This window comes from Manis pentadactyla, chromosome 3 (genome assembly GCF_030020395.1).
Source record: "Manis pentadactyla isolate mManPen7 chromosome 3, mManPen7.hap1, whole genome shotgun sequence".
In the NCBI taxonomy this organism is placed as follows: domain Eukaryota; kingdom Metazoa; phylum Chordata; class Mammalia; order Pholidota; family Manidae; genus Manis; species Manis pentadactyla.
The window spans coordinates 117,945,697-118,234,054 of record NC_080021.1 but is presented as its reverse complement, the minus strand read 5'-3'; the positions used below and the strand labels follow the sequence as shown (position 1 = coordinate 118,234,054).

The following is a 288,358-nucleotide window of genomic DNA, read 5'->3' as shown; positions in this document are numbered from 1 at the left end:
TCAGTCAACCTGTCTTTCAGTGGCAATTTTGCCCTAGGAGAATGAAGAAGGGGCCATGGGGAAGAAATATGTATACCTAAGACCTTCTCCTTCCTTTGCTAGCAACTATATGGTCCTGGGCTGACTTAGTTCAATCAAGATGAGTTCCCTGACACTGAAAACCTTTTTGGGGCTACCCTTACAGCCACCTGTAAGGTGCTCTGGAAACCACCTGATAGGCCCTTGGTTCAACAATGAGGAATGAGAACAGTTAAATGATGAGACTGTTTACCAGATTCAGGTCTAAGTTCATTGTTGCCACTCTCACTGGTTACCTAGCTCAATTAAACCTTCTTATAAGGTGATGCCAGTCGGTTCATGGCACAATTCAGGTCTTAACTGAAAAATGTCCAAGCAAAGAAAAAGCAGCCACTGGCAAGATACCAACTTTGCACTAGCAGTCAGAGTGACGTAGGAATGGTAATCGGATACTTACTCCTGGATCATCTGGTTAAGATCTCTCCCAAATACATCTGAGGATCTTGTTTTTCAGCAACAGATCTCAAGGAGGAGACTGATAGGCTCTTCATCAAATACTTGTGACCAGATAATGGCCATTGGGGTACAACACAGAGCCCCCACTAAAGTCCACATAGTGATGACTCTTATGACTAATGTAAGTACTATTCTTTCCAACCCTCCCTGGTAATCTTGAGATGAATCAGAGAATATCTACCTACTATTTTTACAGACCTCTCAACTTTAAAAATAAACAGGACTATGTGTTAGGCCAAGGTCCCTATATCCCCATTCGGAATATAAGGACATTTTTCAAGGTCACCGTTCAATAGGGAAGGAAGGAAAAGTTACATTTCTTGGGCCTTTTGGACCAAGATGAGGGGAAAACAGTTATTACTCCCTGGTGTTTAGTTTAAGGAAACCACCAACAAGACTCTTACAGCAACCCACCTATAGGTGTGCCCCTTCAGGCCACTACGAACTCCATTGTTATCACTCCCACTTTTGAATGTGTTGTAGGTATATATGTACTGTCTCTGTGTGCATCCCTAACCTCCTACCCTCATCCTCAAGCCATGACAGAAAATCCTGCAACTGGGGCCAATTCAGTAGAACATAATTCAGCCATCTGTGACAACATGAATGCAATGAGGGCACTATGCTAAGTAACATAAGTGAGAGAAAGAAAGACAAATATAGTATGATCTCACTTCTATGTGGAATCTAAAAAAGAAAACACAAAAACAACAAGAATAGACTGGTGGTTGCCAGGGGTTGTGGGGGTGGGCAAAATGGTTGGAGGGAGTCAAAAGTACAAACTTCCAGTTATAAAATAAATAAATCCTGGGGATATATGGCACAGCATGGTGACTATAGTAAATAATACTGTACTACATATTTGAAAGTTGCTAACAGAGTAGAGATCTTCAAAGTTCTTAGCACAAGAAAAAAACTGTAACTGTGAATGGTGATGGCTGTTATCTAGACATACTGTGGTGATCATTTCACTACATATATATATATATATATATATATATATATATGTATATATATATATATATATAGAATCATTATGTTACTCACCTGAAATTAATATAATGTTATATGTCGATTATATCTCAAAAAATTAAACCACAAAGAACAGGAATTGAAACTAAAAGTAAGTTTAAAGAAATGAACCTATTGAAGAAAATAAGAAAGCACTAATATAAGTAAACCATCAATACTATATTTGACATATAGCCTCACACCTGGATCAGGGAAGACAGGGGTAAACAACAAACAAATCAAGTCTTTTTAGTAGGTTTGTTTATCTAGTGCTCTGCATTTTTAAACAATTTAAGAAACTAAAAGAGCAAATGAGTAAATACATTGTTCAGAGTCAGAGTCACACTGTGGAAGGACAGACATATACACATGAAATAGAATAAGAGGAGCAGGCCCTGGAGGGATAGATTGGAATTGAAGGTGTCTGTGAGAAATAATGATTTCTAAATATGTCTTTGAATGTACATATGCATGTATATGTGCACATGTATATGCATACAAACACATGTGAGTATGACTACATGCACATGTGTATATATGTAGATATGTATATGTGTTTACATGGAGGCACTGACAACAGGCCCAAATCCTGTGTGTGATCTTTCAGGCCCAACTATACACAACTACAAAGGCTTTATCTGGCAGTCATCATGGGGGAAATGTTCAGACTCCACACTGGACTTGATGTACAGCCAATGCTCTGCAGACATTAAGGTACTTGCAGTCACAGATGAAGGCCCATCCGGGCTGGCAATATCTGCATTCTTAGTCCAGGTGCCTCAAATTTGAAGCATTCCTATTCAGGGAGGATTAAGCTGAGATACTACTATTCATTGGACTTTATAGACATTTTTATCATTTCTGACTATGTTTTCAGTTCTTTTATACTCCTAGCCCTCCCCCCCCCCGCCACTGCTACCTCACCCTCACCCTCCAGGTCTATACAACAGCAAGAGCCTTTTTTTTAAGGCTTCTTCAGCTGTGAGATGATCCTCCTCCACCCCATACCCCTGTCAGCACTGATATACCAGACCCTCACCCAGTGCTGTGCCACAGGGAAAAATGGAACATTGCTTAGCTGGAGACCTTTCCTGTTTAGATTCTTGCTTATACTATTACAGTAACTGAATAAACGCTTCATTTTAACTTCAGTTTGGCTGGCTATTTTAATTGACCAACTCAAAACCTGGAAGCTCTTTTCTTGAAAAATTGGGGCAGTGAGCAATGTGGTCGATAAAGCACAATTCCTTTCTGGAAGGAGCACTATCGAGTCCTTGGGGCTCTCTAAGTGGGTACTACTGCATATTTTGCAAGAGTCAGAGGGTCCCACAGGGCATATTAGGCCAATGTGTCTTGGGAAGTGCAAGCAGAACTCTGTGGCATGCTTTAGGAGAATGCTATTTTATGGTTTGGCTAAGTTTTTAATTTCCAAGAAGAAAAAATGATCCTTCTATTTAGTTTCTGATTTGTTGGCCAAGATTCCCAGTGGTGGGTCAAATTAAACATCCAACAGAGGGGTTTTGAAAAGATAGGGAACCCCTAGGGAAGAAATTCCTTGGCTACTACTTATAGTTTCTTCAGCTACGGGAGCAAAAGTGTAGCAGACCCAGTATGCTGAGTTGCACACAATGACTATTGCTAGTTCTAATGTTCCTGAAACTGATGGTTGGCTTATGATGCAGTGATTTACTGAGACTCATGATTTAATGAAAAACGAGGTAGAATTCTGAGGATCATTTCTTCTGGTGATCTGAAGAGACCCTAGAGAATTGGGTAGTTCATCTTTAAGTATAAGGAAGTAATCTTGTTAAAGAAGTAATGTAACCTTGTTGGTTTGTTAGTTGTTGGTGCTATGTTCTTTTCTGTCACTATTGCTGGACATCAAGCACAGATTAAACAGATTATAAGGTCAGGGCAATGAGTCTGTAACATGATTTGGATCTTCACCAACACATTTCTGGACAAGTAATAGTGGATACTGCTACAATAGCAATGATTGACCAGAAAAGAGAGCAATGTAAAAATAATCATCTAGTATCCAATCTTAGACCATCTGGGCAAAGGCCTTGAAGAGATCAAAGGGTGTGTTTACTCAAAAACAGGGTCTCAAAGGAGTAGACTGAGGGGCTGTTTACCACGTCAATGACGAAGAGAGTATCTTTTATTTATTTGTTTGTTTGTCTGTTTGTTTATTTATTTTGGTATCATTAATCTACAATTACATGAAGAACATTATGTTTACTAGGCTCTCCCTTCACCAAGTCCCACCCACATACCCCTTCACAGTCACTGTCCATCAGCATAGTAAGATGCTGTAAAATCACTACTTGTCTTTGTGTTGCACAGCCCTCCCCGTGCCCCCTGCCACACACTATACATGCTAATCATAATACCCCCTTTCTTCTTCCCCGCCCTTATGCCTCCCTTCCCACCCATCCTCCCCAGTCCCTTTCCCTTTGGTAACTGTTAGTCCATTCTTGGGTTCTGTGATTCTGCTGCTGTTTTGTTCCTTCAGTTTTCCTTTGTTCTTATAGTCCATATATGAGTGAAACCGTAAGCCAGGCAGAGAAAGACAAGTACCAAAGAGAGTATCTTAAACATAGCAAGAGAAAAGCAGCTTGTCACATTCAAGGGAGCCTCTGTGATTATCAGTGGACTTCTCATCAGGAACCTTGCAGGCTAGAAGACAGTGGGATGTTATATTCAAAGGGCCAAAAGAAACAACTGTCAACCATAAAAGAGTTTGTCAATAACTTTAAGAAGTTAAATGTAATTTCCACAGTCACCACAAGGAAAACATCTATACAATATACATGCTATGGAATAAATGTTTGTATCCTCCCAGTTTCAAATGTTGAAGCCCTAAGCCCCCAATCTGATGGTTTTGGAGATAGGGCTTAGGAAGTAATCATGTTTCAATGACTTCTTAAGGCTGGGGCCCTGATCTGATAGGATTAGCATCCTAATAAGAAGAAATACCAGAGTGTTCCCTTCCCCTCCTTCCCTCTCCCTCTTCCCTTCTTCTTTTCTCTCTTCCCCTTTGTGCACAAAGAGGTTATGTGGGTACACAGCAGATGATGGACACCCATGAGCCAAGAGAAGTCTCAGAATTAAATCTTCTTTACCAGCACCTTGATCTTGGATTTCCTCCTTCAGAACTGTAAGAAACAAATTTCTGATTTTTTAAGTGACCCTAACTATGGTATTTAGTTACAGCAGCCTGAGCAGACTAATGCAATACACAAAAGGAAATGAGAGGGAATCAGAGCATGTCATTATAAAAAAAGAATCAATGAAAGACAAAGGAAGACAGTAAGATAAGAAATGAGGAGCAAAAAACATATAAGACATATGAAGACAACTAACAAAATGGCAATAGTAAGTCCTTCACTATCCAACTGTATGCCAGCTAATTGGGCAACCTAGAAGAAATGGATGAAGTTTTAGAAACACATAACCTATGAATGTAAATGGACTGAACTACCAAATCAAAAGACACAAAGTGGTTGAATGTATAAAAAACAAGGCCCACATATATGCTGTCTTCAAGAGACACACTTTCAATCTAAGGACACAGAGATACTGAAAGTGAAAGTGTGGAAGCAGATAGTCAGTCTATGCAAATGTTAACTGAAAGAGACCAACAGTGGCTATCTCATATCAGTCAAAAGATACTTTAAGCCAAAAACTGTTACAAGAGACAAAGCAAGACGTCACATAATAATCTAAAAAGTAAATTCTCCAGGAATATATACTAATTATAAATATATATGCATTTAGAGAACTCTAAATATATGAAACACTAACCAAACTGAATGGAAAAAATAGACAATAAAGCGAATATTATAGGAGATTCAATATCCCACTTTCAAAAATGGGGAGAACAATAAAATTGAAGGTCAAAATGCAATCAGAGGACTTGACTTACAGACCATTGGATATTACGGATATATTTGGAAAACAACATGAGTATACACATCTTTCTCAAGTGCCCATTCAATGTTCGCCAGGATAGATCACATGCTGGCCACAAAATAAGTCTTATGCTTTCATTAAAGCACTCACAACTATATATTTTCCTCTTAGCACTGTTCTCAATGCATTGCATAAATTTTGGTATGTTGCATTTTCATTTAAAAAATAAGAAAGATACCAAATAAACAATCTATCTTTACACCTCAAGGAACTAGAAAAAGAAAAAAACCCCGCTAAACCCAAAGCTATTAGATGGAAGGAAATAATAAAGATTAGAGCAGAGATAAATGAAATAGAGAATAGAAAAAAATAAAGAAAGTCAATGAAACCAGGGATTGATTCTTTGAAAAGACTAACAAAATGGAAAACATTTAGCTAGATTAGCTAGGGAAAAAAACCTCAAATAGTTAAATAAAAAATGAAAGAAGGGGCATTACAACCGATTGGACAGGAATGAAAAGGATCATAAGAGAACATTATGGACAATTGTATACCAACTAATTGGATTACTTACAAGAAACAGATAAGTTCTTAGAAACATATAACCTAATAACTAAACAAATCTGAAAGAACTAGTAAGGAGATTAAATCAGTAATCAGAAATTTCCAAACAGATAAAAAACCCAGGACCAGATAAGCTTCACTGGAAAAGTCTACCAAAAATTAACACCAATCCTCATCAGATTCATCCAAAAAACTGAATGGTAGAGAATGCTTCCAAACTCATTCTAAGAGGCCAGCATTACCCTGATACCAAAGTCAGATATGTGTACTACATAAAAAGAAAATTGCAGGCCAGTATCCCTGATGAACATAGATGTAAAACTCCTCGACATTGTTCCAGAAAACAGAACTTAAGAGTTCATTAAAAATATTAAACACCAGAACTAAGCAGGATTTATTCCAGGAATGCAAAGACGATTCTATATACAAAAATCAATTAATGTGATATACCACATTAACAAGCATAAAGGAAAACAAACACACAAGCAACTCAACTGAAGCAGAAAAAGCACTTGACAAAAATTCAACATCCTTTCATGATTAAATAACACTCAATAAACTAAAACTAAAAGGAAAATACCTCAAATAATAAAGGCCGTATGTACAAAGTCCACAGCTAACATCATATTCAATGGTGAAAGATAAAAACTTTTCCTCTGAGATCAGAAACAAGGCAAAGATGTTCACTAAGACCACTTCTCTTCAACCTAGTACTAGAAGTCCTACCATAGCAACTGGGCAAAAAAAGGAATAAGAGATATCAAAATTGGAAAGAAAGAAGTACAAAAAATATCTCTTCATAGATAATGTGAATTTATGTATAGAAACCCCTAAGATTCACACAAAAAGCTTCTTAGAATAAATGAATTCAGTAAAGGTTTGGGATACTAAATCAATATACAAAAATAAATTATATCTCTCTATAGTACCAATATATGATACAAAAGGGAAATGAAGAAAGCAATTCTATCAACAGTAAAATACACAGGAATAAAGTTTACCACAAAGGCAAAACACACACAGGCTGAAAACCATAAAAGACTGCTAAAAGACATTAAAGATACAAATAAATGGAAAGACATCCCATGTTCATTAATATTGGTAAGATAGTACTACCCAAAGCAATCTACAGATTCAGTGTAAGTCCTAGAGAAATCTAAGTGGCATTTTTAGTAGAAATAGAAATAGAAAAATCCATCCTAAATATCATACAGAATCTCAAGGGACACCACATAGCTAAAGGATCTTGAAAAAGAATAACAAGTTTGGAGGTCTAACATTTTCTAATTTCAAAACTTATTATAAAGCAAAAGTAATCAAAATAGTGTGGTAGTGGCATAAAGACAGATACATAAATCAAAAATAAAGACAAATACATAAAGAATAGATTAGAGAGCCCAGAAACAGGCTCTCACATATATGGTTAATGACTTTTAAGAAGGCTGTCAAGATGATTCAATGAGAAAAGGACAATCTTTCCAAGAAATAGTTGAATGAACTGTTATCTACATGCAAAACAATGAATTTGGATGCTTACCTTACACTATACAAAAAAGTTAATTCTAAATGGATTAAAAACCTAAACTTAAGACTTAAAACTATAAAATTCCTACAAGGAAACATAGAAAAACATCATGACGTTGCATATAACAATGATTTCTTGGATATGACACCTAAAGCATAGGCAACAAAAGCTGAAACAGATCAGTGGAACTACATTAGACTGAAAAACTAATGTGTATCAAAGAACAGAGTTAACAGAATGAGAAGGCAGCTGACTGAACAAAAAAACATATTTGCAAATCAGGTATCTGGTAAGGGGTTAATACCAGAATATATAAAGAACTCATACATCTCAACAACAAAAAACAAATAACTCAATTATAAAATGGGCAACAGATTTGAATAAACACTACTTCAAAGAATATATACAAATAGTTAACAAGCATATGAAAAGATGCTCAATATCGCTAATTACTAGGGAAATGAAAAGCAAACCACAATAAGATATAAAATAAAAATGTTGTACGTACATCTAATGGGTTATTATTCAGCCTTAACAAGGCAAGAAACTTTGCCACATGCTACTATATGGATAACCTTGAGGACATTATATAAGGAGACGTTTCACATAAATAGAAACAATGGTGCTTGCCAGGAACTGCAGGTAGGAGGAAAAGGGTAGTTATTGTTTAATGTGTACAGAGTTTTGGTTTTGTAAGATGAAATAGTTCTGGATATTTGTTGCACAATTATGTGAATATACTTAACACTATTGAACTGTACACTTAAAAATTGTTAAGGTAGGACATTTTATACATGTGTTTTACATAAAAATTTAAAAGAGAAAAAACTTAAAAATAGATCAAACAATCAAAATGTATATTCACAATATTATTCATCACAGCATATTTTTAGTTGGAAAGTACTAAACACTACCTAAATATACAAGCATAGGATATTGGTTGAATATAAACTATGGTATATACTATAAATTACAGTAATATCAAGTATGGCATATACTGTTGTACGAATTTTTTTTTTTAACAAATGTGAAAGGAATGAAAAAGGTCACAATAAACTGACTTGGAGAGATTTCTAGGAAAGAATGTTAAGTAGCAAATAGAGAACCCTGAAAGAATATCTAGTATGCTATCTTTTGAGAAAGAAAAATGGAGACTTATAAAAAGGCATATATAGAGATTTGGTACTTTTACAAAATCAATCAGGAGAAAGATAAACCAGAAAACAAAGTAGTTGGTCATAAAACAGTCATGCAGACTCTTCTCACTAGTTCCACCCAGTGACTGTTGTGGCTCTTAGCAGGTTCATAGCACAATGGATAGGCTACAACACAAGTTTTTGAAACTCAGGTTTAATTAAGAAGAATGTAGAACCTTCAGGACAAACCTCCACCATAAAGGAGATAATATTGTTAAATTTAGTGAAGGACAGCAGTACCTTGTCAGATATGATGGCAGACCTCTCACTCTGAGCACCCTAGCAGTGCCAGCTTTGCCCAAGAAGGATGAGAAAGAGAGTCAGGAAGAAAAAAGGTTATGAACACCCAAGATCTTCTCCTTCACCTGCTACTATTTGGTCTCTAATTGGAGTGGCCCACTTGTGATGAGTTCCCTGCCACTGAAAAACTTGTTTGGTGAACCCTAAGGTAAACTATGAACCTCAGGTGATTATGATATGTCACTTGTAGGTTCATCAATTTAACAAATATATAAACTCTGGTTTGTGATGTTGATAATAGGGGAGGCTATGCATGTGTCACACGATGCATATATGGGAAATCTCTCTACCTTTCTCTCAATTTTGCTGGGAACCTAAAACTTTTCTAAAATATTGTCTTTAAGAAACAAACTTGTTTGGAGCACATTACAGCAATCTGCAAAGTGTATGGTGAACCATCCTGATGGTTGCTCCGCTCAACAATGCGGAGAAAAGTGGATGATGGGATTGTTGAAAATACTCAGATTTCTATTCACACTATACTTTCTAGTATCCAGTTCAATTAAAACCTCTTCATAAGGTCAGATAAACTGGTCCAGCACAGAAATCCAGATGCTAACTGACAAATTTCTAGACATAAAAAAGTGGCTACTGCTAGAGAGTAAAGCTTGACAAGCAGAGAGAATGACCCAAAGATGCTAAGTGGGCACCCACGACTGAATGATCTGGCTAAGGGCTTTTCCAAACAGATTTCTGAATCTGTTACTCAACAATAGGTCTCAAGATGCAGATTTAGGGACTGTCCACCAATCGTCTCCTGGCCGGGTGTTACTCCACGGGGGACACTCCACTAGGTCAGATGGTAAAGACACCTAAGATCAACACGGGCACTGATTCTCTTTGAAACTTCTAGTGAATTTTGAGATGAATCCAAGAAACTGCCTAGTTTTAATAACTTCTGGGCTTTCAAAAATAAACCATTTTAGGGTTTAGTCAGGTTCCCATGCCCAAGGAGGGGACCTGAGGACCTATGCTAAGGTCAGAGTTCAACAGACATGGGGGAAGTTCGCAGGGCCATTTGAAAACTGGTCATACTTGATACATAACCTTCTGTCTTAGACAAGAGCGGGGATCCCAAAATATAAACCACAAAATCTTCCAAAGAGGTTAGTTTTTCTGGCACTAAGTACTAAACAATTTTGAAACAAACTTAGAAGCATTATAGATTTGGAAAAATGAATAAATGTGTTGATGTTGTTCAAAATGTTGTTCAAAATTAAGATTCTCTCTATGAAAGAAATAACATACACATAGGAAATGAAGGAAGACAAGAACAAGCCTTGAGGGGATGGACAGGAACTTAAGGTTTCTGTGAGAACTCATGATTTCTAAATATGTCTGCGCATGTGTATATGCATGTGCATGTACATGTGCATATGTATGTGTACATGAATATGTGTGCATGTGTGAATATATGTGTACACATGAAGAGTCCAGCTCCAGGCCCAAATCCCATGTGTGATCTTTCATGCCCCATCACAATTACAAAGGCTTTCCATGGCATGGGAGAAAGCTGCCTCCTCACGGCATGCCTCATGAGACAAAACTGTTTCTCCACACCTGACAGCCAGTGCATTACTGTCTCTGGAAGGAGTTTCTGTCAAGGATTCAGGTCCCTCTGGGCTATCCACAGTCCTCCACATTATCTGCATTTCTAGCCTAGGCACCTGCATGTGAAGGGCTACTTATGAGAGGTGAATAGCCTTAGCTGAGACATTGTTCAAGTACCTATGACAAAATCACTTTCTTAGGGACTCTGAAGATATGTCTATCCTGACCCAATATTTGGTATTCTTCCTTCCTAGACCACTGCCTTCTTTTCAAGGTCGCCAGTTCCATAAAACAGCAGGACCCTTATGTTTGGAACTCCCTCAGAACTGAAGGATCAAAACAGCAGCAGGCTCACAGAACCCAAGAATGGACTAACAGTTACCAAAGGGAAAGGGACTGGGGAGGATGGGTGGGAAGGGAGGGATAAGGGCAGGGAAGAAGAAAGGGGGTATTATGATTAGCATGTATAATGTGGTGGTGGGGCATGGGGAAGGCTGTACAGCACGGAGAGGACAGGTAGTGATTCTACAGCATCTTACTACACTGATGGACAGTGACTGCAATGGGGTATGTGAGGGGGACTTGGTGATGGGGGGAGTCTAGTAAACATAATGTCCCTCATGTAATTGTAGATTAATGAAACCAAAAAAAAATAAGTTAAAGGATTCCCCCATAACTGACTCTTGCTTGAAGCCATTCCATGGAAAGAAATGAACAATGCAGAGACAGTGCCCTTTCCTGTTTAGCCTTTTGTTTATACAATCACAGTAAGTGAATAAAGGCTTAAGTGCTACATTGAATTTGACTTGCTGTCTTATGTAACCACAGACACCTGGGAACAGCAGGCAGCCCAGTCAATTGAGCTTAATGCTATTCTAGGAAAAGTAAAAATCCTAAAGATTCGATGGGAGCACTTCTGGGAGATGATAGAGAAGTCCAGGAGGCCTCCTGGTAGTGGACCATTTGCAGGAGTTTGGAGATCAGGGAGCACACATCAGCCTGGTAGTGGACCTTGAGGGTGGCCCATGCACTATGCAGTTTGGCCTTAGAGAGTACTAGCAGATGGCTTATGGGAGCTTCTCAGTTCTGAACAGTACCAAAGTCCTTCTCTTTAGCTCCTGTCTACAGGGCCAGCATGCCTAGTGGTCAAATTAGAGATCCAATAGAGGGGCTCTGAGAAAGCTAGGAAAGTAGTTTCTGGGCTATCACTAAGAGTCCTCCTGTGATGGAATTAAAAGTCATGAGAGAGCCTGTGAGTGGAGCTGTGCTCAATGACTTGCTCACTCTAAGCAGGAACCTGGCACCAATGGACACCCGTGATACAGTTAGTTATAGAGGTTGGTTCTTTAATGAAAAAGGATCACTTTTCCCAGCTGACTAAAGACACCTCGGAGACTTGGGTAATTCACCTCCACAATGATGGAGATAACCTTGCTAAGCAAAGTGGGGAGAGAAGCACCTTGTGAGGTGCTATCTATGGAGCCCCTCCCTCTGAGTGCCCTTATAGGGGCCACAGTACCCAAAGTGGAGGAAGAGGGATGAAGGGAGGCAACTGGGTACTATTTAGGCTCTGAAAGATTTGGCCAACCTGTGATGACTAAAATGCATGTTTGGACCAGTCTCTCAGAGGTTATAACAGCCCTGCAAACCACACGGGTGGTCCCTTGGGTCCAAAGTGAGAGAGTGAGAAAAGTCAATGATAAGATTGCTAACCAGACTGAGATTTCTAGTTTCATTCATGCCAGCCCTGCTGATTATTGAGCCCAATTAAATCTCCCCATAAGGTCAGGTCAGTTGGTCCATGACACAGTTTGGAGCATAACTAACAAATCCCTGGGTGTGGAAAAAAGCAACTATTGCCAAAACAGTAAAGACTGACCATCAGAGACATAAAAATGGTAATCAGGCACATACTCCTGGAAAACCCTAAGCAATGATCTCCCTGAGGGTTCCTCTAGGTCTTTCTACTTAACAGTGTTTTCCCAAGTGAGAAGACTGATGTGCCAAGGAGCTATGGCCAGGTGGTGTGCCACTGAGGGGTGACAGGAAGACCCTGGTATCCACAGTGTGAAGGCCCTGTGATTAGTGCAAGTGCTGTTCCTGTTACCTGTCCCAGTAAACCTGGAGATGAATGGGAAACCCTGCTAACTTTTAACCAGCAACTCTCAGCTTTTTTTTTTCAATATTTATGACTTTTATTTCCTTTTCTTTCTTTCTTTTTTTTTTTACATGAAGAACATTATGTTTACTAGGCTTTCCCTTACCCCAAGTCCCCCCCACAAACCCCATTACAGTCACTGTCCATCAGCATAGTAAGATGTTTTAGAATCACTACTTGTCTTCTCTGTGTTGCACAGCCCTCCGCTTTCCCCACCCCCCACATTATACATGCTAATCATAATCCCCCTTTCTTCTTCCCCGCCCTTATCCCTCCCTCCCCTCCCATTCTCCCCAGTCTCTTTCCCTTTGGTAGCTGTTAGTCCATTCTTGGGTTCTGTGATTCTGCTGCTGATTTGTTCCCTCAGTTTTTCTTTTGTTCATGCACTCCACAGATGAGTGAAATTATTTGGTATTTGTCTTTCTCCACTTGGCTTATTTTGCTGAGTCTAATACCCTCTAGCTCCATCCATGTTGTTGCAAATTGTAGGATTTGTTTTCTTCTTAAGGCTGAATAATATTCCATTGTGTAAATGTACCACATCTTCTTGATCCATTCATCTACTGATGGACACTTAGGTTGCTTCCATTTCTTGGCTATTGTAAATAGTGCTGCGATAAACATAGGGGTGCATCTGTCTTTTTCAAACTGGAGTGCTGCATTCTTAGGGTAAATTCCTAGAAGTGGAATTCCTGGGTCAAATGGTAAGTCTATTTTGAGCATTTTGAGGAACCTCCATATTGCTTTCCACAATGGTTGAACTAATTTACATTCCCACCAGCAGTGTAGGAGGGTTACCCTTTCTCCACAACCTCGCCAACATTTGTTGTTGTTTGTCTTTTGGATGGTAGCCATCCTTACTGGAGTGAGGTGATATCTTATTGTGGTTTTAATTTGCATTTCTCTGATAACTAGTGATGTGGAGCATCTTTTCATGTGTCTGTTGGCCATCTGAATTTCTTCTTTAGAGAACTGTCTGTTCAGCTCCTCTGCCCATTTTTTAATTGGATTATTTGCTTTTTGTTTGTTGAGGTGTGTGAGCTCTTTATATATTTTGGATGTCAAGCCTTATCGGATCTGTCATTTACAAATATATTCTCCCATACTGTAGGGTACCTTTTTGTTCTATTGATGGTGTCTTTTGCTGTACAGAAGATTTTCAGCTTGATATAGTCCACCTTATTCATTTTTGCCTTTGTTTTCCTTGCCTGGGGAGATATGTTCATGAAGAAGTTGCTAATGTTTATGTCCAAGAGATTTTTGCCTATGTTTTTTTCTAAGAGTTTTATGGTTTCATGACTTACATTCAGGTCTCTGATCCTTTTTGAATTTACTTTTGTGTATGGGGTTAGACAGTGATCCAGTTTCATTCTCTTACATGTAGCTGTCCAGTTTTGCCAGCACCATCTGTTGAAGAGACTATCGTTTCCCCATTGTATGTCCATGGCTCCTTTATCAAATATTAATTGACCATATATGTTTGGGTTAATATCTGGAGTCTGTACTCTGTTCCACTGGTCTGTGGGTCTTTTCTTGTGCCAGTACCAAATTGTCTTGATTACTGTGGCTTTGTAGTAGAGCTTGAAGTTGGGGAGTGAGATCCCCCTCCCACTTTATTCTTCTTTCTCAGGATTGCTTTGGCTATTCGGGGTCTTTGGTGTTTCCATATGAATTTTTGAACTGTTTGTTCCAGTTCGTTGAAGAATGTTGCTGGTAATTTGATAGAGATTGCATCAAATCTGTATATTGCTTTGGGCAGGATGGCCATTTTGATGATATTAATTCTTCCTAGCCAAGAGCATGGGATGAGTTTCCATTTGTTTGTGTCCTCTTTAATTTCTCTTGAGATTGTCTTATAGTTTTCAGGGTATAGGTCTTTCACTTCTTTGGTTAGGTTTATTCCTAGCTTTTTTATTCTTTTTGATGCAATTGTGAATGAAATTGTTTTCCTGATTTCTCTTTCAATTGGTTCATTGTTAGTGTATAGGAAAGCCACAGATTTCTGTGTGTTAATTTCGTATCCTGCAACTTTGCTGTTTTCTGATATCAGTTCTAGTAGTTTTGGAGTGGAGTCTTTAGGGTTTTTTATGTACAATATCATGTCATCTGCAAATAGTGACAGTTTAACTTCTTTACCAATATGGATTCCTTGTATTTCTTTGTTTTGTCTAATTGCTGTGGCTAGGACCTCTAGTACTATGTTAAATAACAGTGGGGAGAGTGAGCATCCCTATCTTGTTCCCGATCTCAGAGGAAAAGCTTTCAGCTTCTTGCTGTTCAATATAATGTTGGCTGTGGGTTTATCATATACAGCCTTTATTATGTTGAGGTACTTGCCCTCTGTACTCATTTTGCTGAGAGTTTTTATCATGAATGGATGTTGAATTTTGTCAAATGCTTTTTCAGCATCTTTGGAGATGATTATGTGGTTTTTGTCTTTCTTTTTGTTTATGTGGTGGATGATGTTGATGGATTTTCGAATGTTGTACCATCCTTGCATCCCTGGGATGAATTCCACTTGGTCATGGTGTATGATCCCTTTGATATATTTTTGAATTTGGTTAGCTAAAATTTTATTCAGTATTTTTGCATCTATGTTCATCAGGGATATTGGTCTGTGATTTTCTTTTTTGGTGGGGTCTTTGCCTGGTTTTGGTATTAGGGTGATGTTGGCTTCATAGAATGAGTTTGGGAGTATTCCCTCCTCTTCTATTTTTTGTAAAACTTTAAGGAGAATGGGTATTATATCTTCTCTGTATGTCTGATAAAATTCCAAGGTAAATCCATCTGGCCTGGTTGTTGTTTTCTTGGGTAGTTTTTTGATTACTGCTTCAATTTCTTTGCTGGTAATTTGTTTGTTTAGATTTTGTGTTTCTTCCTTGGTCAGTCTTGGAAGGTTGTATTTTTCTAGGAAGTTGTCCATTTCTTCTAGATTTTCCAGCTTCTTAGCATATAGGTTTTCATAGTATTCTCTAATAATTATTTGTATTTCTGTTAGGTCCATCATGATATTTCCTTTCTCATCTCTGATTCTGTTGATGTGTGTTGATTCTCTTTTTCTCTTAATAAGTTTGGCTAGAGGCTTATCTATTTTGTTTATTTTCTCAAAGAACCAGCTCTTGGTTTCATTGATTTTTTTCTATTGTTTTATTCTTCTCAATTTTGTTTATTTCTTCTCTGATCTTTATTATGTCCCTCCTTCTGCTGACTTTAGGCCTTGTTTGTTCTTCTTTTTCCAATTTTGATAATTGTGACATTAGACTATTCATTTGGGTTTGTTCTTCCTTCTTTAAATATGCCTGGATTGTTATATACTTTCCTCTTAAGACTGCTTTCGCTGCATCCCGCAGTAGTTGGGGCTTTGTGTTGTTGTTGTCATTTATTTCCATATATTGCTGGATCTCCATTTTAATTTGGTCGTTGATCCATTGATTATTTAGGAGCATGTTGTTAAGCCTCCATGTGTTTGTGAGCCTTTTTGCTTTCTTTGTACAATTTAATTCTAGTTTTATCCCTTTGTGGTCTGAAAAGTTGGTTGGTAGAATTTCACTCTTTTTGAATTTACTGAGGCTCTTTTTGTGGCATAGTATGTGGTCTATTCTGGAGAATGTTGCATGTGCACTTGAGAAGAATGTGTATCCTGTTGCTTTTGGGTGTAGAGTTCTATAGATGTCTATTAGGTCCATCTGTTCTAGTGTGTTGTTCAGTGCCTCTGTGTCCTTACCTATTTTCTATCCGGTAGATCTGTCCTTTGGAGTGAATGGTGTGTTGAAGTCCCCAAAAATGAATGCATTGCATTCTATTTCCCCCTTTAGTTCTGTTAGTATTTGTTACACATATGCTGGTGCTCCTGTGTTTGGTGCATATATATTTATAATGGTTATATCCTCTTGTTGGACTGAGCCCTTTATCATTATGTAATGTCCTTCTTATCTCTTGTTACTTTCTTTGTTTTGAAGTCTATTTTGTCTGATACCAGTACTGCAACACCTGCTTTTTTTCTCCCTGTTGTTTGCATGAAATATCTTTTACCATCCCTTGACTTTTAATCTGTGCATGTCTTTGGGTTTGAAGTGAGTCTCTTGTAAGCAGCATATAGATGGGTCTTGATTTTTGTCCATTCAGTGACTCTATGTCTTTTGATCGGTGCATTCAGTCCATTTACATTTAGGATGATTATCAATAGGTATGTACTTATTGCCATTTCAGGTTTTAGATTTGTCATTACCAAAGGTTCCAGGTTACTTTCCTTACTATCTAAGAGTCTAACTTAACTCACTTAGTATGCTGTTACAAACACAATCTAAAGGTTCTTTTCTATTTCCCCTCCTTTTTCTTCCTCCTTCATTCTTTATATATTAGGTATCAAATTCTGTACTTTTTGTCTATACCTTGTTTGACTTTGGCGATTGTCAATTAAGTTTTGTATTTGTCTTGCAATCAGCTGCTCCATCCTCCCTACCATGGTTTTACTACCTCTGGTGACAGCTATCCAACCCTCGGAACACTTCCATCTGTAGCAGTCCCTCCAAAATAGACTGCAGAGATGGTTTGTGGGAGGTAAATTCTCTCAGCTTTTGCTTATCTGGAAATTGTTTAATCCCTCCTTCAAATTTAAATGATAATCTCACTGGATAAAGTAATCTTGGTTCCAGGCCCTTCTGCTTCATGACATTAAATACATCATGCCACTCCCTTCTGGCCTGTAAGGTTTCTGCTGAGAAGTCTGCTGTTAGTCTGATGGGCTTTCCTTTGTATGTGATCGTATTTCTGCCTCTGGCTGCTTTTAACAGTCTGTCCTTATCCCTGATCTTTCCCATTTTAATTACTATGTGTCTTGGTGTTGTCTTCCTTGGGTCCCTTGTGTTGGGGGATCTGTGGATCTCCATGGCCTGACAGACTATGTCCTTCCCCAGATTGGGGAGGTTTTCAGCAACTACCTCCTCAAAGATACTTTCTATCCCCTTCTCTCTCTCTTCTTCTTCTGGTATCCCTATAATGCAAATATTGTTCCGCTTGGATTGGTCACACAGTTCTCTCAATATTCTTTCATTTTTAGAGATCCTTTTTTCTCTCTGTGCCTCAGCTTCTTTGTATTCCTCTTCTCTAGTTTCTATTTCATTTATTGTCTCCTGCACTGTATCCAACCTGCTTTTAATACCCTCCATTGTGTTCTTTAATGAATGGATCTCTGACCTGAATTCATTCCTGAGTTCTTGGATGTCTTTCTGTACCTCCATTAGAATGTTGATGATTTTTATTTTGAACTCCCTTTCAGGAAGAGTCACAAGGTCCATATCATTTAAATCTTTCTCGGGAGTTGTATTAACAATTTTACTCTGGACAAGGTTCCTTTGGCGTTTCATGTTTGTATATGGCGCCCTCTAGTGTCCAGAAGCTGTAGTCTCTGGAGCTGCTCAGTCCCTGAAGCAATGTCGGGGGTCGCAGGGGAGCAGTACTGGTGCCTGGGGGTAGGAAAGAGCTGTTACCCCCCTCCTGGCTCCTGTGCCTGTCTCCACTGCTTGAGCCAGTGGGTGGAGCACACAGGTATAAGTTTTTGTCCCAGAGCAGCCAGATATGGATCCCTGCTTTCCACAAGCAGCTGGAATCTCAGTCTCCCCAGGAACCCTGCCTGTATTAACTTTCCAACCCGGTAGTCATGCGAGTCTCATGAAAGCACCCTGAAATGTAGGTTTGTGCTCCCAGAGCAGATCTCCCGAGCTAGGTATTCAGCAGTCCCAGGCCTTCTACTCCCTCCCTTCTCCGTTTCTCTTCCTCCCATCGGTGAGCTGGGGTGGGGGAGGTTCTCGGGCCCTGTGGTGCCACAGCTCTGGTACGTTACCCCGTTCGCTGAGGTCTGCTCTTTTCTTCAGGTGTGTGCAGTCTGATTCCGTCCTCTTTCCTGTTGCTTTCTCAGGATTAGTTGCACCATTAAATGTTCTATTTGTATCCAGTTTTAGGAGGAAGCCTCTGTCTCTCCTCTCACGCCACCATCTTTAATCCAATCCCTAACTCTCAGCTTTTAAACATAAGACTATGATCAGTCCAAGGGCTCTGTGTACCCATTAGGAGAAAACGGCCCTTTATCAAAGTCAAAGTTCAATGGGAACATTACATTTTGAGGCCTTTTGGATACTGGTACAAAGGTTTCTATGATCCACACATTCTATGACACCAGAATGAAGGGAAAACACATAATCCTCTCTGGTTTGGTGTATAAGGCCACTATCAACAGGACTCTTATCTACAGATAGAACAATCAGGCCACCACAAACCACCATCATTAAACCTCCACTACTGAATGTATTCTTGGTATAACTGTATTGTCCACATGAATGCCCACCTGCCTTAAAGGGAACTGCTGCAGTTAAGGCATTTTAGTGGGACATTTGGAAGAATGTGCACCTACCTGCCTTCTAGCACCTACTGCCTTTGTCTCCCCCAAAACAACTGCCTGAGGGACAAAAAAATAAATAACTGCCCTCATTGCTATGCCTAAGAAAGTCAAACTTCCCCCACTGGTCCTAGCACAAGACATGGGGTTTCTGGAATCTCAATCGATCATAGGCAATTCAATGCTGCAGTGCAGCCCTTGATACTAGAAGGACTGAAAATGTGACTGTCATAGAGGCTATTTCCCAAGATGAAGGAACATGGTATGCATTAGAAATTCTCTTTTCAGCATCAGTGTCCACAAAAATTATCTGGATCAGTTCACCTTTATGTGGAATGGGTTGCAATATACCACCACTCTTCTTCACGAGATTCCTTAAATTCCCTGACATAAACCTCATAAAGATCATAATCTGGAAGAAGTCCCACTGCTGGAGGGACTAGCCTTCCACTCTACTGATGACATCATCCCAGTGGGCCCATAACAGGGTGCCAGCAAACAAGGACTGGATGCCTGTTAACCCACATTAATACACACCTAGTACAAGACCTGAAACCCAGGTGAAATTCCAGGGCATCATGTGGGAAGAGGCACAAGTCTCATTTGAGAGTGACAATTGCCAAGCCTTTGGCCCTGTCTGGCCCAACAAATACAAGGAGTCTCAGCAATTGGTGGCACTGTTCACCGGCTGGTGACCTATACACCTCACATAGGCATCTTGATGGCATCCAAATATCAGACGACCAACAAGATCTCCACATTTGAGTGGGACCTGACAAACACATGCCCTGAAGCTCCTCCAACAAACCTTTCAGTCACCCTTCCCTTTGGTTCCTATGATACCCATTTTCTATTTGAGTTAAGATCTCAGCACCTCTCTATTCAACCAACTGTAGGCTCTGCCTGAAGGATGCAACCACACATCAGAGGCAACTGATGGACTTATGGACCCATAATCTCCTGAAGTAAGCTAATAAGTACACACCCTTTGAGAGTCAGTTGTTGGCTGTTTTGAGTCAGACTGGGTCCATGACGCATGACCATAAAATCATCTTACTCCCAGAAATCCCAACCAAAAGGTCTCAGTACTTTTGTTTCTGTTCTCTGATTATCTTAAGGCATTAATACTTTAGGTCAAAGTGTAAAATTTCTATCAAATACATGCCCAAATACATATTCACAAGCCAAATCAGAAAGATCACCTGATTAGTTCAATTTAAAATATTTTAATGTTATCTATAATTATTACCCTTACTAGTGAGTTCTTCCTTTCTGAGAGTTCTTTGTTTATTTACTTGCAGTTGGGTGTTTGACATTAAATATTGATTTTCATGCAGAAGTTTTTCATCTGGTACTTTGTCACTGGCTTCATGAAGAGGAGACATATTTAGTCCACTAAATGAAAAAAAAGAAAATTTATTGTGAAATCTCTAGATTTCAAATTTATAATAATTGTGCAGCAGCATTTTCCCTCATTTTTATAAAATTTTAAGTAAATGGCCACAACGCTAGATTTGCATGAAAACAGTGAGATCAATTTTAATAAATGTGTGTTGAAGCTGTCTCATTTCATAAATGTTCCTAGATATTAAGTGTTGTATATTAACCTCGAATTTTCTTGGGTTATTTACACTTCAAGTGAACACATATTCATAAATCAAACAATAAAATGCATAGGTCAAAGTTTTTTCATTACAGTATTATTTGTAATTCAAAATATTTAAAATCACTAAATATACAAGCATAGAAGATGGGTCCAATAAACTAAGGTATATAATGTAAACTATGGCATAAATTAAATTATAGTAAATATAAGGTAGTATAAAGAGCTATATCTCCTGCTATCTAAGGAATGCAAAAGATCTCTATGGAATGATTTGGAAGGATTTCTAAGAGGCAATGTTAAGTTTTAAAAAAATGAAATAGAGAATACCTCACATGCCACCTTTTGTTAAAAAAAGAAAAGGACATAAGAAAGAAATACATAAAGAGGTGGAAAGAGAGACAGGGTTTTCTTTTTAAATGATACTTAGAAAAAATAAACCAGAAAACAATTTAGTTGGATACTTATAAGAGGAGGGTGAAGATGGGGAAGGGAAGGAAAGGATTGAGGAAGGAATGACACTTCATATGTATCTTTTTTGCTATTTATTAATTTTGGACGAAGGTTCATGTTTTACATATTCCAAAGATTAAATTAAATTTTAAAAATTTGAAGACTGAAACTGAAAGCAAACTCAATAAACCTACTGAAGGAAAAAAAGCACAAATCCAAGTAACTCATCAACAATATTTGACAAATATTCTTTGTCTTAGGCAAGACAGTTGTGGTGAGGGGGTGGGGGGAGGCAAAACATTTTTAGGTTATTTTTTTTCTTCTGGTGCTATCAGCTAAGTAACTGTGAAACAATTTTAGAAGCACTACAGGGTTGAGCAAATGTGCAAATGTGTTGTTGCTGCTCAAAGTCAGAATCCGCACTGTGGAAGGACATACATATATGAAATGGAGGAAGGCAAGATCAAAACCTAAGGGGATGGACTGGGATTGAAGGTGTCTGTGAGAACTCATGATTTCTAAATATGTCTATGTATGTGTATGTACACAGATATGTTCATTTGTATGTGTATGTGTAGGCATGCCTCCTTTTTTTGCACCAAACTTATTGCACTTTGCAGACATTATGCTTTTTACAAACTGAGGGTTGTAGCAATCCTGTGTCAAGCAAGTTTATCAGTTGCCAAGGGCATTTGCTCACTTCATATCTCTGTTCATGTTTTGATGATTCTCACAATATCTCAAAAGTTTATTAACATTATATTAGTTATGATGTGTGATCAGTGGTCTTTGATATTACTATTGTAATTATTTTGGGAGGACACAATCCATGTCCATATAAGTCAGTGAGCTTCATCAATATAAGTTTTGTGTGTTTGGACTGCTTCACCATCTGGATGTTTCCCCATCTCTCTCCCTCTCCTCGGGCCTCCCTATTCCCTGAGCCAAAGCAATACTGAAATTGTCCAATTAATAACCTATAATAGCCTCTAAGTGTTCAAATGCAAGGAAGAGGCACACTCTCTCACTTTAAATAGAAAGCTAGACATAGTTAAGCTTGGTGAGGAAGGCATGTTGAAAGCCAACAGAGACAGACCTCTCTGAACCAAACAGCCAGCCAAGTTGTGAGTGCAAAGGAAAAGTTCTTGAAGGAAATGAAAAGTGCACTGCAGTAAACAAATGATGAAACAACACTTATTGCTGATACAGAAAAAGTTTGAGTATTCTGGAGAGAAGATCAAACCAGCCACAATTTTGCCTTAAGGCAAAGTCTAATCTCTTCAATTCTATGAAAGCTGAGAGAGGTGAGGAAGCTGCAGAAGAAAAGTTTGAAGCTAGCAGAAGCTGGTTTACGAGGTTCAAGGAAAGAGGCCATCTCCACACATAGAAGTGCTGTGGCAGCCTCAGCCTCCTCATAAGGTGGATCTGGAAGGCACTTTACTTGGTCTGACTTGGAATAAAGTACTTATCCATTCCAAACTCTAACCTCTCCATCTTCCATTGGGCCCACAGTCCCTAAAACAACAAGAGCCTTTTGTCCCCCACCTCTCCTGTCTGTAATGAGACACTGATCTTGCCCAGTGCTATTCTGTAGGATAAATGGAAGACTGATGGAGCCTCAGCCCTTTTCTAGTTAGGCACTTGCTTATACTATTGCAGTAAGTGAACAGAGACTTAATTTTCCTTTGGTTGGTTTGTTATCTTAATTGACCAACTTGATAAACTGGCAGCTCTCTCTGACAAATTCACACAGTGACAGAGTGGTCAATGAAACATAACATCTTCCTGGAAAAGCAAATCCCCGTAGATCCTACAAAGCACTTTAAGGAGGTGTTAGAGAAAATTTGGGTCACTCTTAGACTGTGCAAGTGGATTGTTGCAAGAGTCTAAGGATCCAACAGGGCACTTTATCAATTGTGTCAATGAATCTCAGGAAGTGTGGGTGGAAACCACAGAGCATTCTTAGAAAGTTCTAATGGATTGTTAAATGAGACTTTCAGTTTGAGGGGATCATTGGTCCTTTAGTTTCCCTCCAAACTCTGGCAAATCCTCTTGTTGAGTCAAATTAGAGCTCTAATAGGAGGACTCTAAGAAAGCTTGGAAAGCAATCCCCGACAGCTACTGGTTATAGTTCTCCAGAAAAGGGACCAAAACTCATCAGAGACTCTGCAATCTGAGTTGTACTCTGGGACTGCTGTTAGCACTGAGCCCTGACACTGATGGACAGCAAACATTGCAGCAAGTCTTTGAGACTCATGCCTTTAATGAAAAAAGAATACGAAGGCCTTTGGAATTACTTTGCCCAGTGACTTGAAAAGACCTTAGAGACTTGGGTAGTTGGCCTGCATGATAAAGGAGGCAATCTTGTTAATCTTAGTGATTGAGAATGGCACCTTGTACAGTGCATTACTATAGACCCCCAATTTCAGTGTACTGACGTGGCCACTTAGCCTAAAGACAGGCAAGGAAATGAGAAGGAATTTAAAAGGATGCAAAAACCGAGACAATGTCCATCCTCAGCTGGGTACTATTTGGGTTCTGGTAGTTTGGGCCCACATAGAATGAGTTTCCATTCTGAAACACATGTATGACTATCTCCACAGAGAATACAGCATCCTGGCAAGCCACCCTGGTGGCCTTTTGGGTGCACAAAGGATTGAGAATAAATGACAAGATTGTTGACCAGATTCAGATATCTAGGTTTGCTTTTGTCAGTCCTATTGGTGGTCTAACTTCATCAAACTTCTTTATAAGGTGTGTCAGTCAGTTGTGACAAAATCAGATCTTAACAGACAAATTTTGGGGCACGAAGAAATCGACTGCTGCCCCTCCATGAGTGATGTAAAAATGTTACTAATGCGCCCTCTACTGGATACCATGGGTAATGGCCTCACCTGGGATTAGAAGACATGGAGAACCCAACACATAGCCTCACTATTGTCCACATGGGAGTAATACACTCCCTATGGGAGTAATACACTCCACTATGAGTGATACAAGTGCTATTCCTGCTTCCTGTACCATAATGGATCTTGAGACAAATCAGAGAACCCCATATACATTTACCCTGATTTCAGCTTTCCAAAGTAAATAAGACTAGGGGTTATGCCAAGACACCTAGAGGAGAAATGGAGGCCTATGCCAAGGACAGAGAGCCCATTGGGCAGGTGCAGAAGAACTGCATTTCTTGGGCCTTTGGATATTGGTGCACTGGTAAGTACTCCCCACAGATCTGGCACCAGGATGAGAGGGGGACACACAACACTCTTTAGTGTGGGTTACCAACACTGACAGAGACCTTTCCCAGGTCACACTATGATAGATTCCATTGTTATTGCCTTTACTACTGAATGTATTATTGGTATAGATGCATTATCTATGTGACCCACCACTCGCATCTGTTCCCAAGTTCTGACAGGATTTGCTAAAGTTAGGGAATTTAAATGAGGCATGTGGAAGATCTTGAGGTACCCAACTACCAGAACCTAGTGCCAATATCCACCAAAAATACTGACTACCTGGGTATAAAAAAGAAGTATCTGCCTTTGTTGCTTAGCTTAAGTAAGTCAGCAATCTCCATGGAGTATTTCTCCATTTGGCCTGTGCTCAAAACCTCAGTTGCCTAGAGACAAAAACTGATTAAGGCTGCATAGTGTTACACTGACATTGGCACTGTCATATAGAATCTATCCCCAAGATAAAGTGGCATACAACACCCAACATCTTCAACTCTTTGCAGCATCCTTCTTCATGCAAATTACCAGAACTCATTTACTGTTACGTAGAAATGGTTGAAATACACCACTAATGTCCTTCCACAAGGCTCACCAAATTCCCTATATCTGTCAGTGGGTGGGGTATAAACTGAAAAAAGTCCTCCTTGCCGAGGAGATACTAGCCTTCCACTTTATTGATGACATCCTTCTGGTGGGCCCAGACAAGGGCACCATCCAACAAGGACTGAACATCCTGTTGATCCATATGGGGCAACATGGCTGGACTATTAACAAAGACAAAGTATAAGGACCTAGTATCCAAATGAAATTCCAGGTATAATCTGTAAGAGATATGCCATTTAACTCCAGAGGACATGTCTGCAAATCTTTCAGTTCTTTCTTTCCCAAATTATAAGAACAGTCTGAACATTGGTAGGACTCTTTGATTACCAACATGTCCACATTATACTCACAGGGATTTGATGGCACATATTCATGGGGTTAGCATAAAGACTGTTACCTTTGAATGGTGACCCAACCAACGAGATGCTCCAGAGGACCTCCCACAGGCCACCCAAGCTGCTTTCCCCTGGACTCCTCTGATCTCCATTTGGGGTTTGAGTTACTTATCTCAGTACTATCTCAGTTCACCCATTGGAGTCTACTGAAAAAAGACATTGACACAAGTCAGAGGCACCCACTGGTCTTTTGGACAAGTAATCTCCTGGGGTTAGTTGAAAGGTAAACACCTTTTGTGAAACAATTATTGGCCTGTTACTGCTCTTAGTGGATACTAAGCACATGATCTATGAGTGTGTAACAATCTTGTAATCAGATATTCCAACCAAAATATGTCAATAATTTTGCTTTTGTTCTCTAGTTATCTTAGAAGGATATTAACACTTCAAGTCTACAAGTAGAATTTCTACAAAATATTATGTTGAGATACATCTTCATGAACCAAAGAAAAAAGATCTTCTGATGAGTTCAATTCAAAATATAAAGTTATTTATTATTATTATACTTAGTACTGAGTCTTTCATTTCTAAGAGTTCTTTGTTTCTTTATTTGCATTTGAGTTTCTGACACTAAATTTTGATGCTCAAGCATAACCTTTTCATCTGAAACTTCACTATGACCTACATAAAGAAATGCATTTAGTCCACTAAACAGTAAAACAAGATACTAAATTTATTATGAAGTACCTAGACTTCAAATTTATACACGTGTACAAAAGTATTTTCCTCTTTGGTAAACTTAAAAATAAATTACCATAATGTTAGATCTGACATGAAAAAGAAAAAGATGAGAAAAGTTTTTCTGAGTGTTTTTGAAGCTCTCTCATTACTTCATGAACATTTCTAGGAATTTAACATATTTATATTGGTTTTAGTTTCTTGGTATTTATACTTTAGGTTAATACATTATCATAGACCAAACAATGAAAACACATACATACAAGGTTACTCATTACAGCATCATTTGTAATTGCATAATATTCAAAACCACTTAAATGTTCAAGCACATATTAATATTTGAATAACTTAAGATATATACTATACTACAGTATTCCATAAATAACTACATATGATACAAACAGTTGTCCATATAGCTGTATAATGAATGAAAAATTCTCCAGAAATTGATATGGGAGAATTTCCAGGAGATAATGTTCTTTGTACTATTTTTTAACCTTTCTGTTCTGTAAATTTCAAATTTTCTCCAAATAAAAACCTTTTAAAAGGCATACCTTTAAAAAATGGAGAGATAAAATGTATGTGATAGAACTAACAAATATTGAAAATAGGCAAATGAGATTTAACATATAGATAACAAGGGTCTCTGAAGAATACTAAAGCAGTATGTATCAAGGTGGTGCTCAAGATGGCAGCGTGAATAGGGCAGTGAAAATCTCCTCCCAAACTATACATATTTTTGAAAATATAGGAAATACAACTATTCCTAAAAGAGAGAGACCAGAAGATACAGTACAACAGCCAGGCTACATCTACATCTGTGAGAACTCAGCATCTCACGAAAAGGGTAAGATACAAAACCATGAACTGGTGGGACCCAAGCGCTTCCCCCACCCAAGCTCACTGGTGGGAGAAAAGGAGTTGGAGTGGGGAGGGAGTGGAAGCACAGGACTGCTAAATAGCCAGCCCTAATAATCTGCACTGGGAGCACAGGCACACACTGCACGGTTACTGGATATTAGAGAAGCAGAAAAGCAAAATCCAAGCTGGAGACTGTGGATAAGTCCCTGCAACTGGCTCCCCTGGGACACAAGAAAAGCTGGCGCTTAAAAAGCCTTAAAGAGACAAGGGTATAACAGGTGGACAAAATCTTCCCGGTGTGCTCAGCCCAGCAGATTGGGAATCTTGAGGAACTTCAGGCATCCTAACCCCCTGGGGGGCAATGCAGCTCCAAAGCCCCTCACGGTGATAAGCAGCCTGCCATTCATTTCCCCCCACTGGTGCTGCAAACAAACTGGCTGATCTGGCACTGCTGCAGACCAACCAGGGAGCAGCCCTGCCCACAGCAACCACAGAGCATTTTCCCAGCATGCAGCTAACCAGGACAGACCCAGAAGCTGCTGCCTATGTGCAGCTTCTTGACACAGGCAGAGGAAGCAGCATGAGGTCCAGAAGGCATGAAGGGGTGCCGTTCTCACAGGATAAAACACCCGGAATGTCTGCGACTCCCCATAGTGTCCTAGGCTATCCTGAGGGCTGTCCTGCCTTCAGAGGCTCAGGGGATTAACCCAGAGACTGCACCCTGAGTGTGGGTAACTGGCACAGGCAGCAGAGAAGGGCAAAGTGACCAGCAAGCTGGAAGGGACTTTGTTCTCACAGCTGACACATGCACCACCTGCCAGCAATCACTTCTATCACCATGAAAAGGCAGAAGAATCTGGTCCAGTCAAAAATCATTCAAACAACACCAGAGAGAGGGCCTGGCAAAACAGATATAACCAATCTTCCTTAAAATGAATTCAAAATAAAAGTTATAACCATGCAAATGGACCTGCAGAGAAATATGCAAGAGCTAAGAGATGAAGTCCAGAGGGAGATAACAAAAATGAAACAATCAATAGAAGGACTTAAGAGCAGACTGGATGAGGAGCAAGAAACTGTTAATGGAATAGAAATCAGAGAACAAGAATACAGAAAAGCTGAGGCAGGGAGAGATAAAAGGATCTCTAGGAATGAAAGAATATTGAGAGAACTGTGTGACCAGGCCAAATGGAATAATATCTGCATTATGGGGATACCAGAAGAAGAAGAGAGAGAAAAAGGGATAGAAAGCATCTTTGAAGAAATAATTGCTGAAAACTTTCCCAAGATGGGGAAGGAAATAGTTTCTCAGACCACAGAAGCCCACAGATCTCCCAACAAAAGGGAACCAAGGGGGAAAACACCAAGACACATATAATTAAAATGGCAAAGATCAAAGACAAGGACAGAGTATTAAAAGCAGCCAGAGAGAGAAAAAAGATCACCAACAAAGGAAAAACCATCAGGCTATCATCAGACTTCTGAGCAAAAACCTTACAGGCCAGAAGAGAATGACATGATATATTTAATGCAATGAAACAGAAGGGACTTGAGCCAACAATACTGTATCCAGCATGACTATCATTTAAATTTGAAGGAGGGATTAAACAATTCACAGATAAGCAAAAGTTGAGGGAACTGACCTCCCACAAAACATGTATACAGTGTACTTCAAAGGGACTGCCCTAGAAGAAAATGTTCCTAAAGCTAAACAGATGTCAGCCAGAAAAATAAAACCACAACAAAGAAAGTAGACCAACCAAATACTAACTAAATGCAAAATAAAATCAGCTATCCACAAAATTGGACAAGAGAAACACAAAAGAGTACAGAATAAAACACCTAACATAAAGAATGGAGGAAGAAAAAGAAGGGAAAGAAATAAAGAATCATCAGACTGTGTTTATAATAGCATAATAAGTGAGTTAAGTTAAATGGTTAGATAGTAAAGAAGCTGCCTTGAACCTTTGGTAACCAAGAATCAAAAGCCTGCAATGGCAATAAGTACATATCTATCAATAATCACCCTAAATGTAAATGGACTAAATGTACCAATCAAAAGACACAGAGTTACAGAATGGATAAAAAAGCAAGACCCATCAATACACTGCCTACAAGAGACTCACCTCCAACACAAAGACATACATAGACTAAGAAAGAAGAAATGGAAAAAGATATTTAATACAAAAGATAGGGATAAAAAAGCAGGTGGTACAGTACTTGTATCAGACTAAATAGACTTCAAAACAAAGAAAGTAACAAGAGATAAAGAAGGACTTTACATTAATGATAAAGGGGTCAGTCCAACAAGATGATATAACCATTATAAATATCTATGTACCCAATACAGGAGCACCAACATATGTGAAACAAATACTAACAGAATTAAAGGAGGAAATAGAATGCAATGCATTCATTTTAGGAGACTTCAACACACCACTCCCTCCAAAGGACAGATCAACCAGACAGAAAATAAGTAAGGACACAGAGGCACTGAACAACACACTAGAACAGATAGACCTAACAGACATCTACAGAACTGTACACCCAAAAGCAACAGGACACACATTCTTCTCAAGTGCATATGGAACATTTTTCAGAATAGACCACATACTAGGCCACAAAAAGAGCCTCAGTAAATTAAAAAAGATTGAAATTCTACAAACCAACTTCTCAGAACACAAAGGTATAAAACTGGAAATAAATTGTACAAAAAAACAAAAAGGCTCACAAAGACATGGAGGCTTAATAACATACTCCTAAATAATAAATGGATAAATGACCAAATTAAAACAGAGATCAAGCAATATATGGAAACAAATGACAACAACAGCACAATGCTCCAACTTCTGTGGGACGCAATGAAGGCAGTTCTAAGAGGAAAGTATATAGCAATCCAGGCCTATTTAAAGAAGGAAGAAAAATCCAAAAGGAATAATCTAAGGTCACAATTATTGAAACTAAAAAAGAACAAATGAGGCCCAAAGTCAGCAGAAGAAGGGACATAATAAAGATCAGAGAATAAATAAATAAAATTAAGAAGAATAAAACAATAGAAAAAAAATCAATGAAACCAAGAGCTGCTTCTTTGAGAAAATAAACAAAATAGATAAGCCCCTAGCCAGACTTATTAAGAGAAAAAGAGAATCTACACACAAAAACAGAATCAGAAATGAGAAAGAAAAAATCACAATGGAAACCACAGAAATACAAAGAATTACTAGAGAATACTATGAAAATCTATATGCTAACAAGCTGTATAACCTAGAAGAAATGGACAACTTTCTAGAAAAATACATTTCCACACTGACCAAGGAAGAAACAGAAAATCTAAACAGACCAATTACCAGCAATGAAATTGAATCAGTAATTAAAAAAACTACACAAGAACAAAACACCCAGGCCAGATGGATCACCACTGAATTTTATCAGACCTACAGTGAAGACATAATACCCATTCTCCTTAAAGTTTTCCAAATAATAGAAGAGGAGGGAATGCTCCCAAACTCATTCTATGAAACCAGCATCACTCTAATACCAAAACCAGGCAAAGACCCCACCAAAAAAGGAAATTACAAACCAATATCCCTGATGAACATAGAATATTAGCAAACTGAATTCAAAAATACATCAAGAAGATCATACACTATAATCAAGTGGGATTCATCTCAGGGATGCAAGGATGGTACAACATTTGAAAATCCACCAACATCAGCCACCACATAAAAAAAAAGAAGCACAAAAACTGCACGATCATCTCCATAGATGCTGAAAAAGCATTCAACAAAATTCAACATCCATTCATGATAAAAACTCTCAACAAAATGGATATAGAGGACAGGTACCTCAACATAATAAGGGACATATATGACAGACCCACCGCCAACATCATACTTAACAGTGGAAGCTAAAAGCTTTTCCTCTAAGATTGGGAACAAGACAGGGATGCTCACTCTCCCCACTGTTATTCAACATAGTACTGGAGGTCCTAGCCATGGTAATCAGACAAAACAAAGAAATACAAGGAATCCAGATTGGTAAAGAGGAAGCCAAACTGTCACTGTTTGCAGATGACATGACATTGTACATAAAAACCCTAAAGACTCCACTCCAAACATACTAGAACTAATATCTGAATTCAGCAAAGTTGCAGGATACAAAATTAATACACAGAAATCTGTTGCATTCCTATACATTAATGATGAACTAGCAGAAAGAGAAATCAAGGAAACAATTCCATTCACAATTGCATCAAAAAGAATAAAATACCTAGAAATAAACCTAACCAAGGAAGTGATAGACCTATACCCTGAAAACTACAACACACTCTTCAGAGAAATTAAAGAGGTCACTAACAAATGGAAGTTCATCCTATGCTCTTGGATAGGAAGAATTAATATTGTCAAAATAGCCATCCTGCCTAAAGCAGTCTATAGATTCAATGCAATCCCTATCAAAATTCCAACAGCATTCTTCAATGAACTGGAACAAATAGTTCTAAAATTCACATGGAACCACAAAAGACCCTGAATAGCCAAAGCAATCCTGAGAAGGAAGAATAAAGCAGAGAGGATTACACTCTCTGACTTCAAGCTCTATTACAAAGCCACAGTAATCAAGACAATTTGGTACTGGCACAAAAACAGACTCATAGATCAATGGAAGAGAATAGAGAGACAAGATATAAACCCAAGCACATATGGTAAATTAATATATGATAAAGCAACCAAGGATATACAGTGGGGAAATGACAACCTCTTCAACAACTGGTGTTGGCAAAGCTGGACAGCTACGTGGAAGAGAATGAAACTGGATTATTGTCTAATCCCTTACACAAAAGTAAACTTGAAATGGATCAAAGATCTGAATGCAAGTCATGAAACCATAAAACTCTTAGAGGAGGTGGAGCCCACATGGTGGCATGAGTAGGACAGTGGGAATCTCCTCCCAAAAACATATATATTTTTGAAAATACAACAAATACAACTAATCCTAAAAAAGAGACCAGAAGACACAGGACAACAGCCAGACTACATTCAAATGTGCGAGAGCCCAGCGCCTGTTGAAAGGGGTAAGATACAAGCCCTGGCCCGGCGGGACCAAAGCACACCTACCCCCAGCTCCCGGCAGGAGGGAGAGGGAGCCCAGGACTGCTAAACACCCAGCCCCAGCCACCCGCACCAGAGCGCAGACACAGTGCATGCATGGAGGACTGGAAACTAGGGAAACAGGGCAGCAAGACCTCTGAGCAGGTTCCAAAGCTGATGCCCCTGTGACAAAGAAGAACGAGTGCTTTTTGAAAGTCTTATAGGGACAAGGACGTAACAGGTGGACAGAAACAACACAGGTCACAGCCCAGTGGCTGGAAATTACAGGGAAAACCGGGCACACTAACCCCCTGGGCAACAGCTCTGAGACACCTCACGGAGGTAAACAGCCAAACAGCCCCCCCCATACATTACCCCTCCCGGCACTGCAAAAGCAGAGAAGCAGCCTAAGGCAGACCACGCCCACAGAAAGGGAGATTCCTCCATATCCACCGGGCAAGACACAAAGACCCAGTCTACACGCAATTACCCAACACAAGCCACTAGGGGTCGCAGTTGTCCCAGTAAAGAAAGGCCAGTAGCAAGTGAAAAGTTTGGCCCTCCCAGCTGACAATCAATAGCACCTGTCAACATGAAAAGGCAAAAAAATATGATCCAGACAAGACTAACCCAGACAGCTTTGGCATCTGCTACATCTTCCCCTGAGAAGGAACCTGGGGAGATAGATCTAACCAGTCTTCCTGAAAAAGAATTCAAAACAAGAGTCATAATGATGCTGATGGACTTGCAGAGAAATATGCAAGAACTAAGGAAGGAGAATACAGAAATAAAACAAGCTCTGGAAGGACTTCAAAACATAATGGGTGAGATGCAAGAGACCATTAATGGACTAGAAAACAGAGAACAGGAATGCAGAGAAGCTGATGCAGAGAGAGATAAAAGGATCTCCAGGAATGAAAGAATTCTAAGAGAGCTGAGTGACCAATTAAAATGGAACAATATCCACATTATAGGGGTACCAGAAGAAGAAGAGAGAGAAAAAGGGATAGAAAGTGTCTTTGAAGAAATAATTGCCTAAAACTTCCCCAAACTAGGGGAAGAAATGGCCTCTCAGACCACAGAGGTACACAGAACTCCCATGACAAGGGATCCAAGGAGGGCAACACCAAGACACATAATAATTAAAATGGCAAAGATCAAAGACAAGGATAAAGTATTAAAGGCAGGCAGAGAGAAAAAAAAGGTTACCTACAAAGGAAAACCCATCAGGCTCTCATCAGACTTCTCAACAGAAACCCTACAGGCCAGAAGAGAATGGCATGATATACTTAATGCAATGAAACAGAAGGGCCTCGAACCAAGACTACTGTATCCAGCACGAATATCATTTAAATAAGAAGGAGGGATTAAACAATTCCCAGACAAGCAAAAGTTGAGGGAATTTGCCTCCCACAAACCACCTCTTCAGGGCATCCTACAGGGACTGCTCTAGATGGGAGCACTCCTAAAAAGAGCACAGAACAAAACACCCAATATATGAAGAAGGGAGGACGAGGAATAAGAAGGGAGAGAAATAAAGAATCATCAGACTGCGTTTATAATAGCTCAACAAGCGAGTTAAGTTAGACAGTAAGATAGTAAAGAAGCTAACCCTGAACCTTTGGTAACCACAAACTTAAAGCCTGCAATGGCAATAAGTACATACCTTACAATAATCACCCTAAATGTAAATGAACTCAATGCACCAATCAAAAGACACAGAGGAATAGAATGGATAAAAAAGCAAGATCCATCCATATGCTGCTTACAAGAGACTCACCTCAAACCCAAAGACATGCACAGACTTAAAGTCAAGGGATGGAAAAAGATATTTCATGCAAACAACAGAGAGAAGAAAGCAGGTGTTGCAATTCTGGTATCAGACAAAACAGACTTCAAAATAAAGAAAGTAACAAAAGACAAAGAAGGACATTACATAATGATAAAGGGCTCAGTCCAACAAGAAGATATAACCATTATAAATATCTATGCACCCAACACAGGAGCACCAACATACCTGACACAAATACTAACAGAACTAAAGGAGGAAATAGAATGCAATGCATTCATTCTAGGAGGCTTCAACACACCACTCACTCCAAAGGACAGACAGACAGAAATTAAATAAGGACACAGAGGCACTGAACAACACACTAGAACAGATGGACCTAATAGACATCTACAGAACTCTACATCCAAAAGCAACAGGATACACATTCTTCTCAAGTGCACATGGAACATTCTCCAGAATAGACTACATACTAGGCCACAAAAAGAGCCTCAGTAAATTCCAAAAGATTGAAATCCTATCAACCAACTTTTCAGACCACAAAGGCATAAAACTAGAAATAAACTGTACAAAGAAAGCAAAAAGGCTCACAAACACATGGAGGCTTAACAACATGCTCCTAAATAATCAAAGGATCAATGACCAAATCAAAATGGAGATCCAGCAATATATGGAAACAAATGACAACAACAACACTAAGCCCCAACTACTGTGGGACACAGCAAAAGCAGTCTTAAGAGGAAAGTATATAGCAATCCAAGCATATTTTAAAAAGGAAGAACAATCCCAAATGAATGGTCTAATGTCACAATTATCGAAATTGGAAAAAGAAGAACAAATGAGGCCTAAGGTCAGCAGAAGGAGGGACATAATAAAGATCAGAGAAGAAATAAATAAAATTGACAAGAATAAAACAATAGCAAAAATCAATGAAACCAAGAGCTGGTTCTTTGAGAAAATAAACAAAATAGATAAGCCTCTAGCCAGACTTATTAAGAGGAAAGGAGAGTCAACACAAATCAATAGTATCAGAAATGAGAAAGGAAAAATCACGATGGACCTCACAGAAATACAAAGAATTATTAGAGAATACTATGAAAACCTATATGCTAACAAGCTGGGAAACCTAGGAGAAATGGACAACTTCCTAGAAAAACACAACCTTCCAAGACTGACCCAGAAAGAAACAGAAAATCTAAACAGACCAATTACCAGCAACAAAATTGAAGCAGTAATCAAAAAACTACCAAAGAACAAAACCGCCGGGCCAGATGGATTCACGTCGGAATTTTATCAGACATACAGGAAAGACATAATAGCCATTCTCCTTAAAGTTTTCCAAAAAATAGAGGAGGAGGGGATACTCCCAAACTCATTCTATGAAGCTAACATCACCCTAATACCAAAACTGGGCAAAGGCCCCACCAAAAAGAAAACTACAGACCAATATCCCTGATGAACATAGATGCAAAAATACTCAACAAAATATTAGCAAACCGAATTCAAAAATACATAAAAAGGATCGTACACCATGACCAAGTGGGATTCATCCCAGGGATGCAAGGATGGTACAACAATCGAAAGTCCATCAACATCATCAACCACATCAACAGAAAGAAAGACAAAAACCACATGATCATCTCTCTCCATAGATGCTGAAAAAGCATTTGACAAAGCTTAACATCCATTCATGATAAAAACTCTCAGCAAAATGGGAATAGAGAGCAAGTACCTCAACATAATAAAGGCCATCTATGATAAACCCACAGCCAACATTATATTGAACAGCGAGAAGCTCAAAGCTTTTCCTCTGAGATCGGGAACTAGACAGGGATGCCCACTCTCCCCACTGTTATTTAACATAGTACTGGAGGTCCTAGCCACGGCAATCAGACAAAACAAAGAAATACAAGGAATCCAGATTGGTAAAGAAGAAGTTAAACTGTCACTATTTGCAGATGACATGATACTGTACATAAAAAACCCTAAAGACTCCACCCCAAAACTACTAGAACTGATATCAGAATACAGCAAAGTTGCAGGATACAAAATCAATACACAGAAATCTGTGGCTTTCCTAATCACTAACAATGAAGCAACATAAAGAGAAATCAGGAAAACAACTCTATTCACAATTGCATCAAAAAAAGTAAAATACCTAGGAATAAACCTAACCAAAGAAGTCAAAGACTTATACTCTGAAAACTACAAGTCACTCTTAAGAGAAATTAAAAGGGACACCAACAGATGGAAACTTATCCCATGCTCGTGGCTAGGAAGAATTGATATCGTCAAAATGGCCATCCTGCCCAAAGCAATATACAGATTTGATGCAATCCCTATGAAAATACCAGCAACATTCTTCAATGAACTGGAACAAATAATTCAAAAATTCATATGGAAACACCAAAGACCCCGAATAGCCAAAGCAATCCTGAGAAAGAAGAATAAACTAGGGGGGATCTCACTCCCCAACTTCAAGCTCTACTATAAAGCCATAGTAATCAAGACAATTTGGTACTGGCACAAGAGCAGAGCCACAGACCAATGGAACAGACTAGAGAATCCAGATATTAACACAGACATATATGGTCAATTAATATTTGATAAAGGAGCCATGGACATACAATGGCGAAATGACAGTCTCTTCAACAGATGGTGCTGACAAAACTGGACAGCTACATGTAGGAGAATGAAACTGGACCATTGTCTAACCCCATATACAAAAGTAAGCTCAAAATGGATCAAAGACCTGAATGTAAGTCATGAAACCATTAAACTCTTGGAAAAAAACATAGGCAAAAGCCTCTTAGACATAAACATGAGTGACCTCTTCTTGAACATATCTCCCCGGGCAAGGAAAACAATAGCAAAAATGAACAAGTGGGACTATATTAAGCTGAAAAGCTTCTGTACAGCAAAAGACACCATCAATAGAACAAAAAGGAACCCTACAGCATGGGAGAATATATTTGAAAATGACAGATCTGATAAAGGCTTGACGTCCAGAATACATAAAGAGCTCACACGCCTCAACAAACAAAAATCAAATAACCCAATTAAAAAATGGGCAGAGGAACTGAACAGACAGTTCTCCAAAAAAAAATACAGATGGCCAACAGACACATGAAAAGATGCTCCACATCGCTAATTATCAGAGAAATGCAAATTAAAACTACAATGAGGTATCACCTCACACCAGTAAGGATGGCTACCATAGAAAAGACAAACAACAACAAATGTTGGCGAGGCTGTGGAGAAAGGGTAACCCTCCTACACTGCTGGTGGGAATGTAAATTAGTTCAACCATTGTGTAAAGCAGTATGGAGGTACATCAAAATGCTCAAAACAGACTTACCATTTGACCCTAGTAATTCCACTTAATGATAACAACAACAACAAAAATTTACTCTAAGGACGCATCAATCAAGTTTGAGAAAGACAGATGCACCCCAATGTTTATCGCAGCACTATTTACAATAGCCAAGAATTGGAAGCAACCTAAATGTCCATCGATAGATGAGTGGATAAAGAAGATATAGTATATATACACAATGGAATATTACTCACCCATAAGAAAAGGGCAAATCCTACCATTTGCAGCAACATGGATGGAGCTGGAGGGTATTATGCTCAGTGAAATAAGCCAAGCAGAGAAAGAGAAATACCAAATGATTTCACTCATCTGTGGAGTAAAAGAACAAAGGAAAAACTGAAGGAACAAAACAGCAGCAGAATCACAGAACTCAAGAATGGACTAACAGGTACCAAAGGGAAAGGGACTGGGGAGAATGGGTGGGTAGGAAGGGATAAGTGGGGGGAAGAAGAAGGTGGGTATTAAGATTAGCATGCATGGGGGGTGGGAGAAAGGGGAAGGCTGTACAACACAGAGAAGACAAGTAGTGATTCTACAACATTTTGCTATGCTGATGGACAGTGACTGTAAAGGGGTGTATAGGGGGAACCTGATATAGGGGAGAGCCTAGTAAACATAATATTCGTCATGTAAGTGTAGATTAATGATAACAACAACAACAACAAAAAAGCAGTTCCTGTGTGGTGACCTCCAATGATTTCTACACAATGGTATAAAGGGCATATAAAAGTGTAGGCAAAGGGTCTGTTTGTGTTTATACAGAGGATCAAAGCCTAATTGGGCTACCCCGAAAATGAACTAAGATACGATATGAAAAAGAACTTCCAACATCAGCACTCTCTGGAAGACTCATGCCAGAAGATGATCATCCAAAAACCCCAAGAAAAATCCACGCACTGCTACAGCTGTAGATGCACTCATCCCACCAGTTCCTGGACTTGCAATGGGAATAAAGAAGGAGATATCTAAGCTGGCCTGTGCATACAGTAAAACAACAAATTTGACTGGATCTATACTGTTGGAACTCAACCAAGAATTAGGAGAAGTGCAAATTGTAGTGCTCTAAAATCTTACAACTACAGACTATCTACTGTTAAAAGAACATAAGGGATGTGAACAGTTCCCAGGAATGGGTTGTTTTAATTTGTCTGATTTCTCTCAGACTGTTCAAGTTCAGTTGGACAATATCCACCATATCATAGATAAGTTTTCATAAATGCCTAAGGTACATAACTGGTTTTCTTGGTTTCACTGGAGATGGTTGGTAATTATAGGTCTGCTTTGGTTATGTAACTGTACTCTTATTATGTTAATGTGTGTGCGCAATTTAATTAGTAGTTTAAAACCTATACATGCTGAAGTTACTCTACAAGTAGATATGTCAAAGAAATAATCAATCTTCCCATGTTTTCTTCCGCCTGCTACTTCTATAGCTTTTCTTCTTCCTTCCTAATTACAACCCTTAAATAGAATTCGTCCGTCATATCAAATTTACCGAGTATCATAATTCCTCCAACTGCTAAAATACCTCAAGACAAATGCTGGGCATAGAAGCCACAGGGCATAAATCTGCAAAGAAGTAAAAAGCTAACCTTTTCAAACAATAAGGCTTCTCTCTCACTTACCAACTTTACATTTCCCTATATGGCCCCGGAAGATGACTGGTTAGCCAGAGACGGGTAAGATTCCTCAGGGGAGGAACAACCTAAGACAGGCACAGTTGCAGGGGTCCCATCAGGTGAGAAATTGGGGATCAACAGAGGCGAGGCTTAGAACCTCACCCCCCCTGTTCTGAGAGAAATCTTCTGCATACGTGTATGTTTTATGGCCCTTGTCTAGCTTGGATTAACACATAGTCTACAGGCACACACCTGATCGTCTACATTTGCTCTCTTACAACACTAACCTAAGTTTTCTACCTTTATCTTGCATGTACCTACCACTTCAGCATTTTATTAAAAATAATAATAATAAAGAGAGAAATGTGGTATCCACATATAAATCAAGTATAAATATCAAATGAATATTCATATTTGAACTGATTGTTTATGGTTCATAATGCATGAGTAAAACCGAAAGTTTCTGTGATGACTGCCCTTGTACTGTTCACCATGTAAATTATTCACTATATAAGAATATGTTCTCCATGTAAGAACTTATTCGTTATGCTTCAGAAGTTTGGAGACTGATGAAAATTAGGCTTGGGGTGGATTATTGATTGTGCATTGAGCATTGACTACCCTATACAGAATTTTATTGTTTTAACAACTCTTTGATCAATAAATATGAAAGATGCCCTCTCAAAAAAAAAAGTACAGACTTCCAATTGTAAAATAAATAAGTAACTGGGATGTAATGTATAGCATAAGGAATATAGCCAAAATATTGTAAGAACTTTGTATGGTGATAGCTGGTAGCTAGAATTATCATGTATATAAATGTTGAATCACTGTGTTGTACAGCTGAAACTAATGTAATACTGTGTGTCAACTACCCTTCAATAAAATTAATAAAAAATAAGAAATAAAAAAAACTCTTAGAAGAAAATATAGGCTAAAAACTCTTGAATATAAACATGAGCAACTTTTTCCTTGGGCAAGGGAATCAAAAGTAAAAATGAACAAATGGTATTACATTAAGCTAAAAAGCTTCTGTACAGCAAATGACACCATCATTAGAACAAAAAGGCATCCTACAGTATGGGAGAACACATGTGTAAATGACATATCTGACAAGGGGTTAACATCCAAAACATATAAAGAACTCACACTCCTCAACACCGAAAAAGCAAATAACCTGATTAAAAAATGGGTGGAGTATATGAACAGACAATTCTCCAAAGAAGATATTCAGATGGCCAACAGACACATGAAAAGATGGTCCACATCGCTAATTATCAGGAAAATGCAAATTAAAATCATAGTGCGGTATCACCTCACATCAGTTAGGATGGCCAACATCCAAAAGACAAGGACCAACAAATGTTGTCAAGGATGTAGAGAAAGAGGAACCCTCCTACACTGCTGGTGGGGATGTAAATTAGTTCAACCATTGTCAAAAGCAATATGGTGTGTCCTCAAAAAACTAAAAATAGAAATACTATTCAACCTGGGAATTCCACTCTTAGGAATTTACCCAAAGAAAACAACTTCTCAGATTCAAAAAGACATATGCACCCCATGTTTATTGCAGCACTATTTACAATAGCCAAGATATGGAAGCAACATAAGTGTCCATCAGCAGATAAATGGATAAAGAAGAGGTGGTACATATACACAATGGAATACTATTTAGCCATAAGCAACGAATACTACCATTTGCAACAACATGGATGGAGCTATAGGGTATTATGCTCAGTGAAATTAGCCAGGCGAAGAAAGACAAGTACTAGATGGTTTCCCTCATTTGTGGAGAATAACGACAAAGCAAAACTGAAGGAACAAAATAGCAGCAGATTCACAGACTCCAAGAAGGGACTAGCAGTTACCAAAGGGGTGGGATGGGGAAGGGTGGGTGGTGAGGGAGAGAGAAGGTGATTGAGGGGTATTATGATTAGTACACATGGTGTGGTGGGGGTCATGGGGAAGACAGTGTAGCAAAGAGAAGACAAGTAGTGATTCTGTGGCATCTTACTATGCTGATGGACAGTGACTTAAATGGGGTATGGGTGGGACTTGATAATATGGGTAAATGTAGTAACCACATTGTTTCTCATGTGAAACCTTCATAAGAGTGTGTATCATTGATATCTTTATAAAAATAATAAATTAATTAATTGAATAAAAAGTAGAAGAATGGTAACTATTATAGAGAAAGGAGTGCTATGATCAGAGAGAGAATGAAGGGGATTCTGGAATGACTGGCAAAGTTGTATTTCTTTATCTGGATATAATATTGTTAAACGGTGCTTCCTTTAAATGCTTCGTTAATTTTCACATTTATTTTGTGTGGGTTTTCTGTATCTACTTATTTTAAGTTTTAAAAAGCTGAATTTTGAAAAGGGGAAGGAGTCGCATTGGATTCCATCAGGAATTGGCGAAAATGCCTATCCAGAACCATTTTAAACTAAGTTCTCAGCTTATACTGTCCTTCTTAGTTATCAAAATAATTGAAGTACTAATATTATTCCTCATCTGTATGTGAGAAAAACAAGGCATAGAGAAGGTAATTAGTTTAGCCACAGTCATATGATTAGTAATTGGCTGAGCTTGAATTCATACCAAGTTTAGCTCCAGGCTTGAATTCTAAACAACTACTTTCACTTCCTCCAAATGAATAAAAGAAATAGAAAAGGAATATAACGATAGATAAAAGAGGATATTTTAAATATCATAACATTATATCTCATAGTTCTTTATACCATAAATTATTTTAAAAATCTAAATGAGGTAAAAAAACATTCGAACTAAACAAAAATTATCAATATAAACTCAGTGAAATGTAGAAAACTTGAATAGACTAATATCCTTGAAGGGAAAATGCTGAAAACATGCCACTAAAAATATCACAAGGGCCAAGAGAGTTTTAAGGGAAATTCCTATGAAATCATCAAGGATTATAGAAATATCTATATTACATAAAATACAAAATTTCTAGAAAATGATGAATTTTTATCCATTTCATTTATAATGCTAATGGCACCTTTATGCCAAAATGAAAAAAGGATACAACAGAAAAACAGACCAGGATTCATTTACTGATTGTATAAATTGAGATAGGTTAGATTATGCTGAACTAACAAACTGTAAAATCCCAGTGGCTTTAACACAAAGGTCTATTTCCTGTCGCTAGTACATAGCCACTGAAGCTTACCTAGAGATTCTGCTCCACATCAGCACTTTGGAACTAGGGATGATGGAAGTTCTACTATCTGCAATATTCTTGGTCATGGAAGCAAAGGTAATGAGAATGAGAGGAAGCATACACTAGCTCCTAAAGTTTCCACACATGACTGATTCACACTTCAATGACCTACAAAAATCACATGGCCACATCTAAATTTAAAAGTCAGAAAGGTGACATCAGCAAAATGGCATGGAGACACCAATTCAACAATACAAGAACAAATTCCCTTTGTGAGAAATGCAGAGACCAGTTGAGATGCTCCTTCCTATACACTGGGTGAAGATGAAGCAGCCAAATTGAAGCCAGAAGGAAATCTGTGACACCCTCTAGCAATAATCCCTCCTCCCAGCATAGCACCACACAATCAGAGTAACTGCCAGCTCCCAGCTTCTTCCTGGGGACAGAAGAGAAGTGCTGTCAGGGAGCTCCAACTGGGGAGGTCTATCCCTGCATGCTAGGTGAGACCTCATCCTGAAAAGGGGAGGGTTCTTGACTCTGATTGAGAAAGAATTCTCAAACAGGTCAGACAAGTGTAGTTGAGGAAGGAATTCATTAAAGCAAGAATAGAAGCAAATGTCAGCAGCTATGCAGGCAGAAGAGAGATAGGAAGACAGAGGGAGGAAAGAGAAGTTAATTGAACTCCTGCTCAGCATAGGGCAGATCCCTTAACAACTCCTGAAGCCAGAGTCACCTGGCATCCTGTATCTGAATCTGCAGGGCACAGAAAATAAGCCCCTACCACCCTGGGATTTAGGGGAGCCACAGAGCACTGGATGGCATGAGATCATGTTCCGAGAACTTCCCTAAGCTAAGAAGAGATTTTAGGGGAGGCTGCTGAAGAACATGATTGTACAGTGGCAGTCTCATTGGGGGTCACCCAGGCAATGGGAACTTGCAAGCCCAAATCAGAGATCTCAGTAGTCCTTCCATACTTGTCTGAATAGGACAGAGAGAGAGAAGACTTGTGCTTAAGTCTAGAAAGCTGAATAAAATAGCAAAATGGCAAAGACATTTACCACTGGAGGTGGAGGTTGGATAGTTCTTGTCTTTATCATGGAAAAGAGTTCAGAGACAAGTACAATCAGCTTATTCACCAAGAAAGTTTATTTGATGTAAGTACAGACTCAGATGGGAGTGTGGGTGACCTTAGAGAGGAGGTTCACTTAAAGACTCAGTATTCTGCCTTTTAAGACTTTCAAGAATGAGACAAGGGCCAGGGATACATAGGTTGGACGTGTGGTCTCATGCTGTCTCTTTCCAGTGAGAGACTATGTCACCATCCATAGTCTGTCCTCTAGATATTCTGTAAAATAAACTTAATAGAAGGAATTGATTGATCCTATTCTTCTCCAGGTTAGTGATTACCCTCAAGCAGTGGGGATAAACCACGTAGGGCCACCTGCCCTGCCTTAGGATGAGGCTGGTTGTTGGCAAATTACATAAGATTTGTCAGTAATCTTTACTAAATTCCTGGTTTTTTACATGGCATCTTAGCCTTAAGATGGAGTCCCTCCTGTTTTTACTTATATATGTATGTGTGTGTGTATATATATATATATATATATATATATATATATAGATAGATAGATAGATAGATAGATAGATAGATAGATAGATGATAGATATACACACACACAAATATATCACAAGTATATATATAATTTATATCTTGGCATTTTCATCATAGGCAGGAAAAATTAATCATGATGTTATCCCATGCCCCTGCCCTACTTCAAAAGGACTGAAATGTATACCTAAAGTTCTCACTTTTCAGGGGCTGCCTGTGGGCCTGGTTTCTGTCAGGTATGAATTTCAATACTGACAGGAAAGAGCCAAGGTCGGGAGCTGCTGAGAGCAAAGGTGATGGTTTGAACTAGTACATACTCACCGTCATAGTCCCTCCCCCAAGCTCAGTGCAGAACAAGCAGGCAAAATCTTCATCCTGGGGAGGAAAATAATTAGAACATTCACCCACATTCCAGATTCTCAGGGGGATGCCTGAGGTACTAGATTCTTTGTTGTCTGTCTTGAAGAGCTGATGGGTCCCAGGTTGCTTAGGGATCACTGAGACTGAAGATGATATTTTGGGTGAGTATGCACTTAATGCCACAGCCCCTCTAACCTCAGCTCAGCACAACACAATTGGGAAAAGAGTCCCCAGCTTCTCCTTGGGGCAGGGGAAGGAGAAGACTCAAATATCCACCCAATATTCACACTTTTCAGAGAACTTCCCAAGGAAATGGTTTTTGTCTTATTTGTCTCAGAGCATTGGTAGGACTCTGCATATACTACATGCCTGAGGACTGCTGAAAATTAAAAAAAACTAACAAGAAAGAGTTTGGGGTAGGCTGCTACTCTGGAGGACCTACAGAACAGCAGACAAACGCTAGAGGGAGCAAGAGATCATGAGCTTCTGAGAAAAATGGCAAATCCCTCTAAGAATTTACATACACCAGCTCAGAGAAGACACATCCACAGGAAAAGTGTGAGAGATCTCCAGAATCTCTAGCAAGGCTGACTGGTGAAGGTCTGCCCCTGCATGAATCTAGTCTGTAAAGCCTGGGGAGGTGGTCATTTTTTCCAATGTTCAGACACCAACACAAAGTATCAAGGAAAAAGAAGACAGAGGGAAACATGGCCCAATAAAAGGAACAAAAAATATCTCCAGAAATCAACCTTAAGGAAATGGGAGTATCTGAAATACCTGAAAAAGATTCAAAATATTCATAATAAAAATGCACAGTTACCTCAGTAAAATGCTTTGAAAGAACACACAGAGAAGTATTGAAGCTAAGAAATACAAAAAATGTAATGCAAAATTCACTAAGCGGGTTCAACAGGAGATTTGAGAAAGCAGATGAAAGAATCTGCAAATGCAAAGGCAGTTCATTTGAAATTATCCAATCAAGGACACAAAAAGAAAGAAAATGAAACGTAAAGGACTAATGAGAAACCACAAAGCAGAATTATGGGAGTCCCAGAAGGTGAAGAGAGAGAGAAAGGGATAGAAATTTTATCTTTTAAAAGTGGCTAAAACTCCTCAAATCTGGGGAAGGAAACTGACATCTGGATTCAAGAAGGAATCTTTAGGAATAACCTAAGAAGTCCATGCTAAAACATATTTCTGTTCAAAGTGTCCAAAGTCAAAAGAGAGAATTTTGAAGGTAGCAAAAGAAAAATGACTTCTCACACTCAAGAAACCCTGTAATAATATCATCAGATTTTTCATCAGAAACCTTGTAGGCCAGAAAGGTATCGGATGATATATTCGAAGTACTGAAAGAAAAAAACCTGCCAACTAAGAATATTATATCTGGCAAAATGATCCTTTAGAAATGAAGCAGAAATAAAGATTTTCTCAGATAAACAAAAACTGGGAGAGTTTACCATCACTAGACTCACCTTGTAAGAAATACCAAAGAGAGTCATTCAAGTTGAAATGAATGGAAGCTAAAAGAAAACACAACAGTATACAAAAGTGTAAAGCTCACTAATAAAAATAAATACACAAAGACAGAATATTGTAATATAGAAATGGCAGTGCATGAATCACCACTGATTCTGGTATATAAACTAAAAAGATAAAAAGTATTAAAAACTAAACATAACAATGAAAGTATGCTAATAAATACAAAATATAAAAATAATTTGTGATATCAATAAAATACAGAAGGGGAATAAAAGAGTAGCGTTGTATGAAATTGAAGTTAAATTGTTGTCAGCATAATATAGATAATAGTTAGAGACTCATTTATTTAAGACCCATACTATAAAGAAAACATTTTAGAAAATACACAAAATAAAATAATCAAAAGGGCACTAAAAACAATAAAACAGAAAGGAAACAGCAAGAGAGAAAGAGACAAAAAAAATTAACAAAATGACAATAATAAGTCTTTCTCTATCAATAAAGACTAAATACAAATGAATTAAAGTCCCTAATGAAAAAACATAAGGTGGCTGATTAGGTTTAAAAAATCCATCTATATGCTATCTACAAGAAACTAACTTTAAATTTAAAGATGCACAGAGGTTGAAAGTGAAGGGATGGACAAAAGAAAGTCCATGCAAATTGTAATCAGAGCAGATCAGGAGGGGGAAAACTTACATAAGATAAAACAGACTTTAAAATAAAAACTGTCAATAGAGATAAAGAAAGGACATTATATAATGATAAAAGGGTCAATTCACCAAGAAGATACAACAGTTATAAATGTAGGTGTGCCCAGTAACAGAACCTCCAAACATATGAAGCAAACACTGACAGATTGATAGTAAGAAGAGACAGCAACATAATAAGAAAAGAAGACTCCAAATCCCATTTTAAATAATTAATTGAACATCCAAATGGAAATCATAAGAAAAGGAGTGACATCATCAAAATGGCAAAAGAGGAGTTTTCTACCCTTTTCCCCTTAAGGAACCCTAATTTTGATGATCACCCTCAGGTGACAGTGCCTTTGTGAAAACTCAGGAGCTCAATAAAGAAGTTCCAGCACACTGTTGAAGCAAAAAATATCCAAGATTTGATGTAATGAAGAGGGCGGGAATAGTTTCACTTTACCCATGTCACCCCAAGGCAGCACAGCTTAGCACCAAGAGTGACCTTTCTGGCCTGCGATTTCTTCTGTGGGAAAAAATTAGAGTACATGAGTGAGTGACTGGCTTCCCCAGGATGCTGCCAAAGAGCCTCACTTCTTTCTTAACCCATTCACAAAACTGAGGTGCCATGCAAAAAAATTAAGAGATGGGTAGTGTCTAGGACCCTAACAGCAGCCAGGACTCTTGAAGGTACCAAAGGGAAACATACTTCTAGCCATTTTGTGGATTCAACAAGAAGTCCATCTATAAGCCACTGGGAAAGCCTCATCTGTGGAAACCCTCAAGTTGCCCATGAAGTTAAGATTGCTCCACCCATACACACACCCCCAGCACATGGTTAGCTCCCTTTGTGTTCCCCCAGTGACAGTGAAATTGTGTCTTTATAGAAGACTAGTGAGTGTGCACAGAAGGCTGGTCCAGCTCTGTAGGACTGAGAGAAAGCACATCAATTTTAGCATTCAGCATGACCCTAAAGAAAGCAAGCAAACAGAAACCTGTCTGCACACAGCCTACCTCTGAGAAGACATACAATCTTAAGAATTTCCCCTCAAAGTGGGACAAGATGAATAGTGTAAGCACATCTATAGAAAAGGTGTAAGAAAGTCTTATAATCACTAGCAAATTGGAAAGATAAAGGTTTTTCCCTTCTGAAGACTGAAAGAGGTACCTGCTTCATCAAAGGCAAATACAGGAAAGCAAAACATCAAGGAACATGAAAAAGTCAAGGAAAAATGACACTTCCAAAGGAAAACAATAATTTTCTAGTAACCAATCCTAAAGAAATGGAGATATATGATTAGCCTAAAAAATAATTCAAAAATACTTTAAAGGAACCTCAGTGACCTACAAGACAATACAGACAATTCAACAAATCAGAAAAACAATACATGAGCAAAATGAGAAGTTCAACAGAGAGATAGAAATGACAGAAGAGAATCGAACAGAAATTCTGAAGCTGAAGTATAAAATGAAAAATGCAATAGAGAATACCACCACCAAGATGCATCAAACTGAAGAAAGCATCTGTGAAGCAAACGACAGATCACTTGAATTTATCCTATCAAAGTAGAACAACAACAAAAAGAATGAGAAGAGTGAAGAAATCCTACATGAATGGCAGTATACCATTAAGAGAAACAATCTACACATTACTGGAGTTCCAGGAGAAAAGTAGGAGTAAAGGGAAGAAAGCCTATTTAAAGAAATAATGGCTGAGAACTTACTTGGAGAGAGATTTAGACATCCAAGTTCATGAGTTAGTAAGTCACCCCAAAATGTCAACCCAAAATGAACATTTCCAAGACACATTAAAATAAAACTGTCTAAAATCAGGGAGGACTTTTAAAATCAACAATAGAAAAAAATTCCTCATATACAAGGGAGTCCCCATAAGGTAATTAATGTATTTCTCAGCAGGACCCTTGCAGACCAGAAGACAGTGTAATAATATATTCAAAATGCTGAAAGAAGAAAACTGGCAACCAAGAATTCTTTGAAATGGATAAACTGGAAATGTACAACCTGCCAAAACTGGATCATAAAGATATAGGAAATCTGAACAAACCAATAATGATAAGGAGACTAACTCAGTGCTTAAAAGCTCCCATTAAAGAAAAGCCTCAGATCAGATGGTTTAATAGTTAATTCTATCATACATTTAAAGAGTTAATACCAATCCTTTACAAAGTCTTCCAAAAATTGAAGAACAGAGAACACTCCCAAAATTTATTTTGTAAGGCCAGCATTAACCTGTTATGAAATCCAGATAAAGACACTACAAGAGGAGCAATGGGAAGATGGCGGCGTGAGTAGTTCACAGGAAATCTCCTCCCCAAAACATATATATTTATGAAAATACAATAAAGACAACTATTCCTAAAAGAGACACCAGTGGATGCAGTACAACAGCCAGGATATATCTACATCTGTGAGAACTCAGCATCACATGAAGGGGGTAAGATACAAGCCGCGGCCAGTTGGGACCCGAACGCTCCCCCACCCCAAAACCCGGCGGGAAGATAGGAGTCAGAACGGGGAGGGAGTGAAAGCCCAGGACTGCTAAACAATCAGCTCTAGAAATCCACACCCAGAACACAGACACAAGGTGCACGGGGTGCTGGATATTAGAGGAACAGAAAAGCAAAACCTGGGGACAGGTCCCCGCAACTGGCGCCCCTGAGACAAAAGAAAAGCGAGTGCTTTCTGCAAGTCTTAAAGAGACAGGGACCCCATAGCTGGACGAAGTTGTCTGGGCAGCTGGGAGTACCAGGGAAACTTAGGCACCCTAAATGGAGGCAGTGCAGCTCGGAAGCCACTCACAGGACTAGGCAGCCCTCCAGTCATTCTTCCAACTGGCGCGGTCCCCCAACACATGGACCCAGTAGCAGGAGAGTGGGAGCGCGCACCAGGGGTGGAAGCACTAGAAGGAACCGAGAGCAGATCCGTGCGCCAGAGGGCTAGCCCGCAGCGTCGCAACCAAACAGCCCGGGCGAGGCTCGTGTGCACCGGCGGCAGTGAAGCCAGAGCCCGGTAGAAGCCTGTGCGGAAAAGCCCTGCGCGCACCAGCAGCGGAGCCAGAGGGAGCAGGTGCGCTCCCAGGAGCCAACCGGAATCCCAGCCCAACACACAGCCACCCAGGCCAGACCCAAAGGCCGGTATGCCACACAGCTGCCTGGAAGGGTCACCGCTAGCATGGAGGAGAGCACCTGGCATGCCTGCCACTCCCCGCAGGGCTCTGTGCTGCTCTGACGGACACCCCACCCACAGCAGCTTAGGAGATTAACCCGGAGGCTGCTCCAGGAGTGCAGGTAGCAGTCACTGGCAGCGGAGAAGGGCAAGGCATCCAGCAATTAGGAAAGGACTTTCTTCTCCCAGCTGACACACCCACAACCTGCCTACAGCCACTGCTATCACCATGAAAAGGCAAAAAAATCTGGTCCAGAACAAAATAGTTACACCTAAGAAAGGATCTGCAGTGGCAGACCTAACCAGTCTCCCTGAAAAAGAATTCAAAATAAAAATCATAAACATCCTGACAGAGCTGCAGAGAAATATGCAAGAGCTAAGGGATGAAGTCCGGAGGGAGATTACAGAAGTGAAACAAACTCTGGAAGGATTCATAAGCAGAATGGATAAGATGCAAGAGGCCATTGATGGAATAGAAACCAGAGAACAGGAACGCATAGAAGCTGATGCAGAGAGAGATTAAAGGATCTTCAGGAATGAAACAATATTAAAAGAACCGTGTGACCAATCCAAAAGGAACAATATCTGCATTATAGGGATACCAGAGGAAGAAGACAGAGAAAAAGGGATAGAAAGTGTCTTTGAAGAAATAATTGCTGAAGACTTCCCCAAACTGGGGGAGGAAATATTTGCTCAGACTACAGAGGCACACAGAACTCCTGAGAGATGGGATCCAAAGAGGTCAACACCAAGACACATAATAATTAAAATGGCAAAGATCAAGGACAGGGACAGAGTATTAAAGGCAGCCAAAGAGACAAAAAAGTCACCTACAAAGGAAAACCCATCAGGCTATCATCAGACTTCTCAACAGAAAACTTATTGCAGTGAAACAGAAGGGCCTTGAAACAAGGATACTGTATCCAGCACAATTATCATTTAAATATGAAGGAGGGATTAAACAATTCCCACAAAAGCAGAAGTTGAGGGAATTTGCCTCCCACAAACCACCTCTACAGGGCATCTTAGAAGGACTGCTCTAGATGGGAGCACTCCTAAAAAGAGCACAGAACAAAATACCCAATATATGAAGAATGGAGGAGGAGGAAAAAGAAGGGAAAGAAATAATCATCAGACTGTGTTTATAACAGCTCAATAAGCAAGTGAGGTCAGACAGTAAGGTAGTAAACAAGCAAACCATGAACCTTTGGTAACCACAAATCTAAAGACTGCAATTGCAATAAGTACATATCTTTCAAAATCACTCTAAACGTAAATGGACTGAATGCACCAATCAAAAGACACAGAGTAATAGAATGGATAGAAAAGCAGACCCATCTATATGCTGCTTATAAGAGACTCACCTCAAACCCAAAGACATGCACAGATTAAAAGTCAAGGGTTGGAGAAAGATATTTCATGCAAACAACAGAAAGAAAAAAGCAGGTGTTGCAATACAAGTATCAGACAAAATAGACTTCAAAATAAAGAAAGTAACAAGAGATAAAGAAGAACTTTAAAGGGCTCAGTCCAACAAGAGGATATAACCATTATAAACATATATGCACACAATACAGGAGCACCAATATATGTGAAAGAAATACTAACAGAATTAAAGGAGGAAATAGAATGCAATGCATTCATTTTGGGAGACTTTAACACACCACTCACCGCAAAGGACAGATCCACCAGACAGAAAATAAGTAAGGACACAGAGGCACTGAACAACATGCTAAACAGACAGACCTAATAGACATCTATAGAACTCTACATCCAAAAGCAACAGGATACACATTCTTCTCAAGTTCACATGGAACATTCTCCAGAATAGACCACATACTAGGCCATAAAAAGAACCTCAGTAAATTCCAAAAGATTAAAATCCTACCAGCCAACCTTTCAGACTACAAAGGTATAAAACTAGAAATAAATTGTACCAAGAAAGCAAAAAGGCTCACAAACACATGGAGGCTTAACAACATGCTCCTAAATAATCAATGGATCAATGACCAAATTAAAATGGAGATCAAGGAATATATGGAAACAAATGACAACAATAACACAAAGCCCCAACTTCTTTGGGAAGCAGCAAAAGCAGTCTTAAGAGGAAAGTATATAGCAATCCAGGCATATTTAAAGAAGGAAGAACAAACCCAAATTAACAGTCTAATGTCACAATTATCGAAATTGGATTAAGAAGAACAAATAAGGCCTAAGGTCAGCAGACGGAGGGACGTAATAAAGATCACAGAAAAATAAATAAAATTGAGAAGAATAAAACAATAGAAAAAATCAATGAAACCAAATCTGGTTCTTCGAGAAAATAAACAAAATAGATAAGCCTCTGGCCAGACTTATTAAGAGAAAAAGAGAGTCAACACACATCAACAGAATTAGAAACGAGAAAGGAAAAAATCACGACGGACCCCACAGAAACACAAAGAATTATTAGAGAATACTATGAAAACCTATATGCTAACAAGCTGGAAAACCTAGGAGAAATGGACAACTTCTTAGAAATACAACCTTCCAAGACTGACCCAGAAAGAAACAGAAAATCTAAACAGACCTATTACCAGCAATGAAATTGAATTGGTAATCAAAAAACTACCCCCCAAAAAAAACCCCGGGCCAGATGGATTTACCTCGGAATTTTATCAAACATACAGAGAAGACATAACACCCATTCTCCTTAAAGTTTTCCAAAAAATAGAAGAGAAGGGAATACTCCCAAACTCATTCTATGAAGCCAACATCACCCTAATACCAAAACCAGGCAAAGACCTAACCAGAAAACTACAGACCAATATCCCTGATGAACGTAGATGCAAAAATACTCAACAAGATATTAGCAAACCAAATTCAAAAATAATCAAGAGGATCAGACACCATGACCAAGTGGGATTCATCTCAGGGATGCAAGGATGGTACAAAATTCGAAAATCCATCAACACAATCCAACACATCAACAAAAAGAAGGACAAAAACCACATGATCATCTCCATAGATGCTGAAAAAGCATTCAACAAATTCAACATTCATTCATGATAAAAACTCTCAACAAAATGGGTATAGAGGGCAAGGACCTCAACATAATAAAGGCCACATATCATAAACCCACAGCCAACATCATACTAAACACCGAGAGGCTGAAAGCTTTTCCTCTGAGATTGGGAACAAGACAGGGATGCCCACTCTCCCCACTGTTATTCAATGTGGTACTGGAAGTCCCAGCCACAGCAATCAGACAAAACAAAGAAACAGAAGGAATCCAGATTGGTAAAGAAGAAGTCAAACTGTCACTATTTGCAGATGACATGATACTGTACATAAAAAACCCTAAAGCCTCCACTGCAAAACTACTAGAACTAATATCAGAATTCAGGAAAGTTGCAGGACACAAAATTAACACACAGAAATCTGTAGCTTTCCTATATACTAACAATGAACTAATAGAAAGAGAAATCAGGAAAACAATTCCATTCACAATAGCATCAAAAAGAATAAAATACCTAGGAATAAACCTAACCAAGGAAGTGAAATACCTATACCCTGAAAATTACAAGACACTCTTAAGAGAAATTAAAGAGGTCACTAACAAATGGAAACTCATCCCATGCTGCTGGCTAGGAAGAATTAATATCGTCAAAATGGCCATCCTGCCCAAAGCAATATACAGATTCGATGCAACCCCTATCAAATTACCAACAGCATTCTTCAATGAACTGGAACAAATAGTTCAAAAATTCATAGGGAACAGTCAAAGACCTCAAATAGCCAACCCAATCCTGAGAAGGAAGAATAAAGTGGGGGAGATCTCGCTCCCCAACTTCAAGCTCTACTACAAAGCCACAGTAATCAAGATAATTTCGTACTTGCACAAGAACAGAGCCACAGACCAGTGGAACAGAATAGAGACTCCATACATTACCCCAAACATATATGGCCAATTAATATTTGATAAAGGAGCCATGAACATACAATGGGGAAATGACAGTCTCTTCAACAGATGGTGCTGGCAAAACTGGACAGCTACATGTAAGAGAATGAAACTGAATCACTGTCTAATCCCATACAGAAAAGTAAACTCCAAATGGATCAAAGACCTGAATGTAAGTCATAAAACCATAAAACTCTTATCTCATGGACATAAACATGAGTGACTTCTTCATGAACATATCTACCTGGGCAAGGGAAACAAAGGCAAAAATGAACAAGTGGGACTATATCAAGCTAAAAAGCTTCTGTACAGCAAAGGACACCATCAATAGAACCAAAAAGGTATCCTACAGTATGGGAGAACATATTCATAAATGACAGATCTGATAAAGGATTGACATCCAAAATATATAAAGAGCTCACATGCCTCAACAAACTAAAAGCAAATAATCCAATTAAAAAATGGGCAGAGGAGCTGAATAGGCAGTTCTCTAAAGAAGAAATCCAGATGGCCAACAGGCACATGAAAAGATGCTCCACATCGCTAATCATCAGAGAAATGCAAATTAAAACCACAATGAGATATCACCTCACACCAGTAAGGATTGCCATCATCGAAAAGACAAACAACAACAAATGTTGGTGAGGTTGTGGAGAAAGGGGAACCCTCCTACACTGCTGGTGGGAATGTAAACTAGTTCAACCATTGTGGAAAGCAGTATGGAGGTTCCTCAGAATGCTCAAAATAGAAATACCATTTGACCCAGGAATTCCACTTCTAGGAATTTACCCTAAGAATGCAGCACTCCAGTTTGAAAAAGACAGATGCACACCTATGTTTATTGCTACACTGTTTACAATAGCCAAGATATGGAAGCAACCTAAATGTCCATCAGTAGATGAATGGAAAAAGAAGATGTGGTACATATACACAATGGAATATTACTCAGCCATAAGAAAAAAACAGATCCTACCATTCACAACAACATGGATGGAGCTAGAGGGTATTATGCTCAGTGATATAAGCCAAGCAGAGAAGGACAAGTACCAAATGATTTCACTCATATGTGGAGTGTAGGAACAAAAGGAAATCTGAAGGAACAAAACAGCAGCAGAATCACAGAACCCAGGAATGGACTAATAGTTACCAAAGGGAAAGGGACTGGGGATGATGGGTGGGAAGGGAAGGATAAGGGCGGGGAAAAAGAAAGAGGGCTTTATGATTAGCATGTATAGTGCGTGGGGGGCATGGGGAGGGCTGTACAACACAGAGAAGACAAGTAGTGATTTTACATCATCTTACTATGCAGATGGACAGTGACTATGAAGGGGTATGTGGGGGGGACTGGGTAAAGGGGGGAACCTAGTAAACATAATGTTCTTTCTGTAATTGTAGATTAATGATACCAAAAAAAAAAAAAAGACACTACAAGAAAAGAAAACTACAGGCCAATATCTCTGATGAATATAAATTCAAAAATTATCAACAAAATCTGAGTAAATCAAACTCAATAGCACATTAACAGGATCACACTCCAAGATCAATTGGGATTTATCTGTGGAATGCAAGATGTTTCAACATATACAAATCAATCAATGTGATATGTCACATTAAAAGAACAAAAGATAAAAACTGTATAATTGCAATAAAAGCTTTTCACAATATCCACATCGTTTATCATAAAAGCTCTCAACAATTGAGCATAGGAGGATCTTACCTCCACATAATAAAGTACATATGACAAATCAACCTTAATATCATAGAAATGAAACTCATAGAAAACAATAGTAAAATGGTGTCTACCACAGGCTGGTGGGTGGGAAAAATGGGTATATGTTGGTCAAAGGGTACATATTTCCAGTTATAAGATAAATAAATCTGGGGGTCTAATGTACAGCATGGTGGCTATAGTTAAGAGTATAATGTATTATATACTTGAAAGTTGCTAATAGAGTAGTTCTTAAATGTTCTTAATAAAAATGGCAATATGTTAAGTAATAATTTAGTATAGTACTTATTTAACAATATATATTTGTATCTAATTATCATGTTTTTACCTTAAACTTACATACTATTATATGTCGATTATATCTCGATAAAGCTGTGAGGTGGCACCAAAGTGCAAAAAAAAAAAAAAGGAAACAAAAAATTTGTTAATCATACCTGGAAAAGATAAAAGAAAGCAAATAAAGAAAATAAATAAAAGAAGACCAGTCTGTAAAGACAAAGAAAGGAAATAGTTTTTCAAATGAGCAGACACTAACACAAGTGTCAAGGAACAAGAAAAAACAGGGAAACACAACCCAAAGAAAGGAAACAAAAAAAGCATCCAGAAACCCGTCCTAAAATGTTGATGATTTCAACACCACTACAGACCGAGAGGACCTAACAAACATAGACAGAACATTCCATCTAAAAGCAGAAGAATATACATTGTTCTCAAGTGAACATAGAAATTACTCCCAGATAGATTACATGTTAGGTCACAAAACAAGTCTTAACAAATTTAGGAAAATTGAAATCATACCAACAATGTTTTCTTACCACAGTGAAATGATACGAGAAATAGCAGGAAAAAAATTAGAAAATTCACAAAGACATGGAATTTTAAAACACACTTTTTAAGACTAAATGTATCAAGGAACATATCAAAAGGGGAATTAGAATAAACCCACACATATATGGCTAATTAATTTATGACAGAGGAGCCAAGAATATGGAGTGGAAAAAGGACAATCTCTTCAATAAATGGCACTGGTAAACTGTACAGTCATTGCAGAAACATGAAACTGAACTACTATCTTATACCATACACAAATATCAACTGAAAATTGAATAAAGTCTTGAATATAAGACCTGAAGCCATAAAACTCCCAGAAGAAAACATAGGGAATAGCTCTTTGACATCAGTCTTGGCAATGATTCTTTAGATTTGATACTAAAAACAAAGGCAACAAAAGGAAGAACAAACAGGTAGACAACATCAAGGTGAAAAGCTTCTGCTGAGCAATGAAAATCACCAACAAAATAAAAATTCAAAATACCAAATGGGAGAAAATATTTGCAAATCATATATCTGATAAGGGGTTAATATCCAACATATATAAAGAACTCAAACCCCTCAACAGCCAAAAACATATCTAATTAAGAAATGAGCAAAGGACCTGAATAGACATTTTTCCAAAGAAACTATACAGGTAGCCAAAAGGCACATTAAATTATTTTAAAAATCACTACTCATTAGGGAAATGTAAAGCAAAACCTAAATGTAATATAATGTACAGCATGGTAACTAGTGAACAGTACTGTTTACACATTTAAAAGTTCATGAGAGAAGCTTTTAAATGTTCTTATCATGGATGGGATTAAAGATGGCGGTGTGAGAGGAGAGACAGACGCTTCCTCCTAAAACTGGATTCAATTAGAAAATTTAATTGGCGCAACTAATCCTGAGAGAGCAACAGCAGAAATGACGGCGTCAGACTGCATACACCTGGAGAAAAGAGTAGACCTCAGCAAACGGGGTAACGTGCCAGAGCTGTGGCTCCATGGGACCCGAGGGCCTCCCCAACCCCAGCTCACCGGCGGGAGGAAGACAGATGGAGTAGGGAGGGAGTGGAAGGCTTGGGACTGCTGAATACCTAGCTCCGAAGATCTGCTCTAGGAGCATAAACCTACATTTCATGGTGCTTTCATGAGACTTGCATGACTACTGGGTTGGAAAGTTAATACAGGCACAGTTCCTGGGGAGACTGGGATTCCGGCTGCTTGTGGAAAGCAGGGATCCATATCTGGCTGCTCTGGGACAAAAACTTATACTTGTGTGACTGGCCCACTGGCTCAGGCAGTGGAGACAGGCACAGCAGCCAAGAAGCGGGGAACAACTCTTTCCTACCCCCAGGCACCAGTACCGCTCCCCTGTGACCCCCGACATTGCTTCAGGGGCTGAGCAGCTCCAGAATAGAGCCTCTGGACACTAGAGGGTGCCGTATAAAAACATGAAACACCAAAGGAACCTTGTCCAGAGTAAAATTGTTAATACAACTCCCGAGAAAGATTTAAATGATATGGACCTCATGAATCTTCCTGAAAGGGAGTTCAAAATAAAAATCATCAATATCCTAATGAAGGTACGGAAAGACATCCATGAACTCAGGAATGAGTTCAGGTCAGAGATCCAATCATTAAAGAACACAATGGAGGGTATTAAAAGCAGGTTGGATACAGTGCAGGAGACAATAAATGAAATAGAAACTAGAGAAGAGGAGTACAAAGAACCTGAGGCACAGAGAGAAACAAGAATCTCTAATAATGAAAGAATATTGAGAGAACTGTGTGACCAATCCAAGCGGAACAATATTTGCATTATAGGGATACCAGAAGAAGAAGCGAGAGAAAGGGATAGAAAGTGTCTTTGAGGAGGTAGTTGCTGAAAACTTCCCCAATCTGGGGAAGGACATAGTCTGTCAGGCCATGGAGATCCACAGATTTCCCAACACAAGGGACCCAAGGAAGACAACACCAAGACACATAGTAATTAAAATGGGAAAGATCAAGGATAAGGACAGACTGCTAAAAGCAGCCAGAGAGAGAAATAAGATCACATACAAAGGAAAGCCCATCAGACTAACATCAGACTTCTCAGTAGAAACCTTACAGGCCAGAAGGGAAAGGCATGATGTATTAAATGCCATGAAGCAGAAGGGCCTGGAACCAAGATTACTTTATCCAGCAAGATTATCATTTAAATTTGAAGGAGGGATTAAACAATTTCCAGATAAGCAAAAGCTGGGAGAGTTTACCTCCCACAAACAATCTCTGCAGGCTATTTTGGAAGGACTGCTATAGATGGAAGTGCTCCTAGGGTTGGATAGCTGTCACCAGAGGTAGTAAAATCACAGTAGGGAGGGTGGAGCAGCTGATTGCGAGGCAAATGCAAAATTAAATTGACTATCCCCACAGTCAATAAAGGGATAGACAAAAAGTACAGAATTTGATACCTAACATATAAAGAATGAAGGAGGAATAAAAAGGAGGAGAAATAGAAAAGAACCTTTAGATTGTGTTTGTAACAGCATACTAAGTGAGTTAAGTTAGACTCTTAGATAGTAAGGAAAGTAATCTGGAACCTTTGGTAACCACGAGTCTAAAGCCTGAAATGGCAATAAGTACATACCTATCGATAATCACCCTAAATGTAAATGGACTGAATGCACCAATCAAAAGACATAGAGTCACTGAATGGATTAAAAAAACAAGACCCATCTATATGTTGCTTACAAGAGACTCACCTCAAATCCAAAGACATGGACAGACTAAAAGTCAAGGGATGGAAAAAGATATTTCATTCAAACAATAGGGAGAAAAAAGCAGGAGTTACAGTACTAGTATCAGACAAAATAGACTTCAAAACGAAGAAAGTAACAAGAGATAAAGAAGGACTTTAAAGGGCTCAGTCCAACAAGAGTATATAACCATTATAAATATATATGCACCCAACACAAGAGCACCAGCATATGTGAAACAAATACTAACAGAACTAAAGGGGGAAATAGACGGCAATGCATTCATTTTAGGAGACTTCAACACACCATTCACTCCAAAGGACAGATCCACCAGACAGAAAATAAGTAAGGACACAGAGGCACTGAACAACACACTAGAACAGATGGACCTAATAGACATCTATAGAACTCAACGACCAAAAGCAACAGGACACACATTCTTCTCAAGTGCACAGGAAACATTCTCCAGAATAGACCACATACTAGGCCACAAAAAGAGCCTCAGTAAATTCAAAGATTGAAATCCTACCAACCAACTTTTCTGACCACAAAGGTATAAAACTAGAATTAAATTGTACCAAGAAAGCAAAAAGACTCACAAACACATGGAGGCTTAACAACACGCTTCTAAATAGTCAATGGATCAATGAAAAAATTAAAATGGAGATCCAGCAGTATATGGAAATAAATGACAACAACAACACAAAGCCCCAACTTCTGTGGGACACAGCAAAAGCAATCTTAAGAGGAAAGTATATAACAATCCAGGCATATTTAAAGAAGGAAGAACAAACCCAAATGAATAGTCTAATATCACAATTATCAAAATTGGAGAAAGAAGAACAAACGAAGCCTAAAGTCAGCAGAAGGAGGGACATAATAAAGATCAGAGAAGAAATAAACAAAATTGAGAAGAATAAAACAATAAAAAAATCAATGAAACCAAGAGCTGGTTCTTTGAGAAAATAAACAAAATAGATAAGCCTCTAGCCAGACTTATTAAGAGGAAAAGAGAATCAACACACATCAACAGAATCAGAAATGAGAAAGGAAACATCACGACCGATTCAACAGAAATACAAACAATTATAAGTGACTACTATGAAAACCTATATGCTAAGAAGCTGGAAAACCTAGAAGAAATGGACAACTTCCTAGAAAAATACAACCTTCCAAAACTGACCAAGGAAGAATCACAAAATCTAAACAAACCAAGTACCAGCAAAGAAATTGAAGCAGTAATCAAAAAACTACCCAAGAAAAAAACAACCGGGTCAGATGGATTTACCTCAGAATTTTATCAGACATACAGAGAAGATATAATACCCATTCTCCTTAAAGTTTTCCAAAAAATTCAATAGGAGGGAATACTCCCAAACTCATTCTATGAAGCCAACATCACCCTAATACCAAAACCAGGCAAAGACCCCACCAAAAAAGAAAATTACAGACCAATATCCCTGATGAACGTATATGCAAAGATACTCAATAAAATATTAGCAAACTAAATTCAAAAATATATCAAAAGGATCATACACCACTCAAAGGTGGGATTCATCCCAGGGATGCAAGGATGGTACAACATTCGAAAATCCACCAACATCATCCACCACATCAACAAAAAGAAAGACAAAAACCACATGATCATCTCCATAGATGCTGAAAAAGTATTCGACAAATTCAACATCCATTCATGATAAAAACTCTCAGCAAAAATGGGTATAGAAGGCAAGTACCTCAACGTAATAACGGCCGTATATGATAAACCCACAGCCAACATCATACTGAACATCGAGAAGCTGAAAGCTTTTCCTCTGAGATCGGGAACAAGACAGAGATGCCCACTCTCTGCACTGTTATTCAACATAGTACTGGAGGTCCTAGCCACGGCAATTAGACAAAACAAAGAAATACAAGGAAACCAGATTGGTAAGAAGAAGTTAAACTGTCACTATTTGCAGATGACATGATATTGTACATGAAAAACCCTAAAGACTCCACTCCAAAACTACTAGAATTGATATCGGAATACAGCAAAGTTGCAGGATACAAAATTAACACACAGAAATCTGTGGCTTTCCTATATACTAACAATGAGCCAACAGAATGAGAAATCAGGAAAACAATTCCATTCACAATTGCATCAAAAAGAATAAAATACTTAGGAATAAACCTAACCAAAGAAGTGAAAGACCTATACCCTGACAACTATAAGACAGTCAAGAGAAGTTAAAGGGTACACTAAGAAATTGAAACTCATCCCATGCTCTTGGCTAGGAAGAATTAATATCATAAAAATGGCCTTCCTGCCCAAAGTAATATACAGATTTGATGCAATCCCTATCAAATTACCAACAACATTCTTCAACAAACTGGAACAAATAGTTCAAAAATTCATATGGAAACACCAAAGACCCCAAACAGCCAAAGCAATCCTGAGAAAGAATAATAAAGTGGGAGGGGGGGATCTCACTCCCCAACTTCAAGCTCTACTACAAAGCCACAATAATCATGACAATTTGGTACTGGCACAAGAACAGAGCCACAGACCAGTGGAACAGATTAGAGACTCCAGACATTAACCCAAACATATATATTCAATTAATATTCGATAAAGGAGCCATGGACATACAATGGGGAAATGACAGTCTCTTCAACACATGGTGCTGGCAAAACTGGACAGCTACATATAAGAGAATGAAGCTGGATCACTGTCTAACCCCATACACAAAATTAAATTCAAAATGGATCAAAGACCTGAATATAAGTCATGAAACCATAGAACTCTTAGAAAAAAACATAGGCAAAAATCTCTTGGACATAAACATGAGTGACTTCTTCATGAATATATCTCCCTGGGCAAGGAAAACAAAAGCAAAAATGAACAAGTGGGACTATACCAATCTGAAAAGCTTCTGTACAGCAAAGGACACCATCAGTAGGACAAAAAGGTACCCTACAGTATGGGAGAATATATTTGTAAAAGACAGATCCGATAAAGGCTTGACATCCCAAATATGTAAAGAGCTCATGCACCACAACAAACAAAAAGCAAATAATCCAATTAAAAAGTGGGCAGAGGAGCTGAACAGACAGTTCTCCAAAGAAGAAATTCAGATGGCCAACAGACACATGAAAAGATGCTCCACATCGCTAGTTATCAGAGAAATGCAAATTAAAACCACAATGATATATCACCTCACACCAGTAAGGATCACCACCATCCAAAAGACAAACAACAACAAATGTTGGCGAGGTTATGGAGAAAGGGTAACCCTCCTACACTGCTGGTGGGAATGTAAATTAGTTCAACCACTGTGGAAAGCAGTATGGAGATTCCTCAAAATGCTCAAAATAGACTTACCATTTGACCCAGGAATTCCACTTCTAGGAATTTACCCTAAGGATGCAGCACTCCAGTTTGAAAAAGACAGATGCACACCTATGGTTATCACAGCACTATTTACCATATCCAAGAAATGGAAACAACCTAAGTGTCCATCAGTAGATGAATGGATAAAGAAGATGTGGTACATATACACAATGGAATATTATTCAGCCATAAGAAGAAAACAAATCCTACCATTTGCAACAACATGGATGGAGCTAGAGGGTATTATGCTCGGTGAAATAAGCCAAGCGAAGAAAGACAAATACCAAATGATTTCACTCATCTGTGGAGTATAAGAACAAAAGAAAAACTGAAGGAACAAAACAGCAGCAGAATCACAGAACCCAAGAATGGACTAACAGTTACCAAAGGGAAAGAGACTGGGGAGAATGGGAGGGTAGGGAGGGATAAGGGCAGGGAAGAAGAAAGGGGGTATTATGATTAGCATGTATAATGTGGGAGGTGGTGGAAAGGGGAGGGTTTTGCAATACAGAGAAGACAAGTAGTGATTCTACAACATCTTACTATGCTGATGGACAGTGACTGTAATGGGGTTTGTGGGGGGGACTTGGGGTAGGGGAGAGCCTAGTAAACATAGTGTTCTTCATGTAATTGTAGATTAATGATAACAAAATTTTAAAAATTTAAAAAAAGTTCTTATCACAAGAAAAAAATGTAACTATGTATGATGATGGATGTCTATTATACAATATTGAATCATTATGTTGCACATATGAAATATGCCATGTTAATTGTATCTCAATTTTTTAAAAAATAATAAAGTACCTAGGAATAAATTTAACCAAGGAGGTGAAAGTCCTTTACACTGAAAACTGTAAGATACTGAGGGAGACACAAATAAATAGAAAGATACTCTATCCTTATGTATTTGAAGAATTAATATTTTTAAGTGTCCATACTACCCAAAACAATCTACAGATTCAATCTACAATTCTATGGAATTTTCACAGTAATAGAACAAACAACCCTAAAATGTATATGCAAACACAAAAGACCATGAATGACTAAGGTAGTCTCAGGAAAGGAGAACAAGGCCAGAACTTTCATATATAAAATAAACAAGTCCTGGGGATGTAATACACAGCATGGTGACTAGTTAATGATACTGTATTATATGTTTAGAAATTTCTAAAATAGTGAATTTTCAAAGTTCTCATAAGAAAATGAAAATTTATAACTATGTGTCATGGTAGATGTTAACTACACACTGTGGTGATCATTTTGCAATATATGCAAATATCAAATCATTAGTTTGTTTACCTGAAACAAATATAATGTTATGTCAATTATCTCCACAGAAAAGAAAAATCAGAAGATCTCTTGAGATAAATGAAAACAAAAACACAAGATATCAAAACTTACAAGTTGCATCAAAAGAGCAATAGGAGGGATGTTTATAATAATAAACATACACATCAAAAAGAAGAAAGATCTAAAACAAACTATCTAATTTTACAAATCAAGGAACTACAAAGATGAACATACTAAGCATAAAATTTTCAGACAGAAGAAAATAATAGAGCAGAAATAAATCAAACAAAATAGAAAAATGAGAAAAAGAATCAATGAAACTGAAAATTTTTTAAAGAACAAGATTTACAAACTTTTAGCTAAAGAAAAACAGAGGACATAAATAAAATCAGTGGAAACATGAAAATGATGCACAGAAATAAAAAAGAATTAGATAATGCTATAAACAATTATACACCACTAAATTGGATATCCTAGAAGAAACATAAAATACACAACCTGCCAACATACCAAATCCACATGAAATAATAAGTACCCTGAGTAAACAAAACAATCTTGGGAAATTACAAACTGGATAACTCATATTTCCTGTTTTCAAAACACATTACAATGCTAGGTAATTAAACAGGTGGAACTGGCATAAAAACAGACACATAAACCAATGGAACAAACAGAGAGCTCAAAAATAAACTCATGCATATATAATCAACTGCTCATTGACAAAGATTCCAAGAATATACAATGAGGAAGGGATAGTGGCTTCAACAGATGTTGGGAAAACTGCCATCCACAGGCAAAAGAATGAAACTGTACCCTTATCCATTACCATGCAGAAATACTGAAATGGATTAAAGTCTTAAATTTAAGACCTGAAACTAAAAATCCTAGAAGAAAATAAAAAAGAAGTTCTATGACATTGGTATTAGCAATTATTTTTTGGCTATTACACCAAAAGTATAGGCAACAAAAGCAAAATTCAACAAGTGGGACTACATCAGATGATAAGCAAAGGAAATGAACAACAGAGTGAAAAAAGTCAATCTACAGGATAGAAAAAATATGTACAAACAACATATCTAAAAAGTGATGAATTCCAAAATATATAAGGAACCTCTACAACTCCACAATTAAACAACCCAATTAAAAGATGGGCAAAGGACCTAAGTAGATATTTCTCCAAAAAAGAGATAAAAATAGCCAACAGGTATACAAAAAGGTGCTCAATGTCACTAATCATCAGGAAATGCAAATAAGTCACAATGAGATATCACCTCACACTTATTTGGCTGGTTATTATTTAAAAAAAAAAGAAAACCAGTGGTGGCAAGAATGTGGAGAAAAGACACCCGTGTGCACTGCTGGTGGGAGTGTACAAGGATATAGTAACTATTGAAAACAGTACAGAGGTTCTTCAAAAAATTAAAAATAGAACTATCACAAGACCAGCAATCCTACTCTCGGGCATATATCCAAAGGAATTGAAATTGGGATCAAAAATATATTTGCTGTCTCATGTTCACTGCAGCATTATTCACAATAGCCAAGATGTGGAAGAAACCTAAATGTACATCAAAGATGTACATGGATAAAGAGTATTATTCAGCCTTTAAAAAGAAGGAAACCTTGCTACATTTGACAATATGGGATAACTTTAACAACATTATACTAAGTGAAATAAGACTGTCACAGATGGCCAAATACTGCATTATTCCTCTTATATAAGGTATGCAAAGTAGTCAAATTAGAAGCAAAGTAGAATGGTGGTTTCCATGGGCTAGAAGGAAGGGGAAATGGTGAGTTGCTGTTTAATAAGTTTCAGTTATGCAAAATGGAAAAAGTCTATAGAGATCTGCTGTATAACATTGTGCTTATGGTTAACATTGTATTTCCACTTAAGAATAGAGGGTTGATCTCACATTATGTGGCTTTTTAAACCACAAAAATGCCAGTTAAGTTCAATTCCATATGTCCTGAAGGAGAAGAGACATAAGTATGGTAAGATCATTAATGACTGCCTTGTTAAAATAAGTGGAAAAACTAAAATAAAAATAGAAAATAAAGTGCAATAATGATTTTTTAAATGAGAAAAAAGGATTTACTTGCAGATGCAAGGATGACTATATTTAATTCACTATATTAACTGATTAGAGAAAAATCATATAAAAATCTCGATCTGCAAAGAGAATTTTTTTCCATCATTAATGAGTAAGGAATTAAAGGAAACTTGCATAAAGTCAATCTAAAGCAAATATTAAACTTAATATGAAACATATCCATTAAAGTCAGAAACAAATAATAGATATTCCAATAACTGCTATAATTTCAGATTATGCAAGGGATATTAAATAATGCAGAATGACAAAGAAGAAATAAGGTAAAAATGTAGACAGTAGTTAATTCAGTAGATCATTATTTGCACTTGATATGATTTTCCATCTAAATTTTCCAAGATGATTAACAATGGTAGACTTCAATAAAGTAGTAAGCTAAAGGCAAACACTCAAATACCAAAATTCTGCATATTTGCAATAACCACTTAAGAAATGTAATTTTAAAAAATAGCACTTTCCAATCACAGTGCTTTTTTTTTTTTTACCAAAATTAGGTTTATTTTATTTTATTATATATATATATATTTTTCTTTTTTTAAAATTTTGGTATCATTAATCTACAATTACATGAAGAGCATTATGATTACTAGGCTCCCCCTTCACCAAGTCCCCCCCACATACCCCTTCACAGTCACTGTCCATCAGCATAGTAAGATGCTGTAAAATCACTACTTGTCTTCTCTGTGTTGCACAGCCCTCCCCGTGACCCCCCAACACACTATACATGCTAATCGTAATCCCCCTTTCTTTTTCCCCTCCCTTGTCCCTCCCTTCCCACCCATCCTCCCCAGTCCCTTTCCTTTTGGTAACTATTAGTCCATTCTTGGGTTCTGTGATTCTGCTGCTGTTTTGTTCCTTCAGTTTTCCTTTGTTCTTATACTCCACATATGAGTGAAATCATTTGGTACTTGTCTTTCTCTGCCTGGCTTATTTCACTGAGCATAATACCCTCTAGCTCCATCCATATTGTTGCAAATGGTAGGATCTGTTTTTTTCTTATGGCTGAGTAATATTCCATTGTGTATATGTATGTTGGCGAGGTTGTGGATAAAGGGAACCCTCCTACACTGCTGGTGGGAATGTAAATTAGTTCAACCATTGTGGAAAGCAGTACAGAGGTTCCTCAAAAAACTCAAAATAGAAATACCATTTGACCCAGGAATTCCACTTCTAGGAATTTACCCTAAGAATGCAGCACTCCAGTTTGAAAAAAACACAGTGCTTTTTAAAACTAGCAATTAGGAATAAAATGAAGAAAGTCAAGGCAAAAATTTTAAAACTACAAACTAGATGATAAATCAAAGTAAGTAAATAAAATCCCAATAGATATTTTGGTGGCATTTAATAAGCGAATTTGAAAGTTCATTCAACAGAGTAAATGCACACTAATCAAGAAAATTTTGAAATCCAGGTATAATAATGATTAAGGCATTCTGTCAGACACCAAATTTATCATAATTAGCAAATTTGTCCTTTCTGAGCCAGGATAAGAATATACAAGTAACTGAATAGTGTATCCTTAAACCCATAAACCTACAAAATCTAATTTTTGATAAAGTTTCCTTTCATTTCAATTGGGAAAATGCTATTCAATGAAGGGCATCAGAATAATCAGTTAACTATGTAGAAGAAGTTAATTGCAAATCCCTAGCTTACATTATTTATGAATATATACATAGTTCCATTACCTATTTTCTCTTTTAGTAAAAAATCCTGATTTTTAGCTGCAATAATTATGGCCCAGTGAAAATACCACATTTCTGGGTCCCAGCTATGACTAACTTCTAACGTAAGTAATGAAATGTAGATGGAAGTGTATGTGGGAATTTCAGGACCTCTCCTTAAAGAAAGGTAGCATTTCTCTTTAAGTCACTTTTCTCCAACTTGCTATAATGCACACAAGAGGTGGCTTGATAAGAAAGGAAGAACAACAAAGTAGAACTTGGCTTCTTGATTACTGTGAAACCACCAAACGCTTGAATACCTAGTTTTAGAATTTGTAATGTGGGAGAGAAACTTCCATATTATTAAAGCCACTGCTACAGGAACATTTTCTGTTAGATGTAGCCCAAACTGACCCTAATTGATATAACACCACAAAAAAATTAACTGTAAATGGTATATTTTTTAAAAAGTTAAATTCTATAAAGAAAAAGTCTCTTAAAGCAACAGAACACATTTTTGGATATTACATTATTAATCTTGAGTTTGAGATGGCATTTCTAAGTCATGAAACCTAGAAGACATAAAGTAAACATTAATATACAAAAAAGTTTTAAATTTTTTATTGAAAAGGTGCCAAAAATTAAAATTAAAATATAAATAACAAATTGGCAATATTTATTGACAACACATATAAAAGGCATAAGATTCAATATCTACAATAAATAAAAAGCTTTCAAAATATAAAATAAAAGTGAAAAGATGTTCAAAAGATATAAACAAACAAGGCTTAGAAAAATAAGTAGATATAATTAATAAGCATATAGTGCTAAGCCTAAATTCAGTATCTAGCACAAAGTTATAACTAACATCTGGTAAATAAATAAAACTCATTCATGTTTTTCTTTGTTTTTTGTTTCTTGTTTATTTTCGTATCATTAATCTACAATTACATGAGGAACATTATGTATACTAGACTCCCCCCATCACCAAGTCCGCCCAGCAAACACCGTTACAGACCCTGTCCAACAGCATAAGATGCTGTAGAATCACTACTTGTCTTCTCTGTGTTGTACAGCCCTCCCCATACCTCCCCCCACATTATACATGCTAATCGTAATGCCCCCTTTCTTTTTCCCCCACCTTATCCTGCCCTTCCCACCCATCCTCCCCAGTCCCTTTCCCTTTGGTAACTGTTAGTCCATTCTTGGGTTCTGTGATTCTGCTGATTTTTTGTTTCTTCAGTTTTTTCTTTGTTCATATACTCCACATATGAGTGAAATCATTTGGTACTTGTCTTTCTCTGCCTGGCTTATTTCACTGAGCATAGTACCTCTAGCTCCATCTATGTTGATGCAAATGGTAGGATCTTTTACTTCTTATGGCTGAATAATATTTCATAATATTTCATTGTGTATATGTACCACATCTTCTTTATCCATTCATTTGGATATTGATGGACACTTAGGTTGCTTCCATTTCTTGGCTATTGTAAATAGTGCCACAGTAAACATAGGAGTGCATATGTCTTTTCCAAACTGGGCTGCTGCATTCTTAGAGTAAACTCCTAGAAGTGGAATTCCTGGATCAAATGGTGTTTCTACTTTGAGCTTTTTGAGGAACCTCCATACTGATTCCCACAATGGTTGAACTACTTGACATTCCCACCAGCAATGTAGGAAGGTTCCCCTTTCTCCAAAACCTTTCCAATAGTTGTTGTTGTTTGTCTTTTGGACAGTGGTGATCCTTACTGGTGTGAGGTGATATATCATTGTGGTTTTAATTTGCATTTCTCTGATGACTAGTGATGTGGAGCATCTTTTCATGTGTCTGTTGGCCATCTGAATTTCTTCTTTGGAGAACTGCCTGTTCAGTTCCTCTGCCCATTTTTTAATTGGATTGTTTGCTTTTTGTTTGTTGAGATGCATGAGCTCTTTATATATTTTGGATGTCAACACTTTATTGGATCTGTCATTTATGAATATATTCTCCATACTCTAGTATGCCTTTTTGTTCTATTGATGGTGTCCTTTGCTATACAGAAGCTTTTCAGCTTGATATCGTCTCACTTGTTCATTTTTGCTTTTGTATCCCTTGCCCAGGGAGATATGTTCATGAAGAGGTCACTCATGTTCATGTCCAAGAGATTTTTGCCTATATTTTTTTTCTAAGAGTTTTATGGTTTCATGACTTACATTCAGGTCTTTGATCCATTTTGAATTTACTCTTGTGTATGGGGTTAGACAATGATCCAATTTCATTCTCTTATATGTAGCTGTCCAGTTTTGCCAACACCAGCTGTTGAAGAGGCTGTCATTTCCCCATTGTATGTCCATGGCTCCTTTATCATATATTAATTGACTATATATGTTGGGGTTAATATCTGGACTCTCTATCCTGTTCCACTGGTCTGTGGGTCTCTTCTTGTGCCAGTACCAAATTGTCTTGATTACTGTGGCTTTTTAGTAGAGCTTGAAGTTGGGAAGCGAGATTCCCCCCCACTTTATTCTTCCTTCTCAGGATTGCTTTGGCTATTTGGGGTCTTTGGTGGTTCCATATGAATTTTAAAACTATTTGTTCCAGTTCATTGAATAATGTTGTTGGTATTTTGATAGGGATTGCATTGAATCCGTAGATTGCTTTAGGAAGGATGGCCATTTGGCAATATTAATTCTTCCTAGACAACAGCATGGGATGTATTTCCATTTGTTAGTGTCCTCTTTAATTTCTCTTAAGAGTGTCTTGTACCTTTCAGCGTATAGGTATTTCACTTCCTTGCTTAGGTTTATCCCTAGGTATTTTATTCTTTTTGATGCAATTGTGAATTGCATTGTTTTCCTGATTTCTCTTTCTGCTACTTCATTGTTAGTATATCGGAATGCAACAGATTTCTGTGTATTAATTTTGAATCCCACAACTGCTGAATTCAGATATTCTAGTAGTTTTGGAGTGGAGTCTTTAGGGTTTTTTATGTACAATATTATGTTATCTGCAAATAGTGACAGTTTGACTTCTTCTTAACAATCTGAATGCCTTGTGTTTCTTTGTTTTGTCTGATTGTTGTGGCTAGGACCTCCAGTACTATGTTGAATAACAGTGGGGAGAGTGGGCATCCCTGTCTTGTTCCCGATCTCAGAGGAAAAACTTTCAGTTTCTCACTGTTCAGTAGGATGTTGGCTGTGGGTTTATCATATATGGCCTTTATTATGTTGAGGTACTTGCCCTCTATACCCATTTTGTTGAGAGTTCTTACCATGAATGGATGTTGAATTTTGCTGAATGCTTTTTCAGCGTCTATGGACATGATCATGTGGTTTTTGTTCTTTTATTTGTTTATGTGGTGGATGATATTCATGAATTTTCAAATGTTGTACCATCCTTGCATCCCTGAGATGAATCCCACTTGGTAATGGTGTATGGCCCTCTTTATGTATTTTTGAATTTGGTTTGCTAATATTTTGTTGAGTAGTTTTGCATCTATGTTCATCAGGGATATTGGTCTGTAATTTCCTTTTTTGGTGGGGTCTTTGCCTGGTTTTGGTACTAGAGTGATTCTGGCTTCATAGAATGAGTTTGAGAGTCTTCCCTCCTCTTCTATTTTTTGGAAATCTTTAAGGAGAATGGGTATTATGTCTTCTGTGTATGCTGGTAAAATTCCATGGTAAATCCATCTGGCCTGGGTAGGGGGGTTGCTCTTGGGGAGATTTTAATTACCGGTTCAATTTCATTGCTGGTAATTGGTCTGTTTAGATTTTCTGTTTCTTCCTTGGTCTGTCTTGGAAGGTTGTATTTTTCTAGGAAGTTGCCCATTTCTTCTAGTTTTTCCAGCTTGTTGGCATATAGATTTTCATAGTATTCTCTAATGATCCTCTTTATTTCTTTGGGGTCCGTCATGATTTTTCCTTTCTCCATTCTGATGCTGTTGATGTGTGTAGATTTTTTTCTCTCAATAAGTCTGGCTAGGGACTTATCTATTTTGTTTATTTTCTCAAAGAACCTGCTCTTGGTTTCATTGATTTTTTCTATTATTTTGTTCTTCTCAATTTTATTTATTTCTACTGTGATCTTTATTATGTCCCTCCTTCTGCTGACTTTGGGCCTCATTTGTTCTTCTTTTACCAATTTTAATAATTCTGGCTTTAGACTATTCATTTGGGACTGTTCTTCCTTCTTTGAATAGGCCTGGATTGCTATACACTTTTCTCTTAGAACTGCCTTCACTGTGTCCCACAGAAGGTGGGGTTTGTGCTGTTGTTTTCATTTGTCTCCATAATTTGCTTGATCTCTATTTTAAATTGTTCATTGATCCATTGATTATTTAGAAGCACATTGTTAAGCCTCCATGTGTTTGTGAGCCTTTTTGCTTTCTTTGTACAATTTATTTCTAGTTTTATAACTTTGTGGTCTGAGAACTTGGTTGGTAGAATTTCAATCTTTTTGAATTGACTAAGGCTCTTTTTGTGGCCTAGTATGTGGTCTATTCTGGAGAATGTTCCATGTGCACTTGAGAAGAATGTGTATCCTGCTGCTTTTGTCTGTAGAGTTCTGTAGATGTCTGTTAGGTCCTTCTGTTCCAGTGTGTTTTTCAGTGCCTCGGGGTCCTTACTTATTTTCTATCTGGTGAGTCTGTCCTTTGGAGTGAGTGGTGTGTTGAAGTCTCCTAAAATGACTGTATTGCATTCTATTTCCTCCTTTAATTCTGTTAGTATTTGTTTCACATATGTTGGTGCTCCTCTATTGGGTGCATAAATATTTATAATGGTTATATCCTCTTGTTGGACTGACACTGCGCTGTCCAGCAGCACACAGGTTAGGATAAAAGGCAGGCTGGGACTGATAGTTCACTCAATCTCTTTCTTTATTCAGCATTACAGCATAAGCAAGCAAGCTAGCTCTAATCTCTAACTTTTCTCTGCTTCTACTTCTACTCTTCTCCCCCCCACCTCTTCTCATACCGTCCTTATCCCCTCCGGTCTCTCTGGGGGCGAGATTCTACATCAAAGCCTAAGGAAGCTCTGTCAGGTGGATTCTAGGCACAATTTCACAATACAGGACTTTTCTGGGAATGGAGGAATGGCCTTGAGTGCGGTTGCAGCTGGTCAGAGATGACTCACTGCTCTGGCTGGTTGGGCACGGCTCCCAACATCTCCCCCTTTTTTCTTTAATAAAACAACCAGCCTAACTCAGACTGGGTCAAGGTATGTGCCTGTCTTAGGTTGTATGGTTGAAGTAAATCTTTACCTGTCATGGGGCTATAGTCCTCTGTCAACCACTCCTGGTCTTAGGTTGGTATTTACAATTCAACCATATCTTACCCGCCATTGGCTACCATACTTGACTTTAGATCTTATGATTTACAAGTGGGGGGGGGCGTCTGCAATTTCAAATAATGCAAGTCTCTTAAAGCTTGTTGGATGAGTTTCCACATGCTGCGAAGGACACAAGGCTCTAGTAACAGCAATAAAAGACATAAAATGCTTAGGGTTAAGAGAGGTGTGACAGCGTGCCAGAGACTATTCAGGGGTTCTTTGAACATGTCTTTTATCTGCTGCAAACAAGATATGATTTACATGGTTCTGTGGTGACCGGGGGTATAACTCCTCCCCACCTTTTTTTTTTTCCAATTGAGCTTTAAGGGTGCCATGGGTACGTCCTACAATGCTTTGGCCTTGTGGATTATATGGTATCTCAGTTTTGGGTGAAATATGCATTACATGGCTGAGATCGAACATGTCGAAAGACAGACATAACTTGAATATATATATATATATATATATATATATATATATATATATATATATATATGTTTTAACAAACTACTAGTTAAATTGCATACAAACATTAACAGAATAGGAATACAGATGCATAACAAAGGCAAACTTACAATTACTAGTTATATCTAATGAAATTAAGAAAACTAGTTAGATAGCTTGGGCATTTGTAAAAACTTATTGACAATATGATGGATATCATCTAATTGATTTTGGTTAGTTTGAGAAAAATCAGACAAATTGAAACAGCACATTCCTGGAAACTGTTCACATCTTACATGTTCTTTTAACAGCAGATAGTCCACAGCAGCGCGATTCTGGAGCACCACAGCTCGCACTTCTCTCAGTTCTTGGTTGAGTTCAGATAATACAGAAGCAGTCAAATTTATTGTTTTGCTATACACGCAGGCTAGCTTAGATATCTCTTTTGGCATTCTAATGACAAGTCCAGGAACTGGCAGGAGGAATGCAGCTGCAACTGCAATAGCGGCAGGATCTGAAAGTTTCAAGTTTTCATGACAATCAGATGGCAGAGCTCGGAGAAGCCTCTTGCACTTATATCCAGGTGGTCTATTAGAGCAGGAAGAATGCGTCCCACACCACCTACACTTTGATAGTATGGAGAGAGGGCTTAATACATTTTGTTATTACACAAAAAATACCCAACTATCTGGAAGCCTATATCTAGAAGATTATTTTACAATGATTGCACAATTACAGTAAGAGGCTACATGAGTACAATTAATACATACACAATCAGTAATTATAGTAGTACTAACAGGTAAATTTAATTGGGCATCAGGAGCAAGCACTTTAGGGGGAAGAGTGATGTTTATGCCTGGGACAGTAGTAAACACCGTAAGAGAAAGTCTTGTGCCTATTAAATTCTTCTTCAACAGTTCACTGATAGAGGAATTTCTTGCTACACAAAAAGATGACCTGTGCAACTTTTGGCTCATGAGTTGTAACCACAAGTTAGGTGAGGAAAAATTATTTTCTGGAATGAGTGATATATTTAACTACACATAATTACTCTTATACAATATGACAGGAGTTCTTTTTTGAAACTTTTCACAAGTATAACCGCCAATATCTTCTCAGGACAAAACTGCTTTATAAATATCATAATGATCACCATCTCTAACAGACCAATCAGCAATATCATTCCATCTAAGTTTTCCTCTATCATTTGTCTATATATTTCTTCTGTAGTATGTACATACATAAGTGCCATTATTGGAAATAAAAAAAGGATACTATTATTTAGTGGGCTTCAGTTTTCCGTGTCTGATGTGCAGACTTTTGTTGAGGTTTTTTGATGGTCACCTTCTGGAATGATTCTTCTAGAGAATGTTGATGTTGGAAGTTCTCCTTTATATTGTATCTGAATTCATTTTCTGGGTGGCTAGATCAAGCATTGATCCTCTGTAACAACACAAGCAAACCTTTTGCCCCACACCTTGATATGATTTTTATGCCATAGTGAAGAACCTATTGGAGACTACCACACAGGAACTGTTGTTGTTTCAGAAAAGGAAATATTATCTGAAAAATGTATTTCTACTGCTGATCATCTATCACTTTTTAGAAGATCAAAATTAAGGACATGTAAAGCATGCATTGATCGTCAATTTCCAATTAATTTTATCATATCAGGGAGTAATCCCCCCTCTTTGTATTAATAAGTAATGTTTAAGAATAAGATGACAATATTCAATGAGAGCTTGGCTTGTAGAATTGTATGAAATGCCTGTGTTATGAGTGATGTTATATAGCTGAAAAAATGTATGCAACCCAGAGGAGAGGTAAACTGGAGCATTGTCAGTCAGCTTAAGAGATAAAGCTTAAAACATTTTACCAGCAACACTTGAAACAAGAAGCTATAAAATCATTTTTCTTTAGTTTACTTAATTTTAAGTAACTAGTACTCATTTTGCTGAAATCTAGTTCTTCACTAGTTTAGTAGTAATTAAACAGTGATTATAAACAAGAAAAGATTTACAAATGACAATGGTTAAAGATTTGATGAGAACTTACTGTAAGATAGTTGATATATGGAAGTTTGGATATTTCTGCAATATAAAACACTCAGTAATAAAATTGAGCATTATTCTTTCTGACAGTACTTTCCAGGTAAATAAGTCAAATTAGTCAAATATTTTCCTTGATGAGGAGAAGAAATTCTACTGATACGTTCCAGGGGCCCTCTGGAAAATATCAGAGTTAATTGAGAGGTAAAAATACATTTTTTAATTTGGTCTTGGGAAGCTGTCAGAAGTTTTTAAGGCACTTGCCTAAATAGAATTATAGTTATTAAATAACACTTATTATTTAACTAGAATGATAATAAGAAGGTTTAAAAGCAAATGCAGAAGGTTACATAGTTGTTAATATCACTTAGCTTAGTCTTTTTAATATTAAGATCTCATTTCCTTAAATACTCAGACAATTCATTAAGACTTTAAGCATAAGAAACTTTATAAACAATTAGAAAACTTTTTGCAATCTTTCAACATTAAAGGTAGACTAATAAACCTTTGTTCTTTTAACAAACAAAAATTTTAGTCTTGCTATGTACTTGATATCAAAATTTCTTTGTTTTAATTTCACATAGCATGATTATATCAATCTTCTATGAACTTTTTACAGCTTTTATATTCAGTGTTTTCTTTCTTTGAAAAAACAGCTGTACTTTTGAAGTTATCTTCTTTTACTCTCAACAAAACAAATTTCCATTCTTTATACTTTCTCTTATTAAAACACACATCTTAACATACCAAAATATTTTCTTTATTTGAGAGCCCCTTGCTTGTCTGATAAGTGTAGGAACTGTGTGACTTCTCACTGCTAGAGCCTTGATTCAGATTACAAGCTTGTTTCGCTTCCTTGGGGCTGCAGACAAGGAAATGCCTAGCTCTAGGATGACTGTCTCTAAGGAAAGGAGTTAATAGAATAGAGATATTTACATGTTGATTTGAGGGTGTAGCTTGATTATTTTACAGGCTCTATTTACATCGTGTTAGCTGCAGAACTATCTCTTAAGCTGAGAAAAACAGTATCTTTTAAATGAGATACCTTCTTCAGGGAACCAAGGACATACTTGTTTTATAAATTCTAAAAATTTTGTTAACTGTTGTCCTACCTTTGTGCCACGCATTCGCAGCATATGCTTAAGTATCTGTGCAAACAGGACGCGGCTATTTCCAGCCCTCATGTTACTCTCAACCCTTTTGTGAGCAGATTAGTGAGTTGCTGGATCGCTCCTGGGAGGCAATGACTTGAGCCTTTAAGGACTCAATTAAATCCTCTCGCGGATCAAAGGGCGGTGCGGAGGGCAAAATCTGAGAGGTGTATCTAGGAGGGGGCACCTTCTCTGCGGGCCTTTCCTTAAATGATCTTTTTATAGGCTCATCACTATTTCTGAGTGCTTTTCCTTGCTTACTTTCACTTTTCCCCCCGACTAGTTCTCTCAGGCCCTTCTGCATTATTGGAGCTTCTTGTATCTGAGTCTGACGAGTGACAGGATGCCTTTTTCCTTCTTTTCTTGAACCCATCCCCTTTTTTTATCTCCTCCTTTCCTGCGTTCAGCGGGCTCCTTGCTGCCTTTTCTGTCTGTGATGAAGTCTCTACTAAATCGTCTCCAGCCTGTGATTCTCCTTCTTGAATTTCCCCTAATGTCTTAGCACAATCTTGTATGTGCTCTTGAATCACAACTTTGGGGGAGGAGAGGCAATCTTTAACTAAGGCCCAAAGGGAGAGGACATTAGGAGAGACTGAATCCTCTCCATTTTCCCTCATATATTTAGCAATGTCCAATTTGTGCCTCTCCCAGTCTTCTTTGTCAAAACTTCCCACTGTCAGTAACCAAGGATTTATCTCTCCTAAGGCATTGAGATACTTCTTTGCTGTTTCATCTTTTATTCCAGTTCTTGCTGCTTTAAGCAGCTGTTTCAAGCTGTTTTTGGCTTGATGTTTAGACAGATCTGATCCCATCTTGTTACTTATGAAAAATAGAAAGCAGCTTAGCAATAATATATGACAAGGACAATTAGAAGAACAATAAGGCAAAGAAAGCCTGCTAGGATGAAAATCCTCTCAGAGCTTGCACAGATATTGTCTGTGCACTGCCTCTTCTGAGGGCGATTTTCTCTAACAGCCCATGAATTTTGTGAGGCCTTTCTCAGAGCTTGAGTTCTACTATTTTTCCTCCCAATTTAATGGGTGACTCCTTCCCAGTTTAGTGGGTAATTCCTTCCCAGTTTAGTGGGTAATTCTCTCCCAGTTTAGTGGGTAATTCTCTATTTTCCCCGCTTACCTTTCACTTCAGCCGAAGCTTTTTCTCCTGGGGCTCCTCAGCTGATCCACCGTTTTTATCCTCAACGAAGGAGCGTCCTCCCCGTATGGGCCACCACTTGCGCTGTCCAGCAGCGCGCGGGTTAGGACAAAAGGCACGCTGGGACTGATAGTTCACTCAAGCTCTTTCTTTATTCAGCATTACAGTATAAGCAAGCAAGCTAGCTCTAATCTCTCCCTAACTTTTCTCTGCTTCTACGTCTACTATTCTCCCCCCCACCTCTTCTCATACTGTCCTTATCCCCTCCGGTCTCTCTGGGGGTGAGATTCTACATCAAAGCCTAAGGAAGCTCTGTCAGGTGGATTCTAGGCACACTCTCACAACATAGGACTTTTCTGGGAATGGAGGAACAGCCTTGAGTGTGGTTGCAGATGGTCAGAGATGACTCACTGCTCTGGCTGGTTGGGCACGGCTCCCAACATGACACCTTTATCATTATGTAATGTCCTTCTTTATCTCTTGTTACTTTCTTTGTTTTGAAGTCTATTTTGTCTGATACTAGTACTGCAACACCTGCTTTTTTCTCCCTATTGTTTACATGAACTATCTTTTTCCATCCTTTGACTTTTAGTCCATGTATGTCTTTGGGTTTCAAGTGAGTCTCTTGTAAGTAGCATATAGATGGGTCTTACTTTTTATCCATTCTATTACTCTGTGTCTTTTGATTGGTGCTGAAGGGCCCCCACCAGTAAGATGGCGAACTTCCAGCTTCGCTTCTGGGTCCTCAGTTCCCGACGGCGCCACCTAAAGACCAATCACCTCTCTCCTCACTCCCACTCCCAGCACCTAGCCAATAGCCACCAGCCCCGTAGAAGTAACACCACAATCACCCTATGCCCCTTCCTATATAACCCAGCACCTTTCCCCAATAAAGCAGAATTCTCCGGTGAATTGCTGCTGTGTGTCGCTCCCTTCCTTTCATTGGTGCCGAAACCCAGGAGACGGGACACCCCAACTGGGCCCCGTCTTCCCCCTGACACCAGCAGCAGCTTGCCCTCATCCTCTTTTTCCGGCGCTGGCTCATCACACTCACCACTCCTCTCTGGCCTTTAGGTAAGTTTTCCCCCGGAGCGGGCCACTCTTCCCTGAGCTATCGCAGCACCATTGACTGTGATTTTCCGGCAAGGCCCTGACACTCGGACACGAAGAAAGAACTCTTCCCGCCTCCAGCCTTCACAGCTGCAGCAGACCCTCAGGCCCCTCCTCCAACAGCCATAAATGAGGTGACTCCTTTGTGGATGAGAACGCTCCCTTTTCCACTCCTTCCTTCCGTTTTACCTGCCGAAATCCATTCCATCCGCCGAAAACTCCTAGTACTAGGTACATCGGACTCCGCACTCTGCCTTCTTAGAGAAGTCTGGGTGACGACCCACACTTCCTAAGAAACCGACTCGTATATGAGTTTCCGCAGACCACCAAGGATCATTGGGGACGCCCTTTGTCTCCTTGCGGTCTGTTCCCAGTCTGAGGATCTCCGTTCGTCTTCCCCTGTTTGTCTCCTTCTCTGTCCTTTAGCCATGGGAGCCTCCTCATCCCTCCCTGAAAGCTCACCTCTTGAATGCCTGCTCAAGTATCTAGCCACCCTCTCCCTGACGCCTGATATAAAACCAAAACTTCTCCGCAAATACTGCTCCCAAGATTGGCCGACATGCCCCCTAGACAATGACAACCAATGGCCCGCAGGGGGAGCTCTTGATCCTAACATCACTCGCGATCTCTTTAACTACTGCCAGCACCTGAAAAAATGGAAGGAGATTCCCTATACCGAAGCTTTCCACCTCCTCCCCCGCCTCCCCCCAAGTTCTCCTAGCCTGCAAGCCGTACCCCCCGCAAAAGCCTCCCATTCACTCCCTTCCCCCTCCTCTCCTACAACAACCCCTCCCCCTTCCTCCACCACCATCTCCTCCCCACCTCACCCCCCCTGCAGTTCAAGCCTGAGCCTTTCAGTCCCCCTCTAAGTTCCAAGTGCCTCCTCTGTCTTTGCCCCCATCACCTGTTTCTCCCCAACAGACTGAGCCAGAACCCTTCAGTCCCCCTCACACTCAGTCCCGAGGGCCTCCCAAAATTATCGACCCCCCTCCGAGAAATAGCAAGATCCGAAGGCATCATGCGCGTTCACGTCCCTTTCTCCTTAAGAGATTTAGCCCAACTTGAGAAACGCCTAAGTTCCTTTTCCACTGATCCCACAACATATATCAGAGAGTTTCAATAGACCCTCCAGTCATACAGCCTCACACATCATGACATTTTCATGCTCCTAGCCAATACCCTCCTTTCTGAAGAGCATAGACGAGTTTGAGACTTCGCTCAAACGCACGCCACCTAAACCCACAGGACTGACCCCACCTATCCCCCTGGCCCCACCGCTGTCCCCGAACAAGACCCACACTGAGATTATAACACCACTGTGAGTCTCTGCTCTCAAGATATCTTTGCCTCCTGCTTAATAGCAGGTCTGAAAAAGGCAGCTCGTAAAGTAGTCAATTTTCAAAAGCTCCAAGACATAATTCAAAAAAGAGATGAAACCCTCTCCGAGTTCTTAGACAGACTCACTCAAGCCCTATTACAGTACACCAGCCTGGACCCAGAAACGCCTGATAGAAGACATGTCCTTATGACATACTTCCTAGCTCAAAGCTACCCCGACATTAAAGCTAAACTCAAAAAGTTAGAACAGGGCCCCACTACACCACAGACTGAGATCTTAACTGTGGCCTTTAAAGTCTTCCATAACTGGGAGGAAGAGAAGGAACGCCGTAAACAAAAGGCTGATCAGGCCAATTTCCAAATGTTAGCCCAGCTGATAAAACCACAACCTGGGCACTCTTCTACAAAAAAGCCCCCCACAGGAGCTTGTTTCAAGTGCGGACAAGAGGGACATTGGTCAAGGGCATGCCCCTACCCCAGATCTCCTACCACCCCATGCCCCAGATGCCACAAAAAGGGCCACTGGAGGTCTGATTGCCCAGCCACCCGAAGGGGAGGCTGGACGAACAACTCCCATCCTAAGCCCACCGTAGTGGGGCTGGCAGAATAAGATTGACGGGGCCTGGGAGCTTCTCACCCGACCATTTCCATCACCAAACAGGAGCCCAGGGTTACTTCAGTAATAGACGGTTGCCCCATCTCCTTCCACCTAGATACAGGAGCCACCTTCTCAGTCTTGCGGGAATACCGGGGCCCTACCACGCCTGCCATTACTCCTATAGTCGGGGTAGGAGGTAAACAGATTTTCCCATTAAAACCCCCCCTTTTATGCACAATCCAAGACAATCCCATACCTTTCTCCCACTCCTTCCTAGTTATGCCCCAGTGTCCCATCCCCTTACTAAGACGGGACATCCTTTCTCTCCTCCATGTTTCCATAACTATATCCACTCCCACAGCCCCCAGTACTCCCTTTCTGATGGCTCTCATAGCTGACGACCCCCCTCTACCCAATGAAAGCTCCAGTTTTGCCCTCATACACCCTGTAAATCCCAAAGTTTGGGACATTACAAGCCCCTCCGTAGCTCTATGTCCTCCTGCCTCTATCAAACTATGTGACCCCTCTCAGTATATCTGTCAAGCCCAATACCCCCTAACCACTTCAGCCCTCATAGGCCTCCAACCCATCATCCAAGATCTCTTAAACAAAAATTACCTCAGACCCACTCACTCCCCGTTTAATACCCCCATATTAGCTGTTAAAAAAACCAATGGATCTTTCTGCCTCATCCAAGACCTTCGCCTCATCAACATGGCCGTTGTCCCTATCCATCCCTTAGTCCCAAATCCATACACCCTTTTATCGCTGCCCTGCCTTAGCCTCCCGAGAACCCTCCTCCCAAGATTTTTTCGCCTTCACCTGGACAGACCCATACACAAAACATTCTGAACAACTCACTGGACAGTTTTGCCACAAAGCTTCCGAGTCCACCTTATTACAATACGTGGATGATCTTCTACTCTGCAGTCCCTCGTAAGAACAGTCTCAACTTAACACTGCCTCCCTACTTAACCTTCTAGCTTCCAGAAGTTACAGGGTATCCCCTGTCAAAGCTCAAATCTCTTCCCCTTCTGTCACTTACCTCCGATTTCTTCTATCTCAACAAAGAAAGTCCATTACCTTAGACAGAAAACAGCTCCTCTCTGACCTCCCTGTTCCCAAAACCAAGACAGAAATCCTTTCCTTTCTAGGCCTGGCTAAGTATTTTAAAGCATAGATCCCTAACTTCTCCCTATTGGCAAGACCCCTATACAACCTCAGCAAGGGCCCCCCTGAAGAACCATTATCCTCCTCACCCCGACACTCCTTCATTAAGCTCCATGGAGCACTTGTAGAAGCCCCAGCTCTCCATCTTCCTGATTTGTCGAAGCCCTTCTCATTATACATTCATGAGAAGTCCAGTCAAGCTCTAAGAGTCCTAGGCCAATATTATAGCCCATCCTTTGCCCCAGTAGCTTATCTTTCCAAGCAATTAGACCCCACAGTTCGGGGATGAGCCCCCTGCCTATGGGCATTAGCCACTGGACAGCTCTTGCAGAAGGAAGCTCATGAACTGACATTCGGGGCACCCCTTACCATTCTGTCCCCACATCACCTAAAAGATCTCTTAACCTACAAAAGTTTACAGACTTTCCCTCCCTCCAGACTCCTGACCTTACTGTCCTCTTTCCTCCAAAATCCCGTTCACCCCCTTTGCCATCCTTTACCCAAATCATGACTTTTTCCTCCTTTACTGCTCTCTTGCTTTTTCTCCTCATTCCTATTGTCTTCCCCGCCACCCCAGCCTCCTTTGTATGGCGATTCAAAGTAAAACAGACTTACACACAGCATCAAACAAAAGTTACTGCCCTCATTGCCACATCAGACTGCCCTCTGAAAAGCTGCTCTGAGCCTTTATACCTCCACTTTCCTCCCTCCACCGAAGTGTTCACTAGCAGCTACCTTTATTCTCCCTACCTCTGCTTCCTCTATGACCAAAGACAAGCCTATTGCAGGCGATGGCAAGACACCTATGGGGGATGTCCCTACTGGTCTTGTGCCATTCACTACATGAGTAACTCCCAGTACCCACAGTATTACTCCTCCAACCGTTTCATGAAATACCCCAACAGCTCATTCTCCTTATCAATCCCAGATCCCTGGGACTCTCGATGGGCCGCCGGAGTCACAGGCTCAGTTTACTATGGGGAGTCCTCAACCCCCCACAGTACCCTTCATATCTCTTGAGAGTATGTTCCCTCTCACTCCCAGATCTCTCAAGTTGCATCAGATATTGGACATTCCGAAAAAGTCATTATCCAAAGTCTTGACTGCACTTCTTCATCTTCTTATTCCTCCTACTCTTAGTTACAGCTTGTTCAAGACACCACCATCTTTCTCAATCACACCCTCAACACCGCCAATTGTTTCTTGTGTGCATCACTACAGCACCCATTGCTGGCCGCCGTGCCCCTTAATAGTTCCAACTACTCCTTCCATGCAGAAAGACAACCCCTCCGCCCCCTGGCAGACATACGCCTATGGGAACCAGAATACGCAGATAATCTCACCATCCACCACTGTGTAGGCCCAGCTCCACCCCCCTCCAGCGCACTTCACTGCCTCTCTATCTACACCCCTACCTCTGGCTCTAAGACTTTCACTCAAACGGGACACTTCTTTTGGTGTAATGGCAGTCTTTTCAACTCACCGCCTCCCAACTCTGATATACCCTGCATTCTCGTCACCCCAATCCCACAGCTTACACTTTACAGCATGGCATAATTTCTTGAGCTCCAACCTCCCTTGCCCTCGCGCACAAAAAGGGCTGCTTTCCTTCCCATCATGGTCAGTATCTCTTTGACCACCTCAGCCATTGGGGCAGGGTTTTTGAGAGGAGACTTGAGTCACTCTCTATGGGCAATTAGAAATCTTAACGACAAACTTGAAAGAGCCCTAACATCCACTGCCAATTCCCTAGCGTCTCTCCAAAGACAGGTCACTTTGCTAGCTAAGGTCACCCTTCAAAACCAGCGGGCCTTAGATCTGCTTACAGCTGAAAAGGGCGGCACCTGCGTCTTCCTTCGAGAAGAGTGCTGCTATTACATCAATGAATTCGGCATTGTAGAAACTGACATTACCAAACTCACCAACCTTGCCTCCAGCCTCCACTCTGCTTCCAATTCCAACCCATTCTCTTCAATACCAACAAACCCCCTCCTTACCTGGCTGTGGCCCATTGCAGGTCCTATAATAATCATTCTTCTCGCCTGTCTCTTCTTACCTTGTATAGTAAAGTTTATCAAATCCCAAGTTGGTAAAATCTCTAATCAAACTTTCAACCAGCTTTTACTCAGGAACTATCAGCTTCCAGCCACAGAAGATCCCTCACCCTCACGTAACCTCCTCACCACACGCTGAGATGGACTCCTCTCTCCGCTGGAAACTGTTCCTGGAAACAATGGCCACAGACGCCTGGCTTCTGGCACCCATATCCTCTTGGCACCATTGGAATCAACAAGTCCTCGACCTATAGTTACAGGGAACCTTCATTGATTTCCAACCTGAAGAAGTCCAAATCTACTCGTCCTTACTGTGGGGAGTCCTATCAACCCTTTCCCCCCAATCCTCAAGCCCTCACCCCCTTCTCCGCCCCCATTCAGCAGGAAGCAGTCAGAAAGAAAGCAACGTCCACAACCCCATAGAGGAGAAAGGGGGGAATGAAGGGCCCCCACCAGTAAGATGGCGAACTTCCGGCATCTCTTCTGGGTCCTCAGTTCCCGACGGCGCCACCTAAAGACCAATCACCTCTCTCCCCACTCCCACTCCCAGCACCTAGCCAATAGCCACCAGCCCCGTAGAAGTAACACCACAATCACCCCATGCCCCTTCCTATATAACCCAGCACCTTTCCCCAATAAAGTAGAATTCTCCTGTGAATTGCTGCTGTGTGTCGCTCCCTTCCTTTCAGGTGCATTCAGTCCATTTACATTTAGGATGATTATTGAAAGATGTGTACTTATTGCCATTGCAGGCTTTAGATTCATGGTTATGAAAAGTTCAAGGGTAGCTTCTTTATTATCTGTCTAACTTAACTCACTTATTAAGCTGTTATAAACACAGTCTGTTGATTCTTTGTTTCTCTCCCTTCTTATTCATCCTCCTCCATTCTTTATATGTTAGGTGTTTTATTCTGTACTCTTTTGTGTTTCCTTTGACTGGTTTTGTGAGTAGTTGATTTTATTTTTTGACTTCAGTTAGTACTTAGTCGGTCTGCTTTATTTGCTGTGATTTTATTTTCTCTGGTGACATCTATTTAGCCCTAGGAGTGCTTCCATCTAGAGAAGTCCCTTTAAAATATCCTGTAGAGGTAGTTTGTGGGAGGCAAATTCCCTCAACCTTTGCTTGTCTGGGAATTGTTTAATCTCTCCTTCATACTTAAATGATAATCATGCTGGATACAGTATTCTTGGTTCAGGGCCCTTCTGTTTCATTGCATTAAATATGTCATGCCATTCTCTTCTGGCCTGTAGGGTTTCTATTGAGAAGTCTGATGATAGCCTGATGGGTTTTCCTTTGTAGGTGACCTTTTTTCTCTTTCTGGCTGCCTTTATACTCTGTCCTTTTCCTTTATCTTTGCCATTTTAATTATTATGTGTCTTGGTGTTGTCCTCCTTGGGTCCCTTGTTTTGGTAGATCTGTGGGCTTCCATGGTCTGAGAGATTATTTCCTCCCCCAGTTTGGGGAAGTTTTCAGCAATTATTTCTTCAAAGACACTTTCTATCCCCTTTTCTCTCTTCTTCTTCTTCTGGTACCCCTATAATGTGAATATTGTTCCTTTTGGCTTGGTCACACAGCTTTCTTAATATTCTTTCATTACTGGAGATCCTTTTATGTCTCTCTGCCTCAGCTTCCCTGTGTTCCTGTTCTCTGATTTCTATCCCATGAACAGTCTCTTGCACCTCATCCAATCTGCTCTTAAGTCCTTCCAGAGATTTTTTAATTTCTGTATTCTCCTTCCTAACTTGATCCTTTAGCTGTTGCATATTTCTCTGCAGGTCCATCAGCATGGTTATGACGTTTATTTTGAATTCTTTTTCAGGAAGGTTGGTTAAATCTATCTCCCCAGGCTCCCTCCCAGGGGTTGTCTTGGTAATTCTGGACTGGATCAAATTCTTCTGCCTTTTCATGGTGATAAAGGTAGTCATAGGCAGCTGGTGCATATGTCAGCTGGGAGAACAAAGTCCTGTCCTGTTTGCTGGTCACCTTGCCCTTCTCTGATGCCTGTGCTGGTTATCCACACATGGGGAGCATCTTCCGGTTTTATTTCCTGAGCTGCCATGGGCAGGGTAGTGTTGGGGCAGCCCAGAGCCCCACGAGGAGTGGCAAGTGCACCGGGTGTGCTCTCCTGAGAGAACAGTGACCCTTGGCACCCTGTCCCAGCTTCCTCTGTCTATGCTGGGCTGCTGTGGTGCTGGCAGGGCCTCTGAGACTGGCCCAGGCAGCTTCAGAAGAGGCTCTGGGCAGCTGCTGTGGGCACAGCCGCTCTCAGGCTGCTCCCCTGCTGTGGAGGACCACATGGGGAGGGAATAGATGGGTGGCTGCTTATCACCATGAGGGGCTTCAGAGATTCTCCGGCCCCCAGGGGGTTAGTGCACCCAAAGTTCCCCGGGATTCTCAGCCTGCTGGGTCAAGTGTGCCAGGATGGTTCCATCCAGCTGTGAAGCCCCTGTTCCTTTAAGACTTTCAAAAAGCACTTGCTTTTCTTTTGTCTCAGGGGCGCTAGCTGTGGGGACCTGCTTGCAGGTTTAACTGTTCCATTTCCCTAGTATCCAGCACACCATGCCCTGTTTGTCTGCACTCCCACAGCAGATGACTAGGGCTGGGTATTTAGCAGTCCTGGGCTTCCACTCCCTCCCTGCTCCAACTCCTTTCCTCCTTCCAGTGGGCTGTGGTGGGGGGAGCGCTTGGGTCCTGCCGGGTCACGGCTTGTATCTTACCCCCTTTGTGAGGTGCTGAGTTCTCGCAGATGTAGATGTAGCCTGGCTGTTGTACTGCATCTTCTGGTCTCTCTTTTAGGATTAGTTGTATTTGTTGTATTTTCAAAAATATACATGGTTTTGGGAGGAGATTTCCGCTGCCCTACTCACGCCGCCATCTTGGCTCCTCTTCTCATTCATGGTTTTTAAAGGATAATTACAGTAACAAAATTCAATTTGGAGTCAAAATTGATAAAAATATTAAAGGTTTGTATTATTCACTGTTGAGGAGGGTAATAGAAAAGTGAACCTAATACAGATTGGAGGGGAATATAAATTGATAAAACCTTTTCAGAAGATAATTTGGCAATCTCTATCTCTTTTAATGTACTACATTAAGATCTAATAATCCTATGAAGTCCTACAATAAGACTGTCACCAAAAAGCAGTGATATATGCACAAGAAATATATTCTACCTCATTGGTTGTAATAAGAAGTAAAACCTATTTTAATACAAAAAAATTTAAGTGATAAATAATACCATTGAAAACCATGAACTATGTTAGTTGTGATGAAATGAATGGCACAATATTTTGTTAAACATAAAAAAAATGACACCATTTTTTGTTTGAGGAAAAAAACTCAAATGAATGAATAAAACACTTCTGAAAAAATAAAGATCCCATTACAAACAATGGCAATCACTGGAGTGAATTATGGGAGGAAAAGTAAAGGGAAGAAGGATGTATTTTCCTTAAAGTTTGCACTATTTGAATTTATTACAGTGAGTACATATTACCTTTGAGATTAAATATAAAGAATTTTATTTAAAACCTATCTTTGTAATCCCTGGAATGAAAAACATGGAAAGAAAGCATTATCCACTTAACCACAAACAGGGAAAGAAAACACAAGGAACTATTTAAACAAAAAGCAGAAACAGGATAAAAGAAGATCAACACTGTTTTGACAAATAGCTTAAAATCCCTGTTAACAGACAAAAAAGAACAAAGATATTATATTGGTATCTAAAAACTCAAACTACATGTTGCTTTAGAGAAATAAATGTGAAAGAAATGACTAGAGACATTTAAAAACATAAAGAGGGAAACATTTAAAAAGTAAGCACAAACAAAAATATGATGATATTCATACCATCCAAAGTAACACTCAACAAAAGCATTTATGCAATGGCAGAGTAAGAACAGCCAAAAATCTACTCCTCCATAAAGCACTGAGCATACTGGCCCAAAATAATCAATATCAACCTTTCAGTACTCTAGGTTTTAAATAAAGGCTTGCAGCAATGTAAGAAGCATTTTTTAAATGGCTGACTTTTGGTAACACCAGTGAGCTTTCTTTCTAGCATGCTAACTTGTCCTAATTCCATTCCCTTCTCCCAAGATTCATTGTTGCCTTTTAAGCCAATAGCCTTATAACTACAGTAACTGTGAAAACCAGCATCTTAGCAGTTAAATGGGACAAAACAGCTTTGCAGATTCCCCAAAACACCATTCCCAGAGAACAGTCACTATTTGACAAGTCTGGTAGCTTGCTGAAAAGCTGCACTGTCAGAACATGTACTTATTGGACCTGACCTAGAGTTTGCTCTGTACAGAACAGCCCTACCCCTAGACATTTGTCAAAACTGATCAGTGGCAATTGTTTAACACAGTGGCTGTGTGATAGGGCATTACTAGTTGGGGCTAGCAAAGGGCTGACTATCATATCTTAAGAAAAACTGGGAAATGAGATATCCATAGGGGTGATTTTATAAAGTTCTGACATACCCTTGGAATAATATCAAAGGCAAAGAAAAGATGAAAAACTGTATACTTACCAAAAAAAAAAGGCATGAAAAGTACCTACTCTCTAACCTCTGGCTAGCCTGGAGACTTTTAATAAGCAGGAAGTGAAGGTTAAGGCAGAGTTGCACACTTCCTGCCTGAGCATTAAACGTAGGCTACAACACAGACAAGGCCCCTCAGTAGATGCTGAGAGGCTTCAACACTTTTAAGGAAATCTCTAGTATCTTTTAAATAACTAAAACTCATTTAAATAAATAAAAACTCATGTTTTAAAAGATAATGCAACAAAATTCAATCTGGACCCAAATCATTAGTTAAGCATTAAGCTAACTAAAAATAGATATCAGTGGACAAAAACAACAAAGAATACAGACTTTGCAGGCTAGCCCAATAAAATCACTAAACAGTCACATAAATAAAAACAACAGACCCTGGGGAAGGGGAGTAATATGCTTTTCATCGTTGCACATTATATTTAAAATGGCTAGTCTTCCACAAAAAATATGAGACATGCAAAGTGGCCAATGCACAGAGAAAAAATAAAGCAGCCAAAAGTAACTCTCCATGAGGAAACATAGACATCAAACTTGCTAGACAAGGAGTTTAAACCAGCTTTCATAAATATATTCAAATAACTGAAGTTAACCTGTCTAAAGAATTAAAGGAAGGCATAAAAATAATACCTCACCATTGGAAAATATCAATACTATGATAGAATTTTTAAAAATAAAATATAAATTCTGAAGTTGAAAGCAATACAACTGAAACAGAAATAGGGAATCACAGGTAGGCTTAAAAAAAGCAAAGGAAAAATCAATGAAAATGAAGAGCAGTAAATCAAGATTATTCTTCAAAAGAATGAAGAAAAATGAACAGATCCTGAGACTGGTAGAAAACAAACAGTATCAGCATATGTATAATGCACATCCGAGAGGAAAAGAAGAGAAAGGAAAAATAAAGAGTTTATGAAGAAATAATGTTTATTAATTTCCCAAATATTATGAAAAATATTAATATTCCCATAAAAAGATCAACAAACTCAAAGTATCCACAAAGATCCACACATACACATATCATAATCAGTGTCAAAAACAATTTTTCTGGAAGTTCCAAGATTCTTAATTTGATATGGGCTTTTCGAGATTAAAACTTTATCTCCATGTGAAATATTTAATCTTATATCAAATTTCACAGCAATAAGAAGGGAAGATTTTAATCTACTATAACATGAAATCTTTATTGTGAAGACTCTGGATTATTAAAATACATGGAAATCCAACCACAACTGCCTCTCAGTTTTACAATTTAAGCAAATGACAACAATTTTTAAATGACCAAAAAATAAGGCTGACAATTTTTCAAAACAAACTATCAAGTTAGGTGTAAAACTCATGACAGTGTTCTTACTAAAACCATGTGGAGGTTCTCTGTGACTTCATTTATACACTGAGAAAGTTGAAAGTAGACTTCATTTTCCTAAGTATACTCATTTTTTTTTTGAGAGGGCATATCTTATATTTATTGAACAAATGGTTGTTAACAACAAGAAAATTCTGTATAGGGGGCTCAATGCACAATCATTAATCAACGCCAAGAATAATTCTCAACAGTCTCCAATCTTCTGAAGCATAACGAACAAGTACTTACATAGTGAATAAGTTCTTACATGGTGAACAGTGCAAGGGCAGTCATCACAGAAACCTTCGGTTTTGATCAAGCATTATGAACTATAAACAATCAGGTCAAATATGAATATTCATTTGATTTTTATACTTGATTTATATGTGGATCCCACATTTCTCCCTTTATTATTATTATTTATTTATTTTTTTAAATAAAATGCTGAAGTGGTAGGTAGATGTAAGATAAAGGTAGAAAACTTAGTTTAGTGTTGTAAGAGAGCAAATGTAGATGATCAGGTGTGTGCCTGTAGACTATGTGTTAATCCAAGCTAGACAAGGGCAACAAAACATCCACGGATGCAGAAGATTTCTCTCAAAACAGGGGCGGAGAGGTTCTAAGCCTCACCTCAGTTGATCCCCAATTTCTCACCTGATAGTGCCCCTGTGACTGTGCCTGTCTTAGGTTGTTCCTCCCTTGAGGAATCTTACCCGTCTCTGGCTAACCAGTCATCTTCCGGGGCCATACAGGGAAATGTAAAGTTGGTAAGTGAGAGAGAAGCCTTATTGTTTGAAAAGGTTAGCTTTTTACTTCTTTGCAGATTTATGCCCTGTGGCTTCTATGCCCAGCATTTGTCTTGAGGTATCTTTACCACTTGGAGGAATTATGATACTCGGTAAATTCGATATGAGGAACGAATTCTATTTAAGGGTTGTAATTAGGAAGGAAGAAGAAAAGCTATAGAGGTGGCAGATCGAAGAAAACATGGGAAGATTGATTATTTCTTTGATATATCTTCTTGTAGAGTAATTTAAGCATGTATAGGTTTTAAACTACTAATTAAATTGTGCACACACATTAACATAATAGGAATACAGTTACATAACCAAACCAGATCTATAATTAACAGCCATCTCCAGTGAGGCCAAGAAAACCAGTTAGGCACCCTAGGCATTTGTGAAAATTTGTCTATGATATGATGGATATTGTCCAACTGTACTTGAACAGTCTGAGAGAAATCAGACAAATTAAAACAGCCCATTCCTGGGAACTGTTCACATCCCATATGTTCTTTTAACAGTAGATAGTCTGTAGTTGTAAGATTTTGGAGTGCTACAACTTGCACTTCTCCTAATTCTTGGTTGAGTTCCAACAGTGTAGATCCAGTCAAATTTGTTGTTTTACTGTATGCATAGGCCAGCTTAGATATCTCCTTCTTCATTCCAATGGCAAGTCCAGGAACCGGTGGGATGAATGCAGCTACAACTGCAGCATCGCCTTGATCTTTGTTGAGGTTTTTTGATGATCATCTTCTGGTATGACTATTCCAGAGAGTGCTGATGTTGGAAGTTCTTCATATCGTATCTTAGTTCATTTTCTGGGTAGCCAAATTAGGCTTTGATCCTCTGTATAAACACAAACAGAACCTTTGCCCACACTTTGACCTGCCCTTTATACCATTGTGTAGAACTCATTGGAGGTCACCACACAGGAACTCCTTTTTTTTTTTTTAAGAGAAAGGAATATTATCAGAAAAGTGTACCTCCATACCGATCATCTGATACCCTTTAAGTGATCAAAATTAAGGATATTTAAAGCATGCATTAATCGTTGATTTACAGTTAGTTTTATCCTATCATGGAGTAACCCCCACTTCTTTCTTACTTTTTTATTATCTTTAACCTACACTTACATGAAGAATATTATGTTTAATAGGCTCTCCCCTATACAAGGTCCCCACTATAAACGCCTTTACAGTCACTGTCCATCAGCATAGCTAAATGTTGTAGAATCACTTCTTGTCTTCTCTGTGTTGTACAGCCCTCCCCTTTTTCCCACCCCCCGATGCATGCTGATCTTAATACCCCCCTTCTTCCTCCCACCCCCTATCCCTCCCTACCCACCCATACTCCCCAGTCCCTTTCCCTTTGGTACCTGTTAGTCCATTCATGGGTTCTGTGATTCCGCTGCCATTTTGTTCCTTCAGTTTTTCCTTTGTTCTTATACTCCACAGATGAGTGAAATCATTTGGTATTTATCCTTCTCCGCTTGGCTTATTTCACTGAGCATAATACCCTCCAGCTCCATCCATGTTGCTGCATATGTTAGGATTTGCCCTCTTCTTATGGCTGAGTAGTATTCCATCGTGTATATGTACCACATCTTCTTTATCCATTCATCTACTGATGGACATTTAGGGTCTTCCAATTTTTGGCTATTGTAAATAGTGCTGTGATAAATATAGGGGTGCATCTGTCTTTCTCAAACTTGATTGCTGCGTTCTTAGGGTAAATTCCTAGGAGTGGAATTCCTGGGTCAAATAGTAACTCTGTTTTGAGCATTTTCATGAACCTCCATACTGCTTTCCACAATGGTTGAACTAGTTTACATTCCCACCAGTAGTGTAGGAGGGTTACCCTTTCTCCACAGCCTCACCAGCATTTGTTGTTGTTTGTCTTTTGGATGGCAGCCATCCTTACTGGTGTGAGGTGATACCTCATTGTAGTTTTAATTTGAATTTCTCTGATAATTAGTGATGTGGAGCATCTTTTCATGTGTCTGTTGGCCATCTGTATTTCTTTTTCGGAGAACTGTCTGTTCAGTTCCTCTGCCCATTTTGCAATTGGATTATTTGATTTTTGTCTGTTGAGGTGGGTGAGCTCTTTACATATTTTGGACGTCAAGCCTTTATCAGATCTGTCATTTTCAAATATATTCTCCCATACTGTAGGGTTCCTTTTTGTTCTATTGATGGTGTCTCTTGCTGTACAGAAGCTTTTCAGCTTAATATAGTCCCACTTGTTCATTTTTGCTGTTGTTTTCCTTGCCCGGGGAGATATGTTCAAGAAGGGGTTGCTCATGGTTATGTCTAGGAGGTTTTTGCCTATGTTTCTTTCCACGAGTTTAATGGTTTCATGGCTTACATTCAGGTCTTTGATCCATTTTGAATTTACTTTACTATATGGGGTTAGACAGTGGTCCCGTTTCATTTTCCTACATGTAGCTGTCCCGTTTTGCCAGCAACATCTGTTGAAGAGACTGTCATTTCGCCATTGTATGTGCATGGCTCCTTTATCAAATATTAATTGAGCATATATGTTTGGGTTAATGTCTGGAGTCTCTAATCTTTTCCACTGGTCTGTGGCTCTGTTCTTGTGCCAGTCCCAAATTGTCTTGATTACTATGGCTTTATAGTAGAGCTTGAAATTGGGGAGTGAGATCCCCCCTAGTTTATTCTTCTTTCTCAGGATTGCTTTGGCTATTCAGGGTCTTTGGTGTTTCCATATGAATTTTTGACTTTTTTGTTCTTATTTGTTCCAGTTCATTGAAGAATGTTGCTGGTAATTTGATAGGGATTTCATCAAATCTGTATATTGCTTTGGGCAGGATGGCCATTTTGATGATATTAATTCTTCCTAGCCACGAGCATGGGATGAGTTTCCATTTGTTACTGTCCCCTTTAATTTCTCTTAAGAGTGACTTGTTTTCAGAGAATAGGTCATTCACTTCTTTGGTTAGATTTCTTCCTAGGTATTTTATTCTTTTTGATGCAATTGTGAATGGAATTGCTTTCCTGATTTCTCTTTCTATTGGTTCATTGTTAGTGTATAGGAAAGCTAGAGATTTCTGTGTGTTAATTTTGCATCCCGCAACTTTGCTGTATTCCGATATCAGTTCTAGTAGTTTTGCGGTGGAGTCTTTAGGGCTTTTTATGTACAGTATCATGTCATCTGCAAATAGTGACAGTTTAGCTTCTTCGTTACCAATCTGGATTCCTTCTATTCCTTTGTTTTCTCTGATTGCCGTGTCTAGGACATCCAGTACTATGTTAAATAGCAGTGGGGACAGTGGGCATCCCTGTCTAGTTCCTGATCTCATAGCAAAAGCTTTCAGATTATTGCTGTTCAATATAATGTTGGCTGTGGGTTTATGATATATGGCCCTTAGTATTTTGAAGTACTTGCACTCTACTCCCTTTTTGCTGAGAGATTTTATCATGAATGGATGTTGAATTTTGTCGAATGCTTTTTCAGCATGTATGGAGACGATCATGTGGTTTTTGTCCTTCTTTTTGTTGATGTGGTGGATGATGTTGATAGATTTTTGAATGTTGTACCATCCTTGCATCCCTGGGATGAATCTCACTTGGTCATGGTGTATGATCCTATTGATATACTTTTGTACTCGGTTTGTTAATATTTTATTAATTATTTTTGCATCTACATTCATCAGGGTTAATGGTCTGTAATTTTATTTCTTCGTGGGGTCTTTGCCTGGTTTTGGTACCTGGGTGATGTTGGCTTCATAGAATGAGTTTGGGAGTATTCCCTCCTCTTCTATTTTTTGGAAAACTTTAAGGAGAATGGGTATTATGTTTTCTCTGTGTGTCTGATAAAATTCCGAGGTAAATCCATCCAGCGTGGGTGTTTTGTTCTTGGGTAGTTTTTTGATTCCCATTTCAATTTATTTCCTCGTAATTGGTTTGTTTAATGTTTTTGTTTCTTCCTTGGTGAGTCTTGGAAGGTTGTATTTTTCTAGGAAGTTGTCCATTTCTTCTAGGTTTTCCAGCTTGTTGGCATATAGGTTTTCATAGTAGTCTTTAATAATTCTTTGTATTTCTGTGGAGTCTGTCGTGATTTTTCCATTCTCATTTGTGATTCTGTTGATTTGTGTTGATTCTCTTTTTCTCTTAATAAGTTTGCCTAGACGCTTATCTATTTTGTTTATTTTCTCAAAGAACCAGCTCTTTTTTTCATTCATTTTTGCTATTGTTTTATTCTTCTCAATTTTGTTTATTTCTTCTCTGATCTTTATTATGTCCCTCCTACTGCTGACTTTAGGCCTCATTTGTTCCCCTTTTCCCAATTTTGATAATTGTGATGTTAGACTATTCATTTGGGATTGTTCTTGAGCATGTTGTTAAGCCTCCATGTGTTTGTGAGCCTTTTTGTTTTCTTTGTACAATTTATTTCTAGACTTATACCTTTGTGGTCTGAAAAGTTGGTAGGTAGAATTTCAGTATTTTGGATTTTGTTGACGCTCTTTTTGTGGGCTAGTATGTGGTCTATTCTGGAGAATGTTCCATGTGCACTTGAGAAGAATGTATATCCTGTTGCTTTTGTATGTAGATTTCTATAGATGTCTATTAGGTCCATCTGCTGTACTGTGTTATTCAGTGCTTACGTGTCCTTACTTATTTTCTGCCTGGTGGATCTATCCTTTGGGGTGAGTGGTGTGTTGAAGTCTCCTAGAATGGATGCATTGCAGTCTATTTCCCCCTTTAGTTCTGTTAGTATTTGTTTCACATATGCTGGTGCTCCTGTGTTGGGTGCATATATATTTAGAATGGTTATATCCTCTTGTTGGACTGAGCCCTTTATCATTCTGTAGTGTCCTTTATAGATGACCTTTTTCTCTCTAGCTGCCTTTAAAACTCTTTCCTAGTCCTTGATCTTTGCCATTTTAATTATTGGTTTGCCTGTAGTTTTGTCTTTTCATGGTGATAGGAATAGTTTGCAGAGCTGGGACGCGTGATGGCTGGAAGAACTTCCCTTCTTGTTGGTTTGTGGCCCTCCTCTCCTGGGAGAACAGCGACCTCTACTGGCTTGTGCTGGGTATCTGTGCACAGACAGGGCTTCTGCTTCCTGCCCGGCTGCTATGGAGTTTATCTCTGCTGTTGCTGTGGGCGTGGCCCCTATACTCACATTTTTGAAAAGTTTATACATTTTAAAACATGATTTATTTAAAAACTTGGAGTAAATAAAATTAATAATTCTCCGATAAATAAAGATGGATTAAGTGGGAAAAGTAGAAGGCATCCCCAAACATTTAAATTCAAATATATCAGGGTGGAGCCAAGATGGTGGCGTGAGTAAAGCAGCAGAAATCTCCTCCCAAAACCACATATATTTATGAAAATATAACAAAGACAACTCTTCCTAGAATAGAGACCAGAGGACACAGGACAACATCCAGACCACATCCACACCTGCAAGAACCCAGCACCTCGTGAAGGGGGAGAGGAAGGCCACAAAGCAACAAGAAGGAAAGTTCTTCCAGCCGTCACTTGTGCCAGCTCTGCAAACTATCTCCATCACCATGAAAAGGCAAAATCACAGGCAGACAAAGATCACAGAGTCAACACCTGAGAAGGAGACAGACCTAACCAGTCTTCCTGAAAAAGAATTCAAAATAAAAATCATAAACATGCTGACGGAGATGCAGAGAAATATACAAGAGCTAAGGGATGAAGTCCGGAGGGAGATTACAGATGCCCAGAAGGAGATTACAGAAGTGAAACAAACTCTGGAAGGATTTATGAGCAGAATGGATAAGATACAAGAGGCCATTGATGGAATAGAAACCAGAGAACAGGAACGCAAAGAAGCTGACATAGAGAGAGATAAAAGGATCTCCAGGAATGAAACAATACTAAGACAATTGTGTGACCAATCCAAAAGGAACAATATCCATATTATAGGAGTACCAGAAGAAGAAGAGAGAGAAAAAGGGATAGAAAGTGTCTTTGAAGAAATAATTGCTGAACACTTCCCCAAACTGGGGGAGGAAATAATCAAACAGACCACGGAAATACACAGAACTTCCAACAGAAAGGACCCATGGAGGACAACAACAAGACACATAATAATTAAAATGGCAAAGATCAAGGACAAGGAAAGAGTTTAAAAAGCAGCTAGAGAGAAAAAGGTCACCTATAAAGGAAAACCCATCAGGCTATCATCAGACTTCTCAACAGAAACCTTACAGGCCAGAAGAGAATGGCATGATATATTACATGCAATGAAACACAAGGGCCTTGAACCAAGGATACTGTATCCAGCACGATTATCATTTAAATATGATGGAGGGATTAAACAATTCCCAGACAAGCAAAAGTTGAGGGAATTTGCCTCCCACAAACCACCTCTACAGGGTATTTCAGAGGGACTGTTCTAGACGGGAACACTCCTAAAACTAAAGAAATCTCACCAGAGAAAATAAAATCACAGCGAAGAAAGTAGACCAACCAAATTCTAACTAAAGGCAAAAAATTAAATAAAATCAACTACCCACTAAAAGCAGTTAAAGGAAATATGAAAGAGCACACAATAAAACAACCTACATAAAGAATGGAGGAGGAGGAATAAGAAGGGAGAGATGAAAAGAATCTTCAGACAGTGTATATAACAGCTCAATTATCAAGCTAAGTTAGGCAGTAAGATACTAAAGAGGGTAACCTTGAACCTTTGGTAACCACGAATTTAAAGCCTGCAATGGCAATAAGTACATATCTTCCAATAGTCACCCTAAATGTAAATGGACTGAATGCACCAATCAAAAGACACAGAGTAATAGAATGGATAAAAAAGCAAGACCCATCTATATGCTGCTTACAAGAAACTCACCTCAAATACAAAGACATGTACAGACTAATATTCAAGGGATGGAAAAACATATTTCAGGCAAACAACAGCGAGAAGAAAGCAGTGGTTGCAGTACTAATATCAGACAAAATAGACTTCAAAACAAAGAAAGTAACAAGAGATAAAGAAGGACATTACATAATGATAAAGGGCTCATTCCAACAAGAGGATGTAACAATTCTAAATATATATGCACCCAACACAGGAGCACCAGCATATGTGAAACAAATACTAACAGAAATAAAGGGGGAAATAGAATGCAATGCATTCATTTTAGGAGACATCAACACGCCACTCACACCAAAGGATAGATCCACTGGGCAGAAAATAAGTAAGGACATGGAGGCTCTGAACAACACACTACAACAGATGGACCTAATAGACATCTATAGAACTCTACATCCAAAAGCAACAGAATACACATTCTTCACAAGCGCACATGGAACATTCTCCAGAATAGGCAACATACTAGCTCACAAAAAGAGCTTCAGTAAATTCCAAAATATTGAAATTCTTCCAACCAACTTTTCAGACCACGAAGGTATAAAACTAGAAATAAATTCTACAAAGAAAACAAAAATGCTCACACACATATGGAGGCTTAACAACATGCTCCAAAATAATCAATGGATCAATGAACAAATTAAAATAGAGATCAAGGAATATATGGAAACAAATGACAACAACAACACAAAGCCCCAACTTCTGTGGGACGCAGCGAAAGCAGTCTTAAGAGGAAAGTATATAGTGATCCAGGAACACTTGAAGAAGGAAGAACAATCCCAAATGAATAGTCTAACATCATAATTATCGAAACTGGAAAAGGAAGAACAAATGAGGCCTAAAGTCAGCAGAAGGAGGGACATAATAAAGATCAGAGAAGAAATAAACAAAATTGAGAAGAGTAAAACCTTAGCAAAAATCAATGAAACCAAGAGCTGGTTCTTTGAGAAAATAAACAAAATAGATAAGCGCCTAGCCAAACTTATTAAGAGAAAAAGAGAATCAACACAAATCAACAGAATCACAAATGAGAATGGAAAAATCACGACAGACTCCACAGAAATACAAAGAATTATTAAAGACTACTATGAAAACCTATATGCCAACAAGATGGAAAATCTAGAAGAAATGGAAAACTTCCTAGAAAAATACAACCTTCCAAAACTGACCCAGAAAAAACAGAAAACCTAAACAGACCAATTACGAGCAAAGAAATTGAAACGGTAATCAAAAAACTACCCAAGAACAAAACACTCGGGCCGGACGGATTTACCTCGGAATTTTATCAGACACACAGAAAAGACATAATACCCATTCTCCTTAAAGTTTTCCAAAAAAGAAGAGGAGGGAATACTCCCAAACTCATTCTACGAAGCCAACATCACCCTAATACCAAAAACAGGCAAAGGCCCCACCAAAAAAGAAAATTACAGACCAATATCCCTGATGAATGTAGATGCAAAAATACTTAATAAAATATTAGCAAACTGAATACAAAAGTATATCAAAAGGATCATACACCATGACCAAGTGGGATTCATCCCAGGGATGCATGGATGGTACAACATTTGAAAATCCATCAGCATCATCCACCACATCAACAAAAAGAAAGACAAAAACCATATGATCATCTCCATAGATGCTGAAAAAGCATTCGACAAAATTCAACATCCATTCATGATAAAAACCCTCAGCAAAATGGGTACAGAGGGCAAGTACCTCAACATAATAAAGGCCATATATCATAAACCCACAGCCAACATCATACTGAATAGCGAGAAGTTGAAAGGTTTTCTTCTGAGATCAGGAACAAGACAGGGATGCCCACTCCTCCCACTGTTATTTAACATAGTACTGGAGGTCCTAGCCACAGCAATTAGACAAAACAAAGAAGTACAAGGAATCCAGATTGGTAAAGAAGAAGTTAAACTGTCACTATTTGCAGATAACATGATATTGTACATAAAAAACCCTAAAGACTCCACTCCAAAACTACTAGAACTGATAGCGGAATACATCAAAGTTGCAGGATGCAAAATTAACACACAGAAATCTGTAGCTTTCCTATACAGTAACAATGAACCAATAGAAAGAGAAATCAGGAAAACAACTCCATTCAAAATTGCACCAAAAAGAGTAAAATACCTAGGAATAAACCTAACCAAAGAAGTGAAAGACCTACACCCTGACAACTAGAAGACACTCTTAAGAGAAGTTAAAGAGGACACTAACAATTGGAAACTCATCCCATGCTCGTGCCTAGGAAGAATTAATATCATCAAAATGGCCATCCTGCCCAAAGCAATATACAGATTAGATGCAATCTCTATCAGATTACCACCAACATTCTTCAATGAACTGGAACAAATAGTTCAAAAATTCATATGGAAACACCAAAGATCCGGAATAGCCAAAGCAATCCTGAGAAAGAAGAATAAAGTGGCGGGGATCTCACTCCCCAACTTCAAGCTCTACTACAAAGCCACAGTAATCAAGACAATTTGGTACTGGCACAAGAAAAGACCCACAGACCAGTGGAACAGAGTACAGACTCCAGACATTAACCCAAACATATATGGTCAATTAATATTTGATAAAGGAGCCATGCACATACAATGGGGGTAATGACAGTCCCTTTAACAGATGGTGCTGGCAAAACGGGACAGCTACATGTAGGAGAATGAAACTGGACCATTGTCTAACCCCATACACAAAAGTAAATTCAAAATGGATCAAAGACCTGAATGTAAGTCATGAAACCATAAAACTCTTAGAATAAGCATAGGCAAAAATGTCTTAGACATAAACATGAGTGACCTCTTCTTGAACATATCTCCCCGGGCAAGGAAAACAATAGCAAAAATGAACAAGTGGAACTATATTAAGCTGAAAAGCTTCTGTACAGCAAAAGACACCATCAATAGAACAAAAAGGTACCCTACAGTATGGGAGAATATATTTGTAAATGACAGATATGATAAAGGCTTGACGTCCCAAATATATAAAGAGCTCACCCACCTCAACAGACAAAAATCAAATAATCCAATTACAAAATGGGCAGAGGAACTGAACAGACAGTTCTCCGAAAAAGAAATACAGATGGCCAACAGACACATGAAAAGATGCTCCACATCACTAATTATCAGAGAAATGTGAATTAAAACCACAATGAGGTATCACCTCACACCAGTAAGGATGGCTACTATCCAAAAGACAATCAACAACAAATGTTGGCGAGGTTGTGGAGAAAGGGTAACCCTCCTACACTGCTGGTGGGAATGTAAATTAGTTCAACCATTGTGAAAAGCAGTATGGAGTTTCCTCAAAATGCTCAAAATAGAAATACCATTTCACCCAGGATTTCCACTTCTAGGAATTTACCCTAAGAATACAGCAGCGCAATTTGAAGAAGACAGATGCACCCCTATGTTTATTGCAGTACTATTTACAATAGCCAAGAAATGGAAGCAACCTAAGTGTCTAACGGTAGATGAATGGATAAAGAAGAAGTGGTACATATACACAATGGAATATTATTCAGCCATAAGAAGAAAACAAACCCTACCATTTGCAACAAATGGATGGAGCTAGAGGGTATTATGCTCAGTGAAATAAGCCAAGTGGAGAAAAACAAATACCAAATGATTTCATTCATCTGTGGAGTATAAGAACAAAAGAAACACTGAAGGAACAAAACAGCAGCAGAATCACAGAACTCAAGAACGGACTAACAGTTACCAAAGGGAAAGAGACTGGGGAGAATGGAAGGGTAGGGAGGGATAAGGGCGGGGAAGAAGAAAGGAGGAGGTATTATGATTAGCATGTATAATGTGGGGGGTGGGGGAAAGGGGAGGGCTTTGCAACACAGAGAAGACAAGTAGTGATTCTACAACATCTTACTATGCTGATGGACAGTGATTGTAATGGGGTTTGTGGGTGGGACTTGGGGTAGGGGAGAGCCTAGTAAACATAATGTTCTTCAAAAAAATAACAATTAATTAATTAATTATTTTTTTAGAAAGGCAAAGGCTTTATTCCGTTTACGTAAGAAAATATTGTTGTCTTTCACATTGATAGAGATTACTATTTAAAGTATATAGTTTTACAGTTATTACTGTCTTACCTTTGAGATTTCACTACCCATTGGCTTTCTTTTACTAACGGGATAAAGTGAATGATGTTGTCGCTGTTTCATTGCCTTGAAGCAATGTTTCTACAGACAGTGAGTCTTGAGTGTCTTTGCTCGGTAATACTCTTGTAAGTGATCTATCCTGGGTCAGTGGAGATATATGGGATAGATCTTCATCATCTAAAAGTTCATTTGAACTCTTTAAAAAATCTGATCCATCTTGAGACTTGAGGATCTGTGAAAGATCTGAAATAGCAGGGCTAGCTGTTTTCTTCTATGAGCTTTGGAATTACAAAACATCTGGCATTAGATTATATGAAGAACATTTTTATTATAATTAAAAGAATCATTTTGATAATTATAAGAATATTAGATAAACAATTATAGTTATTAATTAAGGTAAAAACAGATATGAAATTGATGTTGAAGACAACACATCTTTATCTTCAGGGCTTTAAAATAGATACAGAATTTAGTAACACTTAAAATATTAATGTAAGAGTTATTCAAGATCATAACAGTCATAACAGGTCCCAGAACAAGAAAGATTTGGTCAGCCAAAGCAAAGAACAAGATGGTTTGAAGGTTGCCTTTTATTCACATTTATTCCAAAGTTATTTTCCCACAATCTTATTTCAGAATAAAAATAAAAATAAAAATCTTTCTATAGCAGTTTGACATTAAAAGATCACTGTCTTTCACAGGAGTCAATTTCCAGGCTTTGAGTTAGTTTTCTTCAAAGTAAGAAGTATTTATTCTCCTCCAGTTAACAGCTTTTAGGGTTCCAGAACTAAGGTTGACTGTATGTCATGGTTTGCCTGCACAGTCTCAGTTTATGCTTGTAGTCCTCGTATTACAGGTTAGATCATTTAAATGTTCAAACTACCTATGTCCTACAGAGTTTAATAAAGCTTTGTTAGGCCTATCAAATGCAACAGTGTTTGATGGTTTTGATGGCTTTTCATTTTCAACAGTTAATATAATTTGCCTAAGGTTTATTGCAAAGTGTTTAAAATAATTTGAATTTTGGTCTCACAGATACAAAATTTTAAATGGTTACAACATTATTGCCATGCATCCTACATGTACATTAGTTTGGGATGAATTTCAAACACCAGAGTGTGAATTATAAAAAGGGAAGGGGAGATTTAGGGAGGACAATTCTGAGACTAAAAGTGTCAGATAGTTAAATGGTTAAAACAAATATTTAACTTATGACAGAATTTTGTAATGGCATTATAAAACAGATTACAAAATTAAAGAGAATAGGGGATTGCTTGTCTTAAATTAAGGATAGTATGTCATCCTCCAACATGATTTAATAGTTTTTATTAGGTATTTTAATTTAAGGTGACTAATTATGAAGTGGTTTTCTGGAAACCATTTTTGAAGACATTATCCTAGAGGACTGTTGTCATGAGGCCACTGAAGCATAAAAATAGCTTAAGTGCATGATATAAATTGATGCATTTGTATAAGCATACCTACAGCTATACATAATCTACCACTCCTGTTACTGATATTACCACAGAGCTATAAGTACAAAGCAAAATACTTGTAAAGATTTTGAAATGTTCATTAGGAGATACCATTATTCACTTGATTTTATACCATCAGATGATCCTATTATAACAATAGAGAAAATGTGTGGTAATCTCAAGAACAATGCCTTAAGTACTAATACAAAGTTCATTTATAACCATACCCCACACTCCACATTCCGTGCTTCTCTCATCTCCCATAACCATAAAGGACCACTGAATAACACCATGATGATGCTGCTGCTGAATGGAGACAAGACTGAAGAATACTAGGAAGGTATGCAAGCAGTACTGTAACCAAGCTCACACAAGCCAAATCCATATCTCTAAGTGGGGACAGGGATATTTCAAAGCCCTGCTGTTTGTTCCATGGTAAAAGAAAAGATCAGATAGAAGGGGAAGAAAAGGAGGCAGGGTAGGAGGAGGGAGGGAGAGGATAAAAAGGCTTTGGAAGGCAGTCTAGAGTCACACAGAAAAAAGTAATAATAAAGCAAATGATTTGTCCCCTCCAATTTTTTTGGGAAATTATCAAAAACAACCTAAATATACTTTATAAATCTTGCTAAATTTGTGTCATTTGCTGTCCACTTAGATTACAATTATTTCTTGTCATTACTACATGTTAAAACACTACAATAGTATGATTATGAGTATGTGTTTTAACAGCTTTGATATATAAGCATGTTGACAGCATCCTACATAACAGTCTTCGAGCACACAGAAGTGGCATAAAGAATAATCTCCTGCTTCCAAAAGCATTTATTAATTCTGAAGAACTGAGCATTGCATCTTTTTCTCACTAAGCAAATAGATGTATAAAAGTACAATTGCTTAGGTATATCATCATAGAGAAATCAAAATCCTTCTTAATACATTGTTTTCAGCAAAATGGAAGATTGCCATTGGATTACTGCCCAACCTGTCCTGTTTTTGGTTTTCTTTTTCCATTCCAAGACCTTTTTCAGGAGCTTTCCTTTTTAACTCCATTCATTTTCTAAACTATCAACACAATCCCCAACCCACTCCCCTCCCACCTTATGGGAAAAAACTCTTGCAAGTATTGATGTATACACTGAACTTTTAATTATCAGTGAAAACATACAGGAGAATGGATTTGATATTCTTACCTGCAATAATAAAAGATACAGAATGCATTTCTCTATGAAAGAAAAACAAAGAGATCTAAGATTCAAAGTACGCAATACAGTACAATCTAAAATAATTTTAAGTCAACTTTTACCTGCAGTATTGGAATGTGAACTCCCCAGATGCTCTTTTTACAGCACATGTATTTCCACCTAATCAGTATTCACAGTTTGGAAATCATCTATTTCTCCCTGCACTCCTCCCAATTTCTCTCTTTATATATAAACTACTATGTCGATAAGATCCTTCCCCCAGCACACTTTCAGTTACCTGTAGAACCACCCCTAGCCTAAACATTTCTTGTGCAAAATGAGGGCTCGGAATATTACATGTGTTCTGCTACTATTCTGCTTTTAGGTTTTTCTCAATATTGTTATGTGCAGCTAGTTGTATGTGAGTCATCTGGATATTATAACTTTTGAAAACAGAATTTAATTGGGTCACCACTTACATGGGAAATAAGCCCACTGGAAGCCTTATATCAGACAAACCACTGAGTTGTAATGGCCAGTATCTACATGGCCATATTATTGCAGATAGTCACGAAAGCCCCAGAGAGGCCAAATTACTTGGCCAAACTAGAACGGCTGGAGTTCAGGTAGCCACCATAACCTCCATGTAGGTGGATGGCTATATAGTCCATAGACCAGTGAAGCCTAGAAATGGGAAGATTTCTTAGAAACCCTGAGCAGATTTCATAAAAGAAAAATCTGGAGCAATAAGGTTGCAAGCAGGTGGCTACAGCACACTGTTTACTTAAAGGAAGGACAAAGAGGCCAGGCTTGGCACACCTAGAAAACTGGCATGACTTCAAGTTAACAGGCCAATACTAGAGCCTGACTTAAGCAAATTGCCTGGATGGGCTGCGTTATGGTCGGCCTCTCTTACAACAGAAGGGAGGATAACTGTTGAGCAGCCACAAAATGTGGAATAATCTTAACAGAGGCACACAATAGGAGAAACTGAGACAAAGGCTTGAGCCAGGGCTCTGTCCTATTCAGCGCCCTAGAGGGTGTGACCTCAAGCCTCCCTAAACTTAAATACACTGAATCTTACATGGCATGCAGAAAAGACTTAACATAGCAGGGCTGAGACTTCTCTCCTTAGAAATGCCCATTTACAAGGTTGGTCTTGGCTGGCACCTGAGAAATTGCCAGAGTTCCCACACTTCCCGGAACTGGTAAGAGTGGCTCAATGTGTCCAAAGTGTATGAAAAAGGTAGTTTGTGCTGAACACCTGCTTTCCTTTTGGGAGTATGGATTTTGGGTACAGGGTATCAACGTGACCAGCCACCAGCAAAAACCCTAGGTAGGAGTCTCTGATGAGCTTCCCTGGTAGACATTTCACATGTGCTATCACAGTTCATTGCTGGAGTAATTAAGCATGTCCTGTGTGAGCACTGAGAGGACTCAGACACTTGTCCCTGGTTTCTTCCAAACTTTGCCCCACTTGCATTCTCCATTTACTGACTGCTTTGTATCCTTTTGCTGTACTATCATGATCATGACTATGTGCTAAGTCCTCCGAGTTCTCCGAGCAGATCACTGCACTTAAGGACTGCTTGGGAACCCCCAACACAGTTAGTGTCAAAAGGGAGATTCACTAGAATGACCCGTAACTTACTAAAGAGAAAGCACTGTTTGGGAAGAGGGATTATGAAAAGTTGGGGTGGGATATGATTAACTTTGAGTGGCTATGGAGTCATCTATGGTATGAAAGAGCAGCTGAGCTGCTACTGTCTGTATTTGAGGTAAAAGTACCTATGGAACTTGAAATTAATATATTCAGCTCCAGGAGAACTGGCTTGTCAGATTCCCTGGCTGCTTTTCGTGCTGGGTAAAGTGAGGGAAAGAGATGCAGCCTGGGTGATGTTCTTGGTTTTTGTTCTCTCCACTGAATGGAAGGAGAAAGGGCCTAACAATTCCCCAAAATGGGCTTTGGATGGGCCAAAGGCAATAAAAATTAGTTTGTAGTTACTTTCTCCTCCAAATGGAAGAGGAAAAAATGTTAAATCAGCCCCTAGGGCTAGACCAAAGCTTTAAATAAATCAGAGGAAAAAAAGTGGAGGGTGGAAGTTAGGAGGGGGAACTCTATAATCTTTTCGTCAGCCTAGCCCTGCTACCATTTAGCATCACCCCTTTCCCCCTACACTGCAGCTGGGCTCTCCCTGCAGCTGTAATGTTAACACTGTAGGCATAAATCTGCTGCTAGTATAAATTTCAATGAGGATAAAAGGGAATTTTTAAATGACTTTGTATTTTGTAGCTACTGCATCTGGATATATGATACAAATTGACATGAAATGTTATGTTTTAATTTCATAAATGCTAGAGGGATCATCCTGATCAGAGAAAGCTGCAAAGAAAAAGTGATAATGGGACACAACTCACCAAGCATGGCTTGGAATTTAAATTCTTTGAATACTGAAAATAGGACAAGACTCCATAATTCATTATTTTTGCCTATTGGAACCTTTGAAGAAAGAAAGGCAACTGGGACAAGAGAGGCAATCCCCAAATGAAGACATACTTTTGGAGTTTTAAAAAGCGGTTTTTATCTGCTAATAGGCTCTTGTAAAGTCAGATGTTTGAACCTTAGAGGATGATGATTTCCTGGCCTGATATGCACATTTTTGAGTGAGTCAATCTGGGCTCTAAGAAAACAAAGACTTGCAAAACCTTGACTGTCACTGAGACTTGGAACACAGTTGTCTGTCTAGTAAAAAATAATAATTAATTAAAGAAAAAAGCCAATTCACAGATCCTCATTCCCTGGACCTGACTCTAAGCTGAAACCTGATACTGTCTGCCATAGGCTGTTTCAGCCTCCACATGGGTTGTTCTGAAGAATGGGAAGCAAGCATAGGCTCAACTGGACTCTAGGACAGTTCCAGATTTAGGATCCCTCTTTAGGCCCTAAACTCTACTCTAAAAACATCATGGATCTACATCATCTGCGTCACATCCAATCATCCATAGAAAAGGGCTTGTTCTCTAATGGGACATCTTAAATCTTACAATTGATCTACTCTGTAAATGCAGTATGACTGCATTCCTGACTTGTGGTCCCTGCTGGAAACTGCAAGCTGGGGAAGGTACATCTCACGGACTGTGACCACTTTGCACACTTCTAACAGATCAGACTATCAACCCCTTTCTGGGTGTCTCACTGATGTTGATTATTCTGTTTGACTTGGTGGATTAGTTGCAATTTGCAACAATGAACTGAGAGCCTGACTCTAGATCCCTTGCCTTTCTCCATGTACACACACCTTAGTAAGGCAGTTTGACTATTAAATATGGCTGTTCCCAGGAAGGGATTGATTTTTATATTCATTCTTAAGCTGCTCACTGGATAAATTATTAGAACAAAGCAGATGGAAGGTTATGTGTTGCGCACCCCGTCCTCGCCGGCAAGAACAGCACGCAACAACAGCAGGATTCTTCTGCAGAAAGCTTTACTCTTCAGCTCTTTGTGAAACAAATGTGTCGGGCAGGACGCAGACGGGAAGAAAGGGTCTGCTTATATAGGCCTCATGCTCTACGCTGATTGGTGCTGTCGCATAAGCCTTAATTAGCATGACACTTTGGCCTGATTGGTTCATATGCTCAGACTCAATTTGCATGGGTTTTTGTTGCACAAGTTGTTTTCTCCCTTATGCAGGGGCTTCCTCTTAAAGAGGGCGCCATTTTCAGGGTGCGGCAGGCGCGGCTGCCAACATCTCCCCCTTTTTTGTTTAATAGAAACTCAGAACGGAACATGTCAGCTGAGGCGGAGATAGAGGCCTGATCTCCAGAAACATTTGATGTCCTATTTTCGGAGAGGGGTTTGTAGACATCTACCCCTATGCAATCAGGCATGTCTCTCAGAGGGGTCCAAAACCTCTTGCAGTGCATAGCCTCGCATCCTCTAGCAGACGTTGGGACCGTCTGGTACAAAGGGTCTTGGACCTTTTCTTTGACCTTCTTGCACCGCGAGTTTCTTAGGGAAAGCTGCAGGTAAGCGATAAGGTACCCGGGCCTGGTGCAATGCCACAAGGGCTCAGGGTGCAAGGGCTACCTCAAGCTAAAGCTGAGCTTCTTTATTGAGCATGTTGAGCCATACTTGGGGAGAGGCGCCAATATCTACTGCCATCAAGGCTTGAGCAAGGATCACTTTATCTTGCCTGTGTTGGGCACGGAGCCTGCATAACAACCAGAGTAAGAGCATGAGACCTTCAAGCATGAATACACCCATTCCAGCCATGCCCGCCCACTCTTTGACGTGGGAGAGGGCTCTGTGGAACCAGGAAGAGAGTCCTTCTGCTACGGAGATATCTAGCCGGGTGGAGTTGATGTGGGTTATTTCTCGCCGTAGCTCTTCCAATGCTCCATCAAAGTCTTGGGACCAGTTTCCTGAAAGATACTGGGACAGGCTTCGTGACAGATTAGCTGCTCGCGTAAAGTTTTCATATTGTATGCTAGTAATGCAGAGAGCGCGAAACTTTCGCTCACATCCCAATTGGGCTAACTGCCAGAGCACATCTAGTTGCTCTTCCACTAGATCTACTCGCTGATTGAGGACAATTATTCCTCCTTTCAGCTTGCCATCAAGCGTGGACTGATGGTCAAGGGCAGAGGATACTGATTCCGCAAGGTTATTGAGTTCTGTAGCTGATTTGATAGAGGTGTCTAAAGCTATGCCAGCTGCGGTGGCTGCAACTGCGGATATGGAGATTAGAAGCACTATAGCGGCTGTAGCACCGAAGTCGCGTTTCTCTCAAAACAGTGTCATGGTATTAGGTGCGTCTACTGGGACGGGGACCCAACGAGGAATACGGGCTATTAAGGCTTTGGTAAAGTTAAGCGCATCCCAGCACTGAGACAGAAAACAGGAGGTATTGGAATAGGAGTTAAAACCATCATTGGACAAGATAAACAGGAATGGGGGGGAAAGGCATACTGGAGCTGGTGGGAAGGGGAGCCTGGGGGCTCCCTGCATAGAATTGACCGGGGAACAGAAACGAGTGGTAGGGCTTGAGGATTTCACATCAGTATAGCACTGATAGGTCATGTTGTAGCTGACGCCTTTCCCTCCACCCAAAAGGGCGGATAGTGGGGACAGGTCTGTACAAGAGCCATTAATGCCACACAGCATCCATTTGTGAAAAGGATTCTTGTTCATAGGCTGGGAGTAATTGCTATCTTTTATCATTGCTGTTCCCCAACTTCTACCTTCGGTCATATCTGGGGAGATAGTGAACCTCTGGTGTGTGTCTGCCCAAGTCACTGTAGCTGACTGGCAGTCTGTCCAGGGCCATGGTTCTCCCTCATAATCACCTAAACAGTGGGGAGCATATTTGGGTTGACGGAGGCTGGTGGTTGAGTTAAGGCCTCCGGGAGGGTCTACAAATGTTCCATTGATCTAGAGAACATTCTGGGGGATCGTTAGGTTCTCGGGCCCCCCAAGCACGATCTCCGTTATCGGATCACTGAACCAGCCATATTTTCTCTGCTTTAGGGAGATACAGTTGGTTAGATTCTTAGTGGTGAAACATAATGATCCGTCGGTTACAAAGGATCGGTTTTCTCCCAAAGGAGCTGTTGTGGTGTCTTTTGCCAGGTATGGCAGATTTATGCTAGAGTTGGAAGTAAAAAAACGTGGAAAAATTGCTGCATTGAAGCGGACGGGCATGGGCTTAGGAAAGGCAGACAATATTCCCCATCTCAGTACTCCCTGAATCGGGGTTCCCAGCGACGAGAGCAGGATCAGTAGGCACAGAGAGGTCATCTCCTTTGTCCAGGACCTTCCTTGTCAGGCGCTCTGGGATCCAGAAGGGGTTTTCTTCACCCTGGGGAAAAACACATACAGCTCCCCTGGATCTAATTATAATTGGATCCAGGCCTTTCCATTGGTTAGATAGTACATCCTTCCATTTTACCAGTTCTTGTGGGTCTTTTGGCCACTGATTATGGCGGTCCGCCGCTGTATGGCCTTGAGCGTCCAGGTTCAAAAAATTGAGAGTGAAAAGTGCTAGGGCTATAGCTGTTTTGGGTGTGGGGGGTATGTCCTCAATTCCCCCTTTTTGTTTAATTAGATAGGATTTGAGAGTGCAGTTCGCGCGCTCCACAATCCCTTGACCCTGTGGGTTGTAAGGAAGACCAGTGATATGTTTAATTTCCATGTGATGACAAAATTGAGCAAATTTGGCAGAAGTATAGGCGGGACTATTGTCTGTTTTGAGGATTTGGGGTAACCCCCATGCGCTCCAAGCCTCAAGACAGTGGTGAATGACATGGGAAACTTTCTCTCCAGACAATGGGGAGGCAAAGATGATTCCCGAACACGTATCTATAGACACATGTACGTATTTCAGCTTCCCAAAGGAAGAAATATGTGTCACATCCATTTGCCAAACTTGTAAAGGCTTAATACTTCTAGGATTGATCCCAACATGAGGTGTGGGAAGAAAACTGCAGCAGTGTTGGCAGCTAAGAACAATGTTCCTAGCTTCAGCTCTGGCTATGCCAAAGCACTTGCGCAATGTTTCAGCAGTGACATGGAATTGTGAATGGAATTTTGAAGCTGTGGCGACAGGGTCTAGCAGAGGGAAAGCTATACTTCTAGTCGCAACATCTGCCAAGTGGTTGCCTTGGGTCATAGGCCCGGGAAGGCCTGAATGTGCTCTAATGTGGGTCATATATAAAGGAGAGCGTCTAAGGAGTAATTGTGATTGTATTTGTGTGAACAGGGTAGCTACCGAACTAGATGCTTTGATCAGTCCAGCTACTTCTAGGGAATTAACTGCATTAACAACATAACTAGAGTCTGACACAATATTTAAGGGTCTAGGGAAGGTTTGTAGAACCTCTAAAACTATGTGGCATTCTACTATTTGTGGAGTATTGGGCGTATAATTTTTTGTTACAATTTTGCCGTTATGGACATAGGCACCCGTACCAGTCTTGGATCTGTCTGTGTAGACTGTTTCTCCATGTGGCAACGGGGTTAGGCTAGTGATCTGAGGGAACACTAGGGGATGATTTTTAGCAAAATTGATGAGGGGATGTTTTGGGAAATGATTATCAAAGGTTCCCGGGAAGCTATAAGCAAGTATGGCCCAATCATCATTCATAGCACATAATATTTGTATCTGCTCTATATTGTAAGGGGTTATGATTGTTGCTGGAGCTTTCTCAAAATGTGTTAATGAGTTTTTTACTCCCCTCAGAGTGAGTTTGGCTATGGTGGCCGGTTAGTATTCTATCGTTCTAGCCTGAGAGGCTTGGGGATGGATCCAGATCAGTGGCCCTCGTTGCCACAAGACTGCAGTTGGCAGTCCCGGAGTAGGAAGGATGCATAACTCAAAGGGTTCATTTAATTGTATCTTATTCAACTGTGCTGTCATTAAGGCTTGTTCTATCTTGTGGATGGCCTGCACTGCCTCAGGTGTAAGGGAGCGCGGAGATGTTAGTTGTGAGTCCCCTTCTAGGATTTTAAATAGCGGTTTCAATTCAGTGGTAGGTATCTTTAAAAATGGCCGCAACCAATTAATGTCTCCTAGGAGTTTCTGGAAATCATTCAAAGTTCGCAGCTGATCATGTCTTATCTCAAGCTTTTGGGGGTAAATAATATCTGTGGAAATAGTGGTTCCTAGGAATTTGCTAATACTAGACTTTTGGACTTTCTCACTGGCTATATTCAGTCCCCAAGTCTCTAGGGATTTAGTGAGCTTTACATAGGCCTCTTCTACTTCTGCTGATTGTGGGGAGCAGAGAAGGATATCATCCATATAGTGAATGATTTTTAGTTTGGGGTAGTTTTCGCGAATTGGTGCTAGCGCTTGCTGAACATACAGTTGACATATGATGGGGCTATTTGCCATCCCTTGAGGGAGGACTTTCCACTGAAATCTGGCATCTGGTTGCTCATGGTTAATAGCTGGCAGGGTAAAAGCAAACCTTTCCCTATCTTTGGTATTTAGGAGTATAGAGAAAAAACAATCTTTGATGTCTATTATGATTACTTTCCATTCTTTGGGTAGAGCAGAGAGGAGTGGCAGTCCTCGCTGGACAGGTCCAAATAGCCTCATTTGAGCATTTACTGCTCTCAAGTCATGAAGCAATCTCCATGATCCTGACTTTTTTCTGATTATAAATATGGGCGTATTCCATGGAGATACAGAGGGCTCTAAATGGCCTAGTTGGAGCTGTTCTCATACTAATTGGTGAGCTGCTTCTAATTTCTCAGAGGATAGGGGCCACTGAGGAACCCATATGGCCTCCCCTGTAAGCCAAGGTATGGGCATGGCGTCTTCAATGGCCCCTACGAAAAACCCAAACCGCGACGGTCACTTTTTTCTTTGGGTAGGATAGGCTCTGTGCGTCCCTGTTGGTGTTTCCCTAGTCCTTTACCAGGGATATATCCCATATCTATCATCATGCCTAGGGCAGGGGTGGAGTATTCATTAATGAGTTTAAGGCCTAGGCCCTGCATAACATCTCTCCCCCACAAATTGACTGGCAGTGGGAGCACATAAGGGGTAACTGTACCTTTTTGCCCTTCAGGCGCCTGCCATCTCAACGGTTTGGCACTAATGGTAGGACTAGACTCATATCCTAAACCTTGTAAAGAGTGTGAGGACTGTGTTACAGGCCATTTAGAGGGCCACCAGGTTGCAGAAATAATACTTTTATCTGCTCCAGTATCCAGGATTCCTTCAAAACTTTTTCCTTCTATCTTGAGGGTTAATTTTGGTCTGTCTGCTAAATCTGATACTATGAAAGCTGAATTGTAGTTAGAGGAGCTGAAACTCCCTTCTCTTCTCTCAGTGGTGGCGGCTGGGTAATTGGCATGGAGACTGGGCAACACTAGGAGTTGGGCTATGCGGTCTCCTGGGGATATAGGGTAGATACCTCTGGGGGCTGAGCACATAATTTTTACTTGTCCTTCATAGTCTTGATCAATAACTCCAGGGTGAACTACAAGGCCTTTTAAGGCAGCAGAAGAGCGTCCCAAGAGCAACCCAACTGTATCTGGTGGTAAGGGGCCTTTAAAGTCTGAGGGGATGGGTTGAACTCCCATCTGTGGAGTTAACACTATTCTGGTGGTGGCACGGATGTCCAATCCCGTGGAACTTGGAGTGGCTCTCTTCGGGGGGCTTGGTTGCTCCCAAATGATACTTGTGTGCTGGTTGCCCCATATATTTGTGGGCCCTGACGGCGGGGGCCCCTCTGGGCGTTTTTTGGCAGCTCTAAGGGTTTCCCTTCTATGTCTTTAACAGATCGGCATTCACTGGCCCAATGTCTGCCTTTTTTGCACTTAGGGCATAATCCAGGGGTCTTTTGGGTTGTGTGCTCTAAAGTTGGGCTTCTACATTCTCTCTTTATATGTCCTAATTTCCCACATTGAAAACATTTAATATTTTTATTGGTAATTCTGGCTTGTTTGTGGCTTTGTAATATAGCCGCGGCTAGGCCGGCATTGTTGAGTGGTCCCCCTATTTCTCTGCAGGCTTTTAGCCAAGCATGCATCCCCTTCTGTTTCCAGGGTGTAATCGCTTGCCTGCATTCTTTGGTACACTGCTCGAATACTAATTGCTCCACTAGGGGCATAGCTTGCTCTTGGTCCCCAAATACTCTACCCGCGGCCTCCATCATGCGAGCGACGAAATCTGAAAATGGCTCGCTCGGCCCTTGGATAATCTTTGTCAAATTGCCTGAAACTTCCCCTTTGTTAGTGAGAGCTTTCCATGCTTTGGCTGCGCACGCATTTATCTGCGCATACACTTGTATGGGGAAGGCGGTCTGGTTAGCAACCCACTGTCCCTGACCTGTCAACATGTCAAAATTCCACACGGGCTGCCCCTCAGCAGCATTGGTGCGTGCTTGTGTCAGGCTAAGATCATGCCACAATGCCTTCCACTCTATATACTGCCCCATGCTAGAAAGACAGGCTTTTGCTACATACTGCCAGTCTGAGGGCGTCATAGCTGTTTCTGTTAGCCTCTCAATTTGTGCTAGGGTGTAATTAGCACTGACTCCATAGGCCCGAACAGCCTCTGCTAGGTCTTTGACCTCTTTATGGGTCAGCGGCTGATGGGCACGTACACCATTTTCCTCGATAACGGGGAACATCTGCCTGATTGCCCTTAAATCCTCCGGAGCACAGAAGGAATGTGCGCCGCTCGCATAGGGCGGCGGGGCTAAGGGCGATGAGGAGCGTCTCGCTTTCATTTTCCCTTTAGTTTGAGTCTCCGTTTTGCTGGCATCTGTGCTTCTGCACTTCGCGGTTCTAGAGATTCTAGTCTCCTCCTCCTCTTCCGAGGACATTAGTTCATCTTCTGATTCTCTATTGGAAAGTTGGAGTTCCCTCAACTCTTTCCAGGGGTATTTGCTATTTTCTCCGAGGCGGTCGTCACCTGCCTCTCGAGGCTCTTTCACTTTTGCCCTGGACGGGCTCTCTCCCTCACTCTGGGGCTTTTTAACTTTTGTTTTAGCGGCCCTTTTTCGGCCGCGAGCTAGCTCTGTCTCCCGTTCCGTTTCTGACATACTTTCTTGGATGTCTGACAAGGCTCTCTGACCTGCCTTTATCACCTTTTCACACTTTTCATCCTGCAGGCAAGCTCTAATCAGTTTCCATAGTGGTCTAGTGCCTCCTCTCAAGTGTCCCTCTTCTTCTTCTCTATCAAGATCTTTCCCTAACTTGTCCCAGCTCGGGATGGAGAGGGACCCTGAACAGATAAACCAGGGGGCAACACGGTCTACTTCTTTTACAAATGATCCTAAAACTTTGGCGGAGACCTTCAAATTTCGCTCTTTGAGAACTGCCTGTAATGCTGAGACTAACGATGGTGCGTTTCCCATGGTGCCTCTTTATTTACAGAGAACCATCAGCCACCACCCTTAAAAGCGCGTCTCTCGCAACTTACCTCTCCGGGCTTTCTTCTGTCCTGCAGTTCTGAATCCTCTCCAGATGTCTGAAGGGTCCTCCCTGTGCCGGTGATGTTCTGGTTCCCGGGTTTCGGCACCACTTGTCGCGCGCCCCGTCCTTGCCGGCAAGAACAGCACGCAACAACAGCAGGATTCTTCTGCAGAAAGCTTTACTCTTCAGCTCTTTGTGAAACAAATGTGTCGGGCAGGACGCAGACGGGAAGAAAGGGTCTGCTTATATAGGCCTCATGCTCTACGCTGATTGGTGCTGTCGCATAAGCCTTAATTAGCATGACACTTTGGCCTGATTGGTTCATATGCTCAGACTCAATTTGCATGGGTTTTTGTTGCACAAGTTGTTTTCTCCCTTATGCAGGGGCTTCCTCTTAAAGAGGGCGCCATTTTCAGGGTGCGGCAGGCGCGGCTGCCAACAGTTATGTAAACCCATTTTGAAATTTTTGAAATTTCAGGATTTGTCCTGACCAATTCCTGAACATTTATGTGTCTTTCTGGTTAAGTTATATAAAAATGCTTTTCTGCAAAAGTACTTTTGTCTTTCTTGCATTAAACCCTTCCAGTCAAAAAGTGTGGATGAAAATAGAGTATGATTGGGAAAAAATGTGAAGTTCTGTAACACCTGGCAAAAAACAAAACCTCAGCACCTTGAGAAGTCCTGGGGAGGGGAGAGCACTGACAATCTCTGTATTTCAGAACTGTTGCGGGAAGTTTTCCCTCTTCCTGCCTTCCCAGCTGCTGGGAGCATTCTGAAGTCAAACTGACACTGAGTCTAAGATCCCACTTGGTAGTGCTAGTTAGGGGACAGGGAGACAGGGAAGGAACATGGGGCAGCCCCTGTCCAGTGAGAGCAAGACAAGGGCCTTACTTTGGATGGGGATGCTTACTAAGGACCATAAGAATGCGGAAAAGAGGAAACTTGCAGTTGAAACAATGCGACAATGTATAAAAAGTTTCTCACTGAACCTCCCTGATAAAGAACCATTTTTACTGACTAGTAGCTGACATAGCTTGACCAAAGCTTACTAGTTAAAAATAGAATGACCCTTAGTATGAATGGCTAAAATATAGCTGGCATTCTGACAGGAACCTATAAAAAACAAACAATTTCTCTCCCTCATCCATGCAACAAGCATAAACCCCCAGACCTGAAGCCATAAATGGCAGCCTTGCCCCTCCCAGTAAATGCCTGGGAGTTCCATATCCATACTTAGGTCAATAAAAAGCCTCCTTCTTTGCTTGCCTACCTAGAGCATTTGCAAAGTTCATTCTCCAACTCTGTAAACAAGAACCCTGGAATCATCTTTCTGGGGGCTTTTCCAGGACCTCTCCCTGCTCTCAGCCACCTAGAGGGCAGCTACCATTCCCTACTATTCTCGCTTTAATGAGTTCCTTCCTTACCTACACTCGTCCAACCTGTTGGAGAATTCTTTCTGGCCCAGAGTCAAGAACCCTCCCACATCCAGGCTGAGTTTTCTCCTAGTGCTTCACCTAGTGCTCAGGGAGAGACCCCCCCAGATGCAGCTGCCCAGCAACAGCAGGAGCAGGGTGGCCAGGTTTCTCTTCCACACAGAACAGCCTTAGATGTCATCTACACTTGCCAGGGACATTCACTCATGTCATTCATGTCATTCACAAGAAGTGTGTGGAACTGACTGCCTTCAGACAGCTCTTCTGGGAACCCTGAGGTTAGAAGGCCTGGTGGTAGGGGCCCTGCTAACCTGTTCTGCCTGACTGACGGGTATCCTCCTGGGGTGCTCTAGCAAACAGAAAACCTTTATTTCCAGGGGCACCATGTATGCTCGTGGGATTACAGCTGTTGTGTGGGTGCGCCTTGTCATAACACTCTCAGTCCCAGAAGAACTTCCAGTCAGCTTCAACTAATTTCCAGAGTTGTGTAGTGCCTGAATTGGTGCCCAGGAAAAGTAAAAAAGATCAATAAAGAAAATTAAGGAGGAAGCCACCTGGCATTCTAGGACATGGTTAATGGGGTTTCTTTTACAAGCTAAGAGTAGGACTCTTACAAGGCTTAAGGGAGATCAATACTATAGGTAGGTCTCACCCAGCAGCGTGGAGTCTTACTGATAATTATTTTATCTGTGATATTTACAAGTAAAAAAAATGTCTTTATGATAATGAAACCACATCAGCCAAGGGCCAATAGGATGTACTCCACAAAGAGTGAGCAGAGCAGACTTCGACTGCTATCCTTAGAAGGACTGATTGCAAGGTTGAGGCTTGGCTGGCATTTTGGAACTGCTAGTGCTAACAGTTTGAGCAGAGAGAGCCACTCTTATCCATTCCGATAATTGTAGAAACCCTCCCAAAAGCCAAGTTCCCAAATGCCATGATGACTATATGCTAGGTCTTGGAAGTTTTCCTAACAGAACCACTATTTTTGTACTTTATATTATAGCTGAGTTTGCTGCTTCTCTCTTAGATTACATAATTGATATGTTAGTTCTGGATTATTAAACCAAGGACAGGTATTCTGGGTTGTGCTGGTTGGATAAGTACATGAACCATGAACTTGAGAAGAACTGTCTGATCATTCGAATAACACTGCATGTCAGGATAAAGGTAAATTAATCTCCAAACAAAATTCAAATGCATGAAGGGATGTTATGCAATGCTCGCATGTCTAGTTAAAAAACCACTGGACAATTTAAGGACTATTGAAGCTTAAACAAGGAAAAAAACAACTGTACCCACCTGCCTGCCTCCTGTCATTATACCAGCTATGACTAAGTTGCTACCATCAGTGACAATGCAGAGAGACATGCATAATACATTTACTAATCATTCCTAGGAATATTTGAATTCCTGCCACACATTTTCAATGAGTAGGACAAAACCTAGCAAAATGTGAACTTCTAGCAATATCCACACATTCTATTACATTTAGGACACTAAAGAAGTACTGCCAGCTTTCTAGGCACAGCTAGATTAAAGATAACTTTAAATGAAAATATAATCCAGGGCCCTGTTATCCAAATGAATTGCAAAGGGGATCATCATTTGGACAGCATCAAAGACACATTCTATGTCCTTCAAAGGAAAAATTACTATAGCTCCTAACCATGAAAGGCTTTCTTCTTTAGGTACTGATGACAACATATTCTACACCTGGTGACTCTTCAAAGCATCCATATCAATGCAACTAATTTTAAATGGAAGCTCCTACATTAAGAAGTCTTAGAAGAGTTCTAGGCATCACAAGAAAAGGTTTAATTTTATATCTGCCATATTCTTCAGACTTACGGGAATACAGATACCTTTGCTGACTGGTGCTTTTGAGCAATACTTCAAGTTATTTGTCAGCTCCTGGATCTCTGAACTCAATGACTTCCTCCTACAGCTGAATCATACATGCCCTTTGGGCAGTGACTGCTAGCCTAATATTGGGCCATAATGGGGCATATTTTCTCACTTTTAACCCAACATTATTATATTATGGGGCTTCTTTAAATCAAAATTTGACAAGATGGTATAAGCCCAGAAAAACTAATGAAAAGGGAAGATAATACATCCAATCAAGGGCCAATCCTGGTCCTTAAGACCTTAGCCAAGTTCATAAAACATAGCTGCACACTCACTGGTCAAAGAGATATTCCCCTACTGTTTTAACCAAACCACTGACTTAGTACAGCCCTTACGTACAGGATCTGTCACCTGACAAGAAAGTATGATTCACTAATGGAACAACCTCTCTCAAAGGTCATAAATCTACTGGAGTGCTTGCTGCATTTGTCCACCAGAATGATGGTAAATGATTAGGATCCCATGGAATTGGACATTCTTCAAAATTAGGTGAATTTTAGGTATTGTTCATGGCCATAGAGCACACTCTCCTTAAAGTGAATTATACTTTTACAAACTCGCAGGAGTCATGCTAATGCCCTAATTACATGGTCAGGCCATTGGGGTACACAGGATAAAACTACTAAATACACACACTTTTATGAGATGAATTTGCCCAAGGAAATAGGTACAACAATTTAATGACACACTCAATCCTTACTTTTATTTGTATATGCCCCCAAGAAGGAACTAAACCTAAAGGAAAATAGCTGATATAAAAAGGCCAATGAAGAATATGTGACCTTCATCTCTATTATAGCCTTGGGTCTGTGTTCAAATCCATCCCACCATGAAGGAAGAGGATGTCTAATAAGGAATTTATTTAAAATACACAGAAGCCATTGTTACCCATTGTAGAGAAAATGGAGGTTCCATGGCTAGGATTCTTACCTGACTCTGGTCTGCTTGCCTATGCACATATGCAGTGATTACAGGCACATGCTTACATACAGGTGGACAAAGAGTTATTATTGACTCTATATAAAGAGCTCTATGATGCTCTGGGGCTGCAAGGTGACAGAAGGCCCACAGGTAGAGACCAGCTTGCTGCATGCAGACTTGCTCTAAGGCAAATGGTATTCTAGTGCTTGACCTGCCACTATGAGAATAAAGCTTTTACCCCAAGAATGTTCCATTGTCATTTTTTGGTCACACTGAATCCATAGTAACCTTTCCTGTGACTGAAGCCCTCAGGCAAGGCAACTGGCAACATTGGCAGGATTCACTATGGACGAAAAACAAACAAACAGGAAACTGTCCTCATGCGAGGGGTACTTTAGCAGGCTGACCCTATGGATGGAGAGACACTCAGGTATTCCCCAATGGAAATGTGGTCCAAGGTAGCTTGCCTTCTAGAGGACTGGGCCCCTCCCCAGGACTGGGGAAAGGTAGAGATGATGCCTGAGACAGTAGAGTTGGCCCTCAGCAAAATAGGGAATTCCTTGGAGAAACAGAGTGCCTGTGAGGTGGTGGGAACCATGGGCTGGTTTTCCCTCAGTGTTAAGAATGGCGATAAAGGAGAAGGACATACTCCTACAAGAAGCACAAGAAGAGGCAGCATGACAACACAAGCTGTGAGGTGCCAAGAAGAGGTAAAAACTTTGTTGATAACTGAGATGGTGTCATTGTGAAGTGCTGTGAAGATGGTAAAGGAGGTAATTGTAGCACATGAAGAGACAGCACAAGAATACAGGCTGCAAGGTGCTGCAGAAGAGGCAAAAACCATGAAAAGAAGGATGTACTCCTGTGAGAAGCACAAGAAGAGTCAGCACAAGAATGCCAGCTGCAAGGTACTGAGTTGAAGGCAAGAGAGCTGTTGAAGACTGACATAGCATCACTGCAAGGCACTTTAGGAAAGGTAAAGGGCATAGCAGAGGAGGCACTCAAGAAGAGGTGAGAAAACTGCTACAACCCAGGAAATAGAGGAGAAGCCCAGGTTTGACAAACAGGTAGGAGTGGAGACAGTGCTGGTGCCAGAGGCACCAACCCCTCTTCTACTGAAAGCCTGCCCAGTTGTAGTCAAGAAAATAAATATACAGCAACTTCATGCTTCTCAAGAAGAGGTACAGCCCCATCTCCAGGTCATGGAGCACCCCATATTCTTCCCCATACACAGATGAGTGGTGGATTTGAGCTCCAGGTTCAGCAGGATCTCTTGGAATCAATATCAGCTTGGCTGCTGCATCTTTGGGATGTAGGGGTGTATGGTTTCATCTTATCTGGATCAGAGATGGGAAGGCTGGCTTCCCTGACAGTTCATCCTGCCTTGTGGCAGTGACTGCAAAATACACATCAAACCCCAGAAAATCACACCCTCCTCGATTGGCCTATGGCTGCACATTGCACTATATGGCCCAATCAGGGTGAATTACCATCTTCCCCCGCTACATAGTAGAAGTATGCTGAGCTCCAACAGGTGTTACAGGAGTTAGGCATGAAAAATGCCATTTATAGTCCAGAGAATTATGGCCCAAATAGCCTTTTACTGTGGGAATGAGAAATGTGGTGCTTCAAATGCCTCCCCAACCCCTCTTTGGGCCCCTACTGGCCATTTTGCCCCTCACTTAAGGCAGCCCATATATGAAGTTACCCACACAGTAGCAGACTTGGGAGGCTGAAACAATGAGAGCATGGAAGGGAACATGGTCCTCTACTCAGAGGAACAGTTTAAAGGGCCCCATGAAGGTCACAAGGACCCAGATGTGGGTTGATTTGATAAAGGCAGGAGAAAATAAAGAGAAATTGGATGGGAAGTCAAATAAAATCTTACTGGAGCTGTGGCATTAATTGAAGCTGAAGCAATGGTTTCAGCAGTCAGCTAAAGTGAGGACTAAGAAATGGAAGCCAGAGACAAAGCCACAAGCCCAGCCCATGTGTCTACAAGATTTTCTGCTGGAGAATGAGCCAGCCTGAACTGGACTCTCACAGGAAAATGATTGGAAGACATGGTTTGACTGAGGGGAGGGTCAAGGCACTCACTTTGGGGGACTAGGTAGGGACTGGAGGTCACATCGGTCCCCATGAAAGTACAACATGTCCTGGCTCTGGTGAACACAGGAGCTGAATGCTCTCTGATTTATGGCCACCCTAAGAGGTTTCCTAAGGCACCCTCCACACCACTGTTATAGATGGGTACAGGGGCAAGGCTACAGAGTGAAATGAGCCCAAATCCCATTGCCAATAGGGTATCTACCCCCAAAGAAGTATACTGTGTATATCTTTCCCATCCCAAATTTATTTTGGGGAAAGATATCCTGCAGGGCTTATGGTTGCAGACTGAGTTCAGACTGAGGAAAAGTGCGGTGAAGGCAGTTCTGAAGGAACATGCTAGGCACCCACCTGTAGCTTTGCCTGTGCCTCAGTAGGTGACTAATACAAACAATACAAATTACCTGGAGGGCAGAAAGAAATAGGAGAAACCCTCCAGGAAAAGGTAGGTATTATAAAGACCAACATAGTCCTTTTAATTCCCTGTGTATGGCCAGTGTAAAAGCTGAATGGCTCCTGGAGTATAACCATGGAATACAGAGAACTGAATGAAGTCATACCCCTTCTGCATGCTGCCATCCCTCTATTACAGACCCTATGGACAACAGTCATGAACTAGGGATATATCATTATGTTGAAGATCTTGCTAAGGCCTTTTCCATTATCATAGAACAGGAAAGTCAGGAACAATTTGTCTTCATGTGGGAAGGACGGCAGTAGACTTTCACTGTCCTTCTACAGGGATACCTCCACAGCCCCACCATCAGTCATGGACCTGTAGCCCAGGACTTTGCAGCATGGGAGTAACCGCCAACAGTGTGGCTGTACCAGTATATTGATGATATCTTGCTCATGACTGATTCTCTTCCAGATCTAGAAGGTGTAGCACCTAGACTGCTACAATATCTACAGGAGAAAGGATGGGCAGTGAGCAGCACCAAGTTTCAGGGACCTGGTTTGTCTGTCAGATTCTTGGGGGTCATCTGGCTGGGTAAGAGTAAAGTTATCCCAGAAGCAGATATAGATAAACTCCAGGCTTTCCTAACCACACAACCATCACACTATTAAAAGAGTTTTGGGGTCTTTTAGGCTACTGGAGAGTATTCCTTCATTTGGCGCAAATGCTGAAGTCCTTATACTGTTTGGTACAAAGAGGTATCAGGTGGGAAACAGATGAAATGTGTGCATCTGTTTTTACTGCTGCATAATGGGCAGTCAAGACCATGCAGGCCTTGAGTGTGATAGACCCATTAAGGCCCTGTGAGCTGGATGTTCATGTGACTGAAGACAGTAATGCCTGGGGCCTCTGGCAGCAGCTTGAAATAACTTGTTGCCAACCTATTGGATTCTGATTGCAACTCTGAAAAGGAGCAGAGGTATGGTATACCTTAACAGAGAAACAATTGACTGCTGAGTGCCACGCCTTGCTAGTTATGGAGCCCATCACCAGAATAGCCCCAATAAAGATAATAACCACCTATCCCATCATGGGGTGGGTATGAGAATGGACCCAAAAATCGTGGAAAAGCATGGCACAGACACCTACACAGACCAAGTGGGGCACATTCCTACAGTAGGGTAACACCCTATCTACTAGCCCCTTGAGTGAAGAACTCCAATGCTTACTGGGGCCAGTGACATATACCAGTGAAAGGCAGGAAGAATTTGTTTTAGAGCCATTAGTAGCAGAGAGCCTTTATTGGGAGGGAAGAGCCCCTATACCCAAAGACACATTGTACACAGATGGCTATAGTCATGGGCAGCCCCCCAAAATGGAGGGCCATAGCTTTCCAGTCTAAGACTGAGACAATATGGATGGGAGATGGTGAGGGGAAGAACAGCCAATGGGCAGAGTTGTAAGCAGTATGGCATGTGATCACCCAGAAGCCCTCCCCACTAGTTGTCTGCACTGACAGCTGGGCCATCTTTTGAGGCTTGACTGTGGCTACCAACATGGTACCATGCCAAAGGGATGGTTGGTCACCAGCCCCTTTGGGGACAAGACTTATGGGCTTCTGATCAGACTAAAACAGTTATAGTACATCATGTGAGAGGCCATTTGCCACTGACATCCCCAGGAAATAACGAAGCAAATGAATTGGCCCAGGTACATTGGCTAGAAGAAAAGCCTGCCTCTGATGTGGCCTATGGTTAACATTTGTTGCATGCAGGGCAGAAGACAATGTGTAACCTGTCAGTGGGGCTTGCCTTTGACCTTTGAAGAAGTCAGCAGAGCAGCCTAGCAGGTTTGCATTGTGTGCTCTAAAAGGGACTTAACACAGAGTCCCACAGCAACCTGGGATGATAGCTAAGGGGCTGATATTCCTCATCAGGTGGCCAATAGACTATATAGGACCCGGGGCCTCTGGTCCCCCATTTTACTGGACTTTCACTACAAGAATGGGTACAACAATTAGGGATAAAGTAGAAGTTTCATGTACCATATAATCCTACCTGGGCAGGCATGATACTGAGGTACAATGTTTTGTTAAAATGGCCTGATGTCAGATACCAATAATCCATGGGAATAGTCAGTCTGCTTATAGACAGTGCTATGGCATTTGAATGAGAAGCCCTGGAAGGGGCATTGAACTCCATAGACATGCTAACACACATTGCTGTTTCCCCTATACAACTGCAAGTACAAACCAAGGAGGAATTGTTGAAGCCAGGGTTTGGCCACCAGAATAATACCTTACTACCAGCACTGACTGCAATAAAACCAAAAGACTCCATTCAGTGGATGTGGCCTTGGATGTTTGGACACACAGACCAGTGATAGCTGGCCCTCCTGTCAACTTGGGGGCAAGGCCTGGAGACTGGCCTCCTGTCTATTCCTGGAATAGCAGAGTGGTCCCCAAAGATCATAGTAGTGTATGTTAAATGGCTGGAAGAGTAATTTACCAGGGAGTTTGTTTTATCTTTATGGCCAGTGCATGCACCTCTAGTAGCACTATAAACAGACCACTCAATAACTCCCCAGAGACTGGGTAAAGTATGGTATACTAGGCCTGAACAGGAGCCCCTTCCTGTGACAGTCCTATCACAGGACCACTCTCTTGCATGTATCCTACCTGGTGGACAAGATTTGCCTATGTTGGTATTACTAAAACATGTGTCTTATCACCCTTAAGGTTAATCTCCTCTAATGTCTGTGTGGATTAGGCACATACCCTATCAACAACTGCCAGCATATTTGCATGCTGGGTGTGCACAGAGCTCCTTACCAGTTCGGTTAGTGACCTCCCATGTAAAGTGCAAGTCATGAACTCATCTGAAAACTGATTTGAATACAACTGGAATGACCACTTGGTGGCAATTGATCTCCTCAGGCTTGAGGATTATCATAATTTCTGTTATTATCTGTATCATAATTTTGTTGTTATTTGTATATTGTTGTAACCTGTTTTGGGGAATATGGTTAGTGTTGCAGCTTTCTTGCACAGGGACCTTCGTGGAAGTTTGATGGTGCATAGATTGAGGTGAGAATCCTTGGAAGGGAAGAGTGTAGAGAAAATGGAAGTTCCATGGCCAGAATTCTCACCTGACCCTGATGTGCTTCCCCACAGCACATGTGCAATGATCACAGGCACATGTTTACACACCTGTGGGCAATGAGTTATTATTGACTCTATTAAAAGTGCTTTGCCCAGTGCTCTGGGGCTGCAAGGTGGCAGAGAGGCCTGGAGGCAGGAACCAGCTTGCTGCAATGCAAACTTGCCCTAAGATGGATGGGATTCTAGTGCTGACCTGCCACCATTAGAATAGAGCTGGGTATAAACCCTTTTACCCCAAGAAAATTCCTTTATCACTTTTCAGTCTCACTGAATCTACAGTGAACTTGCCTGGGACTGAAACCCTCAGGCGAGACACCCATTAAGCCTATTTTATTCGCCATCTAAGCCAGCCTCTTTAAAAACAACCTTCACAGTACTTATTTGTCCAGATTTTCCTGGTTGTTTACAACAGGTATGGCTGTCATACCCTGCAAGGGCTCTGTGCATTGGTAGAACTCCAAAGCACCTTGGTATTAGGGAGTAGAGGAAAAGATCATTTCAAAAGAAATAATATGTTCCCCTTCTTTTTTCACCCCTGCTTTGACCTCAGTGCATGGGTGGACACATGATACTCATGTAAAAGATGGACATTGTATTTGCATTAGATGGTTACTCAAACATCCCCTTCTGGCCCTGCAGGTGACTTATAATGGCAAAATGTTAACTTTGAGGTCCTGCTGAGTTTATCAATCCAGAAAATGGCATTCTGGCTCATTTCCAGAGAGGAATAAGAGATCTCAGTTTGTCAGCTGTGAACATCTGACGTTGGGAAACAGTTGGATGGAGTTTATCAAAGGAGACAAATAAATTTATTGTTCATAATGCATATTTTGAAAGCAGACATTCCAAAACAGCCCTGTTTGGCTATACAGGGAGTCGAGCTTACAATGTGAATTTATTAGGTTGCTGGTTCTGTACCCTCACCTAACCCAGCTGGGGATCCTACTGACATCCTTCTCCCAGGCAATACTGTGGAAATTGTTATTATGATCACGACCAGGTGTCAGCCAATGCTAATGGCAAGGCAAACTAATGAGACTCCAAAACCAAGAGCTGGACAGAGGAGAGACAAATCTTTGTTTCTGGGTGGCCCTAGTGGTTCTCTCCCTTCCACTTTTTGGTGGTTTGACAGAGCTGGCTCACCAGGACTGTTCAATGGGAAACAGCTCTCACTAATACCAGCAACATTAGCTACAAAGTGCCTACCCCTCCAGGTGCTCCCCGTTTCTAACAAGGCCATTGCCTCTCTCACTGTAACATGGTTGACTAGATGCTCTCTATCCCCTCCCTAATCCCCTATAATTTTGTAAAGTGTTATGTAAGGAGAAAGTCCCTCTCAGGAGCACTTTCCAAGGTGAATCCAGCTTTGCTCAATCCAAGCACACTCCTCCATGGAATAATGATAGCTCAGGGGACATTGTACCCTCTGCTGTTTTAGTTACAAGATTTCTTCTATAAAATCTACCTCATGCCTACAATTTGCATCACTAGTAATATGTTCCTTGCACAACAGGTAACTGAGGAAATCATAAAATCTCCTCTAGAGTTTTTAATGATAAGGTAAATCTCCATTTGTAGAAGTTTATTCTGTAAAATTGAAAAGGAACAAAATATTTCAAGTTTTATTTTATAATTAGATAATCCCTTTTGTTGGTAGATAACACCTTCCTTAACTACCCAATCTAAATTATCCTTCCCTGTGACTCCCTAACAGAAAAGGAGTTTTATTATCTTCATTTATTACTCTAAAATTACGTTGTTCATTTATTTTTACTTGTGCATTGCCTGCCTTTCCCACTATAATGTAAACACTACAAGAGGCAAGATCTTATTTGTGTTTTTTATCAAGAAAACCCAATGTTCACAAGAGTAGCTGGCATATGAAGGTGACAAAAACATTCAATGAATGAGTAAATTTAACAGCTAATCATCTAAGGAGAAAAAATGGACACATTAATACACTTCCTTTGTACAGATGTTTTTGTGCTATATAACAAACTTAATTAGTGTTGGGGGGAAAAGTCTTTAAAAAATGATTTAGAATGAGGTAGGTTGGATGTGTAACTCTTAAAAATAAAATACCAAGAAATAGTTTACATTTTCATTGCAATGCTGTAAAACATTTAAGAAAAGCTAACAATGTGTACAATTATTATCTGTTGTGTTCAATTAAATATTTGCGACTAATCATTCCCTAAGTCAAAATAACACTAGATGTTGTAAAGCACAAAAAAAATGTATTTTATTGTAAGCAACACCACGTGCCTGTTCAGGTGGGATCTCCTTACTTCGCTCCCATTCACTCTCTGAAGGTTTGGGAGACTTTTCCAAAGTATTTCAGAAATTCTATTAGGATCTAAGAAGTAAGCCAAATGAAGTTTTATGAATAATATTGTGACATGTTCTTAATAGTTTTAATTTTTATTATATTTAGCAATATTCAATGTTAAGCTGTTAAGGGAAATTCTATAAAACCTATCAAGTTGAAACAACCTATTTCATGTCATATCTCCTGTTATTCTCAGTCAAGAATCCAAAAAAAAAAAAAAAAGAATTAACTGCCTTTCCCTGGCATGCTGTGTTGATTCAAAAAACCCTTGCCTCTGCTTCAACTGTTCAGTCCACCTGTATAACACCTTTTCTTCATATTCCCCTGTACAATTCCCCTGTACAAGACAGTTGGATAACTGTCTTTCTTAAATTAAATGCTATTTTATTCTCAATCCACACTGAAACAACACTGCCTCCATTTTGATGCAGCTTCTTGGTAACTTTTTATAGATTGCATGTTCTGAATTATACTTTACTCATATTTGCACATCTTGTCTGACTTACTGGAATGTTAATACATGGAGGGCAAGGACCACATAGCTGTCATCTTACACTCCCCATAATAATATCTAGCACAGTGCCTTGCCCAGCATGCACACTCATTCCATGTTTGCCTATTTCAACTAAACTGAATTGAAACAAATTGAAATAATCTTCCTCCTGAAGTTAAGGAACATTTTATCTATTAATATTTCTAGAACACTTGAGAGGAATTATGTGATACTCATTTTGTGATTTTTCTTTGCTCTTGATGGCCTGCCTATATTCCCATCACCCTCAGTCTGCTGTTCCCCATCCAACTTTTCTTCCATTCTTCCACTTCCTGTTTTCACTCTTCCCTGTAACTTTCCAGCAAAGTAGAAAGGGGGCTGTCAGGTGCAGTAACTCACAGTCACATGACTGTAACCCCGCTTCAAGATTTTTCCAACAACTCATAGAAAGTAACTGAGACTGCCTTACTGTGTCTTCATAGAGACTTGAGATTATCTTTAAAATACTTCTTTTAGGCCTAGGTTTCTATTTTCTGAGATTCACCAAATGTATAGTCTATCCAATTCATCAGCAGAAACTAAATGTTTAATATTAAAACAACTTACATGAAAAAGTTATCATTTCATGTTCTTCAGAGTGATAAGCAAATTATTGGCTTTCCAGCATTTTCAAAACCTATACTTTACTATGTTTCCACAGAAAAACTATAGTAGTATGCCATGCTCTATCATAATCTTAATATGGATATAAGTATCATGCTTATTTATTCATTTCTATTTCTACACACTTCATCAGCTGGTTAAATTCCCATTAAAGTTGAAAATAATTAATACTTTTTCTTATACCTTCTCAAATATTCATAATACTGACCATACATATTTATAATATAAAGGAATGATGAAAAATCTACCCATAATAAGTTTGCAAAGCAACAAATAAATCAATGTCTAATTTTCTCTTGAGATATTAAAAACAAGTACTTTAAAAAACAAATAATCACTACAGACATTAAAAACACGACTTTCCAAAACCTTTCAGTAATCATTACACTTATTGCCTAATTCTTGTTAATTCATCCAGGTCTTTAATCTAGCAATATTAACAATACTAATGAAGCAGAGAAATGCACTTGTCTATGTAATTCCTCTTTTCTGTATGGCAATCAAAGTCAAAATTTTACATATTAAGCTGTGTATAATCAAGGAATAAGTGCCTCAGGTACACTGAATTTGAATTAGAAATTCAAGTTATTGACTGAAAGGAAACAGTGACACGGGTTTTTTTTCTCAATAGACAGCAACCTAACTCTTATTGACAGAATTTACTGCTCCACTAATATATCCGGCTTAGGCTTTCTGTTTCTTAATTGGTTTGTGAATAGCTCTGTGACCAATCATAATCTTACTCAGACTCACTAGTGAAAGCTCTAAGATTTAATTGGATCAATCAACTCTATGTACATGCATATGCATAGATATAGTGAGCAAAAATGAAAGGCAAAAAATTTTGAGTTGTTTTTATATATTGAGGTCATGCCTCTGAATGATGATAACTAACTTCAAAATAAGGGTCAGTACTTAACTATCTGGAAATGTAATTGCTATTGTCAAAGGAAAAGAAGTGTGTTTGTATGCTAGACCTGGTCCTTAATTTAAATTTTTCATTAAAAAATTTTTATTTTGACAGCATCTAAAACTATCAATCTTTGATAACATCTAAAATTTCAAGCATTTTCTATTTAAAATTAATTTCAAAGATAAGAATGCAATATTATAAGCAAAGATATAAATCAAGAGTTTATGATACTGAATTTAGAATGACTAATTTTACCATTTAGTTATGGGAATTGATAAATATTAGAATAATAATTTTTTTAATGTTTTACCTTTTTTTAATTGGTCTTCCATTTTGGACAACTGGGATCTGTGATAAAGACAATACTAACTTGAAATGCACCATATATGCATATAAAACATTTACATCATATTATTTAGAAAAATATTATCCAAGGTCAGTGTTTTTAATATGACAATTCTGTAAGACTAAGGTGTCAAAAGAAGCTAAGAAATTATCATATTTGGCATAAGAAGAAACATTGTAGGAAGAAACTGCTACAAAAATTGTACTTCTAATGAGAACAAAGAGGGCTTTGTACTTACAGTAAATAAAAATTATTTTAAACTGATCTGTTATACAATTATCTAATCTTTTTAATATTCTTTCTGAACTATACTTTAAATGCTAATATTATACTAACAGGGTGGTACTAATACATAGGATACTAATATGTTATTTATAAATTTTTTAAAGGTATATTGAAAATGCTTGCTCAACTATGCCTATTGAGGTGTGTGATCAAAACCAGTGACTTCAAGAGGGCGATTTTACTAATAACTTACCTCTTGGGAAGAGGTATAAATGTAGCACAAATGTGGATTCTAGATTTAATCCTAGGCCTGACTTTACCTCAGTTTCTTTTACACAGAGATTAGTTGGCTTAGAGATCCTTACCCACCTGTGGCAAAGATTTTTGAAGCTCACCAACTAATTTTCTTTTCTTCTTAGTCTACACTTAGTTTAATATACTAGTCCTCATTTCTAAGTCCCTCCTGTGGTTAAATATGATAAATTAAATATGAGAGAAAATGATGTGAACCATTTCCTCCCTGATCAATCAAAATGACCTGTTTGGTCCTCCGTGTTCTTTTCTGGTAGCCATATGTCTATGCCCAGTGTGACCCAGAGAGCTAAAGGTGAGACAGTAAAGCCTCCATATGCCAGGATACCTGAATGATTTTGCAGAGAAGGCCTCCCTAACACAAACACTGACACTGAACTTCATAGGACTACTACATAAGGAAATAAGCTTCTATTGTATATTAGCCTTTATATATTTTGAGCCTATTTGTGACAAGAGTTAGACTGTATATTAACTAATATTCCATCATGAGTTTTCATATGGCCTATGTATATAACTAGAACAGAGCTAAATGATGATGAAATCTGACATTCACACAGTGCTTCACAACATACAAAAGCATTTCATAAACATTATCGCATTTTACCCTAATGACATTTTTATAAACTATTATCACCACCCATTAGTTAAAAGTTTTATAGAAAATGTTTAGTTCCTGGCACAAAAATAATTGGTCTTACCTCTCCCTCTAATTTAAAAAAGATTATTATCCCAATAAACAACTCTAAAAACAAGTACAAAAACAAAAAGGAACTACTTTCTATATATATCATTAAGACGTACACATGACAGACTTTTGGTTTAATATAACTTAGTGTCCAGTAGTAGGAGTTTCAAATAGTTTTTCTTTACTCCTTTTAGATTTCTAAGTTTGTATTCTCAGTGGCAGAGTGATAAGCTGGCTTCCCTATGACGCCCAGACCCGAGAGCATTTGGAGCATCCCACCTCGTTTCAGAAAGCTTGCTCTCGATACTAGCAATTTCACAGCTCCACAGCAAACAACGCACTGTAGTACTTAGGAGATCTAAGGTTTTATTTTAACATACAAATTTTAAGAGATATCAGCAAAAAAAAAGAAATATATAGTTACAATATATAGGTTAAGATCTTATTAATTATAGGATCAATAAAAGTAAAGAATCCATCTGCCTCACTGATACACAATTATTATTTTTTAAAACATAGATCTTACATGTTATTCCTTAAAATAAGCTCTCAGCAGTTCTTCCTTTTTTGAAAACTGAAGACCAAACTGCTTAATTTCGCATTCAATTCATGAGTTTTCACAATCTCACACCCATCTACTGGTCTTCTAAGATGGCTCGCAGTGACCCCTCTCTCCTGGTTCAGGCCTTCCCCTGCGTGTGAGCTGGCCCTAGTGGTGATTTCTACCTCTCATGAATAGAATATGGCAAAAGTGATGGGATATCACTTCTGAGATTAAGTTCCAGCTCTCCCCCTGCCTCCTAACCTCCCCCTCTCCCTGTTTCTGCCCTTGCTTCCATGGCATAAGAAGCGTTATGGAGAGGTAAGGAACTAATGCCTCCAGCCAACAGCTAGTAAACACCTGCAGCCTAACAAGAGTTACACGAGTGTGTAAGTGAGCTGGGAAGTACATCCTCTTCCAGTTGGGTCTTGAGATAAATGCAGTCATAGCCAACTCTGACACAAAGATTCCTTGAAAACTCGATTTTACCACTTTACTGTCCATTTCCAGTTTTTCTTTCACAGTTACAGTGCTGTGACTTGAATAGCATCCAGTTCATCATTGGACCCCCAGAACAGTCTCCCAGGACCCTACACGTGCATTTTTGAAGTCTTTGTCTTCATTCCTGACTGATTGATTGGGGATCCATTGGTGAGTCCCACTCTTAAACCATTGCTCCAAACGTGGTCCACTGAGGCTCATAGAGACGGATTTTGATTCTTAATATTCTAAATATACTCCAGACTCTGACTAGAGTCTCAGATAAACAAAGGCTGGCTTAGAATCCTAGGCTTTTCTTTTTTGTAAGTTTGTAAGAAGCTGGGCTAGAGTCCCCAGCAAACAGAAGCTGGATTAGAGTCCCAGGCTTCTCTTTAAAAGGCTAATCTCTGTACAGAACAGAAGCTATGTTAGAGTCCCAAGTTTTCTGTTTAAATGTACCATTAGTTAAGGACATGAGAGCTACTCAATTGGCTGAAAACCCCCTTCCTTAACCCCTGCTAAATATATGCTCCACCAACTCTATCTGCTTCCTTTCTTGTTTCACTGAAGCATTATTTCACTAAAGATAACTTGGAACTTCACTGGCCTTTTTGGAAAATTTCAAATCTCTCCAAAAAAGGAAAAGATGTATTTCTATCATAAAGGACAGCTTTATTTTGGATTTAGGGAAAAATACTGGGAAAAAAATACTCAACTATTAATAAAGTGAGGGTTCAAATGCAGCCTTACAGACAAGCAAAGAAAATACCTCAAACATGATTTTGGAGCCAAAAAGACCTGGATTTGAAGTCTAAGTCAACATTACTAGATGTTATGTTGCATAGTTTATTTAACTTTTTTAATTCTCAGTTTCATCTTCAAAATGGGGGTGCTAATAGCTATATTACAGTGTTTTGTAACTGTAAAACACATCTTAAATTGTGCAGCTTCCCTTTATCTTTGTCTTAAAGCAGCTCATATGTAAATCTGCATTTCTAGAAATATTTTTTAATTTAATTATATTAAATATTTTATATTAAATTCAGTGCAAAAAATCCTCATAACCTTAATAATTTCTCTTTCCCTTTGAGCAGTTTTCTTCATTATTTATCTTTCCAGACATAAATTGAGGTGGTTCACAATTGAAATTATACACAAAAAGAAAAGATTGAAATAAGCATGAAATACTATGTGATAATTTCATAGTCTCTTTAAAAAGGTAGAATATTGGGCCTTTAGTTCAATTTTACCCAATTTATTAGTTTACCATTTGTTAGTTTTGCTCTATTATCTCTAATACACAGAAATTCTCAGTCTGAAAACAAGAGGGAAGGACACTAAAGAATATATAATACTATTACAGATATGAGGGACCTAACACAGCTATACTGCTAGAACAAGGACAAGCATAATTATACTCTTGAAGATGTCACTGTACTCCTTGAACTCTTCATTACTCATCAATACAGCTGCTGGTTTGTGGACTGCTTTTCTCTTCTAAGGTATAAATAGATGAACAAGTCTGATAACATTCAAGAAAGAGCTTCTGAATCTACTGCATAATAGAAATAAAAATAAATTCTCTTTCAAGAGTTTTTTCCCCACAGTATGGCATTTATATTTAGTTTTATTAACTTATAGCAAAATATCCTTAGTCTTTGAACTAATTTTTCTGGCTCTCAAATCTCAGGTGCTTAAGTGATCATTCAAAATCAATACATATTTAATTTATAGACTCATATTCTAGTTACTAATGAATTGCTACACTCAAGAAGGTAAAAGGCAAAAAGTCCAAGCAGGAAAAAAAAGCATAGCAAAATTTTTAAATAATATATACAAACAAAGTAAGTAATAATATAAAAGATTAACTCCTTATGGCACATTTTATTTTCTGTTTGGTTATTTCCTTACCTGTGGATGTTCTTGGATTTTATCATTTATCTCCTGTCCACCTGAATCTTCAACGAGTGCTTCTGTTTCTTTCTCCAATGATACATGTTTCAAATCTTCAAGTTTGCCTCTTATTTCACTTGTACCCACTTCTGTTGTTGTCTGGGTCTTCCCCTCACTTTTAATTAACTCCCTCCCTAGGCCTAGGAAATAGTCAAATTGATGCTTAGCTCTTTCAGCTTCCTGTTATTTAAAAAGTAACCATTTATAAACATTATTTGCATGACATTTTCCTGCCAATATTACAACTTTCAGGAATCTGCATATATTCATGCCCACATTACTTCTCAAATTTATTTTTACTGAGTTAGAGGAAGCTAAGTTAAACTACTGGTATAAACCATAGTTTAACAGATTCACGATTAAAATTCAAAACTATGAAAAAATCTCTTCTACTTCAAGGGCTATTTTTATATCCCAGGTGGGTCTCCTACCTGTTATTTTTTTAAGGCTGTCATTATTATAGAGGCACAATACATGCTAATAGAAGATATACATTATAAAAAGTGATAGAATGTAACCAGAATAATTAATATCTATAATATCAAATAATAAAATGTGGAAAATAATTTCTTCTAGAAGGAATTTTCTTTAAAATGCAACTTTTAATAATTTTTATTTAGTTATACAAGTAATGAAAGTTATTTAAATGAAAAAATATAGAGATTTATGAAAATTAAGTTCACAAGTAATATCACCACCAACAATACTATTAACATTGTGTATATATCTTTTAAAATTATTTCTAAATATAACTAGTGCATATATGTATATGTATTTTTTAATTTTTTACCTAGATTGGATCTATACTTACATAATAGACTCTTTTCATTAAATAATGTTATAGATATGTTTCCATGACAACAAATATACATCAAAACCATAACAAAAGTACATTTCATAATGCACAGTTAACCCTCAAACAATGTGGGGGGAGATGGTTTAGGAGCACCAAATCCTGCTCCTCATGCAGAAGAAAATCTGCATATAACTTTGGACTCCCCCAGAATTTAACTACTAACAGCCTATTGTTGACTAGAAGCCTTGCTGATAATATAGTCGAGTAACCCATATTTTGTATATTATGTGTTATACACTGTATTTTTACAATAAAGTAAGCTAGAAAAAAGAAAATGTTTTTCTCAAATTGTCAAAAATCTCCAAAAAATTTCTAATATGTTTATTGAAAAAATCCCTGTATAAGTGTACCCATGCAGTTCAAACCCATGTTGTTCAAGGGTCAACTGTATTTATTTAGCAAATTTCATACCAATGGACATATTGGTAATTTTAAAACTTTTTCTATTAAAAAATTTTATATTTACATGCTTCTAAAAAATCTCTCTGCACCTTTTTCTCCTTTACAATAGATTTTTAAAAGTGTAATGGTTCAGTGAAAGGGCTATGTCTTTCCAAGACTTCTGTCATGTATTTTCTTCCAGAAAAGCATTTATTCATACTGATATTAGAAATATGTGAAAGATTGCTCACTTAAGCATACACAAATGTTAGATATTTCTGTTCCTTAATTTTTTACCACAATAGGGGTAAAACTAAATCTATCCCACTGTTATTTTTAATTTCATTTATTTGATAGCTAGTAAGGATAAATATATTTGTAAGTACTTATTGGTCATGTGTGTCTTTAAATTATGACTTGCTTGTTTGTTTTCTTTTGTCTATTTTGGGGGAGGGCTATTCCTATTTCTCGTGAATTTGTAAAAGATCTTCATATAAAACATTTTATGAAGATTTTCCATTTATCTTTTATCTCATGGTTTTTTTACCATAAAAGTTTTAAATTTATAGATAGCCAAATATATTAACATATTCCCTTGTGACATAAGACTTAAAAGCCTTGCTCTAGCTAAAACCATCTGTTATCCAGTGTTTCTTCTAATTTCTTTATAGTTCATTCATCATTCTCAGATCTTAAATCAGTCTGCAACTCATTCTAGTGTATTATTTGAGAGTCCTGATCATTTTCTCATAAGTATACTTTTTGTGACTATTTCATACTTCCATGAAAAAGTTTTAATAAGTAAAACCATAAATTTTAATTATTATATTCATTCAAATTTGTTTCTGGACTTTTCACTCAGTACCAAAACCATACCCACATTGCTTTAGTTATTGTAGTTTTACATTATACACTGATTTTTGGATAAGCAAATCTTCCTTAATTATTCTTTTGTATAATTATCAGTTTATCTCAATAAATCCTATAATAATTCTTTTAAGCTCAAAATTATTCCATTTATGTCTAGAAATAAATTGTCTTAGGTTTGTATATAAATTTGGAGACAATGGAAATTGAAATATTTTATAATATCATGGCTTGAAAACCAAAAACATAAATTTCTATTTCTTCACTGTTCATCTATATCCGAGTACAGTATCTTTTTCTTCATATAAAACTGTATTTTTCTTAAATATGCTATCCTAATATTAATAATATAATTTTTTCTATCATGTTTTCTAAATGGTTGTTTCTGATAAAAAGGAAAACTGCATTTTTTTGCTATTTTTTTATACCTACTTTGTCCCCAGCTACATTTCTGAACCATATCGTTAATAAATTTGGGTATTATCTCACATTTTTCAGAAAGATAATATATAAATAATTATACTTTTGCCTGCCACTTATAAAAATGCTTGTAGCTTATTTTAATTCTTGTTTTATCATTTAGCAAGAATTTGAAAAAGAGCAGTATGACTCAACATCTTAGTTTGATTTTAATTGAAATGGCTGTTGTATTTTACTTTTACATACAATATTGTCTCAGTTTGCAATAGATTTCTTTTGTTTGATTAAGCAAGTTTACTCTTCTTTCTAGGTTACTGTTTCAGATAAAAATGAATGTTAGATTGTATTAATCTATTCCTGTTACAGAAAATGAGTATGCTTTTCAGAACTTGATATCCTTTACCTGTAAAGCTTGTTTCAGTTGTTCCTGAAGGACTTTGTTCTCAATTTCCAGAGCACCTGTTACTTTCTAAGATGTAATGTGAGAGGAAAAAAGTACTCATTTGGTATTTTGTCTTTATTAATTTACTGTTACAACTATCACCTTTCCAAAATCTGTAGATACTCCAAATAAATGATTTGAACATACTCATTTACTGCACACTTCTCAGGTATAATAATGGATAATTTCTGTAGCTATAGCTTCCTATTGATTTTCTAGAGGTAAATTCACCTTGAATCTTGCAAATTATAACTACAGTAAATTAAACATTTCATTTTTCCTTTTCTCTAGGACAAAAATACATTAAAATACAAACATTTCAAATGTTATAAGAAGAAACAACTCTACTTTTAACACAAAATAAACAGCTCTGACTTTGTGAGAATTAACAGACTCAATTACACATGAAAAGTCTCAATAATTCTCCATCAGATGGAAGACAGTGTGAGAACCATACCTAAAGTCCCTAGTTCTGCTTCTCATGTTGCAGTGCAAGTTTCTACTGGACAAACCCTGCCACACATAACAACCACAAACTCTGAACAAAACACAAATATCAACACTGGAGTGAGTAGATTATTGAGAAAAGGTGACACTTAAAGAAGGGGAGAGTCCTAAGTAAGATTCTTGTTTCCTGGCCTCTAGTCTGAGCATAAGCCCTATCTGAGCCAGGCAAGGCACCTGAGGGTAGGGGGAAGGTTAGGGGAAAGTCACACAAAACAGAGAACTAGAAAGAAGGAGCCCCAAACTCTTCATATAAACTCTAAATCTCCCCCGATCCCTGAACTACATATGCAAAAGGATACTCAGCAGCCTAGGAAAAGATAAAAGAACTGAAATGCAATTTGAGCTGCTGCCCAAATACAGAATTTTCATTTTGCATCCCAATCATGTTAACTATATATTTAAACAAAATAAAACAAGACAAAAAGCACCAATCATCAGAAGAATATAGCAGAGTCCTAAGTTTTAACAACATGACATTCCCAAAATTCAGGATACAGTTTAGAATTACTTGACATTTGAAGAAACAGGAAAGTGAGACTTACTCTTAAGATAAAAAACAATCTACAGGGAGTAATCCCAACATAGTCTAGATTTTAGAATTGGTGTATAAGAATTTTAAAGTAACTATTGTAATACAAAACAAAGGAAAACATGTTCATAACAAATGAAATTATGGAGATCTCAGAGAAATACAAACTACAAAAACTGGCAAACTAGAAATTGTAGCACAGATAAACACATCTCAATTTAAAAATGCAATGGATGAACACAGGAGCAGATTGTATATGAGCATGAATATGACCATGGAAGTAGAAAATATTTATCTAAACACAAGAGAACACAGATTTCTTTTTTTTACAGTGTCCCTACTCCATACTTAACCCATTTAGTTTCTTTTTTTATTGAAGTATGTTGACATACAACCTTATATTAGTTTCAAGTATACAACACAGTGGTTCAAGTCACCCACATTATTAAATCCCCACCCCAATTTGTGCAGTTACTATCTATCAACATAATAAAATGTTACAGAATCATTGGCTATATTCTTCATGCTATACTACCATCCCCATGACCAACTTACATTGTGACTGAGATTTTTGTGCCTCCTTACCCCCTTCACCTTCCCCACTAACTCAACCCAACCCCTCCCCCATGGTAACAGTCACTTCTCAGTGTCTGTAAGTCGACTGCTGTTCATTGTTTTGTTAAACACAGTTTTTCTCTTAAATCACACAGAAATAAATGATGATTGAATGACTGCTGCTTGTCAGGAAAAAAAAAAAAATGAAAGCCAAAAAAAAAATGGAGAAATATCTTTGAAGTGTAGAGAAAATGTCCCTTTTCTGAAACACAGTTATTTTAAGAAACAAAAGAAAGCTTTAAAACTACATTTTTATTCTCATAGAAATTTGAGAGATCATGGCATCTGTTAAAAACAGAAGCAGCCACAACTAACATTATACTCAATGACGAAAAGCTGAAAGATTTTCCTCTAAGGTCAGGAACAAGACAAGGATGTCCATTCTCACCACTTTTATTCAACATAGTACTGGAGGTCCTAGCCATGGCAATCACACAAGATAAAGAGATAAATGGCATCCAAATTGGTAAGGAAGAAGTGAAACTGTCACTATTTGCAGATGACATGTTATTATACATAGTAAACCCTAAAGACACCAGCAAAAAATTATTAGACCTAATAACTGGTTTAAGCAAAGTTGCAGGATACAAAGTTAATACCCAGCAGTCTACCCTATATACTAACAACAAACTAGCCAAAAGAGAAATCATGGAAGCAATTCCATTTAAAATTACATCAAAAAGCATAAAGTACCTAGGAATAAACTAACCAAGGAGGTGAAAGACCTGTACTCTATATACAATGAGACACTCATAAGAGAAATTAAAGAAGACACAAATAAATGGAAATCTATTCCATGCTCATAGATAAGAAGAAATAATATTGTCAAAATGGCCATCCTGCCCAAAGCAACTGACTTATCAATTGGCCTACAGATTCAGTGCAATCCCTATCAAAATACCAATAACATTTTTCAATGAACCAGAGCAAATAATCTTAAAATTCATATGGAACCACAAAAGACTCAAAATAGCCAAAGCAATCCTGAGAAAGAATAACAGAGCTGGGGGATTACACTCCCTGACTTTAACCTATGCTACAAAGCTACAATAATCAAAACAATTTGGTACTGGCACAAGAACAGACCCATAGACCAATGGAACAGAATAGAGAGCCCCGATATAAATCCACACATATATGGCCTAATTAATATACAATAAAGGAACCATGAATATACAATGGGGAAAATACAATTTCTTCAATAAATGGCATTGGGAAAACTGGACAGCTACATGTGAGAGAATGAAACTGGATCACTGTCTAACTCCATACACAAAAGTAAACTTGAAATGAATTACAGACTTAAATGTTAAGATATGACACCATAAATCTCTTAGAAGGAAACACAGGCAAAAATCTCTTGTTACATAATAAGTATGAGCAATTTTTCCTGGACACATCTCTACAGGCAAAAGAAACAAAATCAGAAGTGAACAGGTGGGAGTACATCAAACTAAAAAGCTTCTGTACAGCAAAGGACACCATCAGCAGAACAAAAAAGTCATCCTACAGTATGGGAGAATATATTTGCAAACAATTTATCTAATAAGGGGTTATCCAAAATATATAAATAATTCATACACCTCAATATCAAAAAATAAAAGAAAAGAACCTGATTAAAAAATGGGAAGAAGACCAAACTGAACGATCCAAAGACATATCCTTACTAAAGCAGAACTAAAGGGACAGAAAATAACTAGAAAGAACATTAGAACTGTGATGGAATCTCTGATGGATGCAATTAGAGCCATAAATTAGGTTCTCCTGATTTTTTATAAAACATGATTTTTTAACTTAAAAATTCAAGAAGTGAAAAGGAGAAAGTCTACTTCTAAAAATCGATTTTAAAATATTGTAAAGTAAATGGAAGAAGTATCTCATAGCACAGAACATAAAATAGAAGCGAAGACTGAAAAATAGAAACTTAAAGAATAGATCTAGGATCAAATTATTAGTTCCAGAGGGATAAAGGGAAGAAGAAAGATAAATAATAATGAAAGAATTAGAAAAACAAAACTTTTTTGAGCTAAATAAAAAGATTTAAGACCTGGTAAAATTTCTAAACTTCAATGAGAAATGCGAACAAGAAGAGACTGGGTTCTAGCTAACATCAAGCTACCACATCCACCTAAAACCATCTACCAAAACTTTCCATGGGAGAAAAATAATATTCTATCTTGCTTAAGCCATTAAATTATGTGGGGTCTCTTTATATGTAGCCTAGACTATTTTCTAAATAAGATATATGGAATTAAAATAACAAGTAAATCTAAATTTAATTGAATTTTATAAAGAGAGAAAACAGGGAAAGAAAGAAAAGGAAAGAGAATATGTACAAAAAGCCATAAATTCTTTGCAGTAGCTCCTTCAAAAGGTGCAGTCTATTTCCTTACTCCTTGAAAATGAGCTGGCCTGTGATTCACTTTTGCAATATGCAGATAGCACTGTCTGAGGTCTGAGCTTAGGTCTCAAAAAGTCTTCCAGCTTTGTTTTACTCTCTTGCCACTGAGAATCCTTCTGTAAACCCCCCAGGATGAGGCTAGAAATAGGTACCATCTATCCTAGATGTCACTGTTGGGATCTCATGTACAGTGAATAAAGCAATCTCACACCACCCAGCTCAAGTCAGTCCTGCACTGAGAGAACACCTCAATAGTCACTAAGAGAAATAATAATGTCTTCTGTTTTAAATCACTAAGTTCTGGAATAATTTGTTATTTTATGAAAAGTTAACTGGCATACCTGGCAATAGAAAATGTGCATTATTTTATGTCACAAGAACATTTACAAAATTGTATATTGGTTAGACTATTTCCATAATTGGCTGCCAACAATGTCCCCCACTCTATACCATTCCTCTCCTTGAATAGCCTTACAGAATGTAGGAAAAAACTTTAAGGACTTCCAATCCCACTCTTAAACCAACTTTACTGTTTTGGTTTTGCCTGCTTGAGTCCCAGTCACCATGTAAACAAGGTTGGGCTAAACTAGTGAATGAAGGACACCAGATGTGAGAAAACCTATCTTGGACATGCCCAACTGCAGCTGAGCTCCCAGCTGAATGCAGTCACGTAAGTGACCTTAGCCAGCTTGATATCAGACAGACACTGCCTAGCAGAGTGCAGCAAGTCCATGAATTGTGAGAACTAATAAATCATTATTGTTTTAAGCCACTAAATGTTGGGGTAGTTTGATAAAAAGCAATACAAATATTGGAAGTGGGATGGTACAGCAACAAAAACTTAAAAAAAAACTCTGGGAAGACAAGTAGGGACTCTGTGGCATCTCACTACATTGATGGACAGTGACTGCAATAGGATGTGAGGGGAACTTGATAATAAGGGTGAATGTAGTAACCACTTTGTTTTTCATGTGAAACCTTCATAAGACTCTATATCAATGATATCTTAATAAAAAAATCTTTTAAAAAATAAAAAAACTCTGGGTCCAAGTGACTGCAATGGGGTGTGGGATAATAATATGGTTGAATGTAGTAACCACAATATTGCTAATGTGAAACCTTCATCCTTTGTAAAAGTGTGTATCAATGATACCTTAATTTTAGAAAAAAAAACAAACTCTGGATCCAGTAGGTAAGCAGAAACTGGAAGGGTAGTAAATAGATGACTCATGGAGACCAGAAAAGTAGCAAGAAGGTTATAGGTAAAGACTGGAGGAATTGTGGAGATCAGGTAGTGGGGGCTATAAAAGGCAATGAGGCTAGAAAATTGATTTTGGAGGCTGGAAAAGCAGGGAGGGGCTCTGTTATAGAGTGACAGAACAATTATAACACTCGGGCTAGGAGTAACTAGCTATGTTAAAAACATACCTAATAAACCTGTGGATCCGGCTTAGGAAATTTCCAACCAGAATGCTAAATGTACTGTTTGGCTTATATTAGTGATAGACAGTAAGGTATTGCAAGAAGAGAAATAAGCTAAAGAAAAAACAGATCAATTGTAAAACAGAAATTAGAAAACAGAGAAAGTCCAGGACAGAATCTCAAGCCTGCAAAAATCTTCTCAAAGAAATTATTTTAGGGCAAAAGATGAAAGCCATGGTACTGACAAAATATAGACTGAGTCAAATCTAGGGTATGGCTTTAAGATCCTTTGTTACAACCTCAGAAAGACTGAACTACTCTTCATGAATTCTCTTAATTAGACAGAAGAGTTTTAATAATCTTGAGAGCATTTTCCTGCAGAAGGCTAACATACCTTAAATAAAAAGAGGTCTACCTCAGAAAGAATTATGAATGTGGGTTTAGAGTAAAAGAATGAACCACAGTAAAATTCACAGAAAAAAAGGTTTTAAGAAAACATCTCCATATTAGACTTAAAAGGTCAGAGACATTTCAAAATGAAAAGATATCTCTAGGTTCCATATTTTCTATGAGCAGAAAGCAAGCTGAGAGAGCTATTCAGCTGCAAACATGGGCTCTTTCTTATGAAAGAGAAATGATGATTCAGAGAGTAGAACTGAAGTACCATAATGTAAAGTAATTAGGAAAACATTACCAAGCAGCAAAACTAGACCCTAATCAAGGTACATCCCCTTACCAAAGAGCCAGGATCACTGGTGACATGCGTCTAGCTGGATTTCCAAATTGCTCTGACTACATGCCTTCTGTTTTCCCCCTTTTCAAATAATAGTGTCTATTACAGTTACCTATCCTTTCCTCAGTAGTAGATAGTAGGTATGTGTTGGAGGGGTAAGGTAGAGATAACTTGCCTTTTTAAGTAACACATTTCCAGATCAAGAGGAGCTGTGTCAAGAAGTTTCATCCATATCTAGACCTGGTACAAATGTTAAGATCCTAGACTTCAAGATAAAACTAGAATACAATGAGACTTAGAAGGAAGGGATGAGTACACTTAGCATGTGGTATAAATATTAACATATAGCCAGAGGGAAGGCAACTGTAGATGGCTTCCAAAAATGATAATCTATAATCTGTCCCAAAATTATATGAATACCACTTCTCACATCAAGAGGTGGAGCCTATTTTCCTCCTCTTTGAGTCTAGGCTGAGCCCAACCAGTAAAAAGTGCTGGAAATTATTATCTAAGGCTTCTGAGCCCAGGTCTTCTGAAGCCCTGCAACTTCTACTTTTGGCCTATTGGATTCTAGTTGCCATGTAAAGACACTTGCACTTAACTACTGAATGATGAGCAATACCTAAGAGAGAAAGATTCAGCCCTTAGCCATTCCAACTACCTCCAGACATTTGAGAAAACCATCTTGAATGAATCCACATGAATGACCCCCCACTGAAACAACAGGGACTCATAGAATCATTCCACTGGGCCAAGGCAACCCAAAAACCAATGAGAAATAATTAATTATAGGTGTATTAAAACTTTAAATGTTGGTGTAGTTTGTTATAGAATAGTAAACTAAAACAAAAATATATGTTTGACCACAAAGAAAACTTTTTAAAACTGCTGAAAAGGAGAGACTTTTTATGTCATATTTTCTGATGCCAGTGCCATTAAAAAGTAAACCAAAAATACAACCTTCCAAAGCTGACCCAGGATGAAACAGAAAATCTAAAGAGACCAATTACCAGCAAAGAAACTGAACTGGTAATCCAAAAACTACCTAAGAACAAAATCCCTGGGCCAGATGGCTTCACTGTTGAATTTTATCAAACATTTAGTGAAGACCTAATACCCATCCTCCCTAAAGTCTTCCAAAAAGTAGAAAAAGAAGGAATACTCCCAAACTCATTCAACGAGTCCAACATCACTCTAATACCAAAATCAGGCAAAGACACCACAAAAAAAGAAAATTACAGACCAATATCCCTGATGAACATAGATGCAAAAATACTCAAAAAAATTTTAGCAAACCGAATTCAAAAATACATCAAAAAGATTGTCCATCATGATCAACTTGAATTCATCCCAAGGATGCAAGGATGGTACAACATTCAAAAACCCATCAACATCATCCACTACATCAACAAAAAGGACAGAAACCACATGATCATCTCCATAGATGCTGAAAAAGCATTTGACAAAATTCAACATCCATTCATGATAAAAACTCTCAACAAAATGGGTATAGAGGGAAAGTACCTCAACATAATAAAGACCATATATGAAAAACCTACAGCCAACATTATACTTAACAGCGAGAAGCTGAAAGCTTTTCCTTTAAGATTGTGAACAAGACAAGGATGCCCACTCTCCCCACTTTTATTCAACATAGTTCTGGAGGTCCTAGCCACGGCAATCAGACAACACAAAGAAATAAAAGGAATCCAGATTGGCAAGGAAGAAGTCAAACTGCCCCTGTTTGCAGATAACATAATATTGTACATAAAAACCCTAAAGAATCCACTCCAAAACTACTAGATCTAATATCTGAATTCAGCAAAGTTGTGGGATACAAAATTAATAGACAGAAATCTGTGGCATTCCTATACACTAATGATGAACTAGCATAAAGAGAAATCAGGAAAAGAATTCCATTCATAATTGCATCAAAAAGAATAAAATACTTAGGAACAAATCTAACCAAGGAAGTGAAAGACCTATACCCTGAAAACTATGGGACATTCTTAAAAGAAATTAAACAGGACACTAATAAATGGAAATTCATCCCATGCTCTTGGCTAGGAAGAATTAATATTGTCAAATGGCCATCCTGCCTGAAGCAGTATACGGATTCAATGCAATCCCTATCAAAATAACTACAGCATTCTTCAACGAACTAGAGCAAACAGTTCTAAAATTCATATGGAACCACAAAAGACCCCAAATAGCCAAAGCAATCCTGAGAAGGAAAAATAAAGCAGGAGGAATTATGCTCCCTGACTTTAAGCCCTACTACAAAGCCACAGTAATCAAGAAAATTTGGTACTGGCACAAAAACAGACCCATAGACCAGAGGAACAGACTAGAGAGTCCAGATATAAACCCAAGCATATATGATCAATTAATATATGATAAACGAGCTATGGATATACAATGCAGAAATGACAGAGTGTGTGTGTGTTACCTTGCATCGAAGCAAATCTTCTTTGATTTTATGTTTTTTGACTAGGGACTTTTTCCTGTAATTAAAAATGTTTTAAAATATATCTGATATTTTAAATTGCATGACTACTTTGCTTTCTTAAGAAGAAGTTAAACCATTTTAAAGAAATTAATTTTTTCAAAAGATACTTGTTTTTTTTTAAAGTCATAAAATTCAAATAGGTTAAATGATAAATGATTGGATAACATTTCTCAAGCTACGTTCTTACTGATATGGTTAAAATATGGAAAGATGAGATAGGGCAAAGTACATTGGTCATTTTTTCCTCTCTAATCAAAGGTCAAGATCATTTGTTCAGTGAATTTCTTACCAGAATTTGTGGAACTTTATAAAGATTGAATTCATAGTTTCCTTTGTAAACTATGTATTCATTTTAGGGTTTGACCAAATAAATTCAAAATGCAAAAATTATTTTATATTACTAAAGAAAATAAGGCTGCAATAATTTACATACCTAAAAAATAGATACTTGCTTTTATAAAATAAGTACAATCTACAAGTACAGCAAAGAAGAGAAAAAAAAACAAGAACTACCCAGACTGGGGCATTAACATAAAAATTACAAATATTAGCTAGACCACCAAGGAAACAAGGTAAATTCTTTTTCTCTAAAATTATTTACAAATTGAATTCTGTTTACTACTACTGAATATCTTGTGGTTCATTATCTTCTAAGCTGCTTTGAGTTCCTTTGTCCTTCCCTCTCAGCTTTGTCCCACAATCATATCCCAGTCTACTTATAAAACTATATATTAGCTTTTGTTATGTTTTTTAGGAAACTGTTACTGAGTTATGTTTATATTACCTCAAATTGCTTATATAAAAAGAAAACATAAATTAACAAGAAAAATGTTTTAATATATTTTTAGGTCTTACTCTTCTGAATCCTCAGTTTTTCCTTTGGCCTTTTTCTTCTCCATTTTTACACTTTTCTTCGTTCGATCACTTGTAAATTTTGTTTTCTGTGTAATTTTATAGAAGCCAGAAATAAAAAGTTAAAAGAATAAATCATAGGGAAATACATGATACTATACATTACTAAGATTTCCATTTTACTTTGAGAAAATCACTATACTATGTGTCAAGGAAAATTATCTAAGAAGCAGCAAAACAAAATTAATGATCAGCCAGAATATTTGTTATAGTGCTTTACCAAATGTAAGTTGTTTATAAGCTAATACCTATCAAAAATAAATTCCTTTAACAAATTATAGCCAGTTCTGCTATAATATGGTACATACCTTCCTGCAAATCACATTGCTGAGAAAAATAATGCAATAAAAACTGCAGGATATATGGGGGATATGGTGTTAAGTGCACAGCATGCAAAAACATTGTCAATGATATGTTAAATAAATAGAAACCTAATAAAAATATTAGTCCAGTTTTACACAGTTAAATAATTTAAGAAATACATACTTTAATAAATATATTTCTTTATCTTGAAAAAGACATGAAGCCTGTTTGTGTAAGTGAGCACTGAACAATTTGCAGCATATGAGTTATTGTGCAGTGTTGGAGGGAGAGTTATCTGAAATTTTATGAAAAGTTGTTAACACCAGATATGGACTGGTATGGTATATTACACATATAGTGACAGCATGTAGAAGCTATTTTCTGCCTTTAGCTAATACTTTTTACAGATGAAATTGTACATGCAAATGTAAAATTCATATTATGCTCAAATTGTTCCATTGTGTTGGGACAAATTTGCATTTCAAAACAAGTTTTATAGCAGAACTAACCACATGTTTAAAGCAGTCTTGAACTGCCACGTAGTACCAGATTATTTTATAAAAGAAAGTAGAGAAAAAATTAACAATTCGATTATTGACATTTTTAGATGAGCTTATTAAAGCATTGGTGTTTATTTCCTGATTCAGAGCACAACTTCCAAAGACACCAAATTCATGACAGCAACAAAGTTCTCATAAGTTAAACACAAACTGAAATAATTCCTCATAGGATATGGAAAATAAGCATAATAATGAAATTTTAATGATAACTGTCAAGGTTCACAAGTAATTTTCTAGTCTGAATAAGAGTATTTGGATATATTTTCTATACTGCAAAATCTAAATATATTGGCTATCAAAAAATACTAAAGTAATGAAAGAAAGGCTAAAAAGATTACAAATAGTGAACATATTATCTGAGCTGTAGGACAATTTCAAATGGATGAGTATGCTTGCAATTGGAGTGCATAATAGAGAAAAGAGGTGAGGAAGGAGAATAAGTATTTGAAGAAATAATGGCCAACTTTTTTCAAATTTGATGAAAGCTATATACCCACAAATCCACAACAATACAAGGAAAACTAACTCATGACACACTATAACCAAATTATTAAAAGCTGTGACAAAGAGAAAATCTTTAAAGTAGAGGAGAAAAGCAGATTACATGAAAGAATAGAGGACAGATCTCTTGTTGGAAACAATATGACCCAGAAGACAGAAGAACATCTTTAAAGTACTGGAAGCAGAAAAAAATAGTCAACCTAGAACTCTATCCAGGAGAAGTATCTTTCAAAACTGAGAGCAAAAGGAAAATTGTTTCAGAAATTGAAGCATTGAATAATACATCAGCAACAGAACATAAAACAGAAAAGGATAAAGAACCCTTCAAGTTGAAGAAACCTGATACCAGATGGATATAAGGAAATACATGAATTAAAGAAGAGTACCAGAAATGATCATTATGTGAGTAAATGTAAAGACTTTTTCTTGTTATTTAAGTCTCTTTAAAAAGCAGTGTATACAGCAAAACTAATAATGTATGGTTTCTGTCATATCTAATATTGAAAATATATTATAAAACATTTAAATCTATCTTTGATTCCTATTCTAAAATAATTTGGCTTTTTAGGTACTATATGCCATTTTCAGACGCTGAAATTTAACAAACCTCTGGATTCTTCAGCTTTTGTAGTTCATTTTCCAGCACCAATTTCTCCTCTGATAAAACCTGGAAATCACTTTCCATCTTTTTGTATTTCTAAAAGTAAATGTTATAAATTAGTAGTAATGAGAACAAACACTCTCAATATAAAGAAGTAAGTTATTTAGGTATCTCATTATTAAGAAAGACTTCATTAACTCATGAAAATAATGAACAATTGGTATTAATCCATATAGTAAAGGCATAATTGGAGTTGAAAGAGGTAGAGGAACTAGAAGTGACAATGAATGGAGTGTAGAAGACCATGGGATGTTATAGTTCATATTTCAGAAGTGAAGTGTTTCTGAGTGATAATAGGTAAAATTTAAAAAGTAAACAAAACTTCCAGCTCATATCTACATAGAAATCTCTTAAGTATACTGGGCAAGCACTGGATCTTTATACAAGATTACGTATGCTGACAACTTCTAGAATCTACATCATCAAGGGCAGAGGGAAATTTCAAACTAAAAGTGACATACTTACAGCCTGTAACAAACCTTGATCATTCATAATTCTGAAAAATAAATAAAGAATATCTACAATGTATAATTTTACTTTTTACATTTCCATGATTAGAATTAAATATAATTTTATATTTTTATTTTTATTTCGGTAACATGCTTATACAGTTTTTGGAAAAAATTTTAAAATAATACAAGTTTAGAATACACTTTTTTTAGAATGGACTACCATTCCAAAATCCAATGCTCTCCCCAGAGATATTATTAGATTGCTATGTATCTCTCCAGAACTTGTTCCAAGTATTTATAAAATACTAGATGTACCTATTCAATTCTATAATTTTTGTTAATAGATTGGATGTCTGTTTTTTCACATAAATGACATCACTGTATATGCTGTTCTCAACTTATTTTTTTCACTAGACACAACTTCTGAGTTCTATTTTTATTGGTAAACATAGACCTATCTCACTCCTTTTAAGCACCATTTCTTATTCCATAAACAGATTTGGCACACTTTTTTCTGTGAAGAGCCAGACAGTAAATATTTCAAACTTTGCCACCAGATGAGTCTGTCATTACTACCCAACTCTGCAACAGCAGGTTTGCATGACGGATAAATGAATGGGCATCACTTGCTGGGCTGCAGTTTGCTGACACATTATTCTCTGATATGGATAAACTGTAGACTGTTTTGACCAAAGGAATTGTTTATTTTTAAATTTTATTAAATTATTTTAAATTTATAGTATTATTTTAAATTTATTAAATTTTTAAAGTTTTATTTAGATATTATTAATATACCAGACAGTTCACTTATTTAAAGTGTACAATTCAAAGGCTTTTTTAAAAATACATTCACCAAGTTGACTGGCTATTACCACTGTCTAATCTTAGAACATTTTAATTATCTTAAAAAGAAATTCCATACCCACTAGCAGTCACTTCTCATTCCTCCCAGCACTGCCTCAGTCAGGCAACCACTAACATACTTTCTGTCTCTATATATTGGCCTACTCAGGATATTTCATATAAACAAAATTATACAATACATGGTCTTTTGAAACTAGTTTCTTACACTTAGCGTTATGATTTCAAGGTCCATCCATGTCACAGCATCTATTGGTATTTTGTTCCTTTTCATTACCAAATAATATTCCATTGTATTTATCTATTCATCAGTTTATGGATATTTGGATTGTTTCCACTTTTTGCCTATTACAAAGAATGCTACTATGCCCAAAAAAGAATTTCTGGATCACACATTTACTCCATAACATTTTGAGGAACTGACTGGTTACCATAGCAGATGTTCTACTTAAATTCTCACCAGCAATTGGTAAAAGTCCCAATTTCTCTACTTTCTTACCAAGTATTTTTATGGTTTTATTTACTATAGCTACCAGAGTGGGTGTGAAGTAGTATATCATTATAGTTTTGATTTGTAATTCTTGAATGACAAATGTTGACTATCTTTTCACTTAGTTACTGACCATTTTTATATCCTGTTTGGGAAATTGCCCATTCTGATTATTTCTCCACTTTTAAATTGGGTTATTTATCTCTTCATTATTGAGGTATAAGAGTTCTTTATATGTCCTAAGTCCCTTATCAGACATATGATTTATGAATAGTTTTCACATTCTAAGAGTTGTAATTCCATACTCTTGATGGTATCATTTGCAATACAAAAGTTTTTCATTTTTATGAAGTTCAATTTATTTTTTTTCTATTGTATATTGGCTTCTGGTGTGGTCCTATTTAAGAAACCCATTGCCTAACTCACACTCACAAAGATTTATTCATATGCTGCTTTTAAGAGGTGTTTTAATTCTTAAATTGAATTTTTTTTTAATTTTGAGTTAATTTTTAGTACATGGCATGAAGAAATTTTCAACCTCATTCTTTCGCATATGGATATACATTTGTCTAAGTACCAGTGACTAAAATGACCATTCTTTCCCTCACTGAATTTTCTTGGCCTCCCTGTTGAAAACCAATTGACCCTAATTGAAGAGTTTATTTTTGGATATTGAATTCTTATCCACTGATCTATACAGGTCTACCTTTAGGCTAAACTGTCGTGACTACTAAAGCTTTGTATTAAGTTTTAAAATAAGTTAAGTGTGAGTCCTCTTTGTTCTTCTTCTAAAGATTTCTTTGGTTATGCCAAGTTCCTTGTATTTCCTTGAATTTTAGGATCAGCTTGTCAATTCATAAAAAAAGAAAGTTGGGATTTTGATAGATTGCATTGAGTCTGTAGATCAATTTAGGACCATCTGAAGATTATTATGAGAACAGTCCATGAAAATGGGGTGCCTATTTATTTAGGCTTTTTTAAAGTTCTTTCAATGATGTGTTGTAATTTTCAGTGAACCAAGTGTTCAATTTTTCTTGTTTAATTCATTCTCATTCTCTCTGTTGCTATTGTAAATGAATAGTTTTACTTAATTTTTGGAATGTTCACTGTTAGAGTATTAGTTTTCTAGGGCTACTGTAACAAAAGTATCACAATCTGGGTAATTTAAAGCAAGAATATATTCTCTCACTGTTCTGAAGACTATATATCTAAAACTAAGGTGTTGGTAGGATCTGGCTCCCTCTGAAACCTTGAGGGGAGGATTCTTCCTTGCCTATTACAGCTCCTAGTAGTCCCTGGTATTCTCTGGATTGTGGAAGCATAACTCCAATCTCTGCCTCCATGATTGTCTTCCCTCTTTGTGTAACTGTCTTCTCCAATTATTTTGAGGATACCAGTCATATTGGATTAAGGGTCCATCCCACCCCAGTATGACTTCATCTTAACTAATTATATCTACAACAGTGCTATTTCCAAATAAGTTCACTCTTAGGTACTAGGAGGTTGGAGCTTCAACATACCTCACCTCTTTGGGGGGACACAGTTTGACCCATAACAGCTAGTGTATTAAAAAATTGGTTTTTATTAATGAATCTTATATATTAAGACCTTGATGAATTCATTTATTTCTTTTAATAGTTTTTAGTGGATCCCTGAGGATCTGTTATATACAAAACCACGACATCTGCAGAAAGAAGTATTTTTACCTCTCCCCTTCCAGTATGAATACCTTTCAATTCCTTTTCTTCTCTAATTGCCTTGGCTAGAACCTCTACTACAATGATGAACAGAAGTAGTGGGAATGTCCTGTTTAGTTCCTGATCTTAAACAGAAGGTATTATTTAAATATCATGTTAGCTATGGATTTTTGTCGCTAGCCTTTATCAAATTAAGAAAGTTCCCTTCTACTTCTAAGAGTGATCAGAAAAGTCATGGACTGCCCTAATTTTTATCTAGGGATCCATGGAGTGGGGTGGAATTAGCCCCAATTAGCAAATATAAGTGAACACAAGGTATCCAATATAAAGTTGCTTTGTGATTTCATTCTACAACACATGCTTTTTCAACATACCAGTTGTGCAACTAATACAATCCTAGCCATCTGAAAGAAATTTAGGTCACCCACAATGATTTTCAAGATACTTCTTGACATGCAAAGCATACTGACCAGACAATTGTACAAAGCTTATTCTGGATATAGGACAATACAAGTTGAAAATCCTCTCCTTCACAGCAACCCCTTCAGCTAGTCCTTCCCTCTGTTTTCTGTTACACCCAGGAATTCCAAAACCAGTTATAACTAATACCAAAAGGCTAATATAAGGAGCTATAATAAACAACAATATAGATATCTGCTTTAATACCCTGGTCCAATGATACATGTATTCATGGAAACCAGTCTCCTACTTTAAGAATGCTCATAGAACATATTAAAGCTTTCATCTAACAAAACTGTGAAAGTTCTGACCCTTCCCTTCTGACAGGAAGGTTTCTAATGAGATTGAAGGAAGGAAAACAAAATGGGGCTTAACTCAATTACGCATCAAATACCTGACCACAAATTAATGCAAGCCATAAGTCTTTTAGTTCCATTTTTAGAAGCTGTCCAGAATATCCTTTTCTTTACTTTTGATCTGTAAACACTACTATTAAGTCTTGATCACTAGATTTGATTGTTAGAAGTTCTTTGAAAACACTGTGATGTGAAATTTTCTGAATGTTTTAACTTTAAATATATATTAAAAGATAATTATGAATTTACAAAAAGGTATAAATAAGTGAAAAGAATATAAACAAACTACATTTTGTATAATTATAATTTTTAACTTCTTTAAAAATTGTGGTAAAATACACATAAAATTTGCAATCTTAACCAGTTTTAAGGGTACAGTTGTGTTAAGTACATTCAAATTGTTGTACAACCATCACCAATGACCATCTCCAGAATTCTTTTTCATTTCGCAAAACTGAAATTTCATACTCATTAAACACTAATTCCCCATTCACCCCTCCACCTAGTCTCTGGCAACTATCATTCTACTTTCTGTCTCTATGAATTTGACTACTCTAGGTACCTCATATAAGTGAAATCATACAATTTTGTCCTTTTGTGACTGACTTATTTTACTTAGTATAATATCCTCATATTGTATCATGTGGCATAATTTCCTTCTTGTTTAAGACTGAATAATATTCCATTGTATCTATATATCAAATTTTATTTATCTATCCATCCATTGTTGGATGCTTGGTTTGCTTTCAACTCTTTGCTATTGTGAATAATGCTACAGTGAACAAGGGTACACAAATATCTATTTAAGATCCTGATTACAATTTTGGAGGATATAATATCCAGAAAAGGGATTTCTGTATCATATGGTAATTGTATTTTTATTTTTTTGAGGAATTGACACATTCTTTTCCATTATAGTCATACAACTTACATTCCACATGATTATAATTTAAAATTTTTAAATTATATGTATCATTAAAAATTGATGTAAGAACATTAAACATTTAACAGTTGCCTTATTTCTTCCTTATGTTTCTAATTTTTCTAAAAATAAATGTGTACTCATCTATATAATTAGGACAAAGGGTTATTTTAAAAGCTTACCTTTCCAATGTATCTGACTGTTTTTCAAATATTTTCAACATGGCATTCACTTGATCAGTAAGTGAATAAGCAGTTGCTATTGTTTTAAAAAAAGGAAAACATTTAAAGGTATTACAAATGGCTGAAGTTATACCTCTGCTGATATAATTTACTGCTGTGTGTATGAGAACTAGGCTAGCATGAAGAGACAGCAGGGTTATGTGAATTCTCAAGGAGCAAAATGCCCATGAAAAGAAAAGTTACTATTTTATTAAATACTTATTATGTGCAAGTCACTATGCTATATTACATTCACTTCACCCACCCCCAAAATAACCCCAAAAAAGATACTGTCATCATTTTCAAGTAAAGAAATATTGAGGCTCAGAGAGGTTACACAACTTGATCTAAACTATGCATCTAGTAAGTGACAAAACTGGATTGAGGTCCAGTATGTGGCTTCCCCAAGATATTGTGTATAAGAAGACTCTATGAACTGTTTTGGTTGCTGCTAAGTTAATAAAGTTAGAAGAATTTAACAACACAGTTAAGTTTTCCAACTGAACCAAATGACCCAAAATGTTACCTAAGATTATACTTTAAAGGGAACCAATATGACGAGGATCTATAATAATCAAGAACTCTTCGGGTAATAACACAAGACTCTTCAATCTTTTAACACAAAAAGTATATGAGAGAGACACTCCCTGCACTGTTTGCCAATAGATAAACCATGGTATTTACAAATAAAATGTTAAATAACATGAAAGCATACCACAGTTCCTAAATATCAATTATATTTTTTCTCTTCCACACATGAAGAGTGATATAGAAGAATATAGTAAATGTTTAGGAGGTAAGACTGGAAAAGAGGAAGACAGAAATAAGCTAAGCCTTAAAGAATTAACAGGCTTTCATTAAAAGAAAAGATGAAAGGCAATTATTACAAGCAAAGACAAGTAAAGTAGAAATGTACAACATATATCAAGGGGAACAAATAAACCAAGTAAATGAAGAAATAAAGTAAGCCAGAGGTTCTGCTATGGGAGAGTCAATACTCCTAAAAGAATCAAGGGGTGTATGAGAAGCCAGCTTTAGAAGAATCAAATTTGGAATTGTTCATAGACAAGAGAGAGTAATTTAAAATGTTTGTACAACAAAGTGATAATAGCATAATAAACAATATTTTTATATTAATCTGATAGTAACATAGGATACAATATAAAATTATGTTCTGGATATGGTAAAAGATTATAAAATCATCAACTGTTATTCCTGTCACAATTTGGAAATGCAGTTCCCAGGAGGGAGGAAGGACCTGCTATGGTCTGAATGTGTTTCCCAAAATTCAGATGTTAAAACCCTAATTTCCAAAATGACAGTATTTGGAGATGGGGCCTTTGAGAGGTAATGAGATCGTGAGGCACATGACAAGAGACAAAAGAGTTTGCTTGATTGCTTCCTTTCTGCTCTTCATCATTTGAGAACATAGCAAGAAGACAGTCATCTGCAACCAGGAAGAAGGCTCTTCCCAGAATCAGCCATGTAGCACCCTGATCTGGGACTTCCCAGCCTTCAGAACTGTGAGAAATAAGTTTCTGTTGTTTAAACCTCCCCCCCACAGTCTATGGTAATTTATTACAGCAGCCCAAACTGACTATGACAGGCCCTTATCCCTGATTCTACTAATTTAGGAATTTCAACTCAGTGTCATAGAATGTCTAGATGGGAATATTATACTTCCATTTCCAAGTGCAAGATCATGGGGAATCATTCAATTGTTCTTTCTCAAGTTCTCCTTATGAATAATTTATAAACAAAAGAAACAAGATCAGAAAAACCTATGTCTTACTGACCTGTTCCCTCTTCCTGAGAAAAGTGCCCCTGGTTAACCAAGTAACCTATAAAGTAATTTTAAAGTAGCTGAAGTGGGACAGGAAGATTGGTTGCTGTATTGTGGGGAGAGAAGGACTTCTTATCTCTTACAAAAGTTGTAGTATTTTATTAATGAATTAATAAAAATTATTAGTAATGAATGAATATTTATAAATGAACGGTTTTTTCCTCTTTGGAGGAGTTCTAAGAGAGATTCAGCATCTAGCATGTAAATAGAAAGATGGATTATAAAAATGTACATAAAGTACTTTCATCTTGCTCCATCATTTTAAGTGTCAAAGAAAATGTTTCTAAGTAGTTCATGTAAAATTATCTTATTCTTTTAAAAAGCTATATAGCATTCCATTGCTGTAAAGTACCAGAACCCATTAGCCAGTCCTAAAATTGCATATTGTTTCCATGTTTTGGCTTATACAAATATACCACTTATGGTAGTACTATTTGTGGAAACAGAAATATAGAAATTACCAACATGAACACCAAAAGGAGGATATTAAATGAATTTTGGCATAACCACAAAATGAAATCTTCTACAGCCATTAAAACTGCTTAGACATTCATGCCAGTTATCTGTTAAGGTAAATTCCTAAAAATAAAGTTCTTGAGTGGTGAGGTATGCACATGTCTATTTTTTATCAATAATACCATAGTGAGCTCCACAAATGTGTGAACAATTTTCATTCAAACCAAAGAAGTATGATATTTATTTTTCCACATTGTCACCAATACAAATTGTTATTAATGCTTAACTTCATTATGGCTTATATGTAAAATACTCTTTTTTATTATTTTAATTTACATTTTCCTGCTCACCAGACAGCTCAAGCATCGTTTAATTTGTTTTTTGGACATTTTTATTTCTACTGTGAAATGCCTATCACATATATGTGCACTTTTCTCCCGAATTATTTGCCCTTTTATTATTAATTTATAGATGTCAATAAATACTAGCATGTATTATGTAACAAATACCTTCTCCTGGTATGCTATTGTTTACTTATTGATATTCATGTACTGTTTCAAATGTACAGAATTTTTATACTTAGTCAAATTAATCATCAAAATCAAAATACATTGTTAAGAGAATGAAAAGATAAGCCACAGACTGAGATAAAATCTTTGCAAAAAACATAACTGACAAAGGATTTGTGTCCAAGACATATAAAGAACTCTTAAAAACCGTAAAAAAATAAAACAACCCAATTAAAAAATGGGTAAAAGGTCTAAACAGATACATTAACAAAAAGAGATATACAAATGGCAAACAGATGAAAAGATGCTCAACATCATACATCATTAGGGAATTGAACGCAATGAGATACTACTAAATATCTTTTTTAATGGCTAAAATCCAAAACTCTGACAACACCAAGTGCTTACAAAAATGTGGAATTTGCATTCTCACAGCTGGTGGGAATGCAAAATGATATAGCCCCTTTGCAAGTTTGGCAGTTTCTTACAAAACAAAACATACTTTTACTAAGATCAGTAAATACACTCTTTGGTATTTATCCAAATAAATTGAAAAACATGTACACACAAAAACCTAAAGTTATGGCAGCTTTTTCATAATTTCAGAAAACTTAGAAGCAATCAAAATATCCTTCAATAGATAAGTGGGTAAAAAATTATAGTACATAGATCATTACCCAGTAATAAAAAGAAATGAGCTATAAAACCACAAAAAGACATGCAGGAAGCTTAACTGCATATTGCTAAGCAAAAGAAATACTGTATGATTCTAAATATATGAAATTCTTGGAAAGGCAACACCACAGAGACAATAAAAGGATTAGTATTTTTCAGGATGCATGTGGACAGAGGGAGTAATTGGTAGGTAGAACATGGGATTCAGGGCAGTGAACTCTTCTGTGTAATACTGTAATTGTGGCTACATGATATTATGCATTTGTCAAAACTAACAAAACTGTACAAAGGTTGAATGCTTTGTAAACTACAGGTTTTAGTCAATAATATTGTATCTATACTGGTTCGTTAATTTTAACCAACATACACATTAATGTAAAATGTTAATAACAGAAGACTTTTGTGTTGGGGGTTTGGGATTAAAATGGACATATGGGAACTCCCTGTACTATCTGCTCAATTTTTCCCTAAAACTAAAATTGCTCTCAAAAATAAAGGCCACTAATGATGAAATGAGGCAACATAAAGATTAAATGGTAGTATGAGACAGAAAAAAAAGAATGGAGTACAAAGGTAGCTTTTGTCTTGTTAATTAGGCTATAGAATCTAACAGAATTTAGAGAATAGAAAGGAAGAGAATAGCGTTTGACTAGAGAGGGTTAAAGGGGGCTACTTTTAAGAGAGATTTAACAAATGAAACACCAACATTGAGATAAAGTGGCTCTGTGCTGGCAGAGCCCAGGGACTGAGGCAGTTGCCATGGAAAAAAATACTTAGGAATTTGCAAAAGGGTTTTCTTCTTATGCAATACAAACCTACCTCTGCTTCCCTTAGAAAATCACGATGCATCCCCATGTTCAATGCAGCATTATTTACACCAACCAAGATATGGAAGCAATCTAAATGCCTATGGACATATGAGTTGATAAAAAAGAAGTGTATAAATGTACACACATACATATGCGTATGTGATGGAATATTATTTAGCCATGAAAAAGTGAAATCTTGTCATTTGCAACAATATAAATGGACATTGAGGGCATTATGCTAAGTGAAATAACTCAGAAGATGACAAATACTATACGATCTCACTTATATGAGGAATCTAAGATCAAAAACAAATCCAAGCACAAAGATGCAGAGAACAGATTGGGGGTTGCCAGAGGTGGAAGGTGAGTGGTGGGCAAAAAGGGGGAAGAGGTCAAAAGGCACAAATTTCTGATTATAAAATAAGTAAATCATGTGGAGGTATGTACAGCAAGGCAACTATAATTCATAATACTGTATTGCACATTTAAAAGTTGCTGAGAGAATAGATCTTAAAAGTTCTCATCACAAGAAAAAAAATCCTGTAACTATATGGTGACAGATGTTAACTAGACTTACTACTGTGATCATTTTGCAATACATACAAATATCAAATTATTCTGTTGTACACCTGGAATTCATGGAATGTTGTATGTCAAATATACCACAATATAAATAAATAAATAAATAAAAGTTAAAAATAATGAGCAAAATTTCTACTATTAGATTTTATTCTTTTAGAACTTGGTTTTGTGGTCAGGGGATTTGTTCCATTGGCCTATATGTGAGCACAGAGACTTATATTTTGTCCATGATGGAGGGGTCCAGAATCACCTTCACCTTAATCCAATCAAAATCTGGACAAAATATATGAAACAAGAATATTCAGACAATGGAAAACAGAAAATGCAAGGCAGTAATCCTTCAAGAAGGGAAACAAAGAGCCCCTTGGTGACCCCAGATTACTGCCTGGAGTTTGAAGTCCACAGCAAAAGGAAGGGAACCCAGAGTCCACTGTTCTCCTGGAGGTCAGAGACAAAGTTTAGAGACTGGGGAGACCAAAGCAGCTAGAATTTTCAGGGCATAGTGTTATAGAGAAGACAACTGCACAGACTGATGGAGAATGTGTGAGCTCCATTAGGATGGGTAAAGGATTCCCCCTGATGCAGACAGAGGTTTTCACTATGCATTACAAAGCTCCGATACTTCTTTCCTCCACCTAGTCAATCAGGGCTCTCTTGGATCGGAAGTCTCTATGGAACTTGGGAGTACCAGTAGAATGTATTATTCCTTAGTTTAGTTCAAGTAATCCTTGGTTTAAACATGGCAACATTAGGATTAAAGCTGAATTTTAAACTGGGAAAACACTTCCCATCAACCTTATCCAACCAAATCTTACTTTCCACTTCTAAACTGTATTCCATAGCATATGTTACATGATTGTTTCAAAATTCTCTTCAGTACTAAGATGTAAGCAAGGTAGTTTCTACTTTCTATTGACAAACAGAAGTTTGACATAATAGTTCTAGCAGCTCTTCATATTTATGAGCTAATAGGTACTCTGCTGCATTCAAAGCACATGCATATGAGATGATCAAAAAATTGTAGTAACAAAATCTACAAATGACCTTTTAAATTTATCACTGCTCAACACTTCCTGACCCACTCACATCACTAACACATCTACATTACAGTAAATACTAAAGGAAATTCTTCAGGGTGAAAAGAGGATTAAAGATGGTGGCATGAGAGGTGAGACAGAGGCCTCCTCCCAAAACCACATATAACACAAAAATTTAGTTAATACAACTAATCCTAAAAGAACAACAGGAAAGAAGGCTGTGCCAAAATGCATACACCTGAAGAAAAGAGCAGACCTCATGAAACAGGGTGACATACCAAAGCCTTGATCCAGTGGGACCCAAGCCCTTCCACCACCCAAGCTCACCAGAGGGAGGAAGAGACACAGGGTGGAGAGAGGGTGGAAGCCTAGGACTACTGAACACCCAGCCCTAGAAATCTCCTTTGGGAGCACGAACCCACACTGCATGGTGTTCTGGTCATTAGTGGGGTTGGAAAGCTAACATAGGTGGAATATACTTGGATAGCCTGAGATTCAAGCCATTTGTGGAAAACAGGGATCCACATCTGGCTGCTCTGGGACAAAAGAAAGGCAGGCAGTCTGAGAGACTTCCTAACAGTGAGAGGGCTGCTAAAGGGGCAAGGATTGCACAGAGCTTGCTACTCAGAAGAAAGGATAGGTGGACAGAATTCTCTGGGTGTACTCTGCCCAGCAGGTTGGGAACATTCAGGAGCTTCAAGGGCTCCATCCCTCTGGCTGGCTATTCAGCTCCAAGGACCCCCATGATGATATGCAGGTTGCTCTGCCTTCCTCCTGGCCTGCCAGCACTGAATCGCAAACCTGCAGTCCCTGCCCTGGTTTCAGGCTAGCCAGAGGGAGGCCCCACCTATGGCAGTTACAAACACAAAGCACAGAGGCTTACACTTGTGTGCTCCAACCATTGGTTCTGACAGTGGAGACAGGCACAGCAGCTGGGAAGCAGGAAACAGCTCTTTCCTCCCACCAGGTGCCAGTTACACTCCCCTGTGACCCCCAACCTCATTCCAGGGGCTGAGCAGCTCCAGACCCTATACCTTCTGGGCCCTAGAGGGTGCCACATACTAATATGAAACATCAAAGGAATCTGGTCCAAACAAAATCTCACAAACACCAGAAAGAGGAGCAAGTGAAACTGAACTCATCAATACTCCTGAAAGAGACTTCAAAATAAAAATCATAAACATGCTCATGGAGGTACAGAAAAGTATTCAAGAAAACAGGGACGAATTTAGGATGGAGACTCAATCATTAAGAAATTCCATATCAGAAATGAAACATACAATGGAGGGATTTAAAAGCAAATTAGATGTAGTAGAAAAGATGGCAAACAGAACAGAAATTAGAGAAGAGGAACACAAAGAGGCAGAGACACATACAGGAAAAAAGGATCTCTAGGAATGACAGAATATGGAAAGAACTGTTTAGATAATCCAAATGGAACAACATTTGCATTATAGGGGTACCAGAAGAAGGAGAGAGAGGAAAAGGGACAGAAAGTGTCTTTGAGGAGGTAATTGCAGAAAACATGCACAATCTGGGGAAGGACATAGTCTCTCAGGCCACAGAGGTACACAGATCTCCCAACACAAGGGACCCAATGAAGACAACACCAAGACATATAATAATAAAAATAGTAAAATCAAGGTTAATGACATAGTTCTAAAAGCAGCTAGATAGAGAAAAAAGATCACACACAAAGGAAAACCCATCAGGCTATCATCAGACTTCTCAACAAAAAACTTATAGGCCAGAAGAGAGTGGCATGATGTGTTTAATGCAATGAAGCAAAAGGGCCTCGAACCAAGAATACTCTGCCCAGTAAGATTATCATTTAAATTTGAAGGAGGGATTAAACAATTTCCAGATAAGCAAAAGCTGAGAGAATTTACCTCCCACAAACCACCTCTACAGTATATTTTGGAGGGACTGTTATAAATGGAAGTGTTCCTAAGGCTAAATACCTGCCACCAGAGGAAATAAAACCACAGTAAAGAAAAAGGAAAAATTAATTACTAAGCAGATGCAAAATCAAATGAACTACCCCCAAAGTCACTCAATGAAAAGACAAAGAGTACAGAATATGATACCTAATATATAAAGAAAGGAGGAGGAAGAAAAATGAGGGGGAAAAAAAGAACCTTTAGGTTGTCTTTGTAATAGCCTACAAAGTGAGTTAAATTAAACTGTTAGACAGTAAGGAATTACCCTTGAACCTTTGGTAACCATGATTCTAAAGCCTGCAATGACAATAAGTACATACCTATCAATAATCACACTAAATGTAAATGGTGTGAAGGCACCAATCAAAAGACACAGAGTCATTGAATGTATTAAAAAGTAAGACCCATCTATGTGCTGCCTACATGAGACTCACTTCAAAACCAGACATATACATACAAAAAATGTGGGGATGGAAAAAGATATTTCAGGCAAACAATAGGGAGAAAAAATCAGGAGTTGCAGTACTTGTATCAGACAAAATAGCCTTCAAAACAAAGAAATTCATAAGAGACAAAGAAGGACAGTACATAATGATAAAGGGGTCAGTACAACAAGAGAATATAATGATGAAAAATATATATGCAACCAACACAGGAGCACCTACATATGTGAAACAAATACTAACAGAATTAAAGGGGGGAAATAGAATGCAATGCATTCATTTTAGGAGACTTCATCACACCACACACTCCAAAGGACAGATCAGCCAGACAGAAAATAAGTAAGGAGATAGAGGCACCGAAAAACAAACTGGAACAAAAGGACCTAACAGACAGCTACAGAACACTCCATTCAAAAGCAACAGGATACACATTCTTCTTAAGTGCACATGGAACATTTTCAAGAATAAATAATACACTAGGACACAAACAGAGCCTAGTAAATTCAAAAAGTAGAAATTGGAACAAACAGTTCCTCAGACCACAAAGGTATGAAACTAGAGATAAATTATGCAAAGAAAATGAAAAAGCTCACAAACACATGGAGGCTTAAGAACATGCTCCTAAATAATCAATGAATCATTGACCAAATAAAAATAGAGATCAAGCAATATATGGAGACAAATGACAACAATAATTCAACACCAGAAAAATCTGTGGGACAGAGGGAAGTATATTGCAATACAGGCCTACATCAGGAAATAAAAACAATCCCATATGAACAGTCTAAATCCACAATTAACGAAATGAGAAAAAGAAGAACAAATGAGGCTCAAAGTCAGTAGAAGGAGGGATATAATAAAGATTACAGCAGAAATAAATAAAATTGAGAAGAATAAAACAATAGGAAGAATCGATGAAAGCAGGAGCTGGTTCTTTGAGAAAATAAACAAAAGAGATAAACCCCTAGCTAGACTTATCAAGAACAAAAAAGACTCTACACACATGAACAGAATCAGAAATGAGAAAGGAAAAATCACTACAGACACCACAGAGATACAAAGAATTATGAGAAAATACTATGAAAAATTATATGCTAACAAAGTGGACAACACAAAACAAATGGACAACTTTCTAGAAAAATACAACCTTCCAAAGCTAACCCAGGAAAAAAACAGAGAATCTGAATACACCAATAACCAGCAACAAAATAGAATTGATAATCAAAAAACTACCTAAGAACAAAAACCAAGGGACCAAATGGTTTCATTGCTGAATTTTATCAAACATTTAGTGAAGACTTAATACCCATCCTCCTTGAAGTTTTCCAAAAAGTATAAGAGGAAGGAATACTCCCACACTCATTCTATGAAGCCAGCATCACTCTAATATGAACACCAGGCAAGGACACCACAAATAAAGAAAATTACAGACCAATATCCCTGATGAACATAGATGCGAAAATACTTAACAAAATTTGAGGAAATTGAATCCAAAAATACATTAAAAAGATCATCCATGATGATCAAGTAGGATTTATTCATCCAAGGATGCAAGGATGGTACAATATTTGAAAATCCATCAGCATCAGCCACCACATCATTCACACCAACAAAAAGGACAAAAACCACATGATCATTTCCATAGATGCTGAAAATGCATTCAACAAAATTCAACATTCATTCATGATAAAAGCTCTCAACAAAATGGTATAGAGGGCAAGTACCTCAACATAATAAAGGCCATATATGGCAAACCCAGAGCCAACATCATACTTAAGAGTGAGAAGCTGAAAGGTTTTCCTCTAAGATAGGGAACAAGACAAGACAAGGATGCCCACTCTTCCCACTTTTATTCAGCATAGTTCTGGAGGTCCTCACCACAGCAATCAGACAACACAATGAAATGAAAGGCATCCAGATTGGCAAGAAAGAAGTTAAACTATCCCTGTTTGCAGATGACATAATACTGTACATAATAAATCCTAAACAATCCACTCCAAAACTACTAGATCTAATATCTGAATTCAGCAAAGTTGCAGGATACAAAATTAATACACAGAAATCTGTTGCACTCCTACACACTACCAATGAACTAGTAGAAAGAGAAATCAGGAACACAATTCCATTCACAAATGCATTAAAAAGAAGAAAATACCTAGGAATAAACCTAACCAAAGAGGTGGAAGACCTATACCCTGAATACTACAAGACACTCAAGAAATTAAAGAAGACACCAATGAATAGAAACACATCCTATGCTCATGGATAGGAAGAAATAATATTGTCAAAATGGCCATCCTGCCTAAAGCAATCTATAGATTAAATGCAATGCCTATTAAAATACCAACAGCATTCTTCAATGAACTATAGCATATAGTTCTAAAATTCATATGGAAACACAAAAGACCCCAAATAGCCAAATCAATCATTGGAAGGAAAAATAAACACAAGCTGGGGGGATTATACTCCCCAACATCAAGCTCTACTACAAAGCCACAGTAATCAAGACAATTTGGTGTGGGCACAAGAACAGACCCATAGACCAATGGAAAGACTAGAGAGCCCAGATATAGACCCAAGCATATATGCTCAATTAATACACTATAAAAGAACCAAGGATATACAGTGGGGAAATGACAGCCTCTTTGACAACTGGTGTTGGCAAAACTCAACAGCTACATGCAAGAGAATGAAACTGGATTATTGTCTAACCCCATACACAAAAGTAAACTCAAAATGGATCAAAGACCTGAATGTAAGCCATGAAACAATTAAACTCTTAAAATAAAATACAGGCAAAAATCTCTTGAATATAAACATGAGCAACTTTCTTCTGAGTGCATCTCCTCAGGTAAGGGAAACAAAATAAAAAATGAACAAATGGGACTATATCATGCTAAAAAGCTTCTGGACAGCATCAGCAGAATAAAAAGGCATCCTACAGTATGGGAGAATGTATTTGTAAATGATGCATCCAATGAGGGGTTAAACATACAAAATATATAAAGAATTCACGTGCCACAACACCCCAAAAGCAAATAACCCTATTAAAAAATGGGCAGAGGATATGAAAAGACAATTTTCCAAAGAAGAAATTCAGATGGCCAACAGGCACGTGAAAAGATGCTCCACATCTCTAATTATCAGAGAAATGCAAATTAAAACCACAATGAAATATCACCTCATTCCAGTTAGGATGGCCAACATAGAAAAGACTATGAAAAACAAATGTTGGCGAGGATGCCGAGAAAAGGGAACCCTCCTACACTGCTAGTAGGAATGTAAACTAGTTCAACCATTGTGGAAAGTAATACGGAAGTTCCTCAAAAAACTAAAAATAGAAATACCATTTGGCCCAGGAATTCCACTCCTAGGAATTTACCCAAAAAAAACAACTTCTCAGATTCAAAAAAGACATATGCTCCCCTATGTTCATTGCAGCACTATTTACAATAGCCAAGATATGGAGGCAACCTAAGAGTCCATCAGTAGATGAATGAACAAAGAAGAGGTGGTACATATACACAATGGAATACTATTCAGCCACAAGAAAGAAACAAATCCTACCATTTGCAACAACATGGATGGAGCTAAAGGGCATTATGCTCAGTGAAATAAGTCAGACAGAAAAAGACAGGTACCAAATAATTTCTCTCATTTATGGAGTACAACAATGAAGCAAAACTAAAGGAACAAAATAGCAGGAGACTCGCAGACTGCAAGAAGGGACTAGCTGTCACCACAGGGCAGGGTGGGTGGGGAGGGAGAAAGGGATAGTGCGGTGATTAGTGCACATGGTGTGAGTTGGGTCATGGGGAAGACAGTGTAGCACAGAGAAGACAAGTAGGGACTCTGTGGCATCTTACTACACTGATGGACATTGGCTGTAATGGGGTCCGGGGGGAACTCAATAATAACAGTGAATGTAGTAATCATTTTGTTTTTCTTGTGAAACTTACATAAGACTGTATATCAACAGCAGTGCAGTTTGTAAAAGACATATACACCCCTATGTTTATCGCAGCACTGTTTACAATAGCCAAGATATGGAAGCAACCAAAGTGTCCATCAGTAGATGAATGGATAAAGAATATGTGGTACATATACATAATGGAATATTATTCAGCCATAAGAAGAAAACAAATCCTACTATTTGCAACAACATGGATGGAGCTAGAGGGTATTATGCTCAGTGAAATAAGCCAGGCAGAGAAAGACAAGTATCACATGATTTCACTCATCTGTGGAGTATAAGAACGAAGAAAAAACTGAAGGAACAAAACAGCAGCAGACTCACAGAACCCAAGAATGGACTAACGGTCACCAAAGTGAAAGGAACTGGGAAGGATGGGTGGGAAGGGAGGGATAAGGTTGGGGGGAAGAAAGAAGGCATTATGATTAGCATGTATAATGTTGGGGCGGGCACGGGGAGGGTTGTACAACACAGAGAAGACAAGTAGTGATTTGATAGCATCTCACTACGCTGTTGGACAGTGACTGTAATGGGGTATGTGGGGGGGACTTGGTGATAGGGGGAGACTAGTAAACATAATGTTCCTCATGTAACTGTAGATTAATGATATGAAAAAAAGAGTGTATATCAATGATACCTTAATAAAAAATAATTTATCACTCATCCTCCTCAAAAGTCTGCCACACCTGCAACATTTCAATTGCATATTGTAATTACAACTAAAAATCCTCCATTCTAAATGACAGGATGGTACTCCTCAAAAATTAGTCTATTTTTGCTAACATGTAGTCTTAACTAGGACTATCAGCACTTGCTTGACAGCCAGCTCAACCATGTGGCTCCAAACTCCAAGGAACCTATGTTGTCACCTTGATAATTATTACCTTAAATTAAAGAAAATTATAGAAATGAATGCACTCAATGGAAATTGTTAACAGAATAATACTTAAATGAATAGAAACTTACATGGATCAGTTGCAGAAACACCTGTTTCTTCTTTAGTTGAGTGGGTTTTTATGAAGTCTGAAATAACAGTTTGTCATGAGTTTCAAATATAAATTATAGTATTCACTGAGTTTAAATTTCACAGTTTTTTATTGTAATAACTCATTCAAGAGAAAGAAAACTCTAAAAAAACAATAGTGCTACCAAAACTGTATATACTCCCAAAGGGGCAACAAGTGGTAATACCTAAAAGATTGTGTGTAACAGCTGAGTGATGTGGACTCATCATTTTCTCAACAAAATTAATTTTTCCATTTTTTTCTCTTACTTAATGTTGCCATCATCTAATCTCCTTTCCTTTTAAAATATCTAGTCTCCAAGTTTTGCCTATTTTACCAGTAAATATTTCTCAAATCTGGCCCCTTTCTTCTCATTTAGTTGTGCTCTAATATAAGGACTTATCACACATCTAATATACAGCAACATGTTCCCTTTTCTACTTCTGGTCCCTAAATCTAGCTCCTAAAATGTGGCTGGAAAAATCTCTCTAAAATTAAATCCAACAATCTCAACTCCCTACAAAAATCTTCAATGATTCCCCATTATATATGAAAAAAAGTTATTCTCTCTCTCTCCTACCTCATCCCTACCTGTTGCTACCACTCTAATACCATAATGATTGTGATTCCCTATTCGTTCTGTTTGTTCATACTACAGCCTCTTCTTAAAATGCCAAATATCTCCCTTTTCACTTGACTAAATTCTATTCACCGTTTAAGGTTGCATAAAATCTTCCAAACTCCCTCAGGTTGAACAAATTGGCTCCCTTCTGTGGACTCATTGCAAATTACATACTTCATGTATTACATTAATTAAAATGATAAGTAATGTGTTTGTGACTTTATTAAGTTGTGGATTTTATGGAGACAACAGTCAAATTTTATTCATTTTGTACATTCTTAGAATCTGGAATATAATAAAAACTTCTAGTGAAAACATCAAACTCACTATTGAATATCTTTTTAAATATACTATTATATAATTTTATAACTATAAATTTCTAAACTCCATGTCTCGAAATGTCAACATATTTAGGAAACCCAATAAATGCTAAACATGTTTAAAATATCACCTTCAATTATCTTCTGTGCAGTTTCATAATTTTGTACCACTTCTGCCAGATTTTCAATATCCCTATTAAAATGTCAAAAAATGCAACATTTATTATCAAAGAATAAGAGTTCAAATTACACTTAAAATGAGGATGTATGCTCTAGCCATATACAGTTTATAAAATAAAACATTCTTTACCTTTATTCACAGACATTAGGTAAATTAATTAGTAGCAAGCAAATAAGTATAAAAGCCAAACTCTGTAATTCTGTGAATTCTATATATTCCATGAATATAATCAGGTAGGCCAACAGCATTAACAACAAAAATGGCAAAAGTAAAGTAAGTAGAAGCCTGAGATTTCTTTTGACAAATGTCTTACTAATGGTGTAACTCTTAAGAGCACAAGTTCTAGAGCAGACAGCTTGGCTCAAAACCTGTTTTACCCATTTACATTTATATGACATTGGGTAACTTAATGAACCTCTCTGAGTTTTAGTTTCTTCATTTATTATAATTGGGATATTACACACAAAAAAACCCAAATAGCCAAAGCAATCCTGAGAAGGAAGAACAAAGATGGGGGATTACACTCCCTGACTTCAAGTCCTGAAACAAAGCCTCAGTGCTCAAAACAATTTGGTACTGGCACAAGAACAGAGCCACAGATCAGTGGAACAGAACAGAGAGCCCAAATATAAACTCATGCATCTATGGTCAATTAATACACAATAAAAGAGCCATGAACATACAATGAGGAAAATGCAGACTCTTCAACAAGTGGTGTTGGCAAAACTGGACAGCTACATGTAAGAGAATGAAACTGGATTACTGTCTAACTCCATACACAAAAGTAAACTGAAAATGGATAAAGACCTGAATGTAAGTCATGAAACCATTAAACCCTTAGAAGAAAACATAGGTAAAAATCTCGTGATATAAGCATAAGTAACTTTTTCCTGGGCCCATCTCCACAGGCAAGGGAAACAAAATAAAAAATGAACAAGTGGGACTACATCAAACTAAAAAATTTCTGTATAGCAAAGAACACCACCAGCAGAACAAAAAGACATCCTAGCCATCCTACAGTATGGGAGAATATATTTACAATGGACTAATCTGATAAGGAGTTAACATCCAAAATATATAAAGAGCTCATATGCCTCAACATCCCCCCACCAAAAAAACCCAATTAAGAAATGGATGGAGACCCTGAGCAGACACTTCTCCAAAGAAGAAATACAAACGGTGAACAGGCACATGAAAAGATGTTCCACATCACTAATCATCAGGGCAATGCAAAATAAAACCACAATGAGATATAACCTCACACAAATTAGGATGGCCATTATCCAAAAGACAAGAAATAACAAATGCTGGTGAGGATGCAGAGAAATGGGAACCTTCCTATACTGTTGGTGGGAATGTAAATTGGTGCATCCATTGTGGAAAGCAATATGGAGGTTCCTTAAAAAAACTAAAAATAGAAATACCATTTGACTGAGGAATTTCACTGTTAGGAACTTTCCTGAAGAAAACAAGATCCCTGATTCAAAAAGATATGTGCTCCCCTATGTTTATTGCTGCACGATGTGCAATAGCCAGGATATGAAAGCAACCTAAGTGCCCATCTATAGATGAATGGATAAAGAAGATGTGGTACCTATGCATGATGTAATATTATTTGGCCATAAGAAGAAAACAAATCCTTCCATTTGCAACAACATGGATGGATCTAGAGGGTATTATGCCTAGTGAAATAAGCCAGGCAGAGAAAGACAGGTACCAAATGGTTTCACTTATTTGTGGAGTATAGAAACAAAGTAAAACAGAAGGAACAAAATAGCAGTAGACTCATAAACACAGAAAAGGAACTAGTGTGTACTAAGGGGGAGGGGGAAGGGGATAAAGTAGCACAATAATATGCAATCCCAATATAAGCTGGTCATGGGGATGGCAGTACAGCATGGAAAATACAGTTTCTGTAAGATTCTGTATTCATAGCAAGACTCTCTCACATCTTACTATGTTAATAGTGACCACACTAGAAGGAGTGAGGATTTAATAATATGGGCAACTGTTGAACCACTGTGTTGTATAATTGAAACCAACACAAGATTGTATATCAATGATACTTTAATTTTAAAAATTGGGGTGTTAGAGTACTTTCCTAATAAAGTAGGTGTAAGGATCAAAGGACACATTTAAAGTTGCTAGGAAAACACTCGGCACATATCAAACACTTAAATTTCAGTATGAAGATAAATACATGGTCTGAAACTAATTTGATGCCTCACAATAGACAGTTCAAATGAATATATCTGAAGGAAGGATCTAGGTAGGCAGCCCAACTGGGGGCAACTCAAGTGCCTTTCCTTTCATTTATTTAAACCTAGTCATCGACAGATGGAGATATCAATAAAGTACTTGCATAATAAGTACCAGCCCCTCACAGTTATGGGTACTTTCTATTTTAACACTATAAAATAAAATGGTTTTGTGTATTTTTAATGAAAAATATGGTTATTACATATATAAAATTTTACTTGGATGAGTTACTATACAGATATTGTTGGAGATAGAAAAATGATAGAACAATGAACTGGAGTTTATTTAAATCAGGTAGCTGTAAAAATTACACATTTATTTACTGCTTATTACATGCAATAGGAAATATGTAGATGTGCGTGACTCACACGAATGATCAATAATGAAGAATAACTATCAATTCATAATAAAAATTTTTCAGTATATGATTTGATAACAAATAATAGGGGAAAAAGAGAGAAGTAACAAAGGAAGAGATCATTTTAAGACAGGTGAACCCAAGCACTATTGACATTTTTGGGGGAGGAGGGGTTATTTCTATTTTTATTATTATTTTTGTGCTGTCCCACAATACATCTTTTTTTGGTATCATCACTATACAATTACATTAGCAACGTTGGGGTTACTAGATTCCCCCTATTATCAGGTCCCCACCACATACCCCATTACAGTCACTGTCCATCAGCTTACTAAGATGTTATAGAATCACTACTTGTCTTCTCTATGCTTTACCCTTCCCCATGACCCCCACCCAACATTATGTGTGCTAATCATAATGTCCCTTTTTCCCTTTTTCCCGCCCTTCCCACCCATCCTTCCCAGTTCCTTTCACTTTGGTGACTGTTAGTCCATTCTTGGGTTCTGTGAGTCTGTTGCTGTTTTGTTCCCTCAGTTTTTGCTTTGTTCTTATACTCCACAGATGAGTGAAATCATTTGATACTTGTCTTTCTCCACCTGGCTAATTTCACTGAGAATAATACCCTCTAGCTCCATCCATGTTGTTGCAAATGGTAGGGTTTGTTTTCTTCATATGGCTGAATAATATTCCATTGTGTATATGTACCTCCTCTTCTTTATCCATTCATCTACTGATGAACACTTAGGTTGCTCCCATTTTTTGGCTATTGTAAAAAGTGCTGCGATACACATAGGGGTGCATAGGTCTTTTTGAAACTGAGTTTCTGAATTCTTAGGGTAAATTCCTAGGAGTGGAATTCCTGAGTCAAATGGTATTTCTATTTTGAGTTTTTTGAGGAACCTCCATATTGCTTTCCACAATGGTTGAACCAACTTACATCCCCACCAGGAGTATAGGAGGGTTCCCCTTTCTCCACATCTGCAACAAAATTTGTTTTTGTTTGTCTTTTGGATGTTGGCCATCCTAACTGGTCTGAGGTGATATCACAATGTAGTTTTAATTTGCATTTCTCTGATGATTAGCAATGTGGAGCATCTTTTCATATGCCTGTTGGCCATCTGAGATCCTTCTTTGGAGAAGTATCTATCCAGATCCTCTGCCCATTTTTTATTAGATTATTTGCTTTTTGTTTGTTGAGATGTGTGAGATCTTTGCATATTTTGGACATCAACCCCTTATTGGACGTGTCATTTGTGAATATATTCTCCAATACTACAGTATGTCATTTTGTTCTACTGATGGTGTCCTTTGCTTTATAGAAGCTTTTTAGTTTGATATAGTCCCACGTGTTCATTTTTTATTTTCTTTCCCTTGCCTGTGGAGATATGTTCATCAATAATTTGTTCATGTTTATAGTCAAGAGAGTTTTGCCCATGTTTTCTTCTAAGAGTTTTATGGTTTCATGACTTATATTCAAGTCTTTCATCCACTTCGAGTTTACTTTTATGTATGGAATTAGTCAGTAATCCAGTTTCATTCCCTTACATGTAGCTGTCAATTTTTTGTCAACACTATCTGTTGAAGAGGCTCTCATTTCCCCATTGTATATCCATGGCTCCTTTATCATATATTAATTGACCATATATGCTTAAGTTAATATATGGACTCTCTATTCTTTTCCACTGGTCTATGGGTCTGTTCTTGTGCCAGTACCAAATTGTTTGATTACTGTGGCTTTGTAGTAGAGCTTGAAGTTGGTAAGCGAGATGCCCCTTGCTTTATTCTTCCTTCTCAGGATTGCTTTGGCTATTCGGGGTCTTTTGTGGCTCAATATGAATTTTAGGATTATTTGTTCCAGTTTGTTGAAGAATGCTTTTGGTATTTTGATAGGAATTGTATGAATCTGTAGATTGCTTTAGGCAGGGTGGCCATTTTGACAACGTTAATTCTTCCCACCCAAGTGCATGGGATGAATGTCCTCTTTAATTTCTCTTAAGAGTGTCTTGTAGTTTTCAGGGTATAGGTCTTTCACTTCCTTGGTTAGGCTTATTCCTATGTATTTTCTTCTTTTTGACACAATTGTGAATGGAATAATTGTTTTCCTGATTTCTCTTTCTAGCTAGTTCATCATTAGTGTATAGGAATGCAGTAGATTTCTATGTATTAATTTTGTATCCAGCAGCTTTGCTGAATTCAGATGTTAGTTCTAGTAGTTTTGGAGTGGATTCTTTAGGGTTTGTTATGTACAACATCATGTCATCTGCAAACAGCTACAGTTTAACTTCTTCCTTACCAATCTAGATGTCTTTTATTTCTTTGTGTTGTCTGCCGTGGCTAGGACTTCCAGTACTATGTTGAATAAAGGCAGGGAGAGTGGGCATACTTCTCTTGCTCCCAATTTACAGAAAAGGCTTTCAGCTTCTTGCTGTTAAGTATGATGTTGGATGTAGGTTTGTCATATACAGCCTTTATTATGTTGAGGTACTTGCCCTCTATATCCATTTTGTTGAGAGTTTTCATCATGAACGGGTGTTAAATTTTGTCAAATGCTTTTTCAGCATTTATGGAAATGATCATGTGGTTTTTGTCCTTCTTTTTGTTGATGTAGTGGATGATGTTGATGGATTTTTGAATGTTGTATCATCCTTGCATACCTTGGATGAATCCCACTTGATCATGGTCTTTGGTCCTCTTGATGTATTTTTGATTTCGGTTTGCTAATATTTTCTTGAGCATTTTTGGATCTATGTCCATCAGGGATATTGGTCTGTAGTTTTCATTTTTTGTGGTGTCTTTGCCTGATTTTGATATTAGAGTGAAGTTGGCTTCATAGAATGGGTTTGCAAGTATTCCCTTGTCTTCTATTTTTAAAAAAACTTTAAGGAGAATGGTTATTATGTCTTCCCTAAATGTCTGATAAAATTCAGTGGTGAATCCATCTGAACCGGGAATTTTGCTCTTGGGTCCTCTTTTGATTTTCGATTCCATTTCGTTGCTGGTAATTGGTCTTTTTAGATTTTCTGTTTCTTCTGGGGTCAGTCTTGGAATGTTGTATTTTTCTAGAAAGTTGTCCATTTCTTCTAGGTTATCCAGTTTGTTAGCATATAGATTTTCATAGTATTCTCTAATAATTCTTTGTAGTTCTGTGGGGTCTGTCATGATTTTTATTTCTCATTTCTGATTCTTTTTATGTGTGTAGATTCTTTTTCTCTTAATAGGTATGGCTAGGGGGTTATCTATTTTGTTTATTTTCTTAAAGAACCAGCTCTTGATTTCATTAATTTTTTCTATTGTTTTATTCTTCTCAATTTCATTTATTTCTTCTCTGATCTTTATTATCTCCCTCCTTCTGCTGACTTTGGGCCTCATTTATTCTTCTTTTTCCAGTTTCAGTAATTGTGAATTTAGACTACTCATTTTGGATTGTTCTTCCTTCTTTAAATAGGCTTGGATTGCTATATACTTTCCTCTTAGAACTGCCTTTGCTGTGTCCCGTAGAAGTTGGGGCATTGTGCTGTTGTTTTCATTTGTCCATATATTGCTTGATCTCTGTTTTAATTTGGTCATTTATGTGTTGATTATTTAGGAGCATGTTGTTAAGCCTCCTTGTGTTTGTGAGACTTTCTGTTTTCTTTGTGCAATTTATTTCTAGTTTTATGCCTTTGTGGTCTGAGAAGTTGGTTGGTAGAATTTCAATCTTTTAAAATTTACTGAGGCTCTTTTTGTGGCCTACTGTATGGTCTATTCTGAAAATTGTTCTGTGTGCACTTGAGAAGAATGCATATCCTGATGCTTTTGGGTGTAGAGTTCTGTAGATGTCTGTTAGGTCCATCTATTCTGAGGTGTTGTTCAGTGCCTCTGTGTCTTTACTTATTTTCTGTCATGTTGATCTGTCATTCAGAGTGAGTGGTGTGTTGAAGTCTCCTAAAATGAATGCACTGCATTGTTTATGCTCCTTTAATTCTGTTAGTATTTGTTTCCCATATGTAGGCACTCCTGTGTTTGGGGCATACATATTTATAATGGCTATATCCTCTTGTTGGACTGCCCCCTTTATTGTTATGTAATGTCCTTCTTTCTCTCTTGTTAATTTCTTTGTTTTGAAGTTATTTTGTCTGATACAAGTACTGCAACACCTGCTTTTTCTCCCTATTGTTTGCATGAAATATCTTTTTCCATCCCTTCACTTTTAGCCTGTGTACATCTTTGGGTTTGAACTGAGTCTCTTCTAAGCAGCATATAGATGGGTCTTGCTTGTTTATCCATTCTATTACTCTGTCTTTTGATTGGTGGATTCAGTCCATTTGCATTTAGGGTGATTATTGATAGATATGTACTTATTGCCATTGCATGCTTTGGATTTTTGGTTACCTAAGGTTCAAAGGCCATGTCTTTACTGTCTAACCGTCTAACTTAACTCACTTATTACACTATTATAAACAGTCTGATAATTCTTTATTTCTCACCCTTCTTTTTCTTCCTCCTCCACTCTTTAAATGTTAGGTGTTTTATTCTTTACTCTTTGTGTTTCCCTTGACTGATTTTGTGGATAGCTAATTTTATTTTGCCTTTAGTATTTCTCTGGTCTGTTTTCTTTGCTGTGGTTTTATTTTCTCTGGTGACAGCTATTTAGCCTTAGGCATACTTCTATCTAGAGAAGTTCCTTTAAAATACACTGTAGAGATGGTTTGTGGGAGGTAAAGTCCCTCAACTTTTGCTTATCTGGGAATTGTTTAATCCTTCCTTCAAATGTAAATGATATTCTTGCTGGATACAGTATTCTTTGTTCAAGGCTCTTCTGTTTCATTGCATTGAATATATCATGCCATTCCCTTCTGGACTGTAAGGTTTCTACTGAGAAGTCTGATGATAGCCTGATGGGTTTTCCCCTGTAGGTGACCTTTTTTGTCTCTCTGGCTGCTTTTAATACTCTTCCCTTGTCTTTGATATTTGTCATTTTAATTATTATATGTCTTGGTGTTGTCCTCCTTTGGTCCATTGTGTTGGTTAATCTGTGGGCTTCCATGGTCTGAGAGACTATTTCCTTCCCCAGTTTGGGGAAGTTTTCAGCAATTACTTCTTCAAAGATACTTTTTATCCCTTTTTCTCTCTTTCCTTCTTTTGGTACCCCTATAATGCGAATATTGCTCCATTTGGATTGGTCACACAGTTCTCTTAATATTCTTTCATTCCTAGAGATCCTTTTATCTCTCTCTGACTCAGCTTCTCTGTATTCCTGTTCTCTGATTTCTATTCCATTAATAGTCTCTTAAGTGTGCTCTTAAATCCTTCCATTGTTTGTTTCATTTATGTTATCTTCCTCCTCAATTAATCCCTTAGCTCTTGAATATTTCTCTGTAGCTCCATAAGCATGCTTATGACTTCTATTTTGAATTCTTTTTCAGGAAGATTGATGATTTCAGTCTCACCAAGCCCTCTCTCTGGTCTTTGAGGGATTTTGGACTGAACAAGGTTCTTTTGCCTTCTCATGGTGATGGGAGTAGTTGCCAGCAAGTGGCACCTGTGTCAGCTGGGAGAACAAAGTCTCTTCCTGCTTGTTGGTGCCTTGCTTGTCTCCACTGTCTGTGCTGGTTAACTGCATACAGGAAGCAGCCTCTGGGTTAATCCCATAAGCTGCTGTGGGCAGTACAGCCTTTGAGATGGCCTTGGGCAATGGTGGGGATCACAGGCCAGCAGTGCATGTTCTGCCACAAGAGCAAACCCCTTTTGTGCCCCCTGGTCTCTGCATCCATGTCTTCTGTCTGTGCCAGTCAACAGGGTGCAAGGAGCAGCCTCTCAGTTAATCCCCTGAGCTGCCATGGGTGGGGTGGCCCTCAGGATGACCTAGGGCACTTGCCAGGGTCGCAGGCCAGTGGTACATGTTCTGCCATGAGAACAGAGACCCTTTGTGTCTCCCAGACTCTGCACCGGTCTCCACTGTCTGTGACAGTCAACTGCACATAGGGAGTAGCCTCTAGGTCTGGGCCGGTTATCTTGGTGCAGGGAGAAGCCTCTGTGCTAAGCTGTGTGGTTGCCGTAGGCGGGGATGCTCCCTGCTGTTCCACAGCAATGGTGAGTCAGCCTATTTTCTTACAGTGCCAGTGGGAGGGAAGGAACAGAAGGTTGCTTTTCACCACAAGGGGCTTCGGAGCTGTGTTGCCACCCAGGAGGTTAGGGCACCTGAATTTCCTTAAAGTTCCCAGCCTGCTGGGCTGAGTGTGCCAGGACAATTTTGTCCACTTGTTAAACCCTTATCCCTTTAAGACTTTTAAAGTTCCAGCTTTTGTTTTCTCCCAGGGATGTGGGAACCTGTTCACAGTCTCAATCTTAGACCTTGCTTTTCCACTCTTCCAATATCCAGTGCACCATGCAATGTGTTTGTGCTCCTGGGGAAGACCACCGGGGGTGGTTATTTAGCAGTCCTGTGCTTCCACTCCCTCACAACTCTGATTCCCTTCCTCCTGCCAGTGAGCTGGGGTAGGGGGAGTGCTTGGGTCCCGCAGGGTCATGGCATTGTAGCCTACCCTTTTCCATGAGATGTTGGGCTCTCACAGATGTAGCCTGGCTCATGTACTATATCTTCCAGTCACTCTTTTAGGAATAATTGCATTTGCTGTATTTTCAATATATACGTGGTTGTGGGAGGAGATATCCACCACCCTACTCACACCGTCATCTTGCGAATCTCCACTATTGACATTTTAGAGTGGAAAATTCTTTGTTGTGGAAGACTATCTCATGCATTTTAGAATGTTTAACAGCAAACAGCATCTCAGACCTCTACCTAGTAAGTGCCAATAGCACTTCCCTACTCCGAGTTGTGACAAACAAAATGTCTACAGACAAATGTCCTCTAGGACACAAGATAAAACCCCATTTGAGAATCACCGCTGTAAGGTAACATTTCTACCATAACACTCTGCCAGCATGACACAGATCAGCACAAGCTACACAGGCAAGGCTCAACACTGGTCAGACCCAAACCTTAGCTGAATGCCCTGTGACATCTCTTGATGAGAGAAGATATGCCTTGTGAGGAGTCTCCGTGAGGCAGTATCTCATGCCTATCTTTTGGAAGGCTGACACAAGCCCATTTCTCATCTACTCCCTAATTTCTGAGGAGTATTGAACTTTCTGTCCCTCTGTTCCTTAGGGCACAGCTGAAGGTTTCTATTTAAGTCTATAAAGCTGCATTAGAATGAAGTTTATAAAGCTGTATTGGAATTTGCTCCTCCATGGCAAAACAACGAATCACTAGACTGATATGTCATCTGCTGTCTCCCTACCATGTCACCCTGTGGGATAAGGAACACCAATTTAAATGTTAATCTCTTCCAAAAATCACCATATAAATAACTACAATAATATTTGACCAATTATCTGGGTACCACAACCCAGGCAGGTTAGCACATAAAATCAACTATCACGACACATGTTTTTTGAATAAATGGGCATAGTTTGAATCTCAATAATCACCACCACTTCTACTCCTGAAAACTTTACCAAGGATGACAGCAGAAATGAATATCAGTAAAAATAGGATGTATTCTGTCACTCATAACAGATTCTTGTAAAAAGTAATAATGTAGGTGTACCAGGAACTAACTGGAGGCTATTATATAAATTAAATGAAAACCTAGACAAGGAAGGTAATAGTGAAAGGAAAGAAAAATAAACCATAAGAAATTTTAAAAGAAAAATTACTGATATACATTCATGTATGTATATAAATATATGGGAACTAAAGACTCAAAGAAAATTGTAGCCCGGATGTCAAAAAAGCAAAGACCAAAAACGCGGAAGATGGCGGCGTGAGTAGAGCAGCGGAAATCTCCTCCCAAAACCACATATATCTATGAAAATATAACAAATACAACTCTTCCTAGAATAAACACCAGAGGACACAGGACAATATCCAGACCACATCCGCACCTGAGAGAACCCAGCGCCTCGCAAAGGGGGTAAGATACAAGCCCTGGCCCGGTGGGAGCCGAGCGCCCATCCCCCCAACTCCCGGAGGGAGAAGAATAGGCAGAGCGGGAGGGAGACGGAGCCCAGGACTGCCGAACACCCAGCCCCAGCCATCCGGGACAGAGTTCAGACACAGTGCGTGCACAGGGGGCCATGGACACTAGGAAAACAGGGCAGCAAGAACAGTGAGCAGGCACTGGAGGCCGGGCGCCGGAGGACATAAGAAAAGCGAGCGACCAATTATTTATTTTTTTATTTTTATTTTTTTTTTGCTGTTTTGTTTGGCAAGCGCTTTTTGGAAGTCTTAAAGGGATAGGGACCCCAATACTATGGAAACAGGGCAGCAAGAACAGTGAGTGGGCACCGGAGGCCTGGCGCCGGGGGACACCAGAAAAGCGAGTGACCATTTTTTGTTGCTGTTTTGTTTTGGCAAGTGCTTTTTGGAAGTCTTAAAGGGATAGGGACCCCAACACTAGGGAAACAGGGCAGCAAGACCGGTGAGCAGATGCCTGAGGCTGGCGCCGGAGAATAAAGAAAAACGAGTGGCCACCATTTTTCTTTTTTTAATTTAAAAATTTTTTTTTTTTTTTTTTGGTGGTTGTTTTGTTTTGGCGGGTGCATTTTGGAAGTCTTACAGGGGCAGGGCAGGATACTTAATCCAGAGATAGGGAATCCAGGGATTTCTGGGCACCCTAACCCCTGGGCTGCAGGGAGAAGGGAGACCCCTTATGGAGATAAATAGCCTCCCAGCCGCTCCCCCTCCAACGCGACTCCACCACTTTGGAGCAGCTGCCTGAGCCAGGCCAAGCCCACAACAACAGCGGAGATAAACTCCATAGCAGCCGGGCAGGAAGCAGAAAACCTGTCTGCGCGCAGCTGCCCAGCACAAGCCACTAGAGGTCGCTGTTCTCCCAGGAGAGGAGGGTCACAAACCAACAAGAAGGGAAGTTCTTCCAGCCGTCACTCGTTCCAGCTCTGCAAACTATTCCTGTCACCATGAAAAGGCAAAGCTACAGGCAGACAAAGATCACAAAGACAACACCAGAGAAGGAGATAGACCTAACCAGTCTTCCTGACAAAGAATTCAAAATAAGAATCATAAACATGCTGACAGAGATGCAGAGAAATACGCAAGAGATATGGGATGAAGTCCGGAGGGAGATCACAGATGCCAGAAAGGAGATCACAGAAATGAAACAAACTCTGGAAGGGTTTATAAGAAGAATGGATAGGATGCAAGAGGCCATTGATGGAATTGAAACCAGAGAACAGGAACGCATAGAAGCTGACAGAGAGAGAGATAAAAGGATCTCCAGGAATGAAACACTATTAAGAGAACTGTGTGACCAACCCAAAAGGAACAATATCCGTATTATAGGATATTGTTCCAGAAGAAGAAGAAAGAGGAAAAGAGATGGAAAGTATCTTAGAAGAAATAATTGCTGAAAACTTACCCAAACTGGGGGAGGAAATAATCGAACAGACCACGGAAATACACAGAACCCCCAACAGAAAGGATCCAAGGAGGACAACACCAAGACACATAATAATTAAAATGGCAAAGATCAAGGACAAGGAAAGAGTTTTAAAGGCAGCTAGAGAGAAAAAGGTCACCTATAAAGGAAAACCCATCAGGCTAACATCAGACTTCTCGACAGAAACCCAACAGGCCAGAAGAGAATGGCATGATATATTTAATACAATGAAACAGAAGGGCCTTGAACCAAGGACACTGTATCAAGCACGGCTATCATTCAAATATGACGGTGGGATTAAACAATTCCCAGACAAACAAAAGCTGAGGGAATTTGCTTCCCACAAACCACCTCTACAGAACATCTTACAGGGACTGCTCTAGATGGGAGCACTCCTAGAAAGACCACAGCACAAAACACCCAACATATGAAGAATTGAGGAGGAGGAATAAGAAGGGAGAAAAGAAAAGAATCTCCAGACAGTGTATATAACAGCTCAATAAGCGAGCTAAGTTAGGCAGTAAGATACTAAAGAGGCTAACCTTGAACCTTTGGTAACCACGAATTTAAAGCCTGCAATGGCAATAAGTACATATCTTTCAATAGTCACCCTAAATGTTAATGGGCTGAATGCACCAATCAAAAGACACAGAGTAACAGAATGGATAAAAAAGCAAGACCCATCTATATGCTGCTTACAAGAAACTCACCTCAAACCCAAAGACATGTACAGACTAAAAGTCAAGGGATGGAAAAACATATTTCAAGCAAACAACAGCGAGAAGAAAGCAGGGGTTGCAGTACTAATATAAGATAAAATAGACTTGAAAACAAAGAAAGTAACAAGAGATAAAGGACACTACATAATGATAAAGGGCTCAGTCCAACAAGAGGATATAACCATTCTAAATATATATGCACCCAACACAGCAGCCCCAGCATATGTGAAACAAATACTAACAGAACTAAAGGGGGAAATAGACTGCAATGCATTCATTCTAGGAGACTTCAACACACCACTCACCCCAAAGGATAGATCCACCGGGCAGAAAATAAGTAAGGACATGGAACCACTGAACAACACAGTAGAGCAGATGGACCTAACAGACATCTATAGAACTCTACATCCAAAAGCAACAGGATATACATTCTTCTCAAGTGCACACAGAACATTCTCCAGAATAGACCACATACTAGGCCACAAAAAGAGCCTCAGAAAATTCCAAAAGATCGAAATCCTACCAACCAACTTTTCAGACCACAAAGGCATAAAACTAGAAATAAACTGTACAAAGAAAGCAAAGAGGCTCATAAACACATGGAGGCTTAACAACACGCTCCTAAATAATCAATGGATCAATGACTAAATCAAAATGGAGATTCAGCAATATATGAAAACAAATGACAACAACAACACTAAGCCCCAACTTCTGTGGGACACAGCAAAAGCAGTCTTAAGAGGAAAGTATATAGCAAACCAAGCATATATAAAAAAGGAAGAACAATCCCAAATGAATGGTCTAATGTACAATTATCGAAATTGGAAACAGACAAACTAATGAGGCCTTAGGTCAGCAGAAGGAGGGACATAATAAAGATCAGAGAAGAAATAAATAAAATTGAGAAGAATAAAACAATAGCAAAAATCAATGAAACCAAGAACTGGTTCTTCGAGAAAATAAACAAAATAGATAAGCCTCTAGCCAGACTAATTAAGAAGAAAAGAGAGTCAACACAAATCAACAGAATCAGAAATGAGAAAGGAAAATTCACGACGGACCCCACGGAAATGCAAAGAATTATTAGAGAATACTATGAAAACCTATATGCTAACAAGCTGGGAAACCTAGGAGAAATGGACAACTTCCTAGAAAAATACAACCTTCCAAGATTGACCCACGAAGAAACAGAAAATCTAAACAGACCAATTACCAGCAACGAAATTGAAGTGGTAATCAAAAAACTATCAAAGAACAATATCCCCGGGCCAGATGGATTTACCTCGGAATTTTATCAGACATACAGGGAAGACATAATACTCATTCTCCTTAGAGTTTTCCAAAAAATAGAGGAGGAGGGGATACTCCCAAACTCATTCTATGAAGCTAACATCACCCTAATACCAAAACCAGGAAAAAACCCCACCAAAAAAGAAAACTACAGACCAATATCCCTAATGAACATAGATGCAAAAATACTCAACAAAATATTAGCAAACCGAATTCAAAAATACATAAAAAGGATCGTACACCATGACCAAGTGGGATTCATCCCAGGGATGCAAGGATGGTAGAACATTATAAAGTCCATCAACATCATCCACCACATCAACAAAAAGAAAGATAAAAACCACATGATAATCTCCACACATGCTGAAAAAGCATTTGACAAAACTCAACATCCATTCATGATAAAAACTCTCAGCAAAATGGGAATAGAGGGCAAGTACCTCAACATAATAAAGGCCATCTATGATAAACCCACAGCCAACATTATATTGAACAGCGAGAAGCTGAAAGCATTTCCTCTGAGATCGGGAACTAGACAGGGATGCCCACTCTCCCCACTGTTATTTAACATAGTACTGGAGGTCCTAGCCACAGCGATCAGACAAAACAAAGAAATACAATGAATTCAGACTGGTAAAGAAAAAGTTAAACTGTCACTATTTGCAGATGACATGATACTGTACATAAAAAACCCTAAAGACTCCATCCCCAAAACTACTAGAACTGATATCGGAATACAGCAAAGATGCAGGATACAAAATCAACACACAGAAATCTGTGGCTTTCCTATACACTAACAATGAACCAACAGAAAGAGAAATCAGGAAAACAACTCCATTCACAATTGCATCAAAAAAAATAAAATACCTAGGAATGAACCTAACCAAAGAAGTCAAAGACTTATACTCTGAAAACTACAAGTCACTCTTAAGAGAAATTAAAGGGGACACTAACAGATGGAAACTCATCCCATGCTCGTGGCTAGGAAGAATTAATATCGTCAAAATGGCCATCCTGCCCAAAGCAATATACAGATTTGATGCAATTCCTATGAAACTACCAGCAACATTCTTCAATGAACTGGAACAAATAATTCAAAAATTCATATGGAAACACCAAAGACCCCGAATAGCCAAAGCAATCCTGAGAAAGAATAAACTAGGGGGGATCTCACTCCCCAACTTCAAGCTCTACTATAAAGCCATAGTAATCAAGACAATTTGGTACTAACACAAGAGCAGAGCCACAGACCAATGGAACAGACTAGAGAATCCAGACATTAACCCAGACATATATGGTCAATTAATATTTGATAAAGGAGCCATGGACATACAATGGGGAAATGACAGTCTCTTCAACAGATGGTGCTGGCAAAACTGGACAGATACATGTAGGAGAATGAAACTGGACCATTGTCTAACCCCATATACAAAAGTAAACTCAAAATGGATCAAAGACCTGAATGTAAGTCATGAAACCATTAAACTCTTGGAAGAAAACATAGGCAAAAACCACTTAGACATAAACATGAGTGACCTCTTCTTGAACATATCTTCCCAGGCAAGGAAAACAACAGAAAAAATGAATAAGTGGGACTATATTAAGCTGAAAAGCTTCTGTACAGCAAAAGACACCATCAATAGAACAAAAAGGAACCTTACAGTAAGGGAGAATATATTTGAAAATGACACATCCAATAAAGGTTTGACGTCCAGAATATATAAAGAGCTCACATGCCTCAACAAACAAAAAACAAATAACCCAGTTAAAAAATGGGCAGAGGAACTAACAGACAGTTCTCCAAAAAAGAAATACAGAAGGCCAACAGACACATGAAAAGATGCTCCACATCGCTAATTATCAGAGAAATGCAAATTAAAACTACAATGAGGTATCACCTCACACCAGTAAGGATGGCTACCATCCAAAAGACAAACAACAACAAATGTTGGCGAGGTTGTGGAGAAAGGGGAACCCTCCTACACTGCTGGTGGGAATGTAGGTTAGTTCAACCATTGTGGAAAGCAGTATGGAGGTACATCAAAATGCTCAAAACAGACTTACCATTTGACCCAGGAATTGCACTCCTAGAAATTTACCCTAAGAATGCAGCAATCAAGTATGAGAAAGATCAGTGCACCCCTATGTTTATCGCAGCACTATTTACAATAGACAAGAATTGGAAGCAACCTAAATGTCCATCGATAGATGAATGGATAAAGAAGATGTGGTACATATACACAATGGAATACTACTCAGCCATAAGAAAAGGGCAAGTCCAACCATTTGCAGCAACATGGATGGAGCTGGAGGGTATTATGCTCAGTGAAACAAGCCAAGCAGAGAAAGAGAAATACCAAATGATTTCACTTATCTGTGGAATATAAGAACAAAGGAAAAACTGAAGGAACAAAACAGCAGCAGAATAACAGAACTCAAGATTTAAGTAACAAAGGGAAAGGGACTGGGGAGGATGGGTGGGTAGGGAGGGATAAGTGGGGGTAGAAGTAGGAGGGTATTAAGATTAGCATGCATGGGGGGGTAGGAGAAAAGGGAGGGCTGTGCAACACAGAGAAGGCAAGTAGTGTTTCTACAACATTTCGCTATGCTGATGGACAGTGACTGTAAAGGGGTTTATAGGGGGGACCTGGTATAGGGGAGAGCCTAGTAAACATAATATTCATCATGTAAGTGTAGATTAGTGATACAAAAAAAAAAAGGCAGTTCCTGTGTTCCTGTGTTGTAACCTCCAATGAGTTCTACACAAGGGTATAAAGGGCATATAAAAGTGTAGGCAAAGGGTCTGTTTGTGTTTATACAGAGAATCAAAGCCTAATTGGGCTACCCAGAAAATGAACTAAGATACGATATGAAGAAGAACTTCCAACATCAGCACTCTCTGGAAGACTCATGCCAGAAGATGATCATCAAAAAACCCCAACAAAGATCCACGCACTGCTACAGCTGTAGATGCACTCATCCCACCAGTTCCTGGACTTGCCATGGGAATGAAGAAGGAGATATCTAAGCTGGCCTGTGCAGACAGTAAAACAACAAATTTGACTGGATCTATACTGTTGGAACTCAACCAAGAATTAGGAGAAGTGCAAATTGTAGTGCTCCAAAATCTTACAACTACAGACTATTTACTGTTAAAAGAACATATGGGATGTGAACAGTCCCCAGGAATGGGTTGTTTTAATTTGTCTGATTTCTCTCAGACTGTTCAAGTTCAGTTGGACAATATCCACCATATCATAGATAAGTTTTCACAAATGCCTAAGGTGCCTAACTGGTTTTCTTGGTTTCACTGGAGATGGCTGGTAATTACAGGTATGCTTTGGTTATGTAACTATACTCCTATTATGTTAATGTGTGTGCGCAATTTAAGTAATAGCTTAAAACCTATACATGCTGAAGTTACTCTACAAGAAGATATGTCAAAGAAATAATCAATCTTCCCATGTTTTCTTCCGCCTGCTACTTCTATAGCTTTTCTTCTTCCTTCCTAATTACAACCCTTAAATAGAATTCATGCCTCATATCAAATTTACTGAGTATCATAAATCTTCCAAGTGGTAAAGATACCTCAAGACGAATGCTGGGCATAGAAGCTACAGGGCATAAATATGCAAAGAAATAAAAAGCTAACCATTTCAAACAATAAGGCTTCTCTCTCACTTACCAACTTTACATTTCCCTGTATGGCCCTGGAAGATGACTAGTTAGCCAGAGATGGGTAAGATTCCTCAAGGGAGGAACAACCTAAAACAGGCACAGTCGCAGGGGGGTCATCAGGTGAGAAATTGGGGATCAACAGAGGTGAGGCTTAGAACCTCACCCCCCTTGTTTTGAGAGAAATCTTCTGCATCTGTGGATGTTTTATTGCCCTTGTCTAGCTTGGATTAACACATAGTCTACAGGCACACACCTGATCATCTACATTTGCTCTCTTACAACACTAAACTATGTTTTCTACCTTTATCTTGTATCTACCTACCACTTCAGCATTTTATTAAAAATAATAATAAAGAGAGAAATGTGGTATCCACATATAAATCAAGTATAAAAATCAAATGAGTATTCATATTTGAACTGTTTATAGTTCATAATGCATGAGCAAAACCGAAAGTTTCTGTGATGACTGCCCTTGTACTGTTCACTACGTAACTTATTCACTATGTAATAATTTGTTCTCCATGTAAGAACTTGTTTGTTATGCCTCAGAAGATTGGAGACTGATGAAAATTAGGCTTGGGGTGGATTAATGATTGTGCATTGAGCATTGACTCCCCTATACAAAATTTTATTGTTGTTAACAACCATTTGATCAATAAATATGAGAAATGCCCTCACAAAAAAAAAAAAAGTACACACTTCCAATGGTAAAATAAATAAGTAACCGGGATGTAATGTATAGCATAAGGAGTATAGTCAAAATATTGTAACAAGTTGGTATGATGATAGCTGGTACCTAGAATTATCATGTATATAAATGTTGAATCACTATGTTGTACACCTGAAACTAATGTAATGTAATACTGTGTGTCAACTACCCTTCAATAAAAAAATAATTATCTACAAAAAAAAAAAATCAAATGCATAATCGTATTTGACCTGATTTTTTATAGTTCATGATGCGTAATCAAAACCGAAAGTTTCTGTGATATGACTCCCCTTGCATTCTTCACCATATAAGAACTTATTCACTATGTAAGAACTTGTTCACCATGTAAGAACTTGTTCATTATGCTTCAGAAGATTGGAGACTGTTGAGAACTAGGCTTGGGGTTGATTATTGATTGTGCATTGAGTTCCCTAGACAGAATTTTATCGTTGTTAACAACCATTTGATCAATAAATATGAGAGATGCCCTCTCAAAAAAAAAAAAAGTAAAGACCATTAAATGTGATATCAATACAATTTTAAAACTTCTACATGTAAAAAAATCATCAAATTCAGTAACAAACTAGAGGGAAAAATGTAGTTGCAACTCATTGATAGGGAAAAGTCCAATTTCCTTAAAATAGGAAGGTTTTATAAATAAGTAGAATATGAACAAAGTTATAAACAAAGCAGCACACAGGGGAAAAAATCAAATAGCAAGTATAAGATAAGGTATTCAACTCCCATCTATTTTTTACAGAGTGAGAAATTAAAAATGAAATTTAAGAGTAGGTTATTCTTTTCCATATATCATATTAGCAAAACTTTAAAAGTTTGATGATGCATGGTATTGGCCAGGGAGTGGGGAAAAGGTGACAGAATAAACTAGTTGCATCTTTCTGAAGGGCAATGTGGTAATACCTATCAAAAACTTTAAATGCACAAACACTTTGATAGAGCAGTTACATTTCCAACAATTTATCCTTCAAATAGACTCATATTAGTGCCCAAAGATGTAGGCAACATTGTAATAACTAAACCAGGAAAAGCCCTAAATGTCTGTTAGTGGGGAACTGATTTGATAAATTAGTGTTGATAAATTTTGATAAATTTTGATAAATTAGAGACAATGCTTTCAGTAAAGAACTACACTATGTATGCTTATATGGATCTGTATCCAAAGACATAAACTAGTATATAGAGTTGAAACCTATTTGCATAAATAAAAATGTATATAGGTAAGTAAATATTTGCATTTGCCCAGAAATTTTCTAAAGGTCATACTCTTACACACACATACACACACACACACACACAAATTAACTGTGGCTGCTTTTAGAGAGTGAGAATAAATACCACTGGAAAGAAAATTTTTACTTCCCATTAGATTGAATAACTCCCCATAAAGTTGGCCTTTTAACATTTGCTTTTTTTTTTAGTTTTACAATTAAATACAGACAGCTTAATTTTTTAGGAAGACTTAAGTGTTTCACTTATGTGTGGTTAAAGGACAGTACCACCAATGGAAATGAAAAACACAGCTAAGTAAATCAATTTAAGAAAATAAGTAAAATAGGTAGTAATACCATAAAATTTGTTTTCATGAAGTAGTTTTTGTCATAAGCCATTCACATGAGGCATTTGTAACAAACTATGAATAAGTTTTTTAATTTCTTTCCATCTTTTTTTATCACATAAGCATGCAGACATGGTCTCTGTATTGAATAAGCTGAAATTCTAGTTAGCTGATAAATGTTAAACAATATAAAATTATACACAATGTCCAATATGTGGTACAAGTTACAGAACTTCAGAGGAGACAAACTTCACTATAGACTAAAATACTTTGGAAAAATAATTAACTGATAACCTTGATTCTAGTCTTGAGTTTTACATAGAATTTGGATAAAGAATAAGTTAAGGGAATTCTAGTCAAAAGGCTACTACTTAATGAAAGACACAGAAGTAATACACCATTTTTGTAAAATATATATTTATTTTAGAAATGCTGAGTTTGTTAGTCTGAAGCAAACAGGTTATGTAGTAACAAAGATAAACATAGAGAATGGAGAGAAACGAAGTAGAGCCTTAGAGGCTAATAAAAGAAAGGGGAAAGCATTATTGGATGTTTAAACTAGAAGAAGACATGAAGTGTTACTATTTATTTAGAGGTAACTGAAAATCCACTGCAAGAAAAATACAGAGATCATGTTTATACTTCACAGTTCCCCAGCAGTAGCATCTTACATATCTGTAATATAATATCACAAGGAAATTAACACAGATGTCACCAGTTTTATATGTGCTCATTTATATATATGGGTGTGTGTGTTTAGTTCTATGGATTTTCTCATGTCTGTAGATTTGTGCAACCACCAACACAGTCAACATACAGAGCAGCCCCAGCACAAATTCCATCATGCTACTGTTTTATGGCCAAGCTACCTCACTTCCTGCCTACCTAAGTTCTCACAACCATTAAACTTTTTTCTATGTCTATAATTTTGTCATTTTAAAAATTTTATAAAAATGAAATCATAAAGAATGTAATCTTCTAACATAGGCTTTTTTTCACTCTGCACAATTCCCTTAATATCTATCCAATTTGTTCCATGTATCAATAGTTTGTTTCTCTCTATTGTTGAGTAGTATTCCACGGGATGGATGTACCATAGTTTAATGATTCATTAAAAATCATTCATGGAAAGACATTGGGTTGTTTCTCATTTTGGCCATTACAAATAAAGCATCTGTGAACATTTGTATACACAGTTATTTTATCCTAAGTTTTCATTTCTCTGAAATAAATATCCCAAAGTACAATTGGTGGGTCTTAATGCAGGTGCCTGTTTAGTTTCTGAAGAAACTGCCATATTCTTCCAGACTGACTACCTTTCATATTCTCACCAACCATGTATAAATGATCTAGTTTCTCTGCGTCCTATCAAAATTTAATATGATCACTGTTTTCTTTATTTTAGCCATTCTGGGTAGTGGTATCTCATTGTATTTTTAATTTGCATTTCCCTAATGGCTAAAATGTTGGAACATCTTTTCAAGTGCTTATGTGCTATCTGCATAACCTATTCAACAGAATGTTTTTGTCTATGTTTTTGTTAACGTTTCATATCTTTGGCCAATTTTCTATTTGGATTTATTTGCTGCTGACTTTTGGGAGTCTTTATATATTCTACATACAAGTTCTTTGTCATGCATGTGATTTCCAAACATTTTCTCACAATACATAGCCTGTCTTTTCACCCTCTTAAGAGGGTCTTTCATGGAGCCTATTTTTCATTTTGAAGAGATCAAATTCATCAGTTTTTCTCTTTATAGATCACAGTTAAGTGTCAAATTTAAGGACTCTCTGCCTAGCCCTAGATTCTGAAAATTTTTCTGTATTTTTTCTAAAGGTTTTATAGTTTTACATTTTACATTTAATTCCATAACATACTTTCAGCTGATTGTAAGATGTGAGGTTTAGAGTAAGTTTTCTTTTTTTGTTGGTGGATATCCAACGGCTTAAGCACCACTTGTTGAAATTGTTCTCCTTCCTCTGTTGAACTGTTTTGGCACCTCTGTCAAAAATCAGCTGGGCACGTTTATATGTACCTACTTCTGAATTCTCTTTTCCGTTTCATATCCATTCCTCCATCAATACCACACTGTCTGCCTTAATACCAACTAGAATGGTTCCTCACAGTTTATTCTCCTTTCTCAAAATCATTTTAGCTATTCTAAGTCCTTCTTTTACCAATATAAATTTTGTAATAAGCTTGGTGGAATTTTGAAAGTAATTTCTTTAGGGAGAATTGGCATCATTACTAAGTTGTCTTTCAATCCAAGAACATGATATGTATTTGGTTCTTCTTTGATTTCTTTCATTGGCATTTTGTAATTTTCAACATACTTTACATGTTTGCTTAAGTTTATATCTTAAGTATTTCATTTTCTTTTGAACAATTGCAAATAGTATTGTATTTTAATTTTGGTTCCCACGTGATCGTTGTTATTTAGAAATGGCAATTGTTTTTTTGTGTGTATGTGTTGATAATTTAATCTACAACCTTAGTTCTAGGAGAGGTCTGTTTTCTTGTTTTGCTTTGTTTTTTATAGATTGAAAGAGCAAACCGGACTAACTCCATTTTGTTCTGTGCCCTCCATCTTTAGTAACTATGTCCCTGACATGACCCTTTTCTGGGAAAGTTCCCGAGCACAGGAAAGTTCCTGCGCAAACCTCCCCGGCCAATCAGCCAAGACCCACAACCTCCCTGGCCAATCAGCTAGGGCCACAACCATCACCCCACCAACTGCCCCTAGACCCCCTATAAAACCTTTGTGCTTTTGAAACTCGCTCTGTCTCCGGCATTTCCCTGCTGGGTCAGTGCAGATGGGAGATTGAGCTCCAGCTAGCTCGAATAAAGGCTCTTTGCTTTTGCATTGGACTCGGCTCCCTGGCAGTCTTTGGGGATCATGAATTCTGGGCATAACAAGATTCCACAGGATTTTCTATGTTGACCATCTTTTCATATGCAAATAGGTCCAGCTCTATTTTCCCTTTGCTAATCTGCATAACTGTTGTTTCCTTTCTTTGTATATTACAAGAGCTTGAACTTCCAACTTTATGTTAAATAAGAGTGGATAACCTCGCCTTGATCCTGACCTTAGAGGTAAAACCATTAAGTATAATATTAAGTGCCGATTATTTTAAATGTTCTTTATTTAAAAGAAGTAAATTCCCTTCTATTTCTATTTTTCTGAACATCTTTATTATGAATAGGTGTTGAATTTTAGCAAATGCTTTGTTCATCAATCAATATGATAACATAGTTTTCTTCTTTAGCCTATTAATATGGTAGATTACTTTCACTGAGTATTGAATATTGAAGTCAGTTTCACATTTCTAGAATAAATCCCACTTGGTTATGGTGTATAAATTTTTATATTTTACTAAATTCTATTTGCTTCTACTTGTTGAAGCTTTTTGCATCTAAGTTCAAGGAAGATATTGGTCAGTACTTTACTTTTTTCTGTACTGTCCTTGTCTGGGTTAATAACAGAGAAATATTAACCCACAAACTGAACTAAGAAATGCTTGCCTTGTCTTTTATATTATAATAGAAACTGGATAAAATTAGTGTTAATTATGCTTTAAATAGTTGGTAGAATTCTATAGCAAGCCATCTGGGCATGGAGATTTCTTTTTCAAATTTTTAATTAGAATTCAATTTCTTTCATGGTTACTGTTACCATGAGATTAGCCATTTTAACACCAGTCTCCATTTTGTGAAGAACGGCAAATTCCCACTTGAGCTCAAGCCATGGGAATATCCTGATTGGCCCGTATCAACTGGACTTCAAAAGCTACCTCCCTAGCAACAGTTATCAACCCATCTGCAAAAGTTACCTCCCTAGCAACCCCTAGCAAGAGCAACCACAAAAATTCCCGCCTCCCAAAGTACCTCTTCCCTCTGTGCTATATCTACCCCAGTTTATAAGTGGATTTGTGCTTCAGCCCTTTGCTGGAGACCCCCTTTGCAGGTTTATCTCCAATAAACCTGCGTTGTCAAGCCGTGCCTCCTCTATTTTCCTTCCTAACCTAAAACCTTACATTACAGATTCAGATCGTTTATTTCATCTTGATTTAGTTTAGTAACTTGTAGTTTAGGGAAGATTGGTACATCTCTTCTGTTACTGAATTGAGTATAAAATTATACCCTTGACCCTTGAACAATACAGGACTTAGGAATACTGATCCCCTCAAGTCAAAAATCTGCATATAACTTTTGACTCCCCAAGAACTTAACTACTAAGAGCTTACTGTTCACTGGAAGCCTTACTGATAAAAAAAAACGTCAATTAACATGTATCGTGTATGTTGTATGTATAATATACTGTATTCTTATAAGCTAAAGAAAACTTCTTCAAATTGTTGGAATCCCTCAAACAATTTCCAATGTATTTATTGAAAAAAATCCACAAGTAAGTGGACCCAGGCATTTCAAACCCATGTTATTCAAGGGTCAGCTGCATTCCTTTATTATCCTTTAAGTAGCTGCAGAATTTGTAGTAATGACCCATTTCACTTCTGACATTGGTTATTAGTGACTTGTCTTTTTATTCTTGTCAGTCTTGGAAAAGATGTATCAATTTTACTGTTTTTATATCAGTTTTCCATTAATTTTTCCTAGTTTTCTTTTCAATTTCATTGATTTTGCTATTATCTTCATTATTTTCTTCTTTTTGCTTAAAATTTATTTTCCTCTTCTTTTTCTGTTTTTTGATTTAGGAACTCATTATTGGAGACTTTTCCTCTTTTCTAGTTAGTAAGCATTAGTCCTACACATTTCCCTCTCAGGAATGATTTAGCTGCATCTCACATATTTTGGTACATTGTATCTCCTTATCATTTAACTCTGAATTTTTTTAATTCATTTGAGAATTTTTAGACACAAGTGTTTATGTCTAACTGTTTGGAGATTTTCTTGTTATGTTTCTGTTAATATCTAGTTTGATTCTACTATGGTCAGAGAATATATTCCATATGATTTCAATTATTTTAAATTGTTTGAGGCTTGTTTTATGACCCAGAATATGATCTGGCTTGGTGAATATTCCATAAGCACTTGGGAAAAAATGTATTCTGCTCTTGTTGTGTGACATGTTTTACACATGTCAATTTAATCCTATTGGTTGATTGTGATAATTCAGGTCTTTTATACTCTTGCTGACTTTAACCTTAGTAATTCCATCAATTGCTGAGAGTGAAGTGTTGAAATTCCAACTCTGTGGGATTTGCATGTTTCTCCTTTCATCTCTATTAGTTTTTGCTTCATGTATTTTGAGACACTGTGATTTGGTGCATCTGCATTTAGGATCATTATGTCTTCCTGATGGATTGATCTTGTTATCATTATGTAAATTCTCCCTTTGTCTCTAGCAATTTTCTTTGCTTTAAAGTCTACTTAATCTGATGATAATATAGCTACTCTGCTTTCAGTTTGTATTTGCATAATGTGTCTTTTTTCCATCATTTTGCTTTATACTTACTTTGTTATATTTGAAGTGAGAATCTTGCAGACAGCATATTGTTGGATCATATGCTAATCTGTCTTTTTATTGGTGTATTTAAACCACCTACATTTAAAGTAATTATTGACATGTTAGGGCTCAAGTCTCCCTTCTGTTTTCTCTGTTTCTTCTGTTGTTCATTCCCGTTTCCCTTGTCTTACCTCTTATAGGTTGCTTAGCATTTTTAGGTTTCCATTTTTTTCTCTTCCAAGTGTCTTAAGTATTTTCTCTAGATTCACTGAGACAATATCAGTTGGTGTTAGTTTTTTTGCTTCAACCATTAAGTATTATTTTAGAAACTTATTTGAAGGAGGGCATTCTATATTATATTTACCCCTACTTTTACCCATTTTGATATTCCTTTCTTTCTGAAATTCCAGAGCTGCCTCTGTTAGCATTTCTTTTCAGTTTAGAGAAATTTCTTCAATCATTCTTTAATGGTAGGCTTGTTAACAACAAATGATCTTATTTTTTCTTAATCTCAGAATGCCTTCATTTCCTCCTCCTTCCTGAAGAATACTTACCAAATATAGATAGTTGACAATTTTTTTCAATACTTGTAAATTTTTTGCCACTTGTTCATCCATTCTTCCACACTACTAATCCTCTGTCATTCTAATTGGTATTCCCCTGTAATTTTAAATTCAATTATGAAACTTGTTTTGGTGTGTATTCTTTGCATTTATCCTCTTGGAGCTCACTTAACTTCTTGAATCAGCAGGCTTATATATTTCATCAAATTTGGACAGTTTCAGCCATTATATCTTTTTCAATTTTACTCTCTAGCTCCTTTCCTTCTGAAATACTGGTGATACAAACCTTTGCTCTTTATTATTGTCCTACAACTCCCAAAAATGTGTGGGGTTTTTTTTCAGCCTATTTTTCTGTGTGTTCAGACTTATAAATTCAATTTATCAATCCTCAAAATCACTGATTTTATCTTCTGTAATATTATTGGGTCCATTCAGAGTTTTTTTATTTGGGTCACTGTATTTTTTGAGTTATATAATTTCCATTTGGATCTTTATAATTTGATTTTCTTTGCTGACATTTTCTATTTTCTCATTTGTTTCAAGAAAATTCATAATTGCCCATTAAATCACTTTTATGATTACTGATTTAAAGTCCTTAACAGATAATTCCAACTGAGTAATTTTAATGTTATCATCTGTTGACTCTTTCTCATTCAAGTTGTAATTTTCCTTATTCTTGTATAATGACCTTTTCTATTGTATCTTATACATTCTGGTTATCAAACTTATGAGGTTTGTATTCTATTTAGTCTTTTTTATAAAGTCAGGCAGTCCTCTGCTGAGGTATACTGAGAACCAGGTAGGTATGCATATTCACCTTCTCACAGAGCCCTGCTGATACTACTCGGGCAAAAGTGGAGCTCACCGCCTTCTCACAGGTGGGTGGGTAATTTTTGCTGACACATTCCTGGCAAAAATGGGGTATTGACTCACACCACCTTATTTTCTCCAAATGTGGGTATGATCTCAGTATCCCACAAGGCTCCAGTGCCACCAGAAACAGGTAGGCAGAGAGTTGACTCACACCACTTTGATTCTGCAGGGTGGGAGTGGAAGTTCAACTCTCCATGGGATATAGCTGATACCAGGGGAGGGAATAATGAGTGGAACACTGAGCCCCATCTCCTACCACTTCGTTGATGTATATGGGTGTGGGGGTTCAGCTTCCCACTAGTCCCAAAAGTGTTGGGTTTTTTTTTTTTTAATCTTGTGTAATTATAGAGCCAGAACAGAATAGAAAGGAGAAAAGGTTGATGACTGGAAAACTAGTTGGAAGGCACTCTAAATAATTTACCTTGAAATAGCAGGAGTCTGAACTAAGATAACAGCATCAGTATGAAAAGAAAATAAATTATCAAGAAAGCATTTAATATGTGATTCAAAATAGAGTACTATGGAAAGGGAATAATAATGGATCAACAGGTGACTGGCAGAAAAAAGAATATAGTACTAAAAAAACAGAATGAGAAGTGCTTTAGAATACTTGAGACAACAGCAAAACATCCAAGTGGAAATATCCAATAAAACTGGAAATATAAGTTTGGGACATGGAAGTGAGACAGAGCTTGGTATATGCACTTAGGAGACATCAGTATAGAGATGATGGAGGAAGATGTGAAAATATATTTGTTCTGGTCAGAAAGGATAAAAAGAGAATAAAATTGATGACTGAAATAATAATTGCACACAGTTACAAACACAGAAATAAAAAAAACAAGCAAAGAAAAGCTAAAAAACAATTGGATATAAAATCAATAATCTAAGTTTTCACCTTGGAAAACAGGAAAAGAGAAGCAAATTAAATCCAAAGTAGCAGAAGAAAAATAGAATTAGAGCACAAATCAATGAAATTAAAAAACAGGCAATTAATATAGAAAATCAATGAATCCAAAGTTTCCACTTTGAAACTTTGTCAGAGCAATAAAATTGGAAGACTTCTGGGAAGATGGCTTGCAGAGAGAGCTTCAACCCACCTCCTCCCACCCTCACCCTAAATCTATACTTATACACCAAGCAATTCATCTTGAGGAAGAACTGAGGACTGAGTGAACACCTTCTGCACAATGAGGGATAAAAAGACCCCATAAAAAATGGCAGGATAGATGGAGACATGGTAACAGGAGGTTCACCTAAAGCACAAAAACTTGCAGTAGGGAGGGATAATGCTAAGGGCCCAAGATGCAGATTCCCTGCCCTGAGGCATAGAAAGAAAGTCACACTTTAAAGTACACCAAGGCTACAAGTAAGAAAAGATGCATAGAAATAAAGCACCTCTGTTTGGTAGAGGAATGGCTGGAACTGTTTCCATGTCAGAGGTCTGGTTAGTACCATTGTTTGCACTCGTTCCCCACATTGAAGAGATGTGGGGAGCAGTGCTGGGGCACACACCCCAACTCCAGATTTGTCTAGGCTACTTTCCAGCCCCTTTCCATATCTGGATTCATTAGTCAGAGAGGCATTTGGGCAACAGCCACCCGGGGGATGCACTGTCAGTTGCCACTGACCTCTGGAAACCACACCTAGGCCACTGCTACACTGTGGGTGCCAATGAAGTAACTATGGGAGTGGGACTTCTCTGGAGGCAATGACTGGGCCTAGGGCTGCAACACAGGTGCAGAACTGGTCATTCCCACCCTTGAATAGAACACCTGGGCTTCACAAGTGTGGAATTGGTAGTCATGGATGTGGAACTTTCCCAGGGCCACACTTGGGCCTGGGGCTGCACCACATGTGCAGACCTGCTCACTGCCCATTCATGCACAGCACACCTGAGGCTCTGCTGCACCTTGTGCATGGAGCCAGTAGCTATGGAGGCAGAGCTTTACTGGACACTGCACCAGGAAACACCGCTTCTCCACCAGCATGGACCCTATCAATACCTACTCAGGAGCCCCTCGAGTTGGGTCCCCCAAATCATGCCTCCCTCCAACCACACCTTTAGAGTCTTGACACCAGGACACCCTGGTTCACACTCAGTAGGCCTCTGAAAACTATAAAACATTGATGAAAGAAATTGAAAACAACACACATAAATAGAAAGCTATTCCATACACATGGACAGGGAGAATTAATATTGTTAAAATGGCACACACTGCCCAAAGCAATTTACAGACTCAATGCAATCCCTATCAAAATACCAATGGCATTTTTCACTGAATTAAAGCTAACAATCTTAAAATGTGTATGGAACCAGAAAAGACCCCAAATACCCAAAGCAATCATGAGAGAGAAGAAAGCTGATGGTATCAGTATCAAATTCCCTAATTTCAACCAGGACTACAAAGATAAAGTAATCAAAACAGTGTGGTACTGGCACAAAAACAGATACATAGACCAATGTAACATAATAGAGTGCCCAGAAATAAACCCATGCCTATATGGGCAATTGATGTATAACAAAGGAGGGAAGAATATACAATGAGCAAAAGACAGTCTCTTCAATAAATGGTGTTGGTAAAACTGGACAGCTACATGCAAAAGAATGAAACCAAATCATTGTCTTACACCATACACAAAAATAAACTTAAAATGGATTAAAGACCTACATATAAGATCTTAAATCATAAATCTACTAGAAGAAAACACAGGCAGTAAATTCTTGAATAACAACATTAGGAATTTTTTTGGATATGTCTCCCCAGGCAAGGGAAACAAGAGCAAAATAAAGGAGACTACATCAAACCAAAAGGCTTCTGCCCAGCAAAGGAGGAAACATCAACAAAGCAAAAAGGCAGCATACTATATGGGAGATATATTTGAAAATGATATATCCAAAAAGGGGCTAACATACAAATATATAAAAAATTCATACAACTCAAAACCAAAACACAAAAAACCCAATTATAAAGTAGGCAGAGGATGGCAATCAGAAAACATAAAGAAATAAAAGGCATCCAGATAGGCAAGGAAGAAGTCAAACTGTCCCTGTTTGCAGATGACATGATATTGTACATAAAAAACCCTAAAGAATCCACTCCAAAACTACTAGATCTAGTATCTGAATTCAGCAAAGCTGTGGGATACAAAATTAATATACAGAAATCTGTTGCATTCCTATACACTAACAATGAACTAGCAGAAAGAGAAATCAGGAAAACAATTCCATTCACAATTGCATCAAAAAGAATAAAATACTTAGGAACAAACCTAACCAAAGAAGTGAAGGACCTATACCCTGAAAACTACGGAAACTCTTAAGAGAAATTAAATAGGACACTAATAAATGAAAATCCATCCCATGCTCGTGGCTAGGAAGAACTAATATTGTCAAAATGGCCATCCTGCCTAAAGCAATCTACATATTCAATGCAATCCCTATCAAAATACCTACAGCATTCTTCAATGAACTAGAGCAAATAGTTCTAAAATTCATATGGAATGACAAAAGACCCCGAACAGCCAAAGCAATCCTGAGAAGGAAGAATAAAGCAGGCGGAATTACACTCCCTGACTTCAAGCTCTATTACAAAGCCACAGTAATCAAGACAATTTGGTACTGGCACAAGAACAGAACCATAGACCAGTGGAACAGAATACTGAGTCCAGACATAAACTCAAGCATATATTGTCAATTAATATATGATAAAGGAGGCATGGATATACAATGGGGGAAATGACAGACTCTTCAACAGCTGATGCTGGCAAAACTGGACAGCTACATGTAAGAGAATGAAACTGGATTATTGTCTAACCCCGTACACAAAAGTAAACTCAAAATGGATCAAAGACCTGAATGTAAGTCATGCAACCATAAAACTCTTAGAAAAAAATATAGGTAAAAATCTCCTGGACATAAACATGAGCAACTTTTTTATGAATCTCTCTCCCCGGGCAAGGGAAACAAAAGCAAAAATGAACAAGTGGGACTACATCAAACTTAAAAGCTTCTGTACAGCAAAGGACACCATCAGTAGAACAAAATGACATTCAACAGTATGGGAGAATATATTCACAAATGACATATCTGATAAGGGGTTGACATCCAAATTATAGAAAGAGCTCATGCACCTCAACAAACAAAAAGTAAATAAGCCAATTAAAAAATGGGCAGAGGAGCTGAACAGACACTTCTCCAAAGAAGAATCTCAGATGACCAACAGGCACATGAAAAGATGTTCCATATTGCTACTCATTAGAGAAATGCAAATTAAAACCACAATGAGATATCACCTCACAACAGTTAGGATGGCCAACATTCAAAAGACAAACAACAACAAATGTTGGTGGGGATGTAGAGAAAGAGGAACCCTCCTACACTGATGGTGGGAATGTAAATTAGTTCAAACATTGTGGAAAGCAGTATGTAGGTTCCTCAGAAAAATCAAAATAGAAATACCATTTGACCCAGGAATTCCACTCCTAGGAATTTACCCTAAGAATGCAGGAGCCGAGTTTGAATAAGACATATGCACCCTTATGTTTATCGCAGCACTATTTACAATAGCCAAGACATGGAAGCAACATAAGTGTCCATCAGTAGATGAATGGATAAAGAAGATGTGGTACATATACACACACAATAGAATATTATTCAACCATAAGAAGAAAACAAATCCTACCATTTGCAACAACATGGATGGAGCTAGAGGGTATTATGCTCAGTGAAATAAACCAGATGGAGAAAGACAAGTATCAAATGATTTCACTCATTTGTGTAGTATAAGAACAAAGAAAAAACTGAAGGAACAAAACAGCAGCAGATTCACAGAACCCAAAATGGACTAACAGTTACCAAGGGGAAGGGGCTTGGGGAGGGTGGGTGGAAAGGGAGGGATAAGGGGGAATATGGGGCATTATGATTAGCACACATAAGTATGGGGGTGGACACGGGAAAGGCAGTATATACAGAGAAGACAAGTAATGATTCTATAGCATCTTACTAAGCTGATGGACAGTGACTGTAATGGGGTATGTGGGGGGGGATTGATAATGTGGGGAGTCTAGTAACCATAATGTTATTCAAGTAATTGTACATTAATGATAAAAAAATTAAAAAAAATTTTTTAAATAGGCAGAGAACCTGAATAGACATTTTTCCAAAGAAGACATACACATGGACAACAGAAACATGAAAAGATAGTAATCATCAGGGCAATGCAAATCAGAACTATAATGAGATACCACCTTAAGCCAGTCAGATCACCTAGTATCAACAAGACAAGAAATAAGTGTTGACAAGAATGTGGCAACCATTATACACTGCTGGTGTCATAGAAAATTGGTGCAGCCAATTTTATGGAAAGCATTATGGAGGATTCTCAAAAACTAAAAATATAAATGTCATATGGCCCAGCAATTCCATTCCTGGGAATATACCTGAATAAAATGAAATCATTAACTCAAAATAGAAATATGCATCCCTGTGTTTGTTGAAGAATTATTTACAATAGCTAAGATATGGAATCAACCAAAGTGTCCCTCAAGAGATGAATGGATGAAGATGTGGTACACATATACAATGGAATATTTATCAGCCATTAAAAATAAATCTTGTCATTTGTGACAACAGGGATGGACCTAGACCACATTATGCTAAGTGAAACAAGTCAGATATAGATGAATACCATTTGGTTTCACTTATATGTGGAATCTGAAAAAAACAAATGAACAAACAAAACAGAAATAGACTGAGAAACACAGAGAACAGTTAGTTACCACAGGATCTGGGAGTGTGGGTGAAATAGGTCAAGGGACTAATGAGGTACAAACTTCAAATTACAGAACAATTTAGTCACAGGGATGAAGTACTGAACAGGGAATATAGTTCATAATATTGTAACACCTTGGTATGATGATGTATGATAACTACATTTCTCATGTTGAGCATTTAGTAATGTGTATAATTGGTGAATCACTAGGTTGTTAACCTGAAACCAATATAATATTGTATATAAACTATAATTCAATAAAAAATAAATAAAATTGAGACACTATCCAGGCTAAGAAAAAAAACAGAAAGAACACAAGTTACTAATAAAAGAAGTTGAATAGCAGCTATGACTACAATCACATGGATAATAAGAGAATAAAAGGGAATATTATGAATAACCCTATGCCCATAAATTTGATAACCTAGATGAAATGGGCTCATTGCTTGAAAGACACAATTTTCCAAAATGCATACAAGAAAAAAAAATAGATTATCTGAATAGGCTTATATCAATTAAATAAATGAATTAATAATTAAATAACCTTCCAAGACAGAAAACACCACTCTAGATGGGTTCACTAGTTAATTCTACTAAATATTTAAGGAAAAAATAATACCAATTCTCTACAATCTCTTCAGGTGAGAGAAGCAGAGGGAATACTTTCTAACTCATTCTGTGAGGCCATAATTACTCTAATACCAAAACTAGACAATATTACTGGAAAAGAAAACTACAGACCAGTATCACTCATGAACATAGATGCATAAATCCTTAACAAAATATTACCAAATTGATTCCAACAATGTATAAAAATAATTATACCCCATGACCAAGATAGGGATTTATCCAAGGTATGCAAGGCTGAGTCAACATTTGAAAGGCAATTAATGTAATCACATCAACAGGCTAAAAAAGAAAAACCACATGATCGTAACAATAAACAAAAAGCATTGACAGAACAACACAAATTCATCATAAAAATTCTCAGTAATTGTGGAATATCTACAAAAAAACCTACAGGTAACATCATATTAATGATGAAAAATTCAAGATTTCCTACTAATATCAGGTACAAGACAAGGATATCACCCCTCACCACTTATTTTCAACATTATACTGGAAGTTCTAGCTAATGCAATAAGACAAGAAAAACAAATACAAAGTATACTGATTGGGAAGAAATAAATTAAAAATTTTTTTTCATAAGTAACATGACCATGTATGTAGAAAATCCAGAATAAATGACAAAAAACTTGAATTAATAAGTGATTTTGCAAGGTAGCAGGATACAAGATTAATATTGAGAAGTCAAAATCACTTTCCTGCATATCACTAATGAGCAAGTTAGTGTTAAATAAAAACAAAATACCATTTCATTAGCATTCAGAAAAGAAAATATTAGGTGTAAATCTAACACTAGTTTAACCCTAAAATATGTATAAGACCTATAGCAGGAAAACTACAAAACTCTGATGCATGAAATTGAAAAAACTAGAGAAAGGGGAAGATACTCCATCTTCATGGATAGGACAATGTTAGTTCTTCCCAACTGGATCTATAGATTCAATCCGATCCCCAAAAAAATCCCATCAAGGAATTTTGATATTGACAAACTGACTTCAAGACTTACTATAAAGTTCAGAAATCCATACTATGTGGTACTGACAAAGGAATAAACAAACAGATCACTGGGACAGAATATAGAGCTCAGAAATAGACTCACAAAAATAGAGTCAACTGATTTATGTCAAAGAAGAAAAGGTAATACAATGGTGAAAATATAATCTCTTCAACAAATGGTGCTGGAACAACTGGATATTGACATGCAAAAAGTTCAGAAAAAATCCTTACATACTTCAAAAAGATTAACTCAATATGGATCACAGACCTAAATGTAAAAGGCAAAACCATAAAACTCCTAGAAGGTAACATAGGAGAAAGCCTATATGACCTTGGGTATGACTGTTTATATACAACACCAAAGGAATGATCCATGAAAGAAATAATCGCTAAAATTAAAAAGTTCTACTGTGTGAAAGACATTATCAAGAGAATAAGAAGACAGGGCACAGATTAGGTTAAAATGTTTGTAAGACATATCTGATGAGAATACTGTTATCCAAAATACACAAAGAAAATTTAAAACTGAACAATAAGAAAATGACCTAATTAAAAACTGAACCAAAGACCTTAACATACACCTCACCAAAGAGAGCTACAGATAGCAAATAAGCATATAAAAAGATGCTACCCATCACATGTCAACAGGAAAATGCAACTTAAAGCAATAATGAGATATCATTACACACCTATTAGAGTGGTCAAATCCAGAATATTGTTAACAGTGAATGCTGGCAAGGATGTGGAGCAATAGGAAATCTCATTCATTAATTGGTAGTGCAAAATAGTAAAGACCATTTGCAAGACAGTTTGGCAGGTTCTTACAAAATTAAACATACTCTTCATAGATCAATGGAACAGAATATAGAGCCCAGATATAAGCCCACAGATCTATGGTCAATTAATATAAGATAAAGTGCCATAAATAAACAATGGGGAAAAGATAGCCTCTTCAACAACTGGTGTTGGCAAAACTGGACAGCAGCATGTAAGAGAATGAAACTGGATTATAGTCTATCTCCATACACAAAAGTAAAATCAAAATGGATCAAAGACCTGAATGTAAGTCATGAAACTATAAAACATAGGCAAAAAATATCTTGAATATACACATAAGTAACTTTTTTTGAACACATCTCCACAGGCAAGGGAAACAAAATAAAAAAATGAACAAGTGGGACTGCATCAAACTAAAACACAAAGAACTACAACAAAGAACACCATCAGCAGAATAAAAAGGCATCCTAGCATCCTACAGTATGGGAGAATATATTTATGAAGGACTAGTCTGATAAGGACTTAACATCCAAAATATATAAAGAGCTCATATGCCTCAACACCCAAAACAAATAACCCAATTAAGAAATGGATGGAGGACCTTAACAGACACTTCTCCAAAGAAGAAATACAGAGGGCCAATAGGCACATGAAAAGATTCTCCACATAGCTAATCACAGGAAAATGCAAAATAAAACCACAATGAGATATCACCTCACAGCAATTAGAATGGCCACTATCCAAAAGACAAGAAATAACAAATGCTGAAGAAGATGTGGAGAAATGGGAACCCTCCTATGCTGTTGGTGGGATTGCAAATTGGTACAGCCATTGTGGAAGGCAATATGGAGGTTCCTCAAAAAACTAAAAACAGAAATTCCATTTGACCTAGTAATTCCACTCTTAGGAACTTACCCAAAGAAAACAAGACCCCTGATTCAAAAACTATGTGCACCCTATGTTTATTGCTGCCCTATTTGCAATAGCCAAGAAATGGAAGCAACCTAAGCGTCCATCAATAGATGAATGGATAAAGAAGAGGTGGTACAATAACACAATGGAATATTATTCAGCCATAAGAAGAAAACAAATCTTGCAATTTGCATCAACATGGATGGATGTAGAGGGTATTACTCTCAGTGAAATAAGCCAGGCAGAGAAAGTCAAATACCAAATGATTTCACTCATCTGTGGAATATAAAAACAAAGCAAAACAAAAGGAACAAAGTAGCAGTAGACTCACATATGCCAAGAAGGGATGAGTGGTTCCCAAAGAGGAGGGATTGGGAAGTAGGGGAGGGAGGGAGCAGGGGATTAAGGAGCACAATAATTTGCAATCATAATATAGGTAAGTCACGGGGACCATAGTACAGCACAGAGAATTCAATTAATAACTCTATAACATCTTACTATGTTGACAGACAGTGACCGCAATGGATCGGGTGAGGACTTGATAATTGGGTGAATGTTGAACCACTGTATTATGTACTTGAAACTATAATATGATTGTATATCAATGATATTTTAATAAAAAGAAAAAACAAATTTAAAAGAATGAAATAGAACCATTATCTTATATCATACACAAAAATGAACTAGAAATGGATTAAAGACTTAAATGTAGGGCCTAAACACAAAACTCCAAGGAGAGAACATGGGTCTTGGCAATGATATTTTGGATATTACACCAAAAACACAGCCAACAAAAGGAAAAATAAATGAGATTGCATCAAATGAAAAATTTTCTGTACAATAAAAGAAATATCAACAAAATGACAAGGCAATCTACAGAATGGCAGAAAATATGTGCAAACCATGCACTGATACAGAGTGAATATCCAAAATTTATAAGAAACTGATACAAATCAATAGTAAATACTGCTACTACTAATAGCCCAATTAAAAAATTGCCAAAGGGCCTGAATAGACATTTTTCCAAAGACATACAAATGGACAACAGGTACATGAAAAGGTGCTCGACTAATCATCACAGAAATGCAAATCCAAAGCACAATGAGATATCACCTCACCACTGTTAGGATGGCTATTATCAAAAAGACAAGATACAAATGTTGGTGAGGATGTGGAGTTAACGCTTATACAGTACTGGTGGCAATGTAAATTGATACAGCCACTACGGATAGAACCATAAAGTATAGAGGTACTTGAAAAATTTAAAATAGAACTACCATATGATGCAGCAATCCCACTTCCAGGTATATATCCAAAGGAAATGAAATCAGTATCTTTGAAGAGATATGTGCATTCCATGTGTATTGCACTATTCACAACTGCCAAGATATGGAAACAACCTGTTTCTATCAATGGATGAATGGGTAAAGAAATCATGCTTTATATATACAATGAAATACTATCTGGCCATACAAAGAAGGAAATGCTGCCATTTGTGACAACATTGATGAACCTGGAGGATGTTATGCTAAGTGAAATAAGCCAGATAAAGACAAACACTGTATGTGGAATCTAAAAAGTATAACTCTTAAAACCAGACAGTAGAATGGTGGTTGCCAGGGACTGGGAAATTGGGGAAATGGGGAGACATTAGTCAAAGGGTACACTTTCAGTTTTAAATTGAAAAAGTTCTAGAGATCTAAGGAACACCATGGTGTTTACATTTAATAATACTATTGTACAGTCTACTTGAAATTTGCTGAGAGTAGATCTAAAGTGTTCTCACCATTTTTTTTTTAAACTGGTAATTACGTAAAATGGAAAAAAAAATCACTGAAGATATTCTATGACAATGATTTATTCATCTATTTAATTTCAAGACAGGTAAATCCCAAATATCAAAAATGAATGCCAACAGATAATGGGAATATCATTATAATCATTCATTTGAATCTTTCTCTCCCCACCCAAAAAAAAAGGCTTTTCTCAACTAAAAGGTAGGTAATTAATCTTTGGAACATATCCCTGTCCATATCCAATTTTTAATACAGTGTTCATGAACAATGAGATATTTAATCATACTTTAGTTTCCTACTTATGTACAGATGCTAACCAAAGTGAGAGAAAGTTTATAAGCTACATATCTCAAAACCAGCAATGTCCAAAAGAACTTTCTAACATTAGCCATATGTGGCTACTAAGCACTTGAAATGTGGCTAGTGTGACTAAGGGATTGATTTTTTAATCAAACTGAATTGAATTTTAATTTAATTAGCCATATGAGGTGAGTGTCTACTGTACTGGGAAGTACCATTTCAAACAGAAACAAGCTGACTAAACTGTCTTAGATTTGGAAACTCTAAATATGGTATAATATCTGAACCTTTATCTTACATTAATTACAAATTATATATCCATTTTTATTGTTTTTAATTCTATTAAATCTCATTTTACTTACTTGGGTTTAGACAACATGGCTCTCAAACAGGATTTAGACCCTTGTTTAAAGAGATTTTTCAGTTCTTCAAGTTTTTGTATCTGCTTTACTATTTGTACCATGTTTAAAGGGACTGTTTTATCAGGTACTGAAAATTCTCCTTCCAAAGAACTTTGATCTTTACTGATCTAAAATAATAAAATTAACCAGTTACTTAGGGAATACCCATTTTGCTGCCATACATGAAAGACATTTCATCATTAATCATATCTAAATAATTTTTTATATTATCTATAACTGTAATCAAATAGTAACATTTTATGAACTCTCTTAAACAAGCAATTACCTATAGAATTATAGCTAAGTGTTGACTTCTACATATCAAAACTCAATTCCAATTTCTGTTTATTGTTTTAATATATAAGAATTTTAAGCAAATTCAATAACAATTGTAGCAGGATCAGTTAAAGGCAATTCAAAATACCTACTAGACAATTCTAAAGTAACTGCTTCCCCAAAATCCTTCCTAAGAATATTCTTGCTGTGATAAAGCATGGGAAGATAGTAATTTGCTCTCAAAGGCTAATATACTTTCAACTATTAACTTCCAGAAGTTAATATATAAAGGTCATTGAGCCAGCATTCCTCAGGCTACCTGGGGAAGACTAAGGCCCATTTGGGTGTCTCAAGCCTTTTGGAACTGACCACCCTACAGAGTGATGAGCAGTAGGGAGAATCAGTAATACACACAGATAAGATGACAGACCCCAATTGGTATTCTGATAAGCCTATTTAAAGAAAGTCTGCAAGAATGAGTGACCCAAACACCACAATGAAAGAAGCTCAGAAATAGCCAATTTGTGAAGATTGGTAACTGAGGCCAGTTTTGACAATAGAATAGCAGAGATCTATCTATGTAGATACATTAAATCCTTATGATGAGGAAAAGCTGAAAAAAAATAGTAGTAATAGTCAAGGCATAATTCTGGGACCTAACAAAAAGAAATTCCAGCACTGAGAATTTAAAACAGAGATTTCATTTTAGAAATGGCTACTTGAAGTGGGATTAGGAAATAATAGCCGGAAGTAAATATTGGCAATGTGCTGGAAATCTGAGAGTAGGCGATGCAAAACAGGTGGAAGGGAAGAAGGGAATGTATGGAAACATTCTGAAAGGACAAGATCCCAAACAAGAGGATGCCAATTATAAATTGAGTCTGAAAAGTCATGCAGTAATCAGCTACAGTTATCAATTCATTGCCTTTCATCTAAAAATCCATTCATCACTGTCCTGCTTAAAACAGAGGAACAATCATAGTGGAAAAGAGAGTGGAATGTTTCTCTCTTGACAGATGGCATGTTAACCTTTGTCTGTAGAGGGTACTGGACACTAGAGGGGGAAGCAGCTTTTCTTCTTAGTTTGGTCCTCTTTCTGTCTCTGCTTAATCCTACCATAACACACAGTATACCTGATAGTGTTCTCCTCCATCGGCCTTCAACAGCACCACATCCATGAGTGGCTTTCTGGCAAGATCCCTGGCACGGCACATTCTCAAAGGCAGCTTCTCCCAGAACTTCTTAGCAAAATTTACCAATACAGACTCTCCCTTTGGGAACCTTTCCAGCATACCACCCTGTACACTGCTTTCCAGCAAGAGGTACAAGCACCTCCCTGGAAGATGGCTTTTCCCAGCACGAGAGCGGATGGCTTCCGCATGTACCATCCTCATGAGCAGCTGCCCGGTGAGTTCCAGTTCTGCCAGCATGGCATCTCAGCCAATTTGTCTGCCATCCAGTGATGACAGCTGCTCCTTCTTCACAAGGTCTGGATCTTAACTCTGGGTTAAGAGTAGGAAGACACTGGGGTATTCAGATTTGCTCTTTCCTGAGTACTCTTGCTTCCACTCTAGATGTAAAGGATGCCCTGTCTTCTACCCTATATTCTTTAGAGTTATCTTTTCCTCCTTAGTAAGTATTCTCCTGTTACAATAATTCTTTATGTTAAACTTTCCCCATTCAGATTATTATATTAATTTTGTCTCTTGATTGTCTACCTGATACATGTTTCTAAATAGGGATTAAATTTAAACATAAATTCTTTCTTGGAGAAGAGAACTAAAGGAATATGAAATATACAGTTGGATTACCAGCTATAACACTTCATCAAAGAGATCTGGGCACAGGTTCCTGCAGAACATCTCTGAAGCATACAGGCTACATAACTAACCTACATTTCTCTGGTGCAACTCACTATACACTCTGAAGGCTTCCACAGGTATCTCTGTTACCACTGGCATTAACCTCACCAGCATAGACTAACAATAAAATGTGCCAGCACTAACAACAGGATTATTCCAAGATTCTCAGATGTTAGTGTGCAATAATCCTCTAAGGGACCCTGTAGATTCCTAATCCACACACACACATAAATTAAAAACTTTAATTATGTAAATCTGATTTGGAGCTCTGAAATGTGCATTTGTAACAGGTATCTTGGGTGATATTTAAACATAATCCACCAATCATACCTTAAGAAACAGTCTTTGAAAGGCAGAAAATATACAAATACTTTGGCAATGTATCTGACATACCAAATTAATAAAATATTCAAGTCAACTAATTATGGGTTTAAACACTGAGAAATTTGGAATTCCAGATCAGAAGTTGACTTGTGTTAAAGATTCCTCCTGGTGAATACGAATGCATATCAGGATTTCAGGCATACTGGAGAATATGCTAACCATCACTAAGTTGTAAACAGTAGATTGCAAAGAAAAGTAGATAAATTTGACAGCTATTTAGTACATAAAATCAAAAGGACTCAGGGAGAACTGAATATTAGAGATAGAGGTTGTCAAGGTAAATTACCAAGTTTCTGCTTTACGAAGTTGGATAAACGGTACTACCATTCACTGAGACAGGGAACACTGGAGGAGAGGTATGAGTTTAGGGGTAGAAAAAAAGTCTTAATTTTTGACCCATTGGGTTTGAAGTGGAATAGTCTAGTAGGTAGTTATATATATATATCTGGAGTTCAGAGGATAAATCTGCCCAAGAGATGTATATTTCTAAATTGCCACTATAAAAGCAATAGCTGAATGGACAAAGTGGATGCGGCTGCTTATAGGAAAAACTGGAGTAAAAAAAAGAAAGGCAAGGATGAAATCTTGAGGTCCTCCCAACAACATTCAATGGTTAGAAAAAGAAGGTGATTCTAAAAAGGAGGCAGTCAAAGAGGGAAACCAATAGGCAGGAGAGTGTAATTCACAAAAGCCAAAGGAATAGTATTTTAAAAATGAGGAAGTGATCAATAACGTTAACTGTGGCTGAGGTAAAAAGTGCTTGTTAGATTTAGCAACATATAAATTGTAGAGAAACATACAGAATGTCTTCGTTATGGGAAGAGGATTCAGTCTGTGTAGGCTGAGAAATGCTCTGGAAGTAAGAAAAGAGTATATAATAAATTGATGCAAAAAAAAACTTAGGTTTCAACCTGTTAAAGGCATGGTCTTCAGCTAAACTGTTGAGGTTTTAAAAAATATCCATAAACTCCAATTGTTTAATTGATACCCTTCTGGCTCTTCAAGAAGTGAATGCCCAGATTAACAACTTCAACTAGGTGAAATTGACTAACACTCTCTTAACAAAATGTAACTAGTTTCATTGTTCTTGAACTATCTGCACGGTTTTTCTCTACTTTTTTTATAAATTATGGGTTTTGCCTTTATTCTCCAACAATAACCTAATAACTATTTCCCTCAAAAAATAGTTTTAAAAATTGGTTATGAAGGGGAAAAGAGAAATAGGCCTGTAACTGGAAGGAAATTTGGCAACAAATTAGATAAATATGAACATATTAAAAACTGAAGGGAAGGACACAACTAAGTGGGAAAAGTTTAATACACGATTAGTCAAATTCCTTGAAGAAGACGAGATGAGATCCAAAACAAATGTAAAATAATGAATTTGATGTAGGAGCAGAAATAATATCTCTGCTTAATAGGAGGAAAGGAACATAGAATGAATATGGGTGTAAATACATTTTTGTTTGGTAGCAGGAATTGAAGGCATTCTAGCCAGTGGCTTGTATTTTAAGCAAGTGACTGGCTGACAGCAAAGATGAAAATAGGATACAGTAGATAGGCTTGAGAGGAGGCTAAAAAGGATTGAAATTCATTTCAGAAATGAAATAGAATTCCAGGCAGTATCTGGAGTAATTATGTCTGACCTATTGTATCACTTTCTTCAGCAGTGTTTCATAGCTGAGCTATTGACCCAAAGAGTGAAAACCTGCATTTATTCAGTTTTTTTATTACAGTATCATTGATATACAGTCTTATGAAGGTTTCACACGAGCAACGTTGTGGTTTCAACATTCACCTATATTATCAAGTCTTCAAACGCCCCCCATTGCAGCCATTGTCTATCAAAATATTAAGATGATATAGAGTCATTAATTGTATTCTGTGTGCTGTACTGCCTTCCCCATGACCTACCTATATTATGTGTCCTAATTATAATGCCCCCAAATCCCATTCTCCCTCCCTCCCCAACCCCTGCCTTTTGGTAACAGCCAGTCCCTTCTTGGAATCTGTGAGTCTGCTGCTGTTTTGTTCCTTCAGATTTTGTTTGTTATTCTATTCCACAAATGAGTGAAATCATTTGGTATTTGTCTTTCTCCATCTGGTTTATTTCACTAAGCATAATACCCTCTAGCTCCATCCATGTTGTTGCAAATGGTAGGATTTGTTTTCTTCTTATGTCTGAATAATTTTCCATTGTGTATATGTACCACTCTTCTTTATTCATTCATCTACTGATGGACACTTAGGTGGCTTCCATATCTTGGCTATTGTAAATAGTACTGCAATAAACATAGGGGTACATGTCTTTTTGAATTAAGGACCTTGTTTTCTCCAGGTAAATTCCTAGGAGTGGAAATCCTGGGTCAAATGGTATTTCTGTTTTTAGTTTTTGAGGAACCTCCATACTGCTTTCCATAATGGTTGAACTAATTTACATTCCCACCAGAAGTGTAGGAGGGTCCCCTTTCTCCACATCCTCACCATCATTTGTTGTTTCTTGTCTTTTGGATGTTGGCCATCCTAACTGGTGTGAGGTGATATCGCATTGTGGTTTTAATTTGCATTTCCCTGATGATTAGCGATGTGATGCATCTTTTCATGTCCCTGTTTGGCCATTTGTATTTCTTCTTTGGAGAAGAGCCTCTCAGATCCTCCACAAAATTTTTAATTGTTATTTGTTTTTTTTGGTGTTTAGGCATGTGAGCTCTTTACATATTTTGGATTTTAACCCCTTATTGGATATGTCTTTTATGAATATATTCTCCTGTACTGTAGGATGCCTTTCTGTTCTGCTGATGGTGTCCTTTGCTGTACAGAAGCTTTTTAGTTTGATGTAGTCCCATGTGTTCATTTTTGCTTTTGTTGCCCTTGCATGCAGAGACATGTTCAGGAAAAAGCTGCTCATGTTTATATTCAAGAGATTTTTGCCTACGTTTTCTTCTGTGAGTTTTATGGTTTCATGACTACATTATGGTCTTTGATCCATTTTGAATTTTCTTATGGGTATGGAGTTAGACAATAATCCAGTTTCATTCTCTTACATGTAGCTGCCAGTTTTGCCAACACCAGTGGTTGAAGAGGCTGTCATTTCCCCACTGTATATCCATGTCTTCTTTATTGTATATTAATTGACCATATATGGTTGGGTTTATATCTGGACTCTCTATTCTGTTCCATTGATCTCTGAGTCTGTTTTTCTGCCAGTACCAAATTGTCTTGATTACTGAGGCTTTGTAGTAGAGCTTGAAGTTGGGGAGCATAATCCCCCCCAGCTTTATACTTCCTTCTCAGGATTGCTTTGGCTATTTGGGGTCTTTTGTGGTTCCATATGAATTTGAGAACTCTTTGCTCTAGTTTGCTGAAGAATGCTATTAGTATTTTGATAGGGATCGCATTGAATCTGTAGATTGCTTTAGGCAGGATGGCCATTTTGACAATATTATTAATTCTTCCTATCTATGAGCACGGGATGTGTTTCCATTTATTGGTATCTTCTTTAATTTCTCTCATGAATGTCTTGTAGTGTTCAGGGTATGGGTCTTTCACCTTCCTTTTAGGTTTATTTCTAAATATTTTATTCTTTTTGATGCAACGATAAATAGAGTTGTTTTTCTGCTTTCTTTTTCTCCTAGTTCATCATTAATATAAAGGAATGCAACAGATTTCTGTGTATTAATTTTGTGTCCCACAAGTTTCATGAACTCAGTTATTAGTTCTAGTAGTTTTTGGGTGGATTCTTTAGGATTTTTTATGTACAATATCATGCCATGTGCAAACAGTGACAGTTTAACTTCTTCCTTATCAATCTGGATACATTTTACTTCTTTGTGTTGTCTGGTTGCAGTGGTTAGGACCTCCAGTACTATATTGAATAAAAGTAGTGGGAGTGGGCATCCTTGTCTTGTTTCCTATCTTAGAGGAAAAGCTTTGAGCTTCTTCCTGTTAAGTATGATGTTGGCTGTGGGTTTGTCATATATGGCCTTTATTATGTTGAGGTACTTGCCCTCTATACCCATTTTGTGGAGCATTTCTATCATGAATGGATATTGAATTTTGTCAAATGCTTTTTCAGCATCTATGGAGATAATCATGTGATTTTTGTCCTTCTTTTTGTTGATGTGGTGGATGATGTTGATGGACTTTCAAATATTGTACCATCCTGGCATACCTGGAATAAATTTCACTTGATCATGATGGATGATCTTTCTGATGCATTTTTTAATTCAGTTTGCTAATATTTTGTTGAAGATTTTTGTATCTATATTCACCAGGGATATTGGTCTGTAATTCTCTTTTTTTTTGTGGTGTCTTTGGTTTTGGTATTAGAGTGATGCTGGCATCATCAAATGAGTTTGGAAGTATTCCCTCCTCCTCCACTTTTTGGAAAAATTTAAGAAGAATGGGTATTAGGTCTTCACTAAATGTTTGATAAAATTCAGATGTTAAGCCATCTGATATGGGGGTTTTGTTCTTCAGTAGTTTTTCTATTACCAATTCAATTTCATTGCTGGTAATTGGTCTGTTCATATTTTCTGTTTCTTCCTGGGTCAGTCTTGGAAGGTTGCATTTTTCTAGAGAGTTGTCCATTTCTTCTAGGTTATCCAGTTTCTTAGCATATAATTTTTCATTGTATTCTCTAACAATTCTTTGTATATCCATAGTGTCCATAGTGATTTTTCCTTTGTCATTTCTGATTCTGTTTATGTGTGTACATCTCTTTTTTCTTGATAAGTCTGGCTGGGGGTTATCTATTTAGTTGATTTTCTCAAAGAACCAGCTCTTGCTTTCATTGATTCTTTCTATTGTTTTATTTACTTTAGTTTATTTATTTCTGCTCTGATCTTTATCATATTGTTCCTTCTACTGATCTGGGGACTCATTTGTTCTTCCTTTTCTAGCTTCAACTTTTGTGAGTTTCGACTGTTTATTTGAGACTGTTCTTCCTTCTTGAAGTAAGTCTGTATTGCTATATACTTTCCTCTTTGAACTGCCTTCGCTGTGTCCCACAAGTGTTGGGCTGTTGAGTTGTCATTTTCATTTGTCTCCCTACATTGCTTGATCTCTGTTTTAATTTAGTCATTGATCCATTGCTTATTTAGGAGTTGTTAAGTCACCATATGTTTGTGGGCTTTTTTGTTTTCTCTGCATAATTTATTTCTATTTTAATGCCTTTGTGCTCTGAGAAGCTGGTTGGTACAATTTCAATCTTTTTAAATTTATTGAGGCTCTTTTTGTGACCTAGTATGTGATCTATTCTAAAAAATGTTCCATGTACACTTGAGAAGAATGTGCATCCTGTTGCTTTTGGGTAGAGTATTCTGTAGATGTGTATACATCCATCTGTTCTAATGCATTGTTCAATGCCTCTGCCTCATTATTTATTTTCTGTCTGGTTGGTCTTTCTTTTGGTGTGAGTGTTGTGTTGAAGTCTAAAATGAATGCATTGCATCCTATTTCCCCTTTTAATTGTTAGTATTTGTTTCACATATGTAGGTGCTCCTGTGTTGGGTGGATAGATATTTATAAAGGTTATATCTTCTTGTTGAATTGACCCCTTTATCATTACATAATGTCCTTTTTTGTCTCTTGTTACTTTCTTTGTTTTGAAACCTATTTTGTCTGTTACAAGTACTTCTACTCCTGGTTTTTTCTCCCTACTATTTGAATGGAACATCTTTTTCCATCCCTTCACTTTTAGTCTATGTATGTCTTTGGGTTTGAAGTTAGTCTCTTGTAGGCAGCATATAGACAGTTCTTGTTTTTTTTATCCATTTTGTAACTCTATGTATTTTGATTGGTGCTTTCAGTCCATTTACATTTAGGTTGATTATTGATAGATATGTACTTATTGCCATTTCAGTCTTTGGATTTGTGGTTACCAAAGGTTTAAAGGCAGCTTCCTTACTATCAGTCTGACTTAACTCACTTTTTATGTTATTTCAAACACAATATAAAGGTTGCTTTTTTTCCTCCCTTATTTTTCTTCTTCCTGCATTCTTTATACATTAGGTGTCATGTTCTGTACTCTTTGTGTAGCACTTGACTAACTTTGTGAGTAGTTGATTTAATTTTGTATTTGATTAGAAATTAATTGGTCTACTTCCTTTAGTGTGGCTTTATTTTCTCTGATGACAGCTGTTTAGCCTTAGAAACACTTCCATCTATTGCAGTCCCTCTAAAATACACTGTAGAGATGGTTTGTTGGGGGTAAATTCCCTCAACTTTTGCTTATCTATAAATTGGTTAATCCCTACTTTAAATTTAAATGATAATCTCGCTGGGTAGAGTATTCTTGGTTTGAGGTCCTTTGGTTCCATTGCATTAAATATATCATGCCACTCCCTTCTGGCCTGTAAGATTTCTGCTAAGAAGTCTCATGACAGCCTGATGGGCTTTCTCTTACTAGCGAACTTTTTTCTTTCTTTGGCTGTTTTCAGTACTCTCTCCTGGTCCTTGATCTTTGCCATTTTAATTATTATATATCTTGGTGTTTTCTTCCTAGGTTTCCTTGTGTTGGGAGGTATCTGCACCTCCATGACTTTATGCACTATTTCCTTCCCCAGATTGGGAAAGTTTTCAACAATTATCTCCTCAAAAAGCTTTCTATCCCTGTACTTCTCTCTTCTTCTTATACCCCTATATTGCAAATATTGTTCCTTTTGGATTGGTCACACAGTTCTCATTATTCTTTCAGTCCTAGAGATCCTTTTTTTCTGTGCCTTAGCTTGTTTCCCTCTTCTCCAAATTCTATTTCATTTACTATCTCTATCTCATATAATCTACTTTTAAATCTCTCCATTGTATGTTTCTTTCAGATACTGTATTTTTCACAATTTCGGTCTCTTTGTTGAAGTCCTTCCTGAGATCTTGAATATTTTTCTGTAGCTCTGTGAGCCTGTTTATGTCTTTTATTTTGAAATGTTTATCAAGAAGATTGGTGACTTCGGTTTCACTAAGCCCTCTTTCTGGTGTTTTTTTTTTCTTGTAATTTTGCTTGGACTAAATTCCTTTACTGTTTCATTATTTTAGTGTTTCCTAGGAATAATAACTTTGTGTATGTGGTGCCCTCTAGTGCCCACAGTCCCTACTCTCTGGCACTGCCATGTGCCTACAACAGTGGCGGGGGTCACAGGTGAGTGGAACTGGTGCCTCCCGGGAGGAAAGAGCTCAGTTGGGAAGGTTTCCTGCCTTCCCACCAATAATGCCTGCCTCCACTGCCAGGTCCAGTTGGCCATGCAGGCAGGGAGGAACCTCTGTGCTACACCCCTATAGCTGCCATGGGCAAAACCACCCTACAGCTGGCTTGGCACAATGGCAGGGGCAGAAAGTAAGTGGGACTGGCACCTGCCAGGAGGAAGGAGCAACAGGCTGCTTACTGCAGTGTAGGACCTTGGGGCTGCATTGGCAGCCACAGGGATAGAGCATCTGAAGCTCCTGAGAGTTCCCACCTGCTGGGCTAAGCATTCCAGGATTGTTTTATCCACCTGCCCTTTCTCCTGAGCAGACAGCTCCGTGTAATCTTTACCCCTGTATCACACCTCTCACTGCTGGGAAGTCCTTCAAATTGCCTGCCTTTCTTTTGTCCCAGGGGGCCAGTAGTATGTGCCTGTTGTCCACAAGTGGCTGGAATCTTAGTATCTCCAAGTATTCTGCCCATCTCTGCTTTCCAACCCCACTAATCTCCAGAGCAGCATGTAACGTGGGTTTGTGCTCCCAGAGCAGATCTCCAGGGCTGGGTGTTCAGAAGTCCTGGGCTTCTACTCCCTCCATGCTCCACTTCTCTTCCTCCTACCTGTGGGATGGAGTCAGGGGAGGTCTCGGGTCCCCTGCATCATAGATTTTCTACTTTACCCTTTTCTGTGAGGTTTTCTCTTTTTCCTCAGATGTAGGTAGTCTGTTCTACAGTCTTCAGATCACTTTTTCAGGATTAATTGTATTTGCTGTATTTTCATGTTTTATGTGATTTGGGGAGGAGGTTTCTGCCTCACTTCTCACCCTGCCATCTTTTTTACCCCCTCTTATACAGAGTTAAGTTTTACTAGACAAGAGTGCAACCAAAGAGAAAGAGGTAAAGGGGATTAATAAATTAAGAAATTCACTGTGATGAAGTACATCTCCAAGCTGAAAATAAAAATGAGTAAAAATACTCCAAAATGAAGAAGAATAAATGAACTTGTGGTCTTGATGAAGTCAAAGAATGGCCAGAGAAATATTTAAAGTAATAATTGAAAAGACAGAAATTTGTAGTTTAAGAATGAGTTGCTAGATTAGTGGTTTTAAAATAAAGCAAATTAATTAATGATAAAGTTCAGTGACTAGAAATGAGAGCTGGAACTAAATAAGGACACCATATCTTTGGAGATGATGAGGTCAAGTACCAGAGAGGTCAGAGTTTTGGTGGGTCTTGCACAAAGACAGGACATTTAAAAAGAAGAGAGTAAAGCAAATCCATGAATAAAATAGAATAAAAAGAGGTTTTTAGATAAAAATAAGAAAGCAAAACATAAGTTGCAAAGAAGTACACACTCTACAAGAGGGTAGGGGAATAGCAGACTTCACCCCAGTCCCATTTCTCTGGAAAGAGCAACCAATCTACCAGTCAAAGAAAGATGACTAACACTCTTCCAATGTCAGCCTTATCTATCCTAAAGCAACAGTGTACAAACCGTCGGAGTCTGCTACTCTGGGGCCAGAGGTAAAATAAGGTGCTAAGAAACAGTTACAATTTCTATCTTTACTCTAAATTTACAATCCAAACAAATGAACGTCTTCAACTTAAAGTACCTGGGCTTCAAGTGTTTCATTGAACTAAACCATAAGCATAACCAAGGGACAACTAGAATAATTCTATTTATCACTGAAGCTACCCTGGAAACCATTCTGCTATAATAAGAACATATATAAAGTCTTTTCCAAAATGAATTAAAAGCCCCTACAGATAGAAACCAGGAGTTTTCAAACTGGTGATAAAGCACCTAAAAATTCAAAAGTCAAAAAATCATTAACATAACATTAAACTTAAAGAAAAACAACATATAATTTTATGAGTAAACATGTACTATGTATGATTTTTAAATGTAAGAGAAATTTTTAATTTGAGAAGTTTTCTATTGTCATTTACTCTATGTAAATTAGGGAAAGAATAATAACTAAATTTCCATTATTCAACTTTAGGAGAAAGAATGTGTTAACTCAGAGCATATCAGATATATGCAGGAATGTAGTATATAAATCACTGTGAAACATTTTATTCTATCCATTTATTCTTTCCCTACCTACATCAAAAGATTTTATTCAATGGTTATTCAAAAATGTTTAACTTACACTTCAAACTGATTTTCAAATCAGACAAAATATTAATTAACAATTAAGAAATGCTGTAACTTACCTCTTCTATCTGATTGACCTGTTGCTGAAGCCACTTTTAAAAAAGGAACATAAAAGAAATAGTTTTAGTAAGTTAAATTTCTGCAGTGAAATAAATGGGTATGAGTGCATGTGTATGTGAATCTTCACCTATCAAATATTAGTCCTCACCCAAACATCACTTATCCTAGGGCTCAGAATGGGGCTATTGCAACATACAACTGGAACATAAACATTTTAATTATATGTGGTAGCAAGACTGGGAGTTATTTTTACTGCCTCACAACTTAGAAACCTCTTCTTCATTTACATGTATTCCTGTATTAAATTTTCATATGTTTAAACTACAATACATTGGACATACCTTAAAAAGAGATTCCAAAATCTGGAAAATAAAGTTTTAATTAAAACATTTAAAAACAAGATTCTTCACAATGTATGACAAAATAAGTCTCTTGCAATGTTCAATTATTACTAAATAAAACTATTATACTAAAATAAAACTGTGAATCTATAATGAAAAATCACAATGTTTTTATATTTACAGATAGTTTTTAGTACACCATGAATAGACAACCTAATTCTAGAAAAAAAAGAATTTTCCAATTTTCCATTTATTTGGGAGTTTCCATATTTAGGAAGCCCCAAAATAAATCATATATGTGATTAATAAATTTTCTTAATATAGGTAAAAAAAATAAAGTTTAAATTCCTCTCAGAAAAGCATTTTTTTCACATGGCAGAGAATAATGAAAAGCATTACATTTACTAACATTACCTCTTCAATATAACTTTGCTCTGCTAAAGGGCCTAAAAATCAAGACACAAAATATTATACTACTACTTGATATTTTTAATGGAAAATACAGAGAACTGGTTTGGGAGATAATGAGAGAAACCGTACAAAATCAATCACAGAGTCCAAAATATCAATGTTTACCACTTAAAAAAATCTAATGTTAAAATGACTACATTTGCCACAAAAAAACAAACCCACTCTATGACACCCAGGTAAGAGTTCTGAATTATATTATTAAAAAAAAATATTACTACATGCATTCATGCAGGAAAAAAAGTTACTTAATTGAAAAATCCGGCCAGTCCACAATTTCTCTTCCATAACACTAACTCTAGATCAACGGTACAAGAAGTGTGGTCCCACAGTTAACAGCATCAGCATCATCTAAACAACCTTATTTATTAATAAATACAAATTCTCAGGCCCCACCCCAGCTTACTAAATCAAAACTCTGGGAGTAGGACCAACAATTTGTGTTTTAACTAGCCCTCCAGTTAATTCCTTTGCATGCTAAAGTTTGAGAATCACTCTGCTAAATAGTAACAAAGCATAGGTAAAAGGAAAAAGGGCTTAGAACCTCAGGAAAATATACCAAAGCAAATTAATATCCATGTCTAAAGGAAAATATTTACATCTATATAAATATTTAGAAAGTAATGCCTACAAGGCACACTACCTCAGAATAAAGTCATTTATCCACTTTCCAGAGAGATCCCAAAGTTCTCAAAAACATCCTTTTCTATCTCAGAAGATGATGGAAAACCCTGGTATAAATCAATATATCCACTCATTGTAGTCAGAATTTTACAATTATTTAAGCCACTGAAAGCCTGGAGAATAGTGGCTTTCTCAGCTACTGGGGAGACATATCAATTATTGGTTCTGCTGAATCCAGAGCATTATTGATGATTATAAGTGGAAAATAAAAATTGATCAGAAGTGTGGAAAATCAACATTACACAAATAACACTAAGTAGAAAGAGAAAAATTCTATGAAACTGTGGAGCAATGTCTACAAAGTTTTGGGGCCTTGTGCCAAGGGGCTGGGATATGCAGCTTTCCCTGGGAGGGGCTGGCAGGGTTCATTTTTCTGCTCACCCCCTCCCTCAGCCTAGCTGGCCTGACGCTTTCTGAAGTTAGTTGTGATACTCTCCTTCTACCAAGCCAGCACCACTTGCCCTGCTCTGGTGTAGTCCTGCAGACACTTCTCACCCAACCCACTCTTCTGGGCAGGCACCCCTCCAAATCAACTCTGCCCACCACACCCCACGACCAGCCCCAGCAGAACCTCTACCCTTGCAGAACAACCCCTGCTGTAGGGATGGCGGAGCCAGTCCCACCCACCCGCAGGCCTGCTGCAGAGATAGGGCTGAGCCTCCAAGGAAGTTGCTGAGGTTTAGGCCTCCCCATGAGTGTCCCCACTCATAGAAGTCTGGCAACCATTGGTGTCAGCTGGGTTTAGGGCTGGCCATACCCACCAGCACACCTGCTGGGGCTGCAGCCCAGCCTTTGAGCCAGCCATGCCCAGATGGCCAGCCCTGCAAACCAGTGCACTGACAGTAGCTACTGCCCCTCTATGCTGACAGGAGGCTGAAGGACTGGTTCTGCCCAGCAGCATGCTGGCAGAAGTCCCTACCCAGCTACAGCAGAAGGGCACATGCAGCCCATACAGGGAACACACCTGGAGAGTCTCATTCTGGTAACCACAGCATACTATACTACTGGGAATTGGAATACCTAACTACATAAGGCTACTGATTTTAAGACCAGGAGACAGAGCTGACCTACCTAACACAAAAAAACAAAGTCTCAGTGAGTTGAGAGGATCTTCTAGTGCCACATTCCCTCTTCACAGACAGGATTCTTGACGGAACAGGGCAGTAGGGATTCACATCCATTTAATGTCTCCCAAGAGTTCTATCTGCCACTCTCCCTGCCTCTTTGCCCCACAGACATGTACCTCATGACTGAGTACTCTGATGGGGCAAGAGAGAAATGAGCCTGTGGGAAAAAGTGAAGTCCCAATGGCCAGAATCCTAACCTGAAACTAAACTACTTGATGATGTCATTGGGCTACTGCGAGGCTACTGCTTCCATACTCGCAGGCAGTAAATTATTACTGGCTGAGTCACTATATAAAGAGCTCTACCCAGTGCTCTAGGTGGAGGCAGAGACAAATGAGAATTACAGACCTGCAGACTGCTGGACCTAATTGACCTATCACTAGGAGAACAAAACTGAGTAATACACTTCTTTACCCCAAGAAGATTCCATTGTCAAACATCTATCTCACTGAATCCATAGCAAATTTGCCCAGGCTAAAACCCATTGGTGAGACAATTGGCAGAGTTCACAGGATTCATTGTAGGCCCATGGTATAATAAGGAGGTCCATTGAGAAACAGAGTGACAATGAGGTGGTGGGAACTTTGGGTTGGATGTTTTTCACAGTATTAAGAAAAGTCTACAGATGAGAAGAACATGCTCCTGAAAGAGACATGAGAAATGGCAGCATGAGAACACAAGCTGTGAAGGGCTGTGGATTCACTGAAAAATGAAATAGCCTTGATATGAAAGGAGGAAGCAAAGAATGCCAGCTACTCAGTGCTGTGGAGAAAGTTAGAAGATTTCTTTAAAAAATTAAATGGCTGTCATTATTTGCAGATGACATGATATTGTGCATACAAACCCTAAAGACTCCACTCCAAAACTACTAGAACAAATATTTGAATTCAGCAAAGTTGCAGGATACAAAATTAATACACAGAAATCTGTGGCATTCCTATACACTAATGATGAACTAGCAGGAAGAGAAATCTGGAAAATAATTACATTCACAATTGCATCAAAAAGAATAAAATACCTAGGAATAAACCTAACCAAGGAAGTGAAAGACCTACACCCAGAAAACTACAAGATGCTCTTAAGAGAAATTAAAGAGGACACTAACAAATGGAAACTCATCCCATGCTCTTGGCTAGGAAGAACTAATATTGTCAAAATAGCCATCCTGCCTAAAGCAGTCTACATAGTCAATGCAAGCCCTATCAAAATACCAACAGCATTCTTCAATGAACTGGAACAAATAGTTTCAAAATTCATATATATGGAACCACAAAAGACCCCAAATAGCCAAAGCAATCCTAAGAAGGAAGAATAAAGCAGGGGGGATCTCGCTTCCCAACTTCAAGCTCTACTATAAAGCCACAGTAATCAAGACAATTTGGTACTGGCACAAGAACAGACCCACAGACTAGTGGAACAGAATACAGACTCCAGACATTAACCCAAACATATATGGTCAATTAATATATGATAAAGGAGCCATGAACATACAATGGGGAAATGACAGCCTCTTCAACAACTGGTGTTGGCAAAACTGGACAGCTACATGTAAGAGAATGAAACTGGATTATTGTCTAACCCCATAAACAAAAGTAAATTCAAAATGGATCAAAGACCTGAATGTAAGTCATGAAACCATAAAACTCTTAGAAAAAAATATAGGCAAAAATCTTTTGGACATAAACATGAGCAAATTCATGAACATATCTCCATGGGCAAGGGAAACAAAAGCAAAAATGAACAAGTGGGACTATATCAAGCTGAAAAGTTTCTATACAGCAAAGGACACAAAAAGGCATCCTACAGTATGGGAGAATATATTAATAAATGACAGATCCAATAAAGGGTTGACATCCAAAATATATAAAGAACTCACCAACCTCAACAAACAAAAATCAAATAATCCAATTAAAAAATGTTCAGAGGAGCTGACCAGACATTTCTCCAAAGAAATTCAGATGGTCAACAGACACATGAAAAGATGCTCCACATCGCTAGTCATCAGAGAAATGCAAATTAAGACCACAATGAGATATCACCTCACACAAGTAAGGATGGCCACAGTCCAAAAGACAAACAAATGTTGGCGAGGTGTGGAGAAAGGGGAACCCTCCTACACTGCTGGTGGGAATGTAAATTAGTTCAACCATTGTGGATAGCAGTATGGAACTTCCTCAAAAAACTCAAAATAGAAATACCATTTGATCCAGGAATTCCACTCCTAGGAATTTAATCTAAGAATGCAGCAACCCAGTTTGAAAAAGACATATGCACCCCTATGTTTATCACAGCACTATTTACAATAGCCAAGAAATGGAAGCAACCTAAGTGTCTGTCAGTAGATGAATGGATAAAGAAGATGGGATGTGTATACACAATGGAATATTATCAGCCATAAGAAGAAAACAAATCCTACCATTTGCAACAACATGGATGGAGCTAGAGGCTATTATGCTCAGTGAAATAAGCCAGGTGGAGAAAGACAAGTATCAAATGATTTCACTCATCTGTGGAGTATAAGAACAAAGAAAAAAACTGAAGGAGCAAAACAGCAGCAGACTCACAGAACCCAAGAATGGATTAACAATTACAAAAGGGTTAAGGACTGGGGAGGATGGGTGGGAAAGGAGGGATAAGGGGGGGGAAGAAAGGGGGCACTATGATTAGCATGTATAATGTGGGGGGGCAAGGGAGGGCTGTACAACACAGAGAAGACAAGTAGTGATTCTACAGCATCTTACTAGGCTGATGGACAGTGACTGTAATGGGGTATGTGGGGGGGAATCAGTGATGGGGAAGTCTAGTAAACATAATGTTCCTCATGTAGTTGTAGATTAATGATACCAAAAGAAAAAAAGGAAAAGAAAAGAAAGCACCTTTAAAAAAAAAATGAAATGGTGTTGCTGCAAGGCACTGTGAAAGAGGAAGGTCATGAAGGAGAAGGACATACCCCTGCAAAAAGCACAAGAAGAAGTGCAAGAACATGAACTGTGAGGTGCAGTGGAGAAGATAAAAGATTCTTTATACAATGAGACAGCAACATGAAAGTTGCTCTGAAGGAGGCAAAGGTCATGGAGGAAAAAGATGTACTCCTGAGGGAAGAACAGGAAAAGGAAGCATGAGAATGCCAGCTGTGAGGTATTGAGGTGAAGGTAAGAGAGCTGTTGAAAACTGAGCTAGCATTGCTGCAAGGCACAGTAGAAAGGGTAAAGGGAGTAGCAGAGGAGACACTCAGGGGAGTGGAGAGAAAGGTGCCATCAGCCCCAGAGCCTGATACTCCTCTACTGAAAGCATGCTCAGTGTATGTAAAGAAAATAATGCCACAGAAACCAAAGATTCCTCTGGGAGAAATGCAGCCCCCAACCCAGGTTATGCAGCACTCTATGCTCTGCCCCTATACCCAGCCTGAGATGGTGGATTTGGGATCCTAGTTTCAGTGGAAGCCCCCTCAGAGTCAATATCAGCTTGGCTCTTGTGTCTTTGGGATATTGTGCGGGGTGGAGGGGTGGAATTGTTCTGTCTGGATCAAAGATGGAAAAGCTGGCTTCACTGAGAGTTCATCCTGCCTTGTGGCAGCAACTGCAAAATACACATCAGACCCCAGAAAATCACTACATCCATGACTGGCTTATGGCTATGCTTCATGCTGTGTGGCCCAATCAGGGTGATATACCATCTTCCCCTGCTAAATGGAAAATGTATGCTGAGCTCCAATATGTGTTACAGGAGCTAGGTGTGTAAAATGACATCTTTAGTCCAGAGAATTACGGCCCAGATGAGGAGCCTTTTACTGCAGGGATGAGAAATGTTGTGCCTCAAATGGCTCCCTAGTAACCATTCATGCCCCTCACTTACGACAGCCCATAAGGTTACCCATATGGTAGCAGACTTGGGAAAGGCTGAAACTATGAAAGCATGGAAAGAAATAAGGTCTGCTACTCAGAGAAAGAATTTAAATGGCCCCAAAGGTTACCAGGACGCAGACATGGGTTGATTTAATAGGGGCAGAAGAAGACAGAAGGAAATTTGATGGGAAGTCAAATAGAATCTTACTGGACCTGCAGCAACACCTGAAACTGGAGCAACAGTCTGGCCACTGAAGACAAAGAAGCAGAGGTTGGAGACAGACCACAAGTCCAGCCTGTGTATTTCAAGACATCCTGCTGGAGAATAAACCATCCTCACCTGAACCCATACAGGAAGATGACTGGGGGACAGATGGACTGAGGGGAAGGTTGAGGTACCTGCCCTGAGGGACCAGAGGGGAACCGAAGGCCACATGTTAAAATATACACCCATTGGTCCCCAGTGAACAAACATGTCCTGGCCCTGATAGATACAGTAGCTGAATGTTCAGTGATTTATGGCAACCCTGAGCAGTTTCCTGGGATCCCCATTATTATCGATGGATATGGGGGTAAGGCTATCAGAGTGAAAAGAGCCTGAATCCCATTTGAAATAGGGCATCTACCACCAAAGGAATATACTGTATAGATATCCTGCAGGGCTTATGGTGGCAGACTAATGCAGGTGAGTTCAGACTGAGGATATGTATGGTGAAGGAAGTTCTGAGGGGACATGCTAAAGACCTTCCAATAGCTTTGCCTGTGCCTTGGCAGATGACTAATACAAAACAATACAAATTGTCCAGAGGGCATAAAGAAATTGGAGAAACCCTGCAGGAAATGGAAAAGTTAGGTATAATAAAGCCCACCCGTAGTCCTTCCAGGTCCTCAGTGTGGCCAGTAAAAAAGCTGGATAACTCATGGCATAGGACTGTGGATTACAGAGAATTGAATAAAGTCATACCCCCTATGCATGCTGCTGTTCCCTCTATTACAAACCTGATGGGTACCCTCAGTCATGAACTATGCACATATCATTATGCTGTAGATCTTGCTAATGCCTTATTTTCCATTGACATAGAGCAGGAAAGTCAGGAACAATTTGCCTTCATGTAGAAAGGATGGAAATGGACTTTTACTGTCCTTTCACAGGGGTCCTGCACATCCCCATCATCAGTCATGGACTTGTAGCCCAGGACTTGGCACCATGGGAGAAACTGCCAATGGTGTGGCTGTACCATTATATTGATGATGTCATGCTCATGTCCAATTCTCTTTCAGATTCTGGACGGTACAGCACCTAGACTGCTGCAACATTTACAGGAGAAAGGATAGGTTGTGAACAGCACCAAGGTTCAAGGACCTGGTTTATCAGTCAAATATTTGGGGATCATTTGGTCAGATAAGCCTAAAGCTATACCAGAAGCACCCATAGATAAAGGCCTTCCCTATCCCTACAACTATGTCATTATTAAAGGAGTTTTGGGGCCTTCTAGGTTACCAGAGACTATTCATCCCACACTTGGCACAAATTCTGAAGCCCTTATACCATTTGATATGAAAGGGCATCAAGTGGGACTGGGATGAGACATGTGCATCTGCCTTTATTACAGCAAAATGGGCAGTCAAGGCCCTGCAGGCCTAGAGTGTGATAGACCCATCAAGGCCCTGTGAGCTGGATGTTCATGTGACTGAAGATGGTTACGGCTGGGGCCCCTGGCAGTAGCTTGAATTAACTCACCAACCTATTGGATTTTGATTGCAACTCTGGAAAGGTGTAGAGGTATAATACACCTTAATAGAAAAATAGTTGGCTGCCATGTATCACACCTTGCTGGCTACAGAACCCATCATTGGAATGACCCCAGTAAAGGTAATAACCATCTATCACATTTTGGGGTGGGTACAGAACTAGACCCAAAATCCATGGAGTGGTGTGGCAGACACCTACACTTGCCAAATGGGATGCATACTTAAGAGCATAGCGCCCTCTCTACTAGCCCCTTGAATAAAGAACTCCAACACTTATTGGGGACAGTGACATATACCAGTGAAGGACAGGAAGAATTTGCTTTAGAGATATTAGTAGCAAAGAGCCCTTATCAGGAGGGAAGAGCCCCTATAGCCAAAGATGCATGGTACACAGATGCTTATAGCCCTGAGCAGCCCCCAAAAGGGAGGACTGTAGCTTTCCATCCTAAGACTGAGACAATATGGATGGAGCAAGGAGAAGTGAAGAGCAGTCAATGGGCTGAGTTGCAGGCAGAGTGGCCCCCAAAGATCACATGACCACTGAAGACCCCTCCCCACTAGTTGTCTTTACTGAAAGCTGGGCCATCTTTTGAGGCTTGACTCTGTGGCTACCGACATGGTACCATGCCAAATGGATGGTTAGTCACCAACCCCTTCAGGGGCGAGACTTATGGTCTTCTGGTCAGACTAAAACAGTTACAGTACATCATGTGAGAGGCCATTTGCCACTGGCATCCCCAGGAAATAATGAAGTAGATGAACTGGCCCAGGTACATTGGCTAGAAGGAAAGCCTGCCTCTGATGGGGCCTAATGGTTAATCAATATTTGTTGCATGCAGGGAAGAAGGCAGTGTGGGCTGTAGCCTATCAATGGGGCCTGCCTTTGACCTTTGAAGAACTCAGTAGAATCTAGCAGGTGTGCACTGTGTGCTCTAAATGGGACTTTCACTGAGTCCCACAGCAACCTGGGACCATAGCTAAGGGGCTGATACTCCTCATCAAGTGGCTGAAAGACTATTTTGGGCCTTTGCCCATGTCAGAAGTGTACCAATATGCCATGACTTGTGTAGACACAGCTACTGGACTTCTGGTTGCTTTTCTTGCATGTTGTGCAAACCAGTAAATGACCAAAAGAGGCATGGAGTATCTCTTTGCAGCCTATGGCTGACCACAAGTAATGGAGAGTAATCAAGGCACCCACTTTACTGGATATGCACTACAACAGTGGTGGAACAGTGGGAATAAAATGCAAGTTTCATGTGCCATGCAATCCTACCACAGCAGGCATGATAGAGAGGTACAGTGGTTTGTTTAAATCTGGACTGAAGTCAGACACAAATAGTCTATGGGGATGGTCAGTCCAATTATGGACAGTACTACGTAGTTTGAACAAGAAACCCCAAAAGGGAACACTGAGCCCTGCACACATGCTAATGCATATTCCTGCCTCCCCTAAACAACTGCAAGTACAAACCAGGAGGAATCATTGAAACTGAGGTTTGGCCACCAGAATGATATCTTGCTGCCAGCACCAACTCTACTAAATACTGGAGACTCCATGAGTGGGCATGGCCTTGGACATTTTGACACATGGACCAGTGATGGCTGGCCCTCCTGGTACCTTGGGGACAAGGCCTGGAAGCTGGCCTCCTGTATATTCCTGGAGTAACAGGAGAGTGGCCCCCAAAGGTCACAGTAGTATATCTTGAATGGCTGGAAGATAGGAGCATCTTACCAGGGAGTTTTGTTTTATCATTATGTCCAGTGCATGCACCTCCAGTAGCACTATATACAGATCCCTCAGGAACCCCCATGGGGAGAAGGGTAAAGGTATGGTATACTAGACCTGGACAGGACCCCCTTTCTGCCACAGTCCTATCACAGGGCCACTCTCTTGCATGCATCCTAACTGATGGACAAGATTTGCCTATGTTGGTGTCATTAAAATATGTATCTCATTGCCCTTAAGGTCTTTGTGGATTGCGCACATAACCTAGCAAAAAAATTGCTACTCGTTGGTGTGCATGGAGCTCCCTATCCATACCACTACCAAGTGCGAGTCATGAATTCATCTGAGTAGAACTGGTTTTGAGTATAGCTGGAATAACCTCCTCAGCCTTAAGGATTATTTTAATTTTTGTTACCTGTATCAAAATTTTGTTGTATCATAATTTTTGTTATTATCTCTATGTTGTGTTATCCTCTGTTGCTGTTCTGGAAACTGGTTACAATATTCCAGCTTTCTTGCACAGGGACCATAACAGAAGACTAAGAGTGTGTAGATTGTGAGGTAAGAATCTTGGAGGGGTGGTTGAGGAAAACTGGAGTTCCTATGGTCAGGATTATCATATGAACCTAAACAACTTGATGCTGTAACTGGCCTGTTGCTACCGCTTCCATACCTGTAGGCAATATGCTATTATTGATTGAGTTACTCACTGAACAAAGAGTCCTGTCCAGTGGTCTGGGTGCAAAAAAAAAAGATAAAAGACCTAGGAATAAACATAGAAAACCTAAAGCTTTTTTTCTATTTGGAGAAAACAAAACACTCTTTACACTCTTTAAACACCATATTATATTTGAACAACTGTAAAGACACCTCTTCCTTGGTAAGGCTGTCTCAGCATCACCAAGATGTCAGTTCTTTCTAGATTTACTTATAATTTTAATGCAATCCATTAAGTTATGTCAATGAGCTTTCTTATGAAGCTATTTAACTTGATACTAAGGTTCATTATCAAAAACATAAACATGTAAGAATAGCCAGTATAATATTATTCAGCCATAAGAAGAAAAAAATCCTACCATTTGCAACAGCATAAATGCAGCTAGAGGGTATTACGGTCAGTGAAATAAGACAGGTAGAGAAAGACAAGTACCAAACTATTTCACTCATATGTGGAGTATAAAAACAAAGCAAAACTGAAGGAAGAAAATAGCAGCAGACTCACAGACTCCCAAGAAGGCACTAGCAGTAACCAAAGGCAAAGGGGATGGGGAGGATGGGTGGGGAGGGAGGAAGAAGGGAATTAAGGAGTATTATGAATAGCACACATAATGTAGGGGGGGCACGGGGAAGGCAGTATAACACAGAGAAGACAAGTAGTTGCTCTATATTATCTTACTATGCTGATGGACAGTGACTGCAGTGGAGTACATCAGAGAGACTTTATAATATGGGTGAATGTAGTAACCACAATGTTGCTCATGTGAAACCTCCACAAGGAAGTATATCAATGATAGCTTTATAAAAAAAAGAATAGCCAGTATATTAATTTTCAAGGGCTGCCATTACAAATTACCACAAACAGGGTGGTTTAAACCAAAAATTTCTTCACTCATAGTTCTAAGAGCCAGAACTCCAAAATCAAGGTGTCAGTAGAGCTCTGCCCCTCCAGAGGCTCTAAGGGAAATTCCATTCCTTGACTCTTCCCAGATTCTGGTGGTTTAAAACATTCTTTGGCTTATAGACATATAGCTCCAGTCTCTGCTTCTGTCTTCACATGACCTTGTCCTCTATGGCTCCTTCTCTTCTATCTCTTATAAGGATACTTGTTATTGAATTTAGGACCCACCTGGTTAATCCAAGATCATCTCACCTCAAGGTCCTTAACTTAATTAAATATGCAAAGACCTTTGTTTCCAAAGGTTCCACTCACAGGTAATCAGGATAAAGACTTAGACATATCTTTTTGGAGTCCAGAAATCAATCCACTACAGCTAACAAAACACTGAAAAGCAAGAACTGTGAGGAAAGATGAGTTGTTGTTCCTGGTAGATATTAAAACATTATAATTATTTTTATTATAATTAATTAAAACAATGTAGCATTATGAATAGGCAGATCACCCAAAAGAGTAAAAAAGAAGGTCCAAGAATAGACACAGAGGCATATAGAATTCATTAATATGATAATGATAGAATTACTGGGGCAACAAAAAGTCTTTGAAACAAACTGTTATAACTGCAAAGCTATCTGGAAAAAGATAAAATTAGTCCATTCTTCATATCATACACAAGAAAAAATTTGCATGTATATCTACCTATAAAAATATGGAACTGTAAAACTACTAGAAGAAAACATGGGTTTTCTACTAAAAATTCATACACAGTAAAACATTGATATATTTGACTACAAAACAAGGAGGAGGAGCAAGGGGAGGACAGTGACCTTGACATGACCTAAATTATCATTAAAAAATCAAGATATCAAGATAAATGATACATATGTCATAGATAAAGTTCAATATCCCTGATATACAAAAAACATTTAGAAACCAAGAAAACAATAAATGAAAATCCTTTACAAAACTGGTTAAAAGACATGGTCAATGGCTCTCCAGCATATGAAAACACTTTCAAATATACTCATAAAACTAAAATTTTGAATCACACCAATATACCATTTCTCATCCATCACACTAACAAGATTTCAAGAGTTGACACACTCAGTTGAAGAGGCTTTGGGGAAACAGGTATTATCATAAACTGCTAGTGAAAATTAAAGGTGACATGATTCCCCAATGCAGAAAAGTTTCCCCAAATCTAACAAACTCCATACATATTTACCTTTTGACACCACAATCCCCATTATAGAAATTTGCCTTGAACATACACCTCTAAAAAGATTAATATACTTATACTGCAACTTATTCATTGAAGCATTATTTGCAGTTGCAAAATACTGGAAACCACTTAAATGTTCATACAGGAGATGAGTTGAACAAACTATGATATGTACTATAAACTATGGCATACTATAAACTCTAAAGTATGGTATGTACTATGACACAAACAGATAATATACAATTGTAAAAAGAATAGAAAGATACCTACAAATTGATATGGAATGATTTCCAGGATGTAATATTAAGTGGGAAAAAAATGAAAACAAGGATATCTGATATACTAGCTTTTGATTAAGAAAGAAGGAAAAATAAAAAATATATGGAGATAAATATATATACATGTATATATGTGTATACATACGAAAGAAAAACCAAAAAAAAAGTAATGAAGTTGGTTACCTGCAAGAGGAAGGGAAAGGCCTGAGGATGTAAGGAAAAGGAATATGGAAAAGAATGATAGTTCTTTAAGTATACCCTTTTGCACTATTTTTTACTTATAAAAATAGGTTAATATTCTGCATAATCCTAAAATAAAATTAAGTCAGCAAGGATAGAAAGGGAGAACTAAAACTAAAAGCAAACTTAAACAGATGAAAATAGTAAATAAATAAAACTAATCCAAGTAACTCATACATACCGAATTTAACATATACCTTATCCTCAATCTTTGACAAGAGTGCTGTCAGGGGGTGAGGGTAGAGTTTTGCAAACAAATCATGAAATATTTTTTATATATTTGTTTTTATAGTGGTATGGGTAAAGAAATTCTTAAACAATGTTAGAATTATTACAGGATTGACCAAAAATATAAATGAGTTGATGTTGAGTTAGGATTCTCACTATGGAAGAAAGAATATACATATATGAAATGGAGGAAGACAAGAACAAGCCCTGAGGTAAGAGATTGGAATTAAAGGTGTTCTATGAGAACTCTGGATTTCTAAATATGTCTGTGTATGTGTATATGCATGCATATGTAAGCAGGAATACGTGTGTGTGAAATATATGCAGATGTATATGTGTATGGGTACATACTTTAATACATTTCCTAGTTCTGCCTGCTGAATGAGCATAGAAGCAAAGACACTCCAGGATCAACAGGCACAATTAAGTATCAGATCTTGATTTCCAATAATATTTCCCATTAAAAAGAAACAAGGCTTCATCAGCAAGATGACAAATAAGCCCAAATTCTCCTTCTCCAATAAAAACAGTATTTAACATAAAATGAACCAAGTGCTTCTATAAGAAATCCAGAAACCAATTAAAAGGGTCTCATACCTCAGGCAAGGGCAAAGCCAGCCATATTGAAGCCTAGTAGGAAAAATTTTGATTTTTTAACATTAACTCACCAGAGCCCCTCCTTACCCCCATACTGCAGTACAGTGGGGAGGGAATCCCCAACTCTTGTCTGCCCCTTGGGGATGGAAAGGAGTAGAACACACATCCAACATGCTGACTTTTGGAGCAGGGGTTTGGGTTGAGGGGTGAGAAAGACTGCCCAAGAGACTGGTTTCTCTCTTGACTCTATCCAAGTACTGACAGGAAAAGGGTGCCAGGTTGAGGATCTCTGAGAACAAACCACAAACCATGCTCCAGAATCTATAGTACCATAGACACACACTAGGTGGAACTCCACTACTGTGATTTACTACAGTACCAGAGAGGCTGTAGTATTACTGGAAGACACCAGGGGATGCCTTGGTAGGAACCTACAAACTTCTTTTAATAGATTATATGCACAAATCCAGAGGGAAGTCCTATCCAAAAATGGTTTGAGGTTTGAGGGATCTCTAGAACCCAGGAAGACTGAATAAAGAAAGTCCTTTTGCAGAAAATCAGAACACAAAGTGTGGGAGAATTGGTTGATTCTCCACATGCCAAAACCCAACAACAAAATAACAAGATAGTAAAAGGAACCATGACACATGACATCAAAAAAAAAAACCTCAAAAGAGAGGATTAAAGATGGCGGCATGAGAGGTGAGACAGAGGCTTCCTCCTAAAACTGCATATAATACAAAAACATAATTAATATGACTAATCCTGTAGGAGCAACAGGAAAAAGGGCTGCACCAAACTGCGCGCACCTGGAGAAAAGAATAAACCTCACGGAACAGGGTAATGTACCAAAGCCATGGCCCAGCTGGATCAAAGCCCTTCCCCCACCCCACCTCACTGGCGGGAGGAAGAGAAATGGAGTGGAGAGGGAGTGGAGGCCCGGGACTGCTGAATATCTAACTCCAGAGACCTGCTCTGGGAGCACAAATCTACATTTCATGGTGCTTTCATAGTACTCTTGTGATTAGGGGGTTGGAAAGCTAAGACAGGCAGAATACCTGTAGAGACTGAGATTCCAGCCACTTGCGGAAAGCGGGGATCCATATCCGGCTGCTCTGGGACAAAACAAAGGTGGTCAATCTGAGAGACTTCCTAACAGCAAGAGGGCTGCTAAAGGGGAAAGGATTGCACAGAGCTTACTGCTCAGGAGAAAGGACAGGTAGACAAAATTGTCCAGATGCACTCTGCCTGGCAGGTTAGGAACTTTCTCAATCTTCAGGTGCTCCAGCTCCCTGGATGGCTACACAGCTCAAAGGACCCCCTCTGTGATATGCAGCTTACTACGCCTTTCTCCCAGCCAGCCCCACCTGGCTCACAAACCGGCAAACCCTACCCTGGCATTAGGCCAGCCATAGGGAAGCCCAGTCTACAGCAACCACAAACACAAAGCATAGAGGCTTATACCTGTGTGCTCGGCCAACTGGTTCAGGAAGTGGAGGCAGGCATAGCAGCCAGGAAGCAGGAAACAGCTCTTTCCTACCCCCAGGCACCATTACTGCTCCCTTGCAACCTCCCAACATTGCTTCAGGGACAGAGCATCTCCTGAGGGGAGAGCTTCTTGGCACTAGAGGGTGCAATATACAAATATGAAACACCGAAGAAACCTGGTTCAAAGTAAAATTATGAATACAACACTGGAGAAAGATTCAAATGAAATCAACCTCATGAATCTTCCTGAAAGGGATTTCAAAGTAAAAATCATTAACATGCTCATGGAGGTACAGAAAAATATTCAAGAACTCAGGAATGAATCCTGGTCAGAGATCCAATCATTGAAGAGCACAATGGAGGGTATTAAAAGCAGATTACTTATGGTGGAAGAGACAATAAGTGAAAAAGAAATTAGAGAAGAGGAATACAAAGAAGCTGAGGCACAGAGAGAAAAAAGAATGTCTAGGAATGAAATAATTTGAGAGAACTGTGTGATCAATCCAGAAGGAACAATATTCACATTATAGGGATACCAGAAGAAGAAGAGAGAGAAAAATGGATAGAAAGTGTCTTTGAGGAGGTAGTTGCTGAAAACTTCCCCAATCTGCAGAAGGAGATAGTCTCTCAGGCCATGGAGGTCCACAGATCTCCCAACACAAGGGACGAAAGGAGGACAACACCAAGACATATAGTGATTAAAATGGCAAAGATCAAGGATAAGGACAGACTATTAAAAGCAGCAAGACAGAGAAATAAGATCACATACAAAGGAAAGCCCATCAGGCTATCATCAGACTTCTCAGCAGAAACCTTACAGGCCAGAAAGGAGGGCATGACATATTTAATGCAATGAAGCAGAAGGGACTCAAAATGAGAATACTTTACCTGGCAAGATTATCATTTAAATTTGAAGGAGTGATTAAACAATTTCCAGATAAGCAAAAGCTGAGACAATTTACCTCCCACAAACCATCTCTACAGTGTATTTTGGAGGGACTGCTATAGATGGAAGTGTTCCTAAGGTTTAATAGCTGTCATCAGAGGTTATAAAGCCACAGTAAAGAAAGTAGAACAGTTAATTACTAAGCAAACACAAAATTAAATCAACTATCCCCAAAGTCAGTCAAGGGATAAACAAAGAGTACAGAATATGAAACCTAATATATAAAGAATGGAGGAGGAAGAAAAAGGAGGAGAAGAAAAGAACCTTTAGATTGTATTTGTAATAGCATATTAAGTGAGTTAAGTTAGACTCTTAGATAGTAAGGAAGTTAACCTTGAACCTCTGGTAACAATGAATCTAAAGCCTGCAATGGCAATAAGTACATACCTATCGATAATTACCCTAAATGTAAATGGACTGAATGCACCAAATGACATAGAGTCACTGAATGGATAAAAAACAAGACCCATATATATATGCTGCCTACAAAGACTCACTTTAAACCCAAAGACATACACAGAATAAAAGTGAAGGGATGGAAAAAGATATTTCATGCAACTAATAGGGAGAAAAAAGCAGGAGTTGAAGTACTTGTATCAGACAAAATAGACTTCAAAACAAAGAAAGTCACAAGCGATAAAGAAAGACATTACATAATTATTAAGGGGTCAATCCAACAAGAAGATATAATGATTATAAATATCTATGCACCCAACATAGGAGCACCTACATGTGTAAAACAAATACTAACAGTATTAGAAGGGGAAACAGAGTGCAATGCATTCATTTTAGGATACTTCATATGGTGATAAAAGGGTCAATTTACCAGTGATATATATAAGATATATATAAGAGATATAATTATAAATACATATGACCTAACATTAGACCACCCAAATATATGAAGCAACACTGACAACTCAAAGGAGAAATAGACAGCAACACAATAACAGCAAGAGATTTCAATACCACCACATTCAGTTATGGATAGAACAATCAGGCAGAATCTCAATAAGGAATCAGAGGACTTAAATAATACTATAAACTAGAAATAACAAAAATACACAGAACATTCCACCCAACAACAGGAAAACACATATTATTCTCAAGCACCCAAGGAACATTTTCTAAGACAAAGTGTAAGGACACAAAATAACTCTTAATGAATTTAAGAAGATAAAAATCATAGAAATCACCTTCTTGAACACAATGGAATAAAACTAGAAATCATATAACAGGAAAATCCAATGTAAAGATTAAACAGTATGCTCTTAAACAACCTGTCAAAGAAAAAAATCACAAAGGAATTCAGAAAATATCTGGATACAGATGAAAACAATAATACAAAACAGTAAAACTTATGGGATTTAGCAAAAGCAGTAATATGAGGAAGTTATAATGGTAAATGTTTATATTTTTAAAAAGATCTCAAACCAACAACCTTATCTTACACCTGAAGAACAATTTTAAAAAAGAACAAATAACCCAAAGTTAGAAGGAAGGAAATAATAAATACTAGAGCAGAAATAAATGAAACAAATGTTAGAAAAAAACAACTACAAAACCAAGTGTTGTTTTTGAAAAAATTAACAAAAGTGGCAAACTCTGGCCTGATTAAGAAAAAAGAAAAGACTCAAACAGCTAAAATCAGAAGTGAAAGAGGAGGTATTACAATGATTTCTACTGAAAGACAAAAGATCATAAAAGATTACTATGAACAGTTACATGACAAAATATTGGATAACCTGGAAAAAATGGATAATTTCCTAGGATCATAGAACCTACAAAGGCCAAACCATGAAAAAATAAGAAATCTGAAGAGACCTATAATTAGTAAGGAGATTGAAGCAGTAAGCAATAATCTCCCAACAAAGAAAATTCCAGAACCAGTTGGCTTCACTAGAGAATTCTATCAAACATTTTAAAAAGAATTAATCATTCTCAAATTTTTCCAAAGAATCAAAGAGTAGCGAACACTCCCAAACCTGTTCCATGGGGCAAGCATTTCCCTGATACCAAAACCAGACAAACAGATATGAAAATGACAGATCAATATCTGATTAATAGTAATGAAAAATACTAGCAAACAGAACTCAAAGGCATATTAAAAGGAACATACAGCATAACCAGTAGGATTTACACCTGGAACATAAGGATGCTTCAATATATGTAATAGAATGTAACAATGTAATACACCATATTAAAAAAATGAAGGACAAAAGTCACATGATAATTTCAACAGTTGCAGAAAACATATTTGATAAAATTCTACACTCTATAGTGTTAAAAACATTTAATAAACTAAGAATAGGTGAAAATATAAATCCATACATGAACAAGCCACAATAAACATTACATTCAGTGGGGAAGACTGATAGCTTTTCCTCTAAGATCAAGAACAAGGCTAGTCTGCTCACTCTTGCCACCGCTATTCTATGTGGTACTGGAAGTTCTAGATAGAGCAATTAGAAAAGAAAAAAATAATGTATACAACCGGTACAAAAAAAAAAACAAGCAAAATTATCTCTTGTTTGCAAATGACATGAACTTGTAATGTAGAAAACCCTAAAGATTCCACACACAAAAATTAGAACTAATAAATTCAACAAAGTGGCAGGCAACAAAATAAACTTTCAAAAATCAGTTACATTCCTTTATGTTAATAATGACCAATCCAAGAAGAAAATTAAGAAAACAATCCTGTTTACTAGAGAATCAAAAAGATAAAAATGTTTAGGAGTAAGTATAACCAATAAGATGAAAGATTTGTACATAGAAAACTATAAAACACTGCTAAAAGAAATCAAAGAAGCTAGAAGTAAAACTAAAAAAATCACAGAAAAACAGCCCATACTCAAGGATTGGAAAATTTAATATTGCTAAAATGTTCCTATGATTCAAAGCAATCTACAGACTCAATGCAATCCCTATCAAAGTTCCAGTGTTATTTTTTATAAAAATACAAAAAAAATACTAAAATTCATACGGAATTTTAAGGGACCCCAAGGAGCCAAAACAGTCTTGCAAAAGAAAAACAAATTTGGAGGTCCCAAACATCCTGATTTCAAAATAAACTACAGAGCAACAGCAATTAAGAAAGTGCCATGCTGGCATAATAATACATACATATGTACACCTAAAACTAATACAGTGTTATATGTCAATTATATCTCAATTTTGAAAAATAATATAAAGATAGATATATAGACTAATGGAACAGAATTGACATCCCAGAAATAAAACCCTACATATATATGGCAAAATGAATTTCAACCAGGGTATTAAGAAAACACAATGGGGAAAGAACAATTTCTTCAATAAACTGGGCTGGGAAAACTGGATATGCACATGTAAAAGAATAAAGTTGGATCCTTCTTTTACAGCATGTACAAAAACTAATTCAGAATGTATTCATGACTAAATACAAGATCTAAACCTCTTAACCTCCTAGAAGAAAACAAGATGAAAAGTTTCAGGACATTGGATTTGTTAGACAGGACATCAAAAGTACTGGCTTGAATAAAGCAAAAATAAACAAGTGGGACCACACCAAACTAAAAAGTTACTGTACAGCAAACAGTCAACAAAATGAAAAGGCAATCTATGAAAAGAGAATATTTGCAAGACATACATAAATATGCAACATAAGCAACCAATACAAAATAAATAAGCAATATAAGCAACTAATAAAATGTAACAGAAAAAAAAGGCAAATACTTGACTAAAAATTGGGCAAAGGACCTGAATAGACATTTTCCCAAAAAAGACATACAATAGCCAACAAGTACATGAACAGGTGTTCAACATCACTAATCAGCAGGGAAATGGAAATCAAAACCACAATGAAACATTACCACATACCTGTTAGAATAGCTATCATCAAAAAGAAAAGAAAACAAATGTTTGCAAGGATATGGAGAAAAGGGAACACTTGTATACTGTTGGTGGGAAGGTAAATTGGTACAATAACTATAGAGGTTCCTCAAAAATTTTAAAATAAAACTACCATATGAGCTAGCAATCTATTTCTGGGTATATATCCAAAGGAAACAAAATTAGTGTATCAAAGAGGTATCTGTATTCCCATGTTCTCTGTAGCATTATTCACAGTAGCTAAAATATGGAAACTTCAGTATTCACTGATAGGTGAAAGGATAAAGAAATTGTGATACATATGTTTGATTATTCAGCCATAAAAAGGAATGTCCTGCCATTTGTGACAACATGGATGAATCTGGAAGACATTATGCTAAGTGAAATAACACAGACATATATTGCATGTTTTGTTACATGTGGATCTTAAAAAAGAAAAATGCCAAATTCATAGTAACAGAAAGCAGAATGTTGGTTTCCAGGGACTAGGAGAAGGCAGTCATTGGGAATTATTGTTTAATGCATACGAAGAGTTCTGAGATGGTTGTTGTACAGCCAACATCTGGTGATGATGGCTGCACAACAATTTAAATATACACTTAAAAAATGGTTAAGATAGTTAGTTTTATGGTATGTGTATTTATTACAATAAAAAAGTTGGAAGAAAAGAATACATCAATGTAAATAAAATGTGAGTGTGTGTATATACTTTCTTCACAGCAAAACACTAGAAAATAAATTGTAAAATGTTATTGGTGCTTATATATTAGATTTAGATTACAGGTAATTTGTTTTCCTATGTGCTTTTCTCACTTTTTCAAATGTTTCACAATAATACTTTTATATTCAGATAAAATGAAATAAATGTTATTTTTTGAAATTCAAAAAAATGCATTACCAAATAGTATGTACAATATTATGTCATTTTTAAAAAATAATATATATAAGCTATGGAAAAGCAGGAAGGCAAAAAAAATATGTTAACAATAATTGGTTATCTCAAGGGAAATAAGATTGTGGTGATTTTATTTTCTTTTTGCATGACTATTTTTTAAACTTTCATGAACTAGATACTTTAATATATACTTAGAAAAAACACAGTACAATATGAATACTACATATGAAAATACTAATACCTAGTTGACACTGTACTTAATATTCACAGGTCTTAATGCCTATGCCTTTAATAACTCCTTAAAACATTGTATCTAGACTAATATTGCTGAATGGATTATCACATTCAAGTTCAAATAACCAATAAAAAAATATTTTTTTACTAAAATTGTTGGTAACAATTAATTGTAATTATTAATAATTTTATCAATATAATTAATGTTTATGTTTTATTAATGCAATTGATATAGTTAATATTTCTAATTAATTATTAATTTATTACTAGCATTACTGATTACTAATAATTAAAAATATTAATATATCAGGTAACATTTTATAGTTGGCAGTTTAGCAGAATACGTACATTATGTTCCTCCTTAACTGCTTCTTCTAACCGAGCTGCAAATTGTGAACAACATATCAAGAATGAATTCAGATCATCCCCAGCCTTTTGAAAACAATAACAAAACAAAGTAATTTTGTAACTTTAACTGTTTCAGAATCCATATGCATATCCCTCTATATTTCAGCATATTTAAATGCTTTTAAAAATATTTTTGTGTGGGTAATTCATGTCCCTTCAAACATGTAAGACAAGAAACAATGCTCCAAATGCTTCACTAGCAAATTCTCCCAGAAAAAAACATGGAAGAAAGTATATTGTGGGGAATGCTCATTAGTAACATATACCCAGTTATGTCTCACTGTCATTCTCCTCTACACTGTTGCAGAAAATCAAGAATCCAAGAATTAGACTCCTGAAATGTATGGGTGACCAAAAACAGATGGCTATTTAGTGTACCTAATAATTGTCTCTTTGTGTTAGAAAATGAATGCTAATTATGGCTTCTGATTATAAGTATACTTGTCAAGAGCTACAGTTTTTCATGCTCACTTAATGGACAATAGAAAATTATGAGGAAAAAAACAGTTATAGATTAAAATGTCAGTGACTGAATCTCTTCTAGTAGAGCAGTGATCTTTTTAATCAAACACTTGACCCATGATAAACAAATCTCAGATGCTTATATACAGTTAGGATTGTCATGGAACATTCTCCATGAGGAGTATGTTCACTCAGCATTACATTTTAAGCACATTAATATACTTTTTTTGCCATGTAAAGACCTGAAATCATATAGGAGAGAGGGAATAAAATTGAAGTAGTCATTCAGAAGAGTGGGAAAATGCATGTACCAGAGTTACTAATGACAATATAAAGTGAAACCATTAGTGTACTTGCGAATTTCTTCTACCCACACTCAGGTACCACAAATACAGAGATGATGGAGATTGATATGATCAGGGCTGCAGATCAACAAAATAAGACCAATAAAGCAGGACAGAGCAAGGGAGTTAAGTACAATGCCGGGGAGCGATAATAATAATGGACCATGAAAACTGAGCTAGGTAAGAATGCCAGGAGGAATTAGGACAATAAAAGACAGTAGGACCCAAGGATTGGAGCTCCCAATGGAATCAAAAGACTTTTGTTGACAGAATATTAGAAAAGCTAGAAGACAGTGGCCAGAGATTTGGATAACTGAAATTTAAATAATGGGAAAATTACAGTTATCAGTAACAACAAGGAGTAGAGGATATTATCTTGTCAGCTAGTGGTTGAGGTAGAAGACATGAACACTGGAGGAAAGAAATTCTGTGAACAGAGATGCAGATTATGGAAAGATCGTCCACATGCATATTGAAACAATAAAAAATTATGACAACAGTAGTGTTGTGAGACAAGTAGAATATCATTATAATAGAGGCTACTAGCTGCCTACCTTATATTGATTTTTAACTTCCTTACTAAAAGGACCTCAAATTTCTTCCAGATGGCAATGTACATAGCTAATAATAAGTTTCCCAGACTCCCTTACCAATAAGGGTAGCTATGTACCAATCAGGCCAAAGAGAAAAAAACAAGCTGTTGGGCAGAAATTCTGAAAAAATCCTTAAAAGGGGGCAGAAATGCCACTTATGATTAGGATGTAAAAAAAAATGGAAGTCCTTCACTTCAGTATTAACATCCCATAAAGAAAAAATGCATAAAATGAAATAATTATCATACTTTTCTTTGCAGATTATGAAAGGAGAGAACACAAGGGAAATCTAATAGCTTGAATTGCACAGAAGAACTCTATGTTGACGAGCAAGGAACCAAGGACATATCCATACCTGATGGGGGAGCACTAGACAGACAACAGTACTTGTTCTACTGTGCACAGTCACAAGACAGACCTGCCATTCATAAACAGAATTCAGAGGATGAATAAAAATCAGATGAGCGCTTAACAGCCATTCAGACTAGCAGATTAACTGGAATAAGGAAGAGCTCCTGAAGCAAGTCACTCAACCCACCCATTTTTCTCCCATCAAACTCAATTTGCCATAACGTGGCTGAAAAAGAGGCCAAAATACCTCCATTTTGGAATGGCCAAAATTAGAAAGACTGGCAATACCAATTTTGGAAAGGATATGGGAACACTGGAACTCATACAAAGATGGTAAGAACACAACACAACATGGTCCTGCCATGTTTAGCAATTGCTCATAAAGTTAAACATATTTTCAGTTATTATATATATATATATATATATATATATATATATATATATATAACCCACCAATCATATTCCTAAGTAATTATCACACAAAGACATATAAAAATGTTCATAGAAGTTTCATTCAAAATAGCCAAAATGGCTATAGGATCCAACAACCCATACAATCAAATACTCTTTACAATAAAATGAGCAAACTACTGATACACAGAACAACATGGATGAATCTCAAAAATATTATGATGGTGGAGTGGAAGCTAGATGAAAAAAACTACATTCTGTATGATTTTATTCATATGAAACTCTAGAAAAAGCAAAACTATAGTGATAGATCAGTGGTTGTCTGGGGCCAGGGTAAGAGAATAGAACTGACTGCAAAGGGGTTACAAGAGAGATTTTTCGGACAAAGATAATGCTTTGTAGTTTCACTGTGGGGGCAAATACATAACTATAAAAAAGCGCAGTGTGGATAAAATTGCAATATTTCCAGGATATCTTGCCTGGCTCCAGTTCATCTCCATATCAATAGGTGTTTATAAGGGGTAGAGAGAAGTAGTCCATCTCCATATCCACAAGTAATTACAAGGGTCAGTGAGGTACAGTGGAGTTTTTTACTCTGCTGCACAAGCCAGGTCGAAAAGGATACAGGACAGCTGCTTCTAAGGAATAAATGTTTCTTAAGCTTTATTTCTCCCTTTGACTGACTTCAGTTTCAGAGGTATTTTGCCCCAGGATTTCACCTCCCCAGTGTTACAAGAGCTAAAAAGAAATCTCTCATGCTGCATGTGTTTGTGGTAATTGTATTTTACAGCTCTGGCAGAGATGAACCAAAATGTACACCAAAAGTATTTAAAATTGAAGTCCAAATTACTGCCAGCAAAAATACTGGAAAAATTAAATCAGCCCCTCAGGGGAAGCAGCAATAGGTGAGATTGCAGATTAGACAAATCAAACAATAATTTAGCCTAATTAAATGCAGATATCAGTTTCTAATCAACTCATTCTTAGAGAAATGAGAATTATTAGTCTATCAAACCAAATGTGAGAAAAGAAAGGGCAAGAATTATTTAGAAAACAAAACATTATACTGCAGTTTCCAATGTTCTTCTAAATGTAATGCTTGAGACCTAATTTAAAAATTACAGATTGAGAGTTGGGATTAAATATGGTGGCATGAGAGGTGAGATAGAGGCCTCTTCCCAAAACCACACATAAAATGAAAACGTAATTAATACAACTAATCCTGAAAGAGCAACAGGAAAGAAGGCTGCACCAGACTGAATACACCTAGAGAAAAGAACAGACCTCTCGGAACAGGGTAAGCACCAAAGCCATGATCATGATCCAGGGGGATCCAAGTCCTTCCCCCACCCCAGATCACCAGAAGAAGGAAGAGAAATGGAGCAGGGAGGGAGTGGAGGCCTGGGACTGCTGAATACCTAGCCCTGGAGATATGCTCTGGGAGCACAAACCTATATTGCATGGTGCTCTGGTGATTTAGTGGGGTTGGAAAGCTAAAACAGGTGGAATACATGAAGAGACTGAGATTCCAGCTGCTTGTAGAAAATAGTGATCCATATCTGGCTGCTCTGGGACAAAAGAAATGCAGGCAGTCTCAGAGACTTACTAACAGTGAAAGGGCTGCTAAAGGGGCAAGGACTGTACACAGCTTACTGCTAAGGAAAAATGACAGGTAGACAAAATTGTCTGGGCACACACTGCCCGGCAGGTTGGGAATTTTCAGGAGCATCAGTCACTCCATGCCCCTGGCTGGCTATGCAACTCCAAGGCCCCCCACCATGATATGCAGCCTGCTGTGCCTTCCTCCTGGCCAGACTGCACCTGGCTCGCAAACCGGCAGCCCATGCCCTGGCATCAGGCAAGCCAGAGGAAAGCCCCACCTATGGCAGCTACAAACGCAAACCAAAGAGGCTTACACCTGTGTGTTCAGCCCAATGGTTTTGACAGTGGAGGCAGGCATAGCAGCCAGAAAGCAGGAAACAGCTCTTTGCTCTCCCCAGGCAATAATATCACTCCACTGTGACCCCTGACATTGCTCCAGGGGCTGAGCAGCTCCAGAGACTAGAGCTTCTAGACAATAAAGGGCACCACACACAAATATGAAACATCAAAGGAACCTGGTTCAAACAAAAATTCCACAAACACTAGAGAAAAGGCCAAGTGAAACTAAACTCTTCCATCTTCCTAAAAGAGACTTCAAAATGAAAATCATAAACATGCTCATGGAGGTGCAGAAAAATATTCAAGAACTCAGGAAAGAATTCAGGGTTGAGATCCAATCATTACAGAATACAATGGAGGGTTTTAAAGGCAGATTAGATATGGTGGAAGAGACAATAAATGAAATAGAAATTAGAGAAAAGGAATATGAAGAAGCTGAAGCACAGAGGGAAAAAAAGGATCTCTAGGAATGAAAGAATATTGAGAGAACTGTGTGACCAATCCAAATGGAACAATATTCATATTATAGAGGTAGCAGAAGAAGAAGAGAGAGAAAAAGGGGTAGAAAGTGTATTTGAAGAAATAATTGCTGAAAACTTCCCAAATCTAGGGAAGACAATAGTCTCTCAGGCCATGGAGATACACAGATATCCCAACACAAGGGACACAAGGAAGGCAACACCAAGACATACAATAATTAAAATGGCAAGGATCAAGGAAAAGGACAGACTATTAAAAGCAGCCAGACAGAGAAAAAGATCACATACAAAGGAAAGTCCATCAGGCTATCATCAGACTTCTCAGCAGAAAACATACAGGCCAGAAGGGAGTGGCATGATGTATTTAATGCAATGAAGCAGAAGGGCCATGAACCAAGAATACTCCACCCAGCAAGATTATCATTTACATTTGAAGGAGGGATTAAACAATTTCCAGAAGAGCAAAAGCTGAGAGAATTTACTTCCCACAAACTGTCTCTACAGTGTATTTTGGATGGACCACTATAGATGGAACTGTTCCTAAGGCTAAAAAGCTGTCACCAGAGGTAATAAAACCACAGTAAAGAAAGTAAAACAATTACTTACTAAGCAAACACAAAATAAAATCAACTACCCCCAAAGTCAGTCAAGGCACAGACAAAGACTACAGAATATGATACCTAACATACAAAGAATGGACAAGAAAAATAAAAAGAACCTTTAGACTGTATCTGTAAAAGCAAATTAAGTGAGTTAAGTTAGACTCACAGATAGTAAGGAAGTTGCCCTTGAACCATTGGTAACCACGAATCTAAAGCCTGCAATGGCAATAAGTACATACCTATCAATAATCACCCTAAATGTAAATGGTGTGAATGCACCAATCAAATGACATACAGTCACTGAATGGACTAAAAAATAAGACCCATCTATATGCTGCCTATAAGAGACTCACTTTAAACCCAAAGACATACACAGACAAAAAGTGAAGGAATGGAAAAAGATATTTCATGCAACTAATAGGGAGAATAAAGCAGGAGTTACAGTATTTTTATGAGAGAAAATAGACTTCAAAACAAAGAAAGTAACAAGAGACAAAGAAGGACATTACATAATGATAAAGGGGGCAATCCAATAAGAGGATATAACTATTATAAATATCTATGCACCCAACACAGGTGCACCTAAAGATGTGAAACAAATACTAAGAGCATTAGAAGGGGAAACAGAATGCAATGCATTAATTTTAGGAGACTTCAACACATCAATCACTCCAAAGGACAGATCAACCAGACAAAAAATAAGTAAGCAGACAGAGGCATTGAGCAACACATTAGAACAGATAGATCTAACAGACATCAACAGAACTGTACACCTAAAAGCAGAAGGATACACTTTCTTCTCAAGGGCACATGAAATATTTCCAAGAACAGATCATATACTAAGCCACAAAAAGAGCCTCAGTAAATTCAAAAAGTTTGAAATTGTACCAACCAGCTTCTCAGACCACAAAGGTATGAAAGTAGAAATAAATTACGGAAAGAAAATGAAAAAGCCCACAAACACATGAAGGCTTCACTACCTGCTCCTAAATAACCAATGGATCAATAACAAAATAAAAACACAAATCAAGCAATATGTGCATACAAACAATGATAATAATTCAACACTGCAAAATCTGTGGGATTTAGCAAAGGCTGTGCCAAAAGGGAACTATATTGCAATACTGGCCTACCTCAGGAAAGAAGAACAATCTCATATGAACAGTCTAAACTCATAATCAATGAAACTAGATAAAGAACAAATGACGCCAAAAGTCAGTAGAAGGAGAGACAAAATAAAAATCACAGCATAAATAAGTACAATTGAGAAGAATAAAACAATAGAAAGAATCAATGAAAGCAGCAGCTGGATATTTGAGAAAATAAACAAAATAGATAAACCTCTAGCAAGAATTATCAAGAAAAAAAGAGTCTCTACACACATAAACAGATTCAGAATGAGAACAGAATAGTCACTACGGACACCACAGAAATACAAAAATTATTAGAGAATACTCAGAAAAATTATATGCTAACAAACTGGAAAACCTAGAAGAAATGGACAGCTGTCTAGAAAAATACAACCTTTCAAGGCTGACCCAGGAAGGAACAGAAAATAAGAACAGACCAATTACCAGCAATGAAATTGAACTGGGAATTAGAAAACTACCTAAGAACAAAACAGCTGGACCAGACGCTTCACTGTTGAATTTAACCAAACATTTAGTGAAGACCTAGTACCCATCCACCTTAAAGTTTTCCAAAACATAGAAGAGGAGGAAATACTCCCAAACACATTCTCTGAAGCCAGCATCACTCTAATACCAAAATCAGGCAAAGACACCACAAAAAAAGAAACTTACAGACCAATATCCCTGATGAACACAGATGCAAAAACATTCAACAAAATATTACCAAACCGAATTCAAAAATACATCAAAGATCACACATTATGATCAAGTAGGATTTATTCCAGGGATGCTAGGTTGGTACAATATTAGAAAATCAGTCAACATCATCTACCACACCAACAAAAAGAAGGACAAAAAACACATGATTATCTCCATAAATGCTGAAAAGGCATTCAACAAAATTCAACATCCATTCATGATAAACTCTCAACAAAATGGGTATAGAGGGAAAGTACCTCAATATATCAAAGGTCATATATGACAAATGCACAACAAACATCACACTTAATAGCGAGAAGCTGAAAGGCTTTCCTTAAAGATTGGGAACAAGACAAGAAGGCCCACTCTCCCCACGTTTATTCAACACAGTTCTGGAGGTATTAGCCACAGTAACCAGAAAACACAAAGAAATAAAAGGCATCCAGATTGGCAAAGAAAAAGTTGAATTATCACTGTTTGCAGATGACATGACATTGTACATAGAAAACCCTAAAGAATCCACTCCCAAACTACTAGAGCTAATATCTGAATTCAGCAAAGTTGCAGGATACAAAATTAATACACAGAAATCTGTTGCATTCCTATACACTAATTATGAAGTAGCAGAAAGAGAAATGAGGAAAACAATTCCATTCACAATTGCATCAAAAAGAATAAAATACCTAGGAATAAATCTAACCAAGAAAATTAAAGAGCTGTACCGTGAAAACTACAAGACACTCATGAGATAAATTAGAGAAGATACCAATAATGGAAACAAATCCCATGCTCATGGATAGGAAGAATTAATATTGTCAAAATGGCCATCCTGCCTAAAGCAATCTACAGATTCAATGCAGTCCCTATCAAAATACCTATAGCATTCTTCAATGAACTAGAGCAAATAGTTCTAAAATTCATATGGAACCACAAAATACCCCGAATAGCCAAAGCAATCCTGAGAAGGAAGAAAAAAGCTAAGGGGATTATGCTCTGTGACTTAAAGATCTACTACAGAGCCACAGTAATCAAGACAATTTGGTACTGGCACAAGAATAGATCCATAGAGCAATGGAACAGACTAGAGTGCCCAGATATAAACCCAACCACATATGGTTAATTAATATATGATAAAAGAGCCATGGACATACAATGGGGAAATGACACACTGTTCAGCAACTGCTGTCAGCAAAACTGGACAGCTACATGCAGGAGAATGAAACTAGATTATTGTCTAACACCATACACAAAAGTAAACTTGAAATGGATCAAAGACCTTTTTAAGTAAGTCATGAAACCATAAAACTCTTAGAAGAAAACATGGGCAAAAATCTCTTGAATATAAACATGAACAACTTTGTCCTGAACGCATCTCCTTGAGCAAGGGAAACAAAACCAAAAGTTAACACATGGGACTACATCAAACTTAAAAGACTGTACAGCAAAGGACACCATGAGCAGAACAAAAGGCATCCTACAGTATCAAGAATATATTTGTAAATGACATATACACCCAAAATATATAAAGAACTTACATGCCTCAAAAAACAAAAAGCAGGTGGAGCCAAGATGGCAGCGTGAGTAGCACAGCAGAAATCTCCTCCCAAAAGCACATATATCTATGAAAATATAACAAAGACAACTCTTCCTAGAATTAAGACCAGAGGACACAGGACAACATCCAGACCACATTCACACCTGCCAGAACCCAGCAGCTCGCGAAGGGGGTAAGATACAAGCCCCAGCCCGGTGTGACCCAAGCAACCCTCCCCCCCAGCTCCTGGCCGGTGGACAGGAGGCAGAGTGGGAGGGAGAAGGAACCCAGAACTGCTGAACACCCAGCCCCAGCCATCCGGACCAGAGCGCAGACACAGTGCGTGCATGGGGCCCTGGATACTAGGGAAACAGGGCAACAAGAACAGTGAGCGGGTATCGGAGGCCTGGCACCGGAGGACATAAGAAAAGCGAGCGGCCATTTTTCTTTTGTTGTTGTTGTTGCTGTTGTTGTTGTTTTGTTGAGGTGAGTGCTTTTTGGAAGTCGTAAAGGGACAGGGAACCCAATACTAGGGAAACAGGGCAGCAAGACCAGCAAGCAGGTATCGAAGGCCAGTGCCAGAGAACAAAAGAAAAGTGAGCGGACAATTTTTTTGTCGTTGTTGTTGTTGTTGTTGTTTTGTTTTGGTGAGCGCTTTTTGGAAGTCTTAAAGGGATAGGGACCCCAACACTAGGGAAACAGGGCAGCAAGACTGGTGAGCAGATGCCTGGGGCTGGTGTCAGAGAATAAAGAAAAACGAGTGGCCATTTTTTATTTCTTTATTTACTTATTTATTTAAAAATTTTTTTTTTGTGGTCGTTGTTTTGTTCTGGCGGGTACTTTTTGGAAGTCTTAAAGGGGCAGGGCGGGACACTTAATCCAGAGGTAGGGAATCCGAGGATCTCTGGGCATCATAATCCCCTGGACTGCAGGGAGCAGGGAGGCCCCTTACGGAGATAAATAGCCTCCCGGCTACTCCCCCTCCAACATGACTCCACCACTTTGGAGCAGCCGCCCAAGCCAGGCCACGCCCACAGCAACAGCGGAGACAAACTCCATAGCAGCTGGGCAGAAAGCAGAAGCCCTGTCCGCATGCAGCTGCCCAGCACAAGCCACTAGAGGTCGCTGTTCTCCCAGGAGAGGAGGGTCACAAACCAACAAGAAGGGAAGTTCTTCCAGCCGTCACTCGTGCCAGCTCTGCAAACTATTCCTATCACCATGAAAAGGCAAAGCTACAGGCAGACAAAGATCACAGAGATAACACCAGAGAAGGAGACAGACATAACCAGTCTTCCTGAAAAAGAATTCAAAATAAGAATCATAAACATGCTGACAGAGATGCAGAGAAATACGCAAGAGAAATGGGATGAAGTCCGGAGGGAGATCACAGATGCCAGAAAGGAGATCACAGAAATGAAACAAACTCTGGAAGGGTTTATAAGCAGAATGGATAGGATGCAAGAGGCCACTGATGGAATTGAAACCAGAGAACAGGAATGCATAGAAGCTGACATAGAGAGAGACAAAAGGATCTCCAGGAATGAAACAATATTAAGAGAACTGTGTGACCAATCCAAAAGGAACAATATCCGTGTTATAGGGGTTCCAGAAGAAGAAGAGAGAGGAAAAGAGATGGAAAGTATCTTAGAAGAAATAATTGCTGAAAATGTCCCCAAACTGGGGGAGGAAATAATTGAACAGACCACGGAAATACACAGAACCCCCAACAGAAATGATCCAAGGAGGACAACACCAAGACACATAATAATTAAAATGGCAAAGATCAAGGACAAGGAAAGAGTTTTAAAGGCAGCTAGAGAGAAAAAGGTCACCTATGAAGGAAAATCCATCAGGCTAACATCAGACTTCTCGACAGAAAACCCGACAGGCCAGAAGAGAATGGCATGATATATTTAATACAATGAAACAGAAGGGCCTTGAACCAAGGATACTGTATCCAGCACGACTATCATTCAAATATGATGGTGGGATTAAACAATTCCCAGACAAAAAAAAGCTGAGGGAATTTGCTTCCCACAAACCACCTCTACAGAACATCTTACAGGGACTGCTCTAGATGGGAGCACTCCTAGAAAGAGCACAGCACAAAACACCCAACATATGAAGAATCGAGGAGGAGGAATAAGAAGGGAGAGAAGAAAAGAATCTCCAGACAGTGTATATAACAGCTCAATAAGCGAGCTAAGTTAGGCAGTAAGATACTAAAGAGGCTAACCTTGAACGTTTGGTAACCACGAATTTAAAGCCTGCAATGGCATTAAGTACATATCTTTCAATAGTCACCCTAAATGTTAATGGGCTGAATGCACCAATCAAAAGACACAGAGTAATAGAATGGATAAAAAAGCAAGACCCATCTATATGCTACTTACAAGAAACTCACCTCAAACCCAAAGACATGTACAGACTAAAAGTTAAGGGATGGAAAAACATATTTCAAGCAAACAACAGCGAGAAGAAAGCAGGGGTTGCAGTACTAATATCAGATAAAATAGACTTCAAAAAACAAAGAAAGTAACAAGAGATAAAGAAGGACACTACATAATGATAAAGGGCTCAGTCCAACAAGAGGATATAACCATTCTAAATATATATGCACCCAACACAGCAGCCCCAGCATATGTGAAACAAATACTAACAGAACTAAAGGGGGAAATAGACTGCAATGCATTCATTCAAGGAGACTTCAACACACCACTCACCCCAAAGGATAGATCCACCGGGCAGAAAATAAGTAAGGACACGGAAGCACTGAACAACACAGTAGAGCAGATGGACCTAACAGACATCTATAGAACTCTACATCCAAAAGCAACAGCTTATACATTCTTCTCAAGTGCACATGGAACATTCTCTAGAATAGACCACATACTAGCCCACAAAAAGAGCCTCAGCAAAATCCAAAATATTGAAAATTCTACCAACCAACTTTTCAGACCACAAAGGTATAAAACTAGAAATAAATTCTACAAAGAAAAGAAAAAGGCTCACAAACACATGGAGGCTTAACAACATGCTCCTAAATAATCAATGGATCAAAGAACAAATTAAAATAGACATCAAGGAATATATAGAAACAAATGACAACAATAACACAAAGCCCCAACTTCTGTGGGACGCAGAGAAAGCAGTCTTAAGAGGAAAGTATATAGTGATCCAGGCACACTTGAAGAAGAAAGAACAATCCCAAATGAATAGTCTAACATCACAATTATCAAAATTGGAAAAAGAACAACAAATGAGGTCTAACGTCAGCAGAAGGAGGGACATAATAAAGATCAGAGAAGAAATAAACAAAATTGAGAAGAATAAAACAATAGCAAAAATCAATGAAACCAAGAGCTGGTTCTTTGAGAAAATAAACAAAATAGATAAGCCTCTAGCCAAACTTATTAAGAGAAAAAGAGAATCAACACAAATCAACAGAATCACAAATGAGAACGGAAAAATCATGACAGACTCCACAGAAATACAAAGAATTATTAAAGACTACTATGAAAACCTATATGCCAACAAGCTGGAAAACCTAGAAGAAATGGACAACTTCCTAGAAAAATACAACTTTCCAAGACTGACCAAGGAAGAAACACAAAAGTTAAACAAGCCAATTACGAGCAAAGAAATTGAAATGGTAATCAAAAAACTACCCAAGAACAAAACACCAGGGCCGGCCGGACTTACCTCGGAATTTTATCAGACACACAAAGAAGACATAATACCCATTCTCCTTAAAGTTTTCCAAAAAATAGAAGAGGAGGGAATACTCCCAAACTCATTCTATGAAGCCAACATCACCCTAATACCAAAACGAGGCAAAAAACCCCGCCAGAAAAGAAAATTACAGACCAATATCCCTGATGAATGTAGATGCAAAAATACTTAATAAAATATTAATAAACCGAATACAAAAGTATATCAAAAAGATCATTCATCATAATCAAGTAGGATTTATTCCAGGGAAGCAAGGATGGTAAAACATTCAAAAATCCATCAACATCATCCACCACATCAACAAAAAGGACAAAAACCACATGATCATCCCCACAGATGCTGAAAAAGCATTCAACAAAATTCAACATCCATTCACGATAAAAACTCTCAACAAAATGGGTATAGAGGGAAAGTACCTCAACATAATAAAGGCCATATATGACAAACCCACAGCCAACATTATACTGAACAGCAAGAAGCTGAAAGCTTTTCCTTTAAGATCGGGAATGATAAGGATGCCCACTCTCTCCACTTCTATTCAAGAAGTATTGGAGGTCCTAGCCATGGCAATCAGACAAAACAAAGAAATAGAAGGCATTCAGATTGGTAAGGAACAAGTTAAACTGTCACTGTTTGCAGATGACATGATATTGTACATAAAAAACCCTAAAGAATCCACTCCAAAACTACTAGATCTGGTATCTGAATTCAGCAAGGTTGCAGGATACATAATTAATACACAGAAATCTGTTGCATTCCTATACACTAATTATGAACTAGCAGAAAAAGAAATAAGGAAAACAATTCCATTCACAATTGCATCAAAAAGAATAAAATACCTAGGAATAAACCTAACCAAGAAAATTAAAGAGCTATACTCTGAAAACTACAAGACATTCATGAGAGAAATTAGAGAAGATACCAATAAATGGAAACACATCCCGTGCTCATGGATAGGAAGAATTAATATTGTCAAAATGGCCATCCTGCCTAAAGCAATCTACAGATTCAATGCAATCCCTATCAAAATACCTACAACATTCTTCAATGAACTAGAGCAAATAGTTCTAAAATTCATATGGAACCACAAAATACCCCGAATAGCCAAAGCAATCCTGAGAAGGAAGAATAAAGCTGGGGGGATTATGCTGCCCAAATTCAAGCTCTACTACAAAGCAACAGTAATCAAGACAATTTGGTACTGGCACAAGAACAGACCCATAGACCAATGGAACAGACTAGAGAGCCCTGACATAAACCCAACCATATTCGGTCAATTAAGAAATGATAAAGGAGCCAATGATAAAGGTGGAAATGACAGCCTCTTCAACAGCTGGTGTTGGCAAAACTTGACAGCTACATTCAAGAGAATGAAACTGGTTTATTGTTTAACCCCATATACAAAAGTAAACTCAAAATGGATCAAAGACCTGAATGTAAGTCATGAAACCATAAAACTCTTAGAAGACAACATAGGCAAAAATCTCCTGAATATAAGCATGAGCAACTTCTTCCTAAACGCATATTCTCGAGCAAGGGAAACAAAAGCAAAAATGAACTCATGGGACTACATCAAACTAAAAAGTGTCTGTATGGCAAAGGACACCATCAACAGAACATATTTGTAAGATGACATATCAAAGAAGGGGTTAACATCCAAAATATATAACGAACTTAGACACCTCAACACCCAAAAAGCAAATAACCCGATTAAAAATGGGCAGAGGATATGAAGAGACAGTTCTCCAAAGAAGAAATTCAGATGGCCAACAGGCACATGAAAAGATGCTCCACATCACTAATCATCAGGGAAATGCAAATTAAAACCACAATGAGGTATCACCTCACACCAGTAAGGATGGCCAGCATGCAAAAGACTAAGAACAACAAATGCTGGCAATGATGTGGAGAAAGGGGAACCCTCCTACACTGCTGGTAAGAATGTATGCTAGTTCAACCATTGTGGAAAGCAATATGGAGGTTCCTCAAAAAAACTAAAACTAGAAATACCATTTGACACAGGAATCCCACACCTTGGAATTTACCCAAAGAATACAACTTCTCAGATTCAAAAAGACATATGTACCCATATATTTATTGCAGCACTATTTACAATAGCCAAGATATGGAAGCAACCTAAGTGTCCATCAGTAGATGAATGGATAAAGAAGAGATGGTACATATACACAATGGAATACTATTTAGCCATAAGAAACAAACAAATCCTACCACTTGCAACAACATGGATGGAGCTGGAGGATATTATGCTCAGTGAAATAAGCCAGGAGGAGAAAGACAAGTGCCAAATGATTTCTCTCATTTGTGGAGTATAACAACAAATCTGAAGGAACAAAATAGCAGCAGACTCAAAGACTCCAAGAAGGAACTAGTTGTTACCAAAGGGGAGGGTTGTGGGAGGGCAGGTGGGGAGGAAGGGAGAATGTGATTAAGCAGTATTATGGTTAGTAAACATGGTGTGGGGGACCACGGGGAAAACAGTGTAGCACAGAGAAGGCAAATAGTGAATCTGTGGCATCTTACTACACTGATGGACAGTGACTGCATTGGGGTATGGGTGGGGACTTGATAATATGGGTAAATGTAGTAAACACATTGTTTTTTCCGGTGAAACCTTCATAAGAGTGTATATCAATAATACCTTAATTAAAATTTTTTTTAGAAATCAAGACTCAACTACATGCTATTTCAAAGAGACACACAGTAAATACACAGGTATAGATGTGTTTGAAAATAAAGTTTGAAAGAAAATATGCAATGACTAATTATAAGAAAGCTGTTATCAGACAAAGTAGACATCAGAACATAGAACTGTATCAAAGATAAATAATTTTGGACTTCTGGTCATGATGAACTAGACCCATTCCTTTAATTCTCATTTCTACAGCTAAAATACCACTGAAAGTACAACAAACCAACACAGGAAAATTCTGAAAGGTAGAAAGAAGCAAGGTTCCCAGTGCTTGAGGAAACCATGAGTTCTTTGGGTTTTCTTTTTATATACATATAAAATGGATGGGCCTCTGGAAAAGCCTGCAACCTGGAACTGCCAATAAACACAGACCAGAAAAACAACTCCTAATCTAAAGGACTGTGAAAAGTGATATAGCATATCACATAGTGATCTCTAGCATAACACAAAACCTTTTAGACAATGCCTATCCTACTTGATTCAAATACTAAGGAAAACACTGCACCACCACCCACATGTGCCAACAGACTTGAAAAATAATGTGGCAGCAAAAGCTGGTCCTTGATTTCCCTCACTAGGTGGTGTCAGTAGGGCTGACTGGAGAGTGAATCTCCACCATCTGCCTGGAAGTAGTAGTTGGCACTCCAATTTCCCCACCAGAGTGGAGCTGGTGGAACAAAACGGAACTGAATTTCCACCCTTTTCTGGAAGAAGCAGTCATCCTTGACTCATTCTGACTGCTCTCTTCACTTTTATTAATATAATTCTGGAAACCTGAGCCTGCACAATGAATCAAGAAAAGAAAAAAAAAAGTATTCAGATTGGACAAGAGAAATAACATTGCCCCTATATAAAGATGATAAAATTGTTTATATAGAAAATCCCAAGAAATCTAAAGAAAAACTCCTAGAATGAAAAAGTACATTAAGCAAGTTTACAACACATAAGGTCAGGATACAAAAAGCAATCATATTTATATATAATAGTAACAAACATGTGGAAACAGATTTTAAAAACATAATGCCATTAAAAATCATTCCAAAAGCATGAAACATTAATGTATAAATGTTTAAAAAATGTATAAAAATCCTGTACAGGATCTGTATGATGAAAATTACAAAATGCTGATGAAAGAAATCAAATCAGACCTAAATAAATGGAGAGACACACCATATTCATGGATTGAAAGACTCAACATAGGTGTTTTATTACATGGAGCCAAACTAATCCCTAACTAACAAAAGTCATTATAAAATAGAAGAACAATACTCTATGAGTAAAGTGTATTACAGTTGAATAGCATGAAATATGTTAAATAATTCAGCTCAACAGGTTGAAGGAGAACCACACAGTTATCTTAATGTTTACATTACTTCAGTATGTACAACAAAGACATTTGTTCAAACTCAATAACCTCTTTAGCTTTTTTATTAAGCAAACTAGAAATAGAAGAATACTTTCTTAACATGGTAATGACTATATATCTATGACCTACAGCCAACCATATTTAAAAATTAAACAGGAGAAGCACCAGAAATAAAAGTAGGCTTAAGATATAGATACATCTTAATTAAACTTTAAGATAAATGTTGGTAGAGGATGAAAAAACCCACTACACTACTTTCAGGTTTTCTAACGGGATTATTTTCATGGATGGGGAATTAATTCTGAGAACATATATTGACTCCAAAAGAAAATCTTAGCTCTTTCCAGTGTAATGTGTCTACATTAGAGTTACACATACTTACAGAGAAAGATAATTCTTCATCTTCTGACTCAACTGTTTTTTTCCCATTTTTAATGTTAAACCCATAAGTGTCTTCCAAAGTAGAAACAATCTATGAGAAAAATCAAAGCAAAGTAAGTACTTTCATAGTTTAAAATTATTATATTAAATGTAAAAAGATATTTAATCAACTATGTCAGGACCTTTTTAGCAATAAGACTTATTTCTTCCAATGCCATAAACTTACATTGCCCATCTCATGCCCCATTTCATATCATCATGAAGAAGTGATGAGCAACAGTCCTGACCCTACTCCCTGGCAATGGAGAAATGCCCTATGACTCTTCCATTTCTGTGTTGACAGACATCTAAAAGGGAAAGGGCCTATGAATGATTAAAGCATCAGCTCTACTTACCACCAAAGTATTCCTCAAAATCTGACTCGACTTTCTTCTTTGAAAAGAGTGGGCAAAATAGAGATGGAGATGAGAAAATAACAGATTTTTAAAGGGAATTCACTAAGCTAACCCCTCAAACTTTGAGTAAACTTGTATTTTAGAAGTTTAGCAAACTATATTTTTTTCACAGTTGTACTATTTCTCATTGTTCTTACTTGTAAATTGAACTATTTACAATTCAATTCTGGATGATTGTGCAAAAATAAACTCAGAGAAAGGGAAATTTTATCCCCCAACACTAAGAGCTAACGTTTCTAAAGTGCAGAGAAGAATTCACATAGCAGGCATGAACTTAGGTCTATCCTTAGAAACACCTGTTTGCAAGGTTGGCCTTGGACTAGATTTCAGGAGAGTTCCCACCATTCACTAACTGGCAGTGGCTCACTGTCCCTAAACTGTACAAATATGTGATTTATGCTGAACACCTGCTTTCCTTCAAGGAGAATGGAATTTTGGTACACGCTGGGCAGAAAGTACATAGAGGACCAACCCCCAATAAAACCCTAGGCACTGAGTCTCTAATGAGCTTCTCCAATAGACATTTTACATGTGTTGTCATAATGTGTATTGGAGAAATTGAGCATGCTCTGTGTGACTCCAAAGAGAGAAGAACCTTGGAAGCCTGGACCTGGTTTTCTCCAGATTTCACCCTATGTTCCTTTTCCTTTTGCTGATTCTGCTTTGTATCCTTCACTGTAATAAATAATAGTCATCAATGCTACTACATGCTGAGGCCAGTGAGTCCTCCTAGGAAATCACTAAACCTGGGATGGTCATGGGGACGGCCCAACACAGGGACTAACAAATGTCTTACCATCTTTAGATGTTCGTTAGTTTTTCTGATCAATTCACCTTCTGCTATTAATTCCTTTGTCTTACTTGACGGAATGGGCAAAGCAAACCTTACGATGGATTCTCCTGTCGGTGGAGATCTTAAGACCATTGGGTCAAGTTTATCACGTACTAATTTTGCACTAAGTCTTTCCATTGGTTTAGGAGACAATGGTGAATTAAGTAGTCCTTTTCTATTAATTAATTCTGGAGCACTTGCCAATTTATTACTAGTGCCAAACAGATGTCTTGCTGGTTTCATTTTATTATTTACTTAGCTTCCAAATTGTAGATGTAAAAACTGTATTCCTTCCTGTGAATAAAACATTAAATTTCAGATTTAAAATGATTGCAAGGTTATCAATTTCCCTGAAGATTCTGAATACCAAAATCAATGCTATAAAATTTACCAAATGTAGAGGGAAACATTCCTAACAAATAACACATTTTTTCTGAAAAAATAAGGAAAACTGGTGAAAAATCCCTAAAGGTGACTGAAGGCTAATTTATGTATGGGCACTTAGGATGGGAGGGTAAATGGAAGGAGGAACACAGAGGAAGCAGTGAAAGAATATTTTCAGAAAACTGTAAAATTTTATTCTTAGCTTTCTGCTATTTTTTAATTAATATATACCCTAAATATGTATCAGTATTCCCATAGGATTAATAGTTTACACCCAAGGTTATCAGCAGAGTAATATCAAGGCAGCACCAAAATCATGCCGGGATAAGGAAGTACAGACTGAGCAGGTCTTAAGCTTTAACTCTTCTACTTATCTCTCTCTCTCTGCAAAGCTCATTAAGACTCAAGACAATACCTCCTCCCAAAGAGTTTTAAAGCATATGCCTGACCATGGGAATTGTCTGGTAGACTGGCAAAACTACAAATAGAAAAGTATTGGTTATCTATTGTCTGAATCTCTCTACACTTAGACTAGTTGTTGTGGATTAAACTCCTGCCCTCCAAAATATATATGTTCTAGTCCTAACCTCTGGCACCTGTGAATATGACAGAATTTGAAAATACAGTCTTGCAGATGTAGGTCATACTGGATTAAAATGGGTCCTAAATCAAACAACTGGTGTCATTATAAAAAAGCCATGTGAAGACACAGGCTTTTAGACCAAGGAAAAAGGCAATGTAATGAAAGAGAGAGTTGAATGATACAGATTCAAGCCAAGGGAAGTTAAGTATTGCTAGCATGCACCAGAAGCCAGGAAGAAGCGAGGGAAGTTCTTCACTAGAATGTTCAGGTGAAATGAACTGCAAACACCTTGATTTCAGATTCCTAGACTTTGGAACCATGGGAAAATAAATTTCCATTGTTTTAAGCCACCCAGTTTATGGTACTTTATTACAGAATCCCTAGGAAACAAATATACACATGAGATTTCCTTAAACTTTATGGGAGGAACACAGACTGGGGCCTGAATTTTGGCCATTTTATAATAGATTACCAGACAGACTAGCTCACATCTCCAAGGGCATATGAACTCACAGGTGAAAATAACTTGACACCTCAAAAATACAAGCTTCACAAAAGAAAAACCAGAAACTAAAAAATATGTCCAATTTGGAAAATTATTAGAACAGGTAAACCAAATACACACAAACATGCCCAGAGAATATTAGCAATATAAAACAAGTAAATAAGATATTTGTTAAAGACTCCAGGAGAAATATTAGAAATGAAAAATATAGTAAACAACATAGCTAATCACAGAATAATACTGAAGAATAAATCAGTAAAATGGAAGATCAGATTGAAATGTGCTGCCAGAAAGCAACAGCAAAGATAAAGAAATAGACATGAGAAATAAAATGAGATATGTAGAAGAATTATATAAATGGCAAAAACCATGTAGTAGGAAATCCAGAGGGAAAAACAATAAAAGGAATGGGAAGAAATATTTGAAGAAATAATAAAAATAAATTTCTCAGAATTAATGTGGAAACCAAAGACAGTGAGTGTTCACAAAATACCAAAGAAAACAAAACATAGCTAAACACATTATAACCAAATGTTAAAAATCTCAAAGGAAAAAATCTGAAAGCGTTCAGAAAGAGCATATAACCTGAGAAGGAAGAATTAACATCAGCTTTTAATAATATTTCTCCTCAAAGCATTCTCTTTTTTGTCTAAATTGCAAACTTTTTGTCATGCAAAAAGTCTAGGTGTAGGTGAACAAAAATGCATGCAAAGATTAGCAGCATTTATCACATATTCTTTTTTTTTGTATCATTTATCTACAATTACATGAAGAGCATTGTTTACTAGGCTCTTGGTTCTTGAACATGAATAAAGTGAGATGCACAACATCAACAGTGCTAAGTATAGAAAGTTAATACCAGATTTGAAATAATTTAAGTAGTTAGCAATTCTACAGAAAATGGAAAAATATAGGCATAAATTTTTTGACAGCATATTAAACATGATTTAATTTTTGAAGAGGCAGGATCTAGAGTAGAGAGAATCATCCAGTGAATTTTAAAACCCTGATAATAGAAATTGTTTTACTTTGCAGAAAAGTCAATTGCACCCTGTTAATAAATTTATGCAAAACACAAATAACAACACCAAATAACAAACCACTTTAGGGAATAAATACAAAAATAAATAATAAATATTATAGGATATATTAATAAAAATCACTGTGAATAAGGTTTTTAAAAATGAATTATTTCTCAATTACTATTGTAAGCCATAGAGCAGATAATTACTGATGTAATTGTGGACTTCCAAAATGAAAATATTTCTTTTTGTATTGTTAAGGTATCATTGATATACAATCTTACGAAGGTTTCACAAAAGAAAAACAACAAATGGGCAAACACTGTGGTGACTACATTCACCCATATTATCAGGTTCAAGTTCACCCCACACCTCATTCCAGTCACTGTCCATCAGCATAGTAAAATGCTAGAGTCACTAGTTGTCTTTTCTGTACTATATTGCCTTCCCCTGACCCCCTACATTCTGTGTGCTAATCATAATACCCCTTAACCCCCTTCTCTCTCCCTCCCCAACAACCCATCCCACCCCCTTCTCTTTGGTAACTGCTAGTCCCTTCTTGGGGTCTGGGAGTCTGCTGCTGTTTGGTTCCTTCAGATTTGCTTTGTTGTTACACTCCACAAATGAATGAAATCACTTGGTACTTGTCTTTCTCCACCTGGCTTATTTCACTAAGCATAATATCCCCCAGCTCCATCCATGTTGTTGCAAATGGTAGGATTTGTTTTCTTCTTATGTCTGAATAATTTTCCATTGTGTATATGTACCACTCTTCTTTATCCAGTAATCTACTGATGGACACTTAGGTGGCTTCCATGTCTTGGCTACTGTAAATAGTGCTGTGATAAACATAGGGTTGCATATGTCTTTTTGACTCTGGGATCTTGTTCGCTTCGGGTAAATTCCTAGGAGTGGAAATCCTGGGTCAAATGGTACCTCAATTTTTAGTTTTTTGAGGAACCTCCATATTGCTTTCCATAATGGATGAACTACTTTACAGTCCCACCAACAGTGTAGGAGGTTTCCACTTTCTCCACATCCTCATCAGAATTTATTGTTCCTTGTCTTTTGGATAGTGGCCATCCTAATTGGTGTGACTTGACATCTCATGGTGGTTTTAATTTGCATTTCCCTGATGATTAGTGATATGGAGCATCTTTTCATGTACCTGTTGGCCATCTGAATTTCTTCTTTGGAGAATTGTCTGTTCATATCTTCTGCCCATTTTTTTTATTGGATTCTGTGTTTTTTGGGTGTAGAGGCATGTAAGCTCTTTATATATTTTGGATGTTACCCCCTTATTGGGTATGTTGTTTAAGAATATATTCTCCCATACTGTAGGATGCCTTTTTGTTCTGCTGATGGTGTCCTTTGCTATACAGAAAAATTTGAGTTTGATGTAGCCCCATTTTTTCATTTTTGCTTTTCTTTCCCTTGCCTGAGGATATGTGTTCAGGAAAAAGTTGCTCACGTTTATAATCAAGAGATTTTTGCCTATGTTTCCTTCTAAGGGTTTATGGTTTCATGATTTACATTCAGGTCTTTGATGCATTTTGAGTTTACTTTTGTGTGTGGGGTTAGACAGTAATCCAGTTTCATTCTCTTACATGTAGCTGTCCAGTTGTGCTAACACAAGTTGTTGAAAAGGCTGTCATTTCCCCACTGTATATCCATGGCTCCTTTATCATATATTTATTGGATATATATGCTTGGGTTTATATCTTGGCTCTTTATTCTGCCCCATTGATCTATGGCTCTGTTCTTGTGCCAGGAGCAAGTAGTCTTGATTACTGTGGCTTTGTAGTAGAGCTTGAAGTTGGGGAGCATAATCCCCCCAGTTTTATTCTTCCTTCTCAGGATTTCTTTGGCTATTTGGGGTCTTTTGTGGTTCCATATAAATTTTAGAACTATTTGTTCTAGTTCATTGAAGAATGCTGTTGGTATTTTGATAGGGATTGCATTGAATCTGTTGATTGCTTTAAGCAGGATGGCCATTTTGACAATATTAATTCTTCCTATCCATGAGCACAGGACTTGCTTCCATTCATTGGTATCATCTTTAATTTCTCTCATGAGTTGTTTGTAGTTGTTAGAGCATAGGTCTTTCACTTCCTTGGTTACGTTTATTCTTAGGTATTTTGGGGTTTTTTGATGCAGTTGTGAATGGAATTGTTTTCCTGATTTTTCTTTCTGCTAGTTCATAATTAGTGTATAGGAATACAACAGATTTCTGTGTGTTAATTTTGTATCCTGCAACTTTGCTGAATTCAGATACTAGATCTAGCATTTTTGCAGTGGATTTTTTAGGGTTTTTTATGTACAGTATCATGTCATCTGCAAACAGTGACAGTTTAACTTGTTCCTTACCAATCTGGATGCCTTTACCTATTTGTGCTGTCTGACTGCCATAGCTAGGATCTCCACAACTATGTTGAATAAAAGTGGGGAGAGAAGGCATCCTTGTCTTTTTCCCAATCTTAAAGGAAAATCTTTCAGCTTCTCACAGTTAAGTATGATGTTGGGCTGTGGGTTTGTCATATATGGTCTTTATTATGTTGAGGTACTTTCCCTTCATACCCATTTTGTTGAGTTTTTATTGGGAATGGATACTGAATTTTGTCAAATGCTTTTTCCACATCTATGGAGATAATCATGTGGGTTTTCTCCTTCTTTTTGTTGATGTAGTGGATGATGTTAATGGATTTTCAAATATTGTACCATCCTTGCATCCCTGGGATAAATCCCACTTGATCATGATATATGGTCTTTTCAATTCAGTTTGCTAATATTTTGTTATTTTTGTATCTATGTTCATCAGTGATATTGTCTGTAATTTTCTTTTTTTTGTGGTGTCTTTGCCTGTTTTTGGTATTAGAGTGATGCTGGCTTCATAGAATGAGTTTGGAAGTATTCCTTCCTCTTCTACTTTTTGGAAAACTTTAAAGAGGATGGGTATTAGGTCTTCTGTAAATGTCTGATGAAATTCAGCAGTGAAGCCATCTCACCTGGGAATTTTGTTCTTCAGTAGTTTCCCCAGATTGGGGAAGTTTTCAGCAATTATTTCTTCAAGGACACTTTTTATCCTTTTTTCTCTCTCTTATTCCTCTGAAACCCCTATTATGTGAATATTGTTCCATTTGGATTGTTAAGAGAGTTGTATTATTCTTTCATTCCTAGAGATCCATTTTTCTCCCTCTGCCTCAGCTTCTTCGTATTCCTGTTCTCTAATTTCATTTACCCTCTCCTCTACCTCTTCTAGTCTGCTTTTAAATCCTTCTACTGTATGCTTCCTTTCAGACACTGTATATTTCAAAGTGTCTATCTCTTGAATTCATCTCCTAGATCTTGAATATTTTTCTGTAGCTCTATTAACATGTTTGTGATTTTTATTTGAAATCTGTCTCTGGAAGATTGGTGATTTCAGTTTCACTTGGCCCCCTTTCTGGTGTTTGAGAGATTTTGGATTGAACAAGGTTCTTCTGCCTTTTCATAACCCTACTGGATAATGTGGTATAATAGTTTTGTGTAGGCAATGCCCTCTAGTGCCCAGAAACTACTCTCCAGAGCTGCCCAGCACCTGGAGTGATGGCGGGGGTCACAGGCAAGTGGATCCGGTACCTGCCTAGAGGAAAGTGTTCTTTCCTGCTTCCTGGTCATACTGCCTGCCCCCACGGTCAGGGCCAGTGAGTGGGGGGAACAGGGAGCAGCCTCTTTGATACACCCCTATAGCTGCACTGGGCGAGACTGCCCCCCTGCTGGCCTGGAGTGATGGAGAGGGGTGGGTCACAGGCAAGTACACCAGTGCCTGCCGGGAGGAAAGAGCTCTTTCCTGCTTCCCAGCTTCAGCGCCTGCCTCCACTGTCAGGGCCAGTGAGCCAAGTGTGCAGAGAGCAGTTTCTGTGATACACCTTTGTTACTGCCATAAATGCGGCTGCCCTCTGGCTGGTCTGACATGATGGCAGGGGCATCAGGTTTGCAAGCAAGTGCTGGCAGGGAGGAGTGGCAGGCTGCATATCGTGGTGAGGTAGACTTGGAACTGCATTGCCAGCCAGAGTGTTGGAGTGCCTGAAGCTCCTGAAAGTTCCCAACCTGCTGGGCTGAGAATGCTGGGACGATTTTGTCCACCTGTCCCTTCTGAGCAGCAATCTCTGTGTAATCCTTGCACCTTTAGCAGCCCTCTCACTGTTGAGAAGTCTTTCAAAGTGCCTGCCTTTCTTTTGTCCCAGAGCAGCTGGTTGTGGGAACCTGCTCTTCCCAAGCAGCTGGAATTTCAGTCTCTCTGAGTATTCTGCCTGTCTTTGCTTTCCAAGCCCACTAATCTCCAGAGCACCATGCAATGTGGGTTTGTGATCCCAGAGTAGATCTCCAGGGCTGGGTTTTAGCAGTCCTTGGCTTCTTCTCCCTCCCCACCCTATTTCTCCTCCTTCTGCTGGTGAGTTGGGGTTGGGGGAGGGCTCAGGTCCCACCAGATTGCAGCTTTGTTACTTTACCCTTTTCCATGAGATCTTTTTTGCCAAGATGTAGGCCAGTCGTTGCAATCTTCTTTCTGATCACTCTTTTAGGATTAGTTGTATCTGCTGTATTTTCATATTATATGTGATTTTGGGAGGAGATTTCTGCCTCACTTCTCATGCCGCCGTCTTTTTCCCTCTCCCAAAATGAAAATATTTCTATATGAGAATATTTATTAAGATTTTAACCAACAGACAACACAGCTAGAGTTTAAGACATTACTTATCAAAATTACACATTTTTAAATTATATATATGTATCTCCAGGAATACAATGCCTCAAATATGTATGAGAAAAGCAAATTATACTAATTCCTCAAAAATGAAAATTCTAAGACATTGTATACAACTCGTCAGTGCATTTTTTTAAACGGTATTGATGACAGAGCAAAAATATCTTCTGGCAACACTGAACATTTTTATTTCATTCACAAACTGAGACCTCTTTATTGTCTTAATGAAACTCTGTAATTAACAGAAAGTTACCAAAAATAATTTTAAAATCATAGCCAAGTATGTGCTGGGAAAGAGTTTGGTGTCATGTCACAAAAAAATCCACTTGAAGGAAGAACAAAATGCTCTTTTGGAAACGATGATGATAATAATTACATATATATTATAGAACATAAGCCAAAGTCCCCCACTGGAAAATGTCCCCTTTAAAAATTGTTCTCATATTAATTGTGACATAATGCTTTATGTAAGATTAATATTATAAGTAAGGTGATGCAGAAACCAGAATTTGTCAACTTATAAAACTGGAAAGCATCAAAAGAATTATGAAGAAATTATATTGCCAAAGACATTCCATCAAAAGCATCAGGTCTGAGAGAAGAGGATGACCAGTAAACAAGACAAGAAGACTGGCCGATGAGCCAGAGACTAAAACCAAGATGGGATAGATTGAAAATAAAGTGAAGGAAATCTATGACTGAATGATGAACTGGATCAAATGCTGGTCAAGTAAAATGAAGATTAAGAATTAACCATTGGATTTAGCAACATGGAGGTAATTCATCAGTGACCTGAAAGACAGCAACAATTTCAGTAGAGTGATGGAGATAAATGCCTGATTGATCTTCATTCATAAAAGAACTGTCAGAGAGGAAGTTCAGGCAGGGAATATGAATTTAAGCTTTCTAGAGAAATTTTAGTACAAATGGGACTAAAGAAACAATGTATTACTAGAGAGACGAAATATACTCAAAAGGAAGTATTTTTGATGAGAAAAATAACATGTTTGTATGCTGTTAAGGGCTGAATTGTGTCATCTTCCAAAATATATGTGCAAATCCTAACCCCAGAACCTGTGAATGTGACCTTATTTGGAAATAAAGTCTTTGTAGATGTAATCAAGTCAAATGAGTTTAAACTGGATTGGGGTATCACCTACTCCCATGACTAATGTCAGACAGACATGTAAAGACATAGGCAGAGACTGGAGTGATGAGTCTACAAACCAAGAGACACCTGAATTACCAGCAACCAGCAGATGCTAGGAGAGAGGAATGGAACAAATTCTCCCTCAGAGCCTGCAGTAGGAACTAACCCTGCCAACACCTTGATTTCAGATTTCAGACATCTAGCCTCCTAAACTGTAAGAGAATACATTTCGGTTGTTTTTAAGACAGCCCTAGGAAACTAACACATATGTTGGTGGAAATGAACAAACAGAAAGCAAAATATATGATTGGTAGAGAGGGAATTGCCTGGAATGATATCCTTCAGTAAACAAGAGGAAATGGGTTTCAATGCTCAAATGACCAATGCACTTTAGACAGGCACAGGGAAAGTTTACCTAAGGTAACAGACAGGAAGGCACAGATGAGAGCTACTTCAAGAAACAAGCAAGAAAAAGACCAGACACTCACCAGGTCACTACAAAACAACCTAACAAATGGATACCTGAAGTTCACATAAATACAGAATAAAAGTTACATGCAGTGAATATTCATGTTTACAAGAAAATATTTAAGAATTTAACATATTTGCTTAGCTTAACCCTCCTATCAATTTTAGGAGGTGGTTATCATATCACCATAAATTGGCCCAAGTTTATCAGTCACTTCCCACCACAAACACAAATGTTTTCCGGTTTTCTTTAAGGACTGATAATCATTTCAAATCCTCTAATGATAGAGTATACAAACTTGGAGGCGGGGACGGCGGGGGCGGGGAAGTTGGGTAGAAAAGTAGGATGTGTGTTAGATTCAGCAGCACAACTGCCTGAAAGAGAAAAACAACGATGCCTTTGCCAGAGAACCTAATGAACACACTCTTAACGATCTGAGGAGGGTAGCACCTCACCGCTTCTCCCTTCCTAGCAGTCAGTATACCTACGTACACCTGCTGAAGCTGTTGGAAGTCAGACGACTGAAAGGTGTTGCTTTGGAGAGGCTGGCTCGACCACGAAAAAGCTGTAAATTTCTGAGCCTCCCAGACTTCCTTCAAGACGGAAGCCTGCAAACCCTCCAGGCTCCAGCCCTGCTACTTAAGAAACTGCCATTTGTGCGGAAAGTAAACGGCGGAGCTCAGCCCGGAGGAGGCAGCACCCTCCGCAAGGAGCTAGCCGCGGGGTGGGGAGGTGTCGCTACGTCACAGACGCCGACGCTGACGCCCGACGCCGACGCCGCGGCGCGAGCTGCGCACGGGGAAGCCATCCTAGTCGTTGCGGGCCTGGAGGTGGGGCAGTGAGTCTCTTTGGCTGTCTTGGAATCTTCCTGAGCAGTGATAATGCCAGGCCGCGCGGGCTTGCCTTCTCGCTCTCTGGGCTGTGTAATTCCTTTCAGGACGCCTGACAAGCTCAGATTCTTCAAGGTATTTGACCTAAAAATATAAAACTCTGAGCTTTGAGAACTTGGGCTTCCCCACCTGAGCCCCTAACCCTTCTAGTCGGCCGTGTCTAAAGCTCTGCTCCATGCGAGATTTTGTGGAGTCCCTTACCAGACTAAACTCTCACGAAATTGTGCAGCAGCCTTAGTGGACGAGGAAGGTTAATTATATACCACATTAGTGTCTCTTACCATCAGTCTCCATGCACAACTCTCGTTTGCAGTTTCCCAAGTTTTTTTTTAGATAGTTTGACTTAAAGAAATTTAGTTTTTAAAAAATTAAAGATTTTAGTTTTTAAAAGTCTCCCAACAAATTGACCTAAGTAAAATGTTCTAATACTAACTTCATATAACTGAATTGTTAATAATGGCTCTCTTTAGAACTGCCTTACCAAATTCCTGAAAATTTAATCTGTGCTCAAGAGCTGGTACAAGCTATCTCCATGGGACTGGCTACAAAGGAACAGGAAGGTGCTTATGGAGTGCCAGAAATGTTCTCTTTCCTGCTCTTTCTGTGTGTATCCAAAAAGTCATAAAGATTTACAATTATTATAATTTGTGCATTTTTCAGTATGTATTATGTCAATAATAAAGAGCAAAAAACATACATATAGTGATCAGTCTTATTAAGCACTACACAAATGGGGAAATAAGATGGCAATAAATTTAATCTGTAAATATTCTTTACAAAGAAATTGCTAAATTCAAAATTTCCTCAAACTGTTGTAAATGAAAGGGATAGGAAAGATGGAACTAAAAATCAGGTAAAAGACATTTAATTTAAAAGACAGAGATCATCAAACTTTCTATATTTCACATAGCAGATTTCTACTTTTTTCCAGAACTCTGAAATTGATTGTATCTAGTCATTTCTAATTTTACTGGTAAAAGCTGAATATTCAAGTTGTCAACCTAGCATATATGATTGACCCACTCAGCATGAGTCTACCAAAAATCCATCATCTACAATGCTTTGTGGCCTTAATACTCACCATAGCCAGGGACCAAATTAAGTATCAGAACTGATGAAGAAAAAGTGAAGAATTGTAAAAAGTGAGTAAGTTTAAGCAAGGAATGTCAAACTTTGCAGCGGTTCAAATCTATGACATGAATGGGTCCATTATTGTTTGAAAAGAGACAATGCCTAAGACTATAAGGAAATTTTTTCATCTGATAAATGACATCTATAAAAATTCTACATCTAACATATTAATGACAAAAAATGGAATAATTTTCCCTTAAAATTGGGAAAAAAGCAAGAATATTTGGTCTTATCATTTCTATTCAATATTGTACTAGAGGTTCTAGCCAGTGCAATAAAGCCAGAAAGAAAAGACATAATGATTGCAATGAAAGAAATAAAACTGAATCATTATTTCCAGACAATATAATTGTGTTCAAAGAAAATGGAAAGTAACCTATAAACTACTAAAACAAATGTATCAAGGTCATGCATTACAGATCCATATACAAAAATCAGTTTTATTCCTATATACTAGCAACAATTGAATTCCTTCAAGAGAGAATGTGTTTTAAAAAATCATTTGTACTATGACTAAAAAATATCAAATATTTAGGAACAATTTTGACATAAAATATTTAAGGCATATACCAAATAACTACAAAAACATTACTGAGAAATTTTAAAAGACTGCAAAAAATGAAGGTACTATGTTCTATGGATTAGAAGAATCAATACTGAGAAAATGTTCTTAAATTTGTCTATCAATATTAAATTTAAAGATTAAAGGTATTCCATTCAAAATCCAAGCAGACTAGTTGGTAGAAATTGACAAAATAATAATGCAATTTATATGGGGATCTAGAATGGCCAAACAATATTGAAATACGAGCAAATAACTTCCCCTACATGATTTCAAGAATTACTCTAAAGCTGGACAATAAAGGGTGTATAGTACAAAGATAGGCAGATAAATGGAACAAAACAGAGCATTCTGAAATACCCACTCACATATATTCAACTAATTTCAACAGTGCCAATGCCCTTCAGCAGGGAAACAAAAATTCAGCAAATGGAAACAGAACAGCCAATAATCATTATGGGGGAAAATTTGTCCATGACTTCTAGCTAATGCCATATCTGATAATAATTTGAATTGAATCACACACCTAGTACCATGGACACCCACTACTTATATCATTCTTCAAGGAATAGTGTGAAGGTTTCTGCATCAAGCCAAGATAGAGTAACAGAGGCTGGGTTTGTCTGGCTAACCAAGTGAAAAAGCAGACACAATAACAATAGATTTCAAGACATCAGCTACGAGGCAATAAATGACAGTATTCCTTGTGTAACAAGAAATAAGATGAGCTTTATGATTCCCTAAGCTTACTTCCTGAAGAGTTGAGTTTCTGAGTCATAATGCAAAGAGAAGGGAATGCATTCAGATCCCAGAAGTCTGCTTGAGTTGAGGAGAAGATAGTCCAGAGAGGCCAAGGAAGCTCAAGTTCAGAGGAGAGAATACTGGAGAATGCTCTTAATAAACAATGAAAAGTAAAATAACAATAGCACTAAAAATGTGAAATATTTATGCATAATCCTGACAAAAATGTGCAAGACCTCTACACTGATAACCACAAAAAATTGCTGACAGAAAATAAAGGCCTAACTAAATAGAGATGTACTGCACTCATCAATCAGAAATTTTAATAATGTTATGATGTCAGTTCTCCCCACTTGATCTATAAATTCAGTATAATCCCAATCAAAATACCAGCAGGGAAGGCCTTTTTGAAGAAATTGGCAACCTGATGTGAAAATAAGTTCCGGAAAATTCCTTTGGAAAGATTCTGCAAAGCCAAAAACTTTGAAAAAGAACAAAGTTGGAGGACTTCACATAAGAAGTAGAATCCCATAGGAGTGCCTGGTGCCCATGGAAATAAGGCCTTGTTTACATTTGCTGAGCAACCCCCCAAGAGCCAGCTACATCACTCATGGGGTGCATGTTGACTGACAGAGGCTCCAACATGTCTTCCTCACCACAGATACACCTTAGGGTTCTTTATTCAGTTCCAATAACGAGAGTCTTTCTTGGAGGGACTACATGATGGCAGTCAGTTCAATCCCCTGTCCTGTTTGTCTACATAATAACTGCTGGGTGGGATTCATCCACCCCATGAAATGCATGAGTAACAATTTTAAGAATGTTTGTGGGTAAGACAGCCAAGGTTTTAACAAGGTTTTGCATGGGATGAAGGAGCTGGGACCATTTGCTGCTATTTCCAATAATGAGAAGTAAGATTAAGAGAATGACGTCAAATTGTGGTCAAAGTCATGTGGCAGATAGCAAACCAAGTGCCAGTTAAATTCAAGAAACTTGCAATACTTGGGGGAGCTACACCAATGTGTTTTCCTTTGCAAGGAAGAACCCAGGAGCTGTTCTAAAAGATAAAAGAATGTCAATGTCCCTTCTCCTTCCCATTGTATAAGGTGTTCCCTTCCCAGGTGCTTAGGTTTTTTCCTATCCTTCCATTGCCACAAAATTAATGTATCCCACTCCAGTAACTATAACTTCATCATTCCAGAAATCCTCTATTCTCACCCAAGCTTTTCATCTGGAAGAAATAGGTAGCAAAAGAGGGAAAGGGAATTTTTATAAAACTTACAAATACCCATTATGTCCCCCTCTTTAGGGCCATATGGGCCAGTATAAAGGAGTATAGATCCAAGACAGTCTAGTAAGAGCCCAAATACTATACGTGCTTCATGTATTTCCCATGGGATTTTTCTCTGTCTCAGAGAACTTTCACTAAGAGGTCCAGAGTGTCCTTATGGCCAGAACCCACTTCAAAAAACTCTTGAGACTTTTTACTACTTTGAAAGGATCTAAGATTGGCTTGATAGAATTCAGGAGGAATTGAGCTATAAGAGGGCCAATCTATTGCCATTCTTCCTTAATGTTATGTATTCTTCCCTCTCATCTTCCAAGCTAATCAGCCAAAGTTCAAAAGATTTGCATAATTTCTGCCCATAGTCACAAATTTCCCTCCTTTTACATTTGGTGTAAATGTGTGTCTCTGTAATTATCATCTGAAAATAATCAGAACTTTCACCTAGGAAGGACCTTAGGACTAGTAGTTATAATAAGGTGGGGTTGAGGCTGACCATTGGATTAGCCCTCCAGCCCCCACTTCATGTAGAAATAGCAACAACCATGTTGCTGTATAAGTAGGTAGGTTTGAAGCTGCTCCCTAGTAGTCAGTCGGCAACCATCTCCCTAATTCCGCTTTAGTAAGAGGGAACTAAGTGGATGACTATTTATTGCTTGATTGAATAGTATGGTGGCTACTAACTCCCAAGGACTTACCTCAAATCATATTAAATGGACTGGGGAGACTTTGTCTTTCCTACCCTAGAAAGCCATGTCTTGTCAGTATTCCATCTTTGTCACTGAAACTGTCAAGAACTATGAAGGGTCAGTCTACAATTTTCCTCATTTGCTAGAAAACAAGATAGCCTGCCACAATATCCTAGACACTGACAGAAGACATGAGACTCCTCGGCCTGAGTCAAAGGACAGTTCATTAATCACAGCACTAGCAGCAGCCATAGTAAGGACATTTGTGCTGGTTCTCCAAGCTCTGGTTACTACAGAGCAAAGCAACAGCAGCCAGGTGGTGCCTGCACACTCAGTGAATTGGGTTACCTTAGAGAAGCCCTGTTCAGGAAACCCAGTCTTTTGTAAACCTTGACATTCTTTTTCCAGTGGGAAACATTGTCTTTATTATCAGGAGCAGCCAACAAACCTGCCTTCTGCCCCAGACAGAGATGCTGTATTTTCAAAAGCTGTTTGCTATACAAACATCCTTGAAAAGATAGTCCAGAACAAAAGCTATCAGAAGATACGCAAAAAAATTAGACTCATTGAGAATTACCTTCCAATAGATACATAGATACATGTTAACTCACACTGGATCATAGACCTATATTCAATGTAATATCTAAATGTATAAAGCTTCTGGAACAAAACATAGGAGTACCAGCGTTAAATTCAGTTAGACAAGTACTCAAGAGAGCTTGACCCACAGGGACAGGGACAGGGACAGGGACAGGATTATGGCAAGCCAGGAACCTAGTGTGCAAAATGTAAGGATGCCCTCACTCTCAGGTGCTTAGCCTGCACTTGAACAACCCTGAGAGTACCTCCTCAAATTTTCAATTATCCCTCTTGGGCTTGCCATAATCTTCACATGGCATCATTGACAGTTCCACAGATTATATTTCCAAAGCATCAGTACAGCTGGTATCACAGCCTAGACCTACTGTAGAACCCTTCTCTGCCCCATGTCCAACTCAGATGTGGCAGCCTTCCAAGCCATATGCTTATGTATGAGATCAGTACTTGGATGCATGAAATGTGTTGCTGCAAGGACCCAAAGAGACTTGCTAGATATTGTACTTCATTCTTTGTAGTAGGGCATAGATTCTTATGGGGTGATATCATCCAAAAGGGAGCAAAATCTGGTTCTTAGGTGACAATAAAATTGTATACATTAAACTGGTTTGGGGATCCTCCAAAGGCCAGAGTACCTAAATAAATATATGCTATATCTATGCTATTACTATTCTATGATGGGAAAATAATTAGAAAAAAATATCTTAAAAGTTTCCTGAGGTGGGCATTAATGACAAAAAGTTTGAGAAACACTGCAGTAGGGAAATATGCAACAAAAATGACATCCTTTGAAGAGGATGTTCCACATCTTTTGACCATTGGATCTCTCAAGTATTTACTAAAGTGGTAGATCCCAGAATCTTTTAAGAGTTTGTCTCCTACCCTCTAGACTGTATGTCAAAAAATGCCTAATATGAACTGGGTTCCTTCAGATCCACCAAGTCACAAAGATGAGTGAACACAGCAGAAGTTCGTCATAAGTGGAAAAGGTTCATCTGGAATTAAGCCCATACAAAAGTAGAGGGCAGAAGTAGTCTACATAAAGAGATAGCCATTACTCCCATATTGCTCACCGCAGTTGTACACGTACTCCTCCCTCAGCTCACTTCTATAGCTCTGTGGGCATCCTGTACTGTCAGTTGAATGAAGACAAAAATCCAGAGATTATTTTTCACATGGATTGTCTAAGTATGTGGTGCAACACAAAAACAGATGGTGGCTGTTCTATAGCCACAGCTAGGGTTGATCTTGAATGACAGTGTTGAGGGAAATTTTTCCTGAGAGAAGCTGTGGGAAGTGCTTCTGCTTACCCACTTTGCATGGAAGGAGAAGTCCAAGCTGGGAATATATATATATATCGACTCATGGGTGGTGGGAAGTGGCTTGGCCTGCTGATCAAAGGCATAGAAGGAAATAGATTGGAAAGTCAGAGAGAAGAGCTTAGGTAGAGGCATGTGGATAGACATATGAAATTTTTCATATACCGCATGAAATTGCCTACCAAAGGACATCCACCACAGATGAAGCACTGAAAAACTTAGTGGAAAAAATTATTCCATCAATTGTCTTTGTCTTTAGCTACCCCAAACCTAGCACTATGGGCACATAAAGAAGCAGCCACAGTGGCAGAGATGGAAGTTACACATTTCCCTCTTACCAAGGCCAAACTCACTACTATTGCCTCTAAATGTCCACCATGACAGCAACAGAGGCCAGTACCTTATATGCCACTGTTCCTAGAGGAGACCACCTGGCCTTTTGGTGGAAGGTTGATTAAATTGTGCCTGTTCCATCCAGAAAGAAACAGTATTAAGTTGTAGTCCTACATCATATGATATAAAAAGTGCTAATGGGATGAAGGGAAGCCAAGATGGCAGCGTGAGAAGGGCAGCGGAAATCTCCCAAAATCATACATATTTTTGAAAATACAACAAATACAACTATTCCTAAAAGAGAGACCAGAGGATACAGTACAACGGCCAGGCTACATCTACAACTGCAAGAACTCAGCACCTCATGAAGTGGGTAAGATACAAGCCATGGCCCAGTGGGACCCAAGCACTCCCCACATCCCAGCCCACTGACAGGAGGAGAGGAGTCAGAGAAGGGAGGGAGTGGGAGCCCAGGACTGCTAAATACCCAGCCCTAGTCATCTGCACTGGGAGCAGAGACACACATACATGGTGTGCTGGATATTAGGGAAACGGAACAGTAAAATATGCAAGTGGGTACCCGCAGCCACCACCCCTGGGTCAAAAGAAAAGCGAGTGCTTTTTGAAAGTCTTAAAGGGACAGGAGCTTCACAGCTGGACAGAAGCATCACGGCACACACATCCCAGCAGCTGGGAATCCCACAGAACTCCAGGCACCCTAACCCATGGGGTGACAGTGCAGCTCCGAAGCCCCTCACGGTGATAAACAGCCTCCCATCCATTCCCCCTCTGGTGTGGCCCAGCCAGAGCAGGGGTGAAGCCTGGCAGCAGCCATGCCCACAGCAACCACCCAGAGCCTCCTCTACAGTCACCTGGGCCAGACTCAGAGGCCCCCCTAGTGCGCAGCAGCACAGCATAGACAGAGGAAGCTGGGACAGCATGTAAGGTCGCCATTCCACAGCAGAGCACACCAGGCACGCCTGCCACTCCCCGTGGGGCTCTGGGCTGGCCCGACAGCTGCCCCACCCATGGCAGTTCAGGAAATAAAACTGGATGCTGCTCCCTGTGTGCGAATAACCAGGACAGGCAGCAGAGATGGGCAAGGCACAGTAAGGGACATTGCTCTCCCAGCTGACACACCCGCCAACTGCCTATGACTACCCCTATCACCATGAAAAGGCAGAAGAATTTGATCCAGTGAAGAATTACCCAGACAAACCCTGAGAGGGAGCATGGGGAGATAGATTTAAACAATCTTCCTGAAAAAGAATTCAACATAAAGGTGATAACCATGCTGATGGACCTGCAGAGAAATATGCAAGAGCTAAAGGATCAAGTTAAGAGGGAAAATATAGAAATAAAACAATCTCTGGAAGGACTTAAGAGCAGACTGGATGAGGTGCAAGAGGCTGTCAATGGAATAGAAATCAGAAAAGAGGAACACAGAGAATCTGAGGCAGAGACAGATAAAAGGATCTCTAGGAATGAAAGAATATTAAGAGACTGTGTGACCAATCGAAACAGAACAATATTTGCATTATAGGGGTACCAGAAGAAGAAGAGAGAGAAAAAGAGGTAGAAAGTGTATTTGAATAAATAATTGCTGAAAACTTCCCCAAACTGGGGGAAGAATAGTCTCTCAGACCATGGAGGTGCACAACACTCCCTACACAAGGGATCCAGGGAAGACAACATCAAGACACATAATAATTAAAATGGCAAAGATCAAGGACAAGGACAGAGTATTAAAGGCAGCTAGAGAGAGAAAAAGGGTCATCTACAAAGGAAAACCCATCAGGCTATCATCAGACTTCTCAACAGAAACCTTACAGGCCAGAAGAGAATGGCATGATATATTTAATGCAATGAAACAAAAGGGTCTTGAACCAAGAATACTGTATCCAGCACAATTATCATTTAAATAAGAAAGGGGGATTAAACAATTCCAAGACAAGCAAAAGTTGAGGGAATTTGCCTCCCACAAATCACTTCTACAGGATATTTTAAAGACACACTTTAAGGGACTGCTCTAGATGAACACTCCTAAGGCTAAATAGATGTCATGAGAGAAAATAAAATCACAGCAAAGAAAGCAGACCAACCAAACACTAACTAAAGGCAAAAAATAAAATCAACTACTCACAAAAGCAGTCAAAGGAAACAAAAGAGTACACAACAAAACACCTAACATGTGAAGAATGGAGGAGGAAGAATAAGAATGGAGAGAAATAAAGAATCATCAGACTGTTTTATAATAGCTTAATAAGCAAGTTAAGTTAGACAGTTACATAGTAAAGAAGCTACCCTTGACCCTTTGGTTACCACGAACCTAAAGCCTGCAATGGCAATAAGTACATACCTATCCATAATCATCATAAATGTAAATGGACTGAATGCACCAATCAAAAGACACAGAGTAATAGAATGGATAAAAAAGCAAGATCCATCTATATGCTGCTTACAAGAAACTCACCTCAAACCCAAAGACACACACAGACTAAAAGTCAAGGGATGGAAAAAGATATTTCATGCAAACAACAGGGAGAAAAAAGCAGGTGTTGCAGTACTAGTATCAGACAAAATAGACTTCAAAAGAAAGAAAGTAACAAGAGATAAAGAAGGACATTACATAATGATAAATAGGTCAGTCCAACAAGAGGATATAACCATTATAAATATATATGCACCCAATACAGGAGCACCAACATACATGAAATAAGTACTAACAGAATTAAAGGAGGTAATAGAATGCAATGCAGTCATTTTAGGAGACTTCAACACACCACTCACTCCAAAGGACAGATCCACCAGACAGAAAATAAGAAAGGACACAGAGGCACTGAATAACAAACGAGAACAGATGGACTTAATAGACATCTATAGGACTCTACACCCAAAATCAGCAGGATACACATTCTTCTCAAGTGAACATGGAACATTTTCCAGAATAGACCACGTACTAGGCCACAAAAAGAGCCTCAGTAAATTAAAAAAGATTGAAATTCTATGAACCAATTTCTCACACCACAAAGGTATAAAACAAGAAATAAATTGTACAAAGAAAACAGAAAGGCTCACAAACACATCTTAACAACATGCTCCTAAATAATCAATGGATCAATGACCAAATTAAAATGGAGATCCAGCAATATATGGAAACAAATGACAACAACAGCACAAAGCCCCAACTTCTGTGGGATGCAGTGAAGGCAGTTCTAAGAGGAAAGTATATATTAATCCAGGTATATTTAAAGAAGGAAGAACAATCCCAAATGAATAGTCTAAAGTCACAATTATGGAAATTAGAAGAAGAACAAATGAGACCCAAAGTCAGCAGAAGGAGGGATATAATAAAGATCAGAGAAGAAATAAATAAAATTGAGAAGGATAAAACAATAGAAAAAAATAAATGAAACCAAGAGCTGGTTCTTTGAGAAAATAAACAAAATAGATAAGACCCTAGCCAGACTTATTAAGAGAAAAAAACAATCTACACACATCAACAGAATCAGAAAGGAGGAAGGAAAAATCACGACAGACCCTACGGAAATACAAAGAATCATTAGAGAATACCGTGAAAATCTATATGCTAACAAGCTGGAAAACCTAGAAGAAATGGACAACTTCTTAGAAAAATACAACCTTCCAAGACTGACCAAGGAAGAAACAGAAAATCTAAACAGACCAATTACCAGCAATGAAATTGAAGTGGTAATCAAAACACTACCCAAGAGCAAAATCCCCAGGCCAGATGGATATACTGTGGAATTTTATCAGACATACAGAGAAGGCATAATACCCATTCTCCTTAAAGTTTTCCAAAAAATAAAAGAGGAGGGAATATTTCCAAACTCATTCTATGAAGCCAGCATCACTCTAATACCAAAATCATGCAAAGACCCCACCAAAAAAGAAAATTACAGACCAATATCCCTGATGAACAAAGATGCAAAAATACTCAACAAAATATTAGCAAACCGAATTCAAAAATACATCAAGAGGATCATACACCATGACCAAGTGGGATTCATCTCAGGGATTCAAGGATGGTACATTTAAAAATCCATTAACATCATCAACCACATCAACAAAAAGAAGGACAAAAACAGCATGATCATCCCCATAGATGCAGAAAAAGCATTCAACAAAATTCAACATCCATTCATGATAAAAACTCTCAACAAAATGGGTATAGTGGGCAAGTACCTCAACATAATAATGGCCAGATATGATAAACCCACAGCCAACATCATACTTAACAGCAAGAAGCTGAAAGCTTTTCCTCTAAGATAGGGAACAAGACAGGGTTGCCCACTCTCCCCACTGTTATTCAACATAGTACTGGAGGTCCTAGCCATGGCAATCAGACAAAACAAGGAAATACAAGGAATCCGGATTGGTAAAGAAGAAGTCAAACTGTCACTATTTCCAGATGACATGATATTGTACATAAAAAATCCTAAAGACTCTACTCCAAAACTACTGGAACTAATATCTGAATTCAGCAAAGTTGCAGGATACAAAATTAACACAAAGAAATCTGTTGCTTTCCTATACACTAACTATGAACTAGCAGAGAGAGAAATTAGGAAAACAATTCCGTTCACAATTGCGTCAAAAAGAATAAAATACCTAGGAATCCATCAGTAGATGAATGGATAAAGATGTGGTACATATACAGAATGGAATATTATTCAGCCATAAGAAGGAAACAAATCCTACCATTTGCAACAACATGGATGGAGCTAGAGGGTATTATGCTCAGTGAAGTAAGCCAGGCGGAGAAAGACAAGTACCAAATGATTTCACTCATATGTGGAGTATAAGAACAAAGAAAAAACTGAAGGAACAAAACAACACCAGAAACACAGAACCCAAGAATGGACTAGCAGTTACCAAAGGGAAAGGGACTGGGGAGGATGGCTGGGAAGGATGGGATAATGGGGAGGAAAAAGAAAGGGGGCATAATGATTAGCATGTATAATGTGGGGGGGGGGGTGCGCGGGGAGGGCTGTGCAACACAGAGAAGACAAGCAGTGATTCCACAGCATCTTACTATGCTGAAGATCAGTGACTGTAATGGGGTTTGTGGAGGGGACTTGGTGATGGGGTGAGTCTAGTAAACATAATGTAACTCATGTAATTTTAGATTAATGATACTAAAATAAAAAAAGTACCAAAAAAATGCATGAAGGTAAAATGAAAAAAAAAGTGCTAATGGATTAAAATATCAAATAATTAATAACTAGAAAGTATTAAAAGAAAAAGTAACATAAATTTTTATAATCTTGGAATATGGATGGCCTTACTAATATAAATAACACTCACAGCTCAAAGCTCATCCAGAAAAAATGGAAAGATCTGATAACATGGCATTTTAAAATACCTATTTATTGCATGATATTATAAGGAAAAATTAAAAGACGTATGTACAACATATGTAACTGATGAAAAGTATAAAGAGCTTCTAAAAGGACAACTCAATAGAAAAATGCACACTCAATATGTAATTCACAGAAGAAATTCAAATTGGCAATAAACATAAGAAAATATGTTCAACTTTTTATAAATTATAAAAATGCAAACTAAAACAAGTGAGATATCACTATGCATCATCAAACTGGCAAAAACTTTAAATATTGATAATATCTACTGTTCACAGAGTTTTGGGTAAAGGAGTGATCTCATGCACACTTCATGAGAAAACCAATTAACAAAGCCCTTCGTGGAAAGCAATTTAACAGTATTTTTCAGTTAAAATTTTATATATATTTTTACCTAATAATTTTATCCATGGGATATAAAGAGTTATATTTTTTCTTGACTTCTTTTTTATTAAAGTATCATTGATATACATTCTTATGATGGTTTCACATACACAACACAGTGGTTCAACATTTTCCCATATTATCAAGTCCCAGCCCCCTCAATTGCGATCAGTGTCTATCAACTTAGTAAGATATTATAGAGTCATTAATTGTGTTCTCTGTACTGTGTAACATCCCATGACCATGACCTACCTATATTGTGAATGTGAACTGTAGTGCCCCTTAATCCCATTATCCCTCACCACCAACCCTCTTCAACCCCTCCCCTTTGGTAACCACTAGTTCTCAGTGTCTATGAGTCTATTTTGTTCCTTCTGTTTTGCTTTGTTTTAATATTTCACAAATAAGTGAAATCATTTGGTATTTGACTCTCCCAAACTAGCTTATTTCACTGAGCATAATATCCTCTAGATCCACGCATGTTGTGGCAAATGGAAGTATTTCTTCTTATGGCTGAAAAATATTCCATTGTGTATATGTATCATGTCTTCTTTATCCACTCATCTATTGATGGACACTTAGATTGCATCTATTATCTTGGCTATTGCAAATAGTGGAGCAATAAATATAGCAGTGCATATGTCTTTTTTAATCAGGGATCTTGTTTTATTTGGGTAAATTCCTAGGAGTGGAATTACTGTGTCAAATGGTATTTCTGTTTTTAGTTTTTTGAGGAACCTCCATATTGCTTTCCACCATGGCTAAGTCAACTTACATTTCCACCAACAGTGTAGGAGGGTTCTCCTTTCTCTGCATCCTCGCCAGCAGTTGTTGTTTCTGGACATTTGGATAGTGGCCATCCTAACTGGTGTGAGGTGATATCTCATTGTGGTTTTAATTTGCATTTCCATGATGATTATCAATTTGGAGCATCTTTTCAAGTGTCCATTGGCCCTAAGTATTTCTTCTTTGGAGAAGTGTCTCTTCAGGTCCTCCCCTCATTTTTTAATCGGGTTATTTGTTTTTTTGGTGTTGAGGCAAATGAGCTCTTTATATATTTTGGATGTTAATGCCTTATAGGATAAATCATTTATGAATATATTCCCCCATACTGTAGGATGCCTTTTTGTTCTGCAGATGGTGTCCTTTGCTGTACAGAAGTTTTTTAGTTTGATGTACTCTGATTTGTATATTTTTGCTTTTGTTTCCCTTGCCTGAAGAGATGTGTTCAGGAAAAAGTCGCTCAAGTTTATACACAAGAGATTTTTGCCTGTGCTTTGTTCTGTAAGTTTTATGGTTTCATGATTTATATTCAGGTCTGTGACCCATTTTGAGTTTACTTTTGTGTATGGAGTTAGACAATAATCCAGCTTCATTATCTTACCTGTAGCTGTCCTGTTTTGCCAACACCAGTTGTTGAAGAGGCTGTTGTTTCTCCATTGCATATTCATGACTTCTCTATCATATATTAATTAAACATAGATGCCTGGATTTATATCTGAGTTCTCTATTCTCTCCCATTGATCTCTGCGTCTGTTCTTGTGCCAGTAGCAAATTGTTTTGATCACTGTGGCTTTGTACTAGAGCTTAAAGTCAAGGAGTGTAGTCCCCATAGCTTTATTCTTCTTTCTCAAGATTGTTTTAGCTATTTTGGGTCTTTTGTGGTTCCATATGAATTTTAGAACTATTTGTTCTAGTTCATTGAAGAATGCTGTTGGTATTTTAATAGGGATTGCATTCAATCTGTAGATTGCTTTAGGTACAATGGCCATTTTGACAATATGTATTCTTCCTTTCCAAGAGCATGGGCTAGATTTCCATTTATTGGTGTCTTCTTTAATTTCTCTCATGAGTATCTTGTAGTTTTCAAACTAAAGGACTTTCACCTCTTTGGTTACGTTTATTCCTAGGTATTTTATGCTTTTTGATGCAATTGTAAATGGAGTCATTTTCCTGATTTCTCTTTCTGTTAATTCGTTGTTAGTACACAGGAATGCACCGGACTTCTGTGTATTAATTTTGTATCCTGCAACTTTGCTGAATTCAATTAATAGTTTTCTACTGGTGTCTTTAGGGTTTTCATATATAATATCATGTCATCTGAAAACAGTGACAGTTTAACATCTCGCTTACCAATTTGGATGCCTTTTATCTGTTTGTGTTATCTGATTGCCATGGCTAGGACCTCCACACTATGTGGAATACAAGTGGTGAGAGTGGGCATCCTTGTCTTGTTCCTGATCTTGGAGGAAAAGCTTTCAGCTTTTTGCTATTATGATGTATGCTGTGAGTTTGTCATATATGGCCTTTATTATGTTGAGGTATGTACCCTCTATACCCATTTTGTTAAGAGTTTTTATAATGAATGGATATTGAATTTTGTCAAATGCCTTTCAAGCATCTGTTGAGATGATCGATTATGTGATTTTTGTCCTTTTTGTTGATGTGATATATGATATTGATTGATTTATGACTATTGTATGATCCTTGCCTCCTTGGAATAAATCCCACTTGGTCATGATGGATGATATTTTTTATGTGTTTTGAATTCAGATTGCTAATAGTTTGTTAAGGAGTTTTGCTTCTATGTTCATCAGAAATATTGGTCTATAATTTTCTTTTTTGTGGTGTGTTTGCCTGGTTTTGGTATTAGAGTGTTGATGTCCTCATAGAATAAGTTTGGAAGTATTCCCTCCTCTTCTATTTTCAGGACTACTTTAAAAAGAATGAGTATTAGCTCATCTTTAAATGTTTGATGAAATTCAACCATGAAGACATCTGGTCAGGGATTTTGTTCTTAGGTAGTTTTTAATTACAAATTTCATTTAATTGCTGACAATTGGTCTGTTCAGATTTTCTTTTTTTTCTGGGTCAGTCTTGGAACATTGTATTTTTCTAGAAAGTTGTTCATTTCTTCTAGGTTATCTGATTTATTGGCATATAATCTTTCATAGTATTCTCTAGTATTTATTTTTATTTCTGTGGTATCCACTGTGATTACTCCTTTTTCATTTCTGATTCTGTTTGTGTAGACTCTCTTTATTTCTTGATAAGTCTGGCTAGAGGTTAATCTATTTTGGTTATTATCTCAAAGAACCAGCTCTTGGTTTCATTGATTCTATTATTTTATTCTTATCAATTTTATTTATTTATGCTATGATCTTTATTGTGTCCTTCCTTCTACTGACTTTGGGCTTCATTTGTTCTTTTTCTAGTTTCATTAATTGTGAGGTTAGACTGTTTATTTGAGATTGTTCTTGTTTCTTGAGGTAAGCCTGTATTGCTACGTACCTTCCTCGTAGAATTGCCTTCGCTGCATCCCACTTTTGAGCTGTTGAGTTATTGTTTTCATTTGTCTCCATATATTGCTTGATCTTTGTTTTAATATGGTCGTTGATCCAGTGATTATTTAGAAGCATGTTGTTTAACCTCCATGTGTTTATGGGCTTTTTTTCTTTTCTATTTGTAATTTATTTCTAGTTTGATACCATTATGGTCTGACAGCTGCTTGATGCAACTTCAATCTTTTTTTAATTTATTGAGGCTCTTTTTGTGGCCTAGTGTGTGATCTATTCTGGAAAATGTTCCATGTACATTTGAGAAGAATGTGTATCCTACTGCTTTGGGGTATGATTTTCTGTAAATGTCTGTTAGGTCCATCTGTTCTTGTGTATTGTTCTGTGCCTCTGTTTCCTTATTTTCTGTCTGGTTGATCTATCTATTGGTGTAAGTGTTGGTTAGTCTCCTAAAATGAATGTGTTGTATTCTATTTCACCCTTTAATTCTGTTAGTATTTGTTTCACACATTTAGGTGCACCTATGTTGGATGCATAGATATTGTATCCTCTTTTTGGACTGACCCCTTTATCATTATTTATTGTTCTTCTTTGTGTCTTATTACTTTATTTGCTTTGAAGTCTATTTTGCCTGGTATAAGTACTGTAACTTCTGCTTTTTCTCCCTATTATCTGCATGAAATATCTTTTTCCATTCCTTCACTTTTATTCTGTGTATATCTTTGGATCTAAAATGAGTCTCTTGTAGGCAGCATATAGATGGGTCTTGTTTTTTTATCCATTCTGCAACTCTATGTCTTTTGGTTGGTACATTCAGTCCATTTACATGTAAAATTATTATTGATATATATGTATTCATTGCCATTGCTGGCTTTATATTTGTGGTTACCAAAGGTTCAAGGATAGCCTCCTCACTATCTTAACAGTCTATCTTAAATCACTGATTACTCAATTTCAAATGCAGTCTAGAGGTACATTTTCCCATCTTCTACTTCTTCTTCCCCCTCCACACTTTATATATTAACTGTCATATTCTGCATGTATTGTGTATTTCCTTGACAGATTTTGTGGGTAGTTAATTTAATTTCATGCTTGCTTTGTAATAAATTGGTCTACTACTTTTACTGTGGGTTTATTTTCTTTGGTGAAAGCTATAGCCTTATTAACATTTCCATCTACAGCAGTCCCTTTATCATATCTTGTAGGGCAGTCTTAGTGGTGGTGAATTCCTTCAACTTTTATTTATCTGAAAATTGTTTAATCCCTGTTTCAGATTTAAATGATAATCTTGCTGTGTAGAAGATCCTTCATTGGAGGTCCTTCTGTTTCATTACATTAAATAAATCATGCCACTCCCTTTTGGCCTGTAAAAGTTTCTGCTGAGAAGTCTGATGATAGCCTGATGGGCTTTCTTCTGTATGTGATCTTTTTTCTCTCTCTGGCTGCTTTCAGTACTGTGTCATTGTCCTTCATCTTTGCCATTTTAATTATTATATGTCTTGGTGTTGTCTTCCTGGTGTTCCTTTTGTTAGGAGATCTTTGTGCTTCCATGACCTGGGTATCTATTTCCTTCTCCAGATTGGGGAATTTTCCAACAATTATTTCCTCAAAAGAGACTTTTCTATCCCTCTGTCTCTTTTCTCTCCTTCTGGTACCCCTATTATGCAAATATTATTCCATTTGGATTCGTCACACAGCTCTCTTATTATTATTTCATTCCTAGAGATCCTTTTTTCTCTCTGCTTTTCAGCCTCATTGTTTTCTTGCTCCCTAATTTCCAGATCACCTACAACTTCTTCAGCCTGTGTAAGCCTGCTATTAATTCCTTGCACTGTATTTTTCAGATACTGTGTTCTTCAGCTCTGAGTGACTTTTTTGGATATCTTCTATCTTTTTGTTGATATCCTCCCTGAGATATTGAATGTTTTTCTGTAGATCCATGAGCATGTTTATGACTTTTACTTTGAAGTCTTATCAAGAAGAATGGTGATTTCAGTTTCACTCAGCCCTCTTTCTGTTTTGTCTTATAGTTTTGTTTGGACCAAATTCCTCTGCCTCTTTTTTTTTTTCAGTGTTTCCTATGGAATAATAGCTTTGTGTAGGAGGCATCCTCTAGTCCCCAGAAGCTCAATCTACTGCCCAGGAGCCACCGTTGTTGGTGTGCAGTGGGCGGGGCACCTTTCTTTGGCTTATAGTGATCTGATTTCAGGTGGGCTGTGTCAGCCATCAGCTGATCATGCATGCAGGGAGAAAATTTGGGACTGTGCTGCTGGAGTTGTTGTGGGTGGAGCCAGCATCCTCCATTGCCTGCAGCAATAGCTGGGACTGCAGGTAAGCAGGGCCAGCACCTGCCAGGAGGAAGGAGCTCCCAGAGCTGGCTTCTGCAGGCAGTTCCCAGTTGCCCTGAATCAGGGCTTAGAAAGCTGGGCAGGTCTCCCTTTCCCTGCCCAGGAGCTAAGTTTGATTTCACTGCCAGCTAGCAGGCCTTGCATCACAAAGGGGAGCCTCAGGGCTGTATTGCCAGCATGGGGAATGGAGTGTCTGAAGTTCCTGGAGTTCCTAAACTGTTGGGCTGAGGGCAGGTTGGGGAGGATTTGTCCCCCTAAACTTTCTCCTGAGCAGAAAGATTTGTGTAATCCTTGCCCCTCTGATGCTCCTCTTGCTGCTGGGGGGGTTGGTAGAGTATACCTGCTTTCCGCAAGTGACTGGAGTTTCAGCTTTCCCAAGTGTTCTGCTGTCTTTGTTGTCCAGCCCCACTAATAACCAAAGCACCATGTAATGTGGGTTCATGTTCCCCAAGAAGATCTCCAGAGCCAGGTGTTCAGCAGGCCTGAGATCCTACTCCCTCCTTGTTCTGTTCCTCATCCTCCCACCTGTGGGCTGGGGCAGAGGGAGGGCTTGGGTCCTGCCAGATCATGACTTTGCCATTTTACCCTTTTCTGTGAGGTCTTCTTTTCTTCCCCAAAAATAGGTAGTCAGTTCTACAGTCTTCAGGTCATTTTCAGGTTTAGTTGTATTTGGTATATTTTCATATTTTATGTGAATTTGGGTGGAGGTTTCTGCCTTTCCTTCTTATACTGCCATTTTTTCCCAGATGAGTTATAAGAAATACATATTTGGTCATTGAGATGAACAAATATATATTTCCTAGGTATATTTGGTCTTCATCCACAGTTCCTGAAAACACTGCAAAGTCTTAAAGGTGAAATGGGTCTTTTGTTATGTTAATGAGAGACTTTTGGACCCCACCCAAGGTCAGGGGCTGGAGGTTGTATCAGCCAATGGCCAGTGATTAAGTCAATTATGACTATGCAATGAAGCCATCACAAAAACCCCTAAGGAGAGCATCTCTCTCTCTTTTGGATCCTGCTTTTCTGTCAGAGAGAGCTTCCATGATTGGGAAACCAGAAAGCCTCCATGTACCACCAAGCCAGGACCCAAGCTCCACAAGGACAGAAGCTCCTTTATTTGGGACCTTGCCTTATGTATCTCTTCATCTGGCTGTTAACTTGTATCCTTTACAGTATCCTTTATTAAACTGGTAAACGTTAGTGTTTTCCTGAGTTCTGCCCTAGCAAACTAATTGAACCTGAGGGGGAGATTATGAGAACCCCCAAACTTTAGCAGGTAGGTCAAAAGCACAGGTAACAGCCTGGGGCTTGCAACAGGCATCTGGAGTAGGGGGTGGAGGGAAGTCTTGTAGGACAGAGCCTTAACAGGCAGCATATGGTGCTGTCTCTGGGCAGATAGCATCAGATTTGGGTTGAGTTCTCAGACACCCTGCTAGTGTTTGAGATTTGCTGTGTTTTGTGTGTGAGAAGACCCTCCTAACCCCTGACACACACATTGGAATCAAGTCCAGGAACCCAAACCCAAATGGAGTTATACTATTATGCTGCTGTATATTGTTACTGCAGTATAACAGTATTGCTATAGCATACACACACACACACACACACACATATATATATATATGAAAAAACATACAATCCTATGAAAATTTCCAAGCATGGACACAAAGGTATTTGAACAAGGATGTTTATTGCAGCATTATTTATTTTAGTGAAAATTTTTAAATGATATAAATGTCAATAAAGAGGTTAGTTGAATAAGTTGTGGCATATCCAAAATACTATGCAGTGACATGCAGCTATTAAGAATAAGATAGAACCATGTGCATCACTATGGAACAACCACTAAGATCTGCTCATGAAAAGTTTCATAATTATGCATGAAATGTAATTCATTTGTTTAAAAATCTACATGTATTTCTGTAGGTGTAAATAGATAGATTGATATGTGCAGTAATGCAGAGAAAGAGGACACAAATAAAATATGTGTGTTTATAAGGTGTTAGATGAAGATTAACTTTGAATATTACTCTGTTCATGCACATTTGAATCTTTTATAAAAACAATTTATTCCTATTACCTGTACAACAAAAATAGAGAAAAGC

The 288,358-nt window shown here is 38.0% G+C and overlaps 1 protein-coding gene across 1 annotated transcript; it reads right to left on the bottom strand.

Annotated features, from left to right (window-relative positions):
* Positions 1 to 121,805: 121,805 nt before the first annotated feature.
* Positions 121,806 to 258,677, bottom strand: CCDC7 (coiled-coil domain containing 7). The gene is made up of 17 exons (XM_036912293.2): positions 258,399 to 258,677; positions 257,149 to 257,238; positions 240,353 to 240,436; positions 218,784 to 218,804; positions 218,442 to 218,474; positions 206,490 to 206,656; positions 167,960 to 168,021; positions 166,849 to 166,905; positions 153,577 to 153,652; positions 148,623 to 148,653; positions 148,104 to 148,193; positions 146,076 to 146,161; positions 145,161 to 145,215; positions 136,466 to 136,531; positions 133,497 to 133,718; positions 129,304 to 129,341; positions 121,806 to 121,944 (listed from the first exon to the last, which is right to left on the bottom strand). The coding sequence occupies exons 1-17, from the start codon at positions 258,675 to 258,677 to the stop codon at positions 121,806 to 121,808; spliced, it is 1,596 nt and encodes a 531-aa protein (XP_036768188.2).
* Between the last annotated feature and the right edge of the window lie 29,681 nt (positions 258,678 to 288,358).

Excerpts from the sequence above, each read along its gene's own strand:
- CCDC7 (XM_036912293.2), bottom strand. The coding sequence starts at position 258,677 with ATGAAACCAGCAAGACATCTGTTTGGCACTAGTAATAAATTGGCAAGT. Across the intron at positions 218,475-218,783 it reads TTTTGGAATCTCTTTTTAAG|TGGCTTCAGCAACAGGTCAA; the intron begins GTATGTCCAATG and ends CTTTTTTAAAAG. Across the intron at positions 166,906-167,959 it reads TGCACAGAAGATAATTGAAG|ACTTCATAAAAACCCACTCA; the intron begins GTGATATTTTAA and ends CTGTTATTTCAG.